The 286,691-nt window shown below is 46.1% G+C and overlaps 4 protein-coding genes, 1 long non-coding RNA gene, 1 other non-coding gene and 2 pseudogenes across 19 annotated transcripts; 3 read left to right on the plus strand and 5 right to left on the minus strand.

The window, feature by feature from the left end:
• Window positions 1–17,332: 17,332 nt before the first annotated feature.
• On the minus strand, window positions 17,333–19,419 carry LOC144339672 (uncharacterized). The gene is made up of 2 exons (XR_013414941.1): window positions 18,713–19,419; window positions 17,333–17,502 (listed from the first exon to the last, which is right to left on the minus strand). It is a non-coding gene; the product is annotated as an uncharacterized LOC144339672 (long non-coding RNA).
• Window positions 19,420–20,208: 789 nt separating this feature from the next.
• EVA1C (eva-1 homolog C) lies at window positions 20,209–125,770 on the minus strand. Of its 13 annotated transcripts, XM_015133029.3 has the most exons (10): window positions 124,462–125,044; window positions 108,515–108,635; window positions 107,168–107,286; window positions 82,135–82,331; window positions 77,938–78,061; window positions 67,597–67,749; window positions 40,452–40,595; window positions 33,547–33,627; window positions 30,937–31,026; window positions 20,209–20,782 (listed from the first exon to the last, which is right to left on the minus strand). In XM_015133029.3, exons 3-10 carry the CDS (start codon window positions 107,235–107,237, stop codon window positions 20,406–20,408), a joined length of 1,236 nt encoding a protein of 411 aa, XP_014988515.2. In that variant the 5' UTR covers window positions 107,238–107,286; window positions 108,515–108,635; window positions 124,462–125,044; the 3' UTR covers window positions 20,209–20,405. The 13 variants fall into 13 exon arrangements, with proteins under 13 accessions (XP_014988515.2, XP_077851968.1, XP_014988512.2 ...); XM_077995842.1 differs by lacking the exon at window positions 33,547–33,627; XM_015133026.3 differs by lacking the exons at window positions 107,168–107,286; window positions 108,515–108,635 and having other exon boundaries at window positions 40,488–40,595; window positions 124,462–125,770.
• On the minus strand, window positions 37,792–38,731 carry LOC106997262 (exosome complex component RRP40 pseudogene; annotated as a pseudogene).
• On the minus strand, window positions 79,299–79,999 carry LOC144339671 (protein GVQW1 pseudogene; annotated as a pseudogene).
• A 16,099-nt stretch (window positions 125,771–141,869) lies between the features above and the next one.
• Window positions 141,870–222,970, plus strand: URB1 (URB1 ribosome biogenesis homolog). Of its 2 annotated transcripts, XR_003727897.2 has the most exons (40): window positions 141,870–142,127; window positions 148,553–148,692; window positions 149,792–149,943; window positions 150,691–150,823; window positions 155,714–155,810; window positions 158,740–158,825; window positions 160,436–160,561; window positions 161,589–161,713; window positions 165,556–165,751; window positions 167,375–167,512; window positions 170,239–170,412; window positions 171,561–171,690; window positions 172,430–172,546; window positions 173,658–173,770; window positions 175,981–176,100; window positions 178,080–178,196; window positions 178,646–178,784; window positions 179,688–179,858; window positions 180,929–181,125; window positions 182,943–183,161; window positions 184,328–184,507; window positions 185,984–186,839; window positions 188,254–188,455; window positions 189,070–189,256; window positions 192,255–192,313; window positions 194,540–194,733; window positions 195,908–196,018; window positions 196,438–196,501; window positions 199,237–199,408; window positions 200,153–200,255; window positions 208,311–208,471; window positions 209,094–209,205; window positions 211,165–211,271; window positions 211,806–211,949; window positions 213,100–213,209; window positions 214,318–214,515; window positions 215,838–216,079; window positions 216,692–217,291; window positions 218,617–219,165; window positions 221,746–222,970. XR_003727897.2 is itself a non-coding variant. In XM_015133032.3 (39 exons), the coding sequence occupies exons 1-39, from the start codon at window positions 141,986–141,988 to the stop codon at window positions 218,796–218,798; spliced, it is 6,816 nt and encodes a 2,271-aa protein (XP_014988518.3). In that variant the 5' UTR covers window positions 141,870–141,985; the 3' UTR covers window positions 218,799–220,559. The 2 variants fall into 2 exon arrangements, 1 of the variants encoding a protein (XP_014988518.3); XM_015133032.3 differs by lacking the exon at window positions 221,746–222,970 and having other exon boundaries at window positions 218,617–220,559.
• Window positions 156,925–157,060, plus strand: LOC114677240 (small nucleolar RNA SNORA42/SNORA80 family). Its single transcript, XR_003728531.2, has one exon. It is a non-coding gene; the product is annotated as a small nucleolar RNA SNORA42/SNORA80 family (small nucleolar RNA).
• Window positions 221,699–240,544, minus strand: MRAP (melanocortin 2 receptor accessory protein). Its single transcript, XM_001096328.5, has 3 exons — window positions 240,319–240,544; window positions 227,275–227,374; window positions 221,699–222,303 (listed from the first exon to the last, which is right to left on the minus strand). The coding sequence occupies exons 1-3, from the start codon at window positions 240,422–240,424 to the stop codon at window positions 221,991–221,993; spliced, it is 519 nt and encodes a 172-aa protein (XP_001096328.4). The 5' UTR covers window positions 240,425–240,544; the 3' UTR covers window positions 221,699–221,990.
• A 20,767-nt stretch (window positions 240,545–261,311) lies between these two features.
• MIS18A (MIS18 kinetochore protein A) lies at window positions 261,312–271,746 on the plus strand. Its single transcript, XM_015133033.3, has 5 exons — window positions 261,312–261,677; window positions 265,146–265,212; window positions 269,414–269,536; window positions 270,161–270,257; window positions 270,845–271,746. Exons 1-5 carry the CDS (start codon window positions 261,347–261,349, stop codon window positions 270,923–270,925), a joined length of 699 nt encoding a protein of 232 aa, XP_014988519.1. The 5' UTR covers window positions 261,312–261,346; the 3' UTR covers window positions 270,926–271,746.
• Window positions 271,747–286,691: the final 14,945 nt, after the last annotated feature.

The following is a 286,691-nucleotide window of genomic DNA, read 5'->3' on the forward strand; positions in this document are numbered from 1 at the left end:
CGGTGTTAAAATACGGTTTTTTTTTATGGTGAGTACGTGTGTATCCCACACTCTGTGTTCTATTTTCTGCCTGGGTGGTGTAACATATCAAATGTTTAAGAAAAATAAAGACACCATTCTAAAGAGATCTTGAAGCTACTGCTAAATGTTATTTTATGGGGGGATTTCAAATAGATGTTAGCGAGATACCTACTGAATTATTGAGGATATGAACTGCACAACCATATAATAGGACATTATAAATATGTAGGCTGTGATACACCTGTTTTGAGTAAACAGTATATTTTTCTTATCAATCTTAGTTCTATGTTGGTGGTTTGCAGCCCATGACACAGAAGTATTTTATGGTTAAACCTAAGATCCTGGGCTTCAGTGGCCAGAGATGATGCCCGTTAGCATCATATAGTGGGACACTGGAATCCATGTTGGGACACTGGAATCCATGTTCAGCCTGGGGAAAGGACATCCCTTCTTGTCGGAGACCATCCATCGAGAAACTTCTCCTTTTGCTGAAGAGGAGGATTTGAATCCCTCCCATCACTACGGCAAGCCCAGAGAATGCAAAGGTGGCAGATACATGGAGACATGGCGCTATTACAGCACAGTGTGGTCATTTTTGGATAATTTTTTCTAATGCAGTATAGACCTTCAGGCAAGTCATAACAAAGGCCCTCGGCAGCCACTTTCTCCCACCCACAGTTTTCTCAGCAACTTACTTGACTTATTGCCTCACACATAAGAGATACCTCCATGTGCACCTCTCACCAAATTATTTGCAACTCTACCTCTTCTAAAAAACTTTTCAGTTTGAAATCATTTTAGAATAAAGAGTTACTAAGACAGTACAGAGTGTTCCCATACACCCTTCACCCAACTTCCCTGAATGTTAATGTCTTACATAGCATGTTTACCAAAACTAAGACATTGATGTGGTGCAATATTAGTAAGTGAACTACCAACTTTATTTGGACTTCTTAACTTTCTTTTTTTTTTTTTTTTTGAGACGGAGTCTCGCTCTGTCACCCAGGCTGGAGTGCCAGTGTGATCTTGGCCCGCTGCTCCACCTCCTGGGTTCATGCCATTCTCTTGCCTCAGCCTCCTGAGTAGCTGGGACTACAGGCGCCCACCACCACTCCCAGCTAATTTTTTTATATTTTTAGTAGAGACGAGGTTTCACCGTGTTCACCAGGATGGTTTCAATCTCCTGACCTCATGATCCACCCGCCTCGGCCTCCCAAAGTGTTTGGATTACAGGTGTGAGCCACTGTGCCCAGCCTGGACTTCTTAACTTTTTCTATTAATGTACTTTTCTGTTCCAGGACCCCATTTGGGATATCATGATACCTTTATTCCTCATTTCCCCCTAGTTTCCACCAATCCGTGATAGCTTCTCTATATTTTCTTGTCTTTCATGACTTTAGATGTTTTGCAGAGTAGTGGTCAGGTGTTTTGTGGAATGCCCTTAATTTGGGTTTCTCTGATGGTTTCTCATAAACATTCTGAGGCTGTGGATTTTGGAGAAGAACACCACAGAGGTGATAGGCCCTTGTCATTGTATCATGTCAGTGGGCGTGTAATGTCAGCATGACTGCAGGTAACATTGACTTTGATCACCTGGCTCATGTGGTATCTGTTAGGCTTCCCCACTGTCAAGGTACAGTTGTCCTCTTTCTGTCATCTATTCATAAAAGCAGGTCACTAAGTCCAGCCTATACTTGAGGAAAGGGCCATTAAACTCTACCTCCTGGAGGGAGGTAGAGCATCAAAATCATGTTTTAAAACCACAAGGGTGATTAGTAAATTTAGGAAGGGATACAAATATGATGCAAATATCTTGTTACTCCTTAAGGTTCAACCACTAATTTTAGCAACTATCAATTACTCTTGCGTGCAGCAATGATAACCGTGGGGTTCCAATGGCGATTCCCTATTTCTCCAATTCCCTCTACATTTATTAATTGGCTTTCTTATTTAAGAAAGATTGGTCCTTCTTGTTTTGATTATTGATTTATTTATATCCATATGTGCTCATGGATATTTATTTTATTCCTTAGGTGATAATTAAATACAATTGAAATTTATTATGGTGCTCAAATTATATTAGCTCTGGCCACTGGGAGCTTTACCAGATTGATTCTTGGGTCCTTTTGATGTGTCCTCATCTTAAAAACACATTCTTGGGGGATACCTTCTCACTTCTGATACTATGATATATTCCAGGATCACTGCGGTGAGCAAAGTAAGTTCCTATTACTTGGTTTATTGAAGATGTAACTTTAGCCTACTTGGAAAAAGAAACAGACAATTTATAAAAACAGATACAATACAAAACAAAGCTTTAAATATGAGCACAACACCCTAGTTTGCTTTGTCTGGGGGCTGAGAATGACAGTTGTTAAGCCAGACCTTTTTTGTTGCTACACATGTGAATGGGAGGGCTTCTCAGAGGTGATGCCGTCCTGACAACCAGGTGTGATTCCCTTACAATGTACAAGCACTTGGCATTTCAGAGGTGACTTTGTGCTGACAACCAGGTGTGCTGTCCTTACGATGTACAGGTAGGCACTGGGCATCTCAGGGGTGACTTTGTGTTTCCAACCAGGTGTGCTGCCCTCACTGTGCACAGGTAGGCAGTGAACATCTCAGGGTAGACCCTGTCCTGATCATCAGGTGTGCTGTCCTTACTGTGCACAGGCTGGGGCTGGACACAGCAGGGACCCAGGTGTGTGCAAGGTGCGGCGTTTGTTCCATGGGGAGGACCTGCAGGTCCGTCCAGCTCCCCATTCCTGTCCTCAGAAATTCACTGGGGCACAATGCCTGGTAGGGCAGAAAGCTGCTTTTGTGCTGTGATGCGAACCTCAGGGTGACTCCAAACCTGATCGTGCTTCATGTGCTGTTAGGCTGCTGTCAATAAATACAATAAATGTTTGAACAATTCCTCGTAGATGTCTTTGGATATTTTTATGTCTGTGCCTCCTCTTTCGGCAATGAGTTCCATAAGTTTACTCTTCATTATGTAAATTACTTTCTTTAATTTGTCCTCAGTATAAGTCAGACATATTTAAACATGACTCTGAGGTTTTCTCTTTTGTTTTCTCTCAAAATGAATGCATGTACTCTTTTATTTTTAATTGTGATAAGACACATGTAACATAAAACTTACCATTTTAACTATTGTAAGAGTACAGCCCTGCGGCATTAGGTAAATTCACAATTTTGTACAACCATCATCACCACCATCCAATTCCAGAACTTTTCATTCTGACCCGTTAAACACTAGCTCATCATTTCTCTCTTCCCCAAGACACATACACAGGCATGCACACAGTCATGCACAAGCACACACACACATAGGCATGTACGTGCACGCACAAACACACATAGATACACATAGACATGCACACACACATGCACGAGCACATACACAGACATGCACACAGTCACGCACAAGCACACACAGACACATAGGCATGCACACACATATGCACAAACACACATAGGCATGCACACACGCACAAACACACACAGATACACATAGACATGCACACACATGCACAAGCACATACACAGGCATGCACACAGTCATGCACAAGCACACACAGACACACATAGGCATGCATGCACACATGCACAAGCACACACACACAAGCACACACACACATAGGCATGCACACATGCATGCACAAGCACACACAGACACATAGTTGTGCACATACATGCACGAGCACACACAGACACATGAATGCATGCACACACATGCACACACACAGACACACGTAGACATGCACACACAGACACACATATGCTTGCACACACACATGCACAAGCACACACACACACGCAGGCACGTGTGTTTTGTTTGTCCTGCAAACAGCCATCGATTCTGATGGAAGGAACGAGTGAGCAAATGCAAAGGTGAAAGCCCTGTTCATGCCGCTCTGGTGCAGGATCGTCTTTGTGAGCACGAGAATGTGGCTCCCTGTCCTGGCTGCAGTGAGGGCTGGAATTTGAAGGTGCTGATGGATCCTTCCACCCCAGCCCCCGTGAATGCATCCTGTGTGAGATCTAGACACCTCGTGCTGGATTCAGGATGGGGAGACAAAGCTGGAACAAATGACAGCCCCTCGGAAATGAAGGTGTGGGAATCTGTGGTTCCTGTGAACTGCGAGCAGGAAGAATCACCTGGGATATGATGGGAGCCCATGGACTGGACCCTTCCAGAACCCAGCCAGGTTGGCTGACCAGCCCGGCCACCTCCACAAGTGCCACATTCCACTTTGTTTCTTCTGGAGTCACATTCCTGGAAGCACTGAATATGTCAACCCGGCATTTCATACTTCAGCCATCCAAGCACGGAAAAGGGCATGATCCCAAGCTGAAAAGGTGTATTTTGTATTCACACACTTGACTTTCAAGACCCTGAATGAATTTTGCTGAAATAAATATTCACCTTTGGGTTTCATCCAACTGTGATAAGTTTTAGTCCCAAGAAGTCTTTTCTTTTCCTTTCTCTCTTTTTAAAAGAATATTAAAAGTGATTGAAAAGAAGGATTTAGAGATGAATGGCTGTTTTCAACATGTCTTATACAATGAAAAGGAGTAAATGTATAATGTTTCTTAGAGAAATGGATTTAAGCAAAATGAGATTTAGAACCCGGTGGCTGTTTATTGCAATGTGAGACAGACATCCTTGCAGGTCTCAGTATAATGTCCTTGCAGACCTCAGTATTCAAACTTGAGCTGTCAGAAGGGAGGTGAGAATTAGGATGTCTGCCCATCCCGTATTGCCTGAGACTACTACCCTCTTTTTAGCACTAACCCCTTCATCCCTCACAAACCAGAATGATTGGTGTCCCTGGTTGAAATTACTATAGCTATAAGAAGTACTCACAGGAACCCATAAACCCAGTCCAGGTGACCAGTTCGTTCGTTCGTTCGTTCGTTCGTTCGTTCCTTCCTTCCTTCCTTCCTTCTTTCCTTCCTTCCTTCTATCCTTCCTTCCTTCCTTCCTTCTTCCCTCCTTCCGTTCCCTCCCTTCCTTCCCTCCCTTCCCTCCCTGTCTCACTCTGTCCCTCCCTCCCTGTCTCACTCTGTCACCCAGGCTGGAATGCAGTGGTTCAACCCTGGATCACTGCAACCTTCACCTCCCGGGCTCAAGCAATCCTCCCACCTCAGTCTTCCGAGTAGTTGGGACCACAAGTGCACGGTAGCGCTCAGCTAATTTTTTTGTATTTTGGGTAGAGATAGGGTTTCACCATGTTGCCCAGGCTGGTCTCAAACTCCTGAGCTCAACTGATATATTTCCTCGGCCTGCCAAAGTGCTGGAATTACAGGCATGAGCTGACATGCCCAGCCTACCAATTTTCACCTCACTTCATGTTGCATCTACATCATGGATTGTGCACAATGCCAAATGCAGTTATTTGTCAGGGCTCTAGAAATCACACCCTGTTTCCCATCCTAGCTCTAAAGTGACTAGGAACCACCTCTCACATTCAGGATGGAGAGAACTGACAATGGAGACTAAGGCTGAGATACGTGGCAATGAAAGGCTTCCTTAGATCAGCTGCAGAATGAGATGCAGGCAGCTGTGGCCAATCACAGGCCTCGCCAACTGATGGAAGGTCCTGGGCTTGGCCTTCGTCATGTGAATATTCCTAGTGCTTGGCCTGGTCCCTGACACAAAGCACTCCTTAAAAAGTAGCTGCTGTACTGAAGGAAACTGTTCTGGCAAAAATGCAAAAAGGAGTTGTATTAGTCCGTTTTCACACTGCTGATAAAGACACAGCTGAGACTGGGCAATTTACAAAAGAAGAAGGCTTATTGGACTTACATTTTCACATGACTGGGGAGGCCTCACAATCATGGTGGAAGACAAGGAGGATCAAGTCCCATCTTACGTGGATGGTGGCAGGCAAAGAGAGAGCTTGTGCAGAGAAACTCCCCCGTATAAAACCATCAGATCTTGTGAGACTTATTCACTATCACGAGAACAGCACAGGAAAGACCTGCCCCCATGACTCAATTACCTCCCACCGGGTCCCTCCGCATCATGTGGGAATTCAAGATGAGATTTGGGTGGGGACACAGCCAAACCGTAAGAGAAGCGTGTTTGTGCATGTGTGTGTATCTGCATGTTCTGTGCATGTGTGTATCTGCACGTTCTGTGCATGTGTGTGTCTGCATGTTCTGTGCGTGTGTGTGTGTGTGTCTATATGTGCACCAGTGCCCACCTGCTCCTGGCTTTTTTGGTGCCATCTCTGCATCAACAGGTCTCCTAAGAGCTCACAGTTGGAAGCTGATGTGGCTGGTCGTGGTCGGTGTTCTTCAGCTGATGCTGTGCCCTGGACCAGCTGAGAGCTGATGTGGAGGCTGCTCTGCAGGCCACCCTTCCTCTGGGGCAGTTTTGCGGGCCTCAGAGGTGGAGGTGCTCCAGGCACATCTACCCAAAAGCATCCTATTGGAGCCAGGTTGCTGCATTCCAGGCCCCACCAAGCTGAGGTTATATTTGCCATCTGCCTTCTTCACCGCTGTACTTCTTGTAGCCAGCGCTGGTTCATGGCAGCTGATGGTTAAACATTCAGGAATTTTTGCAAATTGGTTGTTAAACACAGCCACCATAAAAAATTAAATTACAGAAGCTTACAATTAAATAGATTATATTAGACACAAGGTCAGTCAATTCTCAGAACTCAATATTTCATAATTATTTCACTTATTTTACTATTATCGTGAGGTCATTGACATTGACTGTACCTGTAGGGTAGAAACGTTATATGAAGGACGTTGTGTTGCACTCGCATTGGCCAAGAAGGGAGTATTTATACCACAGAAATTGGCAGATGCTGCAAATCAGCATTTCCCCGCCCACGCCTGGGGTTGCTGGTTGTTACAGCTTTTCTGGCAGCCCCTGGCCTCTGCCCAGCGTGATGTCTGGCACAGAGCAGGGTGCTCATGCTTTGCACGTACAGTTCCTTGAGTCATCCCAGTGTGAATGTGTCCCCTGCTTCTGGCTGGGGATCTGTGACTAGTCCATGCCTCGCCTTGTGCCACTTCCCCTCCTGGGAGCAGCTCTGGAACCTTTCTGTATTTGTTTCCGTGGCTGCCAAAACTAATGACCACAAATGGTGTGGCTTAAAACAACAGAAATGTATTCTGTCCCAGTTCTGGGGGCCAGGGGTCTGAAATAAAGGTGTTGGCAGGGCTGTGCTCTCTCTGAAGACCAAGAAGGGGGTCCTGCCTCGCCTCTTCTGGCACCTGGTGGCCCCTGGCAATCCTTCGCACTTTTTGGTTTGTGGCTGCGTCACTCCAGTCTCTGCCTCTGTAGTCACATGGCATTCTTCTCTGTGTGTCTGTCTGTGGGTCTTCCCCCTTCTTAGAAGGCTGCCAGTCATTGGAGTTAGAGCCCATGAGTGCCACCTAATCTTAACTAATTACATCTGTGAAGACCCTGTCTCCAAATAAAGTCTCCTGAGGTTCCAGGAAGATGTGTATTTGGGGGAGCAGTGTTCAACCTACTATGGAATCTGTGCCATAGAAACTGCAGGAAATTCTGTCCCTCTGAGGTCATGAGGAAAGTCCCAAGGGTTGCCTGGCACCAGTCATGACCAATGAGCAAAAGGGCCCTCCTGGACAATGTTTGGCACTTTGCTTTCACAGTGACTTTGTGGACGGCAAGAGAACGGCTCCACAGTCATCCTCATGCCATGGGGTCAGCGACCCTGGCGTCTCCCCCTCTACTTTCTCCCACATGCACCCAAGTAAGTATGCTATATTTGCAGTGCCTGCATAATTTCTTTTTAAAAATTTGTAAGTTCTTTTTTTTTTTTTTTTGAGACACAGTTTCCGTCACCCAGGCTGGAGTGCAGCAGCACAATCTCAGCCTGCATCATTTTCTTTTTAAAATTTTTTAAGTTCTCTTTTTTTTTTTTGAGACACAGTCCCCATCACCCAGGCTGGAGTGCAGTGGCACAATCTCGGCTCACTGCAACCTCCACCTCCTGGGTTCAGCTTTTATTTATTGGTTTTTCTCTTTCTTCTTTTTAATTTCAACAGTTTTTGGGGTACAGGTGTTTTTTTTGTTACATGGATAAGTTCTTCAGTGTTGATTTCTGAGATTTTAGTGAATCTGTCACCCAAGCAGGGTACATCTACTCAATTTGTAGACTTTTATCCCTTACCCGCCTCCCAGCCTTTCCCACCAAGCCCCCAAAGTCCATTATATCACTCATGCTTTTGCATCCTCATAGCTTAGCTCCTACCTTTTTTTTATTTTTGAGACAGGGTCTTGGTCTGTCACCCAGGCTGGAGTGCAGTGGTGTGATCTCAGCTCACCGCAACCTCTGCCTCCTGGGCTCAAGCGATCCTCCCACTTCAGCCCCCAAAGTAGCTGGATTACAGGCTTGTGCCACTATGCCTGGCTAATTTTTGTATTTTTTAGTAGAGATGGGATTTTGCCATATTGGCCAGGCTGGTCTGGAACTCGTGACCTCAAGTGATCTGCCCGCCTCGGCCTCCCAAAGTGCTGGGATTACAGATGTGAGCCACCGCACCCAGCCTAATTTTTAATTTTTGTGGATACATGGGAGGTGCATATATTTATGGGGTACAAGAGATGTTTTAATACAGGCCTGCAATGTGAAATAAGCATATCATGGAGAATTTCCATCCCTTCAAGCATTTCTCCTTTGAGTTGCAAACAATCCAATCACACTCTTTAAATTATTTTAAAATGTACAGTTAAGTTATTAATGACTATAGTAACCCCGTCATGCTACCAAATAATAGATCTTATTCATTCTTCCTATTTTTTTTTGTACCCATTAACCATCATCACCTTCCCCATCCTACTGCACCACCCTTCCGAGCCTCTGGTAACCATCCTTCTACTCTTTATGTTCATGAATTCACTTGTTATGATTTTTAGATCCCACAGATAAATGAGAGTATGCTATGTTTGTCTTTCTGTGCCTGGCTTATTTCATGGAACATAATGATCTCCAGTTCCATCCATGTTGTTGCAAATGACTGGATCTCATTCTTTTTTTATGGCTGAGTGGTACTCTATTGTGTGTATGTATCACATTTTCTTTATCCATTCAACTGTTGATGGACCCTTAGGTTGCTTCCAAATCTTAGCTGTTGTAAACAGTGCTGCAACAAACAGAGGAGTACACATATCTCTTTGATTTACTGATTTCCTTTCTTTTGGATATATACCCAGCAATGAGATAAGTGGATCATATAGTAGCTTAACTTTTAGTTTTTGAGGAACTTCCAAACTGTTCTCCATAGCAGTTGTACTAATTTACATTCCCACCAACAGAGTACGAGGATTCTCTTTTCTTCACATCTTCTCCAGCATTTGTTATTGCCTGTCTTTTGAATAAAAGCCATTTTGACTGAGGTGAGATTCTATCTTACTGTGGTTTTGATTTGCATTTCTCTGATGATCACAGATGTTGAGTACCTTTTCATAGGCCTGTTTGCTCTTTGTGTGTCTTCTTTTGAGAAATGCCTATTCAAATCTTTTGCCCATTTTTTGATTGGACTATTAGATTTTTTTCCTATAGAGTTGTTTGATCGCCTTGTGTGTTCTGGTTATTAATCCTGCCTGCATCATTTTCTTTCTTTTCTTTTCTTTTTCTTTGAGATGGAGTCTCCCTCTGTCGCCCAGGTTGGAGAGTAGTAGCTCGATCACTGCAACCTCCACCTTCTGGGCTCAAGCGATTCCCTTGCCTCAGTTGCCTGAGTAGCTGGGATTACAGGCCTGCACCACCACGCCCAGCGAATTTTTGTATTTTTAGTAGAGACAGGGTTTCACCATGTTGGCCAGGCTGGTCTCGAACTCCTGACCTCAAGTGATCTGCCTGCCTCAGCCTCCCAAAATGCTGGGATTAGAGGTGCAAGGTACCAAACCTGGCCCCGCCTGTATCATTTTCTAGGAAGACTCACACCTCTGTGGATGGCCTCTGTGGTGTCACCTTCTTGAGGTTAGGGTTCAGCCTCTCATTCTAACAACCTGTAAAGCTGTTGTCTGCTGCCTGTGTGCATGCTGGCCCAATCTGGTGGCCAACTTCAACAGAAGCTTCGTGAACACTTGACACAGAGAGACGTGCATTAACCTCTTTTGATCTTGCTGTGATGATAGTAATACCTGATATTTTTGGGGCAGTTAGTGGTTGTCAAAGCTGACGTCATTTGTATTATCTCTTTGGATCCTCGTTGCAATCTCATGAAAAAGCCAGAAAGATACACATTCTCAAATATACAAACTTTTGCTTAAAACTTCAGAGAGCTCATGGAGCTCTAGAAAAGATCAGTGGTCCCCTTAAAAGTCCAGGAACCACGGCCGGGCACGGTAGGCTCACGCCTGTAATCCCAACACTTTGGGAGGCTGAGGTGGGTGGATCTGCATTTTCCCCCCAAACTCCCCCCAGGGGTCCTGATGGGCAGACAGCTGAGAGCTGGGCCTGCCTCTGCTTGGGTCCCTGGAACCCAGTACCCCGCCCTGCTGCTTGTCTCTTGCAGCCCAACTCCTGCAGCTGGGCCTTCTGCCTATCCTGTACAGAAACCCTCTGTTTGCAGATCTGCTCTCCGTGGCCCCCAGCCTGCTCCACTGTCCTGTGCCTCCAGATCCCCATCAGCATCCCTGCTGCCTTTCAGCTGGGTTCAGACAGTGGGGAGCCTGGCAGGAGACAGTCATGCCATCAGCTTTGAAGATACTTTCCTTTCCTGACTTCTTATCCTGGGGTTCCTGAACTCTTTTTTTTTTTTTTTTTTTGAGACAGAGTCTTGCTCTGTCGCCAGGCTGGAATGCAGCGGCACAATCTTGGCTCACTGCAACCTCTACCTCCCGGATTCAAGCAGGTCTCCTCCCTCAGCCTCCCGAGTAGCTGGGACTACAGGTGTGCACCACCACACCCAGCTAAGTTTTGTATTTTTAGTAGAGACAGGGTTTCACTATATTGGCCAGGCTGGTCTCAAACTCCAGATCCCATGATCCACCCACCTTGGCCTCCCAAAGTGCTGGGATTACAGGTGTGAGCCACCGTACCCAGCACCGTTTTGAGTCTTTTAAAAAACACAGTATCATAATCTATGTATTATTTAATAATGAATTTAAGGATTTTTCATGTCACTACATAGAGATCCAGCTCTTTTAAAAACATGACGCAGGGCATTTTTATTTTTTCAGAGCAGCTTGACTTCTTCCCAAGACATCTTCAGTAAGAAGTATTGATGTGTATGAACTGAGTGATAGAGGCTCATTTACCAGAAACCTGGGCGAAGCAGAGCTGGGCTTGGCTTGTCCATGTGATTCCCCCTTACTGACCAGCATAGGCCCCTCTCTCCCGGGGCCCAGGGTTTTACAATCAGAGGTCAAGTTCTAAGGAAGGAAGTTTGGGAGCTCAGAGCTGGGAGGTGACTCACTGGGTTTGCGAATTCTTCACAGATTAGCAACACTTTTTCTTGCTAGTTCATTGTTAGTGAGTTGGGAATGTTTTCCTTTTTCTGCTTTAGTGAGGTAATGTCATTATTTTACACATGCCTCTAATTGGAGCTCCCTCCCTTCCTCAAAAACTAATCGAGCCTTTTCCAGGTCAGGTTGGTGCTTAGTCATCTAGAACACGAGTCCTGTCCTCTTCCCTTAATCTTTCCCAGGCTGGATTTCGTCTTTGAAACAATAGGAAATGACAGGCTCTATTTTCTTTTCTTAAAAGGACTCAATCCATGGAGTCATGAGTTTGGAACAGGGAAAGTGTGGGGAATTAATACGTCCTCCCAATCAGAAGTGATCAGCTTTCCTCTCTTTGTTCGGCTGAGCCTCTGCAGCCTGAGCTCATGATATCACAGGCAGTTCGCTTAAAAGCAGGAAGGCGGCATTTTCACCCAAAGACAAATTTCCAATTGGATTTTCTGTTAGACCCATTGGAAAGAAATGCAATTAGGCAGTGAACAGTCTTGGGGCAAAGACTGGAAACTTTTCAACGTTTCTGCCAGAAATAATTTGTTAGGCCCTTGAGGTCTTTTTGCATTGGTGATATTAACTGCATCTTAAATTGTCCATGTGAGTCAGTCACCAGAATACTCAGGATAATCACTCTTAGGATAAGAGTAATGATTTTAATTTCTTCAACGGAATTCAACTGTAATTTGGTCATTTCCAAGATGTCAAGATTAACTGGATGGTGTTCAGTGGCCTTAAAATCAGGAGCAATTACTATTCTGAGTCAGAAGGTCAAGGTTTGAGGCCGGACCCAGCCTGCTCCTGGCTGTAGGTTCCTTATTTGTTCACAATCCGGAGACAAAAGACAATATTAGGAGCAGATAATGGAGCCACAGCCAGGAGCAGGCTAAATGATGCCGCCCAAAGTGGATAATGTTCTTAGAGCCAGGACACAGGCATGTGCCAAAGCCCAAAATATCAATATCCTCCAGGTGCCCTTCACCCTTTTAGCCTTATTTTCCCTCACTCTGGCTGTTCCCTGTTCTCAAATGTGCTGTTCCTGTTCCCACCTCCTGGCTGTTCCTTTCCCTACCTTCCTTCACCTTTGGAAATTCTGCCTATTCTTCAAGGACCACATTGAGCGCGATCTCTGATAAGCTTCCCGTAGTTCATTTGGTGGAATCATTTTCTCTGAGTTCCCAGGGCCACTTGGTTTGGCCATTTACTGTCATTCTTTGATGTCTGTTTGTTTATTTATTTATTTATTTATTTATTTATTTATGTATTTATGATTTTTTTGAGACAGAGTTTTGCACTTGTCATCCAGGCTGGAGTGCATTGGCGCAATCTTGACTCACTGCAACCTCCGCCTCCCGGGTTCAAGCAATTCTCCTCCCTCAACCTCCTGAGTAACTGGGATTACAGGCATGTGCCACATGCCTGGCTAATTTTTATATTTTTAGTAGAGACGGGGTTTCACCATGTTGGCCAGGCTGGTCTCGAACTCCTGACCTCAGGTGATCCACCCGTCTTGGCGTCCCAAAGTGCTGGAATTACAGGCATGAGCCACCGCACTGGCCCTTGATGTCGATTGTTTTTTTAGAGTCAGAGTCTCACTCTGTGGCCCAGGCTGGAGTGCAGTGGCACAATCTCGGCTCACTGCAACCTCAGCCTCCCAGGTTCAACAGACTCTCAAGCCTCAGCCTCCTGAGTAGCTGGGATTACAGGCGCCTGCCACCATGCCCGGCTTTTATATTTTTAGTAGAGATGGGATTTCACCATGTTGGCCAGGCTGGTCTCGAACTCCTGACCTCAAGTGATCCACCTGCCTCAGCCTCCCAAAGTGCTGGGATTATAGGTGTGAGCTACGGTGCCTGGCCTACTGTCATTCTTACATTCTGTCTTATGCAGCTAAGTCCCTGAAGGATAAAGAAAGGACCTCTGCTGAATCTGCTCATGGGCTCGGCAAAGAGACGAAGGGATCAAAGGGAGAGAGAAAGAGGAGGGCAGGAGGTGCAGTTCCTTCCTGGGTGGACCCAGGGGCTCCTCCTGGAGCCGCGGGCAGGTAGGGCCCGGGTGAGAGAAAAAGGTCTGACCTGAGGTTTCTCTCGAATGTTCCTGGGGTGCGGATGGCTGCAGGGTCAGGAAAAAGGAGCCCTTTAGGCTCTCCAAGGTGGTCACATCCTTTTCAGGGCACAAAGGAAGGGGAGTTAACAGCAGCAGCAGTGCCCAAAGAGGTGACAGTAACAGCAGCTGCCACAGGACCATGGCCAGGTTGTGTGTTAGGACCAAAAAGGAGCAGAGGGCTGAGTGTGGCCAGGGGAGGGAAGGGGCACAACTCCTGTGGTTGTGGCATTGTGGGGGTCAGAGCCCACGAAGGTGAGGCTGCAGTCCCAGGGGGACAGGGGCCTGTGCACTGAGTCTTCGGGGTTTGGAGACAAGAGACATGCAGGGGTATCCCCAGGAAGGTGGGCAGAGGTCGGGTAAGGTGGAGCTGGGTTCCCACATTTCTGTGCCTGGGATTTTGATATCTGATTTTGTTCTCAGTTGGTGAGGGCAGGGAAATATCTGTCCCATTTTATCAGTGAATTGAGCAGGCTTCTCCATGCCTGACTTCACACACTAGCTCAGCACTGTCCAATAGAACTGTCTGCACTGTCCAAGACAGTAGCCACTGGCCATGTGGCTATTGAGCACTTGAAATGTGACTAGTGCAACTGAGCAGGTGGCTTTTACATTTTATTAATTGATTTAAATTTAAATGTAAATAACCACATGCGGCTGGTGGCTCAATCCTGGACAGCACAGCCCGGAACTGACAGCATCTGCAATTAGCTACTCTCATTCATTCTCCTGGGAGCCTGGCGCTGTGCCACACCCAGAGGAGGCGACTGTTAATTTGAAATTCCTAAAAATGACGTAGTAGTCCCGGATCCTTAGTTGGCTTCCTGAATCCTCCCTTATGGGCTGATGGTTATCGTGGCTCTTTCCTGCCTTCTCTTTAGCTGTGGACCAGTGAGGCTTCCAGTTCACAGAGCATTTGTTGGAGTATTTAGGATTTAATCTCCAAGGCTACCATCCAGTCTTGGAGTGGAGTTTGGCCAACTCCACACTGGTGCTCAGGCTTACAATGGGTTTTTAAAACCAAATGACCATAGTTCCGGGTTACAACTACCCTGCCAAAACTGAGCACAGTGTAAGTCCATGTGCTGGAGACTTGACAATGAACTTGGCTGCAGAATCCAAGGAAGTTCAGGCCTTGACACTTTTCCTCTGAGCTCTGCAGATGCAATTATTTCTCCTCCGCGAACTCAACTCTATAGCAGGGCTGAAGGAAACTGGCTTGTTCTCTCCCTCAGTGACTTGTTCTTACAAGGCTTTTGAGTTTTGCGAAATGCCCTTAGTGTGGTCTAAATGGTGCAACCTCGGCCACACGGGATGCTGGATGCTGCCTCTCACGGGGAAGAAATCATTGATGATGAAAGTTGAAATGTATTGTTGTCACTATGTGTAAAGCACCATGACTCTCAACACCACCAGGAAGTAGATACCATTATTATGCCCATTTTACAGATGAGGAAACTGAGCCACAGCTAAGTCACCCCAAGACTGAGCTAGGACCAAGTCAGAGCAGAATCTGGGAGACAAGAGTGACACAGTGAATGAGGAAACCCCAAGTTCAGGGCTGAAGCAGAGTCATGTCTAGTCTGGTTGATGTTAGTGTTCCAGGGGTCCAGGGTGACAGGCAGGAAGTGGGGTGGAAGCTTCAGGGCAGTGGTGCTTCTCAGGAGGTCCCACTGGACTTGTGGGGGATGCGTGGAGCGGTGCCGAGACCCAGGGAGATGGAAGAGAGGCCGGCTTGGTTCCCCTGACTGCCTGGCACTGGGCTTTGGTTCCTGGAGCAGGAACTGGTTTCCAGGGACTCATGGAGAAGGCTGGGGGGAGACTGGAAGGGGGATCTTGTGGGCGCTTCTTTCCAAGACTCCCCAGATGCCAGGTGTGTAAGTGGCTGACTTTCCCGACAGCACGAGCTAGTGGGGAGGGTCTCTGATGTTCCTTTGGGCGTGGCTCCCACTCGCTGAGGTTGCACGTGACGCTGCCCAGCATTGTGGCTCAGCAGGGCCTGACACACGCCGCGGTCCACAGAACTCTCACATTGGATGCTGGAAGTCAGTTTCCTGAGATGGAGATTTGTGCACGAGAGATTTATTGGAGGAGTGTTCTCCGGGGAAACACCTGTAAGAAAGGGGGGAGGAGTAATTCTCTGCAGAAGAGGACAGGTGAGGGCCATTCACAACCACTCCTCTCGGCAGCTGCGGGCTGGGTGCCTGGGAACAGGGCACCAACATCACACACAGGTCCGTTTGTGGGGTCAACAGTGGGACTGCTTCCAGGCTCCCCAGAGCCCGCTTGGTCCCTGGGCTTCTCCCTGAAGCAGTAGCAAATGTCATGCTGCTACAGGTCCCAGCAGCCCCTCAGACAGGCCTGTGTGTATCCAGAAGAGTAGAATTTCACAGCAGGCAGCTCATGGATGGAAAGTCAGCATTAGCAGCAAGTAGCTGAGGTAGGCACGTGCAAACCTCCCAGAGGGAACTGTCTTCTTTTCACAGGACTCCTGGGACCCCACAGCTTGGAAACTGTGGGGGCTCTGCTGCGCAGAAAGCACAAAAGCAAGAAGTGGCAGCCCACATGAGCCCGTGGTCCCTGGGAGGACTTCCACCCGGGAGCTTCCTCCCAGTCGCCACGGTCCATCAGCAGTCCCTCATCCAAATCCGCTCTGGTCATTTTCCCCCTGGACTTTGTGCCAAGCCAAACACAATCTCAGCGGGACCCTTCAGCCTCCTTCCACAACAAGAACATGGCATTCTTCTTTGGGGCTCTGAAAATGCAAAGAAATATCTCACTGTATCTGCACAGGCCAAAGACTGACACTTGAGTTGGCAAGCCTGTTGACCAGTTGCCTCTGTAGGGATCCTGGGAGGGTGTGTGTGTGTGTGTGTGTGTGTGTGTGTGTGTGTGTGTGTGTAAGCACGCATGCTGGGGGTTGAGGGGGGAAATTCAGATAGGGGAAAACCCGTTGTGGAATTCAAGAAAAGCATGTGACTGAGGCCAATATGGGCACAGCTCTTTCTTCAATTGGTAAAGTGAACGTCTGCAGCCCCAAGAAGACAATCATCAGCCATCAGCTGGACAGCATTTGCGTTCACAGAGACAAGGAAGATGCTGCCTTCAAACTGGAAATAGAGAGAGACAGCTGCTCTGGGAGCTGGGACATTGTCAAAATGCTCCTTGCTGAACTCAGGGACATGAAAGGACAGAGAGTCTCTGTGATTAGAACAAAATCGTTATGAAACAGTTGGACAATGGAATTCACTTCCTTCTCTGATATGATCCGGAATAGATTTCTCTCCAGGCCAGGCACAGTGGCTCATGCCTGTAATCCCAGCACTTTGGGAGGCTGAGGTGGGAGGATCACCAGAGGTCAGGAGTTCGAGACCAGCGTGGCTAACATGGTGAAACCCCATCTCTACTAAAAATACAAAAATTAGCCAGGCGTGGTAGTGCACACCTCTAATCCCAGCTACTCGGGAGGCTGAGGCAGGGAGAATCGCTTGAACCTGGGAGATGGAGGTTGCAGTGAGCTGAGATCACGCCACTGCACTCCAGCCTGGGCAACAGAGCAAGACTCTCTCAAATAAATAAATAAATAAATAGATTTCTCTCCAATGACAGGTTTAACCCTTCTCCCATTTGCCCTGAGAATACTCACAAGTGGCACCTGAGGCTGTAGCATTTACTCAGAGATAATTTTCTAGGAGATCTCTATTTTATTATGATTTTTGCATTGCTCTTGTATATTGACTTTGGAAACAAAACACATTATTTTGTTTATAGCATTCTGCTTTTAGTAGTGATATCTCCATTTACAGAGTATAGTAATCCTCGATTGCTGAAAATGTCAAATCCTAGAAAATGTAGCATTACCATGCCTGATGTTAACTTCATTCTCCAACAGTTGTTGGCTGAAGATTCATTTGATGGATTCGGTTTTTCTGAAATAGATGATTCTGATGTCAGTTCTGTTTAGAAATAACTCCAAGAACATTTTTTATATTTTATGTTCACGTTGAAAATCAGTCAGATTTGCTTCAGCCTCAAAGTGTGTTTATGTAAAATTAAATGAGTGCTGACAGTGAGTCGCACTTTTTTTTCTAAACAGGAAAAGGAAAAGGGTTAAAACACATCATTCCCAACCCCTTCAACTTCTCCCCATGGGAGAAATTCTGGTGCCTGGAAGTCCGGAGGAATTTCAGTCTCCACCCAAACCACCCCCAGCCCATCTGTGTGACACCTCTCTTGGCCAATCCCTGCTCTCCCACCTGCAGGGGGTCTGTGTAAGGGAAGCTTGCTTTGAAATTGACAGGTGCAGAGGGTGGAAGAGGGAGTGTCATTCTGACCCATCTTGATTTTCCCCTTCCTTCCACTGAGTGGACACACAGGATTTCCCACCAGCTCTGTCTGTAGTTGCTGCTTTGTGCTGGTGAAAAGCACCGCACATGAAATGTTCACAGCAGCGCTATTCACAGTGGCCAAAGGAAACAGCCAAATGTCACCAGCTGATGGGGGGGATAAACAAACCGTGGGCTAGCCATACAATGGAATATCATTCAGCCATGAAAAGGAATGAACACATGCTACGCTTGCTACAACATGGATGGACCTTGAGGACGTTATGTTAAGTGAAATGAGGCAGTCACAAGAGACTACATATTGTGTGACCCCATCTACATGAACTATCCAGAACAGGCTAATCCATATAGTGACAGAAAGCAGCTTGGTGTTTTCCAGGGGCTGGAGGGAGGGAGGAATGGGGAGTGACTGCTTAACAGGTATAGAGTTTTCTTTTGGGGTGACGAAACATTTTGGAATTAGATAGAGGTGGAATTTGCACAACATTGCGAATGGACTAAATGCCATTGAGAGAGTTAGTTTTACATTATGTGGGTTTCAACTCACTAAAAACGAATGCCACAGACCCTCTCCCCATTCTGGGCAGCTGAGCCTCCTCACTCCACACCCACCCTCCTCTGCATCCTGCAGATAGGCCCTTCACCCTAACGGTCTGCAGGACTGAGAGAGACATGCCTTCTCTATACCTGTCACTGTAGGAGTTCCTGCGGGAACAGATATGTTTCCTGAGCACTCAGGATGAGTCAGTCTCAGCACTTCCCAGCTGTGTGACGTGGGCCGGACGATACTTACCCTGGCAGCCTTCAGCTTCCTCATCTACGTATGTTTACAGGGTTAGTGATGATGAAGTAAGATAACGCAGAGAGAGCTCTTTGGTAGTAGGCATATGAAAATTGCAATCATTTTTATATTCTAAGCCCCGGGGATTACTAGGACAAAAAAGAAAAAAAAAGTTTTCTTATTTGATGCCACAGCTATAAGCCTCCTGTCTACCAGGGGGAGCCGTCTGCAGGAACCAATCATTAGTTCTCCCACTGGGGTCTGTTTTCTGAACTCTTTCTTCTGCTCCTCCACACAGCCGTCCCCCAGTGGGGTTTTTGGAGAGATTTGGGAGCCCGCTCCACTTGATCCTGGCCCACAGCACTGTTAGGTACCCTGCTTGATGGCTTGATGCTGTTTTAAACTCTAAACCAGGAGTCAGCAACCTTTTTTCTATAGAAGGCAAGAAAGTAAATATTTTACGCTTTGCAAACCATACTTTACTTACAAAAACAGGTTACAGGCCAGATCCATCCTGCTGTCTGTTTTTGTACAGCCTTTGAGTTAAGAATGGCTTTTTACATTTTTATTTATTTACTTTTATTGAAAAATTTTTTAATTCAATAGAGATAGAATCTTACTATGTTGCCCAGGCTAGTCTTGAACTCCTGGCCTTAGGCTTTTATATTTTTTAATGGTTGGTTTGACAAAAAAAAAAAAAAAAAGAAGAAGAAGAATGTGGAACATGTGAAAATAAAATGAAATTTAAATTTCAGTGTCCAAAAAGAATGTTTTATTGGAATACAGCCAAGTTCATTCATTATGTATTATCTGTGGCTGCTTTTGAGCTGCAATGGAGAGTTGAGTAATTGTGGCAGAGAGGATTTCACCCACAATGCCTAAAATATTTATCATCTTGCTTTTTTTTTTTTTTTGACAGAGTCTCTCACTCTGTCATCCAGGCTGGTGTGCAGTGGCATGATCTCAGCTCACTGCAACCTCTGCCTCCTGGGTTCAGATGATTCTCCTGCCTCAGTCTCCCAAGTATCTTTGATTACAGGCATGTGACATCACACCCTGCTAATTTTTAATTTTTTTGGTAGAGACAGGGTTTCACAATGTTGGCCAGGCGGGTCTCGAACTCCTGACCTCAAGTGATCCACCTGCCTTGGCCTCCCAAAGTGCTGGGATTACAGGTGTACTGTGCCTGGCCTATCATCATGCCTTTTAAGAAAAAATTTGCTAACCCTTGGTCTAAACAAGTCAGTGGTTAACATCATTCATGAGCTTCATGTTTGCTGAGTATCTGTATAGCTATTTTATGTGTATATATAGGAATCTTTTGTTTGCTCATCTGTAAAATGGGGGTAATAGTACCATCTCATGACATTGTGAGGACTGAATGACTCAGAACATGAAAAGCAGCTAGAATAGTGCCTGGCATTATAAGCGCTCAAAAAATGTAAATTCTAATTATGAATAGACTTATTAATGTATAGACACAAATTCAAATAAATACAGAAAACAAAGACTCTTCCCTCCTCATTTATTTTGGAATGTGCTGGAAACAGCTTGAAACATCCCTTTAATAGCTTCCTGGCCTCACGAGTGTTGGATGACATGACAAATTCTCCTTCATAGAAGGTACGGGTGAACCAGAACCGGAGGGGCATTTGGGATCCTTCCTTCTTCAGAAAGTGCGACCGCATTAAGATGCATGTGGTTTTCAGTAGAACTGGCCCATGTTTCTCGGGAGTGAGGTGTCCAAACCACTGTTCATCCATATTTCCTGAATGATTTGCTCCCTGCGTTCAATCCTTTCTGCGAGCTCTGCAGCTTCTATGGAACTGTAGACAGGATATGAAGTCCTACAGAACCCCGACAGTTCCCCTGGGAAATCAGACTCGGAGGAGTCCTCCTCCTCTTCTTCATCCTCGCTGTCCTCCTCGGCCTTGTCACTTCCTGGCACCAGCTGCTCCCTCCCCAGCTGCAACTTGCGGAAGTCCTTGGCACAGGACTCTCTGATGACCAGGGCGCACAATGTGAGGGCCAGGCCGATGCCGACACTGGACACGAACAGCAGGGCAGCTCTCTCCGGGTGGGCTGCAGGAAGAAGAGAACATGTCAGGAGCTGGGAGGAGCTGGCAGACTCCACCAATGCTAAGTCCCACAGAAACAGATGTCTGCCCAAGCAGGGGGCTAATGAAGAATGCCAGTCCAGCATCTTTGAGACTGTCTACACAAAAATCATCATATATCCCCACTGACATTTTTTTAAAAAAAGCTTTTGAGTCTATGGAGTCAATATATGTATGTGTAGGAGAAAAACACACAGCAGGGGGGCTCAGGAGCCAGACTCCTCTGAGTTCAAACTCAGGTCTGCCACTCACTAGCTGTGTGAGTTTGGGCAAGTTTCATAACCTTTCTGTGCCTTAGTTTCCTCATCTGTAAAATGGGGCCTATAGTATCTTCGATCACAGAGTCGTTACAGTGAAATGAGTTAATTCCTATAAAGCTCTTAGAATATTTACTGACACATAGTAAATGCTGAATAAAGTGTTGCTATTAGTAGTAATAGTAGAAGTAGCTCATGAAGAATTAATTTATGTATGAAGTATATCTGTGAACCTAAGTAATAATATAATAGATGTTAGCAAAACTTAATTCTATTCTTTTTCAGATTAAAAAGTAAATATAAATATACAGTCATCCGTTGGTATCTGTGGGGGACTGGTCCCAGGACCCCACCCCCACACTCCCAGGCTACCAAAATTCACAGACGCTAGAGTCACTTATATGAAATGGCACAGAATTTGCATAAAACCTAAGCACATTCTCCCCTATTCTTTAAATCACTTCTGGATTACTTGTAATAGCTAATGCCATGGAAATGCTAGGTAAGCAGTTGTTATCATGTGTTGTTTTGGGAATAATGACAGGAAAAAAAGTCTGTACATTTTTGGTATAGATGCAACTATCTATTTTAAAAAGATATTTTCAATCTGAGGTTGGTTGAACCCACAGGTGTGGAACCCGTGGATACAGAAGGCCAACTGTAATATAAAATACAAAAACATGCTGGGTGTCGTGGCTCACATCGGTAATCCCAACACTTTGGGAGGCCAAGGTGGGTGGATCGCTTGAGCTCAAGTGTTCAAGACCAGCTTGGGCAACATGGTGAAACCCCATGTCTATTTAAAAAAATACCAAAATATAGCTCGGCATGGTGATGTGTGCTTGTAGTCCCAGTTACTAGGGAAGCTGAGGTGGGAGGATCGCTTGAGCCTGGGAGGTCAAGATTGCATCACTGTACTCCAGCCCAGGTCATAGTGTGAGACCCTGCCTCAAAAAAAAAAAAAAAAGAAAGAAAGAAAAAAATTAAAATAAAATAATATAAATATGTATATCATTTATAAATATTAATAATATAGTATCATAATACTATATTATTGTAAGGAATATACAGATAGAAGCCTGTATATTGTAAGTAACATGCAGATCGAAGCCTCATCTCTCCTGACTTCATTTTCATCTTCCTCCCCTTTGAATTCCCCTCCTTTCCTCCCCGTCCTGCAGCCCTCCTCTCCCCCGAAATCTTTGAGCCACTGTCCTCTCCAAACCCTCTCCTTCTGTGGTGCTGTTAGGGCTTTCAAGGTGGGCCACAACGCAACTTCTCTGTCTTGGAAAACATAAACTTTGAGCCCCACTGGCAGTGATGCTGTTGACCTCAAGGAGTGCTGAGTGTGAGGAAACGGAATCCCATCCATTTATAGTCTTTTCCAGCCACCCATGGTCGGGCCAGGGACAGATCTGGACAGAAACAATTCCATCCAGCTCAAGCCTCTGAGGTACAATGGTCATCCATGGCCCCCTCCCCTCCTCTCCCAGTGGTGGTGGTGTGGGAGGGGCCGGGTACCCAGGGCAGACAGAGTAGGATGCAAGAACTGGCTCTGCCACAGCAGAGCAATCAATTCCAGCAGTTGATTCCACCAGTGACTTGAGCAGCAAGTGAAGGAAGTCCAATGGGGACATATCAGGTTCCAAGAAGGGAGCAGGTTGCCACAGCGGGTAACTATGGACTTGCTACTGTACCTCTTTTTTCATATTTTGACGATGCCGTGTGGACTGAATTAAATTACCCATAATCCTTAGAACATGAGACATTCTCTTCATTGGTCAATACATAGCCCTACTTTATGTCTATATAATGAATTACTTTTTAATACTGTAATTAGCACCAGTGCTATGGATAAGCACCTGTATAGCAATAAGGCCTTGACCACACCTGTGTCTAACCTGTGCTTCCCCATCCCCCAGCCTCCCCCTTAAGGTGACTACCACCTGAATTCCATGCTCCTTACTCCCCTGTTTCCTTTTTTATATAGTTTTATTTTCCCTCTCTATGTATTCCTAAAATTTTATTTAAAGGGTATAATATTATAGGTAGTGTTGGAAACTTGGTGTGTTTTTAACTTAATATCATATCGCTGTATAATATTTCATTGTCTTGACTATAATGTAGTTTATTCATCCACTCTCCTGCTGGTGGGTTAGGAACTGTTTATTCACCTGCTCTCTTGCTGTTGCCAGGTTTCTGCTTTTGTGGATGATCATGAGCATTCTTGTAAATGTCCCTGGTCAACACCTGTAAGCGTTTCTCTTGGGTACTACCCTAGGAGGTAACTGATGGGCTTAGGGCATGTGAGTTTCAATTTTCAGAACTACTGCCAACATGGTGTTCAAAGTGGCTGCAGTGTGAAAGAAATCCTATCAGTCCTCATCTTCTCCAGCACTTGACTCACATAGACTTTTACATTTTTTTCCAATCACGTGGGTATAGAATTGTAACTTATGATGGTCCCCAGATCTGTACCTATCTTCACATGCTTATTTATTTCCTCTTCTCCAAATGCTGGCTCATGTCACATACCCATTTTTTTCTGAGTTGCCTGTGCTTTTCCTCTTACATATAGAAGATGTGTATATTTTCTTTTTTCTTTCTTTCTTTTATTTTTGAGATGGAGTTTTGCTCTGTCGCCCAGGCTAGAGTGTGAGTGGCATGATCTTGGATCACTGCAACCTCCGGCCCCCGCCCCAGGTTCAAGTGATTCTCCTGCCTCAGCTTCCCAAGTGGCTGGGATTGCAGGTGTGTGCCACCACACCAGCTAATTTTTGTATTTTTAGTAGAGACAGGGTTTGCTATGTTGGCCAGGCTGGTCTTGAACTCCTGACCTCAGGTGATCTGCTCAGCTTCCCAAAGTGCTGGGATTATAGGCGTGAGCCACCGTGCCCAGCCCAAGGATGTGTATATTTTCTATAGACTCTTGATGATAATCCTTTGACAGCAAATACATTGTGAATATATATATATATATATAGAGAGAGAGAGAGAGAGAGAGAGAGCAAGAAAGAAAGAGAGTCTCCCTTTGTCACCCAGGCTGGAGTGCAGCGGCACAATCATAGCCTGCTGCAGCCTTGAATTCCTAGACTCAAACAATCCTCTCACCTCAGCCTCCTTAGAAGCTTAGGCGAGGGAAGAGGCCATCTGTAAGTACAGATGTACTACCATGCCAAGCTAACTTTTTATTATATTTTTTTGTAAAGCTGAGATCTGACTTTGTTGCCCAGGCTGGTCTTAAACTCCTGGCTGAAAGTGATCCTCCTGCCTTGGCCTCCCCAAGTGCTGGGATTACAGGTGTGAGCCATGGCATCTGGTGTGACTATCTCCTGGTAAGTGCCTTGTACTTTCACTTTCATTAAGATGTCTTTCGACCTTGTGACATTATCTGAAAAACAGGGATGAAACACTGTTCTGCTCCATCTTCCCTGCAGGCACTTGGTCCCCATCCTCCTCTCTTGCCCCCCTCTTCTAGTGAATGGCCAGATAGGAACTATTGCAGGTTTTATGGGGCATATGGTCTCTGTTGCAAATATAACAACTCTGCTGTTGTAGTGCAGAAACAACCACCGACCATATATAAACCATCTTTCCTGCATGGACTCTGTAATCTTTAAGAAACACACGTTGGGTCACATCACTGCCTGACTTAAAACTTATAGATGGCCTCTTCCCTCTCCTAAGCTATTAGGTTGGTGCAAAAGTAATTGCTGTTTCCACCATTAAAGGTAATGGCGGAAATTGGCTGGGCGTGGTGGCTCATGCCTGTAATTCCAGCACTTTGGGAGGCCGAGGTGGGCGGATCACTTGAGGTCAGGAGTTTGAGACCAGCCTGGCCAACATGGTGAAACTCCATCTCTGCTAAAAATACAAAAATTAAAATTAGCCGGGGGAGGTGGTGGTGTGCGCCTGTAGTCCCGCCTACTTGGGAGGCTGAGGCAGGAGAATGGCTTGAACCTCGGAGGTGGAGGTTGCAGTAGGCCAAGATCACACCACTGAACTCCAGCCTGGGTGACCGAGAGAGACTCTGTTAAAAAACAAAAAAAAAGGAATGGCAGACATCACAATTACTTTTGCACCAACCTAATAAAAGTCAAGTCCTGACCACAGCCTAGGAAGCCGGCTATGACCTGGCCCTTGTCACTCTCCCCAAGTTCAACTCCCGAGACCTTCCGTTTCCTCTCTGCTCCCCACTCCGGCCTCCCATTCCTCACTCGTGTCACATCAGATGCCTGCGCACCCTGGTGTTTCTGCATGTGCTCTTCTGTTAGCCTGGAAAGTTCTTTCTTCCCTCTTCATCCAGCACTACAAGATACCTCCCCCTGCCTTATCCTAGCCAGGTGCCCTGTCTTTTAGTCTTGAGTATCTTGAATGTCTTCTTCACAGCCCAACTTACAATCGTCACTCACTCAATGAGTGGGCGCCATCCTTTCTCCCCACTTAGAATGCAAGCTCCCTGAGGGCAGGGGCTGGAACCGTCTCGTTCTTTGCCAAATCCCCAGTGCCATCTCTGGCACAGAGTGGGCATTATGAAAATATTTGCTGAGTGCATAAAAGGAGGGAATCCTGGATTTAAGCACTTGGCTTGGCGCTCTGGGGATGGGGCTCCATAAAATCACTTCCCTTTTTCCCCGTCTCCTCTTCTCCCGGGAGGTAGGCGTCTGGGTTCTCCTGCCAGGATAACTTCTCTCTCATAAGACTCCAGCTGCCTCTTGGCCCAGGCATGCCTCCTGCTAAGTGAGCACTCTTTAGGGCACGTCCACATCTACTCTGCTGAGATCCAGCCACCAAAGGTGGACAACATGGGCAATGCTTGGCAAGTCCATGGGAACGAGGCTTCCTAGTCATCTGAATCAACTAGTTTGAAGTCACAAACTCTCCAGACATTGGTCAGCTGGAATCTTACTGATGAGCTGGTCCAACCCATCTTGTTGTAGCCAAGTCACTTGTGCAAACTTGGCTGGGACCCCAGGTTCAGGCCAGGGCTCTCTCTATGGCCCCAGGCTTTACACTAAGGGCATGTCAACTGTTCTCTAGAATCGCTTGGACTACTTTATACTTTTGTGGCTCCTTTCCCTATTCTGTATTCTGGAAAAACAAAGTTCTCCTTGTGATTGAACAGAATCTTCACACTGTGTTATTGCTGGCATTGTTCTAAATTTAGCCTTGGTTCATCCCTGGCTGGAGTGAATGACTTTAATTTGATCAGCTGCTGTACGCCCTTGGGAGCCTCCGAAGGAGGACCTATGGCCTTTAAGGCTCCTTTCCACCGTTAGATCCTGACTTGGGGCCAACACACGCTCCAGCTTGTTCATGTCCAGATAAGACACCCAGAGGCCATGGCTAGGGTTCCCCCTGTCGGGGCCCTATTGCCGTTGAAGGATCAAGGCAGCAGTCAGGGCCTGAGGGCTGTCCAGAAGAAAGCACAAAGTGTACCAGGTGCTGGTCTGACAGCACTTAGGGGTGTGACAGAAACCTTCTGTCATAAAATCAGATGTTGGAGACCGTGGGAACACATCCGAATCCACATCTCCGTGACAAGGTGGTGCTGATTTCCAGTGGTCCTCCCTGGTTGGGGAATCACATAGCTCTGACTCTGGAATGTGGTGTTGTGTTTCTCTTTCAGTATGAGCTTGTCTGAGGCCCTAGAGTTCCTCCTTATGAAACAATGATGCCTCCCAACACAGGACATCCCAGGCTGCAAGCCTGTCCCTTCTGCCCACCTTCTGCACTCCTGTGCCCCAAAAGCCCACAGCAGGGCCTGCCAGAGGCTGACAACACATCTGTCACTGTCCCAAGGGGGTAGGGACAGCAATGGAAATATTAGGCCACAAAAGGCATGCCTGCAGGCACATAGGATGTAAACACCCAAAGCCAGATGTCAATGAAACAGTAATTGGGTGGAATGGGAGAGGCCATATTCTCATGCAAGACTGTCTAAATAAATAAGTCCCCTTGGGCACAATCTGCCAGGGGACAATGGCTCACGCTGAGCCAGTTAGTAAACTGCCTCGCTAAGAACTTCCAATGCACACTTACACACACAGATACACACAAATATGCATGCACACACCTGCATGCACACACACACCCACACACATGCAGGCACACATACAGATACACACATGTGCCCACACACATACAGATACACACACATACAGATACAGCAAACACACATGCATGCACACACACGCATGCACACACACATGCACATGCACACACACATGCATACACAGATACACATGCACACACATGCAAACACACGTGCACATGCAGATACACATATGCACACATATGCACACACACAAACACACACGTGCACATGCACACACATGCACACACACAGACACATATACAGATGCACACACACCCACACACAGACACATGCATACACACATGCACACAGATACAGACATACACATGCACACACACATGCACACACACGTGGACACCCATGCACACCCATGCGTGCACACACACACACGCACCTACGCACACACATGCACATGCACACATGCACACATACACATCATTCCTCTTTCCATTTCTCTAATTTCCCATCTTTTTCTATGAGCTTCCTCAGACTCATGATCTTGATTCTAGAATGAATTCAGGGAGTAAGTCTGCATTATTGAAATGACAGTAAATTCAAACATTCCTACAAAGCTTTTTCAATGTTGAGAAAACCATCTTACAGATCATTCAAACGGCCCCAGGAGACACTGTTCACAAGGGACTCTTAGACATCCTCCTGTCCCTTCCACCAACCTCTGTGCTTCAATATCAGGGGACAAACCTCTTGATTTTGGTTTCTCATCTCCTTGTCCCCATGAACACTGGACTACACTACTGTGTCAAAGCCACTTGCAGCCTGACCTGGGAAATGTACTTTTGGATTCACTCCATTTGCCACCTATTTGGGTGGTTTGGGCTGGAAACTGCCCTGCTTACACTCTTGGCTCCCCGCTGCTCCTGCTTTGGGGGTGCCTAGAGACCTCAGCTCAGCCCGTGGGTCACATCCCCCCAGTGGGGCCAGGGATGTGACTGAGAGTTGTCTGGGCACCTCTCTCCAGCAGCAGTGAGGATGGAGCTCTGTGCCGTGTGACACTGGCTGGTGGCCACTGCCTGTTTAGGTCGAAATGGCCCAGCCTGATGTCCACACGCACTTCAGTGGCACACTGGCCTGCAGACCCCCAAGCACGTGCTGCATGTTTCCCACCTCTAGAGTGGCCATCCAGACAGTGACACAGATACATCAAGAAAACCCACAGGCAAGTCCAGAGGTGCCCGTTCCACTAGGACCCTGTGAGCCTCCATGATCTGAGTCACGAGCTTCTTGTGGTGATTTCATTTAGCTAACATCCATCCCAGTGCATTTAGAGACTCTTTCTCTTGGACATTATATGGAGGCGTGGTCATGGCTTGCTGAGATCCATGTCCCAAAACATCCCTCAATAAAACCAAATAACAGCTCATCAAATCCTTACATTTTTAAAAATTTGACATCTTATAAATAGCATACATTGGATGACAATAAGGCACAGGAAAAGGCTCATAAGCCCAGATCAGCAGTCATCATTCGACTGTTCTGACTGTGCACCTGTTCTGTACCAGCACCACATCCTAGATGCAGGGACACGACACAAAGTAAGATGACAAAGCACCTGCCCCTGTGGAGCTGAGCCTCTAGCAGGAGAGATAGTCACTAAAAAAATAACTCTATCCTGTGGTTTCTGGGAATGACAATCACATAAACAGATAGAAAGGGATGGAGGCAAGCTAATTTAGACAACTCAGGATCAGAGTGGGAAGGTGACTGTATCCCTCAAAATTCAGAGTAGCTGGAGTGCAAGTCTTGTATTAGCTCAGCCTGAATCCTGGCCCTGCCGCTGTCCATAGCGTCCTCAGGCAAATGGCTCAATTCCTCTGACCACCGGCTTCAAGTGCAGAACAGAGGACCAGAGTCCCATCTTTCAGTGTGGTTGCTATGGACTGAATTGTGTTCCCCCCAATTCACTCATCAGGAGTTAATTAAGGTTAAAGGAGGTCATAAGGGTGGAGTCCTAATCTGATAGGATTGGTGGTTTTATACAAAGAAGAGATGTCTCTGTCTCCCTCTCTCCTACTCTCTGCCACGTGAGGACATAGCAAGAAGGCTGCTGTCCACAAGCCAGGAAGAGAGCCCTCACCAGAAAGTGATTGGTGGATATTTTCATCATGAACTGGCCTCCAGAATGGTGAGAAAATCAATATCTGTTATTTAGGCCATCCAGTCTTGGGTACTTTGTTATGGCAGCTGGGCTGGCTAAGGCAGTTGTTGAGAGGAACCGACAAGGTAGTTGGGGTAAAGCACACAGCACGGCCGCAGCTCACTGAGCACAACGTCAGTCTTGTTCCCCTTCAATCATTATTCTCTGACTGGAGGATTTTCATGATGGCTTTTCTCCAAGAAGCTCCCCGGGGACTTTGTAAATATGGGGATATTTCTGACAATAAAAATCCTTACAGTTCTTAACATTGACAATGATCAGGAACAGCAAGACATGAAAATGAGAAGGTGGCTAGAAAAGAGAGGACCTGCAGAAGAAACCAACAACCACTCAACACACGCACAGCAGGAATCCTGATGCAGGAGGACAATAGAACAGCAGGGGACCCCAAGACTGAACTCTGCATCTCATGTATTGAGATCATTCCCTGATATGGTTTGGCTGTGTCCCCACCCAAATCTCATCTTGAATTGCAGCTCCCATAATCCCCACGTGTCATGGGAGGGACATGGTGGGAGGTAATTGAATCCTGGGGGTAGCTCTTTCCCCTGCTGTTCTCGTGATAGTGAATAAGTCTCATGAGATCTGATGGTTTTATAAAGGGGAATTCCCCTGCACAAGCTCTCTTGCCTGCCGCCATGTAAGACGTGACTTTGCTCCTCATTCGCCTTCCACCAAGATTGTGGGGCCTCCCTAGCCATGTGGAATTGTGAGTCCATTACACCTTTTTCCTTTATAAATTACCCAACCTCAGGTATGTCTGTATTAGTAGCATGAGAACAGACAAATACATTCCCTAAGGCTCTATTTTCCTCTGAGACAGGCTTACCCCAAATAGCCCCATCTTTGCAGGCCTCGAATAGAATACTGTTATGTGTTACATTAACATGTATTTTACTGAAGGTCTCTGGTTTTTGTCTCTCTGAACGTAGGCAGGCATTGCTGAAACTTGCAGATGACATTCCAAAATACGTTCTATCTTAAGATAAGCAGAGAAGGTGGTGAGGAAAAACTGTACACACCTTCCCCTCAGTGAAGACGTCCCCACAGTGTGGTAGGCCTTGGTATAAGCCTTTTGGCTCTGTTAATTCATGAGGGCTGAGTCTGACTGATCCTCATGGAGAGGATTAACAAGGGAATCCTTGGCAACCATTAGGAGTAACACTCATGACCCAGAAAGTGGCTCTGTCTTCATGGGGCATGATCTGTCTTGTTTACTAAGTGACCTTCTGGCTCATTTTTTTTCCAGCCAGGGTTGGAATTCAATAATCCTAGTTCCTTCCCAAATTTTAGAGCTGGGAAATGCATTCCTTGGGTTTCTACTTTTCAAAGGCAAAAAACATCTGTGGAGCTCAACTCCTAAATAGTATGACTTTGCCTGTTTCTGTGGTTCTCTTGCTGGCTACCTGGTTGTGACTGTGCCTGAACTCAGGCCTCTCTGTTTCTGAATCTTAGAAGCGGTGGTTGGCATGTCAAACTTGAAGTCATCGTCCTTTAGTTATCTGAGTGTTATAATTGAACGGCACACTTATTAACAAGACTTTAGTAAATCCATCAGCATTCTAGGAAGCTTTGATTCATTGACCTACCTCTAATGTAAGCAAAGGCTGCCAGAGAGTTGCTAACAAGAATTCCATCTTTCCTCAGAACCTTTGATTCGCTTGGGTCGAAGTTTATACCTGTTTTGTGAAAAATGCAAAACCAATTAATCACAGCTGTTCATAGTTCACCTATTCTAAGAGACCCCTGCTACTCCTACCCCAGGGACTGCCGAAATAATTAAAAGTCATGGAAATCAAATAAATAGGCCTCTGGCTAAATTATGGAAGATTAACCCAGGAAGAGCATGTATTAAATAGTAAGCAGTCCCTGAAAATATTAAAGTACAAAAAGGATTAGAAATTGTTTTAAGTGTTGGTTGCAACTTCAGGTGCTGGTTTTCCACTCCACTGTGGAAGGGAACAAATGGACTTTCCCATCCTAAAGACAGTGACATTCATCACACCCCTCAGAGGCTTAATAACATCTCACTTTATTTTATTTATTTATTTATTTATTTATTTATTTATTTATTTCTGAGATGGAGTTTCACTCTTTTTGCCCAGGCTGGAGTGCAATGGCACTATCTCATCTCACTGCAACCTCTACCTCCTAGGTTCAAGTGATTCTCCTGCCTCAGCCGCCTGAGTAGCTGGGATTACAGGCACGTGCCACCACACCCAGCAAATTTTTGTATTTTTATTAGAGATGGGGCTTCACCATGTTGGCCAGGTTGCTCTCAAACTCCTGACCTCAGGTGATCTGCTCACCTCGGCCTCCCAAAGTGCTGGGATAACAGGCATGAGCCACCACACCTGGCCAATAATATCTCACTGTAAGCATGGAGTTGCTGTCCACTGTGTGGCCAAAGATAAAACAAGCCTCCATTACCGAGGGAGGTTGTAATGGGCTACTCTTTTTTGGAAACAACAGCAAAATGTGGGGCAAATCTGCTTTTAGATCCTGGTTACACTGCTGGATGGAGCTTAGCAAGCCTGTGATGGGGTAGCCTGGTGGCTTGGGGGACTCCTAGCCGTGTCAGACAGGACAGATGGCTTTGAGAAGAGATGGCACAGCACTGGCTTTCAGGCCCCCACTGCAGGAGGACCAGGCGGTTTATGGATCGGGTGGGAACCCTGTCAGAAAAATAAGTGGAGGCTGGGTGCGGTAGCTTACGCCTGTCATCCCAGCGCCTTGGGAGGATGAAGTGGGTGGATCGCTTGAGCCCAAGAGTTCGAGACCAGCCAGGGCAACATGGCAAAGCCCTGTCTTTACAAAAATAATAATAATAGTTAATTAATGAGTTAATCTTTTTAAAAAAGAAAGAGAAGTGGAGCTAAGGAACACAGAGCCTGCCAGAAAGTCAAGGTGACCAGCTAGGAGGACACAGAAGAGCATTACCAATAGTTCTCTCTGAGCTTTTGGACTGGGGTGCTTTGGTGTGTTTTTCATATCAAGCATACTTTACTTTTATACTTAGGGTGGAAAGACCTAATACATATAATAAAGGTAACACAAGACAAAACTCTCACCAAAGCCTAACATCTTAGATGCTCTGCTGGGTCTCTGCAGTTTCTATTAGGGACCCCATGGGTTTGGATTCCATTCTAGATTTGATAAGAAAATCCAAATGCTCAACCCCCTCAACCCCCCACCCCTCCACCCCGTTTACAAAAGCCAAGTGAAAGCTAAGGAGGGGCCGGGTGCAATGGTTCACACCTGTAATCCCAGCACTTTGGGAGGCCAAGGCGAGGGGAACACCTGAGGTCAGGAGTTTGAGACCAGCCTGACTAACATGGTAAAACCCTGTCTCTACTAAAAACACAAAAATTAGCCAGGTATGGTGGTGGACACCTGTAATCCCAGCTACTTGGGAGGCTGAGGCAGGAGGGGAAGGGAAGGGGGGGGAGGGGAAGGGAAGGGAAGCGGGGGAGGGGAAGGGGGGGAGGGGAAGGGAAGGGAAGGGAAGGGAAGAAGAAAGGGAGAGAGGGAAAGAGGGAGGGAGGGAGGGAGGAAGGAAGGAAGGAAGGGAGGAAGGAAACTAAGGAGGAAGGTGGCATGTACAGAGGTACAGAGGCCCTCAGGTCCTAGCTGGCCCTGGGCAACAAGAGTGAAACTCTGAAGAAAAAGAAGGGAAGGAAGGAAGGAAGGAAGGAGGGAGGGAGGGAGGGAGGAAGGAAGGAAGGAAGGAAGGAAGGAAGGAAGGAAGGAAACTAAGGAAACTAAGGAAACTAAGGAAACTAAGGAAACTAAGGAGAAAGGTGACGTGTACAGAGGCACAGAGGTCCTCAGATCCCAGATGGCCCTGGCTCCTACGCAGGTTCCAATGGACTCAGCTTTGCAAAAAGCTCATTGTGTAACCCAGGACGCCCAAATTTATTTCTGAGCAGATGTCTTTTCAAAGTGATTTTCCTTTTAGCAAGTGAGAGGAGAATGAAGGGGAGGTTTATCCTACTTCTGATTTTTAAAAAGTCAAAACGAAATAAAATGGTGTTCACCATTTGCGACTATTGGCCAAGGCACTATCATCACCAGGACCAGAACCTGAAACACACCTCCTGACACCTTCCATTCTAACCAAGGTGTGCCCAGCTGTGGTCACCCAGGGGCTGTTTACCTTTACTTAAAGAGAAATGCTGGTAGTAAGCCATAAAAATTACCATATTCACCATCTTTCTGCTTCAAAGAAGGTTTTAGATTAGCAATGGCTGGATCAATCGCTGTGAGTATGTTCTTGGGAACTAAAAGCCGAAAAGAAATATTTTAAATACGTGCTGTATTTTTAAAATGTGGACTCTTAATATATTTTTTAATGCAATGTAGATAAGATTTTAAAATCACTTTCCAAATCACAGCAAGAATCACTCACTCTTCCTGCTAGATACACAGACATACACACAGCCCAACGGTATCCACGTGATCATCAAACGCCCCAGAAAGGTGGTTTCAGGTCCATTTTGCAATATTAAAAAAAATGGAAAATAAAAACAAGATATGATATATCCATCCAGCAGAATACACCTCCATAATAAAAAGGAATGAAGACCCGGCATGGTGGCAAGCACTTTGGGAGGTTGAGGTGGACAGATTACTTGAGGTCAGGGGTTCGAAATACAAAATTAGCAGGGCGTGGTGGCACACGCCTGTAATCCCAGCTACTTGGGAGGCTGAGGCAGGGAGAATTGCTGGAACCCGGGAGGCAGAGGTTGCAGTGAGCGAAGATCACACCACTGCATTCCAGCCTGGGTGACAGAGTGAGACTTCATCTCCAAAAAAAAAAGTGAAGTACTGATACGATACATGCTACAACATGGATGAACCTCTGAAACATTACAGTCAGTTAAACAAGCCAGCCGTGCACACACACACACAACCATCCATTGCATAATTCCATTTGTATGAAATATTCAGAAAAGGCAAATCTAGAGACAGAAAGTAGATGTGTGGTTACCTGGGACGGGGGGATGGGGGGTGGGAATGGGGCAGTGATGGCAAATGGGCACAATGGAGCTTCGGGGGATTGTGAAAATGTTTTAAAACTGGAGGGTAGTGATGGTTGCACAACTCTCAATTTACTAAAAATCATTGAATTGTATTCACGTGTAATAGAATTTTAAGGAAGATAAACAACACCTCAATAGAGTGGTTAACTCTGGGCCGGGCACAGTGGCTTATGCCTGTAATCCTAGCACTTTGGGAGGCTGAGGCAGGTGGATCACTTGAGTCAGGAGTTCAAGACCAGCCTGGCCAACATGGTGAAATCCTGTCTCTACTAAAAAATACAGAAATTAGTCGGACATGCTCACTTGAACCCAGGAGGCGGAGGTTGCAGTGAGCTGAGATTGTGCCACTGCACTCCAGTTTGGGTGACAGAGCGAGACTCTGTCAAAAAAAAAGGGTGGTTAACTCTGAAGATGAGCTTTCCTGGACTTAGTAAAGCAAAATGACTGTGACCAACTCAAAATCCACCATCAAACTCTCCCAGCACCTACTCTTCTGCTTTCTACCCCCAGCTCTTTGCCTCTGTGTTTCCATCACAAATCTGGAAAGAATTCGAAGACTCTGTGCTAAAGTGATTTGCTAAATATTATCAGAAAGGACTACAGAAAGATGCAGAGAGGATGGCAGCATGACCGACTCCTTTGAAGGTGGTTTAAAACTCTGCTGAACCGACCCTAAGAATAAGCCCTGGGATATCAGAATCCCCATGCAAAGCATTCGGCAGATGACAGCACCCGCTGAAACAGACGGCAGAGCAAGAATTCTGCAGGCCAAGCACACTGCCGCAGGCTGGGAGAAGAGAGTGGAAACCGAATATTCTTGCTGCAGAAAATTGCTTATTTTTGTTTGTTCCTCAGCCCAGCTGAGATCTCGGAGAAGTAGCAACAGGAAATGGAAAGAAAGCCAAAACAAACTGCGAATTCAACTGTACTGCTTTTTTAAAAAGAATAAGTGAGACATCAGCAGCAAGAAAACCTCGTTTCCTTTCTCGGAGGGCTTAACTAAATTCTGCTGGGGATGTCCCAGGATCAACAACCACAGGACATTCCTAGATTGTGAGTTTTCCACGTACAGGAGGCCCTGGCGCCTTCGTGCCCATCAGCAGCAAGCGACACTTTCCAGGGAGGCCCGGTGGAGTTGCTGGAGGTGGCTCATGATTTCCATGGCCTCGAGAAATGTCCCTTGGCTGTCCTCGGGGCACACCACTGATCCTGGGACCATGGCAGCTCAGGAGAGCTGAGCTGAGCTGCAAAATGCTTTCTGCTTTAATGAACTCGCATTCATTTCTGGGCCCTGAGAAGGATGCAGCAATAGCCTAGGAAGTGTCACCTCTCCCTGCCAGGAGTGGCACTTCTTTCTTGTGTCTGCTTCTTGGTTTGTTCTCAAACTATGGCTTCAGGAGGACCTTGGCTCTTGGCAAATGCCGGAGGCTTTACAGTTTGAGAAAGCATCAGAGTTTCGTAGAGGAGCTCAGAGAGGAAGGGCATTCTAGGATGCACTTTGCAGAATAACCAGGCGGCGAAAAGATTAAATTGGCTGTGTATGACACAGGCCACTGCAGGGAATGTGCTCCTCTACTAGGTGAAAATGGCTCCGATATCTGGAGAATCTTTTAGGACCTTTAAAATCACCGTTGTCAACACACTTGTCAGATTTTTGCATCTCCTTGTTTCAAACTGGTTCAGAATGAGGTTGGGGACTGGGGTGTGATTGATCACCGTCCCGCTCCACTTCAGATACGTTGGTGAAAACACTAGGAACTACTCTTCATGGAGCTCCTACGGTGTGCAGGACACTGTTCTCAGCAGTTTAAACCAGGGCCATCTTCCTCCTCATCAATGCCTTTCCTCTCCCACTCAGCAACCTCAGTGTCTCGGCCCCTAGTGTGCAGCTAGCGCGCATCCCCTAGTGTTCACCCTACAGGATGGTTCTCTTTGGAAGACTTAACCCACCACCCCAAGCTAAATTAGGCCCCCTCCGCTGTTACAGTCTTCTGCCCTTTTCTAAAATAGCATTTGTCACAATAATCATGATGATGTGTCTGGCTATTCGGTTAATGCTTGCCTTTCTCCCTCAACCGTTCACCCCATGAAAACAGGACTGTGTCTCTCTTTTTTTTTGAGACGGAGTTTCACCGTTGTCACCCAAGTTGGAGTACAGTGGTGAGATCTCAGCTCACTGCCAACTCCGCCTCCCAGGTTCAAGTGATTCTCCTTGCCACAGCATCCCAAGTAGCTGGGATTACAGGCATGCGCCACCATGCCCAGATAATTTTGTATTTTTAGTAGAGATGGGGTTTCTCCATGTTTTCCAGACTGGTCTCGAACTCCTGACCTCAGATGATGCGCCTGCCTTGGCCTCCCAAAGTGCTGGGATTACAGGCGTAAGCCACCATGCCCGGCCGTGTCTGTTTATTACAAAATCCCTGGCACCCAGCACAGCTCCTGACACAAAGAACAATGTGCTGAATGAGTGACAGAAGGAAGAAAAGCTTGAACTGGGACATGTGACCCCCAGGCCCTGAAAACTCATCTTCATCTCAGCATTAGTGATAGGGTTTGGCTCCATGTCCCACGTGTTGTGGGAAGGACCTGGTGGGAGGACCCTGTGGGAGATGATTGAATCTTGGGGTGGGGGTCTTTCCTGGGCTGTTCTCTTGATAGTGAAAGGGTCTCAAGAGATCTGATGGTTTAAAACATGGGAGTTTCTCTGCACAAGCTCTCTCTCTGCCTGCCACCATCCATGTAAGATGGGACTTGTTCTTCCTTGCCTTCTGCCATGATTGTGAGGCCTCCTAGCCATGTGGAACTGTAAGTCCAATTAAACCCCTTTTTTGTAAATTGCCTAGTCTCGGGTATGTCTTTATCAGCAGTGTGAAAACGGACTAATACAATTAGCTAAGAAGAGCCTCAGCTGTAGGAACTGTTCTTGCCTCATCCTTGAAAGCACACTAGAAACTGCACCTTTAAAAAAAATGTGGGCTGGGCGCGGTGGCTCACGCCTGTAATCCCAGCACTTTGGGAGGCCGAGGCGGGCGGATAACAGGGTCAGGAGATTGAGACCACGGTGAAACCCCGTCTCTACTAAAAATACAAAAAATTAGCCGGGCGTGGTGGCGGGCGCCTGTAGTCCCAGCTACTCAGGAGGCTGAGGCAGGAGAATGGCGGGAACCCAGGAGGCGGAGCTTGCAGTGAGCAGAGATCGCGCCACTGCACTCCAGCCTGGGCGACAGAGCGAGACTCCGTCTCAAAAAAAAAAAAAAAAAAAGTTTTAGCGAATGTTATTGTACAGAATAAAAAAATACATCATGATTCTGTAATGATTTTCTCTCCCACAAGAGCATGGGTGAAAACCAGTAACTTACTTATAAAAATATTTTAATTAGACTCTAATAAGATAATATGTACCTTCATACCTTGTCTTCTGAGTATCTAAATGCGGAGCAGTTCACCCGAAAAAAGTTTTCCCCAGGAAACCCATGGTTTCTTGGCTCAACGGACCCATTAAAAAAGTCCACCTAGATCAACTTTCTGCCAATCTGGAGAAGATTTGTTTTCTTTGATCTCATGTCATGTATTCACAAGCTTCTAAAATATTTGCCAAAATTAAAGTCTGCTGGATGATTTTTCCCCTAACCCATATTCTTCCATCCATTCCAAATACTATTTTCAGTGGATAGAGTTTTCCCACTTCCTGTTTGACTTCAGGATCTGAAGCTAACAGCTTTCTAATGAATCCCAGCCACCTTAAAAAGCAGACCCTCCTGTCCAACAAGTCATTCCATTGCCTTATCCATAGCTGTCAATACAAACCATCTCTGGTTCCATGTCTTTATTAGCAGCCACAAATTGGCCATACATGAGATCTCCAACCTGCACATTTGGTCTGTTTCTTTTAGTTGCACCTTCAAATGCCAAGTAAGACAAAGAAACTGGCTCATTCCCTCCAACATCAACTCTGAATACATCTCCAGATTTAGCTGTCACTATGCCAATCACCTGGTCTCCTTTCACTAGAATATACTCCGTTCCCAGGGCTACAGCGGCCCCAGCCCAGCGGTGTCTCAGCTTTCCCGGTCCCCAGCCAAAACTACACCTTATTTGGAGGCTAAAGTTCTGCTTCTTATTCAACACTCAGATGAACAGGTCTGAAGTTACTGGAACCTCAGAGTGACCCATGTCCAGTCTACCATCTTCCACTCTACCAGACGAGCTATCCAAGGATGTACTTAGAGTGACCAATGTCCAGTTTACCATCCTCCACTCTACCAGATGAGCTATCCAAGGATGTACTCAGAGTGACCTTTTTGGCCTCTGGGGGAACCTCAGCCAAAATGGGCCCCATGCTACTTAGAGCTGCTTAGACATGACAGTAGGAATAAAGACAGAGCAGGTAAAGCCATCCCTCCTGTGATATAAGAGTAGGTGCCATTATTTTCATAATACATTTATGTAGTCACTTCATCATATCTATTGTAGCATTGATATTGCAGAGAACAACATTTTTAGTTCAGGATATAAAAGTCTGAAGATGCAATGGAACATTATTATGCCACAAAAAGGAATAAAGTACTGAGACATGCCACAACATGTACAAACCTTGAAAACAGATGCTAAGTAAAGAAGCCAGACAAAAAGCACCACATATTGTATGATTCCATTTCTAGGAAATGTCTAGAAGAGGCAAATCCATAAAGACAGAAAGTAGATAGGGGGTTGCCTGGGGCTGGGGCAGGTATGATGGGTGGATTTGGGGGCCTGACTGCTAAGGGATACAGGGTGTCTTTTGGAGGGAGGAGAATGTTCTTAAATTGATTGTGGTGACGGTAGCACAATTCTGTGCATATACTAAAAACCACTGATTTGTATGCTTTAACAGGTTAATTGTATGGTCTGTGGATTATATCTCAAAAAAGCTGTTCCAAACGTAAAATGGCTAGGAATGTTTGGCAGGGGAAAAAGAGATTTCCAAGAGAATAGGTATCGGATTCTTCAGTTATAATGCTCTTTGCTTTCCATTTGCTTTTATGCTCATTTCAGAAAAAAAAAAACAAAAACAAAAACAAAAAAACAGTCAACATATTAGGATTACAAACTGGAAATCCCAGTATCCTCAGAAAATAATAAACTGCTGATTTGCTTTTAACTGGCTTTATGAAATTAGAATCTAAACAAAGAAGGCATTTCATTTTATCATTTAAAGACATTAGGAAAACAGGCCGGGCGCGGTGGCTCAAGCCTGTAATCCCAGCACTTTGGGAGGCCGAGGCGGGCGGATCACGAGGTCAGGAGATCGAGACCATCCGGGCTAACACGGTGAAACCCCGTCTCTACTAAAAATACAAAAAGAAATTAGCTGGGCGTGGTGGCGGGCGCCTGTAGTCCCAGCTACTCCGGAGGCTGAGGCAGGAGAATGGCGTGAACCCGGGAGGCGGAGCTTGCAGTGAGCCGAGATTGTGCCACTGCACTCCAGTCTGGGCGACAGAGCGAGACTCCGTCTCAAAAAAAAAAAAAAAAAAAAAAGACATTAGGAAAACAAAGTAATGCTGTCGTGTAACAATTTTTATTGTTTTAGGGTAAGCATTTGATCTGTTGACTCAACAGTGTGGGCATGTAGATAAAATAGCTGTTGGCAGTACAGCGAGTTAGTCATTTAGGGCCTAAAAGCAGAACTGGAAGGTTAAATAGGAGACACACAATACGACTGTGAACTCACATGACATCCCAATAAATTTACCCAGATGAAAATCACTGTTCTCAGTGACATCAGTTTACCCCTATTTGGTTGTTCTTTCTCCACCCTCCCATTGGCTGCCAATCTGATTGCTAAAGGCGCTTTTACACAAATTTTGACCAAAGAAAATTCTATTGCTTATCTGACATGACTATCATAAACAAGAATAAGAAAGAAAAAAGGGCTCCTGGATATCTGGGATGAGCAAACAGCTTCAGGAGGAGCATGTTTGGCTTGTTCTGGGCACACTCCTGCCGTTCACATGATCACCACCCTCCCCCAAAAGAGGCAGGGTCTTCAGGCAGCTGGTCGGGGAGGGGGGTGTTCTTACCACATGCGTAGGTCACAGTGAGGTATTTTTTCACACCTGGCAAACAGGGGCTTCCAAAATGGTGATTGTTGACGATGATTTTGCATCTCTGCTTCCCATAGCACCTTCGGGACAGGACTTGCGAAGCTGAGTAAGACAAGCAATCTGAAAGGCAGGAGACACCCAGAACTTCACGTTGCATCCCAGACAGGGCCACCACATGGCCTACAGCATTCCGTGTAAATAGATATGCTGAGCTGGATTCAAATCAATTGGAGAGTTTCTCTGTTTATTTTCTGTCTCATGAAAGCACCCAAGATGGGCAGAGCCAGCATCATGATCCTGTCCTAGAAGTCCCAGAGCTGGGTTTAATGCTCTGCTGGCACCATCTTGAAATTCTTTTTCTTTCTTTCTTTTTTTTTTGAGACTGACTCTCATTCTGTCCTCCAGGCTGGAGTGCAGTGGCTTGATCTCAGTCACCGCAACCTCTGCCTCATGGGTTCAAGCAGTTCTCCTGCTTCAGCCTCCGGAGTAGCTGGGACTACAGGCACACACCACTACGCCCAGCTAATTTTTGTATTTTTAGTAGAGACGGAGTTTCACCATGTTGGCCAGGCTGGTCTTGAACTCCTGACCTCAAGCATTCCGCCTGCCTTGGCCTACCAAAGTGTTGGGATTACACGCGTAAGCCACCGTGCCTGGTCGAAATTCTGATATATTTTTGAACAAGGGGCTTTGCATTTTCATTTTGCACTGGTTAAAATATGAAGAGCATTGAATGAAGATTCTTCATTCTTTTATGACCTTTACCATGCTTTGAAATATTTTATTTGTTTGTTTATTTTGAGAATCAATCTTCTGTACATGAACATAAGCTCCAGGAGAGACTATTTCTGTTTTGTTCATCATCTAATTCCCACACCTCGCCCACTGTAGAGCCAAGTAAATATCTGATGAATGAATGAATGAAATAAACTAATTGACATGAAGATTTGTTTTTCGGCACCCTGGCACAACATCATTAAAATCAGCAAATATCAATTGAACATCTATGGCAGATGAGGCACTGTGCTAAGTATCATCAGAAAAATCAGTAAAAAGAGGACCAGGCACAGTGGCTCACGCCTGTAATCCCAGCACTTTGGGAGGCGGAGGCGGGCAGATGGCCTGAGGTCAGGAATTCGAGACCAGCCTGGCCAACATGGCGAAACTCCATCGCTACTAAAAATACAAAAATTAGCCGGGCATGGTGGCGTGTGCCTGTAGTTCCAGCTACACGGGAGGCTGAGGCATGAGAATTGCTTCAACCTGGGAGGCAGAAGTTGCAGTGAGCCAAGATCGTGCCACTGCACTCTAGCCTGGGCAACAGAGCAAGCCTCCGTCTCTAAAAAATAAATAAATAAAAGCCTACGTTGCTTTCACAGGATTTGCAATAGAGCTAGAGACTCAAAATGCACATGTGAGAGCTGGTGTCTGGTAGTGGAAACAGTGAATCAATGTCAGCAAGACATGGTGCAGACAAGAGGTGCTAGGTCAGAGGCGGAGAGATCGCTGTGGGTGATGAAAGAAAGAGCAGGAATTGGGTAGAGGCAGGCAAGAGAGAAAGCAAGAACACTAAGGCAGTGGGCTAGGAGCCCCTGCAGGGGCTGGCCACAGGCTGGAAGGGCGGGAGTAGGCGGGGGTGACCATGGCGAATGAGTGGGAAACGTAAACTGGAACAAGACGGAGATGCTTTCAAAGGCTTAGCTAAAGAATTTGGACTTTACTCTGCAAGCAACAGGGAGCTCAAAGAAATGGCCTGACACTATTGTCTTTAGGGGACAGTGTAGAGGATTCCCTGGGAGAGAAACGGGAACCAAGGGCAAGGAGAGCAGTTTGGAAGCAATTTTAAGAATGTACATTGGGGGGAGTTACAGCCTTAAAAAGCAAGGAATGGAAGAGGAGAAAATTTTAGAGACTTTGCAAAGTTCCATTCACTTACAATATAACGGGTAACATGATGTGAGCCACTGTTCTCAGCACTTGTATAGTGAGAGACTATTTTTGTTTTGTTCATCATTTAATTCCCACACCTGGCCCACTCACTGTAGGAGCCCAGTAACTACAGATATTTATTTATCGGGCTCCTACAGTGGGCCAGGTGTGGGAACTACCCTATGAGATAGGCTGTTTGTAACACACACACACTTGTGCACACACACACTTACACACACATCGATTTTGCGGCTGAGAAAGCAGACACAGCGGGGTTCAGTAACCTCACACAGCTAGAGAAAACCGGGGCCTGCAGGTTGATCTCTGAGCCCCACTACCCTGGTCTCCATGAAAGGGTGGGTGAGGGACTCAGGGTTTCAGATCTCAAGCTGCAGGGCTGGGGAAACAGTGGTGCTATTGAGAGATGAGGGAAGTTGTTAGGAGTAGGCAGTTTGAAGGACAAGATCATAAATTCATAAAAAAAAAAGAAGAAGAAAAAGAAAAACTGTCCTGCATTTGAAGTGGGCCGAGATTTTGAAGAAAAGGCTCAAATCTGGAGATGCCTGTGGGGGGTTCATGCCCAGAGAGGCCAAGGGCCGGTGCTGTGAAGAAGGGCGGGTCAAGGAGAGTATGAAGGCATAGGGGCAGGGACCCCAGCCACACAAAGTCCTGTGCATGTCTGCTCACATCTTACAGATGACAAACTCCTCTACCCTCTAACAACAAAAACTGCTCTCCCCAGTTCCCAGGACCTCTCTCCAGCCTTACGCTTCTCCTTCAGTCAGGCTTCTAGAAAGGATCTCTATGCCTTCCCTGCATCTCCCCTCCCGCCCTGTCCCCTCCCTCCTCAATGTGTCTCTGTCCCATGCACACCCTGAAACTGATCCCTTTGAGGAGATCACAGCGATCTGTCACCACCCCATCCCAGAGATGAGGGCTGATCCTAATCCTTCCCCGTCTCTGGAACTTCTGGTGCCTAAATGCCCCTGTTGGGGGATTTCTCACTGACTTTGGCTCCCGGGTGCTCATCACCCTGGTGGTCTCCGATTCCTCTACCGCGGCGCCCTCTGCAGGCCTGCCCACCCAGAGTAAGCTCATTCCTGTGCCTGGCGGAAATTTCCATACGTTTTTGAACAAGGGGCTTTGCATTTTCATTTTGTACAGGGCCCTGCAAAATGCACTGGGTCTGGGCTCTCTTCTCCTTTCTCCTTTCTACACACTCTATTCAGTCCCAAGTCCATCCCTGCCACTACCAAACCACAGAGAGCCGAGGCCAGGATCGCTGCCTTCAGCGCTGGCCACTCCGGTCACTCCGCCATGTGCAATGATCGCCTTTACTCTTTCCAGCCACCTCTGGCTCCACACATCCAGTCTGCACCCATTGTTTCCTCCTACTCTCCCGCCACAGCCTCAGTTCCAGCCCTGTCAGTTTTGCTGCAATTCTAGCAACTGGACTCCCTCCCTCCATTTTCTTCCCTTCATATGGTTCTCTCTTTGCCCTCCACTGTGCCCTTTTTTTTTTTTTTTTTTTTTGAGACAGAGTCTCGCTCTGTCACTCAGTCTGCAATGCAGTGGTGCAATCCTGGCTCACTGCAACCTCTGCCTCCCAGGTTCAAGCAATTCTCCTGCCCCAGTCGACCAAGTAGTTACAGGTGCCCGCCACCATGCCCAGCTAATATTTGTAGTTTTAGTAGAGACGGGGTTTCACCATGTTGGCCAGGCTGGTCTTGAACTCCTGACCCCTGGTGATCCACCTGCCTCAGCCTCCCAAAGTGCTGGGATTACAGGCATGAGCCACCACACCCAGGCCACTGGGCTCCTTCTAATCTCATCCCTCCCTGCCTGCTTAAGATCCCCCATCACCCATCTGACCAAGTCCGACTCCTCAGAACTGTGCACAAGGCCCCACATGACTTGCCTTTTCTACCTTCCTAGCCCCTTCACAGTCGCTATTCTCCCACCCCAGCCTGTGTCGCAGCCTGCAGGTCTCACAGAAGCACCAGAAAGCCAGGCTGCGACTCTTGACATCTCTTTATCTTTGCACATGCTACTCTGCCTGCTAGGAAATACTTCCTTCTCCCCTGTCTTCTCAGTTGTGCCATCTCCCCCGGGCGGCAGTCACTTGTTTCCTTCTCTCTGCCTCTCCTGTGCTGTGTATTGCTCTCACCGCATGGCTCTACTTACTTGCTCATTTGTCTCTCTCCAGACTAGACAGGGAGCTCTGGCCCCCAGCACTTACACTGGTCCTGATGCTCAGTAAATGCTCAAAAATTACAGGATGAATGAACAAAGGGAAGGTTATAACCTCCATCCCTTCTGAAGCTCCTCCTTGACTCTTGGAGCCTTCTCCTGGTGTCTTCACCACCAGGCATTGGAGCTAGCTGCTCAGGGGAAGAAAGTCTTGAAGTGGATTATCCAGGAGGAAAGGAGAAGGATTCATGAGCAGTGGGTGCATGAGTGCATGAGAGCCCACAGCTGTGAGATACAAGGAGACTAAAATGGAACCAGAAGCAAGAGAAAAAAATACCATGGTTTCACATCCATGTTCATAGCGGCATATTCACAATAGCCAAGAGGTGGAAGAGACTCAAGTGTCCTTTGATGGATGAATGGATAAATAAAATATGGTATATACATAGGATGGAGTATCATTCAGCCTTAAAAAGGACTCACTGGACTCCTTCCTTCCATTTTCTCCCCTTCAAATGGTTCTCTCCCCTTTGCCCTCCACTGTGGTCTTTCTTTTCTTTCTTTCTTTCTTTTTATTATTATTATACTTTAAGTTCTAGGGTACATGTGCATAACATGCAGGTTTGTTACATATGTATACATGTGCCATGTTGGTGTGCTGTACCCATTAACTCGTCATTTACATTAGGTATATCTCCTAATGCTGTCCCTCTCCCCTCCCCCCTCCCCACAATAGGCCCCAGTGTGTGATGTTCCCCTTCCTGTGTCGGAGTGATCTCATTGTTCAATTCCCACCTATGAGTGAGAACATGCAGTATTTGGTTTTCTGTTCTTGCCATAGTTTGCTGAGAATGATGGTTTCCAGCTGCATCCATGTCCCTACAAAGGACACGAATTCATCCTTTTTTATGGCTACATAGTATTCCACGGTGTATATGTGCCACATTTTCTTAATCCAGTCTGTCACTGATGGACATTTGGGTTGATTCCAAGTCTTTGCTATTGTGAATAGTGCCACAATAAACATACATGTGCATGTGTCTTTATAGCAGCATGATTTATAATCCTTTGGGTATATACCCAGTAATGGGATGGCTGGGTCAAATGGTATTTCTAGTTCTAGATCCTTGAGGAATCGCCACACAGTTTTCCACAATGGTTGAACTAGTTTACAGTCCCACCAATAATGAAAAAGTGTTCCTATTTCTCCACATCCTCTCCAGCACCTGTTGTTTCCTGATTTTTTAATGATTGCCATTTTAGCTGGTGTGAGATGGTATCTCATTGTGGTTTTGATTTGCATTTCTCTGATGGCGAGTGATGATGAGCATTTTTTCATGTGTCTGTTGGCTGTATGAATGTCTTCTTTTGAGAAGTATCTGTTCTATCCTTTGCCCACTTTTTGATGGCACTGTGGTCTTTCTAATCTCATCACTCCCTGCCTGCTTAAGATCCCCCACCACCCATCTGACCAAGTCCAACTCCTCATAACTGACACATGCTCCAATGTGGATGAACCTTGAAGACATTATGCTAAGTGAAATAAGCCAGTCACAAAAAGACAAATACTGTGTGATTCCACTTATACGAGGGACCTAGAGTAGTGAAATCCATAGAGACAGAAAGTGGAATGGTGGGTGCCAGGAGCTAAGGGAGGGAGCAATGGGGAGTTGTTTTATGGGTTTTGAGTTGCGATTTTCAAGATGAAAAAATTCTGGAGATTGATTGCACAACAATACAAATATACTTAACACAACCAAACTATACACTTAGAAATGGTCAAGATGGAAGGCCAGGCGTGGTGGCTCATGTCTGTAATCCCAGCACTTTGGAAAGCCAAGGCAGGTGAATCGCCTGAGATTAGGAGTTCAAGACCAGCCTGGCTAATGTGGTGAAACCCCATCTCTACTAAAAAAATACAAAAATTAGCCAGGCGTGGTGGCACATGCCTGTAATCCCACCTACTCAGGAGGCTGAGGTAGAAGAATCGCTTGAACCCAGGAGGCAGAGGTTGCAGTGAGCGGAGATCGAGCCACTGCACTCCAGGCTGGGCGACAAGAGAGAAACGCTGTCTCAAAAAATAGTAATAATAATAAATAAAATAAATGGTTAAGATGGTAAATTGTATGTTATGTGTTTTTTGCCATAATTTGTAAAATGCTAAGGCTTAATTGTAAACATAAAATTCATCAATTTTCTCTCAACAAATTAGGTATAGAAGGAATGTAGCTCAACATAATAAAGGCCATATATGATAATCATCCAGCTAATATCATACTCTACAGTGAAAAGCTGAAAGCTTTTTCTCTAAGATCAAGGGTGCCCATTCTCACCACTTCTCTTCAACATAGTATTGGAAGTCCTAGCCAGAGAGGATTTAGGCAAGAAAAAGAAATAAAAGGCATCGATATCAGAAAGAATGAAGTTAAACTGTCACTGTTTATAGATAACATGTTTTTATACATGGAAAATCTTAAAGACTCCACCAAAAGCTATTAGAACTAACAAGTTCAGCAAAGTTGCAGGATACAAAATCAATATACAAAAATCAGTAGTTTCTATATACTAACAACAAACTATTTGAAAAAGAAAGCAAGAAAACAATCCCATTTACAATAGCATAAAAAATTACAAGGCATAGGTTTAACCAAAGAGGTGAAAGATCTGCACACAGAAATCTGTACACACATTGATGAAATAAATTGAGCAAGACACAAATAAATGAAAAGATACCCCATGCTTATGGACTGGAAGAATTTATATTGTTATAGTGTTCATACTGCCCGAAGTGACCTACAGGCTCAATGCAATCCCTATAAAATTCCAATGACATTTTCCACAGAAATAGAAAACCAATCGTGAAATTCATATGGAACTGCAAAAGACCATGAATAGCCAAAGCAATCTTGAGCAAAAATAACAAAACTGGAAGCATCACACTACTTACTCACAAAATCTACTACAAAGCTGTAGTAATCAAAACAGTATGATACTGGCATAAAGACAGACACATAGACTAATGGAACAGAATAGAAAGCCTAGAAATAAACCCAACGATATACCATCAACTAACTTTTCAACAAGGGGGCCAAGAAGACACTAAGGGGAAAGGATAGTCTTTTCAATAAATGGTGTTGGGGTTTTGGAAAAATGAAATATCCACATGAAAAAGAATGAAATTGATCCCTATCTTCCACCATACACAAAAATCAACACGAAATGGATTAAAGACCAAATATAAGACCGGAAACCATAAAACTCCTAGAAGAAACCCCATGGGGAAAACTCCTTGACCTTGGTCTTGGCAATGATTTATTAGCTAGGACACCAAAAGCAAAAATAAACACGTGGGACCACATCAAGCTGAAAAGCTTCTGCACAATAAAGGAAACAACACAATGAAAAGGCAGCCTACATATTGTGAGAAAATATTCTCAAACCTTATATCTGATAAGGGGTTCATAGTCAAATATATAAGGAACTAATACAACTCAACTGCAAAAAGCAAATAACTCAGTTAAAAAGTGAGCAAAGGACCTGAATAGACATTTCTCCAAGAAAGACATAAAAATGGCCAACAGGCCTGGCGTGGTGGCTTACGCCTATAATCCCGGCACTTTGGGAGGCCGAGGCAGGTGGATCACCTGAGGTCAGGAATTCAAGACCAGCCTGGCCAACATGGTGAAACCCCGTCTCTAATAAAAACACAAATATTAGCCAGGTGTGGTGGCTTGTGCCTGTAATCCCAGCTACTAGGGAGGCTGAGGCAGGAGAATTGCTTGAACTAGGGAGGCAGAGGTTGCAGTGAGCTGAGATTGCACCACTGCACTCCAGCCTGGGCAACAGAGCGAGACTCTGTCTCAAGATAAAAAAAAAAAAAAAAAAGGCCAACAGGTATATGGAAATGTGCCCAACATCACTAATTGTCAGGGAAATACAAATCAAAGCCACAACAAGATATCATCTCACACCTGTTAGGGTGGATTCTAATACAAAGACAAGAAATAACAAGTGTTTGAAGAGGGTGTGGAGAAAAGGAAACCCAGCTACACTATTGGTGGGAATGTAGATTGGTGCAGGCATTACGGAAAAGAGCATGGAAGTCCCTAAAGAAATTAAAAATAGAGCTACTGTATGACCCAGCAATCCCTCTTCTGGGTATAGACCTAAAGGAAATAATTCTCCAGCTCCTGAAAATACCAACTGTGTGTCCTACGATTTATCTAAATTCTGATGCTAACTACCTGGAGTTAGTACAGATACCACAGGCTAAGGGCCCAGTCCCACAAGACTACCCCCCAGCCCATCATCAGATGCCAATTGCAAGCCTGGGCCTCTGACTGACCAGCTATAAATCAGTGGTTTCTGCAATGTTCTTCTTGGGTTCCAGAATTTGCAAGACTGGCTCACAGAACTCAGGAAAACAGTTTACTTACAAGATTGTTAGTTATTATCAAAGGACACAACTCGGGAGCAGCCGAATGTTAGAGATGCACACGGCAAGGTTTGGGGATGGAGCACGGAGCTCCCATGCCCTTGCTGGGGGTTCTACCCTCTTTTTTTTTTTTTTTTTTGAGATGGAGTCTCTGTCCCCCAGGCTAGAGTGCAATGGTGCGATTTTGGCTGATTGCAACCTCTGCCTCCTGGGTTTGAGCAATTCTCCTGCCTCAGCCTCCTGAGTAGCTGGGATTACAGGCGTCCACCACCATGCCCAGCTAATTTTTTATATTTTTAGTAGATATGGGGTTTCACCATGTTGGCTGGGCTGGTCTCAAACTCCTGACTTCAGGTGATCCACACCCCGTTGGCCTCCCAGAGTGCTGGGATGACAGGCATGAGTCACTCTGCCTGGCCTAAAGGTTCTACCCACTGAGCATCTCCATGGAGTTCTTGAGCTGAAAGGTCTCTGAGCCCCATTGTTGAGGGCTTTTATGGAGGTCTCATGATATAGGCATGGTTGATTAAGTCATTGGCCATTGGTGATGGACCCAACAACCTCCAGCCTCTCTCTCCTGCTTGGGGAGATAGGGGATGGGCGTGAGGTTTAAGTTCCAGCCCTCTAATCACATAATCCATTCCCTTAACAACCAGTACCCCATCATTAGGGGCTTTCCAAAAGTCATTCATCAACATAAACTCAGGTGTGGTTAAAAGGAGCTAATTTTAATGACTAACAAAAGATGTTCGTTTCATCTTCATCATTCTGGAGCTATTTCAGGAGCTCAGGACAAAATCTAAATATTGTAACAAAAGATGTTCTGATTGCACTTGTAACTGAGGAAATTACAAAGGTTTTAGGATCTCTGGCTAGGAGATGAATGAAGACCAAAATATATATTTCTTACTATATTACAATACCTCAACACCATTTTTATTAGCAAAAAAAAAAAAACTAAATAATACTAAACAGTTATTTAAAAGTATATGTGTAACATATTTGTATAAATACAAATCTCTACATAGTATTTACCACTGAAAGGGACAGGACTGGGACGGGGGAGAAAAACATAAGTAGATTCAAGTTATTTGTAGGATTCTAGTTCTGTGGAGTGTAATGCACTGTATTATTCTCCTTTTACAGCTTACGTAAGTGTTACACATATTATTTTGAGTATGTCAAATATATTAAATAATTTAAAGGTAAAAATGGGCTATTAAGGCCTTTTTCCCAAGAAAGTGTTTCTTCCAGAAATTTTAGGATTAAATGAGACCAGAGATGTTGGCAGCAAGGAGTCAGGTAAAAGTAATATTAGAGGAAATTTAAAAACATAGATTTGTGGGCGTTTAGAGTCAGAAATCTCTCACAGGAGTATAGAGGAAGCAGTAATACCTTGTAAAAACTTGAACACAGGGAGAGGGAGAAGTTAGTCAAGAACAACAGTAAGGGCCGGGTACAGTGGTTCACGCCTGTAATCCCAGCACTTTGGGAGGCTGAGGCGGGCGGATCACCTGAGGTCAGGAGTTCAAGAGCAGCCTGGCCAACATGCTGAAACCCTCGTCTGTACTAAAAATACAAAAATTAGCCGGGCGTGGTGGCACACACCTGTAGTCCCAGCTACTTGGGTGGCTGAGGCAGGAGAATCGCTTGAACCCAGGAAGCAGTCAGCCAAGATCATGCCACTGCACTCCAGCCTGGGCAAAAAGAGTGAAACTCCTTCTCAAAAAAAAAAAAAAAAAAAAAAAAAAAAAAAGAAGAAGAAGAAGAAAAACAACAACAGTAAGATCAACAGCTCTGCATCCACTCTTTCTTCCTTTGTCTGCTCATGACGATTGGTTCAAACAATGCTGCCAGAGCCAACTTCTAAAAGTACGTCTCTGATGATGTCCTTTGACTGTTTATGCTGAAACCTTACAAGGTGGAGAAGGCCTGGATCCCTGGGTCGTTGGAAGCGAGCTGCCTAGGAGAACCACCTAAGCCTCGCTGGACTGTGAACTGACCAAGAAATAAACCTTTACTGGGTTAAGCAACTGAGTGACTGTAACAGTTACATTAATTGCCCTGACAAATGCAGAAGGCTTGGCAAGGCTATGTAACTTCACTTAGGTCTCAATGTTTGGTGGTAGTGTGTGCCCTAGAACCTCAATCCGGTTGACATTAAAGACTGTACCCTTAAATATAACATCTCCACTTAGACAAGAATGGGAAAAGGTATTGCGAGAATCAGGGGCTCAAACAATTTGGCAAGAGAGAGAAGACAAGTCTGTACTATGGTGAACAAGAAATTAAGGAATCTGGATTCTGAATCTACTTGAGGAGCCGGCCCATGAGGAGCCAGGACAGGGGGATTAGAGAGAGAAAGTTCTTAAGGAGAGAAGAGACCTATGGGCTCCATGAAAGAAGAAAAACAAAATGCAAAAAATAAAAAGGGAGTGGCTAGGCACAGTGGCTCATGCCTGTAATCCAAGCACTTTGGAAGGCCAAGGCAGGTGGATCACCTGAGGTTAGGAGTTCGAGACCAGCCTGGCCAACATGGCGAAACCTCATCTACAGAACTACAAAAAAATTAGCCAGGCATGGTGGTGCACACCTGCAATCCCAGTCACTCTGGAGAGTCACTTGAACCCGGAAGGCGGAGGCTGCAGTGAGGGGAGATCGCGCCACTGTACTCCAGCCTGTGGGACAGAGTGAGATTGTCTCAAAAAAAAAGGGAGTGATCAACATCAGGTGAGTTTCAGGTATGCAAGACCAATTGCAGCATCTGAAAGACATGGCCCACTTGGAGGAAAACAAGAGGGTGGACAGTCAGGGGAGGAGAACGTCAACTACAGAGGAGGAAGCATGTGTCTAATGTGTTTGACGCTTCTAGAATAGGCCAAGGGAGAGTGTGGGTTGGGCTCTGGAAGGATTTGTAGGGGAGAACACATTACCGATGCTTGTGAAGTAAAAAAATAGCCAAACAAGGAAAGTTTCTATGGTCTGGCACAGGCCAGCCCCTCCCTGTGGGTGAGTGGGGATGTAATAGCTCTGGAAATGGCAGAGGCCGGAACTTCCTCCAGCAGCATGGCTGCTCGGCGGACAGATGGAAGCACACACAGTGGGTGGAGGTCAGTCGGGGGAGCTCACTGGGTCTTAGGGAGGCCAAAGGTGCCTGTCCAGAAGACAGATTAGGGTAGAAATCACAGACTAACACATGTGCTGAGAAAAAGGGGCCAGAGAAAGAAGCAAGAGTCTCTAAGTAGGGGAGGAATTCACAGCCCAGGAAACTTAAAAGGTTGACAGAGGCCAGGGTGACACATGTGAGTTGCATGAGTTAGCACAGTGTCTACCCCAATAATTTTTTTTTTTTTTGAGATGGAGTCTGTCTTTATCACCCAGGCTGGAGTGCAGTGGCGTGATCTCGACTCACTGCAACCTCCACCTCCTGGGTTCAAGCGATTCTCCTGCCTCAGCCTCCCAAGTAGCTGGGATTACAGGCATGTGCCACTGCACCGAGTTAATTTTTGTAATTTTAGTAGAGATGGGGTTTCACTATCTTGGCCAGGCTGGTCTCAAGCCCGTGACCCTAAGGTGATCCACCCACCTTGGCCTCCCAAAGTGCTGGGATTACAGGTGTCAGCCACTGCACCTGGTCCACCCCAATAAATATTAAATGGTAGTTCCTTCTGCAAGAGCATCAACATTGAACTATGTTCCAGGAAGCCCCGGGCTTTGGAGGAGGTACCCTGGGGACTGGGCAGGTAGAGGAATGTAAGAAGCTCACGTCTCAGGGAAACTCTTCTACTCACTGGAGAACTGTGAAGGGGTCCAGTTGAAAGGAATGACCTATGGCTAACCACTAAAAAATTGGAAAGTCAATGCCCTTGAGAGAAGGACAATTTAAATATATTTTTATACACACACACACACACACACACACACATAAACAAACAGTGAGGAACATTATCATAAAAGCACTTGATCTGAATATATTCATGAAGGACATCTACGGCCATACCACCCTGAATGCACCTGATCTCATCTTACATCCATGAAGGTTCGGACCTATTTTGCTAAGGTACCATTCCACAAGCCTGATAAAAAGGACTAGGTGCTGGGCACACAGTAGGCACTCAGCAATGAAGTGCTTAATGTATGAATTCATGGTCTGAAATGGACAGCCTGGCACATGACCTAATGCAAACATCCCATATCTCTGGCTTTAGAATGGTGTTATTTTGTAGGGGTGCCTGATCTGTGAGATAGAACCTATGCTGAGAAAGGCTGCTCCAGGGGTGTTAGGAAGCAGTGAAGCTGTCATCCTTCTGTCCGGTTCCTGGATCAGCTCTTCCCAGTCACTCACTAGGGACTTGGAATCAATCCATCTTCCCCCTGCCTGCCTGGGAGTGCAGTACTCCAGTCTAAAGGAGTGGCTTGCTGGAGCTACTCTGGCGGGTCCTCATGAATGAAGAGTAAACACAGCAAGTCAAGAAGTCTTTTGAGCTTTAAGAGAATGGTTTAAGTGCCTGTCTCTACCAAGTGCCAGAAACATCAAGTCTGTCTTTGTGAAGGGCAAGTTTAGCTTGACCAGTCTAGCAGGAATAGTCACGGCTGCACATCCAGGCGCCAGGCAGGCCACCCACGGCTCAAATCCAGGCTTAATAAATAGACCATTTGCAAAGGTGGGAATGGGATGAGGACGTGGCACACCCAAAGGATGGTACAGAACCCAGGGCTAGGAATGGCAAGGAGGGCCAGGCATGGTGGCTCATCCCTGTAATCCCAACACTTTGGGAGGCTGAGGCGAGAGGATTGCTTGAACTCAGGAGTTCGAGATCAGCCTGGGCAACAAAACTGGACCTCGCGTCTACTAAAAACAAAATAAAAAGTAGCTGGGCATGATGGTGTGCACCTGTAGTCCCAGCTACTTGGGTGACTGAGACAGAAGGATCGCTTGAGTTGGAAGATCAAGGCTGCAGTGAGGTATGATCATGCCACTGCACTCCAGCCTGGGCAACAACAAGACTCTGTCTCAAAAAAGAAAAAAAGGAGTAACATCAGGTTGTGACCACCTCCAAACCTGAAGGGGCCAGGGCAGTGGTTCCAGAACACAGAGGGGGAAGTTCCGTGGACAGGGCCACTGAATGGAGCAGGGCCCTTCAGAGGAGAGTGGCAACGCTTCTGCTGTGCTGTGTTCATTGTTTGCGCCTGCATCTCCCATTGGGCTGATAGCCGCTGGGGTTCGAGACCAGCCTGGCCAACATGGTGAAACCCTGTCTCACAGAGCCCAGGGTGACCCATGTGGGTCACATGGGTTAACACAGTGTCCGACTCAATAAATAGTAAATGGTAGTTCCTTCTGCAAGAGCACCAGCATCAAATTATGTTCCAGGGAGCCCTGCGTTTCAGAGAAGGTACCCCAGGGACTGGGCAGGTAGGGGAAGGCGGGAAGCTCATGTCTCAGGGAAGCTCTTCTACTCACTGGAGAACCGTGAAGGGGTTCAGTTCTTCTGTGAAGAGGGTGAGCTCACTACTGTTTGCCCAGCACGTGGTATCTGATAAACTCACTGAGACTCAGTGTCCCTCCTGTGTAGCATGACGAATATCTTTTTTCACCGTATTTCGATGAGGTTTGTACGAGGCAACGGCAGACGGTAAGCCCACAAAAACATTAGCTGTTCTCCTCAGCTGTCTCTAAGCTTGCACGAAAACATCTGTGTTTAAGGTCCCGGAAGATCATCTGTGGCAGCTGTGGGCAGCAGAACAGAGCAGCGGCAAAGAGTGTGACCTTGCTAAGCCTCAGTTTCCTCACTCGGACAAAGAAAGTCCCGGGAGCTGACTACTGGGGTGGTATGATTGTTAAAGGCAGCACCCTGGGCAGCGGGGACAATTCCAGCGTCCTCGCATGTGAATAAGCCTTATCATCATCGGGGCACCTAATGTCAGGTAGGAAATGGTACTTTAGGTAAAGGCCTTTGGGACTTAGTCAATTTAGAGTCTAAATTACATGCCGTCTTTGCTCCCTTCAAGTGAAAACAAGCATATATGGTACGGTGTGATATGAACTAAATATTCGGACCCCAAATCTGCATATAGGAAATAAAAAAAGATTGGAAGGAGAATCACCAAGATGATATTTTTGGCTGGTTGGAAAAAGGTGTTTTATTCTCCCTTATCGATTTTAAGGTACGTTTCAAGCTTCTGTGACTTAACAATGCTTTGAAATGAAAGTATCGAATGATCTTTCTTTAAAAGGAAAATGAAATTTATGTCTAAATGAAGACAGTTTTTGAACAGTGAGAGTCTTAGAGGCAATTTTTTCAGAATATTTTAATAAACTCTTCTTTTTATATAACTTAATTTGCCCCAGAAGTCATGAAAAGTTTAGGAGTAAAGACATATCCTTTAACTTTTCTTCTAGTTTTTTTTTTTTTTTTTTTTCTTGTGGCTGCACAGGGTTGACTGAGGATATTTTTGTTGTCTTTAAGAGCCTTGTTTTATTTGGGGTTTTGAGCTGAGCACATTTACCAGTCGGAAAAAAAAAAAGGTTCTGTTTCTTCTCAACTAAACCACAATCCTTATATGTAAGTGGCCTAAAACTAGCCCCTTCTCCACTGAATTCCTCTCCCTAAGTAGAAAAAACCTTAAGTCTGAAAAGAACATAGAATGGAATATATGATTTCTGTATAAGCGACCTGTGTCGGGAACAAATGGTCTGAATTGAGAAATTTATCTTAGAAGTCTGATGTTTCCAAAATAAGTAGTATTTTTTTTTCCTGTTACAAAGTAAATATATGTTCACATTTTAGAGTACAGAGAGGCCCAAACTGAGGAAAAAAGCCCTAGTACATCCCACCATCAAGAAATAAAGCTATTAACCTTTAAAGAATATCTTCCTAGTCACTTTCCTTGTGTAAATGTTCTTCCCTCTCAATGGAATCATATAGAATTTTATTTTATATTTATTTATTTAATTATTTAATATTTATTTATTTATTTATTTATTTATTTTGAGGCAGCACTTGCTCTGTTGCCCAGGCCAGAGTGCAGTGGCACGATCTCAGCTCACTGCAACCTCTGCCTCCTGGGTTCAAGTGATTCTCCTGCCTCAGCCTCCTGAGTAGCTGGGATTACAGGCGTCCGCCACCATGACCACCTAATTTTTGTATTTTTAGTAGAGATGGGGTTTCACCACGTTAGCCAGGCTGGTCTCGAACTCCTGACCTCGGGTGATCCACACATCTCGGCCTCCCAAAGTGCTGGGATTACAGGTGTGAGCCACCGTGTCCGGCAAAAAAAATATTTTTGAGACAAGGTCTTGCTCTATTGCCCAGGCTAGAGTGCAGTGGCACAGACATGGCTCATTGCAGCCTTGACTCCCTGGCCTTGAGCAATCCTCCCACTTTAGCCTCCCAAGTAACTGGGACTATGCTACCCACGGCTCTGTCACCCAGCCTGGGACATGCCACCACATGCTGCTAATTTTTGTATTTTTTGTAGAGGTGGGGTTTTGCCATGTTGCTCAGGCTGGAATCACATATATACTACTTTGTATGCTATACTTTCCCATTTACTAATATATTTGTGAACATTTTAAATAAGCGATATTTTAAAGAGCTGTATTGTCTTTCATTTTATGAATGTACCAACTCAGTATCTTTTTACTTTTTTCTTTTTCTTTTTCTTTTTTTTTTAAGAGACAGGGCCTTGTTCTGTCAACCAGGCTGAAATATAGTGGCACGGTTATTGCTCACCACAGCCTCCAACTCCTGGGCTCAACTCCTGTGTAGGAATCCAACCCTATTTACAATACGCTATTGTTGGACATTCAGATGATTTCTATTTTTTAATATTATAAGCAATGCTATGTAGAACAATCTTAGAGCTGAACATTTGCAAACGAGTATGATATTTCCATAGGAATTATTGGAAGTAGGTTGCTTTGTCAAAGGGTATTCCAAACATTAAGCTTTTAATACATACCGCCAAACTTATCCAGAAAAAGTGTACCAAGGCACACAGCTGCAAATATTCTGAGAGCACCCTGGGAAACTTTTCTTAGTTTTAAGGATATATGCCTGACCATATTCTTTAAGGCTAACAGAAGGAAAAAAAAAAAAAAAGAGAGAGTATCTGGGACTACGGTATGTGCCACCCTGCCTGGCTAAATTTTTATTTTTATTTTTGTAGAGATAAGGGTCTCACTATGTTGCCCAGACTGGTCTTGAACTCCTGGCCTCAAGTGATCCTCCCACCTTGGCCTCCCAAAGTGCTGGGATCACAGGAAGGAACCACTGCACTGGGTTGCTTTTGTACTTTTAAGTTACTCTGGGAGTGCAAGAATTTATCTTAGAGAGAGTGAAAGAACCCACAGGAAGAGGCCCAGGATAACTCAGCTCTGATTCAGGTCTGACTGTATCTTTGTTGACACTGAGCTCTGAACGGTTCGCAGGAATTTGTTGTTGTTAGCAGTTATTTCCCTCTGAGGCTGATTTTATTTGCACCTTCTGCTTCTTTTTTTTAGGGGCGGGGTGGGGCGGGGACAGAGTCTCGCTCTGTTGCCTAGGCTGGAGTACAGTGTTACAATCTCAGCTCACTGCAATCTCCGCCTCCCAGCTTCAAACGATTCTTCTGCCTCAGCCTCCTGAGTAGCTGGGACTACAGGCATGCGCCACCATGCACAGCTAATTTTTTTGTATTTTTAGTAGAGATGGGATTTCTCCATGTTGACCAAGCTGGTCTCGAACTCCTGACCTCAAGCAATTCACCCGCCTCAGCCTCCCAAAGTGCTGGGATTACAGGCGTGAGCCACAGCTCCCAGACTGCACCTCCTGTTTCTGGCAAACTGCCCTCCACCCCTAATACATGTGATAACAAGATATTCAACCATTTAAATTTTTACTTTTTGGCTATTACTTAGCAGTGAAACTGAAGTTAATTGCTCCTTCCAGCCTGTGTTTATTTATATAATAAGGCTGGCTGCTTAAGTGCCGCTGTCTTGGCAGTGGGAACCTCTGGCACCTCGATCTTTGGCTGAAAAGTCCAGGCCTGCCCACACTTGGCCTCGGGGTGGCCTTAGCCCAGCCTTTGAGGCCTGTTGTGTGGTTTTTCTCATCCTCTTTTTAAGGAAATAGTAGAATCCCTGGAGCTCACCCGGAAAATGTAAACCACAGTGGGAAATTACGCACCACAGTGGACGCCCAGACAGAGGCATGTTCTGAAGCCTGGCCCAGCCTTCGGGAAAGGCTCACTCCTGTCTCATGTAAAAATGCTGTTTTGTTGGTGTTCATTGGTCACCAGCGATGGCCACTTTAATGTCCTCCTTTCAGTTTTTCTTCTACCGGATGAGGCATAAATTCTGACGGAGACCACTTGCTGTAAGACCTTCCAGAAATGACTTTGGGTCAGTCTCCTTCAAGCTAAGACATCAGGCCAGGCGCGGTGGCTCATGCCTGTAATCCCAGCACTTTGGGAGGCCGAGGCAGGTGGATCACCCGAAGTCAGGAGTTCGAGACCAGCCTGGCCAACATGGTGAAACCCCGTGTCTACTAAAAATACAAAAATATTAGCTGTACTTGGTGGTGCGTGCCTGTAATCCCAACTACTTGGGAGGCTGAGGCAGGAGAATTGCTTGAACCTGGGAGGGGGAGGTTGCAGTGAGCTGAGATCGTGCCACTATACTCCAGTGTAGGCGACAGAGTGAGACTCGGTCTCAAAATAAATAACTTAATTATCTCTTTAAAGACCTTATCCCCAGATAAGGTCATGTTCTGAGGTACCGGAGGTTAGGACTTCAGTATACGAATTTGGGGAGGACATAAGTAGCTCATAACAGCCTTCAAGAGGGTCTCCTGTGAGGCTCACCTCTTGGAATTCATGTGCTTGTGCAGCCTCCTCCCACCGTGAACCAGAGCTTCTGTGGGGGACCGATAGCGTATGGCGGAGGTGAGAACATATGGGGGAGGTGGGAGCGTATGGGGGAGGTGAGAGCGTATGGCGGAGGTGAGAGCCTATGGCGGAGGTGAGAGCCTATGGCTCCACCAGTTCTTCTGCATCACTTTCTCTGGGGGAAGCCAGCTACCATGTTGTAAGGACACATAAGAAACCCATGTGGGGAGAAACTGATGTCTCATACCAACAATCAGCACCAACACCCACCCATGAGTCAGTCCCCTTACAAGTCCAGCCCTCAGGGAACTGCAGCCCCAGCCACCATCAGGGCTACAGCTTCCTGAAACCCCGTGAGACCCTGAGCAAGAACTGCCAGACTACACTATCCCTGAATTCCTGCCCCACAGTAATGAATATTTTGTTTTAAGCCATCAAACTTGGAGGTATTTTACTAGAAAACGAGTCACACTTTGATACTTGAAGGGGGTTGCCGGGGTAACGAAATCCTCAAACTATGGCGGTGGCTTTGGGATCAGGCAGTGGGCATGAGTTGGGGGGACCTTGAGGGGTATGTTAGAGAAAATGTAAGGGCCTTGAAGAGAAGCCTGGTATCTGTCATCTTGATGTGCTGAAGCCAAGTGCATCTTCAAGGCAGAGCTTCCCAGCTTACCTGTGAATGCACAGACTCCTGGGATGTGTCCCCTCAGGCCCCGCCTGTCCTCAGGCCACTGATGCCGGCGTTCAGTGGCATCTCTCTTTACCCCCTTTCCATATGGATGTAACTGTCTGTGTGCTTGCTGATGGGGCGGTTGGGAAGCTCTGTTCAATAGCAGGGTGGGGGTGTGGCCAACACTGACCTCCTCAGTGCCTGCCCTGATGCAGTTCAGTTGGGAGCGGCTTAGGGCTTCATATACAGAACACTGCAGCACTGCTCTCCCTCTTCTGCACCCAGAACTCGGAGGCTTTCTTGAGGCAGGTGGGGGGACCCTCAAGTCCTTGGGAATGCTCGGGAATGTGTGTCCCACTGCAGTGCAGGGTACGGGAGTACCGACAGTCAGGCCTTGGGCAGCCCTGGGGGTGCCTATGGGGCAGGAAGAAGTCACACCGGTAACTTGGGAGGATCACACACATGCTCCTATTTCTCAGCCCCCTTCTTCTTGAACTTCTTCTTCTTTTTCTTATTTTGAGATGGAGTTTCACTCTTGTTGTCCAGGCTGGAGGGCAATGGCGCGATCTCGGCTCACTGCAACCTCTGCCTCTCGGGTTCAAGCGATTCTCCTGCCTCAGCCTCCAGAGTGGCTGGGATTACAGGCATGCGCCATCACATCCGGTTAATTTTGTATTTTTAGTAGAGACATGGTTTCGCCATGTTAGCCAGGCTGGTCTCAAACTCCTGACCTCAGGTGATCCACCCGCCTTGGCCTCCCAAACTGCTGGAATTCCAGGCATGAGACACCACGCCTGGCCCCTCTTGAACTTATCCTACATATGACATACAAAGAATCAAAAAGGCAACCAGCCCTACGTAACAGACCCAAACTGCCAAAACAACAACAAAAAAAAAACAAAAAAAAACCAAACAAAACAAAAAAACAACAAACAAATAAACAAAACCAGAGGACGGGGACAGTTACAGCAGAAAAAGCATATCAAGGGTTACTATCCCTACTCTGCCAAGAACTCATAAAATAAATCAATAAAATAAATCAAAGATCTCAACAGGAAAAAAAAAAAAGACAAAAGCTAGAGAGACAAGGTGTGCAAGTGCAAATACAATAACCACAAAAATATGAGGAAATGGCCAAGGTCAGTCATAGTCAAAGAAAGGCAAAATAAAAACCACATCGAAGGACCATTTTATACCTCTTAAACTGGAAGCATGCAGAAAAATCATATACAAAGCTGCCAACATTGCAGGGAAACCACAGTTATACATTCCTGTTGAGATAGATAGATTAGATAGATAGATAGATAGATAGATAGATAGATAGATAGATAGATAGAGAAAGATAGATTTAGATAGATAGATAGATTTAGATAGATAGATAGATAGATACATAGATACATAGATAGATGGATAGATAGAATAAGTTTTTGGAAAGAACTCTGAGAACTGTAAACATACTGATGCTGTCTTTTGGTATAAAACTTCTGGGAATTTATCCCTAGGAAGTAAGCCAGAAGAAAGGGAAAACTACAAGCACACGCTCATTATACATTATTTACAATCCTTGAAAGTCAGAAAAAATGAAAAATATCCAGCCACCAGGGAATGGTTACATAAATTATTTGATGTGTCTCTTTAACAAGATATTAGGAAGTGCTCGGCATTATTGGGGTCTTTTTGGCCACACAGAAAAACACACATGATATAAGGTAAAGGAAAATAAGGCGGTCTGCAAATGAATCTGCTTAGAACTGCCATTACGTAAAACAGTTCTCAGCTCATACTCGACTTGGAGAGAAATCCAAAAATAAGAAGAAGAAGAACCTTTTTATCTGATTAGTAACATTTGTGACTGAATCTTTTTCTCATTTCTGTTAAATATTATTATGGTGTTTGTGCAGAACAATAAAAACGATGATGATGATGATGATATTATTTTAGAAAGAACTGGAAATGCTTTTTTACAGCATCTCAGCACTAAAAGCCACACTGAGCTGCTATAAAATCCAAAGTGGTCCCTGACCATGGAGAGACACTGTGGACACTGGGTTTCACCACCTGTGTTCCAAGGGGGTGTCCGGTCTAAAGCAAATGGGGTTTTGCCAGACTTCAACTTATAGGCAGGAGGAAAAATACACAAACCATCCTCTCAAATCAGATGTTCCAGGACTCACCACAAGCTCCCTTACAGAGGTCCGCAGTGAAACCAACCCCTCGCCCTCACATAATCATCCCACCAAACTCCTGCCAGCTTCTAGGGTTGAGGATAAAGACCTTTTCCCCTTGAAAGTAGCGAGGCTGAGCTGCAGTTGTAAATGGGAGCACAGAGCAGAGATCACACACATGCCGGCAGCCTGTGGCCCAGGTGCGCCCTAGAGGCATGTTTTGTTTGGCTCACACAGTGTTTTAAAAGTTGGAACATTTCACTTAGAAAAAAGAAAATCCAGATTTCCAGCATCCCATGAGATGGGAAGCTGTGACACCAGGCCTACGTTCCCAGTCTGTAACCAGACGATTATCCATCCTTGGGAGCCGAGTGTGAGGGGCTCTGATTCATTCCTACGCCTCAGGATTCACGCGAGCACCCACTCTATGCCTGGCACTGCTCGAGTTGCTGGCAATTCCACAGACCAGTTCCTGCAGAGCCGCTCAGCTCCTGGAGAGATGAACTACACACACATACCACGGTCTATCTCCATGCTATGGAGAAAGTCCAACGAAAGGGTCGCCGGAGAGGGACTGCAGGGACGAGGTGCCATGCTGGCCAGTGCCTGGAGAAACCTCTTTGAGATGACATCTGGGTTGATTCCTGAATCCTGAGGCAGAGCCAGCCACACAAGATATGGGGTGAGCACAGTCCAGGTCAAAGGGACAGCTTGTGCAAAGGCCCAGGGGTATGAATAAAGGTAGAGTGCTCCAGAGGTAGTGAGGGAAGAGGCGCGTGCAGCAGGACCACAGCTGAAGACTGATGTATTCCAATTACAATGGGCAGAGTGGAGGGCTTTAAGCGGAGGTGTGATGTCTTCTGGTTTAATTTAAATAAAATCCTGGCCGGGCTCAGTGGCTCACGCCTGTAATCCCAGCACTTTAGGAGGCTAAGGCGGGAGGATACTTGAGGCCACGAGTTGAAGACCAGCCTGGGCAAAATAGCAAGACTTCATCTCCACCATGCCAGGCATGGTGGCATGCTCCTGTAGTCCCAGCTACTCAGGAGGTTGAGGGGAGAGAATTGCTTGAGCCCGTGAGTTGGAGGCTGCAGTGAGCTATGAGGAAGGCTTCACTGCATTCACCGCCACAGCCAAAATGCCAGAGCCCTTCTCGCCCTGTGCTCTGCAGGACAAAAAGCCTCAAAGACAGAAATCAAAGGGTCCTGAGGATGCCCTGTTCATCGGCCCTCAGCCTCACATGGAAGGCTCGGCTCTGAGCTCACCGTTCAGGTCAGTGCTAAGGGCATTTTCTCCTGGACTCAGGTAGACCATACATGAAGGCTTTAAACTGCCCTTGGTGCATCACTGCATTCCAGCCTGGGTGACAGAGCAAGACCCTGTCTCCAACAATATTTTTTGAAATAAATAAATACAATCCCTCTGGCTGCTAAGTGAAGAGGGGAGGCAGCCTCGATGTCCAGGGGAGGGATGCCCAGAGGGCGCTGGGAGCAAAGTGGACAGATTAGAGACACGCCACCATGGGACTGCCCTGGGACTGTCTGCAGATTCTCTGCGGACAGCAAATGCTCTGCCCATGGGACTGGTGAAGGGAGCGGACAGGTAGCAGGTAGGAGACGGGCGGTCAAAAGAGTATGCTTTTTCAGGTGGATGATATTAAAGCATGTTTAGACACGAGGGGTAAACTGATGATTCTCTGGGGAGAACAGGCCGAGTGCGGTTTAAAGCCTTCATGTACGGCTACAGTGGCCCGGCAATGGTCCCTTTCCCTAAGGCAGTAGCAGGGAGAAGGGAGGAGAAGGTGAAGACATTTAAGAGAGAGAAGAGCACAGCATCCGACTGAATACACACGGGTGTTGTTAGAACACACGCAGGTGTTATTGGCTCCTGGGCCAAGAAGCAAATGATTTCATAGCATTCAATTAGATGGAGAAAATGCACCAGCTCAGAGAGTCAAAGGTTTGTATTTCCGCATGCATGCGTGGTTCTGCCCTTAGCACTGACCTGAACGGTGAAGTCAGAGCTGAGCCTGCCTTCCATGTGAGGCTGAGGACCTGATGAACTGGAAACCCTCAGGACCCTTTGATTTTTGTCTTTGAGCTTCTCTGTGCTACAGAGCACAGGGCAGGAGGGGCTCTGGCATTTTGGCTCTGGCCACAAATGTAGAGAAGAGTCTGGTCCTCACCCTTGCAAGCACACCGAGGCCAATGGACGGAAGTGCTTGATGGTGAGGGAGAAGGGCGAGCAGGCTTTTATTCTGTGAGCTGAAGCTTTTTACCTTGAACAGCCAAGCAAGGGGCACAGAGCAGAGTCACAGACTTTTCTTCACAGTCCTTTCTACATCAGGAAGGGTTTCTGAGGGCGTTAACACTGCTGGCTGACCTCAGAATTCCTCCACTCTCCATGGAAACCTGTCTTTTAGGCCATGGGATCTCCTAACACTTTCTTTAATTACTTTTCCTTTTTTTTTTTCTTTCTTTTAAGAGACAGGGTCTTTTTCTGTGGCCTAGGCTGGAGTGTGGAGGTGCGATCACAGCTCACTACAACCTCAAACTCTAGGCCTCAAGTGATCTTCCCATCTCAACCTCCAGAGTAGCTGGGATTACACAGGCATAAAACACTATGTCTGGTATACTCTTCCCTTTTAAATCCAACTCTCGGCCAGGCACAGTGGCTCACACCTGTAATCCCAGCACTTTGGGAGGCCAAGACAGGTGGATCACTTGAGGTCAAGAGTTCAAGACCAGCCTGGTCAACATGGTAAAACCCCATCTCTACTAAAAATACAAAAATTAGCTGAGTGTAGTGGCAAGCGCCTGTAGTCCCAGCTACTTGGGAGGTTGAGGCAGGAGAATCACTTGAACCTGGGAGGTGGAGGTTACAGTAAATGGAGATCGTGCCATTGCACTCCAGCGTGGGCGACAGAGCAAGACTCTGTCTCAAAAATAAACAAATAAATTTATTAATTAAATCCAACTCTCATCCACCATTCCTAGGAATGAAAGGCAGTGACCAACTGAACACAAACCATTCAGCATACAGATTTACCTGCTTGGTCAACTGAATTCTGCTCAAAAGAACAGCTGACACGGATGTTAACTTACTGCTGTTTCTTAAAACACATGCGGCTAAGTTAGACTAGTAAGCCTGGGAAATGAGACACTTCTCTGCAATATTAAGAAATGGAGGCCGGGCACGGTGGCTCCTGCCTGTAATCCCAGCACTTTGGGAGGCCGAGGCGGGCGGATCATGAGGTCAGGGGATTGAGACCATCCTGGCTAACACGGTGAAACCCATCTTTACTGAAAATACAAAAAAATGGCCATGCTTGGTGGTGGGCACCTGTAGTCCCAGCTACTCAGGAGGCTGAGGCAGGAGAATGGCGTGAACCCAGGAGGCGGAGCTTGCAGTGAACCAAGATTATGCCACTGCACTCCAGCCTGGGGGACAGAGCGAGACTCCATTTAAAAAAAAAAAGAAAAGAAAAAGAAATGGAGACCGGGTGCAGTGCCTCACTCCTGTAATCCCAGCACTTTGGAAGGCTGAGGTGGATGGATCACCTGAGGTCAGAAGTTCGAGACCAGCCTGACCAACATGGTGAAACCCTGTCTCTAATAAACTATAAAAATTAGCCGGGCATGGTGGCAGGCACCTGTAATCCCAGTTACTCAGGAGGCTGAGGCAGGAGAATTGCTTGAACCTGGAAGTGGAGGTTGCAGTGAGCCGAGATCACGCCACTGTGCTCCAGCCTGGGTGACAGAGGGAGACTCCATCTCAAAAAAAAAAAAAAAAAAAATGGAGTGGGCATAGGGGACACAGAGCCCGTAAAGAAGACGTAGATCCACAACGCCTTGCACAATCCCTGTTCTGGAAAGGCATTCTTGAATATTATAACGGTTAAGAATTAAAGGAAAAAAAAAAGTGACGACGCCTCTTTTTGCAGGAAGGAGTTAAAACACCAAGGGTCCCTCATCCAGCTAAGGAACTATATAATACAGGGAGCCCCTGCAGGGTGTTAGGAAGGGTAGTGACAGATTTGCCTTTAAGAAAGATACCTGGGCCCGGCGCAGTGGCTCATGCCTGTAATCCTAGCACTTTGAGAGGCCAAGGCAAGCGGATCACCTGAGGTCAGGAGTTTAAGACCAGCCTGGCCAACACGGTGCAACCCTGTCTCTACTAAAATACAAAAATTAGCCAGGTATGGTGGCAGGCGCCTGTAATCCCAGCTATTCCTGAGGCTGAGGCAGGAGAATCACTTGAACCCAAGAGACAGAGGTTGCAGTGAGCCGAGATTGCACCATTGCACTCCAGCCTGGGCAACAGAGGGAGACTCCATTTCAAAGAAAAAAGGAAGGGAGGGAGGAAGGGAGGAAGGAAAGAAGGAAGGAAGGAAGGAAGGAAGGAAGGAAGGAAGGAAGGAAGGAAGGACCGACCTGAGGCCACTGTGGGGAGAAAGGCAAGCCTGGGAGTAGGGAGATGGCTACAGTGGCTCGGCAATGGTCCCTTTCCCTAAGGCAGTGTAGCAGGGAGAAAGAAGGAGGCGGTGGAGACATTTAACAGAGAGAACCGAACACATGCAGGTGTTATCAGACAGGGAAGATGGGGTTCAAGAGCTCACAAGTCAACTTACTGGACCAGGACAGTGGGTAGTGTCATTAATGGACAATGGGGACCCACCCTCACACGTGCCTCTCTGCCCCGTTTGACTGCTGAGCCTGTCAGGACAGGAACACTCAAGCCCAGATTGAGTTAAGGGCACTGCCCACTGGCATGGCTTCCTTCCTTGGGGAGCCAGGGCCTTAATCCGCTCAGACTGCACCCTAAGTATAACCCTACTGTGATGGTTAATACTGAGTGTCAACTTGATTGGATTGGAGGATACAAAGTATTTCCTGGGTGTGTCTGTGAGGGTGTTGCCAAAAGAGATTAATGTTTGAGTCAGTGGGCTGGGAAAGGCAGACCCACCCTTAATCTGGTGGGCACCATCGAATCAGAGGCCAGCAAATAGAAAGCAGGCAGAAAAACGTGAAGAGGAGAGACTGCCTTAGCCTCCAGGTCTACATCTTTCTCTCGTGCTGGATGCTTCCTGCCCTCGAACATCGGACTCCAAGTTCTTCAGTTTTGAGGCTCAAACTGGCTCTCCCTGCTCCTCAGCCTGCAGTCAGCCTATTGTGGGACCTGTGACCGTGTAAATTAATAGTAATAAACTCCCCTTTATTTACATATATATAAAGGGGAGTGGGGTACTATTCTTTATATGTATGTAAAGGGGAGGTGGGTACTATTCTTAGTGTTTATGTCTTCAGTTCTTTTTTTTTTTTTTTTTTTTTTTGAGACAGAGTCTTGCTCTTGTTGCCCAGGTTAGAGTGTAATGGCACGATCTTGGCTCACTGCAACCTCCACCTCCCGGGTTCAAGCAATTATCCTGCCTCAGCCTCCTGAGTAGCTGGGATTACAGGTGTACCCCACCATGCCTGGCTAATTTTTGTAGTTTTAGTAGAGACGGGATTTCACCATATTGGCCAGGCTGGTCTCGAACTCCTGACCTTGTGATCTGCCCGCCTCAGCCTCCCAAAGTGCTGGGATTACAGGCGTGAGCCACCGCGCCCGGCCAGTTCTTGTTCTTTTACTTATTTATTTTTGGCAGATTACTGTTTACAAGCATATATATATGTATATATACACATACACACACACACACACACTTATATATGGGAGTTTATTAAGTATCAATTACACGATCACAAGATTGTGATCGTGTTAAGTATTAACTTCCACGATCATATAGGATATATATATATATATCCTATTAGTTCTGTCCCTCTAGAGATCCCTGACTAATACACATACAAAAGCACATACCGAAAGGGGGGAGCCGCTCTGCCTCGGAGGAGCAGATGTCCTTTTCCTGGGTCCTCCTGCCGTAGGTCGCAGAGTAGATGTTGAGGAACTTGGATTCATGGCAGTGCAGTTTCAGCTCCTGGTCTTCACACACGGTTTTGTTTTTTAATTCATCTGAAGCAGAAACAAAAATTGAAGGCACCATCAGCTTCCCCCAGAAGGAATCGGTGAGCTCTGTCCAAGTCCCCCTGCTCATTTCCCTGGGGCTGCACCCTGAGAAGGGGGCGGTAGGGATGGCCCTCTGGGCTCATGCTGTCTCTGACCCTAGAAAACAAAGCCCTCTGCAGGAAGCGGGTGGGAAGTAACCTGCTGACAAGCGCAAAGACCCTGGGAATTATACTAAGGGGCAAATGGAGGAGAGGTGCCAGAGTTAAGGAGGCAGACGCATGGAGTTAGGTCCCAGGCAGGGCCTGGCTAGAAAGGAAGTTTCTCTCGCTCACCACTTAAGGTCACACGTTCCTTCACCGAAGGGAGCCTTTTCTCAAATGTTGGCTTGGGATCCACATAGGTAAAGACAGACCAGAAGTTACTTGAAAGAAGCATTAAGCTTCTTTCTCTCTCTGGAGACAGCCTGGTTAAACCTCACCTCCAGCCCCTCCACTGGCATCCCCATGTGTGTACGAATTATTTATTAGTTTAGTTTAGTTTAGTTTTTTAGAGACAGGGTTTCACTCTGTTACCCAGGCTAGAGTGCAGTGGTGCAATCATAGCTCACTGCAGCCTTGAACTCTTGGGCTCAAACCTAGGCTCAAAGGATCCTCTCCCCTCAGCTTCTCAAGTACCTGGGAATATGAGTGCACACCATGCCCGGCTTACATTTATTTGTTTAAAAGACAAGAAAAGAGACCGGGCACAGTGGCTCACACCCGTAATCCCAGCATCTTGGGAGGGAGGCTGAGGCAGGAGGATCACTTAAGCCCGGAAGTCGGAGGCCAGCCTGGGAAACATAGCAAGGCCTCGTTTCTAATTAAAAAAAAGCAAGAAAGATGATATGATACCAAATCAAATCATTTCCTTTACTAGGAAAGGGGCAAAAACAAGGCACGGTGTCAGTTAAGAATCCCTCTTTAGAGAAGCATGGAAACTCTGCCCCAAATCTGGTAAATCCAGGAACGACTGACTATCAAGCTGATGGCGCATTCTAGGTTAGGATGATCTGGACCAGGTTGTACGTTGTTCTCAAAGAATTCAGGGAAAATTTGTTTGTTTAATCTGCTTATCATAGTAAAATCTTTCTTTGCAATGTCATACAAAGTTGGCATTATGAATGCACTGTTGAAGAAAACGTATTTTTTTTTTAAAGAATGTACTCCAAAACCATTTAATTAGTGAAAATGTTTAATAATGATTTGATTTTTTTAAAGCAGTAAAAGCTAACACTCCAGACACAAAAGACCGCATACGGTGTGATTCCTTTTATATGAAGAATTGAGAAGAGGCAAACCTTTAGGGGCAGAATGTAGGTAAGTGGGCACCTGAGGCTGAAAGTGAGGTCACAGAGTGACAGAAAATAGACACAGGGAAGCCTTCTGAGATGGTGGGAATGTCCCATGCTGGACTGTGCTCACGGTTGCACAACTCAGTAAATTCACTGAAAATCACTGGATTGTACACTTGAAAAATGTGAATTTTATGCTATGTAAATGATATCTCAGCACCTTGAGAGGCTGAGGTGGGTGGATCACCTGAGGTCAGGAGTTCGAGACCAGCCTGGCCAACATAGCGAAACCCCGTCTCTACTAAAACTACGAATATTAGCCAGGCGTGATGTTGGGTGCCTGTAATCCCAGCTACTCAGGAGGCTGAGGCAGGAGAATCACGAACCCAGGAGGGGAAGGTTGCAGTGAGCTGAGATTGTGCCACTGCACTGCAGCCTGAGGAACAGAGCAAGCCTTCATCTCAAAAATAATAATAAATAATAATAATAGCTAATACTTGCTGAAGACTTCCTCCCAACTAGGCCCTGTTCTAACAGCTTTAAATGTATTAATAAATTGATATTCAAAGCAGTCCTTCTGTGAACAACCTCTTCAAATCCTTTGCATAGTGTGTGATGGATTTTTAAAATTTGCAGGAGTGATTCATGTATTCCGGATGCTAACTTTTGTCTCTTAGGTGTTAGAAAATCTCTCCTAGATTGTCACTTATCTTAAACTTCGCAAAATCAAAGCAAAGCAAAATATAAAGGGGACCACGGTCATTTATTTGCATATGTGGTTCTTATCCTTGCCAACATTCTGTAAAGAAAATTCTTTAAAAAATGCTAGCTCTACTCTATCACCCTTGTTCTGGAGTCTTCTACTTTGAAATGGCAACCACACAGCAGACAGGCGCATTTTTTAGCCAAACAAGCATTGGCGTTAACTGCAAACAAGAGTTAAATGGCAAGAACTGCTAGGGCTGTAATGGGCTGGCCCGGAGTGGGCGGGAAGACTGTCCAGAGGGAACCTCTTCCACCCCAGCTTCTCACTCCTCGCACATGCTCATGTTCTCCTTCCACTTTTCTTTCCTGGATTGGAAGTGCAGGCGGATTCCAGCTCCCACAGGCACCTCAAGCCCAAGTTTTCCAAACTGTGATTTGAGGTTCATTCATGAGTCTTGAAATCATTAGTGCGTTGTAACCAGCAATTTTTTAAAATAAAGAATACAGTAGTTTAGGAAACAGCAAAGGGCATCACATGAAGAAAGTATAAACACTGTTTTGTAATGTAAACATTTGTTTTTCAGTTGTGTGTATATGAGTATGTGTTCCACTGGGCCAAAATGTGAAAATCTTTTCCTACCATGAGCTGCAATCACAATTTGAAAACGCCCACCTTAATCCCTACAGAAAGGCATGAGCTGTACACATTAGGGCCACAGCAGCTGGCTGGATCTTCGTATCCTGGCATCAATGATGCCAAGCTCCAAACTTAAAAAAGTGAAAGACAATAATTTTTAAATATAAATGCCACCTTTTTTCTTTCTTTCTTTCTTTCTTTCTTTCTTTCTTTCTTTCTTTCTTTCTTTCTTTCTTTCTTTCTTTCTCTTTATCTCTCTCCCTCCCTCCCTCCCTCCCTCTCTCTCTCCCTCCCTCCCTCCCTCCCTCCCTCTCTCTCTCCCTCTCCTCTCTCTCTCTCTCTCTCTCCTCTCTCTCTCTCTCTCTCTCCCCCCTCCTCCTTCTTTCTTTCTTTTTCTGACAGGGTCTCACTCTGTCACCCAGGCTGGAGTGCAGGGGACGCAATCTCATCTCACCGCAACTTCCACCTCCCAGGTTCAAGCCATTCTCCTGCCTCAGCCTCCCGAGGAGCTGGGATTACAGGCATGTGCCACCAGGCCTGGCTAATTTTTGTATTTTTAGTAGAGACAGAGTTTCACCATGTTGGCTAGGCTGGTCTTGAACTCCTGACCTCAAATGATCCACCCACCTAGACCTCCCCAAATGCTGGGATTACAGGCGTGAGCCACCGTGCCTGGACTAAACAGCATCTTTCTGTACCTTGTAAATTTCCATGACGTTCTACCAAAAGCAGAGAAGCAACAGCAAGGCCAAATTTTGGACCACAGGAAGGCAAACTTTACAAAATCTCAAGAGGACCACCAGCTCTGCTGCTGGCAAACTTTGTTGCTATCCTTTCATCCATGAGGATGCGAACATTCAAGATGAATGAAAGGCTCAGAGCAGAAGCCAGCCTACAGATGCTCACAAAATCCCCATCCTGCCCTGGTAGTTTAATAAGCAGGAAGAACCTCCACGAGGAAGAAAAATGAAAATGGTGACTAAGCAAATGTCTCGAAGGCCCTTTACCCACTCACTGGAATCTTAATTCAACAGCTTAAACTTAGAGCCAAGGCAAGTTTTGTTTTCATTCTCTAAAGAAAAGACTGCTAAGTCTGACCCCAACGTCAGAAGGTTTGATTCTTTTTGGTGAGTCATATCCGCACTGGCATTTGTATGCAGTTTATGAGTAGATGCTAAATCCCACCAACAACAACATTTTGCCTGACTTCAAAGACCCAGAGTGAACGATGGCCTTTGATGCAGAAAAGAGGGCTTGGATAGAAACACCAAAAGAGCCAAAGCCCCCTTCCAACCATAAGAACTCAGAAAAATGTTAAGAATGCCTTCCGGTGGCAGAGCTGGCACAGAAAGAGGATGGGAGAAGGCAGGACAAAAACAAGCCTTATCTCCACAAATTGGAAACTTTTTAAATGGAAATCTTTTTTCTTTTTCTTTTTCTTTTTTGTTAAATCAAAATTTTTAAAAGTTAGAAGAGTTTTTTTGTTTTGTTTTGTTTAAGGCATGTCATGAAACGCATTTATTAGCCACATCTCTTTGATTTATTAAAGCCCATTCATTAAAGGTAGCCTCGATGCCAACAAAACCCTCCCAGAGTAACGCAACACCCACATGCAAGGCCTCCAGCGATTTCGTCCCCAGATTATGGGCAAATCATCTCCTGGAACGGAGGGGCCTGTGCGTGTCATATTACATCCTTGGGGTGACTGCTGTGTTACATTGAGTCACTTGGTTCCTTGGGAATGTGCTAATTCACTGTCACATAAGAGTGACATTTCTGGATTATAAAAAATTAAGAAACTACTAATATCATTGCTACTTTTCTTAGAAGGCTAGAATTTGTTTTAGAGCTGGGTTAGAGTTCTCAACTGGTCTCAGATTAGAGAAGGTGTGTGCAGCCTTCCAGAAGTGGGTTGCCAACTCTCCTGGGAGTTTAGATGGGGAGGATGGCAGGGGCCTGGGAAGGTAGAACCACGACTCTGCTTAAATGACAACAGCGACGAAATTCCCCTTCCTCATTTTATTAAATTGGTGCAAAAGTGACTGTGATTTTTGCCCTTAAAAGCAATAGGCAAAAACCGTGATTATTTTTGCACCAACCTACTAATGAGCGGGCTATGTGGGTCATTCTGCTTCTCTTCGATACAACAGTCACAAAAGCACATCACTGCCGAGACCAGCTCAGTTGGAAAGACCCTAACCCAGTGGTGCTGGAGGAATTAGAGACACACACACAGAAATATAGAGGTGTGGAGTGGGAAATCAGGGGTCTCACAGCCTCCAGAGCTGAGAGCCTGGAACAGAGATTTACCCACATATTTACTGACAGCAAGCCAGTGACAAGCACTGTTTCTATAGATTATAGATTAACTAAAAGTATTCCTTATGAGAAATAAAGGGATGGGCCGAAATAGAGGGATGGGCTCTGGCTAGATATCTGCCGCAGGAGCAAGTCCTTAAGGCACAGATCGCTCATGCTATTGTTTGTGGTTAAGAACTCCTTTAAGCGGTTTTTCGCCCTGGGTGGGCCAGGTGTTCCTTGCCCTCATTCCGGTAAACCCACAACCTTCCATCATGGGCGTCATGGCCATCATGAACATGTCACATGTTTGTGATGCAGAGATTTTGTGCTGCAGAGATTTTGTTTATGGCCTGTTTGGGGGCCAGTTCATGGCCAGATTTTGGGGGACCTGTTCCCAACACATCACCAGCCACCTTTCAAAGGTGGGCAGAGGAAGGATCTGCCGTGGTGAGAGTATTTTATTACTGACATTGTATACAATTGCCAGTGCATAGTGATGTTGAAATGTAGACAGTCACTTTTATTTATTGTTATTCTTTCTTTAGTAAATAGATCTCACCCTGTCATCTAGATTGGAGTGCAGTGGTGAGATCATAGTTCATTGTAACCTCAGATTCCTGGGCTCAAGCAATCCTTTCGCTGCAGCCTCCCAAAGAGCTAGGACTGCAGGTGTCTGCCACTATGCCCTGCTAATTTTCTTTTCTTTTTTTTTTTTTTTTTTAAGAGAGATAGGGGTCTCACTATGTTACCCAGGCTAGTCTCTGACTACTGGCCTCAAACAATTCTCCTGCCTTGGCTTCCCAAAATGCCGGAATGACAGGCATGACTAAATCATTTAGTCATTCATGTCTTTAGCAGAGTGACTTGAATCAGCTTTATTGAAATAATAGCTACCAACTGCTGAGCTCAACTCCATGGTCCTGTGCTAAGCATGTTACATACAACACTGTGTTTTCACAGTCTTATAACAGCCCTCTGCAGAAGAGACATAATCCCATGTTACAACCGAGTCCTAGAAAGTGTCCCTACACTGCCCAACACACAGCAGATACACAGCAGAAAGGAATATGAACCCAGAACTACCTAAATCCAAGCCTCGCTGAAACCTACATTTCCTGAAAGGCTGCAATTTGGGAGGTGAGGTTTTGAGGAAGGAAGCATAATGCACATTAAGGAAAAGAAGTTTCCAGTGAGGCTTGCTGGTAAAATAGCTTTCCGTAAAGACAAACAAATAAACCCAATCAGTGGCATTTGCCAGTTTCCCTGGTGTAAATATTCCCACTGTGGCAGATTCCACAGAACACAGGCAGAGCTGGTAACACATGCATAACTGGCTTGCATGATAAGCACTGGCTCCACACACCACAGGGTACAGCCGTGCAGCCTTTGGACATTCACAGTGTCCTGCCCCGACTAGAACTGGGAAGTGAGAAGAGCCTCAGGAAGTGTGAGAGATGCAGAAAAAGAGGCAGGAAGGTGTGCAGACAATCTCACTTCCACCTCCTAAATGGCAGTGCTCAGGTTGCCGGTGTCCAGGTTACACAGGGGCTCTGCCTCTCATCTGCTCTCTATGGGGCAGCCAGTGGGGCCTTATGACTTCATCTTAGCACCCTCCCTGCTTAAATGCTGCCCTACAGATAGAGCCCCAACTCCTTCCTTGGCTCTGAGGGCTCAGGATCCCTACTCCAGCTCCCCAGCTGGTGCTCTCTCCTGCTATCTTGCTTCTGTGCTCCTACCCCGTGACTGGCTGCGCCAATGCACCTGCAACCCCCAGCCACAGGCTTCTGTATGGCGCACTCTTTCTGTGCCCTGCATCCCTGCAGTTCTCAGCTCCGTCACCACTTGGTCCAAAAAGACTCCACTGAACCCCCAGTTGAGGTCAATTCCTTCTATGAGGCTGGGCACGGTGGTTCACGCCTGTGATCCCAGCACTTTGGGAGGCCAAGGGGGACAGATCACTTGAGGTCAGGAGTTCAAGACCAGCCTGGCCAACATGGAGAAACCAGGTCTCTACTAAAAATACAAAAATTAGCCAGGTGTGGTGGTGCATGCCTGTAATCCCAGTTACTCAGGAGGCTGAGGCAGAAGAATTGCTTGAACCCGTGAGGCAGAGGTTGCAGTGAGCCAAGATCAAGCCACTATACTCCAGCCTGGGTGATGGAGTGAGACCCTATCTCAAGAAAAAAAAAAAAATTCTTCTGCAAGCTGCTTGCATAGTACCAAGTGCCTCTCCATGAAGCCCTGACCCTACCTGGAATCTTGCACATATTTGTGTGAAACTCACAGTGAATATCAGGCCTCACAGGACTGGACAATCTGGTTACCAAGGATGTGCTCACCTGTGTCTCCCCAGTGCTGAGCACAGGACCTGGCCCCTGCTGGGTGAACATTTGCTCTGTGAATACATATTAAGCACCTACTGCTCTGGGGTGACAATGCTGAACCACACAGAGTTCCTGCTTTCATGATGCTCACAATCTGATGCAGTGTGTGTGCAAATCATACACAGGCCACAAATAAGGTAAATCCAAATGATGATGTGCTGTGAAGAAAATAACATAGGATGCTGTGATAGTAGAGGGGTTTTTTTTTTGGTTGTTGTTGCTGTTTTTTGGACAAAGAGGGTCTCTCTTGAAAGGTGCTGTTTGGGGTGGAGATTACATAAGGAGAAGGAACCAGCTGTGTGAAGATCTTAGGAATGGTTGCTGGGTGAAGGAAGGTTGAGAAATACCCTGGAGGGGGTGTGGACACCACCCACGATAGAACCGCCATTCAGGGAATGTCTGCAGGATGTGGGTTCTCTTCATCCTCCACTCCTGTGCACGGTGGGGGCTTCATAAGTGTTTGCTGAAATGATATGAGTAAACCAGAGGAAGCCTCACACCACAGTTGCGGGGCTGGGGCTCTGCACTGACTTATCTGAGGCTCGGGCAATTTTACAAAGGTCATTTGACGTCTCTTAGAGGCTGGCTTTTCTCAACTTATGAAACATTTCAAACATATAGAAAATGTGAAAGAATATCACAACCAACAGCCATATTCCTACCACCTCAGTTCTCCAACTGTTAACATCTTGAACAAGAGCTTTTTTTTTTTTTTTTCCCCGAGACAGAGTCTCGCTCTGTCGCCCAGGCGGGAGTACAATGGTGCCATCTCAGCTCACTGCAACCTCTGCCTCCCGGGTTCAAGCGATTCTCCTGCCTCAGCCTCTCGAGTAGCTGGGATTACAGGCATCCGCCACTATGCCCAGCTAATTTCATATTTTTAGTAGAGACGGGGTTTCTCCATGTTGGTCAGGCTGGTCTCAAGCACCCGACCTCAGGTGATCTGCCTGCCTTGGCCTCCCAAAGTGCTGGGATTACAGGCGTAAGCCACCGCCCCCAGCCAAGAGCCACTTTTTAAAGGGCAATCTTTTACACCATGGAAGGAGGGAAGTGGAGAACAGAAAAAAAAAGAAGGCGACGCTAATGGCAGTCAAGGGTGTCTTCAAGGCCATGACACAGTCATCTGTGAGGTTCAGCGGTGGGAGGGAAGTGAGGAAGAACACTGAGATCTTGGTGTGATTTCCTGAGTCTGTTGACTGAGGCAGGAGGTGATCCCAATGTCTGGTGCTGGAGGGAGGGTAGAGAGGGGTCACGAAGGGAGTTCCGGCGGTTCTGAATGGCTGGGCCTGCTTGTAGGTATTTGCGATTGTCTGTACATGTGAGCGTGTGTGAGCATGTATGATAGTGTGAGTGAGTGTGACAGCTTGTGTGCGTTTGAGTGTGTATAATGGGGTATAAGGTTGTGCTAGTGTGTGCCTGTGGGTGATGATGTCTATTATGAGAGGCGTGTGTGACGAGTACCTATTATATGCTGTGAGAGCATGAGTGCCTTTGCATGTGCTGTATTAGAAAAGCACAGGGCAGTTTCGACGTATGTGGGCCCTGGCAGGGAAGGAGTTTGACAGAAGCCTGCATATCTGCTGAAGGGTTCGGGGGGTTTGTTCCCAGTTGTGTACCTGAGACTACAGTACGAGTGTGGCCTGACCTCTCCCCACATAAGTCTGGCACCTAGGCCACCAGGATATCGGGGAACTCTGGGCTCCAGGATGGGAGCTAACAGACAACAAAATGCAAAAAGTGAAAACAGTTGTGTTGGGTGGCAGGGAGGAGGCTTAAAAATGCTTAACTTGACCAGACGCGGTGGCTCATGCCTGTAATCCCAGCACTTTGGGAGGCCAAGACGGGTGGATCACCTGAGGTCAGGAGTTCAAGACCAGCCTGACCAGCATGGCGAAACCCTCTCTCTACTAAAAATACAAAATTAGCCAGGCACGGTGGCACATGCCTGTAGTCCCGGCTACTCGGGAAGCTGAGGCAGGAGAATTGCTTGAACCTGGGAGGCGAAGGTTGTGGTGAGCCGAGATTGCCCACTGCACTCCAGCCTGGGCAATAAGAGTGAAACTCTGTCTCAAAAAAAAAAAAAAAAAAAGCTTAACTTCTCATTGTTTGGTTAAACATACTGCTATCGTTTCTTTGCAACAAGGTGTGCAGGAACCTCTAATGCCACAGTGACCTATGATTTATCTCAGGCAGGTTCTTGGCGCCTAGAAGTGTGACCCACCCATGGAAGAGGGATTATTTTTGGCCATCACAAAGCTGATGCATGTTAGAAATGGCAAAAGTCAATGGAGAAAAGAACAAGAACCAGAATAAAAGAGAGTGCTCCAGCCATGCCCCTTGTCACTCTCCTGGGGAACAAGGAGCCCCTGCCGTGGGTGAGGGCGGGAGGAGCCAGATCAAAGCTCTGAAGCAGTGGGTGCAGGTGGCAAGTGGGCCACTGAGCCTCAAGGAAAAACAGGGAGCCCCTCAATCTCAGCACAAGACACCTCTGAAAAGCAGAACCAGCTCCTCACTTTGAGGAACAGCAACAGCAGTCTCTCACCACCCCTGGGAGCTGTAGCATCAGTACAACTGAGTTTTACAGATTGGATTCTTAAAATTCAGGCATTTGTAAGAAAATGAAGGCATGTGCAGACTCACGCACACAAAATCCCTCTCTTTCGCTCTCTCTCTCTGTCTTTCTCTCTCTCTAAAAAACTGGGTAGGATGGAGCCCAATGTTTCTATTAATGAGTTTCAAAGTTGGACAAATGCCAACGGGCAGAGAATTTTGACCAGGAGTGTGAAGGAAGCGAGAACCACACCCCAAACACACTGTCCCCCTCCGAAGTTACTTACTAGGTTGGCATTTAAAGGAGACCAGGAGGTATTTACTGCTTCCTGGACAAAGGTCAGGTCCAAAAACACGGCTATTGACCAGGAGGTGGCAGGCCCGCTGGTTCTGGCATTCGTCCAGCACCTTCTAGAAGGAGAGGGTAGAAAAGGGACAGGCTTGAAAACTGCTCACAGTGACTGCCAGACCCGAACCTGGGCTGCTCTGGGCTCTGCAAAGGGAAGGACGCCTCCCCACCTGGCCAAGCTGTGTCTAAGGCCGAAGAGCATACACGTGGGTGAGTGGATTGGCTCCCTGTCTCCCTGCTCTTTCTCCTGAAAAGAAACCTGATCCAATAGTGCCAGGCTCCTGGGAAAACTAACCTCTGATTCACCACCACGGGTGCGGCTGCTGATACTTTCAGCAAAGGCACTGACTACTGAGGCTCTAGGAGGTGCAAGCGAGGTCAGAGTACTTTCCAGTATTGGGGTGCAGGGGACTTCAAGGTCCCCTTCGAGTGGGGTCCCCTAGCTTTAAGCTGAAAGAGCTGTGACCATCAGCAATCACAGTCCTGGCCCTTCATCCTTAAACGGCCCTACACAGGCCACAGGAGAGCTGTGCACTGGGGAGCCCTTGAGGACCCAAACCCTTTCCAGCTTACGAACTGTCCCCAGGCCAAAAAATAAAAATTACAAAGCTGATTCCCACCCTCATCAAACTCAAGAGGATGGGACCCACGTCTCCCTCGGGGAGCAGTTTTCTTAGTGGAGTACTCAGACTTTCTGTTGAGCATTGGGAGTAAAGGCTTTCCTTCAAATCTCAGTCTCTCTCTGTCTCCTGATTTTTTCCAGGCAGCGCCTTCGTGTTTAAGACATCTGTTCTGTGGAAGCTCACAGGACGCCCTCCTCCAGGTCCTGATAAGGCTCAGCATTTTGCTGCTGTTCTCTAGGTCCTCATTCCCAAATGGAACAAGTCCTGCCTGTGATAAACACAGAGGTCCTGAACTTGGGTCTGGTTAAAACAAAAACAAAAAGGACACCAAGCACAGTTAAAAAAAAAAAAATTCCCAAGAATCTGCTTATTACTTTAGGTCTGAATTTAGTGCAAACACATGAGCCTCTCTGAGTCACCATGTTCTCATGGTAGCTCATGGAGTATCTCTGCGAAGCATGCTGGCCCTGCCAGCTATACCCCGTTCTCTCAGGGGCCCAGCAGATGTGTCTCAATCAGAAAAAAACACCCCAGAAACCCCTCAGACCCCAGAGGGTGCAGCTTTCAGATGACTGCATGTGGCATGGCCAAACGTCATTGTGAAATGACTCAGCCCACAGACGTCACTGGAGGGCTCCGCGGTTACAACCGCAGAGCAGACCCCAGGGCAGGGCTGTTTCCAAACTATGTCATGAGCTGGAAAATGCAGAAAGGGGGACTTCCCGTTGACAGTCAAGGGATGGATCAGCTGTGGTCTCCCGTGTGGACGTCTCCCCACATTAAGCAACCTCCCTCTGAGGAAGCACCTTGCCTGGGCTCCGAGTGCAGCTTAAAAGACACAAAAGAAGGCTGGGTGCAGTGGCTCATGCCTGTAATCCCAGCATTTTGGGAGGCCGAGGCAGGCAGATCACCTGAGGTCAGGAGTTCAAGACCAGCCTGACTAACATAGTGAAACCCTTTCTCTACAAAAAAATTAAAAAATTAGCTGGGCGTGGTGGTGGGCGCCTGTGATCGTAGCTACTCAGGAGGCTGAGGCAGGAGAATTGCTTGAACCTGGGAGGTGGAGGTTGCGGTGAGCCAAGATTGCCCCATTGCATTCCAGCCTGGGCAATAAGAGCGAAACTCTGTCTCAAATAAACACAAAAGACACAAAAGTAAAGGACTTCTTGACCTCTGGTTGAAAGAGTAGTGCATGGGGATGTTTCTGGCAAACAAACCCTCCCAACAACATCAGAACTGTGTTCACAGATGCTAACCTGTCGGCCTGGTTATAGAACATCCTCTTCCCTCAGGGGTATCTGGCAGAGGCAGGTACCCGTGGAATGGTGGGGGTGGTGCCCATGCTCTAGTGTGTGCCAGGAGTTCATACTTTTACAGAGTAGCCGCTTTAGAAAAAATGTTGGTACTGGCCAATTTCATGCACCCAGGAGGGCAGCAGGTAGCCTGGGATCCAAGGATGGATGGCCAGGGCAGGTGACTGAGAAATGGGGGTGAGTCAAGAGAGGTGTAGCTCCTGGGGTGGCACCCAACGGAGAGAATTAGGGGTAGGGTGGGTGCTATGGCTGGAACGTTTATCCCCCCCAAAACTCACATCGAAATGTAATTGCCACTGTAACAGTATTAACAGGTGGAGTCTTTAAGGGGCGATTAGACCATCAGGCCTCCATCCTCATGAATGGATTAATACTGTTTTTTGTTGTTGTTGTTGTTTTTTCAGGAGTAGGTTGTTAGAGTGGCACTAGGCACTAGGCTTATTATAAATGGCAAGTTTGGCCCCCCTCCTCTTGCCCCTTCCATTCTTCTGCCACGTGAGTACCAGCGTTCCCCAACCCCCTAGAGGATGTAGTGTTCAAGGAGCCATCCTGGAATTAGAGACACCAAACCTGTGGCTCCTTGCTCTTCGACTTCCTGACCTTCAGAACAGTGAGAAATCAATGTCAGTTCCTTACAAATTACCCAGGCTCAGGTACGCCGTTATAGCAGCACAAAAAGGACTAAGACAGTGGAGCACACAGGGAAAGCAACTTTTTGTCTCCTGAAGAAACATTGTTTCTCCTCAAGGTATAGAAACCATGTCACGGGCAGTCATTCAAACACATTCATTTTGGCTACTCAACTGGTGTGTTTCACCAATCACCTGAATACCCAGATACTACTATGCTTGGAGTGGAAGCAAGGGATGGTGTGAGAAATAGAAAACTTCTTACATCATCACATTAGTTTTGCGTCTCCTATTTGGGCCTTAAGGAGAACTACACAGCATTAAAACTACTCCTATTTCTCCTTAGTTCTCCTAGCAAATTTATCTTTATCCATATTTCCTATGGTTGACAAAATCAAACAGACTTCCAACTTGCCAGCTGCTTTAAACTCCCTGCTTTAAATGTATTCATATGGAACTTGGAGGCATTAAAAAAAAATCCAAGGCCGAGTAATCCTGGTCAACTAGTTGTATATGTTAGGGGCCAGAGATGGTAAAGTAGAAGCTGCTTAGATGATTGAAAGCCATGCACAGTCTAAAACCATCACTGAAATATTAGTTTGACCTTCTCCTATACCAAATATTTCCCTAAATATGCCAACCACAAAAAGAATGACTTAAGCCACATCTCTCCCAATTCCTGGTACTATCTGGTAGAAGGAAGGAGTCAGTAAAGGCTGCCTAAAATAGCTCCAAGCAAGAATGACATGATTATCTATAACTGGAGAAGCAAACCATTAAAAAACACAAGGCGGTTACTGATGTTTCCTTCCTTGAGTACATTTTCTTTTTTCTTTTCTTTTTTCTTTTTTTTTGAGATGGAGTCCCACTCTGTTGCCCAGGCTAGAGTGCAGTGGCACGATCTCAGCTCACTGTAACCTCCGCCTCCTGGGTTCAAGCGATTCTTCTGCCTCAGCCTCCCAAGTAGCTGGGACTACAGGTGCGTGCCATCATGCTCAGCTGATTTTTGTATTATTAGTAGAGATGGGGTTTCGCCATATTGGCCAGGCTGGTCTTGAACTCCTGGTGATCCGCCCACCTCACCTCCCAAGGTGCTGGGATTACAGGCATGAGCCACCGCGCCCAGCCCTTTGAGTACATTTTCTAAGAAGTTGGTCATGACTTCAGATGTCTGCCTCAAAGAGATACTTGTGGTTTCTATTAAAGAACCCACCTTCCCTTTCTACAGGAGTATTTATGGGAGATGTAGGCCTGGAGGTTGGAATCCATCCTGGTTGTACTTTGCTATACTGAAGTAAGGAGTAAACCTACAAATAAATTCATACTGAAGTGCACAAAGGGGGCTCTACAATAGGTAGGAATTCTATTTAGTTTTGTTGGGTAACAAATCCTTTGAGAAGCAAATAATGGCTCACCTACAAAACTGGTGATCTGTATAAATTGGGATTTTTCATGGATCAGTTTTGCTTGGATTGAACTATATAATCACAAATATATTTACACCCAGAGAGAGAGAGAAAGAGTGTGTGTTGAAACTGTATCATCTTAACATGTCTACAAAAGGCAATACCTGGAAGGTGGTGGGTGCCACACAGGTTAAGCTGTCTTCCCTCTGGGAGGCGGGCTTCTGGGAACTACACATTTGGTAATCTTGCCCATAAAATGCCGATTGGACACTTATCGTAGAATGCCGAGGGCACTGTAGATTCAAATAGTCCCCATCACAGGCATAGGTGGTGTGGTTTTGCAGGAGTTTGGTTAGGTAACCTGGAAAATATTCAGTCGGGTTACAAGAGGCCCAGGAACCCACCACTCCTCCATGGGTTTGGGGACAGGAGGAGGTTGGTTCCCCTGGGGAAGGGCTGTTCAGTCAACAACATGTGGGGTGGGGCCTCCCTAGCAGCTCTGGTGCAAAAGTCACCAAACCAGGCCCAGAGGTGGGGCATAGAAGCAAATGTCAGCTTTCATGTTGATACAGAAGTGGGGCAGGGGAGTGCTGGGTAGAGAAGGATGGGGTCCCTGGTGAGGGCTCCACCCTTGGGTTTGTGCCCATGGACCTTAGTGAGAACAGGCATTCCTGTTTCCATGTCCAAATGTTGCATTTTCCAAGACTACTCTGGCCTGCCATGACCCCCATCCTGTGCCCATAAAAAGCCCAAGACCCTAGTGGGCACAGACACAAGTGGCTGGACGTCAAGAGGAGCAGAAGATCACACCGACAGATACCAGCAGATGCCGGCAGGCTTTTGACAGTGGGGCAACATGGAATTCAGTCAGGGGCAGTTGGAGGGAGAGTCTAGCTGCTGGAGCGGCCCAACTCTAGGCGAAGACCACCTTCCCACTCCATCCCCCTTCTGGCTCCCCATCCATCTGAGAGCCACCTCCTCCACTCAATAAAACCTGGCACTCATTCTCTAAGTCCACGTGTGATCTGATTTTTCAAGTACACTAAGGCAAGAATCCAGGATACAGAAAGCCCTCTGTCTTTGTAATAAGGCAGAGGGTCTAATTGAGCTGATTAACACAAGCTGCCTGCAGATCGCATAACTGAAGGAGACCGCTGTAACACATGCCTACTGGGGCTTCGGGAGCTGTAAACACTCAATGCTACATGCTGCTGTGGGGTCGGAGCCCAAAAATGCTCCCCACGACCTATCCGTCTGCATGTTCCATCTAGGGGTTTGAGCAGCAGGGTACTGAAGAAGCAAGCCATGTCCCTGTCACATGCCCTGCAAGGGGGATAAGGGAACTCCTCCTGTTTCAATGTCTGGGTCAGAAACCTTGGTCTGGGATGGCCTACTGAATGGTTTGGAGGGCTCTTTCCCCTTCAGGAAGCACTAAGGTATTGACCAGGAGCCAAAGAGTCCTGAAGCACCTTTATAAACCAGGAAAAAAATCGGGGTGAGTGTACCCTGGACGTGTGGATACCCGTCCTGAGGAAGGCTTACATTTGCTTATCTCCCACTAGTGAGGCCATGCCTTATTGGGATGAGAGGATGCAGTTTCATTTCAAGAAATCACTCTTAGCTCTGTCTTGGTGCTAGAGAGGAATGACAGGCAGGGTACCCTGTGCAACAAAGGGGCCTGCTCCAAGGGCACGGTGTGGGGAAGTGATGGTGGGGCTCTGCTGTGGGTTGAATAGTGTCCCCTCAAATTCACATTCGTCAGGAACCTCAGAATGTGACATTTGGAAATGGGGTTGCAGATGTAATGAATTAAGTTGGCAATATACTGGAGTAAGGTGGGCCCTTAACACCATATGACTGGTGTCCTTATAAGAAGAAAAGAAGAGACACAGAGGAAAGACAGCCACATGCAGCTGGAATGATGCATCTGAAGTCAAGGAATGCCGAGCGCTGCCGGCCACCACCCAAAGCTGGAAAAGGCCAGGAAGGAGCCTTCCCTAGAACCTTCAAAGGCAGCACAGCCCTGCCAACACCTGGATTCAGACTCTGGCCTCCAGAACTGTGAGAGGACGAATTTCTGTTGTTTTCAGCCACTCAAGCTTAGGAAATGGGTTGCAGCAGACGCTGGAAATAAGACAGGCAGCCAGGCAGCCTCCTTGGAATTCCCAGGCAGCCTGCAGGAACCACACTGGGCCCTGGGCTCTGAGAAGCTCTAAGGCCCAGCAGGCGCAGGGGCCTAAACTATTTCTCGGCAAGGAGGAAGGAAGGTTCATCCAGAATGTAGATCCCCTTCCTCCTTCTTACACCTCACGAGGTCACGGCGAGGCGGCTGGGAGGAGAGCCAGGGACTTTTCACTGAGGTGTGTGGGAGAGAGCTTGGCAGCCCTTGGCCTCTGAAGGGAGGAGGTGGCGTGGAGGAGGGCAGCTTCGGAACTTCCCAATTCCTGCTCGATGACCTGTGTGTAAAGTATTCCTGTTTAGGTTTCAAAATCCTCTCAGAAATATAATTCTCGGAAAATCCAGGCGCCCAATCCAGCTCCCTGGGCTTCCCTGAAATCTGAAGTCAAAGGGGCTGAGCCAGCCTGCCCTGGGGTCCTCACACCCACCAGTCCAGAGTGCTCTCTAGAGGAAGGCTACAGACACTTCCTGGCACGCTCATCCAGACGTTAGCTGTCTTGTTGAAACTCCTTTTTTCACCCTTGAAAACCACTGGAAGAGTGGCCAAGAAACCAGCCATCCTGAGTAAGTTCACTTACAGAAGCAAAATCTAACATGAGTGGCAAAACGGACACTGGCACCAGGAGTGTGGGTCAGAGTCATGCCCCTTGGAACCACATCATCACTTGCACAGTGTACCCCCCAGGCACCAAGAGACCAGGCCGAGACCCCTCAGTGGCCCTGGGCCTCTGGTCAGTGTCTTCTTGCCTGGCACACAGGCGGGCTCTCATAAAACAATGAGTACTGAAAGTTCCAGCCTTCTTGGTGGGTTCTCAACACCCTGTCATGAGCCACACCCTGCCCCAGGGAACTTAGGGTCACCCTGATGCTACCCCTAGGCCAGTGCCCCTTCTGAAGTGCCCCAGGCTGGCACCCCCATACTTAGATCTCTTCAGCCTCCTCATGAAAACCTTCTTGTCCATCACCCCAGCATCCCTCAGACTATGCTAAATAAGCAGCTGACCACATGTCAAATCAATTTTCAGAGTGTGCCTTTGGTTTAATATTCACGGCTTATCCAAAAGACCGTGTCACTATCGCTAGATGAAAAAAAATGACAAAGCTCCGGAGAAGCAGAGCCACAAGATGGACGATACCTGGGTCCCAGGTTCATGAAAAGAGGAGCTGCCTACTCCACAGACTATCACATGAGTGGGAATGAAACTTTTGCTGCGTTTAGACCATTACCTTTCTTCACTCTGTCACATCGTCTATCCCCGCTAAATAGAACTTGACCTCTGCCAGACCATTTACATCAAGACCTGTATGTGCAGTGCAGTGGCCTGAGCCTTCAATCCATGCCCCACCTATCCAACCGGCCTTATCATATTCTTATTCTGAGAGTGGTATTCTGGGGGCAGAAGCTCAGTGCATAGAACTGACTAATGCAAGATCCTTCAGGCGCTTTGCACTTTGAAGTCTATCAGTCCTAGCACAATCCAAGTACAAAGAAGACACTTCAGCAGTGCAGCCTGCCCTACACTCAGTTCAATTCCTTCTTCAAAAACCTAGACCTGGCCAGGCGTGGTGGCTCACACCTGTAATCCCAACACTTTGGGAGGCCGAGGCAGGCAGATCACCTGAGGTCAGGAGTTCGATACCAGCCAGGTCAACATGGTGAAATTCCGTCTCTACAAAAAAGGCAAAAAATTAGCCGGGTGTGGTGGCACACCCCTGTAATCCCAACTACTCTGGAGGCTGAGGTAGAGGAATTGCTTGAACCCTGGAGGTGGAGGCTGCAGTGAGCCGAGATCGTGCCACTGCACTCCAGCCACGGAGACAGAGCAAAACCCCATCTCAAAAAATAAATAAATAAATAAAAATTAAAAAAAGAAACCTAGGCCCACATTCAGACAATGGAATGTTACTTAGCACTAAAATGAAATGAGCTATCAAACCACAAAAAGACATGGAGAAACCTTAAATGCATATTCCTAAGTGAAAGAAACCAATCCGAAAAGGCTGTGTACTGTATGATTCCAACTATATGACATTCTGGGAAAAGCAAAACTATGGAGACAGCGAAAATATCCATGGTTGCCAGAGGTCAGGAGAAAGGAGGAATGAATTGGTGGAACACAGAGGATTTTTAGGGCAGTGAAACTACTCTGTGCGATACTACAATGGTGGACCCATGTCATTGTCCATAAGTCCAGACCCATGCAACGTACACCAAGAGTGAGCGCTAATGTAAACTATGGACTCTGGGTGATAGTGTGTGTCAGTGTAGGTTTATTGATTATGACAAATGTCCCACTCAGGTTTGATACTGCTAGTGGGGGAAGCTGTGCATGTGTGTGTGTGGTGAGGGGGAGTAGAGGTTGATGAAAACTCTGCACTTTCTGCTCCATTTTTTTTTCTTTTCTTTTCTTTTTTTTTTTTCTGTTGTTGTTGTCTTACTCTGTCACCCAAGCAATCCCAGCCTCCCAAAGTGCTGGGATTACAGGTGTGAGCCACCGCGCCCAGCCTCTGCTCCATTTTTCTATGAACCTAGAACTTCTCTAAAAAATTAAGTTTATTTAGGGCGGGGCACAGTGGCTCATGCCTGTAATCCCAGCACTTTGGGAGGCCCAGGCGGCGGATCACAAGGTCAGGAGATCGAGACCATCCTGGCTAACACAGTGAAACCCTGTCTCTACTAAAAATACAAAAAAAATTGGCCAGGCATGGTGGCGGGCACCTGTAGTCCCAGCTACTCGGGAGGCTGAGGCAGGAGAATGGCGTGAACCCAGGAAGCGGAGCTTGCAGTGAGCTGAGATCGCGCCACTGCACTCCAGCCTGGGCAACAACAACAAAACTCCGTCACAAAAAAATAAATAAATAAATAAAAGAAAAAAGAAAAGTGAGTGGAAGTTAAGAAAGTCAAAGATGGCTCATGTGGTAGGCAGAATAACGGTCCCCAAAGATGTCCACAGGCCTTAATCCCCAGGGCCGGTGATTACATTACCAGACATTCATGATAAAAGGGACTTGGCAGATGTGATTAAGTTCAGGATTTTGAGTTGGGGAGATTATCCTAGATTATCTGGAAGGGGTTTATATAATCACAAGAGTTCTTAAAAGGAGGAAGGTGGCTGGGTGCAGTGGCTCACACCTGTAATCCCAGCACTTTGGGAGGCCGAGGTGGGTGGATCATCTGAGGTCAGGAGTTCGAGACCAGCCTGGCCAACATGGTGAAACCTCGTCTCTACTAAAAATATGAAAATAAACTGGGTGTGGTGGTGCATGCCTGTGATCCCTCCCTACTTGGGAGGCTGAGGCAGGAGAATCTCTTGAACTCGGGAGGTGGAGGTTGCAGTGAGCTGAGATAGCGCCATTGCACTCCAGCCTAGGCAACAAGAGAGAAACTCCATCTCAAAGAAAAAAAGGAGGAAGGCAAGAGAGTTAGAGTCAGAGAAAGGAGTTGTGACAATGGAAGCAGTAGTTGGAATGATGCAGCCATGAGCCCAAGAATGTAGGCAGTCTTTAGAACCGGGAAAAGGCAAGGAAATAGATTTTGCCCTGAAACCTCCAAAAGGAATGCAGCCATGCAGAAATCTTCATTGCAAACATCTGACTGCCAGAACGGTAAGAGAATAAATGTGTGCTGTTTTAAGTCACTGAGTTTGTGGCAACTTGTTACAGAAGCAATAGGAATACTAATGCAGTTTGTATAGATGACTGTTGCAACAGTGTGGTGAAGATGAGAGAAATAGAGCTGTAACTGTAAGAACTGATGTTCAGGGAGAGATTTTTAAATAATTGTGATTGAGTTACAGTTGAAAGAGGCTTGTGCATATATGTATGTGTATAGATAAATACATATGCAGATGACCCTTAGACCATATGTATTAGATTTCTTTCTCTACCCCCGCTGCCCCGAGACGGAGTCTCCCTTTGTCGCCCAGGCTGGAGTGCAGTGGCGCGATCTCGGTTCACTGCAACCTCCACCTCCTGGATTCAAGCAATTTTCCTGCCTCAGCCTCCAGAGTAGCTGGGATTACAGGTTCCCGCCACCATGCCCAGCTAATTTTTGTTTTTGGCCAGGCTGGTCTGGAACTCCTGACCTCAAGTGATCCACCCACCTCAGCCTCCCAAAGTGCTGGGATTACAGGCATGAGCCACTGCGCCCAGCTCATATGTATTAGATTTCTTACTGTGGGTTATGGTCTGACAAGTTTGAAGGGGGTTATTGTCAAAGACTGCTCAAAATGATGAACCGTGGGCTCCAAGCTAAATATAAGAAAGGAAATGAGCACAGAAGAGGGGAGGGGCCCAAGGGACCAGAGATCCTGCTGAGGACCAGCAAGATCAGAGTGAGGGAATCACACAGCAGGCTGGAAAGGCAGGAGGCTGTGCCCACGAGTTGTTTGAGGAGTGATTTCAAGGTGGATTTGCAGGTTATGGAAATGTCCAGGGGTGGCCACAGAAGGAGGTAGAAGAGGTTGATGGAGAGGGTTGCTGGAAACAAGGATGCCAGGACTGAGAGTGAAGATGCCCTGTGGACCAGGCGTCTCCCAGGATGAAGGTAGGAAGTGGGGTGGAGCAGGAGCCAGCTGCCGAGGTCGTCCTTAAACAAAAGGCAGATGACAGATGAGCTGCTCCTAATCTAACGCCCTTTCCGGCATGCTCCTTTCCCAGTCGGCAAGCTCATCATTTCAGTGTGCTGGGCAGAGTCATGCCACTGAGCTTTCCACACCTTGGTTTCTTGGCTGGTTCAAGAGAGATCCTTTTCAAAGAACAACTACTAATGCAGCTGTTTATTAACGATTCCCTCCGGGTAAAATTAGCCATCGTGTTGGATCAGTCAAAACTGCTTTATTTCTTAATAGTTTCAGCCAGAGCTTTTATAATCTAACTCTATTTGTGGGCAAGTATTAACTATCCTGAAAGATGGCAGATGGGCACACTCTGTTAAGAAATCAGTCCTGGAATCCAGTAGAGCCTGGAGATGCTCTGTTGATCCTTGTTAAACTGGTGAGGAGAGGAAATGGGAGGATGTAGACTCTTTTTCTTTTTTTTTTTTTTTTCGAGACGGAGTCTCACTGTGTCACCCAGGTTGGAGTGCAGTGGCACAATCTCGGCTCACTGCAATCTCCACCTCCCAGGTTCAAGCGATTCTCCTGCCTCAGCCTCCCAAGTAGCTGGGACTACAGGCACGTGCCACTATGCCTGGCTAATTTTTTTTTTTTTTTTTTTTGGTAGAGATGGGGGTTTCACCATGTTGGCCAGGCTGGTCTCGAACTCCTGACCTCAAGTGATCTGCCCGCCTTGGCCTCCTAAAGTGCTAGGATTACAGGCGTGAGCCACCGCACCCAGCCGGATGTAGACTTTTTTTTTGTCAGCTTCACATCGTTCAGGGATCTTGGTACAGCTCATGTGCAACTCCAAGATACTCTTCCCTGATGAATCCTCCCACTGTGTATCAGCAGAAACTCTTACGGCTACTGCCATGGCTAAAACCTTCCTCAAAGGAGTATCTGGAAAGGCCTGGGTTGAGCAAATCTTAGAACAGCTTAAACCAAAGTTCTAAGGTTTTCAGATCAAGAGTTCATGACATGAACCCCTGAGAGTGGTGGGAGCTCTCTTCTGTCTTCTGAAAGACACAGGGAAGTCCTTCTTTGGAGCGTCATCTTTATCACATTTACAATGAAAATCCATTAATATTCAAATAATCCACTGACTATAGAAAGACCGGTGTGATAGGAAAATAAATCTTGGGGCCCCATACTTACTAAGCCAAAGGGAAAAGTCAAGCTGGGAACTGGGTCACACAAACCTGCCTCCTACTTCATTCCTAACTAAGACGGCTACAAAGATAAAAAGCTACATACATCCCTTACCTTTTACCCGCAAGGAGATTCCTTACAGGCCCCAAGATCTTTGCTTGAAAACAGTTCTGTTGAATTTCACCCTGGCAATGTAAATTGATAGCTTATCCACAGATGCGGGACCGGACAGAACTCAAAGTCATCCTTCTACTCACCTGAGACAAATGCATATCTGGTTGCTTCCCCTGCCCTATTGTTTACGTTATCTCGTGTAAAATTGCAGATTCACTTACCCAGATGAAGTGACAGCATGAATGACTATTCCTCTACTCACCCTCATATGAAAATTGGATATTCCCCCAATATCCATCCTTTCCCCTTTAAATATTGAAGCCCTTAAAATTATCTTTGGAGAAAGGCATAGACCTGTCTCCCGGGTGGGTGTCCTTAACTTTGGCAGATAAACCCCCTAAAATGATTACAACTTGCCTCAGTCATTTTCATTGATTTATACTGGAATGATGTAAGTGATTTTCAAAGAATCATGGTACGTGTCCCAAAGTGTTCTACAGGAGTGTGATATTGTGAAATATATATTTGATCTTTCATGTGTTTCCTTCCATACAACTCCTAAAACCCTTAGAATCTCCAAAGTGATGTGTTTTTGTATGCTAATAAGTTGACTGATGGCTGGCAGCCCCTAGCTAGCTTCAGGATGGAGGCTGGTCCCTGGAAAGACCAAGGCAAGATTAGAGAGTTGGGACTTTGAGCCCACCCCCCAATTTCCAGGGAGAGGACAGGAACTGAAGGTTATGTTGGTCACTCATGGCCAGTGATTTAATCAATTGTGCCTATGTGATGATGCTTCTATAAAAATCCAAAAGAACTGGGTTTGGAGAGTTTCTGGATGGCAGAACACGTACAGGTTTCTGGGGAGCAGGGCACCCAGGCTGGGCATAGAAGCTCCTCACTCCTTCCCTCATCCCTTTCCCTATGTGTCTCGTCATCTGTATCCTTTGTAACAGCCTTTACAGTAAACTGATAAACATAAGTAAACTTCCCTAAAGTTTTTCTGTGAACCACTCCATATTGATGGAACCCAAGGAGGGGGTCACGGGAACCTCAGCTTGAAGCTGGTTGTTCAGAAGTTCTGGAGGCTCAGACTGTGACTACTGGGAAGAGGGGCAATAGTCTTGGGGACTGAGCCCTCAATCTGTGGGATATGATGCTATCTCCAGGTACATGGTGTCAGAATTGAATTGGAGTATACCCAGCTGGTATTTGCTGCAGAATTGATTGTTTGTTTGTTGGTGGGGAGGAATCGCCAAACATTTGGTCACAAAAATATTCTGTGTTGATTGTTGTTGAGTGAAAGAATAGAGAAAGTACTTTGAGTTTTAGTGTGTGTGTGTCTGTGTGTGTGTGTTTTTTCACACAATTGATATCAGAAGTGGGATCTGCTGGCCATGGCCCTGGCTCATAGAAACATGTGCTTTGGGAAGAGAAAAAATAAGAGGAAGGAGGATAAGGGATCTTTGATTCCTGGATGGTCGCATGGTCACCCATGGTACAAAGTCACAGCTGTACTGCACTCAGTTACTAAAGGTGAAAGTTACCACTGGAATTTGGAGATAGATCCAACTCTTGGGAAGTTGGTTCGCTGGATGTGCAAGGAAATGCAAACTAATAATAAAGAAGTGAAATATGCAATCTGTTGGTTATTGTTATGTGTAATAGCTAAAATAAAAATAAAAGAGAGTGCTAGGTCCAGCCTCAATGCTACACCAAGCTTAGATGTCAGTGAGTCTGAGCTTTGGCCACTAGTTTTGGAGCCATTCCTAACAACAGAAAATGCCTCTGAGACGTGTGGTTACCAAGAAGGTGGTCAATGTGGGGGAAGGGCAAAATCAAGAAACTACTGAAACCACGGGGTAGAGTGTGAAGGAACTGTTTTATTTTGTGGTTCAGTATCATCAACTCCCTGAGGGACCTTTACTAAAATGGACTGTGAGAGTAACTAATTTAGGGGCAGCATCTTTGGTTTTACATGCTACAGAGGGGAAGCGCATGTTTAGGTTGATGCAGGATCCACAGCTCACTATGGAACAACCTCAGATGGCTATATACGATCTGGACATACAGCAGGTTATTCCTGAGGCAACAGCCAGCCTAGTAGACTGGATAAAAGTCACCATAAAGTTTGTTTACCCTGAGAAGGGGGACTGTCCAACTCCACCTATAAATGCCAAGTGGAGTGCCCAGGATGAAGCAGCTAATATGCTTTGTATGCAAGCCACGTGGGACTGGCTTTATGACAACTGGGATATCCACCCACTAAATATGCCTGTTACCCAGGTCATGGGAAATGCTGTGATTAAGGGGGCCCCATTTGCATGGACACCTCATGCAATCTCACTGCTGCAAAATCAAGCTATGGTCGGAGAAGCCTTATTGAATTTGCTATCTCAGCTTCCCCTCGTGGGCCTTATAGATGCTAATAAAAACATTAGGGCAATTAATAAAAGAATGCAGAAAAGCAGAGGACAGAGTCAAAGGACTCATCCCAGGAAGGTGGATGTATTTAAGCAGTTATTAAGAAGTAAAGAGATTAAAGAAAACATTAATAAAGCTAAAACGAAGAGGAAAAAGGGAAGCGCCATGGGACTCATCCCATCAGGCTGAAAATCTTCAGTGGTGCTTAGGAAATGAGAAGAATAGAATGGAAATTGATGAGGTGAAAACAAAGGTCTTAATATAACACTATTGAAGGTTGAGTGGACCAAAAAGAGCCCTTGCTGGCTACTAGCATTAAGGAGTTCCAAATGGGTTTGCTGTATTCACCCTAGTTTGGAGAAACTTTAAAAGTCATTAAGCAGAGATTACAATGAGAAAGCTGACCAGCAATTGCCTGGGCCAATGTTGAGGCAGGTTCATCAAGATAAAGATGGACAAAAGGGCCAAGGTTCCTTGGCTCAACCCTCTGCTGGCGACTGAAAGACTTTTGCACTGGCTGGTGGAAAAGAAAAGCTCCTGGGTCTAGAACTTAAAAATGTAAGGGTTGGTAGAATTATGCAAGTTGGTGTATTTGAACATGCTTCATATGAAATGGTTACATCTCTTTTACCTGATTATATTAGGGAATGGACTTTGTATCTGACTTGCCCTTCAAGCCATATTAATGGGACGTGAGATGGGAGCCAGTAAGATTGCCCCAGCCCACACAGTACAGAGTGGAAGCTGCTGAGCTGGGAGGGACATGTTCTCCATTCGATAACCCCTCTACAAAGCCTCTAATGCGGCATATGGCAAAAGCCTTTCACCGTCTCCCAGCGACGACTCCCAGCCCATAAAATGACCTTGACACCTGAAATACCCAATGCTGTCTCAGGTAATGTCATAGAAACACTCTCATGAGGCCAGGTGCGGTGGCTCACACCTGTAATCCCAGCATTTTAGGAGGCCGAGGCGGGCAGATCACTGAGATCAGGAGTTGGAGACCAGCCTGGCCAACGTGGTGAAACTCCATCTCTACTAAAAATACAGAAAATTAGCAGGGCATGATGGTGGATGCCTGTAATCCCAGCTACTCGGGAGGCTGAGGCAGGAGAATCGCTTGAACCCAGGAGGCAGAGGTTGCACTGAGCCGAGATGACACCACTGCACTCCAGCCTGGGTGACAGAGTAAGACTCTGTCTCAGAAAAACAAAAACAAAAACAAAAAAAACAAGACCCAAGATTGCCAGGTGTGGTGGCTGGCACACACAGACCTCTTGAGCCCAGGAACTTGAAGTTGCAGTGAGCTAAGATCACACCACTGCACTCCAGCCTGGATGACAGAGCAAGACTCCATCTCTAAAATGAGTAAATTAATAAAAATCCCAAGACTATGGCTCAGCCTGGGATTAGGGTGTGTGGCTGTGACAGCCACCTCTTGGAATTGGTGGCTTCATGTTTTGCTGTGAGGATTAAATGATATAATGGGCATAAGCATCTTTTTTTTTTCTTTACCATAAACCACTACACATCTCTAAGATATTACAATTATAGTGTAAGGGTTGTGTTTGTTTGTTTGGTTTTTGAGACGGAGTTTCACTCTTCTTGCCCATGCTGGAGTGCAATTGTGCAATCTTGGCTCACTACAACTTCCACCTCCTGGGTTCAAGAGATTCTTCTGCCTCAGCTTCACAAGTAGCTGGGAGTTACAGTGCTTGCCACAATGCCTGGCTAATATTTTTTGTATTTTTAGTAGAGACTGGGTTTCACCGTGTTGGTCAGGCTGATCTCCAACTCCTGACCTCAGGTGATCCACCTGCCTAGGCCTCCCAAAGTGCTGGGATTGCAGGCATGAGCCACTGTACCCTGCCATGTACTGTAAATCTTGAAGAACACTAATTAACATAGAGCTTCCATTGGTACAATGCTGAACAACCCAGCTCTAATCAAATTACATTCGCAGCCAGCCCTCTCAGCTCTGAGCACCTTGATGTAAGGTAGACAGCTCAGAGACCAGTACATAGCCCCGTGACTGCCCTCAGTCCAGACACGTCCCTGCTGAGCCTGGAGGAAAAGGGAACCCTCCCTCCCCACCCTTCCTCCCTCCCATCCCTCCCTTCTTCCCTCCCTCCCTCCCTTCCTTCCCTCCTTCCTTCCTAATAATTAAGATCTAAAAAGTTACTAGTATTTAGAAGAGGCCAAACAAGCTGTACATTCTTCTTCTCTTTCTTTTCTGAAGCCAGAGGCTTCCAATGAAGTCTGAGTTTCCTGAGGGCTGACGTTGCCTGAGTCACTCTGAGCGCAGGATATAAGAACCTCAGTCACTGGCCCCACATTGGTGTGCTAAAGACCCCTAATCTCCAGGGGCCAATTTCACAATCTTACTTCTGGGAAGAGAAAGGAATTCAATTGCTACGTCCTTGCCTTCCCTTTTTTTTTTTTTTTCAATAGCGTGCCACCCTCCACGTGATAATGCTTTAGATGAAAGACCACACCCTTGTATTCCCAAATACTGAAAGGTGTTTTTACCTGTTTGAAAGTCCTTTTCTAGAAAAAGATGTTCTTTTCTTTTGTGTTTGTGAATGCATTTAGAGAACTGGCAACGGCATGGGGTTGGGGGGTGGGGAGCCATGAGTCAGGGGTCCTGAGGGTACAGGAAAGAGCCCATGAACAAGGGCTCAGGACTGGGCACTACACACCCAGGGGCATCAAGATCAAAAGGTGAAGTTAGGTCTGAGTTTAAGTCCTTCCTCTAGTCCCAGGTGTGAGAATAGGAAGGTGAACCTGGAGGTTCATTGTGAAGAGAACTAGAGCCACCAGCCTGTTTTTTAGATATTTGGAGGGTTCCCAAGTTAGGGATGACCAAGGATAGCTGTGACCACTCTTAAGTGATGAGCTCAGATCCTAGTCCTGAAACAAACCACAGAGGAGAGAAGGTGAACTGAGAGTCCAGACAAGGCAGAGACAATATGTTTTCTTCCTGAGCACACGGGAGTAGTATATTTCCCAGCCCGCCCTGCCCCAATCTCTCCTTGCAGTACAGTGGGCCAGTGGAAAATTCTGGGCAATGGAAAGAGGGCAGAAATGATGCTTGCCACTTGAAGATCTGGCCTTTGAGACCCCTTGTGACCTCTACTCCCTCTCTCTCCCGTTTGCTGTCACAAGTGGACGACAGAGGGGACAAGGACAGACTCTGAGGCCCCAGAAGACAGGGAGGCACAGGATGGAAGAAACCTCATTCTGGGCTACACCTGGACTTTGAATTCTTGTAGTTAACATTGGTTTCTGATAGTCACCCAATTATCTCCCATCTTGTCACTTTTTCTCACTTCTTTTCCCTTTCTGTACACCAACCCTCTGATTCATCAAGCCCCATAGTTTTCCCCCATATATTCACACTATTTTAAGTGGATTTTCCTATGTAGTTGCCCATATGTATATTTATATGTATGGATTTCAGATTTTTGTGGCTGTCTCGGCATTTGTCTACACATGTCAATCCATTGCATGGATTTCCGACTCCAAACAAAAATCTAAAGTCCCATGCCACTGGGGCCCCTTCTGCTTCATCCAACCTCGTCCAACCTTATCTCTTGCCATTCTCCTGCTTGACTTCAGCCACAGTGCCTTCTTGTTTCTCAAAAACGCTAAGCGTACTCTGACCTCAGGACCTTTGCTTTGACTGTCTCTCAGCCCGAAGCAGTCTTCCTCCAAACATCTGCTTTCTCCCTTCCTCCCTTCATTCAGCCTCTTGTACCAATGTGGCCTCATCAGTCAGACCTTTCTGGGTTGCTCTGCAAGACAGCACACCTCCTGCCCCACACCCCTGGCTCTGCTGTATTTTGCTGCCTAGAGACCTGTTGCCTGTTTCTCCCCTCTGCGATGTAAGCAAGGACTTTGCTTTATTTATTGCTATATCCTGAATAGCTAGAAAGAGTTTGTCATATAGTAGAATGGCAGAATGTCATCATATAGGAAAATGAAGAGTTCTTTTTCTTTTTTCTTTTTCTTTTTTTTGTTTTTTGAGAGGGAGTTTCACTCTTGTTGCCCAGGCTGGAGTGCAATGGCATGATCTTGGCTCGCTGCAACCTCTACCTCCTGGGCTCAAGCGATTCTCCTGCCTCAGCCTCCTGAGTAGCTGAGATTACAGGCATGTGCCACCACACCTGGCTAATTTTTTGTATTTTTAACAGAGACAGGGTTTCTCCGTGTTGGTCAGGCTGATCTCAAACTTCCGACCTCAGGTGACCTGCCCACCTCAGCCTCCGAAAGTGCTGGGATTACAGGTGTGAACCACTGCGCCTGGCCCAATGAACAGCTCTTGAATGAATAACACAGTGAAGAAGACTACCAGAGCAAGAGCAGATCAAAAGTGAATAATTGAGTAGTAGGTTCTAATTAATCCTCATCAGCAACCAACATAACCCAGGGCTTATAGATTTCTCTATGTAATATGCTACACGCACATCTACAGAAAGAGAGAGGGAGAAGCACATCAGTCAACCAATTTTAAAAAGTTACTCTAAATGTGCTGTGTTGGTCTTGAATTACAATCTTTAGATTACACTACTATTTTATTTCAAACAGGACTGGTAGAAACTTCTTCATGCCTTTTCAACCAAAAGCCTTCAATCCTATAAAAATGAACACCTTGTTCTTTGACCAAGTACCAACCTTAGAAAGTTATGCAGTGAACACCATCTGAATTAGATTAATTTAAAAGTAACTGGATCAATCCCCCTTTACCCCAAGCATCTAAACGGAACAATTTTCTTTTCTTTTCTTTGGGACGCAGCGTAATCCCCAAACTGCAGAGCCACTTGGCGATGAAGCCAGGATCGCAGTGCATTTGATAACTTAATGCAACTTTTTACTAGCACTTAAAACTCAGATATGAAATCTACACTTGATCTTTTCTGCTTGGAATTGGCCAGATTAGTGGTTCTGCCCCCACGTACAACAAAAGGCTTTCAGAAACACTCAGGGTCGCTAAACAATCGGAAGGACCAACAGAGCTCGACAAACAGACAGGAGGGTGGAAGGACACTGCTTCACACCCCACCCACTTAGCCTTTCAACTCTGCCCACTTTGAGGATGTGTAGGATGATCAAGGTAGGCATGATATACCTGCCTTAACTTCAAGGTAGAAATTAAGACTTGAGGGCACTTATTTGGTGCCTTATTCAGTTAATTGGAAGATTATATGGTAATTTCACTGCTCATAATAATTAAACCTTTTTTTTTTCCACTTTAGGGATGATAATGACATTTGGAGAGTAGTACTATAAACCTCAAAAATCTATTTTGAAGATGATCGGATTTAGGAGAAGGACAGGTTTGCTGTATACTTGACCGAACTGCTTTGTTCCCTCAAAGCAGCAAAAAAGCCAGAACCTGGAAGTTTCTAAAACTTGAAGCAGATGTAAATGGCAGATCCAAAAAGCCGTGCCTAGAGAACAGGTCGGGCGACGGGCTGTATCTATTCCAGCCCCCCATTGGCTCGGTGGAGGATTTCGGACAAGTCTCTCAGTTTCCCCTTCTTTGGTTTCACCTTAGAATGAGGGGAAGTCACAGCATTTCCTCCTTTGCATTTCACAGAAACACAGGAGGCTGGATTGACAGTCAGCAAATGTAAAGAAATACGGGCGCCCACACGGTAATTATGCTGGCCTGGCCTCAAGCTTCATATTCATCCTTAATTGATTCCCTGGCACACTCGCCAGTGACCTGGCTCAGCTTCACCGAATGGCCCCAAGGGCCCATACTTTCTTAATTCTCCTGTGAACCCTTTATTCACTCCCCCTCATCCTTCCTTTGCTGACTGTGGTCGCTTCTGACTGCCCCAATCTTTTTTTTTTTTTTTTTTGAGATGGAGTCTCACTCTGTTGCCCAGGCTGGAGTGCTGTGGCGAGATCTCGTCTCACTGTAACCTCCGCCTCCCCAGTTCAAGTGATTCTCCTGCCTTGGCCTCCCGAGTGGCTGGGATTACAGGTGTGTGCCACCACACCTGGCTAATTTTTTTTGTATTTTTAGTAGAGACGGAGTTTTACCATGTTGGCCAGGCTGGTCTCTAACTCCCAACCTCAAGTGATCCGCCTGCCTTGGCCTCCCAAAGTGCTGGGATTACAGGCGTGAGCCACCAAGCCTGGCCTCAATCTTATGCTTACTATTCTTAATCTGTTGCCTCATTTTATAGCCACAGCTCAAGTAACAGCTGAGGGATGACATTCGTCTGTCTTTGAGCTTGTAAGACTTCTATTTTCTTCCCCACCCTCCAGGAATCCTTTTTTCTAGCTCTTGGTTGCTGGCCATCTCCTGGATGGTTAAGTTGAAAATCTGACCTCCAGTTCATTGGTGCATCTACAAGCAATCTTCATTACCTGCAGATTCTGTAGCTGCAAATTCACCTACTTGATAATGTTTATTTATAACCCCTGAATCAATACCAGCGGGGCCTTCCTGGATGTGCGCTAGGTGGTGAAGAGGTTCAATGGCTGATAAGCACAGTCCCAGCAGAGCTCCATCGAGGAACCTCTGCCTTTTGGTTTCACCTCTTATACCACAAATGAACGCCCTTTTCATGGTCTTTTTTTTTTTTTTTTTTTTTTTTTTTTTTTGAGACAGAGTCTCACTCTGTCACCCAAGCTGGAGTGCAGTGGTGTGATTGCAACCTCCACCTCTCAGGTTCAAGTGATTCTCCTGCCTCAGCCTCCCGAGTAGCTGGGACTACAGGCATGTGCCACCACAGCCAGCTAATTTTGGTTTTTTAGTAGAAATGGAGTTTCGCCATATTGGCCAGGCTGGTCTCAAACTCCTGACCTCAGGTGATCCACCTGCCTTGGCCACCCAAAGTGCTAGGATTACAGGTGTGAGCCACCTCGCCCAGCCAGGGTTCTCTTAAAGGTAATGGAAAGAGGAGAATTGGAATGGCAGAGAGAGAGAGAGAGAGAGAACTAGGACCCTGCATGAATGAATCAAGTTGAGTTGGAGAGAAACTGTATTTATAGGGAAGTTAAGGCTCTGAGTTTGGAGGCCAAGCAGGGTGAGGGTGAGCAGAGCCATGGGAAGGAAAGCAGGGCTTCAAAAAACAGCTGCTCCTTCTTGATAGACGCAGAGAGGAAACAGGAAAGACCGGAGACCATGCGGTGTTATTTGTAGCACTTGAATAGCTTGGCTCTTAGAGTTGCAAGGCCTCCAGCTAGTGATCCACAGATGCCATTAGAGGGCAAAAGCGCTCGCTGCTCCCTCATTCGTCACCAAGAAGACCTGGTGTGGCCCTGGCCTTAAGGACAAGTTAGTCAATTGCTTATTGTACATCACGAAACGAATGCTGGGAGAGAGGAAATGCAGGGTGTGTAGGGAGAGGGCAAAAATGGTTACATTCGATCCCAGAGATGAGGAAGGCTTTCGGGTGGGAGGTGACGCCAGGAGGTAACCAGGTAGAAATGACCCTCGAGTAGCAGGGACAGGTGTGCAAAGGCCCAGAGGGAGCTTCTCCAGGATCAGCAGGGCGGGCTCGATTGTAGGGTGTTAGGCTGTCACAGAGGCTGGGGAAATAAGCAGTGCCTTGCTAAGAATTCTGAATTTTAACCTGAAGAGACATGGGAGCTACTGCAGGCTGGTAAGCAGCGGGGTGATGCTGGTTGGATTACAATGCAGAGAAACCTTTGGTTGGCCTGCATCCGATGGGCTGGAGAGACCCTTGAAGAAATCAGGGTACAGGCAGTCCTCCGGGGGAGAAATGAGGAAGGTGCCAACTGAGACCACAGCAGTGGGGAAGGGTGTGAGAGGGAGGGAAATTGAGATGAATTTAAGGGTGTTTGGCCTGTGCAGTCACACAGGGCCCATGCTGAGAGGGCCCCCGAGCTTGGCTTAATACTCTGATGTTACTGTCTTAAAATTCCTCCTCATTTTATGTTTGAATCTATGTTTTGTTTTAAGAAAGAGTCTCGCTCTGTCACCCAGGCTGGAGTGCAGTGGCGCCATCTTGGCTCACTGCGACCTCCACCTCCCAGGCTCAAGTGATCCTCCTGCCTCAGCCTCCCAAGTAGCTGGGACTACAGCCACCCGCCACCACACCTGGCTAATTTTTGTATTTTTGGTAGAGAGTGAGTTTCCCCATATTGGCCAGGCTGGTCTTGAACTCTTGACCTCAAGTGATCTGCCCGCCTCGGCCTACCAAAGTGCTGGGATTACAGGCGTGAGCCACTGCACCCTGTCTGAATCTATGTTTTATCAGTGAAATCCAACGGGGAAATAGAACATGTGCGTGGGCAGACGAGACACCAACAATATGAGTTACCACTGTCCCTTGCCACCGCACTCCCCATGGCGTGTCTGCCGTGCAGTAAGCATGGAATCTTGGTGGGTCTGCAGTGCATGGGAGCCTAGCAAGGCTCCAAGTGAGCATAAGGAAAGCCTACTATGTCCACAACAGAGTCTGCAAGAGATGCTGACAGCACCAAGAGGTCACACTTTCTCTTATAGAATCAGAATTGAAAACCAAGTCAAAGGCATTCTAAGAAACATGAACAAACAAGGAACCCTCTCCCAGCCTTTTCCACTCATCTGATTCCTTGTAGTAGCCAACCACTTCCACTGGAAATGATGACATAGGAGACGCAAAGATAGCAGAGTCATAGTTATTCTTCCTTTCAATTCTTCCTTACACATCAGTAAGCCAAAGGTAGAGAGTGGCAGTAGATAGCATAGGTGTGAAAAAGTGAAATAAAAACAGCTGAGTGGCGGGTGCGGTGGCTCATGTCTGTAATCCCAGCATTTTGGGAGGCTGAGGCAGGTGGATCACAAGGTCAGGAGTTCGAGAACAGCCTGGCCAACATGGCGAAACCCTGTCTCTATTAAAAATACAAAAATTAGGCAGGCGTGGTGGTGGGCTCCTGTAATCCCAGCTGCTCAGGAGGCTAAAGCAGGAGAATGGCTTGAACCCGGGAGGCAGAGGTGCAGTCAGCTGAGATCTCACCACTGCACTTCAGCCTGGGCAAGAGAGCAAGACTCCGTCTCGGGGAAAAACCAAAAACAAACAAACAAACAAACAAACAAAAAAACAGCTGAATTAGTTTCCTGCAACGTCTCACTGTTTCTGTGAGGCAAAAAAACCCCACGTGCAAAATACAAATTATGTCATTTCTGTGATTCCACATTTGAGCCAAATGTTCCTATTTCAATCTGGCATTACATAATGTAAAGAGGAACAGTATAATCCACCCTAGTAATTTAAAATGTTAATTTTCCTTTACTTAGAAGGACATTAACTAACAAATGAAAGCATCATGATAAACTGAGACACAGAGACTACAGAAGAAAGAAAATGCTTTATATGTTAGTCCTGCAGCAGTGCTTTTCTTCTGATTTTTGAATAAGGGAGCCCATGTTTTCATCTTGCACTGGGCCTTGCAAATTCTGCAGCTGATCCTGACTATAAAGACAGGGATTTAGCCATAAAATCAGCAGGGGTTGGTCAGTCGTGGGGACTTGGGGTATGGGAAGAGAGAGGATTTAGGCATGGCTGCACGGTTTTAAGCTGGTGGTACCGTTGACTGGGATATCTATGAAATCCAGCATCGAAGGACAGGCTTTGTGAATCTGTTGTGGATGGGCTAAGCCTGCAGTGGCCATGGTGCATCCTGCCTGGGAGGAGGGCAAGCAGCAATTCGTCAGCACAGGTGGTGGCTGAGGCTCATGAGGGGCTACTGAGGCAGGAACTGTGGGCAGGGATGCTGGGGAAGGCAGACATTTAGGAGACGGGACAACAGCTGGGTATGGTGGCTCACACCTGTAATCCCAGCTATTCAGGAGGCTGAGACAGGAGGACAGCTCGAGGCCAGGAGTTCAAGATCAGCCTGCACAACACAGCAAGACCCCATTTCCCCCCGCCAAAAAAAATTAATAAAAAGTAAAAATGCAAAAAAAGAGATGGGACAACAAAGAAGGCCTCATAAAGGAGATGGAGAGGAAGGGGACAGGAGGAAAGAGGAGAGCTTTGTTGACAGCCAAAGCAGGCATAAGAGGTTTCCTAGGGTGGGGGTTTATTATCTCAAGTGACCATAAGCAAATTACTGAACCTCTCTGTGCTGCACATGTCATGGATAAAATGAAGATAAAATGAAGACAATAACAACAGCACTTATGGGCGGGGCGGTTGTGGTGAAGATTAAATGAAGAGTTTATATGGGAAGGGCTCCGAATGCTGCTGTATTAAATGCCTCGGGCTGCTATAACAAAGTACCCCAAGCTGGGTAGCTTAGAACTACAGAAATGCATCGCCTCACACCTGCAGGCCAGAAGGCTGACAGGAAGGCATTCTCAGGGCCATGCTCCCTCTGAAGATGCTAGGGAAGGATCTCCCTCCCAGCTTCCGCCAGCTCCTTAGCTCGTGGCAGCCCAAGTCCAATCTTCACGTGGCCTTCTCCCTGTGTGCATCTGTGTCCAAAATTTCCCATATATATATATATAATTATATTTATTTATTTACTTATTTAAGATGGAGTCTCGCTCTGTCGCCCAGGCTGGAGTGCAGTGGTGTGATCTCAGCTCACTGCAAGCTCCACCTCCCAGGTTCACACCATTCTCCTGCCTCAGCCTCCCGAGTAGCTGGGATTACAGGTGCCCGCCACCATGCCCAGCTAATTTTTTTGTATTTTTAGTAGAGACAGTTTTTACCATGTTGGCCAGGCTGGTCTTGAACTCCTGACCTCAAGTGATCCACCCGCCTTGGCCTCCCAAACTGCTAAGATTACAGGCATGAGCCACCACACCCAGCTATTTTATTATTTTTTAATAGAGATGGGGGTCTTGCTATGTTGGCCAGGTTGGTCTTGAACCTTTGCCTCAAGTGATCCTGCCGCCTCAGCCTCCCAAAGTGCTGGGATTACAGACATGAACCACTGCATCTGGCCAATGTTCCCTTGCCATAAAGACACCCATTATACTGGATAAAGCCTGCTCTATCAACCTCATTTTAACTTGAGTACCTCTGTAATGAGTATCTCCAAATATAATCACATTTTGAGGTACTGGGGGGTCAGGACTCCAAGAAGTCTTTTGTGGGAAGGGGGATGCAACTCAACCCACAGCAGTGCCCTGCTCTGTGAAATGTTCACCTTTATGAGTATGACGACCTCCACGAGTTGTTTTCTTCAAAGGCATGAGGAAGAGACCAGCCAGGGACAACCTGAGGGTGGGGAACCTAATTTTGTTGTGGCCACAATCTCCACAACAACCCGATGTTTCTCCCGCAGCACTTAGCAGCCCAGGTGAAGGTAAATATAAGAAGGAGGGGAACAAAGACAAGGGAGTGACACATCTTGATAAAGCGCCAAAGACAACCACAGGCAGAAACACTGACTGCAGCGAGGCAGACGGGGAACATGCTCATTGTTCTGCGTGCCTCACTTTTGTTCAGGGGCCACCAGGCGGCCTGAGGTCCCAGGTGGACAGAAATCACCACCACCCCCTCTTGGTCCCAACCAACATACCCACAGGAGGCAAACCAAGTTTTGATCATTTATTAAAACAAATAAGAGGTTTAATCTGTGGGTAAAAAGGCCTCGTTTGCCAGCAGCTCAGGGGATGCCTTCAAGCTGACAGGCGCTAGTGTGCTTTGAAGTGGGAAGCATCACATGGGTTCTGGAGATAAGCAATAGGTAAACAACCGGAGTTACCAGAAGTGTCAAGCCAGGTATCACCTTAACAGAAATTATTCCTGGAGCTAATGCGGAAGTCATCGATCCCAAGAGAAAAGACAGGGCTGGGCATGGTGGCTCATGCCTGTAATCTCAACACTTTGGGAGGCTGAGGCGGGAGGATCACTTGAAGCCAAGAGTTCAAGATCAGCCTGGGAAACAAAGTGAGACCTTGTCTCTACAAAAAACTAAAACAAATAAAATAAATTAGCTGGGTGCAGTGGTGCACACCTGTAGTCCCGGCTACTCAGGAGGCTAAGGCAGGAGGATCGCTTGAGCCCAGGAGGTCAAGGCTGCAGTGGCCGATGATCATATCACTGCGCTCCAGCCTGGGCAACAGAGCAAGACCCTGTCTCCAAAAATAAGAGAAGAGAAGACAGATGAAGCACCTGCAAAGTGGGCCAAAACTTAGAAAAAGGGAATTGCTCTGTTTCAGATGAAGGGTTGCGAAACAAAATTTTCAAGAGCAGCAATGAAAGACCTGCCTGCCACGGTGTAGCCCTCAGCAAAACCATAAGTGGGCAGCTCTGACTCTCCTGTGCCCCTCTCTCTAACCCCAAACCCCTTCTAGACAGAATGCTCTCCTTCCTCTTCATCCTAACACCAGGAGCAACTTTGGTGGTGCCTTCCCCTGACCTGTACCCTGGTCAAAGCTCCAGGTTCCAGAGCCTTCCTTTCTTTCTTCTCTTCTGCTTTAAAGCTTGCTCATCCTGAGTTCAAGACCCTTACAGCTTTGTTAGATAAATGGCCACGTAAGATGATCGGTTAATCAGAGCAAGTATGGCTGACGATGGCTTCTGCAATATAATGCAATGAACCTGCGCCCACCTTCACTGAACGATCAACATTCACTTTGGTGTAATGGGGTAAACCATCAACATGTCCCTCCTGATGCGATGCACAGAGAAGAACACGACACCATTGCTGTGACAGTCCCACCCCAAATGCATAAGAATACGCCACCAAGAAACATCAGCCAAATCCAAACTAAGGGACATTCTATCAAATAACCGTCTTGTGTTCTTCAAGAATGCCAATACCATGAAAGAGAAAAAAAAACTGAGGAGCTGTTCCAGGCTAAAAGGGACCTACAGAGACACAACTAAAATAATGCATGATCTGGGATTATCTTTTGCTCCAATGTACATTATTGGGTCAACTGGCGAAATCTGAATGAGGTCCATACATTAGAAAACCGTATTGTAGCAGGGTTAGTTTCCTGATTTGGATCATTGCCTTGGTTATATAAGAGAAAGTCCTTGTTATTAAGGAGTACACAGGAATATTTAGGGGTAAAGGACAACTTATCTGCCACTTAGAAAATAATAAAGCAAATGGGGTAAAATGGTAGCACTGGGGAATCCCAGTGAAGGGTATAAAGGATGTCTTTGTACTATTCTTGCAACACTTCTGTGTCTGGAAAACTAATAATAAATATTACATATTTAATAACTAAAGAAATGGAAAAGTGTGCGATGTTTCCGCAGGTGTCAACCTTGGCGATGTATTAGGATCACCTCAGAAGCTCTGTGTAAATATCAGTGCCCAGGCCCCAACCCAGAGATTCATATTCAGTTAGCTGGGAGTGAGACTCCAGATATCAGCACGTGTGAAATACACCCCAAGGTCATTCTAGTGCGAATCCAGAATAATAAGCAGCCAGCTTAGCCCTTAGTGTTGCTGGGTGACAGGAGATTTCTAGGCTGGGGAGTTTCTGAGGCCCCCACGTCTGCTTGTTTTGAGATCTGATCTTGGGGGCAGCATGGTGACTCAAAACAGGAGCACAATTGTGGGTTCAGTCTTGGTCCTTCCACTAATAAGATGGGAGACATTGGGTCAGATCCCTTGCCTGTGCCAAGCCTGGGTTTTCTCAGCTGTGGAAGGAGGTTAACCGGGAAGCGCCTCAGAGGTTAATGTGCATTCAAGGAAGAAGACGCCCAGCTCAGTAACTGATATGGTCTGGCTGTGTCCCCACCCAAATCTCCAAGTGTAGTTCCCATAATCACCACATGCTGTGGGAGGGACCCGGTGGGAGGTAACTGAATCATGGGGGTGGGTCTTTCCCCTGCTGTTCTCATGACATTGAATAAACCTCACAAGATCTAATTTTTTTTTTTTGAGACCGAGTCTCACTGTTGCCCAGGCTGGAGTGCAGTGGCGTGATCTCAGCTCACTGCAACCTCCGCCTCCTGGGTTTAAGCAATTTTCATGCCTCAGCCTCCCGAACATCTGGGACTACAGGCATGAGCCACCACGCCTGGCTAATTTTTGTATTTTTAGTAGAGATGGGGTATCACCATGTTGGCCAGGCTGGTCTCAAACTCCCGATCTCAGGTGATCCACCCACCTTGGCTTCCCAAAGTGCTGCAATTAGAGGAATGAGCCACTGTGCCCTGCCTGATCTGGTTTTATAAAGGGGAGCTCCCCTGCACAAGCTTTCTTGCCTGCTGCCATGTAAGATGTGACTTTGCTCCTCCTCCACTGCCATAATCATGAGGCCTCCCCAGTCATGTGGATCTATGAGTCCATTAAACTTCTTTTTCTTTATAAGTTACCTAGTCTCAGGTATGACTTTATTAGCAGAGTGAGAATGGACTAATATAGTAACCCTTACATCCCTGCAACCCAAAATGGAGTTGCCATAGGACGGCAGTCTGAAAGCTTTGTGACATCCAGCTGGCAGAAAGGAATTTGGATGAGTAGGGTTGGCCAACTTCTGGTATTGCTGGTGGGTCCTGTCATTGTGTGGGTGACTCCTTGCACCCCTGGCCCTTCACAGGACTAAATTCTGGGAGGGTCCTTGGGAAAGGGGCTAGAGAAGGCGAGAGGACAGCAACCTTCTTCCAGGCAGCAGGAAGGCAAGCTGGAGAGGCCAAGCTCCCAAGTAAACTGAGGCACTTCCCCTGGCCCCTTTGTGAGGCACGCTTGACCTGGGTTTTATGGAAAGAAAGTGCCCTCACCAAAGGGTGCTAAAGAAGGCCTGAGGCTCCACACCTGATCCCAGGTGCCCCCCTCTGCCCTGCCCTAGACTTACCCAAAGCTGTACTGCCCAGAGTCGTGGCCTCAGGCCATACATGGCTACTTGGCACTTGAGATGTGGCCATCTCAATTGCGATATGCTGTTAGTGTAAAATATACACTAGATTTCCAAGCCTTCATAAGCAAAAAAAAAAAAACCATAAAATATCTCATTAAGAATTTTTAAGTATTCATTAATGTTGAAATAATACTATTTTGAATATGTTGGTTAAATAAAGTTTACTAGGAGAATTCATTTCACCCCTTTTACTTTTTCTAATATGGCGACTAAATTATTTAATATTACATATGTGGATTACCTTATATTTCTATTGGACAGCTCTGTTCTAACATCTGCACATTGTCCTTTTGTGGCTTATTTCCCTGATACTTTTATTAAAATTAAATTGAGGGGCCAGGTGCAGTGGCTCACGCCTGTAATCTCAGCATTTTGGAAGGCCGAGGCGGGTGGATCACCTGAGGTCAGGAGTTCGAGACCAGCCTGGCCAACATGGTGAAACCCTGTCTCTACTAAAAATACAAAAATTAGCTGGGTGTAGGGGTGCGTGCCTATAATCCCAGCTACTCAGGAGGCTGAGGCAGGAGAATCGCTTGAACCTGGGTGGCAGAAGTTGCAGCGAGCCGAGATCACGCCACTGCACTCCAGCCTGTGGGACAAGAGCGAACATCCATCTCAAAATTAATTAATTAATTAATTAATTAAAAAATAAATTGAGGGCCAGGCACAGTGGCTCATGCCTATAATCCCAGCACTTTGGGAGGCCGAGGCAGGAGGATTACCTGAGATCAGGAGTTTGAGACCAGCCTAGCCAACATGGTGAAACCCTGTCCCTACTGAAAATACAAAAATTAGCCAGGCTTGATGGTGGGTGCCTGAAATCCCAGCTACTCGGGAGGCTGAGGCAGGGGAATCACTTGAACCCGGGAGGTGACGTTGCAGTGAGCCGAGATTGTACCACGGCGCTCCAGCCCGGGCGACAGAGCGAGACCCCGTCTCAAAAAATAAATAAATAAACAAAAATAAATTGAGTAAGGACTGAGCATGCAAAATAGAATCAGCCTTGGACCCTGAATGCCCTGCAGTGAGAATTCCTCTGTGGTTCTCAGGCTTCTGTAATTCCAGCAAATACACTCTTCCCTCAGGTCCACTAAAAGGCATATATTGTGAGATAATGCTCATTTCTCACAGCTTGCTTGAATAATAATAAGGATCATTATAGTAATTTATGACTTAATAGTCAACACTGCCATTTTAACCCAGTCTGTGAGACTGAATCATAAAAGTGACATTCTTTAAAGCTCTCGATTAATATACCAGACTGCATAAACTCTAATAACTTACCTTTCCACGGAAAGAGAATATGTGGGTAATGAAGACAAATGGTGGAGAGTAGACACTCATCAAAGACCCTCTGGCAGTAATGAGTTGCATTCCAGAAGATTCCAGAAGGTTCTGTGGAAGCCTGCAGTTTGGGATTGGTTCTCAGGTGTCTGCTTTCTACGGATGAAGGCTCCTAGTTCATGTCTTAGCTACACCCACAGGAGCAACAGACTAAGACATTCCTCCCACACAATAACAGACCCAGGCAGTGCAGAGCCATGTGGGTCTTATCTCTTCTGTTGTCCACAGTCTAGTTTTATCTTAGACCCAGCCTGGTGCAATCCATGTTGTGTATTGGCACTCCACTTAAGTTTCCTGTTGGTAAAAAGCCCCTTTCATTCGGTGATTCCTCGAGGCTTTAGGGGAACTTTCTGGAAACCAGGAAGAAGGAAATAAAGGTTGTTTTGCTGAGGATGGGTGACACTGGGCACGGGACCCAAATGAGTGGTTTGAGCAGAAAGTTGCCTCCACGCTGGACTAATGCTTGGCAACATTATGAGAAAATTTCTGAGCCCAGAAGTTTATCATCTATTCACAGTTCAGAGGGATCCAGGGGTCAGATATGATCCTTCAGTTCTTTTTTTTAAAAAATGTAGTACATAATCTTTATCAACAAGAGAAGACAGGGACATGGAGGACAAATTGTACACTCTACATAAAGTATACATGTGATGAGAAAAGTCACTGTCCACTGTTTAAGGTCCAGGGAAGAAAACAATTAGGAAAAGAGCAACTTCAAAAACAAGTGTTTCCTGCTTTTTTTTTTTTTTTTTTTTTTTTTTAAATAGAGATGGAGTCCTGCTATGTTGCCCAGGCTTGTCTCAATCTCCTGCCTTCAAGCCATCCTCCCACCTTGGCCTCCCACAGTGCTGAGATTATAGGTATGAGCCACTGTGCCTGGCCTCAGCCTGTTTTTTTTTTTTTTTTTTTTTTTTTTCCTGAGATGGAGCCTCGCTCTGTCTCCAGGCTAGAGTGCAGTGGTGTGATATCAGCTCACTGTAACCTCTGCCTCCCAGGCTCAAGCGATTCTTCTGCCTCAGCCTCCCGAGTAGCTGGGACTACAGGCATGTGCCACCACGCCCAGCTAATTTTTGTATCTTTAGTAGAGATGAGGTTTTACCATGTTGGCCAGGATGGTCTCAATCTCTTGACCTTGTGATCTGCCCTCCTTAGCCTCCCAAAGTGCTGGGATTACAAACATGAGCCACCACGCCCAGCCTCTGCCTATTTTTTACACCGTCTATACCCAGCAGTAAATACTCCATTCAAGAGGCATTTAAGAAGATCAATAATGTCTTTAGGCCTGAATTTCCAAACTGTATAGAAACAAAGAATAGTAAAGTCTTGCAAGAAGATGCTCTGAAAAAAAAATTTATTATATACATTGTCAAATGTTTTTACTTTTATTGCAGGAAGCCATATTCATTTAAGAGCCACAGTAATCTCTGCTTAAGAACATGGTGCCTTTTTATTAAAAGGGTGTCAAGGGAAAAGATGCTTCAGTTTTTTTAATCTGAGCTGATTCTGAAAACTGAAGTTCTATGGCACCAAAGTGAGCAGGAATGAGAAAATGCCCTCCCGTTGGACAGCATTCGTACATCACCCACTTGAAAATTAAATCTGAAACAGAGTTCTGACAGGCCTGCTATTTTCTTCAGTGCCAAGAGCCACACAATAGACCTTTTTTTGGGACAAAGCTCTTAAAATGCTTGGAAATTCAGATGGACTGAGTCACAAAACTGTACAAATACTGCACACCCATTCCTGCTGGTGCCCCTGCTCGCTCTCTTGGAAACAATACTATATTTTCTCTGTGTTTGGCAGAAGGAAAAAAATATTTTAAGTAGAGTTGTGACTTGTCTGAAGGGGTGATGGAGGGAGGCACGCTCAGAAAGTGGAAGCTGCTCCGCAGTCTTGAGGCCTCTGGGCAGGGATGGTAGTTACCACTTCAGAGGAGTCCAATGACTCCTCCTCCTCGATGTGGGCCATAAAACGGGGCTCAGCCCCATGACCACATAAACTCCAGAGTATCCTGATAACTGTATAACAGCAGCACAGACGGCTGAATGCACTGTTCACAAAGTAACGCCGAAGCTGTCCGTCTGTGAGTGCATGGAGACTGGTGGGGTGGCCGGGGATGGAGAGAGAGAGGTAGGGGGAATAAGAGCAGGAACACAGGGAAGGAGGAAAGTCAGGGAGGCAGTGGGAGATGCCAAAAAAAAAAAAAAAAATCTCTGCATTATCTTCATGACTTTCTCTCTTCCTTTTTCATGTTCAAATCAAATTATCCACCCCCATCATGCAACTGTTTCACTGAGATTTTGAAATAATTGAGATGTGTTGCAAACACATCCTTGCACGTCAAGTGAGCGAGTGATTTCAAGTTTGAACACCTCTCGAGAGCGATATTTCACTTTGACGTTAATGATGGCCAAGAGTCTAGCTGGAGATGAAGGCAAAAGGGCCAAACACATAGACAAGGTCCTTGGAGGAAAGGAAGGGGGAAAACTTCTGACTAAAACCCCACTGGGCTAGAGAGTGTGGAGAAGCATAGCAGCCTGTGGATTTTCATTTCTTTGGCTTTATGGAACTGAAGACCTCCTTCAGGCTACAGAAGACAAGCTAGATGTGGAGAAGAGAGTGTTTTAGAGCTGTCTAGGGACTCCAGACTCAACTCTGATTAAAAAAAACAAAAGTTTTCACTTTTTTCATGTTCTAAAAGTGTCGATAATAAAACAAGGACAAGTCTGCTGGTCTAGCCCAGGGTTCCTCAACCTTGGCACGAGGACTGCATGGTTCTTTGCTGTGGGGGCGCAGTCCTGGGCATTGTAAGATGTTTAGCGGTGTCCCTGGCTTCCACCCACTAAAAGGCTGTGACAAAGAAAATTGCCTCCAGATATTGCCAGATATTCCTGAGGGACAAAATCACTCTTGGATTGAGAATCACTGATCTCAACTAAACATTCGGAAAAGCAAAATTTTCACCGGATAAAGAGAGCCATCCCCTGGAAAGACCATATAGCACTTTTGGCAAATGTTGACAAACCCAAAGAACCTGCCTTGACTTGAATAGCCAGGGAGAAACACAGAAGTCTGAGACAAGAAAAGACCTTTTGCCTCAAAGCCTTAGTTTATGGTTTTTGAGAGCTAGAACACTAATAAAAAATAATCCTGGGCCAGGCACACTGGCTCCTATCTGCAATCTCAGCACTTTGAGAGGCTGAGACAGGAGAATCGCTTGAGGCTAGGAGTTTGAGACCAGCCTGGGCAACATAGCAAGACCCTGTCTCTACAAAATGCTGTTTTTGAGATGGAGTCTCACTCTGTCTCCCAGGCTGGAGTGCAGTGGCGTGATCTCGGCTCACTATAACCTTCGCCTCCCGGGTTCAAGTGATTCTCCTACCTCAGCCTCCCAAGTAGCTGGGATTTACAGGCACATGCCACCACACCCAGTTAATTTTTGTATTTTTTTTTTTTTTCAGTCGAGACGGGATTTTGCCATGTTGGCCAGGTCGGTCTCGAACTCCTGACTTCAGATGTCCCACAGTGCTGCGATTACAGTTGTGAGCCACTGCACCCACCCTACAAAATACTTTTAAAAATTAGCGGGGTGTGTAGTCCCAGCTACCTGGGAGGCTGAGGCAGGAGGATCTGTTGAGCCCAGGAGGTTGAGGCTGCAGTGAGTCACAATCATGCCAGTGCACTCCAGCCTGGGTAACAGAATGAGTCTCTGTCAGAAATCATTATCGATCATCATCATCATCATCCTGGGGCATTCTAACTTAAAAGAAGAAAAAATAGGGAAAGCAGGTGAGAGGCACTTGTGCACTTGAAAGCAGAACAAACAAGACCACAAGATCTGCTCTGTGTGGTTCTCCACAGCCTGCTGTGACCAGCACCACAGAGTGGGACCGCAGCACTGGAGTTCTCAAGACCTCTTTTCATTCTGAATCTTTGTGTCCAGGGTGGCCTGTCCACAAAGCATTTTGCATCATTAGCTTTGGAACGAGTGTCCTGGCATTCAGGTCTCAGCGAATAGAACGAAGTGTTTAAAATGACTATCCCTTAATTTTACAAGGAAATTGACAAAGGGAAGCATGTAAGCCTGAACTTGGGTTCAGTGTACATTCTTTTTTAATGAAAAAGAGACTATAAAATTGTATGCATTTCTTCAAGTATATCCCTCCAAAGCTGTACAAATTGGCCTTCTAGATAAGATCATACATTCCCATTTCCACCTGTCGTCTCCTGTTGAGCAGGCAGGGAGGGAAAAGGACCTGGTGACCTGGGTCTCTCTTGTTCCTCGGTACAGTACGATGATTTATGATTTCTAAGCCTGAGAATTTCGGAAGCCACTGAACATGAAAAGAGTGAAAAATCTTCTAAGTCAAGAGAAAGAAAGGAGATGACGTGGTAGCACAGTATGCTCTTCTCAGCCTCTGAAACACTACTCTGAAAGCTGTCACGAGTATGCATCGCATGGGCCTTTGCAGACAAAAAGGGTTATTTTATCCAGATTATTCCCCCACATTGCAGGGGAAAAGGGACTCATTTGTAATCATCAAAGGAATGCTGACAGACTTGAAATGGGATTACACTCTATTATACTCATCCGAATTAAAGATTTGTGTTGGAGATCATTCTTGGGTTTCCTCCTCTCTGCTCCTCCAGCCCCAAATGAGGCGATTTGTATTCACAGGGCATCAGAGGCAGACATGAAATCAGACTGTTCGCAAACATACGTTTCAGACTCCGTGGCCCGAGTTTTGAATTTTAATGTTGCCTGGTTTTCTGCGTGTGGAAAACTTGGTGCTCAGATGGAAATGAACCCAAAGCATCACTTCATCCCAGTATCGTTTCATTCTCTAACTTATTAGTGCAGGAGAAATTCATTTCCAGAGGCTTGAGTGAGCAAACGATACAGGTGTCGGAGAGAACATAAGGGGAGAAATTCATGTAAGGAAATGTAAAATCTACGCATAGACAGAGTCATCTAGTAGGTCTGTGAACATACTTCCAAACACTCAGTTCCAAACTCTGTGGTTTGCTTACTATTTTTTGGAGAATGTGACCTGCCAAATCTATGGCTCATCCCTCAAGCTCCTCTGTAATGTGTGTGTCCACGAACCCACTAAAAAGCAAGCTTCCCCAGGAAAGGAATGATTTTTTGGAGTAGGCTGTATCATATCTAGCACAGCATCCGGGACCTGAGAGGCTTTAGACTGTTTCCCATTCTTCCCTACAGAACTTCCAGTGTGTGGTCACCACGAAACTGAGGCTCACCTGTGGAGGAGCCTTAAGTATCTCAGGGTGGAAGTTATAGTCCTTGGAAGAGCTCAAGTGGGTCAAGAAAGTCTCTCATGACTTTTGCCATCAAAAGAGTGAAATATATTAGAGAACATCCCTCTCAACACAAAAAGATGATACTCCCTCAGCAGAAGACAGAGCAAGGAATGTGGATAAAGGACATTTGAAGTTGTACCATTTCTTTGCCCACCATTTGTTTTTGTTTTTGTTTTTTTTTTTTTTTGAGATAGAATCTCACTCTGTTGCCCAGGCTGGAGTGCAGTGGCACTATCTTGGCTCACTGCAACCTCCGCCTCCCATGTTCAAGCGATTCTCCTGCCTCAGACTCATGAGTAGCTGGGATTACAGGCACACACCACCACGCCCAGCTAATTTTTGTATTTTTAGTACAGACATGGGTTTCACCAAATTGGCCAGGCTGGTCTCGAACTCCTGACCTCAAGTGATCTGCCTCGGCCTCCCAAAGTGCTGGGATGACAGGTGTGAGCCACTGTGCCTGACCCCTTTAGTAGCTGTTTTAGTAAAGATTCAATAGTGGTAAATTTGTCTTTATTTCACACACTCTTGAAAAGTAGTTTAGCTGGGTATATAATTCAGGGCTGATGGTTGTTTTTTGTTTGTTTGTTTCTCAGAACCTGAAAAATATTATTTCACTATCTTATGGCTCCCACTGTTTTTGTTGCAAAGTCTTTATAGATAACATTTTCTTTACTATCTGATTGCTTTTAAGACTGTCACTTTGTCTTTAGTATTTTACAGTTTCAGTATGACACATTCAGGTATAAATTTATTTTATTTATTTTCCGTGGAATGCTTAAATCTGAATCTTTCATTAATTCTTAAAAATTAATCCTAGGACAGGGCCAGGTGCGGTGGCTCACGTCTGTAATCCCAGCACTTTGGGAGGCCGAGGTGGGTGGATCATGAGGTCAGCAGTTCAAGACTGGTCTGACCAACATGGTGAAACCCCATCTCTACTAAAAATACAAAAAAAATAGCTGGGCATGGTGGCGGGTGCCTGTAATCCCAGCGACTTGGGAGGCTGAGGCAGGAGAATTGTTTGAAAACTGGAAGGTGGAGGTTGCAGTGAGCTGAGATTGCACCACTGCACTCTAGCCTGGGCAATAAGAGCAAAACTCCATCTCAAAAAAAAAAAAAAAATTAATCCTAGCACATCATCACTTTGAGTGTCGCCTCTCTCTCCTTTTCCCTACTTTCTTTTTCTGGAATACTGATCAAATGTATATTCAACCATCATTCCGTCCTCCATGTCTTATGACTTTTCTTCCATGTTTTCCATATGTTTACCTGTTTTGTTTCATTCTGGATAATTTCTCCAGCTTTTTTTTTTTTTTTTCACCTCACTGTTTCTCTCTTCAGCTATATCTAATCTGCTCTTCAACCTACCCATCAGGCTTTTCATGTCAATGAATATATTTTTCATGTGAGTAAATACATTTGATTCTTTTATAAATACACCTGTTTTTTTCTTGATAGCCTTTTGTTCCTTTCTCATGTTTTAGATTCCTTCTTAAATTTCTTTTTAGATTCCCTCTTTTTTTTTTTTTTTTTTTTTGAGGTAGGGTCTTGCTCTGTTGCCCAGGCTGGAGTGCAGGGGCACAATCTCAGCTCACTGCAACCTCTGCCTCCTGGGTTCAAGCGATTCTCATGTCTCAGCCTCCCAAGTAGCTGGGATTACAGGCACCCACCACCACGCCCAGCTAATTTTTGTATTTTTAGTAGAGACAGGGCTTCGCCATGTTGGCCAGGCTGGTCTTGAACTCCTGACCTCAGGTGACCCACCTACCTTGGCCTCCCAAAGTGCTGGGATTACAGGCATGAGCCACCATGGCCAGCCCTAGATTCTCTCTTTTATTACTTAAGAACTATGTCATCGCTGCTGACTACTTCTCATATAATGTAATTTTGAATTGTGTGATCATAATCAGCAACATTTCATCTATAGGAATCTATAGATGGGCCTATATTGATGATGTTCCCATGCAGGCAGTATCTATGTGTTTGCTTTTACCAGGTATCATGGGCCAACTTTATTAGTGTCTCAGTTTGGGTTTCTCAGTAAAGGTAATATGAATTCAAAACCTAGACTCCCCAAAAGGCAGAATTTTGGTTACACTGTCTCAAGAGACATTATTTTTTTCTCCAATCCTGAACCAAGGCTATGACAAGTTTCTTTGTCATCTTTCTTTACAAGAAGGCTGATTTGTTTCACATCCACCTTTTAATGAAGGTTTAGGCTTTCAAGGTCCTGGCTTTATATAGAGGTCTTTATTCTAATCCCTCACTTTACAGTGGTCTCATGCCTTATCACCTGCGCTCAGGCACCTGTTAAATCTGCATTGTCAAGACCATCAGCAACTCCAACGTAGTCATAGGGTTTGCACCAGCTATCATCCCTAGTTCTCTATTCTCTCTTCATTTTTGTTTCCTGGATATTTCTTATATTTAACCACTCACTTATGCATGAAAAGATGTTTCTTATATTTTATTCAGCGTTTCTAGGTGTTCTGTTGGGGAAATAGTTTCAGAACACCAATTTCCAGAAACAAATTACAGACTCAATTCTATAATCAGTTCTTTGGGGCTAGATGGTATTATCTTTAAACAGGACAAGGAATGGATATTACTTATATAAGTCCTGGGAAAGATTTGGCTCTGGTAAATGAAGAGATAAACATGACAGAAGTGCCTCTGCTTTAAACTACATGTAATTTATTTTGTTTTCTTCCCTTAGTATTAGAAAGGCTACCTGGATTCAAATCCCCAAAAGTGACGCTCTTTGCCTCAGTTTCTTGAACTTTTTATACAAGCATCTCCTTTATAGCTACAATTGGGAGGACTGAATGACTTAACATGAAGTTCTTTGAACAGTGTCTGGCATAGAGTGTTTTATGTGCTTAATACATTATTTTTAGGGCCAGGCGCAGTGGCTCACTCCTGTAATCCCAGCACTTTGGGAGGCCGGGGCGGGTGGCTCTCTTGAGTCCAGGAGGTCGAGACCAGCCTGGGCAACATAGTGAGACCCTGTCTCTACCCAAAAAATGCCAAAAAAATTAGCTAGGCCTGGTGGCATGTGACTATAGTCCCAACTACTAGGGGGTGCTGAGGTGGGAGGATGGCTTGAGCCCCAGAGGTTGAGGCTGCAGTGAGCCGTGATTGCACTACTGTATACCAGCCTGGGTGACAGAGCGAGACCCTATCTCAAAAGTAAAAAATAAGTTTTTTCTTTTTTCTTGAGACAGGGTCTCACTCTGTCGCCCAGACTGGAGTGCAGTGGCGTGATCTTGGCTCACTGCAACCTCCACCTCCCAGGCTCACACAATTCTCCTACCTCAGCCTCCCGAGTAGCTGGGATTACAGGTGCCCACCACCATGCCCGGCTAAATTTTGTATTTTAAGTAGAGACAGGGTTTCACCGTATAGGCCAGGCTGTAAAAATTTTTTAAAACCCTAAAAGTATTTTTAACTCACCAACTTTTTTACTCGTGCTGAGGGTAACCAAGAAGTTATTGGCTCTGCTGAACCGGTGGTGCACACATGGGAGTCAACTAAAGGGGTGGCAGAACGAGGTACCCCAAGGGGCAAGGGGAAACTCGGAAGACACCAGAATCACTTGGTCAGCTGCCTTTCCAATCCGAGATTCTCTTTCCAGTACTAAAATCTTCGTGACTCTAGGATTTAGGATTTATGTTATTATGAGAAACCATTTCCTTACAGAAGGATGCAAATATACCAGCCTCATTAAAATAGTGACAAAGTATCATAAGACTTCAGATTCCCCCTCCCCAGCCCCCACCCTTGCTCCCACCTTCTTGGTCCATTGCTCAGCTTCAGTGACAGTATGGAATTTTTTTTTTTTTTTTACAGGATCTCGCTCTGTTGCCCAGGCTGAAGTGCAGTGGCATAATCTCGGCTCACTGCAAACTTCACCTCCTGGGTTCAAGCGATTCTCCTGCCTCAGTCTCCTGGGTAGCTGGGACTACAGGAGCACGCCACTACGCCCAGCTAATTTTTGTATTTTTAGTAGAGATGGGGTTTCACCATTTTGGCCAGGCTGGTCTCGAACTCCTGAACTCAAATGATCCACCCGCCTCGGCCTCCCAAAGTGTTGGGATTACAGGCATGAGCCACAGTGCCCAGCCATCAGTATGGATATTTAAAACCTGATAGGTACTGGGTTCAAATCCTGTGTCTAAATTTTATTAGCAGTTGTGGAGCTGGGGATAGCAGTAGGCAAGTCAGGCAATAGGGGTGGGTAACAAGGGAGCAATTGTTCTCTCACTGTATACTACCCTCAGAGTGGTGCCTCACTGAGAATTTTAAAGATATTAAGCCAACAGGTGGGCTGTGAAGATCAGTGACCTCCAAATTTTTTAACTCATGAACTCATCTATGTACCCAACCTTCCCATGTACCCCCACACCTAAAATAAAAGTTTTTAAAAATAATTATTATTACTGGCAGAAAAACATTATAAAAAACATCATGAACAGAAACATTTTGATAACACATCTCCAATATATGCACACTTATTTATAAATCACATGTTCTGTCAATTTATATGTTAATTATAAGCAAAACTTAACTCTTTTTTTTTGTTAAGATGGAAAAGCCAATAGGCAAGAACAGAAGTTGTGACATTTTTCTCCTACCCCACTGGACCACTTTGTGAGTGCACCCACTTGGGAAGGACGGTGATGAAATGACGCTGATGGAAGGGTAGGAAAAGGTCAGTCTATTCAGAAGCACCTCAACTGGCAGCGATCACCGCATGAACGATCAAGAAAGGTTAGGCAAATTGTGGCACCTTTTTTTCTGGTCTTGCTCCTCCCTACCCCAACACCCTTGCAGGCCAAGACCCCAGCCTGGCCCCATCCCCGTGCTCTGGCCAGCCCTGGTGCTGGAGCCTGCCTCAGCGCTGCTCCCTAGCTGGGCGGTCTTGGGCACGTTTGTTACCCTCTCTGAGGCTGAGTTCCCATCTGCAAATGAGACCGGGCCTGACCTCATAGAGTTGCTATGAGGATGAATCAGATAAAAACTGAGCTCAACTAACTTTTACCCTCTTCCTTTCTGTTTCTTCTCTGAAACTGCTGCTAGGCTCCCCTTTCCCATAAAGCACCTGGGAGACCAAAGCCATCAATAACAGGGACCACTTGTGGGCCAAGACTCTTCTCTGCCATAAAAAGAGCCGGCAGAAAACTTTTCAGATGTAGTCACTTTCCATGGAAACAGATGAGCAGATTCAGACACTGGCTATTCATCTCTCTTCTTCTGTGGCCTCTAGACAACTCCTTTGGATACTTGGTTTGTTTTGCTTTAGTTACGAGCTGGCTTTCCACTCCATACATTTTTTAAAGTAAAGATAAATCTTGAATAAAAAGGATGATGTGACTGAGGCATAATACAAGGCAGAGGGAAGGGTGTGTGCATGCGTGTGTTTGCATGGCTGTGCATGCACAGGTGTCTGTATTGGGAGGTGCTGATATGCTGGGGAAATACAGTCTTGGTCTCCCTGGTGATGAGCCCTAGGGTAGGGGGTGAAGGGGACACCCAGCCACACTGTGTACCCTTGGATGAACTGATGCATGGGCAGGAGGTCACCCTCCCCTCTGAACTCCAAAAGTGTGGTCCTCAACTCTAGCCACATATTAGAATTGCCCGGGGAGCTTTCAAAAAGAGATCAGTGACTGGCTCTCCCAGGGCCAATTACATCAGATGTCTTGGGGTGCAGCCTGTCTATATATTTTTTTTAGTCTCCCCAGGAGATGTTATTGTGCTGCCAGGGCTGAGACCCAATGTTTATCTGAAAGCAAATAACAAGGTTCAACCTCTCCAACATGAACAACTGTGTCCATCAATACCGAGTTCCCACCTTGAGGCCCCAGGTTCAATTGAATTACCATATTTCTATACCCTGGAATTCCTGGCCAATGAAATAAAGAGCTACCAGTCAGATTTATTTATTGGGCTGCAAATGACCTAAGTTTTGGCTGAACTGCATCCCACTAAAATTCATACGTTGGAGTCCTAATCCCTAACACTTCAGACTATGATAGTATTTAGAGATAGGGCCTTTAAATGGGTGACTAGCTTAAAATGAGATCATTTGAAGGAGTCTAGTCCAATATGACTGATGTCCTTCTAAGAAGAGATGGTTAGGACACAGACACATATGGAGGGAAGACCGTGTGAAGATACAGCAGGGAGATGCCATTTACAAGCCAAGGAGATAGGCCTCAGAAGAAACCAACTCTGCCAAGACCTTGATCTTGAACTTCTAGCCTCCAGAACTGTGATAAAATAAATGTTCCTTGTGTAAGCCACCCAGTCTGTAGTATATTGTTATGCCAGCCCTAGCAAACTAATACAATCTGGTACCAAGTACCACTTAATGCTCACTTGGGCTACCAATGGCAGGGACTGGAACACTGGCCCAGGCCAGGTGGGTGGTGCACACCTGTAATCCCAGCTACTCAGGAGGCTAAGGCAGGAGGAGATCGGTTAAGGCCAGCAGTTTGAGGCTACAGTGCACTACAACTGCACCTGTGAATAGCCACTGCACTCTGGCCTGGGCAGCAGAGCATGACTCTATTTTTAAAAAAACAACACTTCTATTATAGAGTGACCTTTCTTTGAGGTCTGGGGACATTTGGGTACAAGGAAGGCCTTAAAGGCTGCCCCACTCTCCTTGTTTCCCATCCCCTGTCCCTCCTACTTCTCACATTCACCACTATGTGCCCTAGGGCAAAATCAAATGTGGAAACACATGGTTATGTCTACTTTGTCCAAGGCCAGGAGTTCTTGAGGAATTCAAGTGAGACCTAGAACAACTTTCTACCCTTTCCTTCCCTTCCTTCCTCCCCACCTCTACCTATAAGCCCGTCAATCACTTTGAACTTCTTGGAGAAAAAAAAGAAACGAAAGAAAAGAAGAGGCTGGGTGCGGTGGCTCACGCCTATAATCCCAGCACATTGGGAGGCCAAGGTGGGTGCATCACCTGAGGTCAGGAGTTCGAGACCAGCCTGGCCAAAATGGTGAAACCCTGTCTCTACTAAAAATACAAAAATGAGCTGGGTGTGGTGGTGGGTGCCCGTAATCCCAACTACTTGGGAGGCTGAGGCAAGAGAATTGCTTGAACCTGGGAGACAAGAGGTTGCAGTGAGTGAGCCAAGATTGCACCACTGCACTCCAGCCTGGGCAACAGAGTGAGACTGCGTCTCAGAAAGAAAAAAAAAGAAAAAGAAAAGGAGACAAAGGAAAGAAGTAGGGAAGAAAGAGAAGACCCAGCTTGCCTTCAGCAGAGAAACAACACAAATTAAAAGCAGACACACACACACAAAACAGTAAGTACTGAAGGACCATCACAAACTAAATACAAGAGACACACTGAAACACCACTCTTTACGGCAAAAATGTAGAGGATCCCTTGCTCTTTATGGCTGCTACTCAAGAGGGTACCCCTCCCTCCTCTCAGCACTCATCCTCAAGCTCCAGCTCCCTGTCTTGTTCTCTGAACAAAGACGATGGGCATAGCATTATACTTCTGGGGTTTGTTTTGTTTTTCAAGTCAATGATGAATTTAGACGTCTCAAGCCAAATCCTCAATTTGAGAATGCAGTCAAATGAACAGAACTCTATCCCAAAGAGGAAAGTGGACGAAAGCCAAGCACATTTGAGTATGAGATTAAGGATCAGAGGCACTAATTTTGCATGAACTTCTCTTGCCTTCGCTGGGATTCATTTTTAATGCAATGATGATAGCCTTCCAGTGGCCGCTGGCGACATCTCAAAATCTTTGGGGATGAGAGAGGAGGCGGTGTTTGGGGAGCCTGTTTACCAGCAGGCTTGGAGGTGATTAGAACGTCACGAGCATGGATGGGGAGAAGGAGGGGGCCACGATGCTGCCTCTGGCTTATTAAGAGTGAGATCGATGCTGGAATCCCCGAGGGCAAAAAAAATCAATGACCCAGGAAAACTACACCAGCTGACAGCCCCAGGAAAAGGCTCAAGGAAGAGCCGCAAAGAAGAGAAAGGCTTAAGGAACTTTCCAAAACTCTGCACTGTTAATCTCCTTGGGGGAGAGGGGGGCCTATATTGTACAGACAATGGCTGGGACCCCTGACATTCTGGCACTTTCTTTCACATGGATACACCATCCTCCCTCCTTCACAGGGCAGAGGGGTCCCAAGTTTCCTCTATCCTCTGCTAGTTTTTGATGTTCCCCTTATTTAGAAAAACAGGCAAGTATCTGCATTGTCAAACACTGCTCTCTAGCCCTGTTTATTGTGATCAGGCTCTGCGGGGGAGAGTCCACTGTCTCTTTCCAGGCCTCAGCTTTGGTTTCTATGCACTCCTTCAAGTTCATAAAAAGGAACAGGACCGACTGTCCCAAGAACACAAGCGGCAAGCCTTGAGGCCACAGGGGGTTCGCGTCAGCTGAAACACTGAACCGGACAATAAGATGGTCATCTTTGGAGCTTAGGAATTTGCAGAGGGAGGGCGGCTAAAACCCAAGTCAAATGAGCCAACTTGGAAGATGATCTTTCTTTCTCCGTGAGATTTTTCTAATATTTCTCCGACCTCACATGATACGGAATTAAGGTTTAAACTTAAGGGCCTCAGTGGTTTGGGAGGACATTATATTTCTTTTCTTCTCCCCAAAAGGCTTCTGACATGTTCTCCCTAATCTTCAGATCTCTAGAGAGCATCACTGATGAGAGGAAAAATGGGGACTGGCTGTGGGTAGCAATATCACCACCTACTGCTGGCTCAGGGAGTTTGAAACCCTGGAATTCACGTTCGCATGGAAAGCAGAAGGAAATGCCTTTTATCGTTTATACTATTTAGAATAACATGTATCAAATCATTCATTTTACTAAGGATATAGCCTCCCTGTTTGATAGGTCAACTCCACTGTATATAACAGTTGCTAGAGACAGACAATTCCAAACTTGGGTGGTAATCTATAGACTGTTACAAGTTTTGTAACTGCTTGGGTGGTAATCTATAGACTGTTACAAGTATTGTAACTGCTTCCCTAAAGCAACAGAACTCTTAGTGTCTATAATCTGTGAAAACAATCTAATGATTGCACTGCAATTTGCCTAAAGCAATATTTGTTCAGTTGCAATGATGTCACACACACAAAAAGGCTTGTCAGTTTTCAATTATTTCCCTAGAATTCAGAGCTAGATGGTGGCTGAACTCAGAACTGCTTTCCATAGCTCAAATAAGCTAATACAGAGCTTTTCTAGCAGCCAAGAAAGTTCTAGTACAAAAAAAAAAAATAGTTAATAGCACTTGAAAAGCCTGATGCATTTCCCCAGAATGCTTACCACAGAGTTCTGATCCTGGGATACTTGATTGTAAGGGCCATGGGTGGCTTGCCAAATAGGCATATCTTGGCTTCCTTTGCTAGGTAGGAATACTGCCTTGATATTACATATTCAAAGCAAAGATCCTCTGACCTAAGAGCTCTCCACTAACAATGCCATTCTCTGTAAGTAAACTAGAATCCCAATTCAGGTTCTGGTTTGCTCTTGTTCAATTTGCTATGTACTAGCCTACTGCACAAACAGGACTGAGGAAGGACTCCCTTTACCACCATTATGTTGCAAAAGACTCTGCACTGCAGGACCCGATAGGGACTGACTGTGCAAAGTCTGAACTTGGGAGAGGTTCCCTGGAGAAGGAGGAGTGTGGCGCTCAGAGTTGCTCCCTAAGCTGGCTGAAGGCCTCCAGCCTTGCCAGAGGGAGATCCAGGTCTGTTTCGTCTGCAAGGACTTGTGTTACGGTAAGCAACTGCAGTGCTAACATAAGCATGTGCTCCTAAGTCTATCGTCAACCTAGAAATCCCTTTCACTTTTCACTTTTCACTTTTCACTTTGGGGAGTCACACCTGTAAGCTCAGAACTAGCTGAGATCCGCTGCGAGAACCTGGATCACGATTCCCAAAAAGAAAAGCCTCCTAGTTGATTTGAGAGTAGGAAGTCATTATTTTCTGTGAAGGAAACTGGAATTGGAGAGGGAGGACCCTGGTATACTTTGGCAGAGGCTCCTCTCTGTTATTTAAGTATCTCCTCATCTCTCACTGCTTTCCACCAGACCTCCAGTCCCCGCGGGCTTCCCTTCCTACCTGCCAATGTGGACTCGAGGTCAGGTGTCCCCTGGGCTAGTCTCCTTACATGGGCAAATGGGCTACGCGGGTGGCAAACCCGGTGCAACGCCTCCGACCACAACACGTGTATTTTACAGCGCTGGGCGCAGCACAGGGCTCCAGAGAACCAGCGTGGGTCAGGACCGGGTCCCTAATGCTAGGAAATTGACGAGGTCAACAGCAGGGCGAGAAACTCTAAATACATTACACACCCTTCCTTCTTGGGAGTGGCAGTCCCCTGTCGCCACTTCACTCACAGCCACCTATATGCCAAGGGCTCACACCAGACAAGACAAGTGTCTGTGAGCACGCCTCAACTTTAATCCTGCCTGGCCGTGTCCGCTGGTGCGGCTGCCCCCATTCGAGGGCTCACCTGGGTGCTCCGCGGTGCCGGGGGACGCACAGCCAGGGAGGGCACTCTTACCAGAGAAGTCGCTGAGCGCTGAGATCTCTTTGGAGCAGACGAGGACAGTGCAGTAGAAGAGGCGCAGGAGCTGCCCCGGCGGCTCTACCTGCCGGCGGAGGCCGGGATGCTGCGCGGGCTGGGGCGCCGGCGGCTGGCGTGCAGGTCCCGGCAGGAGCATGGTGCTCGGCGCGGCGGGGCGGGGGCGCAGGCCCGGGACGCGCGGGGGGTCGCAGGGCTAAGGACGGCGTCACATGGCGGGGCGAATCGATGGCCAGCGACTCCGCGGCCCCCCGCCACCTCCCCGCCCAGGCTGCCAGAGCCTCCTCCCCTGAGCGGGCCAGTCCAGGAGCCCCAGCAAAGGGGAGGGGGCGGAGAACTGGGGCGGGGCGAGGATCCCCGAAAAGGATCCGCGTAGTTTCCAAGAGAGGAAATCTCCGCTGCCGCGGTGCGGGAGGAAGCGAGGAGGGCGGTAGGGAAAGCGCAGCCTTGGCGCCCCGGGCGGCTGCCCAGGCCGGTCCCTGGCGCGCTGCCCGCCGCGGAGGGCGCCCCCAGTAGCGCGTCCCCGGCCGCGCACCTTGAGCGCCTTCCACACCCGGGAGACAGCCGAGCACCCGTGGCCCTGCCCGCGCTGGCCGGGTGCCAGCCTCGCCCTGGCGGCAGAAGGAGCGCGGACGGTGCCCGTGACGCACTTTGGAGCCAGCGCCGCGCGTGCAGCTGGGGCGCCCCCGGGGCGGGGCCGATCGGGGGCCGCGGGAAGGTGGGGTTCTGGAGGCGTGGGATCGCACCGCTGCCATCCCCGCCACCCGCCGCGCGCCACGTGCTGTCACCCGGCACATACAGTTATCGCCATTTCACAGTAGAGGAGACTGAGCCCCGGCACCGTGCCCAAGCTCTCGCAGCCAGGACGGCGACGAGCTGGAGGTCTCAAAACCGGTCAGATGGCTCCGGAGCCGGGATCTTTAGCTCCAGCTCGGCTTCCTTTGGGTACTGGTTGTCCGCAGCGCTGGGGGATCTGACACCGGACCGGCGCAAACAGCCGCCTAGCGCTAATAATTGGGCTTTGTTTTAAAGTGGGCCACAGCATCTTTCTGAACCTCTAGACTGTGCGCGGGGTGACCCACGTTTGGACGCCCAGCCAGTGGCCGAGGAGTGGCCTGCGTGGCCCAAACTCAAGGGTATCGAGGACAAGTGCGCGAGGGGCTCCGTGGCTGCTTGCCGGGTGCGGGTACCTGGGGCCCAGCGACCCAAACCTAAGGACCGCGCGGGGCCGGCGGGAGGGAGGAGGGCAGGGCGGGCGCTAAGCACACAGTGTTCCCGAACCCCGCGGGAGGGCCTGCCAAGTTCTCAGCGGGCGTGACGCGGAAACGTAGAGAATGAGGCCCAGGGCGGGGCCGGACGCACTGTCCGGCGGGCTTCAGAGCTGCGAACGCCCCAGAGTGTGCCGGGAGGCATGGTGAAAGAAAATGCGGCTGAGGGTCCCCGTGGGACCCACTCAGAGATGGGCCGTAAAGATTCCAGAAGGGTGGATGGCGTTAGATACCACCCAGTACTCCAGCAGGGGCTGGGTCACCGAATTGGGATCTCGGCCCCTTCTTCCAGTCTGGGGAAAGGTGTGTTAAATGCTAAACATCAGTGTTTACCAAGTGAGGCCCAGTCTGTCTGGCATAATGACTTTAAAAATCTACATTAAAATATTAAATAAAAACTCAACCTCCCCAATAACCTCTGAACATATAAATATTAGTGTGCGCTCTCTAGGTTAGGGAAACTGAGGCTGGGAGTGTGGGTAAGGATGCCCAGCACTTTGGAGCCACAATGTAAGTAATGTTTGTCCAAAACTCGAGTCCCTCCTGTACTTTCCATTCTGTCTGCTCATTCAGCCAGTTTAGATATGAATTGGTACCAGCGTATGCCGGGTTCTGAGCTAGTGACTGACAGTGTTGGCACAGGGAGGCAGCCATGCTCCGGAGTCTTGGGAGTGGGCAGCACTGCCCTGTGGGTCTGCACTGGCCTCCAAATGTCTAAGTGGGCACTGTTACTAACTGTGACAGCATCCCCAGGCTTTCTTGTCTGGTAAAGCAGAGACTCAAACATACTTGCACACCAGTATTCACTGCAGCATTATTTATGATGGCCAAAAGATGGAAACGACTCCAGTGGATGAATGCATACAGTTATTATTACAGCGGGGAAGACAGACATTGGACAATAATGCCCCTCGAACAGACAGTCACGAAAGACAGGAACCATGGGAGCAGAAGCGAGTAAGGAAGGAGCTGAGCCGGAGGGAGGAAGGGAGATGTTCAGGAGCATTTTAAAGCAAGATGAATGAGAAAGATAGAGGATGAACTGGCCAGGCAAAAACTAGCAAACTCTGGGTGCTGCGGGAGGATGAATATTTTAGAAAAAGGGACCAGCATGTTGAAATCCAAAAGGAGCATGGCTCTCTTGAAAGATGGAGAAAAATCTAGACAGCTGGAGCAGAGCAAAGGGAAGAGCCAGGGGATTTGGAGGTCGGCAGGCCAGAGTTCAGGGCCCTGGAGACTTTGGTGAGCATTTACATCTTTTATCTTAAGCCAGCAAAGAATTGTAAGTACAAAAGTGATGTGATTGGATGTGTGTTGGTAAAAAGTCGTTCTCAGCTGCTGAGTGCAGATGGACTGGAGGAGTCAAAAGCAGGCCCTGGAAGTACATATGCCAAATAACTGAAAGCAGAGACTCAAACAGATACTTATGCACCAATATTCCTTGCGGCATCATTTAGAAGAGCCAACAGATGGAACAACCTCAGTGGATGAATGGATAAACAAAATATGGAATGTGGCCGCACGCAGTGGCTCACGCCTGTAATCCCAGCACTTTGGGAGGCCGAGGCGGGTGGATCACTTGAGGTGAGGAGTTTGAGACCAGCCTGGCCAACATGGTGAAACCCCATCTCTAAAATAATACAAAAATTAGCCAGGCGCTGTCGTCTGCGTCCGCAGTGTTAGCTACCTGTGAGGCTGAGGCAGGAGAATCGCTTGAACCCAGGAGGCAGAGGTTGCAGTGAGCTGAGATGTCGCCACTGCATTCCGGCCTGGGTGACAGAGCGAGACCTTGTCTCAAAAAATAATTAAAATTTAAATGTAAAAAAAATGGAATGTTAGTCAGCCATAAAGGGGAATGAAGTTCTGATACATGCTAAAACATGATGAACCTTGAAGACGTCATGCTAAGTGACATAAACGCGACACAAAAGGACAAATATCCTATGATTTCACTTAAATGAAATATCTAGAATAGACAAATTCATAGAGGAAGAAAGTAGAATTGAGGTTACCAGGAGCTGGTGGGGGAGAGGAATGGAGAGTTTTTGCTTAATGGGTACTGAGTTTTTGTTTGGAATGGTGAAAAAATTCTGGAAATAATGATGATGGCTCTACAACATTTTGAATGCAATTAATGCCACCGAATTATACCCTTAAAATGGTTAAAATGGCAATTTTATTTTATATATATTTAGCATGACTTTAAAAAATTAATAATGTCATTTATCAGAAATCTTTGAGTGGCACACTTTAAATGGGTGAATAGAATGGTATGTGAATTATATCTCAATAAAGCTGTTTTAAAAACTCAAACAACAACAACAACAAAAGTGGGTCTGTGCTGACTGGGCATGGTGGCTCACATCTGTAATCCCAGCACTTTGGGAGGCCGAGGTGGGTGGATCACCTGAGGTCAAGAGTTCAAGACCAGCCTGGCCCACATGGTGAAATCCCATCTCTACTAAAAATACAAAATTAGCTGGGCGTGGCGACTCGTGCTTGTAGTCCCAGTTACCCCGGAGGCTGAGGCAGGAGTTTTGCTTGAACCCGGGAGGCGGAGGCTGCAGTGAGCCGAGGTTGCACTACTGCACTCCAGCCTGGGCCAGACAGAGCGAGACTCCGTCTCAAAAAAGAAAAGTGGGTCTGGGGAGATGGCCGTGGCGAGGGAGGGAGTGCAGTCAGGGGTACATGGCTGTGCTTGGGCTGATGTGCTTGCTGTACACCCAGAGAGAAGAGGAGAAGTGGCCGCAATGGAAAGATGTTTAGGAGGCAGATGAATAGCACAATGTGGCTGGGCGGTCATGGGCTATGAGAACAGTCTGAAGGACATCTCCCTGGCTTCCCTCTGCTTTGTCCCTTAGCCCCTCTCTGTTAAATCAGAAGATTTTGGTCCTAATCTAATCTCTTTAAGAATTTCGGAATCTTGCAAGAAAATGGAATTGCTCAGTTATCTTTCTCTCTGGATCACACTTTTCTAAGAGCCTTGTAGGTCAAATACCTAAACTCTGAGGCCCTATAACAACTCATAGGACGGAAAAATGGGAAAAGGAATATATGTTTCAAAGAGGGATGAACCTTGTAAAATCAATCTGGGGTCTGGAGAGAAATAATCTTTTTCACTAGAGGCATGCTTTCTACTATGATAGAATTTGAATAATAAAAACAGTCATAGCCACTTGGTAATTCAACACAGTTATGGGAGCTGGAATTAAAGTGAATGATGAATGGCGTGCCAAATAATAAAGTGTTTCCAAAATATTAATACTGACAACAACCCTTTGAGATAGGTACTAACCAGGCTAACTACGTCATCTACTGGCCCAATGCAAAATGAAAATGTGGGGCCCCTTGTTCAAAAAATATTAAAAATTCCAGGATGATAATAGCGTAGCATTAAACCAAGCATGGTTTAATGCTTTGAACACAGGGCCCTGAGTGATTGCTCAGGTCATATGAAGCTGGCCCAGGTACAACGGGAATCTTCATTTCTCAGATAGGGAGACTGAGGGCACAAAGTCACACTGACCATCCCAACCAAGACTTGAAGCCCTCTTACACTGCAGAGGCACAGCAATTAGGTGGAGGTAAAATAAAGGGTTTTTTCTAAGCAATAGCACCATTGGGCAAGCTTGTTCCTTCTTGTACTAGTTTGAAAAGTGCCTCTGTAGTCCCAGCATTCAGTCCATGTGTGCAAGAGTCAACCTTTATAGGACATTGTAAATTACAGGTCTTACTTCCTGCCTCTTTGTCTTCTTTTAAAGCAATTCCTGCACCTTCTTTTCAGCTCCACGTTACATCTCTGCTTTCCTTCTTCCTTGAGATCCTAGCTACTTGTCTCCCACCCTCTGCCATATCCAAGCCTATTTATTTTTTCTTTAGGTGGAGTCTTGCTCCGTTGCCCCGGCTGGAGTGCAGTGGCATGATCTTGGCTCACTGCAATCTCTGCCTCCCGAGTTCAAGTGATTCTCCTGCCTTAACCATCCAAGTAGCTGGGATCACAGGTGTGCACCACCATGCCCAGCTAATTGTGTGTGTGTGTGTGTGTGGTGTGTATTTTTAGTAGAGACAGGGCTTCACTATGTTGATCAGGCTGGTCTTGAACTCCTGACCTCAGGTGATCCACCCGCCTCGGCCTCCCAGAGTGCTGGGATTACAGGCCTGAGCCGCCAGGCTCAGCCTCCAAGCCTATTATGAGAGATGTTTATGTGCTTTGCACTCAGACTGCAACCCTGAGCCGTGTCCTCTCACCTGGGCCATCGAGGTAAGGTTTTTGGCTGCCAACAAATGGGCTGTGGTCGTTTTGAGAAGACATAAGCTACCATTTGGAAACCTCAAAGAAACCAACCTTTCAGCTCAGGAGAGAGAGGCCGAATGTCGTCTGGAGCTTAAAAGGCTTTTTTTTAGAAAGCAACAAATGGTGGTTTGTTTCTAGAGCTGGCATCACAGAGCTGCATCAATAGCAAGGAGCCTGCTTGGTGAGGACTGCAAAAGCCACAATGCACTAGAAAAGTTGTGTAGGAAGGTGTGGCCCCAAAGCTAGCAGAAGGAGGTTTTGTTTTGTTTTGTTTTTTGAGATGGAGTCTCTCTGTGTCACCCAGGCTGGAGAATAGTGGTACGATCTCGGCTCACTGCAACCTCCGCCTCCTGGGTTCAAGTGATTCTTCTGCCTCAGCCTCCTGAGTAGCTGGGATTACAGGCACGCACCACCAAGCCCGGCTAATTTTTATATTTTTAGTAGAGATAGGGTTTCACCATGTTGGTCAGGCGGGTCTCGAACTCCTGACCTCGTGATCTGCCTGCCTCAGCCTCCCAAAGTGCTGGGATTACAGGTGTGAGCCACTGTGCCCAGCCAGACGGAGGTCTTTAAGGGTATGTGCACAGCAGTCAACTGATGTATGTACTGACGGCCCATCCAAGGTCAAAGGCATCTCATCCAATAGTGTCAATTTATATTCAAATAGCCACTCAGGAGACCTCAGGTCAAGTCCCAGCTCTGCCACTGAGACAGAGGAACCCACAGAGGCACTTGACCCGCCTGCCTCTCACTTTTTCACATCTGCAAAATGAAAAGATTGAATGCTAAAATCCATTTTAGCTCTAAAAACCCATAACCTATTTAAAATAGATGTAGGATTTCAAAAAATCAGGCTAAGTCTAAACTGATTTTATTTCATTCCTGAATGTTTTCTTAAATATATATTTTCACTTACCTTTTGCATATGCTAACAGTTTATTCGTGCATCATTGTCTTTGTAAGAGAAGAATGCAGCACATGTAAACTCTTGGAGGTTTTCGAAGCATTGTGAATGACTGAATTCAAATTCATGGGAAATTTTCAAGGCCGAGTGCAGTGGCTCAGGCCTGTAATCCCAGCACTTTTAGGCCAAGGCAGGAGGATCACTTGAGGTCAGGAGTTCGAGACCAGCCTGGCTGACATTGGGAAACCCCATCTCTACAAAAAAAAAAAAAAAAAAATTAGCCAGGCGTAGTTACATGTGCCTGTCGTCCCAGCTACTTGGGAAGTTGAGGAAGGAGAATTGCTTGAACCTGGGAGGTGGAGATTGCAGTGAGCCGAGATTGTGCCATCACACTCCAGCCTGCGTGACAGAGCAAGACTCTGTCTCCAAAAGAAAAAAAAAAGGAACTTTTAGTGTGGGCATTACCAGGTGTTCTAAATGGTACACTCAGTTTCTGGAGGACACCATGGCTTCCATCCTGGAGGAAGCAGGTGCCTTTTCCCCCATTGAGGGAGGCAGGAAGGTGCTGATTTCAACAGAAGCCCTGAGGTGCCAGTGACCTGCTGCCTTCAGCAAATGCTACAGGGAGCCAGGCCAGCCTGGGCTCTACCTGGGAACAAAGGGCAGAAACCCGTACTCCCTCTCTCCACCCTCCTTACTGCTCTTCCCTTCCATTTGAAGACAGGCACTCTTCCAACCCAGTGCTCTGCCATCATTAAGGAAAGTGTGCTAAAGGAAGGAAACTCCCTAGAATGTTGGAAAGCAGTAGCTCTGGTTCTGCTAAACCAAGCTTGCCTGGTCATGCTTTAGGGCAGTTGTTATTGGTGTGGGCTCTGTGGTCAGAGCTCAAAGATGCAAATCCAGCTCTGCCCTGACTGGTACTTGTGTTGTGGGTTGTGGTGGAGTTTAGAGCTTAAAGAGCCAGTCAGGGCCAGGTGCGGTGGCTCACACCTGTAATCCCAGCACTTTGGGAGGTCGAGGCGGGTGGAGTTTGAGACCAGCCTGGCTAACATGGTGAAACCCCGTCTCTAATAAGAACACAAAAATCAGCTGGGCATGGTGGTGTGCGCCTGTAGTCCCAGCTACCCGGGAGGAGGAGGCAGGAGAATTGCTTGAACCCACGAGGCGGAAGTTGCAGTGAGCTGAGACGAGACAGTCAGAGCAGAAGCTTCATACACGGGTAGCCATGACAATAAATGTAATCATTTTATGGACTTTGCATATTATTTTTTATTGGGTAAAAGATAGTGTTTGGTTTTAATTTATTTTTAAAATTTTGTTTTTTTGTTTTTTTGTTTTTGAGACAGTCTCACTCACTCTGTCGCCCAGACTCGAGTACAGTGGCACAGTCACAGCTCACTGCTGTCTCAACCTTCCGGGCTCAAGCGATCCTCCTGCCTCAGCCTCCTGAGTGGCTGGGACCACAGGCGTACACCACTACGCCTGGCTAAAGTTTTTAAAAAAATTTTAGTAGAGATGAGTTCTCGCTATGTCAAACTCCTGAGGCCTCCCAAAGTGCTGGGATTATAGGTGTGAGCCACCATGTTTGGTTTTAATTTGAACTCTTAGGTGCAAACAGCTTCCAGCTTGTTCCTCTGAGTGACAGCAGCCCTGGTCTTCTAGTGCAGGGGTCTCCAACCCTGGGTCGCAGACCACACTGGTGAGAGAAGTAAGAGAAGCTTCATCTGTATTTACAGCCGCTCCCCATGGCTCACATTACTGCCTGGTCTCTGCCTCCCGTCAGATCCGTGGCAGCATTAGATTCTCACAGGAGTGTGAACCCTATTGTGAACTGCACATGCGAGGGATCTAGGTTGCACGCTCCTTACAAGAATCTGACGACTGATGATCTGTCATTGTCTCCCATCACTCCCAGATGGAACTGTCTAGTTGCAGGAAAACAAGCTCAGGGCTCTCACTGATTCTACATTATAGTGAGTTGTGTAATTATTTCATTACATGTTACAATGTAATAATAACAGAAATAAAGTGCACAATAAATGTAATGCTCTCGAATCATCCCCAAACTATCCCCCCAACCCCCATCCTTGGAAAAATTGTCTTACACAAAACTGGTCCCCATGTCGGGCATAGTGGCTCATGCCTGTAATCCCAGCACTTTGGGAGGCTGAGGCACATGAATCACCAGAGACCAGGACATTGTGAAAACTAAAAATACAAATTAGCTGTGTGAGGTGCAGGCACCTGTAGTCCTGGATATGTGGGCTAATGAAGGAGAATAGCTTGGACCCAGGAGGCAGAGGTTACAGTGAGCCAAGATCACGCCACTGCACTCCAGCCTAGATGACAGAACAAAACTCCATCTCCGAAATAAGAAAGAAAGAAGGAAAGAAAGAAGGTAGGAAAGAAGGAAGGAAGGAAGGAAGGAAGGAAGGAAGGAAGGGAGGACGGAAGGAAGGAAGAAGAAAAAGAAAGAAGGAAAGGAAAGGAAGGGAAGCAAGGGAAGGGAAGGGAAGGGAAGGGAAGGGACGGGAAGGGACGGGACGGGACGGGAAGGGACGGGAAGGGAAGGAAAGGGAGAAAAAAGAAGGTGGTCCCTGGTGCCAAAAAGGGTGGGGACCACTGCTCTAGTGGGACACTGGAATGGACTTTTCCACCAGAAATTTGTTTTCTTCTTCCTGTGGACTGGCTGGGACACTCTTCTCAACCCTGGTTTCTGAATACCCCCTTCCCTCCCCACCTCTGGCCCACTCTGTTGGCCTCCTTAGGCCAGGCTCACTCCCTCATCCTCTTCCTCTGCTCAGCAGCATCCCTGTCCTTGAGTTCTCTGTGACAAACCTGAGTTTTGGGGGCCCGGCTTTCCTCTGAAAATGCCAGCCAAATCTGATTTGAGCTCTTTAAGTCCTCAAGGACCTGATATTACACACACACACCCCCATGTGTGGAGTATATATGTTCTAAAAAATCATTTTTCTTTTAAAAAATATTTTATTGTTGTAAAATATACATATATGTATATATACATATATAGTATATACATACATGTACACATACACATACACACATATGTACATATATACATGTATGTATATTTTGCATATATACATATGTGTGTGTTTTACATACATATATACATGTGTGTATATGTGTATATGCATACACATACATATGCATACACATATATACATATATGCATACACACATATGTATATGTGTATATACATAAAATAAATATGTATATACATAAAACACATATGTAAAATAAATATGTATATATAATATATAAAAATATGTGTATATATAAATATACATATATGTATAAATATTTTTATTGTAAAATATACATAACATAAAATTTACCATTTTAACTTTTTTTTTTTTGAGACGGAGTTTCACTCTGTCGCCTAGGCTGGAGTGCAGTGGCATGATCTGGGTTCACTGCAGGCTCCACCTCCCGGGTTCAAGTGATTCTCCTGCCTCAGCCTCCTGAGTAGCTGGGATTACAGGTGCTGCCACCACCCCTCTGTTTTTAGTAGAGACCGGGTTTCACCATGTTGGCCAGGCTGATCATGAACTTCTGACCTCAAGAAATCCGCCTGCCTCGGCCTCCCAAAATGCTGGGATTACAGGTGTGAGCCACTGCGCCTGGCCCATTTTAACCATTTCTAAGTGTACAGTTCAGTGGTATTAAGTACATTCACATTCTTGTGCAGCCATCACCACCCCATATCCACAGAACTCTTTTTATTTTGCTAAACTGAAACTCTGTACCCGTTAAACACCAACTCCCCATCCCCACCTCTCCCCAGCCCCGGCAGCCACCATTCTACTTCTGTCTTTATGGATTTGACTTCTCTGGGTACCTCCCATCAGTGGAATCATACAGGATTAATTGGCTTATTTCACTTAGCATAATGACCTCGGGGTGCATCCCGATTGTAGCACGTGTCAGAATATCCTTCCTTCCTGAGGTTGAGTGGTATCTTGTTGTATGTAGGTACCACATTAGCTCTTCTAGTGACTTTGTCTCTCTTGGAAGGAAGAAGAGAGGGGTAGTCACGGATATGCACAGTCTGTTTCCCTTTGATCGGCAGCAGTTTAAAAAAACAAGGAAAACAAAAACCTCAGCAAAAGTCTCAGAAGGGTGAGGGGGGGGGGAGGCTGAAGACTGTTGCACACACAGGTGGCTGGGGAAGGAGAAGGCTGGAGCTTCAGGCGGTTGTGGGTCCTGCACACCCAACCCCAGAATGCGACTAGGAGCTGTCAATGGCGCCCTCTGTAGGTGGGAATCTTAATTTATGTTTTAGCAGTGATGATCGTGGTCGGTGAATTTGAAAAACACATTTTTATTATGGCAAAATATACGTAACATGAAATTTACTATAGTAGCCATCTTACCTGTAAAGTTCAGTAACATTAAGTACGTTCACATTGTTGTGCAGCCATCATCAACTTCCATCTCCAGACCGCTTCATCTTCCAAAATTGAATCTCTGCACCCATTTAAACACCAACTCTTCATTCCCTTTTCTCCTAGCCCCTGGCAACCACTATTTCACTTTTTTAAATTTTTAAATTTTTCTTGAGACGGAGTTTCACTCTTGTTGCCCAGGCTGGAGTGTAGTGGCGAGATCTCGGCTCACCGCAAGCTCCACCTCCCAGGTTTAAGCGATTTTCCTGCCTCAGCCTCCCGAGTGGCTGGAATTACAGTCATGCGCCACTGTGCCCGATTAATTTTGCATTTTTAGTAGAGACGGGGTTTTTCCATGTTGGTCAGGCCGGTCTCAAACTCCCGACCTCAGGTGATCCGCCTGCCTCAGCCTCCCAAAGTGCTGGGATTACAGACGTGAGCCACTGTGCCCGGCCTTCGCTTCTCTGTGAATTTAACTACCGTAGGTACCTCATATAAGTGGAATTATACAGTATTTGTCCTTTTGTGCCTAGCTGATTTCACTTAGTGTAATGTTTTCAAGACTGTGAGAATTTTATCCCTTTTTAAGACTGAAAAATACTCCGTGGTACGTATACCACAGTTTGTGTATCCATTCATCCATTGATGGACACAGATGGCTTCCACCTTTGGCTACTGTGAATAATGCTGCTATGAACATGGGTGTACAGAAAATTTACAAGTTTGAAGTACGCATTCTCAAGGGAAAGCTTAGGGCTACCAAAAAGAAAACGAATCAAAACCCACAAAGGGAATTTAGAATTAATAAAAGTGAGCTCTGATCAAAGGTATAGTCCAGAGGTTCTCAATCTTTCTCAGTTAATGGCACCTTTAGTGGCTCAATAATTTTTCAAGTGCCCCAGGACAAAACCCAAACCTAAACCCAAACCTAAACTGTTAGGTTTATTAAATAGCTATGTCCAAACAACATAAGTATTTGTGTTCTAATAATAAAGAAGCAGTTTACATATGTACATAAATACATACAGATGGAAATAAAAATGTTTTCCTTTATTCTTTCTTTTTTCTTTTTGAAACAGAGTCTCCTTCTGTCTCCCAGGCTAGAGTGCAATGGTGTGATCCCTGTAACCTCTGCCTCCCGGATTCAAGTGATTCTCCTGCCTCAGCCTCCCAAGTAGCTGAGGATCACACCATTGCACTGTAGCCTGGGAGTGCAGGGATCACACCATTGCACTGTAGCCTGGGAGTGCAGGGATCACACCATTGCACTCTAGCCTGGGAGACAGAGGGAGACTACAGGTACTTGCCACCACTCCCAGCTAACTTTTGTATTTTTAATAGAGATGGGGTTTCACCATGTTGGCCAGGCTGACTCTCCTGATCATAGATGATCTGCCCACCTTGGCCTCCCAAAGTGCTGGGTGGGATTAGAGGTGTGAGCCACCATGCCCAGCCCTCCTTTATTCTTAAATAAGCACCAATACTTTTGAATGGGGTGTGTGCCGGTTGGACATGTCACTATTTCTTCAACCTTGAAATCAGATTGGATACCACACTCTCATTTTTACCTTAATAAAGCTGTTTCAAAATTAAAAATAAAAAGTTCCTATCTATAGGTCTTTGTTTTAACTACACTTTTCTTTCCTTCCTTCCTTCTTTCTCTTTCTTTCTTTCTCTTTCTTTCTTTCTTTTCTTTTCTTTCTTTCTCTTTCTTTCTTTCTTTCTTTTTCTTTCTTTCTTTCTTTCTTTCCTTCCTTCCTTCCTTCCTTCCTTCCTTTCTCTCTCTCTCTCTCTCTCTCTTTCTCTCTCTCTCTCTTTCTCTCTCTCTCTCTTTCTTTCTTTCTCTTTCTTTCTTTCTTTCTTTCTTTCTTTCTTTCTTTCTTTCTTTCTTTCTTTCTTTCTTTCTTTCTTTCTTTCTTTCTTTCACAGGGTCTTGTTCGGTTGCCCAGGCTGGAGTGCAGTGACATGATCTTGGCTCACTACAACCTCCACCTCCTGGGTTAAAGCGATTCCCCTGTCTCAGCCTCCCCAGTAGTTGGGGTTACAGGCATACGCCACCACGCCCAGCTACTTTTTGTACTTTTAGTTGAGACAGGGTTTTGTCATGTTGGCCAGGCTGGTCTCGAACTCCTGACCTCAAGTGATCTATCCACCTCGGCCTCCCAAAGTGCTGGGATTACAGGTGTGAGCCACCATGCCCAGCCTTGACTACAATTTTTATTTTGAAATGATTCTAGATTTGCAGAACATTTGAAAAAATTCCATATACTCTCAGCCAGTTTCATCTAATGTTTTGCATTTCTGACAGTTGTAGGGTGCATTTGCCAACTAAGCAAGCAGCATTGGGACGTTACTATTAACTAAATGCCTGACTTTATTTTATTTGCGCTGTACTAATTTTTCCCCTTGTGGCCTTTTTCTGCTTCAGGGTCCAGTCCAGGGTACCAAAGTGCATTTTATCGTTGCGTCTCCCATCACATCTGGTCTGTGGTCGTGTTTCAGTTCTTCATTGCTTTTCATGACCTCGACAGTTTTAAAGGGTACTGCTCATGTACTTTTTAGACTGTCCCTCAATTTGGGTTTGTCTGATGTTTTCCACACAACTGGACTGGGATTATGGGTTTCAGGAAGGATATACAGAGGCAAAGCATCTTCATCACACATCACATCAGGGGTACATAAGAGTAACTTGATTTATGTACATCTAACAGCATATACATGACATTAACTTTGATCCCTTGGATAAGGTAGTGTTTGCCTTGCTTCTCTATTATAGAGTTATCATTTTTCCCTTTTCGTATTCCAGTCTTTAGAAGTAAGTCACTAAACCTACACTGGGGAAGTGGGGAGGAGTATTTGAATTAAGGTCCACCTCTTGAAGTGGGACGTATCTACATATATTATTTGTATTACTTTTGTAAGGAAGATTTATCTCTTCTCCCCCATTTATTTACTTAGCAACCAATTTATTTTTATTTTATTATTATTATTTCTTTTAGAGATGGGGTCTTGCTAAACTGTTGCCCAGGCTGGACCCATACTCCTGGGTTCCAGTGATCCTCTTGCCTCAGCCTCCCAAGGTGCTAGGATTACAGGCATGAGCCACCATGCCTGGTGATCATCATTTTTTATATCAGTATGGACTTACATATGTTTACTTTTTACCCTAGGTTATGATCCAATGCTATATTATTCGTTTTGTCACCAAAACTGTTCCAGTGGGAGTTCTTTCAAGTTGGTTCCTATGACTCTTTGACATCGCTCCATTCTTTCTAAATGGTGCTTTGTTTTCTATCACATATTTATTTATTTTTGTTTTATATTTATTTTATTTTTTGAGACAGGGTCTCCCTCTGTTGCCTTGGCTGGAGTGCAGTGGGGCAATCCAGCTCACGGCAGCCTCAGTGTTCTGTGCTCAAGCAATCCTCACACCTTGGCATCCTGATTAGCTGGGACTGCAGAATGCACCACCATACCCAGCTACTTAAATTTTTTTTTTCTTTTTTTTTGGAGAGACAAGGTCCCACTATGTTGCTCCTGAGTTCAAGTGATCCTCCCACCTCAGTCTCCCAAAGCGCTGGGATTACAGGCATGAGCCACCATACCCAGCTTCTCCTACATATATAAATTAGCTATTGCTAATGTAGAGGTAATGCTACCAATTTTGGTAACTGATTTTATGTCTGACAACCTTGCTAAACTCTTACTTAGTTTGCATTTCTGTTGACTTTTCCAATTAGATGACAGTTTCACTTCTTCTTTGTCTTGCCTTATTTCACTAGCCATGACCTCTCGTAATAGATAGTAGCATGGTGGACATCCCTGTTTTTCCTATTGTTCCCAGTTATAATTCAAGGGCATGTAAAGTTTTCCCATTGTTCATGATGGTTGCTGCAGGGTTTTGGTGTATAATCTTTACCAAGTTAAGGAAAGTCCTTCTATTCCTAGTTTTATGTGAATTTTTAAAATCATAAATAGGTATTTTTTCAAATGTCTTTTTCCATCTATTGAAATCATAATGGATTTTTCTCCTTTAATCCATTATTGTGGTGAGTTATATAAGCAAGGTATTATTTCCTTGTATTTCTTGTGTTTTTTTTTCAAGTGCAGCTTTGTATTCAGTTAGCTAATATTCTATTTACACACATTTATATCCATACTTGAAATAAGTTCATCATTTTCATACTTTGTATTATCCTTAGCTTGTTCTGTATTTAAGGTTATATGAGGCTCGTAAAAGATGTTGGGATACTTTATTTTTTATTTTGTGGAACAAACTGCACAAGGTGAGAATTATCTGTTTCTGAAAAGATTGTTAGAACTTAACTGAAAAATCATCTTCACGTTGGGAAAGTGCTATGGTTTGAATGTTTGTGTCCCCCTCAAATTCACTATGTTGAAACCCCATCCCCAATGCGATATTATTTGGTGGTGGGGGGCTTTTTGTGAGGTAATTAGCTCATGAGGGGGGAGCCCTCAGATGGAATTAGTGTCTTTATGAAATAGGCCCAATCAAGAAAGGTCAGGAGACAGAGAGTGAGGTATGAACAGGAAAAGTCCACATGAAGTGACTATCTGAGCCACTTGAGCTCTGGGCAAAGAGTTTCAAAGACAGAGAACAAGTACAAAAGCCCTCAGCTTTTTTCCTCGGCTTACAATGTCCTAGGAGCAGTACCACATAGTCTGCAACAAACCAGAATGCTCCTGGAGGCAAATAATGCAAAGCTTTGATATGGAAAGCCAAGTCACTATCCAGAGGTTGGTGAGCCTCATAACCGAACAAAGGGTTAACCCAGCATCAACGATTCATGACATTAACTTAGTCTAAAGCATCAAAATGCACTTCTGAGCCACACTTGCCATCACGCACATCTCTGGCTAAGGCTGTAAATGGGCACTGCCAACTTCTGTTTCTTTGCTTTCAATTTGGGACTAAGATACACTGGGTGAGTCCTGGCTCCACCAGTTACTAGCTGGATAATCCTGGGAAGTTCCTCATGCTCTTTAATTGTTTGTAAAGCAAACCAGCGCAGAGAGATGGTAATTTGACCAAGGTCACACAGGCAGAAACCGAACTCAGGGCTTTTGACTGTTTCTGCTCTCTGATAACTCTTTGGTTGGGACCACCATGGCAGAAAACAAAGTTGGTGGTTAGCGATTAACCAAAGAGGACCAGTGTGGATAATCAGTCAGAATTAAGTCTGTATTCACTAATGAGTGCTGCCTTTTACAGATGACTTTTTGAGCATATCCCCCTCTCAATACTGCTGCATTAGCTCATATCTGCTGGGGGTGACACCCTATCTCTGACCTGCCTACAACAGACATCTCCACAAGCACAATAACCTTGTCAGGACAGAGGCTCAGTGTCAACACACGTGCTTTTTCTACTAGAAACTCTACAACCCCAACAGGCCACAAAACGCCACATCCTCAGATGTTCAAAACATATCTGCTTACAGAATATGAAACACTATTTTCTTAGACTAGAGGACAACCTGATGGAGAATTTCAGTAATCACCAAGTTACTTATCTAATCCGCTGGTTCATGATTTATTTGGACACATACCCAAGTATTGATGAAGTCGTATTAAAATATGTACCAGCCTGTTTTTACTTATTCATTTTTACTTTCATTTTATTTCAGAGCATTTAATGCGGTTCACAAGTCAATAACATCTTCCAAAAACACACTGTATTGTTTTCCTCGTTAAAGCAGTTTTTCATACATTGCATCATTTTCTGTTCATAACAGTCCCAAGGACTGGATAGGGTTGGCTTTGCTGTCTCCATTTTAATGGCAGGAACTTAGATGTGGAGGCCTTATGCTGTCCAGGAAGAGGTTTTACAGACGTTACTTCGTTTGGTCTTCTCCTCCCACCCTGTACGGCACAAACAGCCCATCAGTTTGGGGAAGTCTGGGGTGGAGGACAGTCTGGAGTGACATCCTACCAGACCAGTCGATCTGGTTCGGGCTGTGACATAAGCTAGGGGTCGAAGTCAGGGGCACCCGCAGAGGGGGACCTGCCCGGCACCTAGCCAAGGCGAATCCGCCTTCCCTGCCAGCCACCCGGGTCTCAAATTGGCAAAGTATCGAATCCTGTTGTGTGTGAAGCAAGCTCTTCATGCGACACCGTCAGGGCGACCTCGGGTCAAGAACTACTCATTGTGCTGCTTGTATGCGCCGGGGCCCGCGTCTTCGCGGACCGGCCGGGCCAGGAGTGAAAGGTCTGGGAGTTCTTCCTGCCAAGAGCACCCGAGAGAGCCACCGGGATCAGGAGCGCGCCCCAGTGCACCCCAAACCCCGCAGCCGGGGGAGGGGAGTGTCGTGGAGTGTCCGCTCGCCCCATGCCGTGACCGAGCCAACCGGGACAGCAAACTCACAGGGAGACCCATGACTGGATTCCCGCCGGCCTACCCCTTCCACAGGCCACGCCCCTTCCGCCGGTCCCGGCCTCCAGCGGGCCCGCGCCTTCCGCCTGCGTTTCCCCGAGCCCCGCCTCTTCCGGTATCCCCGCCCTTTCCTGCCCCATGTGGTCCTGAAGCGCGTGTCCGCTCTCTGTGCTAGTGCTCCTGCCGGGACCCCTCAGGTGTGTCGTTTCTGTCGCGCTTCCGCCCTGTCGGCCATGGGGGTCTCCAAGAGGAAGGCCTCGAGTGGCCAGGACGGCGCGGCTTCCTCCGCGGGCGCAGCCAAGCGGGCCCGCAAAGAAGAGCTCACGGGCGTGCGGTTCAAGGCTCAGCTGAAGGACCCGCAGGGCCCCGGGCCAGGTGAGTCCGGGGCGGCAGGCGCAGGATCAGGAGCACAGGCTGGCGAGGCGGCCTCCGTGTGCCAGGCACAACCTCTCTTTTCTTCAGCTTTCGGGTCACCTAGGCTCAGTAGCAAGCCTCTGGTTTGCAGAAGACTGAGGTTCAGGACTGCTCTGTACTTCCTTGCTCTGGACTATCGGCGATAGCGAGGGGACCCCGACTTGCTTGATTGGGACCATTTCACGTTACAACACATTTATTTCCCTTGCCCAGGCAGCATCCCTCCGCTAGTTCTAAATTTTATTGCAGTTGTCAGGGAAGTAAATGAAGTGTCCTTCTCTGTTGAGTCCTTACTGAGTCAGCTCAGGACGGTTCATGATACACTTTGCTACTCCTTGGGGCGTCAGCACCGTTTTTTCAAGAGCTTCTATCCCCCAGCACTCATACTGACTTGATGACTTGTAACAAGCTGCTGGAAGCCACCACAGCTACTTGTCAGTTTACCAGGAATGGGCCAGTGACTGAGATGGAGTCGACTCTATAATTACACTTTTTGTGAAGTGTGACCATCCTTCACGACTACTTGTAATCGTTCGGAAAGTAACATGGTTTGGGAAAAACGCAATTGAACGTGTTGCCATGTGGAAGCATTGCTCTAACATAAAACAGTGGCAGTTTTTCTCTCAGGATAAATAAATTATTAAATTAATGGCCAAAATAGCTTCAACTTCAATTTTTGTCCTGATTTTTTTTTTTTAACAGACAGGATCTTGCTGTGTTGCCAAGGTTGAATGAAGTGCAGTGGCACAATTATGGCTCACTGCAGCCTTGAACTTCTGGGCTTACGCTGCCCTCCCACCTCAGTCCCCCAAGTAGCTGAGACTGTAGGTGCACACCACCATTCCCAGCTATGTTTTTTTTTTTCACTTTTTGTAGAGATGGAATCTCACTATGTTGTCCAGGCTGCCCTCGAACTCCCAGTCTCAAGCAATGCTCCCACCTTGTCTTCTCAAAGGGCTGGGAGTATAGGCATGAGCCACCACACCTGGCCTGTTTTTAAAGTTTTGATACCTGTACTTGCTAGTCACAGCTAGGAAGATGATACTTACATTAGCATAGAATTATATATTTCCGAATTCATTATTTTTTATTTATTTATTTTTGAGACAGAGATTCGCTCTTGTTGCCCAGGCTGGAGTGCAATGATGCGATCTTGGCGCACCGCAACGTCCGCCTCCAGGTTCAAGCAATTCTCCTGCCTTAGCCTCCCAAGTAGCTGGGATTACAGGCATGCACCACCACGCCCGGCTAATTTTGCATTTTTAGTAGAGATGGGGTTTCTCCATGTTGAGGCTGGTCTCAAACTCCTGACCTCAGGTGATCTGCCTGCCTCGGCCTCCCAAACTACTGGGATTACAGGCATGAGCCACCACGCCCAGCCTCATTAAGTATTACTAGAGGCTATTATTTGCTAGGTAGAGAGAAAGTGATGAGTAAAAATCTCAAAAAGCCTCTGCCTTTGTGGGGCTTTACAAACAGTCCAGTCGAGTGAGGAAGGCAGATATCGGTCAGCAAAATCATACACATAGAGTTTCAAGCATGAGTTTTCCAAAGGAGAGGTACATGGTGCCTGAGGGTGTTTAGCAGGCCTTGGATCTAATCTGGGAGCTCAAAGAAGGCTCCCCTGAGGAAGTGGCTTTTCAAAAGGATTCTAGGATGGGACAGGGACAGGAACCTTTCTGGCAGAAGAAAGAGCACGTTTAATTGTTAAAAAGATGTAGTATCTGTATTTCATGGTCTTGCACAGAGAGTCTCATGACATTCAGGTGCTACATCATGTGAACACGTGTCAGAAGGAAACCTGGGTTGACAGCCCATGGGTGTAAGTGAGTAGTTGAAAGATGGGGCAAAGCTGAGTCAGTGGGTGAAAGTGTGGATCTCTTGTTTGAGGCTATGTTGAACTAGTGTTTGAGTCTGGTCTGTATCTTGAATTCTCTCCTCTCTTCCTCTTGATATGCTCTCGTAACCTCCTATGATAGGATTGCTGGAGGATCAGGGAAGTGAAGTTGATGTTTGTTAGGAGACTTTGTTTTCACCAGGCATGTGAGGGAAGGGTTCTGATGATGCTCCCTTCGTGTAGTGGAGGAACAAGAGCTGCAGGGTTAGATTGGTAAGGACTGAGGATATTCCAGAGTGGATCAATGTCAGCCTGTGGGAGGATCCCCCATCAAGAAGGGTTTGGCTCCAAGCCAATTCCTTTGAAAATGTTTGCCCATGATTCCACTGGTGATAGAGAAAAGACCATACTGTAAGAGAGTACACTAATGGTTAAACTCTTGATCCCCTTCTCCCCGCATTGCTTCTGGTTTCCCCGCTGCATTAAGTGGTAATTCTGATTACCTGGATGTTCCTGCCAGAGCCCTCTGTCTGCATCGGTCTGTCCCCTGGCCTTGGTTGATTCTCCTCCTGAGAATTTCTGGAGTCCGTCTGCTCCCTCTCTTTCCTTCATCATCATTCTAGTCCAGGCATCATCAGCCCCAGCTGGGACCCTGGCTGGGACCCCGGCTAGAGTTGCCCAGAATTGGTCTCTCTTGGACTTGCTTCCCTACAGCCCGTGCTGTGTGCAGCAGTCAGATGATCCTTTAAAACTCCAGATCTGATTATGTCACTCCTCTCGTGACACCCTTCAGTGGTGTCCCACTGCCGTTGGGATAAAATCCAAAGTCATTTCCGTTGCTTCATCTAGCCCTGCCTGCTTCTTTGACTTCATCTCAGGCTACCCTCCTCACTCACTCAATCACCCCTCCCCACTTGTCTGGCTCCAGTCACACTCTGTACCCTCCAGCCTTGGGGCCTGGAATGTGGTCTCACTCTCTGCCCCCTCAATACTTATGTTTACTATTATTAATAATAGGTTCAGCATTACTTCTTCAGAGGAAACCTTCCCAACCCTCTAATCTAGATCATGTTCCCTAGTTACAGCCCTCATTACACTCTTGATGTTTGCTTGATAGTACTTCCTACAGGTGCCGTATGTGTCTGTGTAAGTGATTGCGGTAGGTGCTTAATACATATTCACGTTGGTCTCTACCATTAGATTGTAAGCACCTTGTGGGTAGAGGCCATTTCTGATTTGCTCACCAGCACATCTTGGGCACTCCCTGTGATGCCTGGAGCACGTGGTAGGTGCCCAGTAAATGGTGTATGGAAAGATGAACCTGCAAAGAGACGGCAAATGTAACAGGCCAGCGGTTTCCACCCTGTACTACTCTGGAATGCTGGGAGTTACATGCTAGAGTTTGGCGAATAATTCCTTTAAAAAGAGTAAGTAGTTGCACTGCTCTTTCTGCATTAACAGCCCTTGCTATCACCTGCATTCTGTGTTTTCTTGAGGGACAGAGCAGGTATTATGCATGACTCCAGGGTGCCTGTGCCGGTTGAATCCTGTGACCCACAGTCACCTCGGCCAGAACACCCATGGCTCTTGCTTGTAATCTCCACCAGACCATGCTGCAGACAGCAGTGATGGAGTCTGGCCCCGACGCTCAGAGCAGCGCCTGGCATGGCAGATGCACTCCCTTGGTGACTGTTAAAGGAATGACGGTGGTTGCTGCGGAAAATGTTGCAGCATAAAATGGGATCTGAAAACACCTGTGAGGCTGGCAGAGACCGAATGTGACCGGATTTTCACTGCTGCTGCTGAGGACGCCTGGGGGGCTTCTTATGTTTTGAGGGTTTACCTTGCCGTAAGTGTGATGCTAGAGGCTTTATGTGTAAACTAGCCTTTTTACCCTTCCTACAAACCCTGTCAGGTAGGTTCTGTTCTTGTGCCATTATACAGGTCAGGTACCCAAAGCTCAGAGTTCACTGTTACTCAGTACCATGCAACTAGTAAGTGGCCGAGCAGGGATGCGTGCTCAGGAGTCTGGCTCCAGTTTGTGTTCTTACCTGCTGTGTTTTTGGTGTAAGGTCCTGCTCATGCGTCCCTGGGCAGATGTTGCTTAGCAGCATCTGGACTTGAATCTGCGACATGCAGAATTGCTGTCCAAGAGGAACGATGTGTTGGTCCTCTCTGCTCAGCTAGTGGAGCTCACCTGCAGTACCGAGCCCTGTTCTGGGCCTCATGCTTCAAGGGAACATAGAAAGTGACCTGAACATAGAAGGATCTCGAAACTGTCATTTCTGGAGAGAGGTTAAAGGAAGTGTTTGGTCTTCAGAGGTGCCGACTAGGGTGATGGCAGCTGGTGTGGGAAAGAAGGATTAGATCCTTTGCCTCTGGCCCCAAGGCAGAGGGGGAAGGACCCCCTGGGGATGCCTGGGCACTCCCTAAAGCAGACCACCCTGTTCTGATGTGTCTAGGAAGACTGTAGTGTGTTTCTCAAAGGTCGTGGCATTTTGCATTTTACTGTATTGATAATTACTAAGTGTGTTTTAATAGAAATATTTAGTCCCTTTGTCTGTTTTTTTTTTTTTTTTTCAAATAAGGTGAAGTCTCTACTTCCCCAGAGGAGATGAAGGCCCCAGTAAGATGTGTTACCTGTAGCTCATGCTCTCATGCGGCTTCCAAACACTGCCGTGCCCTGCCTTCCTAGTGTCGAGAAGTGCGGCCCAGAGAGTAGAACCAGAGACAGGCAGGGTTTTTTCGTTTTGTTCTGTTTTTGAGACAGAGCCTCCCTCTGTTGCCAGACTGGAGTGGAGTGGTGCGATCTCAACTCACTGCAACCTCCACCTCCCAGGTTCAAGCAATTCTCCAAGAGGCAAGTTCAAGTGATTCTCTGAGAGGCAGTTTTATAGAACAGGTTCTGGCAGGAGAATTTCGTGGGCAGCAGCACACAGGTGGCTCCCCGTTGGTTGGGTGGGGTTGTGGCGGGGGTTCAGATTCAGGTGTCAGTGGTGTGGGAGGGGAGGTTGTATTAATTGTGGGAAGGGTAGTAGAATCCTCAGGCCGTTGAGATGGGAGATTTTTGAGTGGGGGACTTCTGGGGTCTGACCTTATGGGGAAATACTTGAGTGGAGTTCCCCCCTTTGGGTTTTGAAGAGCACTGATGTTAGCTGATGCTTGGCGTGCTGACCGTGGGCCAGGCGCAGCACGGACACTCCATGTGCCACTGCACTCAGAGCAGCAGGCGTCAGCTCCATTGCATGGCCAGGAATCATCTGGTTCGTGGAGGAAGAATATGGGCTCTGGAGCCAGACTGCCTGGATTGGAGTCCTGGCTCTGCCTCTCCTAAGCTATGTACCTTTGGACAAGGGCCTTAGTTTTCTCATCTGTGAAATACTAGTACCTAGGGAAAAAAATACTCGTACCTAGGGTGGAGGGTTGCAGTGAGAATTAACTGATGTCATGTAAGTAAAGCTGTTGGTGATGTTTCATTACCATGCTGTATATGGTTTTTCTTGTTATACCCATTCTATAGTTGAGGGAACAAAAGCTGTGTGGGGATCCAGACGAATCATTGCCAGAGTCAGTACTCAAACCTGGGAGTCACATTGGCACTCAGTTTGTCTTGTTCCTGTATTGCCTTCGTGGTTTCTAAGTGTGTTCATGATGTCCACGTGGATTAATCTACTAGGGCAGCCATAACAAAATACTGTAGACTGAGTGGCTTAAACAAGAATAATTTATTTTCTCATGGTTCTGAAGGCCATGTCCACGGTCAAGGCATTAGCGGAGTCACATCCTGGTAAGGGCACATCCTGGCTTGCAGACAACTGCCCTCTTGCTGTGTCCTCACATGGCCTTTCCTCTGTCCACATGCAGAGAGGGAGCTCTCTGATGTCTCCTCCTTCTCTTATAAGGACACCAATCCTATTAGATTAGGACCTCACCCTCATGACCTCATTTAACCTGAATTATCTCCTAAAAGGCTGTATCTCCAAATACTGTCTTTTTAGGGATTCGGGTTTCTTTTCTCCTCTCCGCTCCCCTCCCCTCTCCTCTCCTCCCCTCCCCACCTCGCCTCTCGTTTTCTTTTCTTTTTCTGAGACAGAGTCTCACTCTGTCACCCAAGACAGTGCAATGGCATTGTCTTGGCTCACTGCAACCTCTGCCACCTGGGTTCAAACAATTCTCCTGCCTCAGCCTCCAGAGTAGCTGGGATTACAGGTATGTGCCACCACGCCCGGCTAATTTGTGTATTTTTAGTAGAGACGGGGTTTCACCATGTTGGCCAGACTGGTCTCGAACTCCTGACCTCAGGTGATCCACCCGCCTCAGCCTCCTAAAGTGCTGGAATTACAGGCGTGAGCCACCACGCCCGGCAGGGCTTAGGGTTTCAACATGAATTTTGGAGAGAAACAGTTCGGTTGATAGCATTCATAGTAGCTTCTGTGCAGTGTAGGTGGATCAGGGAAGGTCACAGAATAGGGAAAGCAGGTTGCGGTGGTGGATGTGATTGTTTCTAAGACTGACCTTGTTAACGTTTGAACATAACTTTTTTTTCCAGGCCTGGAAGCGTTTGTGTCTGCTGCCAAGAAGCTACCACGAGAAGATGTGTATGATGTTGTGGAAGGGTATATAAAGATTTCTGTTGAGTGTGCAGAAATTTTCCAGCTCCTAAGTGGAGAGAAACGACCTGAAAGTGAAGTATGTTGTTCCTTACATGGCTTGATGAAGAGAAGAAAAGTTAATGCTGCTGTTAAGTTTGATGAGGAAAAATGTGATAGAAATTTCCATTACCAACTTTCTATAGAAAATGATGCTTTGTCCCTGTGCTGTAGGAATGTATTCATTTTTTGCCTCCATGACCTTTGAAAGCATTTTAGTGGAAAATTCTCACTTATTATTAACATCTGATGAATGCTATCGGAAGGAAGGATAATAGATTCCTAATCAAAATGCACTTGGTTTCAGTATGGTTTAAACAAAAGGGAAACAGATAAACACGTGGTGTCACAGACTCACAACACATAATGAATTGATGATTGTTTTCTGATTCCAAAGAAATTGAACACTGGGATATTTATGTGCCTGTTGAAATCTCAGGGTTATTGCTATAAGGATGTAGACCTGATTATCTCTAAAGCAATGAGGCCCAGTCATTAAGAGAATTTTCTTCTCATTCTGGCCTTATCGCCAGCCTGAAGTGAGTCCTGTCACTTCATTTGATTTTTCTCGTTTGATTTTCTGTAATTTTAAACAAGCTGTTCTTTATTTTTATTTATTTTTGAGACAGAGTCTGGCTCCGTCACCCAGGCTGGAGTGCAGTGGCACAATCTCAGCTCACCACAAGCTCCGCCTCCCGGATTCACGCCATTCTCCTGCCTCAGCCTCCCGAGTAGCTGGGACTATAGGCGCCCGCCACCATGCCTAGCTAATTTTTTGTATTTTTAGTAGAGACGGGGTTTCACCGTGTTGGCCAGGATGGTCTCAATCTCCTGACATCGTGATCCGCCCGCCTCGGCTTCTCAAAGTGTTGGGATTACAGGCGTGAGCCACCGTGCACGGCCCCGACAAGCTGTTCTTTATTTTGCTGGGCTGTGGGAGCGGGGCTACATGCAGAGCCTGGGTCCCGCGGGTCAGCCTGCCAAGCTGTCACCTTTGACTCAGGATCTGGGTGGGCCTCATCCTGCATGTTAAAAGGCTTTAAGCCTGCAAGTAACTATGGCTAAGACAAAAGGAGCATGTATGTACAGTAGGAATAGAAATGATACAATTTCTATGCGTTTCAATTCTGTCTTTGTAGACGGTGTTAATATTTCAAGTTTTTGAGTCCATATTATTGCGGACAGCAAGTGATCTTTCACATTTCCATGTTGTGGGAACCAACATTGTGAAAAAGCTGATGAACAACCACATGAAGCTCATCTGTGAGTCCCTGTATGCCTCGGGTTACAGGTAGGCTGTCTGCCCTTGCGTGACAAAGGACGGGCCTTTGGGTTTGGTGTGCATTCAGCTCTCCGCAGGTGCATGTGGTTATTACCTTTATGGCTAGAGGAGAGCTGAGCTGTTTCTGAGGCCACAGTGACCGAGTCTCTGCCCCCTTCCTTTGTAGACCAGCCCTGGCTGTCCCTGACTCCTCTCTCACTTATCCCTTGTCCCTCTTGTCCTGCCTGCAACTGTCCTTGCTGCGATATCTGTTGACTGACTCCCCCTACTGGAATCCGAGGTGCATGTGGCAGGGCCTTGCCTGTGTTGTAAATGCCACCTTCCCCTAGATAACAAGGCCTTGCATGTAGCAGGTTCTCAGAAAACCATGGAATCTGGGTAACTGCAGAACGGAAAGACAGCCGCGATCGCGTTCGGAGATGCCTTTGTGAAGAAGTTGTGGTCTGTATCCTGTGGTCACGGGGACTGAGGTGTGGTCTGTTGATCACATGATGGCTCGCTCCAGAGAGAAATGTCCATCTTCTTCACATCTCCTGTTTATAATCTTAATCCTACTTAGTTTTAATTTTGAGCCTTATTTTGAATCTTTATGCTTTTTTTTTTTTTTCCTGCTTAAAACATGGCGTGGCTTTTTCCTTCTTTTTTTCTGGTTTGGAAATAGCAAATAACACAAGCAGCTTGCAGCTGGCTTTGTGGTGAGGCGGCTCTGCTTCTGCTGTTGCTGACGTGTCTGATTTCCTCTGGCCCCCTGTACAGGTTGGCTCGCGCCTGCCTGAGCCTGATGGCCGCCATGGTGACCCAGGGTCCGGAAGCTGCCAGGGATGTCTGCAGCCATTTTGATTTGAATAAAAAGACCTTGTACACCTTGGTGATGAAGAGGGATTCAAAGGTGAGGGGACCACAGTATCTCGTGCCTTCCATGGATCTCCTTCCCTTGGAGGATTGCAGTGGTTTTTCCTCCATTCTCTGGCCCTGATCCCCACACAGATGGAATGAGAGGTGTCTATGCAGAAGGGCGTGTGTCAGCAGCCACAGGATCTGTCTGTGAGGATAGGACTCACTTCAGGCTGGCGACAGGGCCAGAACCTGGCAGAGCCTGAACTTCTGAGGAAGCTTCTGAGGAAGCTCTTGGGGGCTGAGTGAGATGTGAGGATGACTTAGCTGTGGGCAGCTCCTCTCCTAAGTAAATGAAATACCCTCCATGTGCCCATGGCCCTGAAGCTCGTAGCGTGTCCCAGTCCTCTGTTCCTGCTCTGCCCACCTCGGAGAAAGCCCTTGAAGCTCTAAGCCAGTGACGTCCTCAAAGAGGACTTCTATGGCTTTTTAATAAGTGACTTTTGCCTCCCAGTTGTAATCTCATGATGGGTAAGGGTTGGATTGTGCCCAATAAAATGGGAGTGTGGATGGTTGGTTTTCAGGAAACCTGTGAAACAAAAATTCCCTGGTGACTTTAGAAATTTCACTTAGGTTTGGAAAGGTTCTTGGGGAGCAGGCACACTTTGAGGACTCCTGAGCTTGAGCGAGGGCATCCTCCCGTCACGTGTGCCGGCTGCAGGTTGTCTGTCGAAGGGCATTTTCTGGTTGCCATATCAGCTCCCCTGCTGGAATTCAGTGCTGTGAACAGCCCTGGCCAGAGTGTCACCCTCTTCCTGAACGTAAAGAATAAGGAGACAGATATCAGCCCATCCCATCTGCCGCGGTGGAGAACCACATTAGAGTAATTCACTTCTATAACCCCGTGCCACCTTGTTCTGTCAGTATCCCTGGGAACTAGAAGTTTCTACATTGCCAGGAATTGGACTAAAAGGTTGATAATACCAAGTAGCTTTTATGGCTCTGCGAGATTGGCCTGGTGTTGAGGGTTTTACTGGAATTACAAATAAGGTATTCTCTAAGGAAAAAAATTCCAGGTCTTAATGTCTCTTAGATACTACGCTTTATCCATGTGTCAACAAATTCCATTCAATGAATAATGGCTCCTGACATTTAAATACATTTCTAATAAAAAGAATGTGTGTGCTATTTGCAGACTAGGGCAAATATCACGGTTCTTTGGTCTTACCTGGCAGTAAGCCTGGCAGTAATTATCCATCAGATGCCCTCCCCACCCATCTCTTTTGATGTCAGCCCTCCCAGCTGTCTGAGTGAAATAGACTCCAGGCGCCCAGAGAGCGTGGGAAAGGCCGACTAGGGCTTCCCGTCCTGAACCCTGACTGCAGGGCCACGCACGAGCTGTTTCCTCTCAGGGTCTCGGCACATTATTTTACCTCTCCAGGATCTGTAAAATGGGAGTTACAGTCAAGTCGAAAGTGTTTTTACTCTCATTGTGTAATCTGTAATAAGTATCTTAGATACCTTATATGTTACAGGAAATGGAGTTGAGACATTACATTTAATAAGGAACTGTTAGGAACATTTAAAAATAGAGCAGCGTAAGGAACCCCTATACCAGCTGTCCAGCTTCAGCCACTGTCCCCACCCTCCACCTTCTTAGTTTCCTCTGGGGCAGTCGATTATAGCAAATCCCAGACGCGAATCATACTTCACTATAAATATTTCAGCATGTACTCTAACAGAAAAAGACCCTTTAAAGAACAGAAACCACAGTGCCATTATCACGCCTAACCCATTAATAATTTCTCACTATCATCTATTACTCAGTTTGGTCTCAGGTTTTTTCCGTTTCAAGAATGTTTTTACACCTTGTGGTTCAGATCAGGATCCGAACAAAGTCTACATTGCATTTGGCTGATACGTTTCTTAAATATCTTTGATCCCTTTTGAGTCTGAGTTTTTCTCCCTCACTCCATCCCCTGCTTTTTTTTTTTTGTTTGTTTGTTTTATGCCATTTAGTTGTTGAAGTGCTGGCAGGGATTTTTTTTTTTTTTTTAAATGAATATATGTTAACATTTCGGAGGAAATTATTAAAGCCTCATGAAGAAGGAGGATTGTAGATATTATTCATCCAGCCAAAGAAAGCATTGTTAAAATCCTGTGCCAAAGAGCAGTTTTACCAAATGTATTTTGGTCTATTTTAGACGGTGTTTTGCAGAATAAGCCCTGAAGAGTTCAGGACGTTTTCTTCCTGGAATAATAACCCTGTGAGGTCACAGGGTGGGAATGAAGAGCAGGCATGTGGCCCACTTGCAGTAGGAATGGGACGCCTTTGATGGAGTAGACTGGAGACAGAGGATGGAGTGGGCTGGAGATGGCAGTGGCAGAGCCTAGAGCGGGCAGCTGCTGTGTCCTGGGGATCTTACCCAGTTCCTCCATCACGTCAGGACAGAAAATTTGGAGTTGTCTGGGATATAAAAGATGGAAGCCAGGAGGTGATAACTAAAACCTTTTCATTTATAAATTCATTGCTGGAGGGATCCGCAGGAGGTCTAGTTCTGCTGTGTACCAGCAGGATAGAAAGATCTAGAATGGCAGAAAACCTGGACCAGCATTCCAGAGTCCTGACTCCCAGTACTGTTACGTCAGTGGACAAAAAATAAAAGCACAGGAACTTTCCACTAGGAGGGAAAAGACAGAACTTAATTTAATTTTGCCAGGCAAGTTTTAGCATTTTACCAGCATTTATCTGGAACACAAGGCATGTGTAGATCAGGAAAATTAACTGCTTGAATTAGATGGCATGTTTATTTGAACCGTGAGGCATAGAGATGGCTTGGGAGCAGCTTAAATTTCCTGAGGACAGGGACAACATCTTGGTTAACTTTGCACCCTCCCTTGGCCTGAGATGATGGCATCTTGAATGCAGTGAGTGTTTTATAAAAAGTGAATTGGTGGGTTAAGGCACTGGAGTGTTGCTGACACTATGGAAGTGCTGCACATTCTCAGCACCAGTGATCATTGGACGCAAACTCCTTATTGTGATGAGTCACACAGGTAGGTCCTCAGAATAGAGAGGATAGTTTGAAGCTCTCAGTTTTGGGAGAAACCCGCATTGGTGTAATAAGGTCTTGCTGAGATGCTGTGTGGCATGTATGGGGATAGACTCAATAAATGTAATGAGTGTGCAAGGCCTTGATCTACGTATCAGGGAGCATGGGTTGGATAGCCTTCCTTTTCTCCGGAAGGAACATAGACCCAACAAAATAAGATGGAATTAACTAAAGACTTGCACAGAGACCTAACTGGTGCCAGGTATGGTCGTTGCACCCTGAGAAAAAGTGAAATGAAAATGGAAAATGCCACAGAATCTCGTGAAGAAGGAAGAACTCTGTAGTTGAACATAAGTAGTATGTTTGTACAATTACTTCTTATCTCAGTTGTGGTACTTAATTAGCTGTGTGACCTCGGGTGAATTTTTTTTTTTTTTTTTTTGAGATGGAGTCTTCCTCTGTCGCCCAGGTTGGAGTGCAGTGGCGCGATCTCTGCTCACTGCAAGCTCTGCCTCCCGGGCTCAAGTGATTCTCCTGTCTCAGCCTCCCGAGTAGCTGGAATTATAGGCGCCTACCACCATACCCAGCTAATCTTTGTATTTTTAGTAGAGACAGGGTTTCACCACGTTGGCTGGGTTGGTTTCGAACTCCTAACCTCAAATGATCTGCCCTGCTTGGCCTCCCAATGTGCTGGGATTATAGGCGTGAGCCACTGTATCCGGCTGAATTTTTGACCCCTCCGTTTTCTCGTCTGTAAAATGGGTGTGGTGTGGGCATCTCTCCCTCAGGCTGTTATGAGGAGTAAATGAGATCACAGATGTGCAGCATTTGGTATAGTGCCTGGCACATAGTAAGTGCTCTGTAAACATTGTTCTCCTCCTCCTCCTCCTCCTCGTCACTGCTACTGCCACCACCTCTCCTGCTACTACTAAGTGGATCAGAACTATCTGGAAGGCAGAGATTACTCCTTAATTTTCCCAGGCATTTTGGGGCAATGATTTGTTGCGATACTAACTTATTTCTCGGCAGTGAATGAAGGTGTCTTTGGAGTAACTGTGAAGTAGAGAATACTGCTGGGCGTAAGCAATGGAGGATCTAGGCACTCCTGCTAGTTCTGGAACAGCTGATAGGAGACTGACATGACCATATGCCTTGAGTTCCTTAGATACAAAACGAGGAGTGATGTGACACAGATTTGTCTTAGTGATACTGGGAGGGGAAGTTGACCAGCGACTTCCCTAGAGGCATCAGCTGCTGTCACCGTGTTGGGGCCCTCCCCAAACGTGCCCACTGCCCTAGGTGGTGGCTGATGCCTGTGTGACAGTGCTGGCTGCAACCCTGGGAAGGCCTAACAGGGTTGGTAACGTGACAGCATCTGTGCTTTGGTTTGTGGTATGAGCTAATAAGTTATTTATAGTATCTAATAAAAACCAGACATCGCCACATTGATGTCTCACCAAAAGCAGTACCAGTCATTTCATCATCTCTGACTTTTCAAAAACATAGATGATTTTCATTAGCAAGCAAGAGGAGATGGATCTAGGCAGGCTGAGAGTCTTGTTCTGCACCAAAGTGGCCAAGAAACTAAAATATGTGTGTTATAGTCAGGGAAGGGAACGCTGCTATTTTTTACCCATACTTTTGTATTGAGAATAGGGCTTGAAAGAGAAGGAAAAGTAGAGAAGATTACCAGGGAAAGAGAATAGAAAAAATTGTTTGCTTTCCGTGAAGAATGAACGTTGGTTTCAGACTTGCAGCCCCTGGTGACTGGGGACGAGGCCGGGGGGCTGGTGATGTTGAGACGGGAGGGGTGTGCTTGGCCACCGTGTTACTGATTCCTTTGGCTCTGTGTGGAGTATGCATGTGACATGTAGGTCTCCTTTGTCCTCCAGGGAGTGTACGACGTTCGGCAGGCCTACATTCAGTTTGCTCTCTCCTTTCTAATTGCGGGTGATGACAGCACTATAGTGCAGGTGTTGGAAGTGAAAGGTAGGTGCACCCCCTTGTCCCTTAGGAAAGCCCATTTGTTTTGAAAACCCTGCTGCAAACCGTTTCTTCCAAGTTAGAAAAAGGTCTGCAGCCTTTGCAGTTGCTCTGTACCCCAGATCGAAGGGTATGGGGCAGGGAGATGGGTGAGCGGGTGCAAAGCCTTGGTCAGTACCGTTTTGATATCACGGGTCAGAGTGAACAGAGGTGTCCTGTTATGCCATCTGGAGTGCTGAGCAAGGCCGTAACAGAGGATAAATGCAGACCTCAGAGAGGCAGAGTCGGGCAAACAAAGGAGGCTTTATGGCTCTGGAACATACTCAGACTCATAGCCCTGGCTACCTGGATTTCCTTGGGAGCTGTAGTTTTAAAAAATGAAGTTAGTTCTTTGGTGGCTTAGCCCCGTGTTATGAGAATATCAGTAACAGGGCTTCAGAGAATTCCAGCTTGACCACCTTCTGGTGGCTGTGTCCCTAGAGTGAGGCTTGGCATCATTTAATCTGCTAGGGCCCCTTACGTTTTATCAAGAGATTCAGTAAGATGATCAATGGCAGCACTTAGCTCAGCACATGGCAGTTGCTCAGTAAGATTCCCTGGAATCCTGGCCTGTCTGGAGGTGAAGAGCAGTCCCGTGGACTGGCCGGAGCTCTGGGAGCTGTTGAGGAGGAGTAGCAGGGTACTGTACTCAGGGCGTTTGGGTCTCCAGTCCTTCTTCCCCCTCCCAGGTGGGAGATCTGAACTGCCCCTGGAACGTGACTGCCGGGGCCATTTAGGAGAAGAGTGCGGGTGGTGGTCACCCTGTCTGTAGTCAGCCTGGTCTGTGCGGGGCCCTCCATTGCTGCTGTGGTGGGCAGCGTGAGAGTGGAGATGTGGTTTCTGCATAATGCAGCAGACAGATTTTTTTTTCCTACTTGTTACTAGGAACTAGGTTCAGGGTGTCTTGCTGCTGCCAGGGCCAGTAGTTTCTTAAGACTCCCCTGGGTCATTTCAGCCATCTGGCCTTTTATTCCAGGACAGTTGGTACCATTTTCACTGTTGAAGGGGACTGGAACGTGCTACAGTTTAATGTTTCTGCTGGGAGTTTGGCTGTACGCATTAAAACTTTTAAGATGCTTATGCATGGGTTTGGATTTATGATGGGCCCGTCCCCCTGGGCCTCTCATAGTACCCCATGCCAGAGCAAACTGTAGCCCCGAACTATTGCCTGGCCTCTGTGCCCGTAGGCTGCTGGCACTGAAGTGGGTTGCACAATGGATAAAGAAAAAAAGATAAAACAACTTTTTAGATACTTGATCCTGCAATTCCATGTCTAGTCATTTATCCCAGTGAAATAATTACAGATGTGAGTAGAAGTTTTGTTAGGGAATAATATTTATATTAGCTGGAAATGGGACTTCTAACTATCCACCAGTAAGAGATTGGCTGAGCAAATAGGGGACTGGTCATAAGACGGAATGCAGCGATTAAAAATACTCTAGAGGCTGGCCATGGTGGCTCACGCCTGTAATCCTAGCATTTTGGGAGGTGGAGGCGGGAGGATTGCTTGAACCCAGGAATTCTTGAGACCGTCCTGGGCAACATAGTGAGATTCTGTCTCTACCAGAAGAAAAAAATACAAAAGTTAACTGGGCGTGTTGGCGTGTACCTATTGTCTCAGCTACTTGGGAGGCTGAGGTGGGAGAATTGCTTGAGCCTGGAATGTCAAGGCTGCAGTAAGTCGAGATTGCACCACTGCACTCTAGCTTGGAGGACAGAGGGAGGCCCTGTCTCAAAAAGAAAAAAAAATGCTGTACTTAATGGTTTCAAAGTTTTTTAGTGATACATGATCAGGTGTAAACTGAGTTATAAAACTGTAAAGTACGATCTCATTTTACTCAAATAGAACAGCATGAATACATCAGAAAGTTAATAGTTAACTCAGACAATGTTAACAGTGTTAACTTCTCGGTACTGAGGCCTTGACTTAGTCTTTTGGTTTGTCTGGTATTTTCTGATTTTTCCTTTTTCACAAATAACGAATTTGCTTTTGTAGAAATTCTGTGTGCCCAGTAAGCCTGTGTGGAGCAAGGAAAATTGTAATTGCTTTGCTGCTTCTGCCCACTGTCACCACTGCATTAATAATGATAGTGTCAAGCGCTGGTGGCTATTTCCCTGGGGATTGAAAAGTAGGAAGAGAAAGCAAAAAGTCAACAAACTAAATCAACCAAAATTCTACTGCCAACTTAAAAAATGATGACCTTCTCTTTAAACATATCTCAGCAAGTCTAAGCGAGAAATTTTATTAGTTTGTTATGCCATACATTCTCTTTCAAATAGTATTTAGTTAATTTTAATATAAGAAAAGAAAAGCAAAATGGAACTAAAGACCTACTGAACTTCTTAAAAAGTTCTGTCATTGGTTCACCTCTAGGTGCTCTTGATTTCTTTTCTTTCCTCCTTTTTGTTTTTTTTGTTTTGTTTTGTTTTTTTGGAGACACTGTCTTGCTCTGTTGCCTAGGTTGGAGTGTGGTGGTGCAATCATAGCTTACTGCAACCTCAAACTCCTGGGTACTACTAATCCTGCCACCTCAGCCTCCTAGGTAGCTAAGACTACAGTAAGAGTACATGTGCGCACCACCATACCCAGATCATTTTAAAATTTTTTTTAGAGACAGGGTCTTGCTATATTGCCCAGGCTGTTCTTGAACTCTTGGCCTCCCATAGTGCGGGGTTTGCAGGCATGAGCCACTGTGCCTGGCTTCTTGATTTCTTATGTCATGGAAGTGGTTATGTCTACTGGAAACTTGTGTAGTTAAAAAAAAAAAAGAAAAACTTAAAAAAAAGAAAAGGTAAAAGGCATTCTTTGCTGTACTACTTAAACAGTAATATTCTCTCGTCTATTCTCATTTTCAAAATATTTTTGAATTTAATGCTTTGAAACTTTTACTTTCAGAATTTATTCCCTGCATTTTTAGCTCAGGGATAAAGGAAGATAGGATCTCTACCATCAATATTTTATTATCTACACTGAAAACAAAGGTACGTGCTTGGTGATCAGTGTTTCTGTTGTCTGATTTCCCTCGAGCGTGGAGATATTCTCCGGTGTTTACAGTACTGTAGAGCTACAACATCTTACGTTACGTAGACTGTTGTATTGGTTGAGTGGGAACTTCTTCCTTAAGCAGAAACTTGTTCTTGTTGATGAGCATACCCCGAGACTAGAAGGTTAAGGAATAGCTGAAGCAGCCAGTGACGTCCAGACGTGGCTGCTGTTTTATTACAGCAGCAGAAAAGCTGATGGTCAACATTTCACAGCAACCCAAAGTGATCATCGTGGGCTGTCAATTATAAATAATACTTCATTCACATAGCTAGCAAAAGGTTGTTTTGTGTCATGTTCCATATTCTGCCTTTTGCAAGCATCTCATCCATATTTGAAAACTTGCTAAAAGGATCACTGCCTTTAACACAGAAACACCTTAAATCAGCAGTAAGAAAAACTCTGTGACCCTCCCGACATGACATGTTGTCCAGAGTCCACATGAAAGTGGCTAATAAGCATGAAAGGACTTTATGTTCAAAGTATTTTAAAGAGCGATTCTCAACTGGGGGCAATTTTGCCTTCTACGGGACATTTGGCAAACTCTGAAGACATTTTGGGTTGTCACAACTGGGGAGGTACAACGGGTGCCTAGTGAGGAGACAGCAGGGATGCTGCCAGACATCCTGCAATGCTCAGGACGGCCCCCAAAACAATTACCTGGCCCCAAGTGTCAGTGGAGCTGAGGTTGAGAAACCCTAATTTAAAGTAATGCAAATAGTGACATACAGATTTTTTTGCCTACTAAAATAGCATTGCCTTTTAAAAACAATAGTGTTCAGTGCTAGCCAGGATGCTTTGAATCAGATACTTTCTTGAGAAGGAAGTGTTGTATCCCCTATGGAAGATAACAGTTCTGACAGGATGTGTCAGAGGTCTTAAATATGTTCATGGACCCTGATGTATGGTGGTTCTGAACTGGGGGAGTTGCATCAGAACCACTAGGGGAATGTATTTGAAATATATATACCTGGGCCACACCCCTAGGGATACTGGGGGTAGGTTTGGGTGGAGCTGAGAATTTGTTCCACAATTCCACTTGCAGGAACCAGAGTCAAGTCCAAAGTCAGATGCAGTGAAAGCTTTGTTCAAGGATGCTAATCACGGCTTTGTGGAGAATAGCCAGAATTTAGAAACAACTAATTGTAAACACCAGGGGAATGGTTAGATAAGTGGTGGTCCACTCATAGGATAGAATGGTATTTAGCCCCCCAAAATGTTCTACAGGGATTTTTAATGATGTGGAAAAGGATTATGTTTCATAAGTAATCACATATAAATAAAATCTCAGGCAAAAAATAACTACTACATACACATATATATTGTGTGGGTGTGGGTGGTGACTGAAATGAAATGTATCAAAATAGTAACTAGGTGTCCTAGGATGGTTGGGAATATTGGTGAACTTCCCTTTTATGTTTTTACTTTTTTTAAACCAAATTTTCTGCCACTAGCATGCGTTATTTTTATAATGATCAGAAAACAGTGAGCACCATTTTAAAAGTAATTGAATTCCATGAACTTCATTTGTTTTTATTATTGTTTTCAGGTAGTTCACAATAAAAATATCACAAAAACCCAGAAGGTGCGTTTTTTTACGGGGCAGTTATTGAACCACATAGCATCGCTGTACAGCTGGAATGGGATTACCGACGTGAACCCGGAAGATGTCAAGGTGCAGACCCTTTTTAGTTTTCATTGACCTCGTTGTTGGAATTTGATCCTCAGGGTCGGGAGAGGGAGAATTCTCAACGCTGCACCAGACTTGAAGTCCCCTCATTTGATCGGTTTCTTTTGACTGTGGTTATATGGTTGTATTAACCCTCTGCTAATTGCAATAGGATTTTTTCCCCTAATTTCTTAATCATGCTAATACATATATATATATTTTTCTTTTAGAAAACCATGATTTCCTTGAGCTGAGCCATATCTTAGTTTTCCCTGCAGCATTTGCCTGTTAGACCTGCAGGGTCATCCCGGCCCTCTTTTCCTCCTCTTGCTTTACCTCTGCCTTCCTGTCCTTCCATTCTTTCATGTCCAGTTGTTGGAGTTTCAAGCCTTGTTGCGTGTTGTTTGTTTGTTTGTTTGTTTGTTTTTAACTTCAGGATCCTGAATGTCTAGGAGCCTCATCTACTGACATATGTAATTTATTTTGTGCTAGTTAACGCATGTGCTAAATTGAAACAGCTGCTCTCACACTGACCCAATGCCAGTATATATTTTAATTTCCCTCAGGGTGTTACTTAACATGGACTTGGCCAGAGTAGTAAAGGCGCGGACTTCCTGTTAACGTTATAATAACTCACCTCTCAAGAGTCTACTACTTCACCTCCTTTTATCTTGGAGACTTGCCCAGGTCATCTTGTTTTGAACATGTTTTTGTATGCTCTAGAGCAGCAAGCCTCGGAGGCTGCCTAAAAACACTCCCAAATGTGGAATTTTATTCAAATGAACAAGAGAAATTAGATCACTTTAAAGCTTTTAAAAATACAGGTTCAAGCTTGTCCCTCTTCAGAGTATTCTTTTATCTTGATCGGTGTATCTTTGGTTGTTGTTTTCATTTACTGTTTGGAATGATACCAGATGTTTAAAATGTTTTCTAAATTGTCATCAGGCAGTTGATATTGTCCTTGTTTTTACTGTAGCTCTTACTTAGATGTATGAGCTTGGGATTTGCATTGAATTTTTAAAAATCTTCATAGGTTTCTGCTGAAGAAGCAGGGAAAACCATGGTACGGGAGCTCGTTCATAACTTCCTGATGGATCTTTGCTGTTCACTCAAGCATGGAATTAATTTTTATGATGCATCTTTGGGTACCTTTGGCAGGTAAATTATAACACTCTTGTGGACCCCAGGGTGTGTGTGTTCCTTAGAAGTCACCACATACATGAGTGTCCAGTGGAACTGTAGTAGGTTAGAACTAGAACTGTGGACATTATCTAACTCATTTCAGGGTTGAACAGTTGTAGTCCCAGAGAACTTCTACTCGTTGCACGTCCTCGGGGGCAGTTCTGAGGGTAGCTGTCTATTAGCACTTAGTTAGGTCATGGGATATTTCACCCAGGGAGGTGCTGCAGATGTTTACCTAAAGACAGTGTTCGTCAGCTGGAGTTCAGGAAAGGCGTCTGCCTTCACAGAGAGGGTTGGCCCTGACATGGGCCTCACAGCAGTCCTGATGCAAGTGCCATTGTTATGCCAACTTTGCAGAGGAAGAAAGTAGTTCTAGAGAGGTCCAGACCCTTATCCTGGTTAAATGGCAGAGCTTGCATTGGAATCCAGGAAGTCTAGCTCCAAACTGGTACTAAACAGTCCTCCCTGTCCTCGACAGGCTGCCCATGAGTCACGATTTCAAAATTGTTTTTATTTTTTATATTTTGTTTCATATTTCACAATTGTGATAACATTTCATCAGTAAGGAAACATAAAGTTCAAATCTACTGGTTTTGATTATATTCTTTGAGACTTTCTTTTTGTAGTAGTATAATACAGGTCCATGTAGTTTTTTTTTAATAACAAAAACAGCTTACTACTGTTCATCCTATCTGCTTTTTCCCCATTTGACAATAAAAATATTGGCCACGTTTTCTGGTCATTGTAAATTATTTATTTTTTACTCCTTGTTATTCTATCATAGCATTATATCACAAGGATTTAGGCAGTTTGATTTACTTCTAGTTTCAGCCAGTCAGGAAATCAGGTGATTCCTTCAGAATGGAATAACGTGGTGGGAATTTTTCTGTCTGCTTATGACTTTGTACATGTTTTGATTCTGAGGTTACTGTGATTTAACTTGTCACATCATTTCTTTCTTCTTTCATCAGTAAGAATGAGCTCATTTTCCTGCCAAAACACAACAGCAGACTTTTATAGTTGAATAGAATAGTACACCATGCTTAAAACGCATGCATTGTTCTCTCTTTTTAAAGCATTTTTCCTCCATAACTAGGCCCCTGAAATAGATGATCATTTGATGGGCGTATTGAATCAACTTGTGAGTATGCGTCTGTTTGCAGCAAGCTGTGATGTATGTGAATTTTGAAGCCATGGGCAAAAGACAAGTGTTTGTGCATAAGGGAAAGGAAGGAGATGTGTTTGTGAATGGTAACAGAAAGCTTTGGGAACACTGAATTGCATCGTTCCCTGTTCCCCAGTAGACATGTGGCCCACTCCCTCATTTCATTCAGGTTCCTTTGCAGACCTCACCGCTTCAGGGAGGCCTTCCCTAGCAGCCCTTTCTGAAATTGTCCCTCCACTGTCACGGTGTTTTTGCCTGGCTTAGGCTTCTGACTGTTCGTTTATTTGTTTGCCGATTTATTTATTTGCTTGTTCGTTACCAGATTGGTGAGAAGTGGTGAGAACAGGTGCCGGTCTGTTACGGGCCTCCAGTCCCTAGGACAGTGCCTGGCACATAGTAGGTGTTCACTGAAAACTGGTGTTACAGCATAGAGCAAGGATTGGCACACTTTTTCTACAAAGGGCCAGATTGTATTTTAGGCTTGGCAGCCTACAGTCTGTTGTGACCACTCAATTGTGCCACCAAAGCATCCATAGATGTAAATAAGTAGGTTTACCTGTGTCCCAATAAAATTACAGTGATAGGTGCTGAGCCCTACTTTGCCAGTCCCTGGTGTAAGTTAACAGCAGGCAGCTGGGCTTCAATTGTAACTTAGCTCTGAGACCGTCACTGGGTTAGGCATCCTCTCTGCCTCCATTATCTCGTCTATAAAGTGGGAATAAAAGTAGTGCCTGTCGTAGAGAGGTGGTGGTAATGCCTAGAGCAGTGTCTGGCATGTATCATGCACTACATAAATATTAGTGCTCTCCATTTTATTACGTTGTTGATTAAAGTATGTGTAGTATTTTTAGCACTCTTTGTAGGTTTAATATCCTTTTCATTTGACAGCACAAACTATATTTGTTCATGACATTTTCATATTAAGAAAGGATATTTTCATATCCTTTTTTTAAAGGATAGTTTTTCTGATCAAAATTATACTTTCTAATTTGATTTTTAAAAAACTTTTTAAAACTATATGTAAAGCTGTCCTATAGCATTGTAGTTTTACCGAATTTATAAGGGGCATATGAGACACTGGGGACCCTAGAAACCATCGCTGTGTCATGCACGAGGCCGAGTCTGAGGGTTTTCTGGGTGTTTTGACTTCCCAGGGTCAAGCAGATAGGAAAGGGCGTACTTTCTAAAAAGACTTTGAGGCAGGTGAAGCCTTGTTACCTGGGGCTTTCGCTGTGTGGATCCTGGGGTTTTACTCCCTTTATGCAAGTTTGAGTCTCTGTGGTCTTTCCTGCGTCTTACTTTTTTTTTTTGAGATGGAGTCTCGCTCTGTTGCTCAGGATGGAAGGCAGTGGCGCAGTCATAGGTCACTGCAGCCTCGAACTCCTGGGCTCATCTGCTGCTTTTATTATCTTCTCATACCTTTGAAGATTGTCCACTTTGAGACAACTTTTCAATATTTTTCCCCATCCTAGCTTTTTTCAGCTGCTAAATGAAGATGAGGGAATTTGAAATAAGCTAGAAACAGGGAAGGCAGAAGGCCCGTGCAAGGACCTTGTGCTGTCATGTCAGATTTCTTGTCAAGAAATAATTTGATGGCACTCTGGACCATGCAGCAACTCATGAGCAGTTCATATAAAAAAACTTTATTGCCAGGTGTGGTGGTGCGCACCTCTAGTCCCAGCTACTCAGGAGGCTGAGGCAGGAGGATCACTTGAATCCAGGAGTTCGAGGCTGCAGTGAGCCCTGGTCACACCACTGCATTCTGGATGACAGAGCAAGACCCTATCTCTAAATAAAGAAATAATAAAACATTTTAAAAAGTAAAAGAAGTCCCCCTTTCAAGAGAAAAATGTCTTACCTGCATTTTTTTACATTTACACTCACATATGTATTTACATAGTGCTTTTTTTTTCAGATGGAGTCTCACTCTGTTGCCCAGGCTGGAGTGCAGTGGTGCAATCTCAGCTCATTGCAGCCTCCACCTCTCAGGTTCAAGCGATTATCCTGCCTCAGCCTCTTGAGTAGCTAGGACTACAGATGGGCACCACCACACCTGGCTAATTTTTTGTGTGTTTTTAGTAGAGACAGGGTTTCACTGTGTTGGCCAAGCTGGTCTTGAACTCCTGACCTCAGGTAATCCTCCCGCCTTGGCCTCCCAAAGTGCTGGGATTACAGTCGTGAGTCACCGCAGCCAGCCCTACGTAGTACTTTTTCATGTGTGGCTGGAGGAGGGATGTCAGTAAAATCTCAAAATGAAGTTTGGGGCTTGGATTCCTCCATGCTGGTTTTGCCCTTTCTTTTCAGTAGCCTTGACTTCTAGGTAGACTGGTAGGTGGCTGAGGTAGAGTGAGAGAGAACGGTGTTCTTCCCTTTCTTTAGAAAGCAAATTGAACTCAAGGGAGGGAAGTAGGAAAGAAGAAATGGAGCAGGACAATCAGAGACTTAGACTTTTTCAGCCACTCAGAAGTAGAGGATGGGAGGGAAGTCCTCTGTGGAGAGCGGGAAGCCCCAGGCCCCAGAACTCCCACTTTATGTCTTGGGGGAAGTGCCCCAGGCTGTGATTGCTGTGTCCACTGAGGGCAGTTCTGCAGAGCTGTATCACCGTGAGCTCTCAGGGTGCTTTGACCTCTCCCCATGTCTCTTTCTCTAACAGAGGTGGAAACCTGACACTTTTGCACTTCTTGTTGGGTTTGAAAACTGCAGCTGATGATGAGCTGGTGGCTGACCTTGTGGTGAACATCCTCAGAGTGTGCCCGGACCTACTGAACAAATACTTCAAGGAAGTGACGTTTTCCTTTATCCCACGAGCGAAGTCTACTTGGTTAAATAATATCAAACTACTAAACAAGGTAAAAAAACATATTTAAAAGTCTGTTAGCTAGGCTGGGCATGGTGGCTCATGCCTATAATCCCAGCACTTTGGGAGGCTGAGGCAGGCGAATTACCTGAGGTCAGGAGTTTAAGACCAGCCTGACCAACATGACGAAACCTGCCTCTTACTAAAAATGCAAAAGTCAACCGAGTGTGGTGGTGTGCGCCTGTAATCCCAGGTACTTGGGAGCCTGAGGCAGGAGAATTGCTTGAACCTGGGAGGCGGAGGTTGCAGTGAGCCAAGATTGCGCCACTCTACTCCAGCCTGGGTGACAGAGCGAGACTCCATCTCAGAAAAAAAAAGTCACTTAGCTAGATAGGGGGGCATAGGGAGTTGGGGGACTGGCAGACATTCTGATCTGGTAAACTGTACAATATGAAGACCTTTCAGGGATAAAAAGGGATATTTTAGATCATGTAAATTTGGTGTCCTTATCTTCTATAGCATTTTGCCTTTCACTGAGCTGAATTTGAAGTTTATTCCTTTAGAATCTTTTGAGCCAATTTATCTTGTTCATCAAGATTCTGCCTAGAGTGAAATCCCAGCACAGTTAGACTGGGATTGATGAGATGCCTAATTATCTTTTCTCCATCTCAGCTCATAAAAAGCAAAATAAAATGAAATGTCTGATTTGTCAGATAGTTTTTAAAGGTTGCTGCTTCAGTTAGAAAAACTTGAAATAAGCTGTGGAACGTTGGTCTGATGGTTTAAGTGGATGTGCGTTACCTTCCTCTTGATTATGGTGTCAGCATCTGCCCATTTACAAATGGAGGTACCTACTGTTAGTTCTTTGGCAGTAATGCCTGCCTTGTTTGAACTCTCTGTCACTGATTCATGGTTTGCCTAGTGGTAAAATACCTGGGATTGTTTCTTGTGCCTCTGCCTGGGCCTGGCATTATCTGTAAAACCAGCTTTTATTCTGCTTGAGTGCCTATGTGCACCGTCTCCACATTTACCTTGGGATAAGGAGGATGTACTCCACCCCTCATTTTGGTACAGATAGTCCCGGGGCCAGCACCCTACTGGGAGCTGCATCTGATACAGGGGAGGGGTGAGTGTGTGGTCTTTGCAGGCCCAGTATTGAGTCCTTACTTGGCTGCTAACTAGCTATGTAGCCTTAGGGAAATTACCTAACCTCGCTGAGCTCCAATTTTGTCACCTGTGAATATATTTTTGTTTAAATGTAAAGTGTCCCTATCCCAAAGGGTTGTCAGGAAGCTTTGAGAAAATGGCTTCCTGATATGCCTTCCTGACATCATTTGTCAGGTGCCTGTCAGGGGCAGCCGGAACTGATAAGTAGCACCATTCGTAGTTCTAGCGGGGATTGATTTGCCATCAGAGGTTTTAAGAGACTCTGCAGACCACAGGTCAAGTTCTGCTCTGAAGGTCCTTTGTCTGTTAACAGCCAGTGTCCTGACCTCATTTGTCTTTGACAAGTAGATTTGGGGGAGTTAATCTTCCACTCTGCCTTGTGGGGAGTCTCGAACCTTTACTGCTATAATTATTTGATTGAATGGCTTCACCTTCGGGTGCCTACAACTAGTCTCAGGTTTGAAACTTACTTCCAGCACCAACTATATCTCTTTTTTGCTTTTCCTAGATCTATGAGGCTCAGCCGGAGATTTCCCGGGCATTTCAGACCAGAGAGTTTATACCCTTGCCTCGGCTCCTGGCAATGGTGATGGTGACCACTGTGCCCCTGGTGTGCAATAAGAGCATGTTCACCCAAGCATTAAACGTAAGGCCATGCGGTTGCCCCACTTCTGGAACTGCCTCCAGCTAAACTCGCTGGCTACATGATGTGATTATTCTGAGAACCTGCCTGGATGTGGTTTGATTGTGTTTTGTTAGGGAGCCTCTGAGGCTTCCAGGACAGAGGCTGTAGTTTGAGATAACCCATGAGTGACAGGTCCACGCACGTGGGTAAGGACCTTGGAGCAAAGAGACTTTGCTTCTAGGGACACTGGACTTCATGTCCTTGGCCCTGCTCCATCACACAGCGGGGACCCCTGCATCCCTCCAAGCCTTTCTAGTCCTGCCGGAGGGTGAAAGAATGTCTAAATCAGAAGAAGGAAAATTCATCATTAAAATCTCATTAGTTTAGAATTTCCAGACATGGTAGGAATGAAATTTGCCCAGCACATTCTTTCTTTTATGGTTTAGGTGAATGGTGTTAAGATGCCTGGTGAACATATACTTTGAAGGCCAGCTGTTTTCAGGCATTTTTGGAGGACATGTTCATGGAAGAAATTGATACTTAAATTTTACATGATTATTTGTTATAAAGGTCCCCATGCCCCTTCAGAAACCACATTCTGAGGGGTTCACATGTCTTTCACCCCAGCATCACGGGCGTGGGTGGATGGCTGTGGGTTGTTGGCACACCTGGGTCCTGGGCCCTGCCAGCCCCTCCTAACCCCAAGTTGCGTGAGGTACCTGGGGGAGGCCAGGTATTCGGAGGGGTGTCTTTGTCCTTCTAGGCAGGCTGAATTGTGTGGCTTCAGGAGGAGCAGGTTGGCTGTGGTGGGTTGCACAGGCGCGGGTTGGCCCTGTAGGAATGAGCACAGTCACTGTAAAGTGGGGTGGACTCCTGAGACCATGTGAGATTCACTGTTTTTTGATACCCCTCCAGGGTTTGTGCTGAGCATGGGTGATGGGGTGAGGAGTAGAGAGGAGGACTGTGTGGGAGTAGGCAGAAGGGTCTCGTGTTGTGTTTGTCAAATCATCGTATGCAAAATTGGCACCCAGCTAGCTTGCCCAACTGTTTTAATTAACGTGGGAGACATTTGCATTTCTCAAAGGGCTTGCGGGAAAACCAGATTGAAAGGATTAGTTTGATGAACCTCCTTTATTTATTTATTTATTTTTTTTCTTTTTTGAGACAGGGTCTCATTTTGTTGCCTAGGCTGGAGTACAGTGGTGTGATCATAGCTCATTGCAGCCTCAAACTCTTGGACTCAAGTGTTCCTCCCACCTCAGCCCTCTGAGTAGCCGGGACTACGGGTACACACCGCCACACCCAGCTGATTTTCTTATCTTTATTTTGTGTATAGACAGGGTTTCACTATGTTGCGCAGGCTGGTTTCAAACTCCTGGCCTCACGCAGTTTTCCCACCTCGACCTCCCAAAGCGTTGGGATTAGAGGTCTGAGCCACCACACCCAGCCAGATGTGCCTTCCCTGTGGGCTGCGTTTGCTCTCCCCTCCAAGCTTGCTCCTGGTAGGCTGGGAGAGAAAAGCCTGTCTCCTCCTCCTCTCAGTGTTGTTTCAGGATAAAGGCTTGTGCCCCTAGAGGGGTGTTCTAGCTCCTGCACGGAGTGGCTCCAAGGAAGGAGTCTCAGAGGACACAGCCTCCTCTCCCCCTGTTGGCTGTTGCCATGCCCTGCAGGGCCAGGACCAGGGCCACTGAGCCCAGCCTTGCCTTCCCTCCACAGGTGCCCTTTCCGAGAGCCAAGACTGCTTTTATGTGAGACCCGGTGATGCGAGTGCCTCCAGGGGCTGGAGTTAGATCATGTTTGTTTGGGTTTTTTTTTATTTCTTATGGTTTTGTCTAAAAAACTTCTAAAGCATACATTTTAGAATCAGGAAGAGAAGCTTTAGCCTATTTTAGAAACAGGAAGTAAGAAAGCGTTTGGAAGCAGGGCCCGGGTTGTTGGTTGAGCTTTGTGCTCCCAGCGCCTTGGGTGTGGTGTGCATGCTTGTGTGGGGCCTGCCTTTGAAGCGATTGTGAGGCCGGCCATTCTTGGCTTAGGATAGTTCCTGTAGTCCTGATTTAGTGTGCAGTGTACGCAGAGTGAAGCCGCAGCTGACTGGAATGCTGGGGCTCTGGGGTGTCGCGGTTACTGAGCTAAAAGTAAACCAGAAAAGCTCTTTGTTTCTACCTCACCGCCAGTCTGCAGTGTCCCAGCCAGGGCTTCTCAGATCTCAGTGTTGGAGGGCTCTCCTGGGGATCATGTGAAATGCAGATTCTGCTTGAGTTGTCTGGGCCGGGGCCTGGGAGGATGAGGCGGGAGGATTGCCTGAGTCCAGGAGCTTGAGGCTGCAGTGAGCTATGATCGCACCATTGCACTCCAGCCTGGGTGACAGAGTGAGACCCTGACTCAAAAAAAAAGAAAACAGTGGCAGAGTGGCTTCTGATGAGATCTGTTGTTAATGGAGAACATTCACAGTAGCTGAGTAGTTGTCTCAAGGCTTACCAAAGAGCAGATGATAAAAATGAAACTACTGCTGGATGCTGCCATTAGTGGTCGTTTCCTGGCGATTGCTGAGGTCAGACCCAGAGGATATCAGGAGGGTAAGGTACCCAGGTCGCCTCTTCTCACAGTGTAGAGACCAGCTGTTTCATGCAGCTTCCCCTGTGAGTGACCTGAGGAGGGGCAAATGCCAGCCAAGCCCACACTTAGCAAATCTGTGTCCACCAGTGTATCCTAGAGACATTTGTGCATTTAACTCTTTTTCTTCCCAGTTGGACAGCACCTCAGTGAGGCACACGGCCTTATCCCTTATTTCTGTCGTTTTGAAGAGGGCATTAAAAACTGTTGAACACTGCCTGAATAAAGAGGTGTGGCAGGAATCAGGCGTGTACACAGCTGTGATGATGGAAGAATTCGTGCAGCTCTTCAGAGAAGCCCTGAGCAAGGTAGGCTCCAATCCGGGTTTGGGCTTTCCTTCCAGACCTCACCAGGTGGAAAAGGCCGTTCTGGGAGCTCAAGGGCGGAAGCCAAGTGATGTGTCCTTGGAACCGCAGGGTTGGATGGGCCAGCGGGCAGTGTGGTAGCATGGGTGCTGAGGGTCAGCTGAGAAGACCTGCCACTTGTGATTATAGGCAGTGATGTCACAGAGCATGATCCAGAAGTCTTGTGCAGAGTAAGAATTTAGACGATACACGTGTTCTCTCGCAGGAGTTCTGGCTCTGGTGGGGACCTCATGTTCAATCAGGAGCCGTGTGATGTTGTTGAGGGGTAGGTTGTGTCCTTACCCCTCACCCGTGGCTGCAGGCACACACACACCACACTGTGGCCCAGCGAGAAGGGATGCAGTGGCTCAGGAAGCCCCGCTTGCTTCCTGTGGCTGAAGGCCAAGCTTCTGTAAATTGGCTGGCTGCTCTGAGAGCCCCGGTCGCACAGGGCAGCTTTCCCTGAGCTGCTCCTGAGAAAGTCTTTCTTTGTTCCCCGTGTCTTTTGCTCAGGTGAATGAGGCTTAAGGGGTTTGTTTTAATGATCAGCACTTGCCTGTTCACGAAATCTTTGCTGTGTATAGTTCTAGAAATTATACTGCAGAACATGGTCGGGCGCAGTGGCTCACACCTGTAATCGCAGCATTTTGGGAGGCCAAGATGGGTGGATCACCTGAGGTCAGGAGTTCGAGGACCAGCCTGGCCATCTGGTGAAACCCTGCTTCTACTAAAAATACAAAAAATTAGCTGGACGTGATGACGGGTGCCTGTAGTTCCAGCTACTCAGGTGGCTGAGGCACGAGAATGACTTGAACCTGGGAGGTGGAGGTTGCAGTGAGCTGAGGTCACCCCACTGAACTCCAGCCAGGGTGACAGAGTGAGACTCCATCTCAAAAAAAAAAAGAAAGAAAGAAAGAAAAAATTACACTGCAGAGCAGAGCTTATGGTGGATATGGGCCTGTTTTCTCACCACTCGTCCGTCTCCTTCTTACACACAGTCCTGTAGGCTCGCACCCCACTCCCTGATTTTTGCATCTTGTGGGTATGTTCAGTTCATTTGTCTCCCTTCGTGGTTGAATACAACTAATATTTTACCTCTTTTTCCCTTTTAGATTTTGCCAGACCTGAACACTATCGTGTGGGTCTGGCAGTCACTTAAAAAGCAAGAGACCAAACCAGATGACAAGAAAGGGAAGAAAGGGAGTGATGGGCCCCCAGCTGCCTGCGAGGCTCGCCAGTGCGGTAAGGGCTCAGGGGTGAGGGGGCACTCTGCCTTTTGCATGGGACGGAGCTGACACTGGCAGCCTAGGATAGCTCCTATCCAGAGAGTCCTGGAGCAGTGCTTGTTTCAAGGCACCTCTGGCTGTGAATGTGTCTCTATCTTTTTTTGCTTAGGGAGAAGAATTGGAAAGGAATCATAGATTGAATTTTAGTATCTGTTAGACATGTGCCCATCTTTATACAAGTACTGTGTGTCTCTGAAGACTTGAGTGTTGGGTGCCGTGTGCTCTGGCCTCTCCAGGGACGGCAATACCGGGGTGCTGTCTCTCGCTCTGCAGATAGAACTCAGAGCCTTGTCGTTAGTCAGGCATTGAGCTTTGTCTTATGTCTGTGTCGTATTTCATCCTGACGGCAGCCCTGCAGGGGTAGGCTCTGCTGTGTGTCCCTGTTGCTCAGATGAAGACATGAAAGCACAGGGAGACAGAGTGACCAGAACCTGTCCAAGGTCACAGCAGTGAAATGAGGTTTTAACCCAGATCCCCTGAACGGTTTTAACGTTTTTACCACGTTGACTCCTTAGACCCAGGTACTGAGCAGTCTGTCCGCAGCCTCAGTGTGCAGCATGCAGTTGGCTGCAATGTGGTGCCACACCTGGTTCAGCTGCTCAAGGACAAAGAACCAATATGTTTCCTAATTCAAACTGTTTCTTTCTTTCTTTTTCTTTTTCTTTGTGTGTGTATGTGTGTGTCTGTGTGTGCAGATGATGCGGAAACCATTCTTTTGAAAGCTGTTCTGCTCCAGGTCATATGCCTCTATCAGAAGGTGGTCCCCCACGTGGTCACGCAGTACAACTTTGACTTCAGCAAACTCCTGAAAGGTGGGTTTCAAGGGCTTGCAGACAAGCCGCCACTGTTCCTGCCAGTGCAGGTGGAGGAAGTGCCAGTAAACCAGAGCAGAGCCCTGGAGCCAAGAATCGGGAAGGCTGGTGGACAGTTGACTGCATGCTCCTCCGTCAGCCTGAGAAATTGTACTTGCATCAGTATTTTTTAAATAGCTGGTCTTCCATAAGTAAATATCAGATGAACACTTGGTAGCAGTGAGAACAATGGAAGAAGCCAGCCAGCTTCCGAGTGCTGAGCAACCGGCATGAATGGCCCACAAATCCGAGCACGTGACATTAACTCTAACGTCACTTTTCAAGGGAGTGGGGGTGCAGAGGGTATAGCAGAAACCAGGATCCTGCAGAAGGGACGTCCTGTTCATGCAGAGACACTTTTGACATAGTTACCTCATCTTTTCCCCCACTGAGTCAGCTTCATACTTTTAAAAGTAACATAATGCTTGTCTGGTCATGTTTCCTGGATGGTAAAGTTTGTCTGATACACTTTATAATTGGGCCTGTGGGAGAAGACTTGCAAAAATACCGTTCTTGGAATTTATATAAGCTATGAAATACTCCTTTTCAAAAGCTGCAATTCACTTTTTAATCATTTGAAGGTGACTGGTTCTCTTTGCTGTGGAAATATGAAATTTACTAGAATGTGGCCATTTAGTATTTAGTAGCAAAGGAGAAACCCAGAGAGCCGGCTAGAGGATGAGGACCCAGTCTCAGGCGCAGGTGGCTGCAGTCTTTGTCCACAAAATGCTTGCTGTCTGGGGAGCCAGGGAGAACGTTAGCGAGAGCCCACCCCTGGAGGGTACGTGGTGGGTGCAGTGATTTCAGCTGTTCAGGGTCAGTGCGGACTGTGTGGCTTCTTCAGGCAAGTGGGATTTGGACTTTCTGTTGAAAGATTTGTACAGACCAGGGCGTGGGGAGACATCAAGCGAGATGTGCCGCGTGAGAGTGAGCACAGGACAGAGAAACAGAACCTTGCATCCACCCTTTTTCTTTCTCCATGTTGAGTTCCTTGACCTTCTGGCCAGGGCAGCAATTGCTGGGGACTCTCGTCCACGTGACTTTTTTCAGCCTGCCTCTTTTTCACCCATAGGCATCATCTCCGAGCAGGGCCTTCGAGAGGAGGTGCCTCCCATTCTGCAGCACCACATGCTGAAGGTGGCCCTGGAGCTGCCGGCCAGCAAGTTTCTGTGGTTAAAGGCACAGGTAGGAAGCAGAGCTCCCAGTCTTCTGCCCTAAGCTAACCTGCTGGGCCAGGTGGCTGCTTGGCCTGATGAATTGCTAACTGGCTCAGAACCTGACGGGGCAAGACGAAAGAGGTTAAGCGTTCTCATTTTAGAGAGACCCACAGCAGAGGTCCTGATTCATGAACCAGAAGGCCTGGGAACCTGCTTGCTTTTGTAAAATAGGGTGCTTAACATGTCCTTGCTGCAAATACATTGTTGCTGGGTCCAGGGAGTTTCTTGTTTATCTCAACTGTTTTACATTTTTCCCATTTTAAAATAATAAACAAAATAAAATACATTCCTTTTGCTTTACCCTCATCCTGGGAGAATTAAAGACGAGATGAGAATAGATACCAAGTCAGAAGAGGATTGAGGCTGGTGGAAGAATCAGTAGACATTGCCAGCATTTTTTTCTAGGTCGTTAATAGAATATCTTCCAGAACTTTTTGGAGAACATAATGTTAAATCATAAAGGGAAACTCAGGATGCCACAGAATTTTACCCTGGGCTTAAGCCCAGGATGCTGCATCATTTCTATGCAAAGAGGAGGAGGGAACATGATCGAGCAAAATTAAGCATTGTCTAAGTGTTTCTCATAATCTGAGCTGATTTATTTTTTAGTGACTTAGATTTTACATGGAACCAATAGTATGGAAATGTATGTTGGCATTTTTACATGTGACATATCCAGGAAGACTTAAGAATGCTGTGCCTCTGGGACCATGTATCTCTCTCTCGAGTCCCCGTACTGAGGCTTCCCGGCGTCGTAGCTGAGGATCATTCTTCCTGAGAACTTACTTGCGTGCTGGGCAGGATACGGGTGCTTCATGTGGCTGCTCAGTTCACGCTACTTAAAGACAAGGCAACTGGGCACAGAGTGTCAGAACCTTCTTCAGGGTCCCGTCCATGAGTGGTGGGTCCAGGATGGGACCCAGGCGGTGCTGCCCAGAGCCCTGCTTGCCACCATTCCACTGAGATGTGAGGTCATTGCCACCAATCCTAGGGCGGTGACAGGCTCGGGCATCGCTGATTGCCACCATTCCACTGAGATGTGAGGTCATTGTCACCAATCCTAGGGAGGTGACAGGCTCGGGCATTGCTGGTTGGTTTTTACTCCAGCTCAACTGGGCTCATGGGATCTTGATAATTTAGTTGGAAAGTGAACAGAGGCCTCATAATTTGAAAGAACCGGTATGAATTTATATCCTGTGCCCCACCTTATGCTTATAAGATACATCTGCTGGCTTTGCCTAAGCTAACCAGCACTTCACCACGTTCAGGGTTGTCCTCATTGCCAAGGGCTGCAGTGAGACACACGGGCTCAACAGAGTTTGGATTGGGGATTTGGAGCTCCATGTACTTGTTGAAGACATGTGTTCAAAGCCCAAAAGCCTTTTGAGGAGGTTAAATTATGCATAAGCAATCCATTCTGCCAGCACCGGCATCCTGATGAAAGTAACAAGGACATGTTTTGACGGACTCAGCGCTGGGGTCCCTCCTGCTCACTATCCACCAGACAGCACAGCATCTGCCTTGGTTTCCAGTGAACAGCCAGGTGCCTTCTCAGTGCCTCAGTTTCCACATGTAAAATAGGGTAGCAGCTGTACCCACCTCACAGGGGTATTGGGAGAATTCAGTGAGTCAGTGTAAGCTGGGTCCCTAGGATGACTCCAGCACAGGAACACGGCTACCTGTGCTTACTTTTGCTACTCTTCCTGCCAAATTGTGGTTAAAATGAGATGAGGTAAGGACCTGGCAGCATACTGTGCGTTCAGCAAGTGATGGCTCCTGTTATGTTTTGTTTTGTTTTTTGTTTTTGGAGATGAAGTCTCACTCTGTTGCCCAGGCTGGAGTGCAGTGGCGTCATCTGGACTCATTGCAACGTCTGCCTCCTGGGTTCAGGTGATTCTTCTGCCTCAGCCTCCCAAGTAGCTGGAACTACAGGCGTGTGCCACCATGCCTGGCTAATTTTTGTATTTTTAGTAGAGACAGGGTTTCGCCATGTTGGCCAGGCTGGTCTCAAACTCCTGACCTCAGGTGATCTGCCTGCTTTGGCCTCCCAGAGTGCTGAGATTACAAGTGTGAGCCACCACGCCTGGCCCTGTGGTATGTGTCTAATATATAACTATATATTAAAATTATATATGTAATTATGTATATTAAAAATACATAATATTGTTTAAACTCTAGGAAGGCCCAGATGCAGAAATTATTGGAGGTGAACGATCGGTATTTTACTTACTAATGAAAATGTTTGTGACCAGTAGTCATTTACAACTGAAGTCATCGACTAAACTTCTGATCATGAAGGTGAGCATTTTCTACCAGTTTCTGACTCTGAAAAGCATTTTGTATAGATCTTCCTTATGGTAAGTGTTTAACAGTTGTTGAATTCAGGACGTATTGGGATTGTTTTTAGTTTTAAAATAGAAGGTTTTATGGCAGTTAAATTTATTGTGTCTTACACTTAGCTACATTTCTCAGAGGCAGCCTGGTACATTGGAGAGACTTTTTTTTTTTTTTTTTTTTTTTAGGTAGGTCATTTCTAGCTTGTTGTAGGCTCACTAAATACTACATTTTGGCTTCTTGGTGTTGATTAGGCAGTGCCTCTTTCCTCCTTCTCAGGCTCCGGCCTTCTCCAGGGCTTTCAGCCTTTTTGCCCAAATCCATCACCCACAGCACATGGGTCATCAAAGGCAGTGGAAAATAACAGGAATTTATTTCCTTCTCTTTTATTGTCCTTGATACTCATGTTTCCAGAGCTGTGTCAGGTCTTATGATGGCAGTAGGACATCTAGTCCTCGTTTCTGCTCTGCAGCAAACAGCTTGGGGGATGCACTATGTTTAGGGTACAGAGGTTTGACCTTCCACTTGTATTTGAAGTGCTGATAACCTTGCTGCACTTACAGCCTTCTCTCTTGAGCCGCTGAAAGAATGTGGCAGGCTAAGTTTTGACCTCCATAGGCTGCCATTTCCTTCCAGGTAGTGCAGCTGTGAACCTGACCCCCGCTAGATTTCATGATCACTGACTGCAAATAGATGAAATTGGCACAGTCAGGCTTTCCTTCGGTGCATGCTGTTGCAGGGCTCTGTGCCGTAAGTCCTCTTAGACCCTGAGTTTCCGCTGTCAGATCATTTGGGGAAATCATTTCATCACTTCTGCACATTCAAGTCCTGCCTCATATCAGCTTCTCTTCTGTTGGAAATAGTGAGTCTTGAGGTCTGAGTCTTGAGGTCCACGTTGAAGTGATATGATGTGACTGGCTCGTGATGTTGGAGAATTTCATACAGGCTGAGGGTTGAGTAGCTGTGAGGGGTCAAGTTTTACACATTTACCTGGGTCTTTGTGAAAATCCAGAGGCCTTTGGCTCCTAAGTAGCAGCCAAATTTTTTCACTTCTTTTTATTTAGGAAATGAGGATAAAGGATAAGCAGCCATGAGAGAAGGGATCATATTGTCTTTTTTGTTTGTTTGAGACAGGCTGTTGCTCTGTCTCCCAGGCTGCAGTGCACTGGTACAATCACAGTTCACTGCCATCTTGACCTTCCGGGCTCAAGTGATCCTCCCACCTCAGCCTCCTGAGTAGCTAGGGCCACATGTGTGCATCACCACTAACCCGGCTCGTTTTTTAATTACTATTTTCTGTAGAGACGGTCTCAACTATGTTGCCTGTGCTTATCTCAAGCTCCTGGGCTCAAGCAATTCTCACACCTCAACCTCCTGAAGTGCTGAGATTACATGCATGAGCCACTAGGCCTGGCCAGATTATATTGTCTTTGAGAAAGCGTAGAATGATTTCTTTGTTTCCCTCAACAATGGGGATATTATTTTGAAAGACTAACTTTCAGAGAAAAATGGGATGAAACTTTCACCGCCTGCATGCTCCGTGGGCGTGTGGTGCCGGAGCACAATGAAACTGCTTGACCTCCAGCAGAAAGTGGGTCCTGTAGGCTGGGTGCGGTGGCTCATGCCTATAATCCCAACACTTTGGGAGGCCAAGGTAGGCAGATCTCTTGAAGCTAGGAGTTTGATACCAACCTGGCCAACTTGGTGAAAATTTGTCTCTGCTAAAAAGTTACAAAAATTAGCTGGATGTGTTGGCACATGCCTGAAATCCCAGCTACTCGGGAGGCTGAGCAGGAGAGTCTCTTGAACCTGGGAAGCGGAGGTTGCAGTGAGCTGAGATCGTGCCGCTGTACTCCAGCCTGGGCGACAGAGCGAGACTCTGTCTCAAAAAAAAAAAAGTGGGTTCTGTTCTGACTTTTTCACTGGTACCTGCTTCCTGGCAGATTCTGCAGGACACGGGGGTGTTTGAGCACACCTGGAAGGAGCTGGAGCTTTGGCTGGAGCATTTAGAGAACACCGTGGAAGAGAACAGAGAGACTGTGATTCAGTTTCTGGAACGCGTAAGCACATATTTCCCACATAAAGGAGCATGCTCAGAGATAATTATATTAACTTCTTAGCGTAATCGAGGCATTTTTGATGCACCAGCACCAAAAGGCTTCTTGGCCTGACTTCCTTATTATTGCTGAGACTTCAGAATCTTCGTTTTAGAATATGTAAAATAGGTATATATTACAGCATGCTGTTTCATTTCCTTTTGGAAATTTGTTTTTGCACAGGGGAATAGGGGCATACCAAAAGTGATATTAAAAGCAGTGCTATACTAAAAGGAGATTTTTTTTTTTAATTCCACAACAAAAAGTTTAGACCCAACTTCATAGTAAAATTATTCTAATTAAGGATTGAACATACTATGTCACTTCCCTTGATTTTGACCAGTGACATTTTTTGGCTTTTTCATTTACCTGTGACCATCTGAATGCTTTCTACTTGGCTCTTTAATGCCCAGATTTTATTGACATTGGTGGCGAATCCCTATTCATACACAGACAAAGCATCTGACTTTGTCCAAGAAGCAAGCACGCTGCAGGCCACTATGACGAAGCAAGAAGCCGACGACATGAGCATTCCCATCTCCCACATTGACGGTATGTTCCACTCTATCCCTGACATAGACGGTATGTTCCACTCTATCCCCCACGTTGACTGTTTGTTCCACTCTATCCCCCACGTTGACGGTATGTTCCACTCTATTCCTCACGTTGACGGTACGTTCCACTCTATCCCCCACGTTGACGGTATGTTCCATTCTGTTCTGTGTTGCTCAAAGGTCTGAAGACCAAGCCACAGTGACATGTTAAGAGATTGAGAACAAGAACTGCACTGATGCCCTAGGCCAAGTGCACACAGTCCCTTTGCAGCAAAGACCAGCCTGTTCTGGAAATGAAGTCTCCTTATGTGTTCATGTAATAGGAAACACTTGCTGTTTTATTTATGTAGTACTTACTGTGTGCCAGGTAGAGTTTTAAGCTCTTTGTAAGTCCTAACTCATGAAAATCTCATAAGCAACCCCAAAAGAAAAGGATATTATTATTCTCCTCATTTTATATGGAGATAAGAGCTGGGGCACAGAGAGGTTTAGTATAATAACTTGCTCAAGCTCATATAGCTACTACATAGCAAAGTCAGGATTTGAACCCAGGCGCTCTGGCTCTGGCGTGTGCTTTAACCCTCACACTATTTTGCCTCTCAGATTTTGGCTCGTTTGCCTGAATATCTGGGTTAAAGTTCCTGGGCTTCTTGTGTCACTTGAGGAAACTTTAACCTTTTATCACCTCAGCTGAATATCCTGCATTTTATCAGACAAAGATATGAAAGATTTCATAGGCAATGTCTTGTCTGTTCAGGGTCAAACTATATTAAATGCTACCCCAAGAGGAATGTGGCTTTTTTCTTTTTGCGTGGATTCTGCTCCTGCCTCCCTGTGGGTATTTGCAGTGAAACCCTTCAGTGGCTATCACATCATCTGGATTCTCCTCTTTCTGTCTCAGATGTTCTCGACATGGTGGATGTCCTGGTGGAGGGCAGTGAAGGCTTGGACGAGGAAATAGGGTTCACGTTAAATGAAGACATGATCCTGCTCACGTTCCCATTCAGTGCTGTGGTCCCTGCGGCCCTGGAAGCGAGGAATAAGTTGCTTCTTGGGACAGACAGTGAAGCAGGTACCTGTGTGTAGTCAGGATGTTCTGGCCGTATCTGGCCGGCTGGTCTGTGCGGGGTGGGAGGTGGGATTCCAGGGGCTGTGGGATCAGTTGCTGAGAATCCAGGGCAACAAGAGGTCAGAATCCCCAGGGTGAGAGCTACCCAGCCAGCAGAGCTAGGAGCACAGGGGTGGGGATCTTGGGGCTGGCTAGGCTTTTGGGAAATTGGTCATTTGAGCATGAGTCTGAAATAATGTGTTTGCCTGGCTGCCCAGAGAGCCTCTGTAACAGTGGTGTTTTTTTGTCAACATTTATTCTTGATACGTTGATGCGAAGGATGACTCCTTCATACTTGTTGGATTTTGCAGGCAACTTAGACCCAAGGAAGTGCTCACAGATTATAGTAGTGTGATTGGTCGGGAGAACTCAGGCTTTGCTGCAGTAACAAATAAGCCCTGACTTGTCAGTAGTTTTAGTAAATAAGAGTCTGTTTCTAGACCTTGCTGTGGTCTAGTACAGGCCGGGTGGCTCTTCTGGTTGGCTGTCCTCCAGGAAGTTGGACAGGGATTCAGGCTGCTCCCATTTTGTAGCTATGCCATCTCAATTTGTGGCTTCCAAGATCACCATGGAAAGGGAAGTGAGGGTGGATAGTCAAGCAAGGGGTGTTATGGCCTGGAAGTGACTCACCAGGCATGTGGTCCCAGCCTACACACAAGAGAGGCTTGTGTGCCGAGGCAGAGTAAACGGATTGCTGAGCACCTAGCAAGTCCTGGTCCCAGGTGGGTTTTGCCTGGCCTCTTACATGGCTGGGTCTTCACTCCTGGGCCTCTTTCCCAGTGAGTGAAGACCCAGGCATGTAAGAGGCCAGGCAAAAGGGAGTGAATGTCTGACTTTGCTCTATATGTTTAAAAAAAACAGAGCCTACTACAGTCTCTAGTAGTAGCACCTCCTTCCCTGTGGTTATGTGTCCCCTGGTGGAGTTGCATGAATGTCTCAGGGTCTTGCGTGTATGTGGAAGAAGGTGGTGTTGGTAGGTCATGGAAGGGTGGACCCAGCCAGCCTCTTCCCACATGCATCTCGTTCCTTTGCAGCGGAAAACGTTGTGACGTATCTGACGGCGGTGCTGACTGACCTCCTCCACACCCAGAGGGACCCCCTGGCTCTGTGTCTCCTGCTCCAGGCGTATGACAAGCTTGAGCCTCCATGCCCAGTGCCTTGCTGCCACCAGCTCTCACGGTTTAACAGATACTACAGCCTCTGGATCCCAGAGCAAGCCAGAGAGGCCTGGGTGAGCTGCAGCCACAGCTGTGGTCACTGCTCCCGTGCAGGGCTCTTCCCGGGGTCACAGCTGGTTGGGCCACAGCTGTGCAGTTGGATAGCCAGACAGCCTGCAGGGTGAAATTTCTTACCCTAAAGTGCCCTGCATAAGAGGGGAAGCTAAGTGGTATCCCTGGTGCTCAGCTAACATAACTGAACACACAAGACTCAGTGATGCAGCCAAAGTAAATTTCCCACTGGCTCCCTGATAATGATAATAGGTTAGTTCCTCGTTCAGCCTGGGGCAGGAGTGTTGCCTTTTCCTTTTTTTCCTTACCTTGTTATCTGTGCGTGCTTGTCTCCTGGCTGTCCTCTGTGGACCTTAGCATGGCCCTAGACAGATTGTGCTCAGCTGTCACACGTGGCCCCTCAAGGCCTCCAGCAGGGTCTCTTCTGCTGAAGCTGGGGAAGAAAAGGAAAAAGTGTATTTTCTTTTGCTGGGGACTACATTCTCTTGGTGGGATTCTGGCTCCAATGCAGAGTATTTACAGTGCTGTGCGGGGCACGACGTTTGTGGTAGGCATTTTTGTGCCTTCATTTCATTTTAGCTGTGTTCGAAAAAGCAGACAGCTTAGACCCTCCTTGTCTTGTGATATTGGTAGCAATAGCCAACAACGATCGCATGTTTTCTGGGTGTTTTTTGGAGGCATACCCAGCCCTGTACTAAGTGTACTACATGTATTTTTGGCCGTTTAATCCTCACCTCAACTCTGAGAAGTAGGCCGGGACTCTCGCCGTCCTTTATGCACATAGGGAAACTGAGGCACAGAGCGGTTCCAACACCAGTCAGTGGCGGAGTCAGGATTCGGCCCAAGCATTCCGGCTCCAGAGGCCTTGCCCACAACATTGTTGCCACCTTCCTCCACACGTAGGCCATAGTGATAGCCAGACAGCAGCTTATGTGGAGGTATTAGAGGTTCCGTCCTGCCCCTCATGGATGCTCGGAGAGGTTCTGTCCTGCCCCTCGTGGATGCTCGGAGTGGGTGTCCACCTTCTGTGGAATAAGACTCAGCAGTGGTTCTCACCCTCCAGGGTGTGTCAGAATTCCCCAGAGGGCCTATTCAAACTTGACTGCTGGACTCCAGCCGCACAGTGACCCGGCAGGTCTGGGTGGGGCCTGAGAATCTGCATTTCTCATGTATTCTGGTGCTGCTGCAGGCCTGGGGAACACTGGCAACCACCAAGTTTCAGGGCATGTTACAGCCTTGGGTTTTATTAGCCTAAGGAAGTCAAATGGAGTTATACAATAGAAGCCACATTGAGTGAATAAAGGAGGCAGCTTGGTAGTTACATTAGAAGAAGTGAATAACTTCAGTTTGAGGCAGAAGGGCTCCAGAAATTTCTGTGTTCTGCCCATCTTCTGTCCTTCGAACAACATATTCAACCCGCAGCTCCTGGGGAAGGTCTTCCAAAGGCCACTTGCAGAGCGGGCTCCTCTGTAGGCTGATTTCCCCCTTTCTAGTGATTCTTGTGATTCACATCCGGCCTCTGTCACATGTGGCTCCTGCCTGTGGGACAGGCTCCTGCCTTATTCTCCAAGGGGTGTAGATCCAGCATGATTTGGGCCTTTACATGTGGTCAGCGGAAATGCTCTAGGAAAGTATGCATGACATGACCAGAACTTACTCTACTGAAGTAAAATGCCACGCGATCCCGTATTTGTTAGTCCTATCCCAGCACGTGCTTCTTTGTGAAATGTCCGTTTGTTGTATGTTACCCATGCCTATGACTGTTTTCATCGGTGGTGATGTGTCTTTCTCTTCTCCGGCCTTTTGCTGTCTCCCTCAGCTGCTGCAGGCACAGGGTAGCCCCTCGCCCCCTGCCCTTCCCTCGGCCTCCTCCTTCACAGCCCTGCTGCAGGCAGCCTATGAGAGCCAGGCACTTCGGGACAAGCACATCCAGGCGCAGCTGCAGGCCAGCATGCCACGCCTCCCCATGCAGCAGGTCCTGCGCGCGGCCAAGCAGGTGCTGCTCTACCTGCGGAGCACCATGGAGAACTTCGGCCAGGTTAGCGTTGCCCCATCCTCCGCACGCCCCAGAGCTCTGCCACCAGAGAGCTCAGCCTTCTCTGAGTCGGGCCCACAGCTCAGCACACTCTTGCTCCCTGGAACTCACTGCAGAGGCAGTTTAAGTGCTGTTCTGTCCAGACCTCAGCTGCAAACTCTTCATGTCCCTCAGCAGCTGCAGACGGGAGTCAGGTCAGCCTGACTTTGTTTTCAGGGCAGCTCTGGTCAAGACAGAGCCCTTCCTACGGTAGACTGCGTTGGCGGCCCTGCCGCGCCTTTGTTTTTTTGTCACCAAGCCTGGAGTGCAGTGGCATGTCATAGCTCACTACATCCTCGACCTCTCAGCCTTTCAATCAGCTGGGACTATAGGCATGCACCACCATTCCCAGCTAATTTTTGTGTTTTTTGAAGAGATGCGTTCTTGCCGTGTTGGTCAGGCTGGTCTCAAACTCCTGGGTTCAAAGTGATCTGCCTGCCTCAACCTCCCCCAGGGCTGGGATTGCAGGCATGAGCCACTGCACCCAGCCCTCCCTCTTTCTTTCTTTTTTTTTTTTTTCCTGAGACGGAGTTTAGCTCTTGTTGCCCAGGATGGCATGCAATGGCAGGATCTTGGCTCACTGCAACCTCTGTCTCCCAGGTTCAAGCTATTCTCCTCCCTAAGCCTCCCTAGTAGCTGGGATAACAGGCACGCATCACCATGCCCGGCTAATTTTTGTATTTTTAGTAGAGACGGGGTTTTGCCATGTTGGCGGGGCTGGTCCTGAACTCCTGACCTCAGGTGACCTGCCTGCCTCAGCCTCCCGAAGTGCTGGGATTACAGGTGTGAGCCACCGTGCCTGACCCAGCCCTCCCTCTTAAGTTTACTTGTGTAGTAGCTGGCTGATGAATTTCTGTTCCTGATGTGGTTCAAGGGATTTTTAAGTTTTGAGGTGGGCCTGTCCCTTTCAGCTTAGGGACACCTTTGTGTTTCACCAGGGCTTAGGAAGACACATCTCTTATTTGAGAAATGGCATTGCATTGACGGGTGTCACACACACTCTGGGAGGAGTTGCCATCTCAGCCTGCCTCCCGAGTCTCCTGTTGTGAAAACACGGGCCCTGGAAGTCACTGCCTAGTGGCTGTGAGCCCTTCTTTTCCCTGCTGAGGCTCGTGCTCTTGTTCTCACAGCTGGGCAGAAGCGTGGGTCCGCCCCTCCTGCAGCTCTTCCTGGATCTCCTCAGGCGCCTGGTTGTCCACTGTGAGCAGCTGGATGCCCAGAACCAGCAGAGATGTGAGGCCGCCCGGGCCGAAGCCGACCTCTTCCTGGACATGGAGTCTGTGGCCTCACTGGAGTTGGCCAATGATCAGGTACTCCCACAGGTCGCCTGTTAGCCTGTTCTCAGAGTCATGGGTAATGGCTTTCTCTTCACTTCTGGTTAAAAACAAACATGGGTCCATTGTGGGAAAGTCGGGAAATGCAGAAACTACAGCAGGGATCATAGAAACTTCCTAGCACCCGCCCAGTGTGCGATTTAATTTGGGCATTTCTGTTTCCAGTTGCTTTTCTGTGCACCGTCACCCTCCCTGCAGACGGCTGTCTCTCACGCTGTGTGAGGAGCCTGCTGAGAAACAGTGTGAATAGCTGCAGCTTGTGTTGAGTGAAAGGTGGGCAGCGGGTACTGCTCTTCACAGGAAATAGACCGCTCTGAGAAGCAGCAGCCTTCCTGTCCTGTTGGGAGTCTTGGGGAGCAGACTGTTTAATTGGGGCCAGGATGACTGTTTCTCTCACAGTTTGCCATGTAACCTGTGTTCCCAGGTTCAGGAGGCAGATACGTTCCTTGTTTCACAATCTAATTGAAATATACACTTTTTTCCTTTGAGTTCCGAGTTGTCTTTCTGGGAGGTATTTGCTTGGGAGGGACCACCTGTTAGCCAGTCAGCGTGAGGCAAAGCATTCTCAGTATGTGATCGTGCTTTGCTGTTTTTAACTGGTAAAGCATGAGTGGAGACTGTGATAGGCTCCTCTTTCCTTCCCTGAGAATAAATAAGGGAAGAAAATTTCTTTCTGTCTCTGGGAACTGGTGGAGTGTCGCTGGTGAGGAATCAGTTCAGGAGGGCTATGCGGAACAATTGAATGAAATTGTTCTCTAATCCAGCAAGGGTGCTCACCTGCGTTCTGCTCAGTGTTTACTCAATTGGCTAGGTCAGAACTAGTTTGGGGGTTTGTGGGGTCACTCGAGGCCCAGTCTCCTCCTGACAGTGGAGACAGGATTACTTTCAATTCAGGATCGTAGACACACGGTGGTTTAATCCCAACCCACTTTTCCCAGACACATGGTCTCATCTAAACTGACATCACCCCAGCTGTAAGTAGACACCCCTGTCCCTCAACCAGATTTATTTAGGAGGGCAAGGCCACTGAGGAGAAGCCAGCAGCTGATTACTCTTACTCACATGGTGGGGTTTCTGCACGGCCCGCCCCCCACACTGAGTGACCGTCGAGAGCCCTTTTCCCATGCTGGAAATTCACCCAGGCTGGGTTCTTCAGACACGTGCTCGAAAATGTGGGTGGGGCACCAGCCAGGTCACAGTCCAGTGCTGCCAGGGCAGATGGAGTGCCTCAGGCGATTGTGGTACAACTGGATGACTGCGCTGGCTGGGCTTGGCTAGGATGCCGTGGGCACCCTGAGGGGGCATGGAAATGCGGGCTTGAGGATGGAATGGGCTAGAGAAGGGGCCTCTGCTCTCTGTCCTGCTAACAACAGTGAATACTTGTGTGGCAGCGGCTGTCCCCTCTTAGCCCTGGGCCTCGTGTGACGTCTGTGCCTCGTCACTGCCTTTCAGACGCTGGAGGAGGTGCTCGTGGCCGTCCTCAGGCACCCCACCCTGGAGGGCTGGTTCCTGGCCCTGGAGCAGCAGGCCCTCCCGCCGCACTCGCTCAGCCCTGTCCTTGTGAAGCTCCTGGCCGCCCACTTCAGTGCAGGGCTCCTCCAGCTGCTGGCGGCGAGTGCCCCGATCCTCCGGAACATTGGGCAGCTGGGCCTTCTGGCCAGGTACTTAGAGGCCATCACCCAGAGCGTGCTGAAGGAACTTCAGAGCAGGAGGGAGGGCCCGGCCACATCGCCACCAAAGACACCGCTGCAGCTGGAGGCCCTGCAGGAGCTGCATCCATACATGGAGGGTGCCCAGCTCCGTGAGGTCACGCTGGCCCTGCTGAGCCTGCCTGAGACCCACCTGGTGACCCAGCAACCCACGAAATGCCCCGGGAAAGAAAGACACCTGAATGCTCTTGGGAAGACCCTGGTGCAGCTGCTGACCTGCAGCCCCCAGGATCAGCTGCAGAGTGGTGGGCTCCTGTGGTCCTCCGAGTCTGTGAGAGGCCTGGGGGCTCTGCTGCCCGCGCTGGCAGTGGACGAGCTGGACACAGTGCTCCTCCACACTCTGCAGAGAGAGCCTGTGCTGGTCCCCGCGGTCGGGGCTGATCTGCTTGACTACTGCCTAGCCCGGCGCACGCAGGCGGCCCTCAGCATCGCTGCCCTGCTCCTGCAGGAGAGCTGCACCCACCTGCTGTGGTTCGAGCAGTGGTGCCTGCAGGCTGGCCCAGGGCTCGGCCTCCAGGGGGACCTGGATGACTTCCTCCCCCTCATCCATGTGTACCTCCAGTGCAGGATGCGGAGCCACTTCACACGCCCAGCAGGAGGTAAGGGAAAGGCTAGCTTTGGGCAGCTGGGAGTCTTAAGTTGCTCGGGCTAAGAAGGTGAACTGCATGGCCATTTTTAAACCCTAGAAATTCAGTTTCTGGGATGTGGGTTAGTTTCCAGTGTCCAGCACAACTCTGAAGATGGAGAAAGATGGAGTAATTCTCCCCAGTACCCTGTCTCCCTTCAGTCTCCGTACTTCGTGGCCTGAGGCACAGCCCCTTGTGCCCCATCAGGTCTGAGTTCCCCTACATGAATCTGGCGGAGTTGGGTGCAGTAGCTGGGGCTATTTAGGACTGTCCTGTTACATTGAAGGAGTCCTTGGGCACCAATCCATCCCATGTCCCAGGGTTACCCGCCCTCTGGGGAGATGTTGGTGAGTTGATGTTGAGTCGAGGCAGCCTGGGTTCAACTCTCTCTTCTGTCTCCACTCACTGGGTTTCAGAGCTGAGGCACTTTTTGATTACCCCAAATTTAATATAATTCCCTTTTGTCGAATGTATGGATGATTTTTACTCACCACTTTGCCTCTGTTTCGTGTAACTCCATATCACTGATGGCAGAGGTTTTAAAAAGTAAGACAGCGCCCTGCAACTAGGGTTCTAGTCAGTGGTGCTTGACATACCTGTCCTTGGGCACTTAGTCCATTTAACAGTGATATAACGGAATACCTGAGGCTGAGTAATTCATAAAGAAAAGAGGGTTATTTGGCCCATGCTTCTGCAGGCTGTCCAGGAAGCATGGAGCTAGCATCTGCGTCTTGTGAGGGCCTCAGGCTGCTTCCACTCATGGTAGAAGAAAAAGCGGAGCCAGCTCTGCAGAGATCACATGGCCAGAGGGGAGGCAAGAGGCACAGGAGGTGGCAGGCTCTTTTTAACACATGGCACTCTGGGAACTAATAGCGTGAGCCAGAGCTCATTCACTCTACCACAAGGACTGCACCAAGCCATTCATGAGGGACCTGCCTCCATGACCCAAACACCTCCCATTAGACCCCACCTCCAACACTGGGGATCACGTTTCATCATGAGATTTGGAGGCGACAGACATCCAAACCGTAACAGCTACTCTCCCTGTTACCTGGCTTTGAAGAATGAATCCCATGTGAACTGAGAACCTTGGCACTCATGGTCTTATCATGAGCTTAGAAATAGCGACTATGGCCAGGGCCCCCTGGGTTGAAGAGTGTCCAGCAAGAGTGTTGACTGATGAGATAGGAGAGGACCCTTGAAGGAGACAGGTGTGCCAGTTTCCATGGTGTCAGTACTCCTGCCATGGCCAATTTCAAGCCATCAGGGTGGCATCGCCAGGGTCACAGGATACCTAAAATACAGCAGCCAGCTCCTATGAGCTGGTCCAAGCTGGCTCCAGCCCACCATTGAGTGTGATGACTTCTCCTTGGTATCTCTGCCCTAGTGTCCTCTGCTGTCATTCCTGTCTTGAGGAAAACCCTGTGGAGGCAGCTACAGAACAGGCTTCTTAGCACTGACAGTCCCCCAGCGCCTGGGCCATACCAGGAGATCCTGGCACAGCTGGTCCCGTTTGCACGAGCCAAGGATCTCAGTGTCCTCATGGACCGCCTGCCCAGCTTGCTTCACACCCCAAGCAGTCACAAGAGGTATGAAGGCTCAGATTGGTCGCAGGATGTTCTCCTCTCGGCTTCACTTTTCTCTTTTTTAAATTCATGGAGTAAGTCATTGAAAAACTGCTGCATTACTGTTGTGCTGATCAGGCAGTTCCTACGAGAACTTGACTTCCAGGCATCCTGCCTGGAGCTTGTACATCTCCATAAGTGGATGGTTGAGTTGGATTCCCTGAGAGCCGTGGATCTCAGCTGGGGGTGATTTTTTCCCAGGGGACAATTGACAATGTCTGACATCTTTTATTGTCACAACTAGGATGAGGGGGTGTTGCTTCTGGCTTCTAAAGGGTAGAGTTATCTGTCCCATAATGCCAGTAGCGCTGAGGTTGAGAAACCCTAATTTAGACAAAGTCTGGATATACGTATCCTTTTCCTAGTGTACTAATAGTATTTCCCTTGCTTGTAAAAATTCTGGTATATCTTTGGCATTTGAGTAAGAGTCTAGGGAAGCCTGTGATTCCTGTGAGTGGGTAGTGTGGGGAGCAGGACTCAGCATCTATCCCATATGGCTCTTTGTGATGCTGGATTATATGTAAAGTCAGAAGGATTTAGGCCTCCTCTCTGTCTCTGACTCTCATCCCCTGCTGCAGGTGGATCGTGGCTGACTCCATTTCAGCAGCTCTGGAAGGGTCAGCAGAAGAGCTATGTGCCTGGAGAAGGACCCTTTTGGAGTCCTGTGTGAAGTGGCTGATCGTGTCTTTCAATGGTGGCCAGAAAGATGATGACAATACTCAGGATCAGGAGAAGCAAATGCTGCTTAGATTAAACACGTTGTTGGTAAGTGTCTTTTCTTAGAGATCCAGATTAAATTTCTGTGGGAAAGAGTATGCTGGATAAACCAAGCTATAGATGCATTTCAAGCCAGGTGGCATGAATATGGCCCTGTAGGAAATGAGAGGGGCTGTGTCTGTGGCAGAGTGGCAGATACCAGATAACCCCAGAATTGGTGAACCATCTTTTATCAGGAATGGATGTTGAATTTTGTCAAATCCTTTTTTCCATCTAGAGATGTTGTATAATGTCTTGTTTTTTGATTAGTCTACTAATAAGATGAATTACATTAACAAATTTTTGAATGTTAAACCAACCTTGCATTCCTGGGATAAGCCTGCTTGATTTTGATGTTTTATTTTTATATATTGTATGATTTGCTAATATTTTGTTAAGAATTTTTGCATCTGTGTGCATGAGGGATGTTTGTAATTTTATTTTCCTGCAGTGTCTTTGGTTTTAAGGATTAGGTAACGCTGGCCTCATAAAACAAGCTGGGAAGTTTCACTGGGTTAATAGTTTCACTCTAGGTTAATAGTTTTTTCCTCATTTAAGTATTTCAAACTTGTTGCTTTTCTGTCTTCTGGCCTGCTTTGCTTCCAGTAAGAAATCTGCCTTTCTTGCCTTTGTTTCTCTGTGTTGTGTCTTTTTTCTCTGACTGATTTTAGGATTTTTTTTTTTTTGGCATGGTTTAAAGCAGTTTGATAATGATATACCTCTGGATAGTTTTATTCAAGTTTCTTGTACTTTGGGTTCAGTGAGCTTTATGTTCTGTAGGTTTATAGTTTTCACAAAATTTCGAAATATTTGGCCATTATTCCTCTCCACCCTGTGGGTGGCTTGTTGATGGAATGACAGACTGGGCTCTTTTAGGGGATTGCCTCCCTCCTTGCCTGCCTTTTCTTTTAATTGAGGTAAGTTTACATATTTTGAAGTATCCAGAAATATGTGTACTTCATATATCTGTGTACCCTACATTCCTATCCAAGATTTTCATCTCCCAGAAAGTGTCTTGTGCATCTTCTCAAAATCCGCTTCCCTCCAAAGCAACCACTCTTTTGATTTCTGTCACCCTGAGGTTGTTTTGCCTGTTTGAGACCTTTGTAGACTTGGAACTGTGCAGTGTAATCATACAGTGTGTCAGCTGTGGTGCATTTCACTTCTTTCAGTTCAGTGATGCTTTCCAGATTCATCCATGTAGTGGGAATGAGTAGTTTCTTACTTTTTGTTGCTGAGTAGAATTCCACTGTATGATATCCACCCTCCTCTACCACGCATGCAGTTTGGCATTACTGGTTTTTGTGATCATAAGGCTAAAAGACATACTCATTGCAAGTATTAACACTGCAAAAAATACAGAAGAAGGAAAAAAAAAACTCCCATTACCCAGAGGCCATCTCATTATAAGTTTGGTAAATTTCCCTCTAGAGACCTTGTTATATATCTGCGTGTATGTGATAAAATTATGTATAATTTTATATATTATTGGGATATTATGCATGCTGTGTGTAGCCTGGTCTTTTGTTTGTTTTTAACATAGTACCATATTTAGAGATTTTTTTTTCCCACCTGGTGACTGTGGACCTGCTGTGACTTTGTTGGTGAGTGGTAGATGGGTAGATATACCATCATGTATCATGCAGCTGTATAATACTGGACCTGTAGGTGGTTTTCCGGTTTTTTTATTATGATAGAAAATGCTGTGATAAACACCTTTGCGTGGTCCATTTTTGCATACTTGGCCAATTATGTCCAGCTGTAGGAAATGCTGGGGGAAAGAGAACATGTATTTAAAAATGTGATGAGACAGGCATGGTGGCGCGCGCCTGTAGTTCCAGCTGCTCTGGAGGCTGAGGCAGGATGATCGCTTGAGCCCATAGCTTCTGGGCTATACCCATTGGGTTTCCACACTAAGTTTGGCATCAGTTTGGTGACCTTCTGGAGCAGGAGACCACCAGGTTGCCTAAGGAGAAGTGAACTGGCTTAGGTTGGAAACAACAGGTCAAAACTCCTGTGCTGATCAGTAGTGGGATTGCACTCCAGCCTTGGCAACCTAGCAAGACCCAATCTATTTTTTAAAAAATAAATAAATAAAAGTAACGAGTATGAGATAGGCCTCAGCTGATGGGTCCAGGATCTCCTTGTATCTCCTTGTGATTTCTGGAACTGTGGCCTCCACTGCACAGCCAGCCTGGTGGGAGGCAGCAGCCTGCACACACACGGCCTTTAGCTGGTCTCTCTGGAGCCACATTGATCCTCCAGTTCCACAGACCTCTTCATGTCATCCAACCCTGTGTCCTGGAGGCTGGGTAGAGATGTCACACTGGTGGCTTTCATTGGCTATTTAATAAAAGGCTAATTACAAATCTATTAGTGCTATTTGAAATGATAGACAAAGGAAAAAAATAGGACTACTCAGGAAATTTCCTTTGACTATTTGATAAACACAATTATGCTGATAAAATGTCAGAGCTACTAGCAGAAATAACCAAACAATTTTTTTAAGTTAAAAAAAACCCCAAAACCTGCATGCTCTTGTGGATTGTTTGGATGACTGTGTTTTGTGTTTACTGAATGGCTCTAAGTGTAATTTCATATTCTGCATTTTAGTTTTTATTTTAAGATTAATCTCGGTTCTGCTCTCTGCCCCTGCAAGTTTGAGCTGTCACATGCTTATCAAGAATTGTGCAAACAAGAGTAACTGCTCAGTGATTTTTCCCCACGCACATTAATCAATTTGTATGCCTATTCTATTTAAAAAAAAAAAAAAAAAAAAGTGTTGTACAAAGAGTCCGGAACAGAGGAGGTGCTGGGTCAAATCACAAGGGTCGGAGCAGGAGGGGACACCGGCGTTCCTCTTTTCAACCCTTTGATCATGGGTTTTACAGAGGAGGAATCAGGCCATGGAGGCAGATGCCCTTTCTGAAGGCTCTGCAGCCAGGATCTTTTAGTATTTTGTAGATTGAGATGTTTCATGTGTATTTCTTACTTATTTTATTCATAGCATGCACTTAATGAAGTTGATCCTGGTGATTGGCAGAAATTCGTGAAGACAGGACTCAAGTAAGTTGATTTTATTTTCTTAGAGCCCTTAGTAAAGGTGTGAATGTCGTTCATCATGCGAAGCCTCTTTTATAGCTTGTCATTAGCATAATCCAGGTGGTGGAGCAGATGTCACCTCATTTTTAGAGATAGAAGCTGAAGAAGTTAAATGATTTGCCTCTTGACACAGGGTGCTTCTGATGATGAGAGAAGCGGTCTTTTAAAAAGAACTATTTAAAGAAATGCAGAAATGTGCAGAGAATAATAGTAGTGCCCACATTTAATAAATACTGCCAGTCTTCTGTGTTTGTCCTGTTTCTTTCTCATCCCTCTCTAACCAAAGGTCAATAGTCTTCCGAGGTTCTGCTTTGTCTTGTCAATATCTTCTTTTGTATTTTCATGCACTGAGTGTTAGTATGTTGTTAAACAATATTATTTAGCGTGTTTAACATTTTACACTAATGTATCATTCTTTATACATCCTTTTGTTCACCGACATGTTTCTAATTTACCCATGTTGATACTTGTAGATCTAAGTCGTTCATTTTTATTGCAGTAGAATATTCGGTCATCTATATTCCAATTTACTTAGCCAGTCCTCTACTGACAAACGTCTAGGCTGTTCTCCCTCTTCTCCCCTTTAAATCACATCTCTCGCTCCCTCCCTCTCTTTTTCTCTTCCTCTGTCTCATTCTCTCCCATTATAGTCTTGTAGTCTCTATCATGTCTCTTGGTGCAGAGGCAACAGTTTCTTGGAGTGGACTGGGGACTTACTGGCTTTTAGTGTGGGTGCATCTTCAGTTCTAGATGTTCAAACTGCTCACCAAAGTTGTTGAGCAAATTTTTTGGTTTTGTTTTTGAGACAGAGCTTCACTCTTGTTGCCCAGGCTGGAGTACAATGGTGCGATCTCGGCTTACGACAATCTCCATCTCCCAGGTTCGAGCGATTCTCCTGCCTCGGTCTCCCAAATAGCTGGATCCACAGGCACGCACCACCACGCCCTGCTAATTTTTGTATTTTTAGTAGAGACGGGGTTTCACCATGTTGGGCCGGCTGGCCTCGAACTCCTGACCTCAGATAATCCGCCTGCCTTGGCCTCCCAAAGTGCTGGGATTACAGGCATGAACCACCACGCCCGGCCAGTGAATTTGCACTCCCAACAGAGTGTGTGTTAGGGTTCATTTTTCCCTCACATCCTCCCTGACCCTTAATACATTCCAGCTCTTCAGTTTGGGGCAATCAGATAGTCATGCATTATTTTCATTTCCCTGACCATCCTATGAACTTGAAACAGAGAAAAGTATTTCACACAAGAGGAGAAAGAGAAGTGAGGGTGGGTGCCAGGTTAATGACGACCATAGGTTACCATCACAGAATTATGATATTTCTTTCTGTCTTAGGTTAAAGTTATTTGTGTAGGACTGAAAAACACTTTTTTTAGAGCATGTTGCTTTCCTTTCCTTAGTGGGTTTTGAAGGGATTTAGGACATAGAAGGCTTCTGAACCATTTGATGGAAGTTCTGAATAGGGGACAGTGAGGAAGGAGGGAGGCTGGGCAAGGTGACCTGGGAGGCACTAAGTTGCCTCTTTCTCAGGCGCAGCTGTTATCATGCCTCCTGGTGTTTCCACTGAGCAGGAAGTTCGTTTGGTGTTTGAGTCATAAAAATAAATGCACTGCATCCCTCCCTTGTTTTCAGAAGTGCTCCCTGTGTCAGTGGACAGACAGGACGTGATAGAGCCATGCAGTGCCATGTCAGTGGTAGAGCCTAGATGGTGGGTAGAGGATATCCACTGCAAAATTCTCAACTTGGTGTTGTTTGAAAATTTTCTTAATAAAACGCTGAGAAAATGGCCGGGCGCGGTGGCTCACGCCTGTAATCCCTGCACTTTGAGAGGCCAAGGTGGGCGGATCACCTGAGGTCAGGAATTCAAGCCCAACCTGGCCAACCTGGTGAAATCCCATCTCTACTAAAAATACAAAAATTCACCAGGCATGGTGGTGCATGCCTTTAATCCCAGCTACTGTGGAGGCTGAGGCAGGAGAATCACTTGCACCTGGGAGGCAAAGGCTGCAGTGAGCTGAGATTGCACCACTATATTCCAGCCTGGGCAACAGAATGAATTAAAGACTCTATCTCAAAAATAAATAAACAAATAAAATACTGAGAAAAAGAATTTTTATTGTTTTCTATAAAATAAATTTTCCCTTTAGCAAAGCTCTTTTCCCTTTGACTCTCGCCACCTAGATTTCGGTACCAGGACCGCACATTTTTAAAAACACTCCTCACCGCCATACAGCTCCTGTATGGCCCAGAAAGCTCCGTGCGCACGAAGCTCATCCAGCTCCCGGTGGTCCACATGATGCTCATGCAGCACTCGCTGTTTCTGCCGACTCTACTGAAGTCTGACGGAGAGGAGAGCCCAGACAGCCAAGTAAAAGGTGACCCCTCACCCCAACCCTTCCATTCCAGATCCAGATTTTATCCTGATTTCCTTATACCAGCTGCACTGAAGCTCATCTCCCTCAGGCTCTCGGAGCTAAGGAAGCATTGCCAAGACAGTCTTGGAATGTTTTATTTCTGTCAAATCTAGGGTCAAGAAATGTCTCCTGACTTGTCGTCAAACAGCAAACACAGACCTGTTTTCAAGGCCGTAACTGGCGTACAGAAGTCGTGTTTGAGATCTTAGTGCCATATCATGGGCTCATGTTAAAATCTGGGATCCAGGGGAAGTCAAGTGTGGAAAAAAGTGTGGGTGTCTAACCTGAGAGAAATGGATTAGTTGCATGAAATTTCTGCTCAGGAAGATTGAAACTTTTATCAAGGAAAAATGGTTAGAACTTGCCCATTGACAGTTCAGTGGTAAAGAACTTCAAAAGTCTAAGTTTAGGCTCCATCCCTAATTCAGTCAGTATTCATTCATTTTAGTGCTCACAGGTCGGGTGTCAGAGAAGATAATCCGAGGGTTCCCGCCCTCTTGAAACCACGCCTTTTAGACATAAAATTCACACCCAGAAGTATTAGCAATCACCACAGGGCCGGACTGTAATAAACTGCTATTAATAAGTCGAAGACAGCCATTAGCCACATCACTGGTATGAGTAGTAGAAAAACTAAAAAGGGCTGCCCCCTTCAATTCAGGCAAGAGTAGACAGACTAGAGGCTTCGGTAGCACAGTCATGGGGAGAACATGGCTGGATTGAAAATCCGTATTGGCTTAACATTTGGGAGGGGGAGTGTGCAGGGGCTGAATTCAGCCTTGTCAAAGGCCTAGGAAGAAAGGTGATTGTGGAGGTGTCTTAATTGAAAAATAAGTGGGGGGCTGGGCGCAGTGGCTCATGCCTCTAATCCCAGCACTTTGGGACGCCAAGGAGGATCACTTGAGCTAAGGAGTTCAAGACCAGCCTGGGCAACGTGGCACGACCCCATCTCAAAAAAAGAAAATAATGATAAGAGAAATAAGTGGGGAAGGGATTAGATGGCAGTCCACACACCAGTGTTATTCAGAGGGGGAGATTTCCAGCATTTCGGTGTTCCCTGGAAGGCTCTCTTCGCTGCTGGTGTTCAGGGTGTCTACTCCACCATGCCGTGTGTTTCAGGGTTGTTTTCTTGCAGAAGCGCTGGTGGACCTGATGTTGACAGTGGTGGAGATGTGCCCCTCTGTCTGTGAGAGCAGCCATTTTGCCGTGCTTCTCGGGGCCTATGGCGCCACTCTCAGTGTCCTAGGTGAGGGTGTGAGGGCTGGGTGGTGTGAGCAGGGGGAGGGTGTGAGGGCCGGGGTGGGGCTGTAAACGGGGAGGGAGTGAGGGCCAGGGTGGGGGTGGTATGAGCAGGGTAGGGAGTGAGGACCGGGGGTGTGAGCAGACATAGGAGTGAGGGCCGGGGGATGTGAGCAGAGATAGGGAATGAGGACCGGGGGTGTGAGCAGACATAGGGAATGAGGGCCAGGGGGATGTGAACAGAGATAGGGAATGAGGGCCAGGGGGATGTGAGCAGGAGGAGGGAGTGAGAGCAGGCGGTGGGAGCAGGGTGAAGATGTGAGGACCAGGCCATTTGAGCAGGGGAGGGTATGAGGGCAGGTGGTGTGAGCAGCAGGAGGGTGTCAGGGGTTCATCTTTCTAAACCGATCCTGCTTTGACTTGTAGATCAGAAGATTTTACTTCTGCTTCGAGCATATGAGCGGAACAAGCTCAGCCTCATCAACTTCAGGTGAGTATTGAGCTAGAGGTGGACTAGGCCTTGAGGTCTCAGCCCCCTCTCCACACAGCGAGCTCCAGACTCGAGATTTTCTCTCATTCCAGTTTGGTTCTCAGGGAAAGAGTGAGGCAGGCAGCACTCCCCTGACTCACACCGGCTTCTGCATAGGCTGCTCTGGGGAAGCTTGGCCTCATGCCATAAGGCATCTGGGCAGGGACACTCCAGCTGACTGATGGGTGCCTGTCCATCTGGAAATGCCCCAGGCTCACTGGCGGCTAGGCTGAGGTGTCTCATTTGGCTGATTTTTCTGAAAACTTTTCTCCTCATGCCTTTAGGTAGATTGACTTATGCCGTAGGGATTTCAGGGGAAGTGTCAGGGGGCCTAACCGTGCATAAAATCTACTCTATTTTTGTTTGTGTGTGCATGCGTGCTTGCGTCTGTGTGTGCGTGCATGTGTGTGGGTAGGTGTGTGTGTGCATGTCGGCCTCTCCTGGGCTCCCAGCTTCTTGGTCAGTTGGGCTTTGGTCTTGCAGGGCTGAGTGTAACACCTTTCCCTGTGGGCCCTGCCTCACCTTTACAAGTGCTGCACCTCAGCGGGAGCTTGATCGAAGGTGCCATTGATAGAATGCACTTTTGGATCCCCTTTGCTGCCCTAGAGTCTTCTTTTCTCCTTGCCATTTGGGACTAGCACCGGAACATCTGCTCCATATGTACGTGTGTGTGTGTGTTCAGCCAGGAGGTGGGCTGACTGAGCCAAGGAAGATCCTTCAGGAGAGCTCGGAGGGAGGAGAAAATGATTTCCACTTCAAAGTACTTTGTTTAAAGATAAGAACTGTATCAGCTCAGAAGCGATCTCTGAACCCTCCCCACCACAAAAAAAAGAAAGAAAAAGGAAATGAAAACATTTTTTTCTGTCTCTTAAGAACGCCCAGGGCTTGCATAGAAACTGTCTTCCTTTCTCCTGCGCCAGCCTCGCTCTTCTGACGTCAGACCTGGTGCTATGTCAGTTATGTCCTTTCTGGAGTAGAACAGTCCTCCTTATGTGAGGAAGAGGGGAGAGCAAATCGGAGGCGGGTTTTATCACAGTGCAGCATTGGTCCAGCTCCCCATTTCTGCAGGAGAGCACCCTCTAACCCAGAGAGCAGAGAGAGCCAAGCAAGGCTGCCCCGGGAGTCGCAGATGGGGCTGGTTGTGAAGGGAGTCTAGTTTCAGCTCCCGGGGGAAGAGTGAATCAAGGATTTGTCACTCACTGGCTCTGTGGCTCTAAAGGGCACAGAGCATTTCCGCAAACAAAATAAACATCCCGTCCTTAGATGAGGGAGCAGGCCTGAGCTTGGGGTGCTGCGCTGGGGACCTTGGACGCTCCGTGGTGGCTCTCCCGACGGTCAGTAGCGGGCAGTCTGCCGGTGTGCCTGGCGCATGGGCTGCCTGCCTGCCAGAAACTGAGGTGAACAGCGAGCATCCCTGAAAGGATGATTCTTTCCTTTTCTAACGTTAGTGACTGTTGTTTACTCGCACAGAAGCAAACCTGTATTTAGAAGAATTTTGTTTAGAAGTATTTAGCTCTATAGATGTTACTTGAGTGCCTGGAGGCGCTGGGCTTGGTGCTCTCAGGAAAACCTACAGGAATGAGATACAGTCTTCCTGTCTGCTGAGGGTATCAGACTGTGAGAAATTTAACATTTTTAAAGTGGCAGCTGACTCACGCCCCAAGATGTAAACCAGCTCTTACAGAAGCACCAAGAGCCAGGCTCTGTGTGCTCAGGACCAATTCGTGCCAGGGTTGGCATTTGGCAAGTCAGAGGGATTTAATTGAGGTGAGGTGGGCAGAGGGGCCTGGGACAGCAGGAGGAGGAAACAGCATGCAGGAGGTGGAAAATCAGGACATTTGGGAAAAGGGTGAGTAGCCCGGCTTATCGGGGTCATCGGATGTGTGCAGGGAAGCAGGCAATGGGAAGGCCAAATGAATTGGCAGTAGAGGGTGGAAGTACCAGACAGAAGCGTTTCCATTCCATCCAGGAGACAGCGGAGAAGCAGTCCTCGTCACAGCTGGGCTCTGGGGAGCGGCCTGGCAGCAGCGGGGCAGTGGATGGGGGAGGGAGGAGAAGAGTTGGCGGAAGCGCTAGGCTAGAGTCATTTTCTAGGAAGAAGGCAAGGTGGCCTCTCACAGCTGTGGTGGAGGTTGTGGTGTGAAGGTTGTCCACAGCATACACATGGTGGGCGTAGCCAAAAGGCTAGTGTAGGCAGACCTGGTTCAGTCGTGGCCACATGTGAGCAGTGAGAGATCAGGATTCTGCTGCTGTGGTCTAGCATGGACTCAGGAGCCAGACTTCCTGAGTTTGAATCCCAGCCCTGCAATATACCATCTGGGCAGGTGAGCAGCTGAGCAACTTGCTTAATCCTCTCCGCACCTCTTTGCCCCATTGGAACATGGGAGATAATAATAGTGCCCACCTGATGGAGCCATTGGGCAGATTGAGTGAATTGATCTACGTGAAGGACTTAGAATAGGCCTGCACATCATAAGCTCTGAGTAGACACCAGCTTCTGTCATCACCGACACTCACCCACCCTCAGCATCACCCTCACATAAGCTGTGATGGGATTGAGTGATGTAACATGTCACATGCTCAGAACAGCACCTGGTGTGAACTGGCGGCCTGACAACTGCCTGTTGTTGTTATCGGGATGAATTCCGTTCCCGGGGGGCCCTGTGACCAGTCTCTTTTCCCTTTTCTGGCTCTAGGGTGCTGCTGTGGGGCCCAGCGGCTGTGGAGCATCATAAGACATGCCGGAGCCTGGGCAGGTCATTGTGGCAGCAGCCGAGCGTCGGGGACATCCTTTGCCTGCTGGACCGGGATCGGATGATGCAGACCATCCTGCACTTCCCCCAGAACCGGAGGCTGCTGCCCTCTGAGGTGCGGCTGCTGCTGTTCTTTCCCTACCCACCCCGTTGCCCCAGCCGCAGGGGCTCCATCTGCACCCTCAGCTTCGTTTTTCTTGTTATTTACCATTTTATTAAGTAAGAATCTTATCATATTTAAAGGTACAGAAACCAGACCCTCATAAGCCCACCACCCAGCTGCGACAATGATCTGCACTGGCCACGTTTGTTCTGTTTATACCACTCTGCTCCCCTGCCCCCAAGGAGATGATTTTGCAGCACATCCCAAGGATCCTATCATTTCATGTACAGGCACTGCTTTTAAAGAAGTACTTTGTTTTATGCCCTTAAATATTCAAAATAATTTGAGCTCTGGCAATAGTGGGTAAACAGTTACGCCATACAGGTTGAGAATCTCTAATCTGAAAATGCCACATCTGAAACGCTCCAAAATTTGAGGCTTTTTGAGCACTAACATGAGATAGAGACGCCTTTGCTTTCCTGAGGCTCAGTGTACAGAGACTTTGTTTCATGCACAAAATTATCTTAAATTCTTGTATAAAGTTACCTGCAGACTATGTATGTTATGTGCATATGAAACCCAAATGATTTGTGTGTTGGTAGACTTGGCTCCCATCTCCAAGCTATATCATTATGTATGCAAATATTCCAAAATCTGAAACACTTCTGATCCCAAGTGTTTCAGATAAAGGATACTCAACCTATATTACCTTCGTGAGGTTGAATCACACATTTTTGTTGGTTTTGGCTCTTTCAGGACACACAGGAGCTGATATTCAAAGACAAGAGCAGGGTGGATCTTGATGGCCTCTACGACCCCTGCTTTCTCCTTCAGCTCTTCAGTGAGCTGACCAGGCCAGGTAACTACAGCCTTCTCTGGGGTCAGGGCTTGCTATGCGTTTGCTATGCGTGACTTCTCAGAGGTCAGGTTGATTATGGTAATTATTGCCACAATTACCAGATGAGGACCTGAATCTTGGAAATAATTCTTAAGGGATCTTCAGCCACCCTCTCATCTGTTCATTCCAGTGATTTTCAGCAAAGTCAGTTAGTATTTTGAACATACAGTGATGTAAAAAAAAATTGTAATTTTAAAATCTGGGAATGTCCGATTATCTTTGATGTTTCCCTAATTCCTAATGATGAGCATTTTCATTAGTTACTGGTCAAATACCAACAGAAATGAGAGATTTTATTCCTGAAAATGAGTCAGCCTGCTGAGGTTGCCTTTTTCTTGGCTTAAATACATTTTGGAAATTATGTTTTGTGTCTAGTAGCCTCAGAGTGGGAGTTCTTGTGGGTGGAATGGGTTGTGGAGAGAGAAAGAAACACGTACATGTAACACACATTGAGAAACACTGAGATTGATCTTCCCAGGCTGGTCAGGTCTGTTGGTTGGGGGCATTCTGACAGTGTGCAGGATAGCTCATTGTGGCTTGAATTTGCATTTTTCTAATGGCTAATGATGTTGAACATCCTGTGGCTTATTTGCTGTCTACATATCCTCTTTGGTGAAATGTCTGTTCATGCCTTTTGCCCATTTTCTAATGGGATGTTTTGTTTTTTGTTTTTTTAACTATTGCATTTGGGGATTTTTTTTTTTTTTTGTCTTTCTTTTTTTGACTATTGAGTTTTGAGTGTTGTTTATATATTCTAGATACTAGTCCTTGAAAGGATTTGTGGTTTGCAAATATCTAACAATCCGTAGCTTATCTTTTAATCCTCTTAACAGGCTCTTTCACAGAGCAAAAGCTTTTAATTTTGATGAAGTCCAGTTGGTCAGTTTTTCCTTTTATGGATCATGTTCTTGGCATCTAAGAACTCTGTCTACCCCTAGATCCTGATAAATTTTTCTTATATTTCTATCTAAACGTTTCTAGTTTTACTCTTTACGTTTAAGCCCGTGATCTGTTTTGAGCTCGTTTTTCTGTGAGGTGTGAGGTCTGGGTCCCGATTCGTACTGCTTCACCTGTTGTTGTCAGTTGTTACAGCCTCCGTGTGTTGAAAAGTCCATCTGTCCCGCTTGTGACAGATGGGGGTCTCAGCTGCTCACTGGGCCTCCGCAGGTCTTTCCTGGTGGGGACGAGTAGAAGTCGGGGCCACCGAGTCACTACTGGGCATGCTGAATGTCCTTGCTCTCTGCTCGGCTTCTTCTGACACCCCAGTGGGGTCAGGAGGAGTGTACTGTCACTGCCCAAGAGAGGAACATCCTGCCTCTCTCCTTGGCCTTCTCTGATGCCACCCCAGCAGGGGATCTGGGGCTCCTCCTTCCAGCCTGGCAGGGCTGGGGGTCTAGGCTCCACCTTTGCCGATGTGCCTGGGAGTGGGGCACAGTAAAGTGTTTGGCTGAAGTATCGCCATTATTGTCTCAAAGTTTTCTGCTTTGTTAGGCAGCCTTTTTTCTTTTTCTTTTTTTTTTGTTAGAACAGACTTTTGTTGTGGCCTTTGTGTGTAAGAGAGCCTGTCGACGTTTCCAGGTTGCTGACTTGAGCTCTAAGTCTAGGAGAGATGAGGCAAGAAGACAACCCCGGAATGCACTACCTTGTTCTTTGGGTCTCAAGGTCTCTGTCTGGTCTGCTTTCTTTCTACCTTCCAGAATCATCTTATATTTGTTCTACAAATGACGCTCAGTATTTTTCGTTCTGCTTGATAGGAAGAATAGGAAAAAGCGTGTCTATCTTGCCAGAATTGGGAAGTCTAAGTTCATTAATTTTTAACATTAGGTAATAGATTCACAGTTTGAAATTCAGCAGGTGCTGAAGGGTGTACAGGGAAAATCCGCTTCCTGCCCTACCTCTGGCCATAGTTTCCTCATTCTAGAGGGAGAACTGTTGCAGTTCCTCATGTTTTCCTAGGTCCAGCTTGAGCTCCCAGTGGGGTGTGCTGGGGGCTTCGAGGCACGCATTTTGCTTCTGTGCTGGTTCGCACGATCCCTGAATGGACTCCCAGACTTCACAACTGGGGAGATTTAGGTGCACTGGGGAGACCGTGTTCTACTATTCATCCTGTTTTCCTCCTTTTTAAACTTGAAAATTTCTTTTCTCTACAAATGCTCCTACTTCTGAATAGATTTACCAGTCCTCTATCGGTGCCCTTTGTATCCCTTTTAAAAAGATCAAAGAGGCTGGGATTTCATAGAGATCTTCCCATCAATAGGCCTTTGTGTTGGCTCTAGCTCCCCTTGGTGAGCACTGTGGTTTGTTGCTGAAGCTAGATTTTGTTTGCAAGAGAGCAGAAGGCATTTCATACAAATGTCAGATTACGGTAATAGCAAACGGATATCTTAATTGCCCTGATGGCGATTTTAAGCAGCAGGCTAACTGCAGCAGATCTCCTATTCTGTGGCCAGGAAGCTCTTCTGATTTCCCCTGTGCCTCAGTGGCGCTGGCTAAGTCTGTTACTCATCAAACATGGAAATAAAGTTTCCGTACTCTAAAAAAATGCAAGACTACTAGACATTTTAACTTTAGTGAATTATGACAAATCATTTAGTCTGTCCTCTGTCTCACAATAGAGCTTTCAGGAGAAAAAGGCTTGGAAAATGTTTAATAGCAAAATCAGAATGTTAATTTTCATGAAATCTTGAGTAGTGTACTTCCTCCCCACCCCCCCTTGGTCTGGGAGGACTTTTTTGAAGAGCTGTCACTAGTAAATGGTCTTTCAAATTAGGAAAATGTACCAGGTACCAGTTGCCTTATGTTAAATTTCCAAATACATCTATTTTAAGTTTTATTGGTTTAATATAGGTAAAAAAATTGCAGAACTTGTCTGTCCCAATCTTGGAAAGGAATTGCAATAGCCAAAAATTTACACAAAAAATTCATATCAAAGTAGAACGTTTCAAAAGGTATAGAGGTGGAGAGGGAAATGGATATACCAAAAACAGAAACAAAAAACCACTGCCCGAAAAGTACGTTTATTAGATGTTGCTCTGGGCATCTTGTCATCCTGAACAAAAAATGGAGGCCTGGTTTTTAAACAGATTTCATTGATTGCTGAAGGGAAGCATACCCATTCGTTGGAAGAGGCAGATTCCTGGCACTGAAATAGTTGAAGTGTGACATGTAGAAAAGTCAGTGGTAGTGACACCACCAGCCAGATCAGGGCATAGAACAGTAAGCAGCTCCTCAAGCCCCTCCCTCCCTAGAAGGGGCCAGCATCCTGTATTTGATCTTAATGTAAATGGCGATACACATGATGCAATCTTTTCTGCCAAGCTGCATTTATCCCATGTTATATTTGTGCGATTCAGCTACCCAGAGTGTAGCAGAAGTTCTGAACAGTATGTTTTTACTTCCTGCGGTGGCACCTGGTCCAGGTATTGCTAAACTAACTATAATCCTAAATTGATCATACAATTAATTTTTATATGTGGCTGCCAGTCTTGAGAGTAATTACAGTCTCACTGCTCCGTTTTCAGCCTTTTGCTGGAAGTGGGAACCTGTTTTCTTAACCTTATTGCTTTCCTTCTCTGAGTCCTTGGCCAAGAAACAGGGCCAACCAAGGCTGTTAGCAATGGCAGTGACAAATGCTTTTTCCACAGTGAACTCTTGTCCTCAACAGAACTGGGCTGAAATCTACAGCTCATAATTCACACATGCCACAAGGCAGCCAGAGCAGGAAGCCCCGTTTGCAATTCTCTGAGCCTCATCACCAGACGACCAGAGCGCACGGGTTCCTCTGACTCTTCTCACTGTGATGAGTCTAGCCCAGTGGGGTGCCTCTGGGGGATATTATGGAAAAAAGAGGTGTAAGGAAGATTTCTGATGCTCCAACAGCACAGTTACACTGCTACTGAAGCCCACTAAAACTGGGGCACATTGTTTTAAGAGTCGGGGTGTCACTCTGTCACCTAGGTTGGAGTGCAGTGGCACAATCATGGCTCACTGTATACCCAAACTCCTTTCTAGCTGTCCTCCTGCCTCAGCCTCCTGAGTAGCTAGGACTGCAAATGTGCACCATCATGCCTAGCTAATTTTTTTTTTTTTTGGTAGAGACTGTATCTCTCTGTGTTGCCAGGGGAACTCCTGGCCCCAAGTAATCCTCCCACCTCAGCCTCCCAAGTTGCTGGGTGAGCCATTACACCAAGTTTTGGGGCAGTTTTAGTTTTAATCCTTGATAACTTGTCCTGGTTAAGCCATTTTGATCTGAAGGTCTGTTAAGGCCAAGTTGCTATTCATGAGGTTCTTGAAACAAAGAGAATGGCATTTATAAATATTTTTAAATAGCCTATTATGTTTTCAACATTCTGAGGGCAGCTCTTTTCCATAAGTGTTACAAAGCCAAGATTTTCATAGACTAGCAGAGATGAGCACAAAACAAGAAACTGACTTTTCCTCATGGACACGTGGAAAATCCATTTGTCTTAGAATGTCAGTGATTACTAAAAATATCCCAGCCAGCTGAGTATTAGCTGCTTTTAGTGAGTATAAACTAAATGTTTAGACTGTTCTCTTTCCCAAATGTAGTCCATTTACCTATATTTGTTATGTACTTATGTAGGTGTCTCTTAAATACATTTCTCCCATCTTTTGTAAAACAATATAATTTTATCTAGTTTGGTGCTTTTAAAGCTTTTGGATTTCTTTTCCCCTCTTATCAGAAACAGTCACTTGTGAGAAATAAGAAAATTAGGATGGGCATGGTGACTCATGCCTGTAATCCCAGCACTTTGGGAGGCCAAGGCAGGCTGATAACTTGAGGCCAGGCGTTTGAGACCAGCCTGGCCAACATGGTGAAACCCCATCTCTACTAAAAATATGAAAATTAGCTGGGCGTGGTGGCACATGCCTGTAGTCCTAGCTATGCAGGAGGCTGAGACACAAGAATCGCTTGCACCCATAAGGCAGAGGTTGCAGTGAGCAAGATTGTGCCACTGCACTCCAGCCTGGGCGACAAAGGAGACTCTTCTCTTTAAAAAAGTAGAAATAAGAGAATTAGAAAATTTTGTTCCTAAACTGCTATGCCCAAGAGTCATCTGACTATGCTCTTTTCATCCTTTCACTTTTAGTCTATGTCTTGATATTGCAAATGGGTTTCTTGAAGGCAGCATGTACCTAGGTTCTGCTTTTTATCTAATCTGACCATCTCTGCCTTTTAATTGGAGTGTATACATCATTTATATTTAATGTGATTGTTGATCTGACTCTAAATGTCTTTTGTTGACTTTTAGCTGCAACTTTTGTATGTGTATGAGTGCATGCATGCATATTTTTACTGGTTGCTTTAGGGTTTATAGTACACATCTTCAATCTATTACAGTTTATCTTCAAGTGAGATGATACCACTGCATGTACAGTATAAGAACCTTGTAACAGTATAGATCCATTTCCTCCCTTCTGGCTTTTCTGCTATTCTTATCATGCATTACACTTCAGTATGCTATAAACCATACAATATATTGTTTTTGCTTCAAATTGTCATTATTTTTAGAAGAAATGTAAATATTTGATATTTGCCATATTGCTACCATTCCTTTGTGTAGATCTAGATTTCTATCTGGTATTGTTTTTCTTCTTCTTAAAATACTGCCTTTAAGAATTCTTATAGTTCAAGTCTACTGGTGACCAATTATTTTAGCTTTTTTGTGTCTGAAAAAAGTCTTAACTTTTGAAAGATTTTGATGGGGTATAAAATTCAAGATTGACAGTTTTTTCGTATAGTACTTTAAAGAAGTTGCTCCTCTGGTTTCTGAATTGGTTTTTTTTTTTTTTTTTTTTTTTTTGAGACGGAGTCTTGCTCTGTCACCCAGGCTGGAGTAAAGTGGCGCGATCTGGGCTCACTGCAAGCTCCGCCTCCCGGGTTCACACCATTCTCCTGCCTCAGCCTCCCGAGTAGCTGGGACTACAGGCGCCCGCCACCATGCCCGGCTAATTTTTTGTCTTTTTTAGTAGAGACAGGGTTTCACCATGTTAGCCAGCATGGTCTCAATCTCCTGACCTCGTGATCCACCCGCCTCGGCCTCCCAAAGTGCTGGGATCACAGACGTGAGCCACTGTGCCCGGCCCCTGAATTGGGTTATTTCTGACAAGAAATCTGCCATTCTTATCTTCATTCTTCTGTATGTCATGTGGCTGTTCTTAAGATTTTTTTAAAATCACTGGTGTCAAACAATTTGATCATGATGTGCTTTGGTGTGATTTTCTTTTTGTAATAATGCTTGCATGATATTCTTAATGTTTTATGTTATTGAGTTTCTTGGCTTTCTAGGTTTATAGTTTTTGTTTTTGTTTTTGTTTTTTTTTTTGTCAGATTTAGAAAAGTTTTGGCCATTATTTCTTCAGATTTTTTTCAGGGACCCCAATTACACATACCTACAGGACAGTGATGTTCTGTTCATTTTTTTTCTCTCTGTGTTTCAACTTGGATAGTTTCTGTTGCTGTCTTAAGTTCACTAATCCTTTTTGGTCTAGTGTCTAATCACTGATAATCCCATCTGTATTGGTCCGTTCTTGCACAGGTATAAAGAACCTGAGACTGGACAATTGATTAAAAAAAAGAGGTTTAATTGGCTCATGGTTTCATAGTCTATACAGGAAGCATGGCTGGGGAGGCCTCAGGAAACTCAATTATTGTGGAAGGCAAAGGGAAAGCAGGCACATCTTACATGCCAGAGCAGGAGGAAGTGGGGCAGTGCCACACACTTCTAAACAACCGGCTCTTGTGAGAACTCACTCGCTATGATGAGAACAGCAAGGGAAAATCTGCCCGGAGATCCAATCACCTCCCACCAGGGTCCCTGCCTCCGACACGGGGGTTTATAATTCGACATGAGATTTGGGTAGGGGCACAGATCCAAACCATATCACCATCCAATGTGTTTTTCAGCTCGGATATTTTCATTTTCACCTCTAGAAGCTTGGTTTTAGGTTTTTGTATCTTCTGTGTCCCTGCTTAATATGCTTAATCTTTCTGTAACTTTTAAAAATGTCATCAGTGAACTATCTCTTATTGATAGTATATTCCATGATTACTCATTTGGAGTAGTCATTTCAGTTGGCTTGTGTTTGATTCCCAATTAGGCCACTGGTCACTCTATCTCGAGAACATCATTGTGGGTAATTATCAAGATCAGTTTAATCATTAATCATGAATCCCTATTCTAAGGTTCTTCTTGATAGTATTTATCTTGCAAAATAGCCTGGGCTTTTATTAAGGAGTGGTGAGGTGTCCTCAGTTTGATTCGTGGAGAGCCCTCTAGGTTGTGGTAAGGCACATCCCCTCATGTGTCTGACCTTCTCCCTCTCTCTTTGAGTCTTCTCCACTCCTGTAGCGATTGTCAGCTTCTCTAGGCCTCACAAATGGCAAATGGATACCAGCCAACAGGCTCTCTGGACCGTAGCTTTTGATTAAGCTTGGTGAGCCACTTTTCTGTGAGATTTGTGTTGTTCGTTTGAAGGAAGAGCTAGGGTTGCAGAGTGAGTATGAGTGAGTCCTTCGTCAGGCTGGTTGGCATCAGCTGCCTTTTCCTGCTTTCACTGCCATACGTGCTTTCCTCGGTGATGCTTGTAGACAGACGCCCGCAGTGGAAGGCTGAGCAAGGTGGAAGCTGGGGACTGATTTTCTCTGCTGATTCCCAGTTGTGTTCCCCAGGCCGCTGGCATGCTGGGGTCTCCGCAGTGGGTCTCAGTGTCACCTCCAGTATCCTGACTCATTGGGTGTTTATGAGAAGTAATGAAATTATCCTGGTTGGGATGTATGAGCGTTTTAAAAACTGAAGGTATGGTCATTATTGCCACATGAAGGAAGAGTTTGTGTTTGTCTAACTTCAGCAGAAGTTAGGAGGAGTTGGAGAGAGACTTGCATTCCTTGTGCTTGGCGCAGGTAGCTATTGGTAAGACGCAAGAGGAAATTTCATTCTCCAGGTTAACAATAATAATGTGTGTGTGTTTCATGCTGTATCTTATTTCCTGTAGAGTTTGTGGTGGATTGTCGAAAATTTTTGGATTCAAATGCTCTGGGTCTAACTGTCACAGCCCTCAGCAGCTATGACCCGCAGATGCGAGCCGTAGCCTACCATGTCCTGGCGGCCTACTACTCACACTTGGAGGGGGCACGGTTCCATGAGCAGTCCCAGGTAAGTAGGAAGAGTGTACATCCCACTGTGGGGGTGGGCTGCGGGCTTCAGAGGGCGGGCTGTCCGCCCAGTTTGGTGGAAGGATTTACTAAGGATCACGGAGGTGGCGTGTTGCCGGGAGGTCTCTGCTAAAGAGCAGAAGTCTGTTCCCTTAGGAGGTGATGCCGGAGGTTGCCTTTGATCCACAACCCCCTGTGGAGGCTGAGAAAAGTGTCTCCATACAGGCTTTCTTGTGTTGTGTGTAGACAAAATGATTTGAATTCTACGGAGTATTTCTTTGGTCTAAACTCAGTGGTTAAGGTAGCTATTATCCACGACACACTGAACCTCAGAAACCTGTACCCCGTGGTGCTGGAGGAACAAGAGCAGATTAGCTTTTCGGGGCATGGTGCCAGACTTCTCTCTGCTGTTGTGCACATGACTGACTCCTAAAATAAAAACGAACAGCGTTCCGGAGATGCTGGCGAGTTGTGTCTGCTCCTGTGAGCTTCGTCTTTGGTGGCCCCTGGGATATGAGGAGCAGGCACACCCTGCCGAGCCCCGGTTCGGCTGCACCAGAGAAGACTGACCATAGTTCTGAACACGCTCATCTTACGTTTTCCTTTTCTGTTCTGTTTTCAAGCTACTTTACCTGTTGGATGTAGTCCGGAATGGGATTCGAACTCAGGACATGAGACTCACTTTTACCTTGGCTCTCTTCATTGCCAAAGCAGCCCTGCAGATTTTGAAACCAGGTACCACTGACATAATTAGGTTGAGGGGAAACTGGAAAGCTGAGGCTGAGCAAGTCCACTTCTAGGGGTTAGTCCCACAGGTGTAGTGGGTCACACATCTGTGTTCAAGGCCACTCCGTGCTCATGGTCGTGGAAGATGAGGAGTCCCCGAAGTCCCCATCAGCTCTGGACAGTAAATAGATGAGGGCTGTGAGGAAGTTCGTCATGGACCCCTGTGGGGTGAAATCCAGAAAAAATGAGATGACAAAGTGAAGTGCAGAACAGCATTTATAATGGAGGGAAAGATTGCATATTCCTATTTGCTTGTAGCTATAGAAAACTGTAGCGAGAGCAAGTCAAACTGAAGTTCAAATGTGGGCCGATCACATCATAGGGATTGGAACCCGGGGCTAAAAGCGTGGACATAGCCAGACTGTCCCGGACTTCCCCATGCCCGTTTCTTCCTCTAAGATGGGGTGATGATAGGACCCACTGCCTCTAGCATTGCTGTGAGGGTGATGAGGATCACGCACTTCTTTTGTTTTTTGGTGCTTTTTTTGGAGACACCGTCTGGCTCTGTCACCCAGGCTGGAGTACAGTGACATGATCTCGGCTCACTGCAGCCTCGGCCTCCCAGGCTCAGGGAATCTCTCACCTCGGCCTCCCGAGTAGCTGGGACTATAGCAAATGCCACCACGCCTGGTTGATTTTTTTGTAGAAACAGTTTCATTATGTTGCCCAGGCTGGTCTCAACTCCTGGGCTCAAGCGATCCTCCTGCTTCAGCCTCCCAAAGTGCTGGGATTACAGGTGTGAGCCACCACACCTGGCCTAGATCACACACACTCACACACATGTAAGTGCCTGGCACAGTCAAAACCCATCGGTGATAGCTGCCGTCACCATCACCGTCATTATTAATCATTGATTCATGCTTAGGCTTACGGGTCCTTGGCTACAAAGCTTTTGGTGTATGAGTACTGTGCAGGTATAACCCACGTTGTTAGAACAAGGCTCCTTTTTGTTACAGGAATGGGGCTACCACTGCTGAGATACTGTGACTAGAAGTGAGCTCATTCTAAGACTGGTTTTGGTTATGGAGAGAAGAATCATAGAAAGTTGGTACCATCAGGGACCACAGGGTGCTTTTAGTATAACATGGTTCTATTTCAGATGAGGGAACAGCCCACTCACTGTTTCCACCCCATCCCCCACACTCATAACTGAGGCTCCCGAGGGTAGATAGCTTGTCAAGGCCCCACAGTTCGTTCACAGTCAAGTTGCTATTAGAATTCAGATCTGATTTTCATCTGCTCCCATTTCATTTTATTCCATGGGTTTACTTGCCTTGGAGATTTGGAAGGGGAAGAAAATAATTGGCAGAGACCATGACGGTTTTGGTCCTGGGTGTGGCTCTGTCCCACACTGGTGCTCATGTCGGGGTGGGGCGTGTGCATGGCAGCTTGGTCATGGGGTAGACTCATTGGCGATCCAAGGATAGGAGATGGCAGGAGCTAGGGTGTCTGTTGCCTCTGCCTTGTTGCATTCCAGAGGCACTCAGCAGTGTCTGAGCCTCCCCTGCTGTGACGGTTCCCTTCAGTGAGAAGCTAGAGGCAGGTGCAGCAGGTTGTTGTGGTGTCAGCCCTGATCTGTGGGATGTGTGACCAAGTCCCAGCCTTCCCACCTGCTGGTTTGAGCCTGTGCTGTAGGACGGGAGCTGGGGAGGGGGAGGTGGCGAGGTCCCTGAAGGACTCAACGTCCAGCAGTGGTTTCTGAGCCAGGAGAGCAAGCCTGTGTGCAGTATAGAGCTGAGGTGTCGAATTGTGTTCTCATTCTCGAGAGCCAGTCCTCTAGGTCAGGATACAAAAGTTCCTGGGAGGGGATTTATGTCTGATACCCAGAACGCCGGCCTCTGAGTGCTGCCAGACCAGGGGGCGTCCTGCTGGGGCCTGCCATGACTGACCGTCTGCCTGTGTTCTCAGAGGAGCACATGTATCTGAAGGTCAGCAACTTCCTGCTGTCGCACGAGTACTTGAACATGGACAAAGTGCCAGGTTTCTACCAGTTCTTCTACAGCTCCGACTTGGAGGTATGCTTCCACAGTCCTCATGGCCTTCCACAGGCCCCTGAATTGATTATGCAGCCGCCATTGTCTACTGCCGTTTTCCCCATGGATACTGTGTGCTGCACAGCCCACACGATTGTGCAGGCAGTGACCACGCAGGCCTGCACTTCGGAATGCCTCTGTGCTGTGGCCTCACTTCTACATGGTGCCCCACACCTTCAAAACTCTGCTTCAGAGTCCTGAGCTTTACGACATTCTCGTATTTTCTGGTGAATCACTGGGTTAAATATTAAATTCTTTTTTTAGATATTCATATTAAATATTCTTTCATAGAATACCTATCTGACTTCAGTATTTAAACTTGACTCGATCGTCCATTTTTGACCTGAAGAAATAGAATCAAAGATGAGATCAGGGATTTTTCATTATCAGACATGGAGGTCAGGGCTGCTGTGTTACAACCTTTGCCGCCACTTAAAAATAGTAGTGTTTGAACAGTTGTCAGATGAAAGGACTTTCACTTACTTAACAACGGTTTTTTGTGTGCCTGGGTTATAGCAAAAATCGGAGCAGGAGTGGGTGTTTGGCCTTCTGCGGCAGGGGATCCGTGACAAGCAGTGCTATGAGCTGTGTGCCCGCCGTGGCATCTTCCACATCATCCTGTCCTTCTTCTACAGCCCACTGTGTGACGAGGCGGCACAGGTACATGGGTTCCGCAAGCCTATTTGAAAGCGAGAGGTCTGTGCGGCTTCTTAAGGTTTTGTTTGGAAGTCAAGTCCGTATGAATTCAGTTCCCAGCCTGGACATGACCGACCTAAACCTGGCTCTCAGTTAGGGGAAGTGAGACACTGACAGCGCCTGTCCCGCTCCCTGCATGCAGAGCAGGTGGATTCACTCGAGGCTGCACTGTTGTGACCCCCCAGTGTCGTGTGTCCTCTGCATATTCTTTACTGTGGCCCTCCTACTGTGTATATGGCCCTTGGCATATACGAAGGCCATCAGTGGGGCGTACTGATCACTAATCATGAGCCTTCGGAGTGGCCAGAAAGTCTAGAAACCCCCTGTCAGTGACTGAGGTGCTTTGGAATCACCAGGATTTCACCTACTACAGAAGTTGGGGGCCATTAGAACTCATTTAGAAAGCAAGAGTCAGGTTGAAACAGACAGCCTCACCTAACCAGTCAGGAACCAAGAGCTGGTGTGTGTGCCTTCTAGATATTACAGGTAGGTGGTAGAAGGAAATAGGAAAAGCCTTTAGTATTTTGATTAATTTCTAGCATAGTCAGCTTTTGTTTCTCATATGTAAAATGTGGGTAAATAGAGTAAGTCAAGATGAAGAAGCCCATTTGATTAAACTGAATTTGAGTATGGTAACTTTTTGTTTTTTGTGGCATGTGAGAATTCTGAAGCACCCCACGAACACGTCAGGGGACAGTCCCATTTTTATGTCCTCCCTTCCAGGTGGTAAACACAGGGTTGCGTGGCTCATGGCTGGTGGCCAGTGGCTGGCCTGGAGGCGGGCCTCACAGAGTCCCTGTGCCGGCGGCTGCGCGTCTGGGCCATTGGCTTCTGTGGTGCAGCTTTGCTTGTGGGTGGGCTCCAGATGATGGATTAACGGAAGTGGGATCCCCCGGGCCCAGAGATTGCTGTGGAAGTCTGTGTCTTCTGGCTGTCACTTGTGGGGAAGGGCACGTTCGTACACGGCCACCACTCTGACAGACTTAGCACAGCAGGCTTCATTTGCAGCCGCCACCTGTAATAGCACCATACCATTACATTTTTAAAACGGTTTCTTTAATCAAGTAAATTGGGTTTTCTCACTGAAGAGTAACTTCTTGTTTGGGGTTTTCAGAATTGGATTCTGGAAATTCTACAGAATGCTGCCCAGGTTGCCAGATCTGCCTATGAAATCATACGAGACTATAGCCTTTTAACATGGATTTTACACATCCTTGAAAGCAAGTAAGTACCTTTTGCATGCGAGGTGCGCGTCAGGTGGGAAGGAAAGGAACAGAAACAATGGTATCTGCTGCCAGCTCTATTGGTTGGAAATGTCCAGTAAAATCCATGCTCTCTGAAATGCAGCGTTCTCCAATGCTACCATATGCCTGGCAGTCCTGCTCCTGGCAGTGCCAAAGTGCCTTTCCTCCATTCACAGCCTTTCCTTGAGTGTCTCTTGTCTGCCATGGGACAGCAGACACCAGCTGCTGTTCACATCTGGCAGAGTCTCTGCCAGCCTGTCTGGCTCTGTTCTGCTCAGGTCAGGCTCCTCCCCTGGTGTCCCAGCAGCCTTCTGTGCTCTGAAGTAGTGTCCTGTTCGCTAAGGCTTTAGCAGCTGCAGCCGTCTGTTGCAGGAGGGCCGGTCTAACAGCTTACAGGGCTCTGCTGTCAGTGCAGGGTCTGTCATCAGTGACGAGCCCGCATTGGAGGAACAGCACCAAGGGTCTGAACTTGATGATTTATTATGATTCCTGATTCTCCTGCTGTTTGAGACTGAAAAGATGAAGACCCTGTCACAGCAGACAGCACTTGGCGGGAGGGCTCTGTCTTACAAAGAACTAACTACTATAATAAGCCTGGGAGAATGCAGGCCCTTCTGTGCATTTTTTTAAGTATTTCCTGAAATTTCTCTAAAAGAAAGTAATATATCCAAGTATACCTGCAAACAACAAAAAAAAGGGGGTGTGGGGAAGAAATTAATATCCAAAATTAGAATGTGTATTTGGACATCAACTTCAGTACTGTTTCAGGTTTATAAAAGGCATAATTAGCTAATGTTCCTGGCTAATAATGGCTTGTTTTAGAAATTGAGTTGTTATCATGAACCGGACAGTTTTTATTAGTGTGCCCCAGTGGCTGCTGAATTTTTGGAGGGACTTAGGGCAGTCTTCTGTTAGGAAGGGGCACCTTGTCCTGTGTGGAAGCTGCGTTCGTATAGCAAGCACCCTGTTTTTACTTGGAGACTATGCTTGTCTAGGGGGATGAGCAGATAGGATTATGGAGGGGGATCGTCTGATCCTGCTGAAAGGACAAGATGTGGCAGATTGAAGGCTGCTGTGCTTGGTTTTAGGTTTCTGGAGACTCCGCTGCTGTCTAATGTGATCTCCTTGCTCCACACACTGTGGGTGACCAACCTGGGGGATAAGGCAGTGGAGTGGGAGAGCCAGCACCCTTGCCAGCCTGGTTCCCGGGAGCCCACCAAGCGGCTTGCCTTGCACCTGGTCAACGAGTTCCTTTATGTTCTTGTCGTGCTCATGAAGCACCTGAGGTGAGTTCTGCCCCCGCCAGGGGGTCCTTCCTGGCCTCTTGGATGCTGTGTTGGTCTGCCACCTGTGGACACCATGTCTCGGTCACGACTCTGGCTGTACCAGGGGAACGCTGGGCTGTGTGACCTGCTGTGGATTGGGGCAGAGTACCAGTGTCAGGTGTAGGTAGTATCAGAACATCTATTTCATTAGCTCTTTCTTTCCCCTTCAACTTTATAAGGCTTCTTGTCAAGGCCTTGAGAACTTAACATACTTTTCAAACCCGAATATGCATTGTTTGAGGTCATTTTTTAGCTGGCGAGCCATCTACCTTGATACTGTGATTCAAACACTAGAATCAAGTGATGTTTCATAGAAAGAAAGTATTTTCTATGACTCTAACATAAGACAGGGTATTCCCAAGGTTGCCTCTGCCTTCATTATATTAGCCTGTGAAGACTCATTGTCCATGAATTCTCTTGAATGTTTCAGTATTTTCACCTGATCCCTTGGAGTCATGCTTTTGGTTTCCTCGGAAGAGCTAAATTTCCCTCCGAATCTACCATGTTACAGAAAATACACAGTGTGCACTCATTATTTCTGATTTGGGAGCCAAGTGATGCTAACCGGAACCAGAAGGTTGATAGCAAGAGGATTGTAGTCTCAGAAGGAAAAATGTCTTGATAAAGAACAAGGCCTTTTGTTTTGTATTGTTTAAAACTAAATTGTTAAGTCCATGCTGGATAGTCAAAGTTTCCTATGTAGGGATTGTCGGAAGACATGCTGGTGTCTAAGAACCAATTGCTATTTAAAATACTGGTTTTACGTTTACAATTGCGTGGAAGCGATGTTACAGGATTTAACTCTCTTGGAGTTCAGGGAGATCTGTTTCCTCCTGGTGGCCATCAGTCAGGTTTTGGCCGTGGGTGATGACGCTGTCCCAGGGCCTCCCTGAGTTTTTCTCACTTCAGACTGGTGGTCAGCGAGCAAGGGAAATGGGCAGGCCCAGAGTGGAGCCCTCGCAGGCCCTTGGCACCCTGGCTGTTTGAGGTGGCCAAACTCAAGCTGTGTGTTTGGCCACCCTGTTTAGCCAGGGTTTCTGGAAGCTTCTGTGCCTCTGGGGTGCAGATCATACTCCAGGTCCCCTTTGTGCCTTGCTGGAGTGGCTCACTTTTCTTTTCTGCATCCTGGGGGCCCATGCTAGATGTCTGCTGTGCAGGAAAAGCTGGTTCCTGCAGGAACTGTGTGTACCTCTGGGTGTGCAATGTCGTCAGGCTGCCGCAGTGCTGCCTGCCAGGCTGGGGAGGCAGCCTTTGCTCAGTCTGTAACATTGGCTCCCAAACAGGCCCACCTTGGCCCCCATCCAGCTGACCAACTTCTTCGGGACACTTGAGTCTGTGCTGAGGTACCGGGCCACCGTCATACAGGCCTTCAAGGACCTGAACAGATTCACTGTAAATGAGACAGTGCTTTCCACCAAGGACGTCCTTGTCCTCTTGCACAAGTGGAGCCTCATTGAAAGAGACCTCAAGCTCCAGGAAGACCTGAGAGCAGCCATTGAGAAGGGCCAAGCCCGGGAGCTCATGAGTAAGTGTCAGGACCCAGGACTGGCCCAGATTAGCCAACACCTCTCTCTCTCCCTCTCTCTCTCTCTCCCTCTCTCTCTGCCTCTCAGCCACATTTCCAAAGCTAATGAGGCTCAGAGATGGGACACATCCATCTTGGAGCCCTGGAGGGGGAGCTGGGCAGCCTTTGAGTTTCAGCCCAGCTACTGACTAGCTGTCTGTCTTTGGAGAAGTCACTTCACCTACGTTAGTGTCAGGGTGCCCACTTGTAAAGAGGCTGGGGGTGGCTGTGAGCTACTTGCTGCCACCTCATCCTGTAGTGCAGGGTTAAGGAAAAGACTGGAACCAGACCTCCTGGACTGAAGCTCTGATGCTGCCCTGATTCCCTGTGTTTAAAGAGGACAGTAATGGCGCCTGCCTCACGGTGTGAGGATTAATGAGTTGGTTATAACAACAGTGATGACAGGCATAGTGAAACATCGAGCACTCACCAGGCTCCTGACGTGGGAGCAGGGCCAGGTGCTCAGGACATGCAAGCCGCCCTGCGTGTCCCCCATTGACACCTCCCCACATCTGGATCTGTGTGGGCAGGAGGGACCCCCGTCTCACTACCTTCTCTTTGTGCATTTCACAGAAATGCTCAAGGATAAAAACAAGCCTGTCGTGCCAGCCCGAGCCAAAGGCCCACGGGGCCGAAAGAGGAGGCTTGGGGAGGCAGAGGAGATGGCCGACCCTGAGCTGATGGCATCTACCTTGGAGACATGCAAGGGCCTCCTGAGGTCCATCTTGACCTACTGGGGACCAGTGATCCCTGTTCCTGACCCCACTCAGGAGCCTGTGGACTCAGCCAGCCCCGAGAGCAATGCACCAGGCCCCGTGTATGCCGCCGCTTCCGTGGCAGTCAGTTGGGTGCTGCGGTCGGTGGCCGAGCACCCGCTCAGCAGGGCAGAGGCTGCAGGACTGGTTGGCTGGCTTAAGAGCCACATTTTGCCACACCCTGTGGTCGTGGCTGACCTCCTTAAGGATGGTGCCGTGAGGAGCAGCATATTCAAGCTGTATAGCCGGCTCTGTGGGGCCGAGGGGCTGGCGGGGCCTGCGCAGGAGGTGGCCTGCCTGTTCAATCTGGTCATGCTGCAGCTGGTGGCCGCCCAGGGCCAGGCAGGGAGCCCCTTCCACCCGGCCATGGAAGCTCTCTGCCTGTCTTCTCTGAGTGAGAAGGACGAAGCCACACGAGGTAAGGCTGGTTTTTTCGTTGGAGGCTGAAGAAATGGATGCAGAAGTGGGTCTGGGGCGGGAGTGACTTCTATGCTTGGAACGCTTAGGTTTCTGCCGACTTCCTCAGCTGGCTATTGTGCCTGTTTAGGTGGCTTCTTACGGTTCTGGGGTTGTAGAGAACTTGCCACTGGGCAGTGAATGTGAAGGGAAGGAAGTCTTTGTCTTCGCTTACAGGGGAAACCTTTGGTGCTGGTTATGTTGACGGCGCAGAGAGGGCACTGCAGAACCTTTGCATCCCTCCACCCCGCGGGGCAGTCGGTTTCCGACCATTAACCACATGACGAGCTCTGTTTCACGTGTGGCCAGCTGCGTGTGTGCGTGTGTGTGCGCATGTAGCTTCACATGCGTACAAATGTGCCCATGTGCAGTCTGTGTACTTGGCAGTCACTAGGTAGGAGCCTAGCAGTGTGAATGAGTGAGTAGCACAGGCTCCAGGGGGCCGTTAGAGCTCCAGGGAGGTGCGTGTGGTAACCCGGAGGGCTATCCTTTCACGGAGGAATGTGGGGGTGCAGGGGAGGGAGGAGCCAGCAGCCTAGCGGGTGGACTCACCTGGTAGCAGGGGCGACCTCACCCTCTGGTCTGGCCGCAGTTGGGGAGTTGGGCCTTTTTGCCTGCAAAGCTTTCTCTTCCTCCTTACCCGTGCCACTGAGGAAATGGTAGGAAATGATTCTGGGAGGTTCTTCTCAAACTTCAGTCTCATTCTTGGCATGGACGGTCAGAACCAGACTGAGACTTGTCTTGTAACAGCTTTTTGAGGGGATCCACACATGTTCATCAGAAGAAAGATAAATTTTGCCAGGCACAGTGGCTCACACCTATAATCCTAGCACTTTGGGAAGCTGAGGTGGGGAGACCGCTTGAGACCAGCCTGGCCAACATAGTGAAACCCTGTCTCTACAAAAGTTAGCTGGGCGTGGTGGCACATGCCTGTAGTCCCAGCCACTCTGGAGGCTGAGGTGGGAGGATCACCTGAGCCCAGGCCGTCGAGGTTGCAGTGAGCTGAGATCACGCTACTGCACTCCAGTCTGGGTGACAGAGTGAGACCTGTCTTTTTCTTAAAAAAAAAAAAAAAGAAAGAAAAAAATTTTTTAGTAAAAAAGATTAACACAAAAGTTAAGCAAAGGCAGAATGAGTTGTTGTATCGGTCTGCTCACCTTGGGTTGCACAGGCCTGTCGCACGGTTTATTTGGGCACTTGGCAAAGCCATTGCATTGTGGGCAGGATGACCTGTTTTCGAGCTGAGCAGGTGTGCATCCTGACGGCCTATCCCCTGCTCTTGTTCAGCCTCCGCAGCATTCCTGGTGTCTCTCTACATAAAGGACATCTGGCTGGGGGCCCAGCGGCCTGACACCCTCTTAGCCCACATCCGGATGGTGTGTGAGGCCGCAGATGATGCGCCAAGCAGTGAAGAGGAGGCCATCGTGGTGCTCTGCAAGGATGTCGCCAGTGCAGCCTCAGATGCTTGACTCCTGCCGGCCAGCGCCTTGCGCCCTGATGACCAGAGCCTCAAGAAGTTTGGTTGAGTCAAGGGTTTCCGGAGAAGGTGTGGGAAACAACAAGTTCAGTACATTGACTCAGTTCTCTGACAAGAAAAGTCGAGAGGACTTGATTGAACAGGCCAGTAAATGATAAACTCGGGCCTGTGTGTGCCCCGCATCAGAGTTGCAGGGAATGTGGGGACTTCCAGGCCATGAGGCCCATCCATTGCCTCGTCAGGCCAGGCCAGCCCCTTCCTCTGTAGGGGCTTGGAGCTCGTCACAGGAAATAGCTCAAGTTTGAGGCACTTCTGAATGCAGAAGAGATTCATGTGTGTTAAAGCTGAAATGTCAAAAGGTATCAGGTTTTTTTTTTATAAAAACGAAGAGATATGTTTAAATTTTATTTTTCAGCTGGGTGAGGTGGCTCATGCCTCTAATCCCAGCACTTTGGGAGGCCAAGGCAGGTGGATAACCTGAGGTCAGGAGTTCAAGACCAGCCTTCCCAACATGGTGAAACCCCATCCCTACTAAAAATACAAAAATTAGCTGGACGTGGTGGTGCACGCCTGAAATTCCAGCTACTCGGGAGGCTAAGGCAGGGGAATCGCTTGAAACTGGGAGGTGGAGGCTGCAGTGAGCCGAGATTGTGCCACTGCACTCCAACCTAGGCGACAGAGCAAGACTCCATCTCAAAAAAATAAATAAAGTTTATTTTTCTATAAAAAGTCATAACAAAGTTTAGTATGACTTTTTGAGTAAGTTAATTTCTGCCAATGTTTGTTAATTATTTTATTAAATAAAAGATGTTGCACTGAATCCTTAAAGTGTAAAAGTGATTTGACCTCTGCTTTGAGAAGACAGCCTGTAATTTTTAAAGTTATACTTCAAAGAGGGGATTTTGAATTTTATAAATGCTTATTAATAAATGTCTATTTTTGTAAGGTTTTTGTGTTTTCCTTTCATTGTTAAAGAGGCTAGTTTTGTTCCACATAGGCCTGCATTTATTTTAAAGGTCAGAACTTTACTATTAATGGTCATATATTCGTTGCTGTTGTAGCTGACAGTCATGAAATTTCGTGGTTTTCGCAGTTAAAATTTCTGTCTGTTCCTTTAAAACCCTCTTGCATTCTTGGGGTCTGCTCTGTGGCCTAGGACGTGTTTGTTTTATTTGCCATATAACGTACATCACGCTGCCTTGGTTTTGTCTGAAACATTTACACTTTTATTTTCTTTTTCTTTTTTATTTTTTTTGAGACAGAGTCTCGCTCTGTCACCCAGGCTGGAGTGCAGTGGCCGGATCTCAGCTCACTGCAAGCCCTGCCTCCCGGGTTCACACCATTCTCCTGCCTCAGCCTCCCGAGTAGCTGGGACTACAGGCGCCCGCCACTGCACCCGGCTAGTTTTTTGGGTTTTTGTTGTTTTTGGTTTTTTTGTATTTTTTAGTAGAGACGGAGTTTCACCGTGTTAGCCAGGATGGTCTTGATCTCCTGACCTCATGATCCACCCGTCTTGGCCTCCCAAAGTGCTAGGATTACAGGCTTGAGCCACCGTGCCCGGCCCCTATTTTCTACCAGTGTTCTTTAGAATTGTTTGTTTTAGGTGACTTAAAGTTTTAACTAAAGCATGAGTAACACTTGTTGGCATACAGTCCCTTCACCACAAATAATTGTCTTGCATTGTCTACAAAGCAAGGATCAGTTACCTCACTTGTCCCCCTTTCCTACCCAAATAAACCTTACAACGCTGTTATTTGAGACTGTCCTGAAGTTGAAATCCGATGTTTAGATCCAAGTTGGACTCAGGCAAGCACTGCTCCAGCAGAACATTCTCTTCCTGGTTCCCTTTAATCTTTATCCCCCTCTCCGAGGCCTGTCGATGGAGATTCCTTTGGTTATAGGCACCTCTGCTCGTTCATGCAGAGGGCATTGGCTGGAAGGACACTGGTCTGGGGAATATCCCTGAACCCCATGCCTCTGGGGGCGCGGGGAGGGGCATCGAGCAGGTGGGATGGATTTCCACAGCTTCATCCCCGGCTCCAGGCCTAGCTGCCTCCCAGGTTCTTAGGGCCCAGCAAGTCAAATACATGCTACGTCAGGTGGCAACAAGTGCTCCAAAGCCGAGTTCAGCTCAGTCAAGTGAGGACACATTTTCAGCACCTCACCTTCTTTTCTGCATCTCTGGAGCTCATCAGTCCTGCTTGTCTTTGTTCTCCCTTCTCAATCCACTGCCCTGACCTTGTCCATGTATTTTCCAGTCACTTAGCGTGGAGGAAGGGAATCTCATCCCATGGAGAATAGATGGTACATGGTCTTCACCTGACTTAAAATATAAAGTGCTAAATTAGAAATAAGTGGGGCGGGGGCAGTTATTTTAAAAATAAAACCTACCAACTTGCTGCCGGAAAGCTGTAGGGGACACATGGCTCTTCTGGGATTTGCAGTGTGATGCTGTCTCCTCTCCAGGAACAAGGCTGCTGGGCACTAGAGGACTGGATCCTTCAAGGGTCCCAGATCCACTGTCACATAAAGTCACATCCAGAAGGAGACCTTTCCAGGGCTCTTTGTGTTTGTGACAGCGTTTGAGCATAGGCCCTGCTTACCGGGCCTGGCTGCTGACAGGCGCTGGCTGCCTGCCCTCCAGGGGAGAGACTTCCTTGGGCTCTGTCTTTGAAAGGCTGTGGGGAGGCTGAAGGTGAGACTCAGGTCCCCTGACTGCAGCGAGCTGACCTGGCAGGGCAGATGCATCACATCTGGGGGAGCCGGAGGGTGTCAGTGGAGCTTGGATGGGAACTTACCCAGCATCCTAACAAAGGTACAGAAGGACCAGGTGAACTCAGGGCTGATAACACATTACACAGTAATGGTAAAGTGGCATAGTAAGCAAACAGGTTTTCCTCTGGATTTACATATATTTTATTTTCCTACTCTTCCCTAAGCAAACAAGCCATAAGCAAGCGGGCCAAGTGTGCTCAATAAAATCAGCAACACCTGGGATGACCTCTGCCCTCGAGGGATCACTGCAATCTTTGTCAAAGGCATAGGATGCTCCTGCTCTAGTCGCACTTGACCTAGGTGCCCTTTCCGCTACACGCAGACAGCCTCTAAGAAGAACAAAGAACGGAGGTGTCCAGGTTGGCTTGATTTCATCAGTTCACTCAGCTATGGCCACGATCTGCTGACATCAGCTCTGCAATTGAGAGGTCCTGTCTCCAGGGGGAGGCTCGCTGGGCTTGCTCCTGACGAGGGGACCCCCATTGAGGGTCAGTTCCCAGAGGAGAGTGGGGTGGGTCTGGAAAACCCCAAGGGGCAAGGTGGAGGAGCTCTCCTGTCGTAGCAGCTGGTCAGGGTCAGTTCTGCTCCCTGGCTCCACTGAACGCGCCTGAGCCCGTGAGGTCCCCAGGGGTTCCCTGTGGCACGGCAGGCACTTCTGGATGCAGAGCTGGAGGCTGAGGCTGTGACTCCAGGGGCATGTTTGGTGGTGCTTGGGGCTGTTCCTGTGAACAGAGCGGAGTGGGAGGCAAGCGTCAAAGTTGCAGAACAGTCCGTACTGTGGGGCTTGGGGGTTTCCTGCCACACCTGCCATCTGCCCAGACCCCATAGGGAAGGCCACACAGGCAAATTCCTGAGAAGGGTCAGCCAGCTCACCAAGGTGGCCATTGTAGAGAGATCTCAAAAGAGAGGAGGTGCTTTGTCAGGAACTAGGCCTCAGGTCTTTTCCTGGAGGCCACTTCTTCCTACATTGATTTAGGATGGAGGGGATGGGGGCGTTGGAGGAGCAGGTTGACCTCCCATCCAGCCCTGTATCTGAATGTACCTCATTTTATATCCGTAGCCCAAGCCAGCTTGTATCTTGGTGATATGGTTTGGCCGTGTCACCACACAACTCTCACTTTGCATTGTAATAATCCCTACGGGTCGTGGGAAGGACCCAGTGGGAGGTAATTGAATCACGGGGGCGGGTCTTCCCATGCTGTTCTCGTGATAGTGAATAAGTCTCACGAGATCTGATGGTTTTGTAAAGGGGAGTTTCCCTGCACATGCCCTTTTGCCTGTGCCATGTAAGATGTGGCTTTGCTCTTCCTTTGCCTTCTGCCATGATTGTGAGGCCTTCCCAGCCATGTGGAACTGTGAGTCCATTAAACCTCTTTCCTTTATAAATTACCCAGCCTCGGATATGTCTTTATTAGCAGCTGAGAACAAACTAATACACTTGGCTAGAAATGCGTCCTCCCTGTGCCAGGCATGGTGGCTCACACCTGTCATCCTAGCACTTGGGGAGGCAGAGGCAGGCAGATCACGAGGTCAGGAGATTGAGACCATCCTGGCCAACACAGGGAAACCCCGTCTCTACTAAAAATACAAAAATTAGCTGGGCGTGGTGGCGCGTGCCTGTAATCCCAGTACTCGGAAGGCTGAGGCAGGAGAATCACTTGAACCAAGGTGTCAGAGGTTGCAGTGAGCCGAGATTGCGCCACTGCACCCCAGCCTGGCAAGAGAGCAAGACTCTGTCTCAAAAAAAAGAAAAGAAGAGGAAAAGAAAAGAAAAAAGAAAAGAAAGAAAAGCATCCTCCCTGGGTGGATTCTCCTGCCCAGAAAGTGCTGGGGCAGTGGACATGGCCATCTGGAGTGAGCTCTGGCCACCACTTCCCAGATGCCTTTGACGTCATCTGTAAAATGGGACAGTATTGGCTCACAGATATCTTCAGGATGAAATGAGGTGACGTATAAAACGACTCTAAACGTGGTTACAACGCTGGCACGAATGAAGAGTACCAAGTGATGAGCCCACTGGGCAGAGGCCGTTCTTTCAGATGGCACTCACCCAAGAATGCCCTCCCTCCTCCCCTTCCTCATGGGAAGGTCAGCTCCTCATGGAGTGACTCCTAAATCTTGCTAAGGATCCACTTTGCTGCCCTGAGCATTCCAGGAATGTTACCAAGTGCCTTGAGAGCATTTTCTTTAGTAAGCCCTGTAGCTGGTCAGGATGTACAGCGTCATCAGTTTGCCCCTGTGAAACAGCCCAGAAGGCCTGTGCCCCCCAGGGAGCTGGGCACGGTGGAGGCAGCCTCTGGGCTTGCCGGACCAGGCCAGGGAACTTTGTACCAGGAGGATTACTGACGATCCTTGCACACTCCCTGGCCCAGGGCGGCTGCAGGTCATCTCAGAAGAGTAGAAAAGAAGGGTGACATCACTCGTTTGTCCCTCAGATGTGTCTCGGGTGTAAAAATGTGCTTAAATTGAATGTGAGTTCTAAAAACTGAAAGAGAAGAACAGATTTCAGGTCAGGTGGCTCCTGACCTCAGTGGCGCCATCTCGGCTCACTGCAACCTCTGCCTCCCAGGTTCAAGCGATTCTCTTGTCTCAGCCTCCCCGTGTAGCTGGGATGATAGGCACCAGCCACGATGCCCAGCTAATTTTTGTATTTTTAATAGAAACCGGGTTTCGCCAAGTTGGCCAGGCCATTCTCGAACTCCTGACCTCAGGTGATCCACGCACCTTGGCCTCCCAAAGTGCTAGGATTACAGGTCTGGAGTTTGAGACTGGCCTGGCCAACTTGGCGAAACCCCATCTCTGCTAAAAATACAAAAATCGACTGGGCGTCATGGTGGGTGCCTGTAATCCCAGCTACTCAGGAGGCTAAGGCAAGAGAATAGCTTGAACGTGGGAGGCGGAGGTTGCAGTGAGCCGAGATCACGCCACTGCACTCCAGCCTGGGTGACAGAGCGAGACTTTCATCTCAAAAAAAAAAAAAAAAAAGAATGAATTTCTTCATTGCTATAAAGCTACCTTCCATATGTGACCAAGGTGAGCAGAAATGGCCTGGCGAGGGTAGCCCTGGTGGGTGAGACACCGCGGGCAGGGCAGGCGGGGCGGGGAGGAGAATCAGAGGCCCCTTCGAGGTAACGCTGGGCTGTGGTGTGATGTGTCACCACCAAAACTCATGTGAAGGCCTGGTCCCCAGTGTGGCAACACTGGGAGGTGGAGCCTTTAAGGGGTAATGAGTTTTTTTCTCTAGACTGAATTAGATCTTTTTGCAAAACGAGGCCCTCACCAGAAGCTGAGCAGATGTCGATGAGCTTCCTAGACTTCTAAGCCTTCAGAACCATGAGCTAAATAAGCCTCTTTTCTTCATAAATTACTCAATCTCAGGTATTCTGTTACAGCAACAGAAAACACTAAGATGCTGTGCGAATGCGCGAGTCCATGGCTCCTCGTGGGACCTGGTGTGGGATACTTTGGCTCAGGGGGTCCAAGGCCACTCAGCTCTTCCTCAGCACAGTTCAGCTCATCTCTCTGCTGACCAGCTTCCTACACTGAGGGTTTCCAGTCCCCAAGACTTCCGTCTGTAATGGACGTAACAGTCCATAATGGCACCAGCCCTAGCCCTCCTCCTGGACCAATCAGTGCAGCCCCATAGACACCAGGTCCATCCCTCAGAGTCTAGATTCCAAATTCCAAAGACAAGAATCTGACCGGTCCCAGCTCTTTTGCCAGGCCACACGTATCCAAGGGCATGGGCCAGCCACTGGACAGGCCCTCTTTGCATAAGCGATGGCAAAATACAGGGTGCCTCCTAAGAACAGTCATTAGGAGACCAGCAGCTGTGAGGGCTGATTAGCCTAGAAGGGAACATGGGATGTGGCAGCCAATCCTCTAGCACAACAGAATTAACATAAAACATAAAACAAGCTGGGTTCCAATTACTCCTTAAAACTGGATTTCACCTCCAATTTAGTGGCACACAGCAGGCATCCAATAACAGATGCTGGCCATAGGTACCTAAGGTAAGGATCTTTCTTTTTCTTTTTCCTTTTTTTTTTTTTTTTTTTTTGGAGACAGAGTTTCACTCTTCTTGCCCAGGCTGGAGTGCAGTGGCGCGATCTCGGTTCACTGCAACCTCCGCCTCCTGGGTTCAAGAGATTGTCCTACCTCAGCCTCGTGAGTAGCTGGGATTACAGGCATGCACCACCACACCCAGCTATTTTTTATTTTATTTTTTAAATATTTTCAGTAGAGATGGGGTTTCACCATGTTGGCCAGGCTGGTCTCAAACACCTGACCTCAGGCCATCCGCCCACCTTGGCCTCCCAAAGTGCGGGGATTACAGGTGTGAACCCCCACGCCTGGCCAAAGGTAAGATTCTTATGCTCCTGGTGAGCTGGCCAGCAAGACTTAATGCCCATGGTGTCAAGTTGGCTTCATTTTCTTTAACAGCTTTACTGAGATATATTTTCATTCCATGAGGTTGACTCATTTAAAGAGTACAATTCAGTGGTCTTTAGTACATCCACAGAGTTGTGCAACCATCACCACAATCTAATTTTAGAACTTTTTGTTTGTTTGTTTTGTTGAGACAGGGTCTTGCTCTATCACCCAGGCTAGAGTGCAGTGGCATGATCACAGCTCACTGCAGCCTTGACCTTCTGGGCTCTAGTGATCCTCCTGCCTCAGCCTCCCGAGTAGCCAGGACTACAGGTGCACACTGCCATGCCCAGCTAATTTTTTAATATTTTTTGTGAAGACAAGGTCTCCAACTCCTGGGCTCAAACGATCCTCCTGCCTTGGCTTCCCAAGGTGCTGGGACTACAGGTGTGAGCCACTGTGCCTGGCTTAATTTTAGAACTTTTTTTTTTTTGAGATGGAGTCTCACTCTGTTGCCCAGACTGGAGTATAGTGGCGCAATCTCGGCTCACTGCAACCTTTCTGCCTCCTGGGTTCCAGCGATCCTCCTGCCTCAGCCTCCTGAGTAGCTGGGATTACAAGTGCGCACCACCACGCCCAGCTAATTTTTTATTTTTAGTAGAGACAGGATTTCACCAAGTGGGCTAGGCTGGTCTTGAACTCCTGACCTCAAGTGATCCACCAACCTTGGCCTCCCAAAGTGCTGGGATTACAAGGCATGAGCCACCATGCCCAGCTTAATTTTAGAACATTTTTATCATCCCCAAAAGAAACCCATCAGCAGTCGTTCCCCCTTCCCTGCTCTCCCCACAGCCCTAGGCAGCTGCTAATCTGCTTTCTGTCTCTCGATTTGCCTACTCTGGATGTTTTGTGTGAAAGGAGTCATACGACATGCAGCTCTGTGTCTGTCTTTTTTCACTTAGCATGATGTTTTTGAGGTTCGTCCATGTTGCAGTATGGATCAGAACTCCGTCCCTTTTTATTGCTGAATACTATTCCATTGTAGGGACGTAAGTTGAGCATCCCAAATCCGAAACTCTGAAACGCTGCAAAATCTGAAACGTATTGAGCACTGACATGAGGCTCAAAGGAAATGCTCGCTGGAATATTTCAGATTTCTGGATTTGAGATGCTCGGCTGGTAGGTACAATGCAAATATTTTAAAATCCCAAATCTGAAACACCTCTGGTCTCCAGGATTTTGGATGAGGGATACTCGACCTGCACCATTACTCACTGGAGAGCGTCTGAGTGACCCAGAGACCCACACCCCTTGTTACTCACTTCATCTGCGGGGAGCCCGACCAGGACATGTAAAGCAGGATGAGGAAGAGGAGCAGCACGAAGGCAGCCAGGCTCACCCAGAAGGCGATCACGATGGAATCTGCGGGAGGAGGAGATGTATCTCAGCGCTGGGTTGGTGTTGACATAAAGCAACACTGGGGGGCAGTAAGGAGTCCCGGGGTATTGTGGAATGAGGGCCCTGAGTTTCAGTTGTCCTCCAGCCTCTCAGCTGTTACCATGGGGAAGATCTCCCATTAACAATCACTTTGGGAAAGAACAGAGAAGCCAAGAAGCGTTTTTTTGTTTGTTTGTTTTTTGTTTTTTTTTTCCCCTCAGGGCAGCTGGCCACGGAGTCTGTTTAGGGTGATTGTCTGTTAAGAGGAAACATTGAACGGAATTGTGTGCTTCCTCCCCCCACTCCTCCCCCCGCCCAACCCCACGCATCTGCTTGCCCAGCTCCTAGTGGTGCTCAGAGGAACAGGTCTGAAGGATGGGAGGGAGAGGAGAGGGCTGTGGGCAGCTCCGAGTATTAGGAAGGACTCCTGGGCCCCCGGGAGGGATCTAGCGCCTACCAGGGGCTGTTGGTGGAACAGCTTCAGAGACCCCAAGAGTTGATACTCTAAGAAGGATGAGCGCTGGGCTGCAGCGCGCTGGCGGAGAGGCCCTTTCCGCTCTACAGGAGTTAGCCTAGGTCTGCTCATGCCTGCATTGGCGAGGTGGAAATAGCGAGTCCCTCTCTCAGGCAGAAAGTCTCATCTCAGGGGCTGTGGCAGGAAGGAGAAAGCACTTTTGCCACCAGCGCGATGGCTGGATTTGTGGCCTGAGGCTGAAGGGGGAAAAGGAAACCAGGAAACACAGTTAGCCTGCCTGGGGCCCTGGGTAGAAGAACCTGGCAGACCAGGAGGGGCCTTTCCCCTTCTCCAGACTCCGGTTTGGGAACGTTAGGCCAGTTGCTATGGAACTACTTTCCAGCACCACAGTTTTTCTTGGTGGTTGTCTGTGGCTGTGGGCAGTCCGGCCCGTAATTCGGGTCTGCGAGTGTCTCATCCCAGACCAACTGCATAATGCCAAATGCCACAAGATGGGATATTCTAGACACCTACGTGTGTCACCAAAAAGGGCTACTTGCGGATGATAACCTAAAGAGAATTCACTGAGCACCTTTTGTGAGGGACTGTTCAGGATTCAGAGGGGGCTAAACCAGCACATGAGAAACTGCTAACTCCCCCCACCCTCCTCCTCTGAACTTCTGCAGTGCTTCCAGCACTAACGCTGTCAGTAAATGAGTAAGAGAATGCACAAACCACTGAAAGAATGAATAGAGTGAGAGTAATGTACACAGAGGCGGAGGTGGAGGCTCTGGGGGGAAGATTGGTACTTGAGCAAAGGGTGTCATCTCTGCCATCCACAACCCCTGAGAGATAGAAGGAAAAACTGAGGATTCATAAGAGGTGACCTCGGACCCTAAAATTTAACATTAAAAACAGGGTATAATGGGCTGGGCACAGTGGCCCATGCCTATAATCCCAGCACTTTGGGACGCCAAGGTGGGAGGTGGATCACTTGAGTCCAGGAGTTTGAGACCAGCCTGGGCAACATAGCAAGACCCCATGTCTAGAAAAAAAAATTTTTTTAATTACCTGGGCATGGTGGTGTATGCCTATAGTCCTACCCCTTCATGAGGCTGGGACTGGAGGATCACTTGAGGCCAGGAGTTCAAGGCTGAAGTGAGCTATGATCACGCCACTGTGCTCCAGCCTGGGCCACAGAGCGAGACACTGTCTCGGGGGGAAAAAAAAAATCCCCCTCAAAACAGGGTATAATGAAAAGGCACGGGTACTTGCAAAAGAATCATGAGCATCTACTGCCTTGTAATCTTCAGCAACTTGGCATTTACACTCCGTGGGGGCAGGGACAGCAAAGACCGCCAGGCTGGCTCTCACGTCGCTCCTCTCTGTCTCTGAGCTGAGGAGCTGATGCCGTCCCCTAGAACAGTGAACTTTTTAAGGGCACCTCTGGATTCCTGGGGAAAGGGAAATGAGATTGGACTGTGTGTCCTAAATTTAAAAGGAATTTTTATTTTATTTTATTGAGACAGAGTCTTGCTCTGTCACCAGGCTGGAGTGCAGTGGCACCATCTCGGCTCACTGCAACCTCCGCCTCCTGGGTTCAAGTGATTCTCCTACCTCAGCCTCCCGAGTAGGATTACAGACACGCACCACCACGCCCAGCTAACTTTTGTATTTTTAGTAGAGATGGGGTTTTACCATGTTGGCCAGGGTGGTCTCGATCTCCTGACCTCGTGATCCACCCGCCTCAGCCTCCCAAAGTGCTGGGATTACAGGTGTGAGCCACTGCGCCCGGCCAGCTTAAGGACTTTTGAAAGAAGCTTTTGACTCTCTTAGCCTTCCTTGCCCACTCCCTGTACATTGTCCTACACTCCCCAAGAGTCACAATCTATTTTACAACCCTTACAGTGTAAGAGTACATATGCTGTCAGAAAATGTGGTTGGAAGTTTTATTCTGTAGGGATATTTTAGGTTTCTGCAGACACTAATGTTCTTTTTCCTTCCTAAAAATAGTGCAGGGTTTGAGGTCTTATAGCACCTAGGTAAGTTCTACCAGGGATCTAAAGGAATAGCTTCAAACTCAGCACCTGAGAGCCCCCTTCTCCCAGACTGACACTTGTCTGAGTCCTTGTCGTCATCCCCAGATATTGAGCAAGAAATAAGATGACAGGTTTCACAGAACACAGTGTCTTCAGATAAGTGGAGTTTAAGTTTTGTCAGACCAAAAGGCAATCCTCAGCCACTAGTCATTTTCGGTACTAAAATCTCTTTCATCATGTTCTGTTGAAAAAAACAGGCAAGAGAATACGATTCTTTTTCCTCTTCCTACTGAAGGTTCACCCGAGTGCTTGGAGAGAACATTTCATTCCAAAAGCAAGAGCTGTGTGACTCTCTAGTGTCAGGAATATTTAGACATCCCTAAGCTGGTTTTCCCAACAGGGAGCCCCAGGCTGGGTTGACAATGAAACTGGTCCAGCCATAGAAACTTACCTCCTCTCCTCTCTCCTATCCTCCCTTCTCCTCCCTGCCTGTTCTTTCTCCTTTCCTTCCCTCTCTCCTCTCTTCCCTCCTTCCTTTCTTCCCTTCCCCTCTGGGTCCACACTGCTGGAATGAGGGGAGTTAGTCATCGGCAGTGGAGTGACAGGAAAGGTTCTGGATGGCATGGCCAGGCTGCACTTCATCTTGGGAGGATTTTCATCGAGTTAACAAATTAATCCAATCGAAGGGCTCCTTCTTATAGTAGGCACTTCTGTTTTGGTAAATAAACAGTTCTAGCATTCCTCCGTTCTTCATTCTACTAACATTTGGGTTCCAGAGTTCCAGTAGAAAATCAAGATGTGGCTGGGCATGGTGCCTCAGTCTGTAATCCCAACACTTTGGGAGGTCAGGACAAGAGGATCACTTGCGGTCAGGAGTTCGAGACCAGCCTGGTCTACGTGGTGAAACCCCAACTCTACTAAAAAAAAAAAAAATACAAAAATTAGCCGGGCTTGGTGGTGCGTGCCTGTGGTCCCAGCTACTCGGGAGGCTGAGGGAGGAGAATTGCTTGAACCCAGGAGGTGGAGGCTGCGATGAGCCAAGATTGTGCCACTGCACTCCAGCATGGGTGACAGAGTAAGACTTGGTCTTAAAAAAACAAAAAAAAGATGTTTTCCTTATTAGGGAATAATAATGTGGTTAAGAACCCAGGCTCTGGAGGTGGGTGTTCCCTGGCTAGCCTCTAAATCTGCTCATTTGTAAACTGAGGATAGTAGTACCTATTAAATAGGTACTACTTATATAGAATTACATAAGCATAAATTAAATGTTAGGAGAATTAAATAAAATATCTACATAAATGCTAATGGCGCCATTTCTTGTTCTGTGTTTATGAAACAATTTATAAATAGAACTAAAATTATTATCTGTTAAGAGGATTTTGTGGCAAGTAATATCATTGTATCCTTCAAGTTCACCCAAATGTCGGATATGAGTACAGGGAATTGTGGGGCGCGATGGTTCACGCCTGTAATCCCAGCACTTTGGGAGACCAAGGTTGGTGGATCACCTAAGATCAGGAGTTCAAGACCAGCCTGGCCAACATGGTGAAACCCTGTCTCTACTAAAAATACAAAATAAAATTAGTCAGGCATGGTGGTGCATACCTGTAATCCCAGCTAGTCAGGAGGCTGAGGTAGGTGAATTGCTTGAACCTGGGAGGCGGAGGTTGCAGTGAGCCGAGATCGAGCCACTGCACTCCAACCTGGGTGACAGAGTGACAGAGTGAGACTCCATCTCAAAAAAATAAAAAGAGGGAATTGTGGCATAGGTTACTAGCTGTCAACCCTAAGGTCAGTCCCTTGTATGCTTCCATTGTAATAGGATCCTTGCTTTTAGCAGAACACATGGCCGCCTGAGTCAAAAACTACATTTCCTTGCCTCCTTTTCAGAGAACCATGTGATAAGGTTCTGGCCAATGTGATATGAGTGGAGCCATCACAGGACAGCTTCTAGAAGCCTCCCTCCAGGGATTGCTAGACTTCTAGCACCGTGTGTCCATTTTTATTCCCTTACTCCATGTTGCTCCCTGAACATGGATGTGATGGTCAGAACGTGTCTTGCAACATGAGGATGAGGGCGGCCATGTCCCAGGGATGGTAGTGCAATGAGCTGGAAGGATGTGAGTTCCTAAGGACTCCGTGGAGCCACCTCACCAGCCCAGTCCTGTAGACTGAGAGAAAATAACTTCTGTTTCATATGGTACTCTGTTAGTTGTAATCCATTTTCTTTACCAAGTCAGCAAAGAAACGGACATTCTCAATGAGTGTACCAGAACTTAAAAATCCAAATGAAAAGTGACCTTCAAAATAATCATCCTCTCTGTACCATGGAGTCATTGAATTCTTACTAAAACACACGTATTGATCAAACACTTATAGATCTCTTCTTTTGGAATTACCTTCAAGGAGTCACACATAGACACAATTTTGCTACGTTGTGAGATAATTCATTTATGACATCCAGATGGTATCAACCAGCTTAATCACCCATTTCATTAACCTGATTTGTTCCTGGGTGAATCTTAACTATTTCCAAAAAGAAACTTCATCCTCTTAAAAGAGATACACAATTTATTACCACAAATGTTTCCTAGAATGTTGCCACCCAGCAACATCAGTTCAAGAAGTTGTTGAGCAATAGTAGAGTGATTCAAGCGTTGCACCTGCCCCTAGTGCTACCTTGATGGAAATTCATTTGCAGATACACATTCTGGTATCTTTTGTTTAAAAATTACTTTCACTACTTATGTCATGCCCGTGGGAATGATCATTTGCTGAAGAATTTGAAGCTGCAATTAAAGTTGAGGCCTGAAATTGATTGCTCTGAATGAGAGAAAAAGAGTTATATGTAGTTGTTTTGTTTAATCTGTACTTTGAATTTTCTACATTGTGTACAGAGAAATTGGTTGGCAGTGTCATTTTGTTCTCTTGCTTCCAATGCTCAGAGAAGCAGATGAACAGATTGTCTCATTGAACCAGCGTGACAGTGGAGGTCAATATGGACTGTGACCGGTTCTTCTTAACCCATAACTAAAGGGAAGGAGGTATATTGACCTGAGAGGTAAATAATAGAGCATTAAGCCAGGTACTACTCAAGGGAAATCAGCCCATCCTACTCTCTGAAAGGGAGCATTAGGCTGGTGTCTGGAGACTCACTATGTTAGAATAATCTGTATTGCTGCTGTAAGATTGGTTTTCTTCCTCGGAAAAGGGCACAGATGAAGATCAAACATGTAATTAGTCAATTAAGGCAGGGCTGCAGGAAACAGATTTGCATTTTCCACCTTGATGACAGTTTCAAGGAAAGGTTGTGATTCTTAACCTTTCCTTGGAACAGTCAGAAGCCCTGTCTGAAAATCACAAGGGCAAAATCCCCGTCAAGTGCCTGCAACAAAATCACACCAGACTTTGAGCAGTCCCTGGGAAAGGGCAGCCCAGAGCCTTCAATTCGGCGCTGATTGCTCCATATAAATATATATATGTAAATCTCTAAATGTTTCCAAATATCTGCCCAAACATGATGGGATATATTCCAGCATATGTATGTATTAGTCTGTTTCCACATTGCTATAAAGAAATACCTGAGACTGGGTAATTTATTTAAAAAATAAATAAATAAAAAAAGAGGTTTCATTCGCTCGTGTTCCACAGGCTGTACAGGAAGTATGGCAGCTTCTGCTTCTGGGGAGACCTCAGGAAACTTACAGTTACGGCAGAAGGCAAAAGGGGAGCCAGCACTTTACATGGCCAGAGCAAGAGGAAGAAAGAGGAGATGCCACACACTTTTAAACAACCAGATTTCATAATAACTCACTCACTATCATGAGAAAGCACCAAGGAGATGGTGCTAACCCATTCATGAGAACTCTGTCCCCATGACCCAGTCACCCACTACCATGCCCCACCTCCAACACTGGGGATTACGATTCAACATGAGATTTGCTGGGGACACAGATCCAAATCATATCAGAGCATAAACACAAAAATTTTAAAATCCATCCTCCTTGGGCCGAGCGCGGTGGCTCATGCCTGTAATCCCAGCACTTTGGGAGGCTGAGGTGGGTGGATCACAAGGTCAGGAGATCGAGGCCATCCTGGCGAACACAGTGAAACCCCATCTCTACTAAAAATACAAAAAATTAGCCGGGTGTGGTGGTGGCGCCTGTAGTCCCAGCTACTCAGGAGGCTGAGGAAGGAGAATGGTATGAACCCAGGAAGCAGAGATTGCAGTGAGCCGAGATCATGCCACGGCACTCCAGACTGGACAACAGAATGAGACTCTGTGTCAAAAAAAAAAGAAAAGAAAAGAAAAGAAAAAATTCCATCGTCCCTGTTAGGTTAATGCATGAACCCTGCATATTCTTTGTATTTTGATTCCTCCTCTACTCTGAACAAGATTTGAACCCAGCCTGGCCTCACACATTTTAGCCAGCTGCCCAAATGGCATTCCAGTGAAAACATCTTTTTTTTTTTTTTTTTTTTTTTTTAGATGGAGTCTCATTCTGTTGCCCAGGCTCTCGAGTGCAGTAGAATGACCTTGGCTCACTGTAACCTCTGCCTCACAGGTTCAAGTGATTCTCCTGCCTCAGCCTCCTGAGTAGCTGGGATTACAGGCACCTGCCACCACACCCAGCTAATTTTTTGTATTTTTAGTAGAGATGGGGTTTTGCCATGTTGGCCAGGCTGGTCTCGAATACCTGACCTCAAGTGATCCACCCACCTGGGCCTCCCAAAGTGCTAGGATTAGAGGCATGAGTCACCACACATGGCCTAGCGAAAACATCTAAGCCAGAGCTTTGCCTTTTTATTTCCATCTTGAAGCATCCCTGGGCCCTGGGATCCACTCAGCTTCTTCCTGTCTTTGATGTGTGTTGCTGCAGAGAAGGTTTGCAGAACTAGGGTGTGATGTTATTCTGATTTGATTGGGGAGGAGACCCAGGCTCCAAAGAACTGGCCAGCTGAGAGAAAGTTGAATTCATCAGCAAGGAAGTCAACAAAGGCAGTCACCTGCTTTCTGTGGTATGACCTCTGTCCACCCTCACCTGACTCACGCTCACCTCACCCCACCCCACCCATGAAGCCATGGAAGAGCATCCCTCAGACTGCCTAACACAGAATTTTGCTTCTGTCTGTTTTAGATTTTTTTTTTAAGTAAACTTATCTGAATATTAATACTGAAAACAAAAGTACACAGAACAGCTTCACTTAACACACAACAGTGGAAGAAGTTTCACTCCCACCAAGGCCATTATTTACCATAGCAAAATCCTGGAAACGCCCTGTATGTTCAAAGATACAAATTTCTATAACATCATGCAAAGTCTTTGTGAAAGAGTATTTAAGGACATGGGAAAACAAAATATTATGAGGTCAATATGAACAGAGTAAAAAACAATACAGTGAGATCCTGTATCTCTATCTATCTATCTATCTAATATTAATAGTAGACTCACTCTGGCTGCTTTAGCTGAAACCCAAGACTGAAATCCAATCCAAAGATGGTGTTATTGTCAGAATGTTGTGTCCTCCCAAAATTCATATGTTGAATCCCTAATCCCCATTGTGACAGTATTTGGAAGTGGGTCCTCATCTAATGAAATTTAGATGACATTATAAGAGTGGTGCTCCCATAGTGGGATTAGTGTCCTTCTAAGAAGAGGACAAGACACAGAATGTATTTGCACCACCCCCACTGTGCCCACTGAGGAAAGGCCATGAGAGGACACAGCAAGAAGGTGGCCATCTATTTTCAAGCCAGGAAGGGAGCTCTCACCAGACACTGAATCTGCTGTCATCTTGATCTTGGACTTCCAGCCTCTATAACTGTATGAAAATAAATTTCTTTTTTTTTAAACCACCCATTCTATGGTATTTTGTTATATTGGCTTGAGCAGACTAAGGCAGGTGCCAACTACTTAAAGTTGGATTTCATGATGCTTGGGTCTAAATAATTTTTTTTTAGAGATGATAGAACAGTGTGTGGAGTCTCCCACAACTCTTACTCTGTTGGAGAGGGCGGGAAGCTGCATTAGTCCATTCTTGCACTGCTATAAAGAAATACCTGAGACTGGGTAATTTATGAAGAAAAGAGGCTTAACTGGCTCACAGTTCTGCAGGCTGTACAGGAAGCATGGCTGAGGAGTCTCAGGAAAGTTGCAGTCATGGTAGAAGGCAAAGGGGAAGCAGGCACATCTTCACATGGCCAGAGCAGGAGGAAGCGGTGGTGGGGCGTCATACACGTTTAAACAACCAAATCTCATAAGCAACAACTCACTATCACAAGAGCAGCATCAAGGAGGAGATCTGTCCTCATGATCCAATCGCCTCCCACCAGACCCCACCCCCAACATTGGGGGTTGCAATTTGACATGAGATTTGAGTGGGAATACAGACCTAAACCATATCAGAGGCACTTCCCTGACCTTGAGTCAGGCTAGAGTCTGGCATGTGCTCCAGAAAATCTCCAGAGGAAGAGGCTCAGCAGTTGGTGGCAGCAGAGTAGACAGGGGGCTGCCATCCTGGTGTCAGAGGGAAAGCTGTGTGCAGTGCAAGACACATTAGAGGGCCTCAGGGGAGGGTAGGCTCAGAGTCTGGAGCAGGCTAAAGGGATGGTGGAGCAACTCCAGGTGGGGTTGGTCTGAAAACAGAGAAAGGAGCTGGCAGATCTAATAAAGGAAAAGCATCCATTTCACCATGCTGGGGAAATAGGAAGCGCTAACTTTGAGTGGAATTCAAGGATGGTTTGTGTTTAAACATTTTAAAAATGTATTTCATGGGACTGGACATTTGCTTTGGTAACTAAAGTGACTCAGATATTTCTTCAAATTTAAGAGTGAGTGGTGAAGCTATGAGGCGGGGAAAGAACCAGTGCCACTAGCTAGGTTTGCAAGGCAGCCTTGACTTCCTGGTCTCAAGCAATCCTCCTGCCTCAGCCTCCTGTATAGCTGGGACCACAGGCACATGCCACCACACCCAGCTAATTGTTCATTCATTCACTCATTCATTCATTCATTCATTCATTTGTGGAGACGGGGTCTTCCTATGTTGCCCAGGCTGAATATCCATCCTGCAATTTTTACTAATCCCGTGGTTGTGGAGTGCTCTCTCATGGCTCTCTCCCCATGCATTTCCCAGGCCACTTGTGAAGCTGCACATTTTTTCTCTCTGTGGGCCATTTGAGTTTTCTCTGTGGCTACTGTCTTTTCATACCCTTGCCTATACTCTTTTGTTCTTTTCCTTATTTACTGATAAATTGCATTAAATGATGAAATAATAAACTCGTTTCCATTTTAAAAGAAAAAAGATATTTCCAGAACAGTTTCCAAAAATATAAGAAAAGAGTTGGCCGGGCACGGTGGCTCATGCTTGTAATCCCAGCACTTTGGGAGGCTGAGGCAGGCGGATCACAATGTCGGAGTTCAAGACCAGCCTGGCCAACACTGTGAAACCCTGTCTCTACTAAAAATGCAAAAATTAGCTGGGTGTGGTGGCAGGCACCTGTAATCCCAGCTACTCAGGAGGCTGAGGCAGGAGAATCGCTTGAACCCAGGAAGCGGAGGTTGCGGCGAGCCGAGATCGCGCCACTGCAGTCCAGGCTAGGTGACAGAGATAGACTCCATCTTAACAAAACAAACAAAAAGAAGGAAGAAGGGAAGGGAGGGGAGGGGAGAAGAGGGGAGGGGAGGGGAGGGGAGGGGAGGGAAGGGAAGGGAAGGGAAGGGAAGGGAAGGGAAGGGAAGGGAAGGGAAGGGAAGGGAAGGGAAGGGAGAGGAAGGGAGAGTCACTGCAACTTCTTGTTCTTTGTTCTTCCTTGAAAATGCCAGGTGCTCACCTGCCCTGGAGCCCTTGCCCTGCCGTTCCTGCTGCATGGGAGACTTCTTCTGAGACCTCCTCCAGGCGCCATCGTGATGGCTCACCTCCTCCCAGGGACCCTGGGGAGGCCTTCACTGGTGCCCTGTTCACAGTGGCAATCTTTCCTTGGGTCCCTGTTCTCCCTAGCTGCCCCCTCTAGTTTTATTTTTTATTTTTTTGAGACAGAGTTTTGCTCTTGTTGCCTGGGCTGGAGTGCAATGGTGCAATCTCAGCTCACTGCAGCCTCTGCCTCCCAGGTTCAAGCAATTCTCCTGCCTCAGCTTCCCAAGCAGATGGAATTACAGGCACCCGCCACCATGCCCAGCTAAGTTTTTGTATTTTTAGTAGAGATGGGGTTTCGCCATGTTGGCCAGGCTGGTCTTGAACTCCTGACCTCAGGCGTGATCCACCCACCTCGGTCTCCCAAAGTGCTGGGATTACAGGCATGAGCCACCGTGCCCAGCCCAGTTTTATTTTTCTGTATGGAGCACATATTACCATCTGCCACATTTTTCTTGTTTATAGTGAATTAAAGACCACCTCATATTTTCATATTACCATCTGCCACATTTTTCTTGTTTATGGTGAATTAAAGACCACCTCATATTTTCAACAGTTCTCCCATTGAGACGGGGGCTCTCATTCTCTCTACTTGAATCTGGCTAGCCTGGGTAACGGACCTGCCCAGGGGAACACGGCCAGGACGTGGCAGAGCCAAGATGTGAATCCAGCTGACTGGCTCAGCAGTCCGCGTGCCTGGCCTTTGCCTAGCCCCTGCCTCCTGGTGGGTTCCCTAGAAAAAAACTCAACAACCACCTATTTGGAGTTTAAAGATTCTTATGTCTGTTGTGGGGGGTAGGGGGGGATTTTTGTCTAGCCCCAAACTTCTCTTCTAGGGAAAATAGAAATTACATTCAAATAAAACATAAAGACTGGGATACTGTGACACAAATAGGAATAAAAAAGACCCCAAGAAGCATCTCTCTCTGTGGGTGTCAAGGACCCCTGACACCCTAAGCGGCTTGGAGGTGAAATGGTGTCTGTTATCTTCTGTCATAAATTTGGAATTCACCTCCTAAGAAATGAAGATACTTTGGAAGCAAAAACATTATTATTATTATTATCATCATCATCATTATTTGAGATGGAGTCTTGCTCTGTTGCCCAGGTTGGAATGCAGTGGTGTGACCTCATCTCACTGCAACCTCCGCCTCCTGGGTTCAAGCGATTCTTGTGCCTCAGTCTCCCGAGTAGCTGGAATTATAGGCATGTGTCAACACACCCAGCTAATTTTTGTGTTTTTAGTAGAGATAGGGTTTCACCATGTTGGCCAGGCTGGTCTCAAACTCCTGACCTCAAGTGATCTACCCGCCTCGGCCTCCCAAAGTGCTGAGATTACCGGCATGAGCCACCGTGCCTGGACTGCGTTTACTTTTTCTGTGTGTGTGTGGAGATGAGGGTCTCACTATGTTGCCCGGGCTGGCCTCGAACTCCTGGCGTCAAGTCATCCTCTCTAGTTGGTGGGATTACAGGTGTGAGCAACGGCACCTAGCCCTGCATTTACTGTTTGACGGACAGTATCTGATTATAGTGAGTGAAAACCCAAGGAAGCCAAGACTTCCTATGGAATAGGTAATGCATGGGTTTCCAGGGCTGAGACCCAATCTTTCCAGGCTTTGTTTTTGTTTTGTTTCTCATGCTCACTTCCTCATCTAATTTGTCATTGTGATCAAGTAACTGGACTCCTCAGAGAAGATTATCCACACATGCCATGTTAGCCAAGAGATAAGGAACCCGAGGGCAGATGAGCAAAAAGAAGCAAAGTCATGCTAGTTTGTCCTTGCTGAGACCATGATGATTAAATGTATGTTGGCATTTTAGCAAAAATTATTAAATCCTGCATCTTAGGGATGGAGAGAATAACTGTCCCAAATCTAAACACAGACAATGGAAAAGGCAAATCTCTAATTTGAGGAAACTCGCTCAGCTTATTGGAGCCCCAAACAAATTAAACAAGAAATCTGTCTTTAAAAGAATACTCTGGCCAGGTGCAGTGGCTCACACCTGTAATCCCAGCACTTTGGGAAGCCGAGATGGGGGGATCACTTGAGGCCAGGAGTTCCAGACCAGCCTGGGTAACATAACATGTCTCTACAAAAACTACACAAAATTAACCAGGCGTGGTGGCATGTGCCTGTAGTCTCAGTTACTTGGGAGGCTAAGGTAGGAGGATTAGTTGACCCAGGGTGGTCAAGGCTGCAGTGAGCTATGGTCATGCCACTGCACTCCAGCCTAAGCAACAGAGCTAGACCCTATCTCCAAAATAAAATAAAATAAAATAAAAATTCTGCTTCCAAAGTGTCTTCGTGACTTAGCAGGTTAATTCCAAGCTTATTACAGAACTTAACAGATACAATTTCTTTCCCGGCCCCATTCATTTATATCTACGAGTGAACTAGCCACACTGCTGCTTTCCCGTGATGTCTACTGGAGTTAATAAGTGAATGCAGAAAAAGCTGGGAGTGGCCAGTCATTTGGGCCGGCCCCCAGCCTCTGTCGGGCCGGCTTCCCTAGTTTAGACTTACGTTTGTGGGCTTTCAGCTTCTTCTCATCTACGGGAATGAGGTCCAGATAGTCCAGGTAGTATTCATAGCTGTAGTATGGGGCAGAGGCGTTGGTCCCGTTGGCCATGTCTGTGGCACTGGGCAGTCAGCGTCCGGGCCAGCTGCCTCGCCTCTGGAGCCAGGCGCCGAGCCCCTGGGAGGAGACTGCCTCACTGATTTCTGCAGGAATCGTCCAAGTGTGTCTGTGGGTCTCTAGGCTCAAGGTCTGCCCACTTATCAGAGCTATTTGGCTGGAAGAAAGGTCAGGGGGGTGTGCCTCACATCGCCAGCATCCAGCAGAGCCTCCCATCCTGCTGCCCCTTGATAAAACTCCAAAGCAAACAGAGCAGAGAGACGGGAGAATGGCTTTCCAGGGCAGCCCTAGGATGCCCCTCTGTGTCAGGACAGGGAGCTGGGCAGGAAATAGATGCCCAGGGCCCCTTAGAAAATGCCCAGTAGGAACGGAAAGACAATCGCTTTTTGCCTTAAATACTTGAAAAGTTAAAAGAATCAAAATGTAAGCCTGACAGTGCCCTTGACTTACATTTAAGCAGTTCTTGATGCTATTGAGCAACCACCGAACTGCTGGCTTAGATTCAAAATCTGAGGGCAGAAATTGAGTGATGTCAGCCGTGAACTTGTAAAAACCTCTGTCATGTACTCAAAGCCAGTTAATTAAAACCAATGAGAGCCCCCTGTCCCAACAGAGTGCACCTCTCCGCTTAAATCTAAGCCCCCAAGAACCAACCAGCTGGCCGCATTTGTTCAAACTCAAAAGGCTGTTTATCTGGGCCACGACCCCATGTGGTTCGAGCTCTTGGGAAATAGAGTCCACTCAGCTCTTGGCTGATACCACACGTGACGTAGATTCTGCTGGGTTTCTGTAGGGCTTGACTCCAAATTCTACACCCTCTTCTAAGATCCTCAGACACTAACAAGAGGAACATTCTGAACATCTGGAATGAGCAGGACCACAGGTGACAGGAACCCTAGAATTTAGCCTTTGAGAATTAGGACGCCAAAATACACAGCTTATAAGGCCTTTCCCTCCAATACGCCCCGCTTTCTTGTGTTCTTGATTCAGGTCTACACTGTCAGAAAAAAGCTGGGTATTGACAGTGTAGACAGTCCACCCAGATAACTTGAGCCCCTCTGCTGGTTTTGCTGAGGCTTGCCATGCCTGAGGCATTCCTTGGGGAGCACTTTGAGGGTAGTTCAGTTGACTGGAAGGGGAGGAATGAGGCTCTTGTGTTTCCAAAGGGAGGGGCAAAAGATCCACTTGAACAGTAAAACAAAACCCCTGGTCCCGCTACACCCTACACTTCTGACACCAGACGTGTGGGCTTTTCCTTTTTTTTTTTTTTTTTTTTTTTTTTTCCTTTTTGTGGAGAACGGGGTCTCGCTATATTACCCAGGCAGGTCTCGAACTCCTGGGCTCAAGCTATCCTCCCGCCTCTGCCTCCCTGAGAGCTGGGATTACAGGCGTGAGCCACCGCGCCCGGCCACGTGTGGGCTTTTCCATACCAAGCAACTTCCTATTCTTGGCAGACACTGGCTGGGTGTCCTACAATGTAACTCAATCCTGACACTATGTCATTTGCTAGAATGGCTCATACACAGAACTTGGGACAAACAGTTCACTTACTAAATGACTGGTTTGTCATAAAAGAATACAACTCAGGAACAGCCACGTGGAAGAGACACGTGGGGCAGGGTATGGGAAGGGGCACGGATATTTCCACGCTTGATCCAGGTGCACACCCTCCCAGCACCTCAACGTGTTCAGCAACTTGGAAGTTCTCTGAACCCCCTTGAGGAGGGTTTTTGTAGGGTTTTATCATGTGCTATGCCATCTAGATTATTATTATATTCCATTATGTGGGCAGCATTGATGAAATCACTGGCTATCAGTGAATGAACTCAATCCCCAGCCTCTCTCCCTTTTCCAGGGTGGGAGGGAACGTTGCAACCCTCTAATATATGGTGGGTTCCTCTGACAACCAGCCCCCACCTCATTAGCATAAACTCAGGTAGAGTTGAAAGTGGTTTATGCTGAATAACAGAAGACGCTCCTCTTACTCCATTACTCAGGTATTGCAAGTTTTATGGGCTGTGCTACCAGGGACAAAGATCAAATACAGTCAAATGCTGATTAATAACGCTTCCATCAATGACCAACTCCATATAGAACCATGGTCACATAAGATTATCATAGAGCTGGAAAATTCCTATCACTTAGTGACGTTGTAGCCAACATAACATCATTGCACATTTACTTTATTTTATAAATAAATTTAGTATACGCTAAGTGTGGTGTTTATAAAGTCTACAGTAGTGTCCAGTAATGTCCTAAGCCTTTGCATCCACTCACCACTCCCTGCCTCATGCAGGGCAACTTCCAGGCCTGCAGGAGTCATTCAGGTAAGGACCCTATACAGATGTACTATTTTTTTTACTGTTGTTTGTTTTTTTTTTTTTTTTACTGTATCTTTTGTATGTTTAGATATGTTTATATCTAACACTAATAATATCATAATACTATCATAAATCCTTACCATTGTGTTATAATTGCCTAAAGTATTCAGCATAGTAACAATAGGTTTGTAGCCTGGGGACAATAGGCTAGGCCGTACAGCCGAGGTGTGTGGTAGGCTGTACCCTCTAGATTCATGTAAGTTACACTCTCTGGTGTTCACACAATAACGAAATCACCTCGCGATGTAGTTCTCACAATGTATCCCCGTCGTGAAGTGACACATGACTCTACATGTTTCTTGTATCAAAATATCACAGACATCCCCCACACCATACACCCACCTGTGTACTTCCAGATGTTTCTGTGTACACTGCTGTGCACGTGCCTCCCAGGTGTGTACAACACTGTGCAGATATCACGTCTGTTCTGGGCTGAACTGTGCTCCCCCAAATTCCTAAGTTGAAGCCTTTACCCCCAGTATCTCAGAATGTGACTGTATTTGGAGATAGGATCTTCAGAAAGATAATTAGGTTAAAAAGCCGTGACAATGGGTTTTAATTCAAGATGACTGGTGTCTTCATAAGAAGAGGAGGTTGGGAGAGCACCGAGGCACAGAAAGAAGATGATGTGAAAACACAGGGAGGAGATGGCCACTGACTATTGCAAGGGGCCTCAGAATGAAACCAGGCCACTTACACCTTGATCTTGGACTTCTAGCCTCCAGAATTGTGAGGAAATACATTTCTGGTTTTCTTTCTTTTCTTTTCTTTTTTTTTTTTTTTTGAGACAGAGTCTTGCTCTGTTGTCCAGGCTGGAGTGCAGTGACTTGATCTTGGCTTACTCCCACCTCTGCCTCCTGGGTTCAAGTAATTCTCCTGCCTCAGCCTCCCAAGTAGTTGAGATTACAGGCATGCACCACCATGCCTGGCTAATTTTTGTATTTTTAGTAGAGACGGGGGTTTCGTCATGTTGGCCAGGCTGGTCTCGAACTCCTGACCTCAGGAGATATGCCTGCCTTGGCCTCCCAAAGTGCTGGGATTACAGGCGTGAACCACCATGCCTGGCCATATTTCTGTTAAGACACCTATTCTGTGGGACTTTGGGCTAGTTGGGCAGAGCGAGCAGACTAATACTGTTACAATGGGTAGCTAGTCAGGTATGAGCAAGGCAGGAGGGGGCCCCCCCACACACACGGGGAGTGTCGGGCAACCATCAAGTGATGGTTAGGCTGTTGTTAACTGTCTCTCTAAAGTCACAATTGGTCACAGGTGGCACCAGGGAAAGGCAGGCTCCCAATAGATAGAAAACACCTAAAACCAGTCAGCAGCTTTCTGATAGGATCTCAGGAGTTGGGTGCGTGGGCTCAAGCATGGCATGTGGACAGCCCACCCGCAGGGAGGAATCAGGGGAGAAGGAATGCAAGACCCCGGAAGCAGGCCCACGTATGAAGCCCCGAGTCAAACGGTCCAGCTGTGCACTTCATCTCCCCAGGTGCCCGCTTGGCCCCCTTCCATGTGTACTTTATTTTCTTTCGTTCCTGCTCTAAAGCTTTCCAAGAAGCTCTCACTCCTGCTCTAAAACTTGCTTCCGTCTCTTTTCCTGCCTTACACCCCTTAGTTGAATTCTTCCTTCTGGGGAGGCAAGGATTGAGGTTGCTGCAGACCCATATGAATTTGCTGCCAGTAGCGATACGACTATCTGTCATCTAGATCTAGTTGCCTTGGACGGAATTACTATATTCAACAGTTGCAGAATGCACATTATTTTTAAGTGTAATTTATGCTTTTTTGATACTCTGATAAATGTTTTCTGTTAGTGTCAACAATTATAAAATATATAGGAATAAAATTAACAAAATATGTGCCAGAGTAAAACCTGCAAAATGTTACTGAGATGAAATAAGACTTAAAATATGGAGAGAGATACTAGCTTATGGTTTGAAAAATTCAGTATTATTAAGATGTTAAATGGCCCCAAATTGATCACGTTCACTGCAATCCCAATCATCATCCCAGCAGCTTTACAAATTGTAGAAATGGATATATTGATAAATTACATTCAGCTGAAATTTAAAACTTTTGTTTATCAAAGAGATTACTAAGAAAATGAATAGGCAAGCCACAAACTGGAAAGAAATAAAGTTAAAAATTATATATCTACTAAGGAATTTATACCAAGAATATATACATCAATAATAAAAAGACAAATAACCCAATTAAAAAATTGGCCATAGACTTGAACAGATACTTTATAAAGAAAGATAGGTGAATAGCCAATACGCACATGAAAAAGCGCTCCAAGTCATTAGTCATCAGGGAGATGCAAATAAAACCAAGAGATACCTGGCCGGGCGTGGTGGCTCACGCCTGTAATCCCAGCACTTTGGGAGGCCAAGGCGGGTGGACCATGAGGTCAGGAAATCGAGACCATCCTGGCTAACATGGTGAAACCCCGTCTCTACTAAAAATACAAAAATATGAGCCGGGCGTGGTGACGGGCACCTGTAGTCCCAGCTACTCAGGAGGCTGAGGGAGGAGAATGGTGTGAACCCGGAAGGCGGAGGGTGCAGTGAGCCGAGATCGCGCCACTGCACTCCAGCCTTGGGCGACAGAGCAAGACTCTGTCTCAAACAAACAAACAAACAAACAAAAAACAAACAGGAGATACCTCTACAGAATGGATAAAATTAAAAAGACCTTCCTACGTTTTCCAGTTGAGCGTAATTTTATTAGTTTGGAATTTTCACTTCTGACAGAATACTGATTGTTAAGTTGAATTTATTTGTCTGATAATAATCTAGGTTTTAAAATATCCATGATGGACAAGCAGAGACTGACTAGAAAAGAAAGATCCATGCAAGCACCCTGGTAGAAAAACAGTTTTTAAAAAATGTTGCCCCTTTGACATTAGTAAGAAGTGATACTGTCATCAAGGTTAACTCTAAGATAATAATGACATACTTACATTAACAAATACCTCAAAGACCTTGACTGTTAGCATTGTTTTTCTTCTCTCTTTAATTTGTAACCCAAAGCTTGAAGGCAAAGTTGTCTTTTCTAGGATGTTTTCTATTACATCGCAACTACAGATTGAGTGTGGAGAGAAAGGTAGAAGGGAGAAATCTAGGGAGCAAGACGGCACAAACGTTTATTGAACGATGACCTGGACAAGGTGCTTCAGGCAATTCTCACAATACTATGGTCTCAGGTGGTGGGAACCTCATTTTCCCGGCAAAGAGCTGGATACAGCCAGATACAGTAGTCTCCAGTACCCCTGAGATCTGCAAACTGGGTGCATTAATGTGCGATGGCTGCTACAACACATTACTATTAACTTGGTGGCTTAAAACAACACAGATTTGATGTCTTACCTTATGTCAATTTCTATTTCTTTTTTTGTCTTACAGTTCTGGAGGCCAGTAGCCTGAAATGAGTCTTATGGGGCTCAAACAAGGTGTTGCCAGGACTGGTTCCTTCTGGAGGCCCCAGGAGATAATCTGTTTCCTTGCCCTTTCCAGCTTTGGGAGGCTGTCCTCATGCCTTGGTTCGTGGCCCCCACCACACTGTCGTTCTCCCCTGCTTCCATTATCACATCACCTTTTCCCTCTTCCATAGTCAACTCTCTCTTCTTCCAAAGCTCCTCTTCTTATAAGGACAGTTGTGATTATACTGGGCCTGCGCAGGTAATCAAGGATAATCTTTCCATCTCAAAATCCTTAATGACATCTGCAAAGTCCCTTTTGCCACACAAAGTAAAATTCACAGGCTTAGGGGATTCGAATGTAGATATTTTTGGGGGCCATGAATCAGCCTCTGCACTGGGCAAATCAATGTCACTTCCTGGGAATATAAATCCTCAAAATAAACACACTTCTTTCTGGAGTGCCCATGTTTTTATTAAAGATTTTTGCTATAAAAGTTACATTTTAATGGCTGGGCATGGTGGCTCACACCTGTAATTCCAGCACTTTGGGAGGCCAAGGCAGGTGAATTACCTGAGGTCAGGAGTTCGAGACCAGCCCGGCCAACATGGTGAAAACCCATCTCTACTAAAAATACAAAGATCAGTCAGGCGTGGCGGTGCACACCTGTAATCCCAGCTACTCAGGAGGCTGAGGCAAGAGAATGGCTTGAGCCCAAGAGGCAAAGTTTGCAGTGAGCCAAGATCACGCCACTGCACTCCAGCCTGGAGGACAGAGCGAGACTCCAACTCAAAGAAAAAAAAGTTACATTTTAATATTGAAACAAACATAGGTATATATCAGAGTACTTGCAAAATTTGCATAACTTTGTTAAAAAGTCAATTTTTGTCATAGATAATTTCAACATTTGCAAAAGCAGTGAGAAAGCATAATTAATTCCCATGTAACCATCACTCAACTTGAACAGTTTTTATCAAGTCATGGCCAAGGCCAATTTAGTTTCATCTGTAACTCTACGCACGTCTCCAACCCTGGGTTACTGTGAAGCAAATTCAAAAAATATCATTTCATCTGCAAATATTTCTGTATGTATCTCTGCAGGAGGGTTTTTTTTTTTTAAAGAAAACCATATTATCCCACCTGAATATTATTTAATTGAATCAAATATCTAGTCAATGTTCACATTTTCTTTGTCTCATAATTTTTTTTATAGTTAATTTGCTCAAATTGGGAGCAAGTAAGGGCCATGTTTTGCAATTGCTTGATGGGAGATGTGTCTCTGAAGTCTTGTTAAATTTACAGATGTCTTCTCCTTCTTATTCTTACTCTCTCTCTGTCTAATAAACCTTTTTTTTTTTTTAAAAAAGCGGTTTTATGTTCATAGCAAAATTGAGAAAAAGGGACAGATTTTCTATATACCTCCAGCCCACACACCTGCATAGCCTCCCCATTATCCACATGCTGCCTCAGAGTGGTACATTTGTTACAACTGATGAACCAACAATGACACATCACTATCACCCAGAGTCCATAGTTTACATTAGGGTTCACTGTTGTTGTATATTCTATGGGTTTGGGAAAATGTATAATAACATGTATCCACCATTACTGTATCATACAAAGTAGTTTCACTGCCCTGAAAGTCTTTCATGCTACACCTATTTATCCCTGTCTAGAGTCTTCCAACAGTAAATAATAAGAAGCTTAAAAAAATTATTATACATTTCGGGGGCTGGGCATGGTGACTCATGCCTCTAATGCCAGCACTTTGGGAGGCCAAGGCGGAAGGATCACTTGAGGCCAGAAGTTTGAGACCAGCCTGGCCAACAGGGTGAAACCCTGTTTCTACTAAAATAATACAAAAATTAGTCGAGCACGGTTGCACACACCTGTAGTCAGTCCCAGCTACTCAGGAGGCTGAGGCAGGAGAATTGCTTGAACCTAAGAGGTGAAGGTTGCTGTGAGCCAAGATCGTGCCACTGCACTCCACATTGGGTAATGGAGTGAGACTCTGTCTCAAAAAAAAATGTGTGTGTGTATGTATATATATACACACACACACACACATATATATATATAGAGAGAGAGATGCATTTTTGAACTTAAATCTATGTACATTTTGTACGTTTCTTCTCCTAGAACAAGCTTGTCATGGGCCACATGTGGCCCAGGATGGCTTTGAGTGTGGCTCAATACAAATTCATAAAGTTTCTTAAAACATTATGACATTCCTTTGCATTTTTTTTAAAGCTCATCAGCTATTGTTACTATTTGTGTATTTTATGTGTAGCCCAAGACAATTACTCTTCTTCCAGTGTGGCCCAGGAAAGCCAAAAGATTGGATACCCCTGCGAACCTTGAATTCAGTCATTTCTCGAAGGAATCCCAGTTCTTAGCAGAAAATAGTATTTAGCTATCACTGTCTAGATGATAGGTGCGCTTGTTGCTACTGGGGTTGGTTATAATGTTTAGACCTATTCAATATAGAGAGCTAGGAAATATTTATTTTTTGAGATACAAAATAGCATGAGTTCATACTGATGCTTCCACTGCAAAATCACAAGCATGGAGTTTTTACTTAACCTTATCTTTCTTAGCTATATCTCTTTCTCCAAAATGTAAAATTACATTCCCAACAAGACTAACATAATTACTCAATATACAATGTACACACAAACAACCTCAGAATACCAATATCGATTCTATTTTGTCTTTGGAATAATTTATCATTTCTGTTCTTTTTTTCAAAACCTTTTTATTTCCATAGGTTTCTGGGGAACAGGTGGTATTTGCTTACATGAGTAAGTTCTTTAGTGGTGATTTGTGAGATTTTGGTGCACCTATCACTTGAGCAGTATACAGTGAACCCAATTTGTGGTCTTTCATTCCTCACCCCCTTCCCGCCCTTTCCCTCTGAGTCCCCAAAATCCACTGTATCATTTTTATGCCTTTGTATCCTCATAGCTTAGCTCCCACTTATGAGTGAGAACATATGATGTTTGGTTTTCCATTCCTGAGTTACTTCACTTAGAATAATAGTCTCCAATCCAATCCAGGTTGCTGCAAATGCCTTTTTGTGGCTGAGTAGTATTCCATGGTGTGTGTGTGTATATATATATATACACCATAGTTTCTTTATCCACTCATTGATTGATGGGCATTTGGGCTGGTTTCACATTTTTGCAATTGCTATTGTGCTGCTATACACCTGCGTGTGCAACTATCTTTTTCATATAACGACTTATTTTCCTCTTGATAGATACCCAGTAGGGGGATTGCTGGATCAAATGGTTTTAGTTCTTTAAGGAATCTCCACACTGTTTTCCATAGTGATTGTACTAGTTTACATTCCCACCAGCAGTGTAGAAGTGTTCCCTGTTCACTGCATCCACACCAACATCTGCTATTTTTTGATTTTTTGATTATGGCCATTCTTGTAGGGGTAAGGTGGTATTGCATTGTGGTTTTGATTTACATTTCCCTAATCATTAGTGATGTTGAGCATTTTTCATATGTTTGTTGGCTATTTGTATATCTTCTTTCAATAATTGTCTATTTATGTCCTTGCCCACTTTTTGATGGGATTGTTTTTTGCTTGCTGATTTGAGTTCTTTGTAGATTCTGGATATTAGTCCCATGTCAGATGTATAGGTTGTGAAGATTTTCTCCCACTCTGTGGATTGTCTGTTTATTCTGCTGACTGTTCCTTTAGTCGTGCAAAAGCTCTTTGGTTTAATTAAGTTCCACCTATTTATCGTTGTATTTGTTACATTTGCTTTTGGGTTCTTGGATATGAAATCTTTGCCTAGGCCAATGTCTAGAAGGGTTTTTCCGATGTTATCTTCTAGAATTTTTAAAGTTTCAGGTCTTAGATGTAAGTCCTTAATCCATCTTGAGTTGATTTTTGTATAAGGTGAGAGATGAGGATCCAGTTTAATTCTTCTACATGTGGTTTGCCAGTTATCCCAGCATCATTTGTTGAATAGGGTGTCCTTTCCCCACTTTATGTTTTTGTTTGCTTTGTCAAAGATCAGTTGACTGTAAGTATTTGGGTTTATTTCTGGGTTCCCTATTCTGTTCCATTAGTATATGTGCCTATTTTTATACCAGTACCATGCTGTTTTGGCAATTATGGCCCTATAATATAGTTTGAAATCAGGCAATTTGATGCCGCCAGATTTGTTCTTTTTGCTTAGTCTTGCTTTGGCTATGTGGGCTCTTTTTTGGTTCGATATGAATTTTAGGATTGTTTTTTCTAGTTCTGTGAAGAATGATGGTGGTATTTTGATGGGAATTGCATTGAATTTGTAGATTGCTTTTGGCAGTATGGTCATTTTGACAATATTGATTCTACCCATCCATGAGCGTGGGATGTGTTTTCATTTGTTTGTGTCAGCTGTGATTTCTTTCAGCAGTGTTCTGTAGTTTTCCTTGTAGAGGTCTTTCACCTTTTTGGTTAGGTATATTTGTCAGTATTTTATTTTATTTTTTGCATCTAACAATATCAATTCTAACAACAACAACATGCTTACTAAAAATGGTTTAAATCTTTTTGGGAGAGAGATGGCAGAAATTTATTTATTTATTTTGGTACTTAGGGCATATCTCATGAGATATATATACTCAAGTTCGTGTTTTAAAATTACTCAAAATAGTTCTTCTCCATGCAGCTATGCCATCCACTTAGATATATTCGATATCTACATATTTAGAGATCACTTTTTAAAAAAAGATTTTGTTTTATAATTATGTCAAATAGTTACATGATTCCAAAGTCAAATATACAAGACAAGGTACACTTGTGGATCCACAGTTCCTATTCCTCCTCTGTGTTTCTGTTACTCTCAGCTAAGTAAGCACTTTTTTAAAAAAAATTTTTGGTATATCCTTCAATTTTTAAAAATATAAGTAAATATGTATGTATATTAATGTCTTCCCTCTACCTTTTTTTAGATGTCCATTAGCAAATTACATTTTAAAAAAAAGATTGTTTTATTTTTTTGAGACAGGGTCTTGCTCTGTTGTGCAGGCTGCAGTGCAGTGGCGCCATCTTGGCTCCCTGTAACCTCTGCCTCCTAAGTTCAAGTAATCCTCCCACCTCAGCCTCCTGAGTAGCTGAGACTACAGGCATGTGCCACCATGCCCAGCTAACTTTTACTGTATTTTTAGTAGAGACAGGGTCTTGCCATGTCACCCAGGCTGGTGTCGAACTACTGGACCCAAGTAATCCCCCCGCCTTGGCCTCCCAAAGTGCTAAGATTACCGGCGTAAGCCACTGCACCTAGCCTGCCTTTTTTCACTTAACTGTTTATTCTGGTGTCCCCTCCATGGCATGTAGAGATAAGCCTCTCTCTTTTTCACAGGTATGTAATGCTCCCATTGTGTGGCTGTACTACCACTACTACACTATTTCAAGTAGTGCTGCAATGTCTTGTGTTCATGTTTTACAATATTTTTGCGAATGTACTTTTGGAATCAATTCCTAGATCTGAGGTAGGGGTGTGTGTGTGTGTGTGTGTGTGTGTGAAAGAGAGAGAGAGAGAGAGAGAGGATACATATGTATGCAATGGTGTTAGATATTGCCGAATTCCTTTCCATAGAGGTTATACTACCTTGCATTTCTATCAACAATGTATGAAAGTGCCTGTTTTCTTGGGCAATAGTATGGACAACAGATTATGTTGTCAAACTTCTGCATTTTATCAAAGTGACAGGTGAGCTATTGGTTTTTAGTGTAGTTTAAAAATGAGCATGGCAGAGAATCTTTTCATATATTAAATATTTGCTTTTCTTTTATAGTGACCTATCTTTCTACATTTCCTGTTGTAGCATATGTTCAAATAAGAAAAGCTATGTGGCCAGGTGTGGTGGCTCACACCTGTAATCCCAACACTTTGGGAGGCCGAGGCGGGTGGATCGCCTGAGGTCAGGAGTTCGAAACCAGCCTGGCCAACCTGGTGAAACCCTGTCTCTACTAAAAATACAAAAATAAGCTGGGCATAGTGGCAGACACCTGTAATCCCAGCTACTTGGGAGGCTGAGGCAGGAGAATCACTTGAACCCAGGAGGTAGAGGTGGCAGGGAGCTGAGATCACGCCATTGCACTCCAGCCTGGGTGACAGAGCAAGACTCTTTTCAAAAAAAAAAAAACAAAAAACAGCGATGTAAAAGATAAAATTTTCAAGCTCCGTTACATCTGAAAATGTCAATTATACCTGGCTCATGATTGGAATGGGCATATAACTCTAGTCTGAAAATCATCTGCCCACTGAACTTTGAGCTCTCTGGCTTCTGAGGTCAGGTTGCTGATGAGAAGTCTAATGTGATCTGATTCTTTTACCTTTTCCCTCTTCTCTGAAACTTGTAGAAATTTCTCTTAAGGTTGGGGTTCTGATAATTTACAATGTTAAGCCTCGGTGTGAGATTATTTCATTTCTTGTGCCATGAAATTAGTATGCTCTTCCAATGTGAAGATTCATCTTTTAGCTCTGGGCAATTGCATTCCCTCCTTTCCTTCCTTTCCCTCCCTCCCTCCCTCCCTCCCTCTCTTCCTTCCTTCCTCTCTCTCCCTTTCTTTTGTTTTCTTTTCTTTTCTTTCTTTTTTGACAGGGCCTCACTCTCTCACCCAGGCTGGAGTGCAGTGACAATTGCTGGTTTTTTTTTTTTTTTTTTTTTTTCACAGGACCTCACTCTGTTGCCCAGGCTGGAGTGCAGTGGCATGATCCCAGCTCACTGCCTGCAGCCTCTGCCTCCCAGGCTCAAGCGATTCTCCTGCCTCAGTCTCCGGAGTAGCTGAGATTACAGGCATGCGTCACCACTGCCCAGCTAATTTTTGTATTTTTAGTAGAGACTGGGTTTCACCATGTTGGCCAGGCTGGTCTTGAACTTTTGACCTCAAACGATCCACCCACCTCAGCCTCCCAAAGTGCTGGGATTACAGGCATGAGCCACTGTGCCCAGTCAATTGTATTATTTCTTTAAAGATTTATTCTCTTTATTTTGTGTTCCCGGTATTTGAACCACCTATTAGTCAGATGTTGGGCCTCCTGGACCTATGCCTCTTGTCTTTTCTTTGGTCATTTACATTTCTTACTTACTTTATTTTCTGTGAATTCCTTTATCTTCCAATCCTTCAGCTATGGATATGACATTTCTTGAATCTCTCCAAGAATACTTGATTTGTAATCTTAAGCATCTCTGGTATTATTCCAGATTCAGAAGTCACAAAATTCATGTTCTGATTAGTCTGTGCTGGGTTTAGAAAATACCCTTTTAGTTAAAAGGGAGATTTATGCGTTTGGCATAGATGCTAAAACCTATTATTCCTTAACGGCTATAGCATAGCCCTGGTGATCAGTCTTAGCCATCTTCCTCCAGTTGTATTTAAAAAAAAAATGAACAGAACTACAGGGAAACAAAGGAGTGCTTAGAAAGAGAGTGAGGGGCTGATAGAAGAATTTTACATTGAGAGGCCGGGCGCAGTGGCTCACACCTGTAATCCCAGCACTTTGGGAGATGGAGGCAGGTGGATTGCCTGAGGTCAGGAGTTTGAGACTAGTCTGGCCAACATGGTGAAACACTGTATCTACTAAAAACACAAAAAAATTAGCCGGGCGTGGTTGCATGCACCTGTAATCCCACTTACTTGGGTGGCTGAGGCAGGGGAATAGCTAGAACCAGGGAGGTGGAGGTTACGGTGAGCCAAGATCACGCCACTGCACTCCAGCCTGACAGAGCGACAGAGTGAGACTCTGTCTCAAAAAAAAAAAAAAACAAAAAAAAAAAAAAGGAATTTTACATTGGAAACATATTCTTCTCCCACATGATATTGGAATTCCTCAGAGTTAGCCCCCTTGAAAGACGTATTTTGAAAACTACATGGGCCTATAGATATATGGTGTTACATTTCAACAGTTTGGTGTGACCACCGTACTTGGGGTTCAGAGTCCTAGGCTCTGGACTGGAATCTGCATTCAGTCAGGATTCTTTTGGTAGTGACAGAAACCCAATTTTAAGTGGCTTAAACACCAGTGGGGTTTAATGGGACCATGCTGTGAGGTGGGGGCCGTGGAGCTGGATGGGGAGCAGTGGGGTGTGGGTGCTGCTAGGACTCCCGGGCTCTGCCTTGCATCTTGTCTCTTTCTGAGGGTCACGGTCACGCCAGGCTGTTCCACATGACTAGGGACATGGCTCATGACAGCTCTGGAGTCGTGATTCAAGAGGAAAGGATGAGCAGAGGACTCTCCTTTCAAGCTTTGGCATGAAAAGTCCCAGGACGGACTCTAGTTTGGGCACCCGCTCACCTTGAACCAGTTGCTGTGGCCAGGAAGGTGGCTGGTGGCTAAGACTGATCACCAGGGCTAGAGTGTAGCCACCTCTGGGATAGGGTAGGAGTGAGTTAAGACCTTCAGGGTGGGAGCCCACCACAGTCATACTGCAGGAGTGGGGAGAGGAGGCGCAGTATTCCTGAGAGGGGAAGGGTACCTGACATCTATCAGCCCAGATGTCCATAAGTCTCTGCCACTAACTAGATCCGTGACTCCTGAACTACTCCAGACCTGAGCTTTTCCACTTGTCGACTGAGACATGTGGATTATGATGTGTGGATTCTTTCCCAGCTGAAATATATTATGACTTTGCTGAAAATCACGTTCTTTTCCTTATTCTTTTTTAACTTGCATGAGAACCAAACCTCTCTGTTAAAGACTAGCAAATCGTGATTCCACACACTAAATAGGAGAGGGAAACAGAACTATTTAAAGAACATCTTGCCTCTGAGGATTTTTAAGAAGGTGAAGTGTATTCCTGTAGATATTGTTTCACTCCCAGAACAGAGCTAGAAATATCTATCCACACTTTTCCCACAATGCATTTTATCGCCCTAAGGAGGGCTCGGATGGTGGCAGAAGGTCCCTTGGGGCTGAATGTTCAGCATGGCATTCTCTTGGGAAGGCAGCTTTGGGTGCCATTTGGCCCCTAGACATATTTCTACCAATAATTGGATCAGGCCAGGTGTGGTGGCTCATGCCTGTAATCCCGGCACTATGGAAGGCTGAGGTGGGGGGAATCACTTGAGTTGCAGACCAGCCTGGGCAACATAGCCAGACCCTGTCTCTACAAACAATACAAAAAATTAGCCAAGTGAGGTGACATGCACCTGTAATCCCAGCTATTCAGGAAGCTGAGGTACGAGAATCATTGGAACCTGGGAGGCAGAAGTTGCACTGAGCTGAGATCACACCACTGCACTCCAGCCTGAGATCACACCACTGCACTCCAGCCTGGGTGACAGACTAAGACTGTCTCAAAAAAAAAGAAGTGGATCACACTAAAGGAGCCAGCTGACTGATTCCAGCGACCTGTCATCCCATCATATTAGTGTAAGGAAGGGAATGAAATTAAAATATAGACTGATTGTGTTCTGTAGCCATTTCTTTCTTTCTTTCTTTCTTTTGACAGAGTTTCACTCTTTCACCCAGGCTGGAGTGCAGTGGTACAATCTTGGCTCACTGCAACCTCTGCCCTCCAGGTTCAAATGATTCTCCTGCCTCAGCCTCCTGAGTAGCTGGGACTACAGGTGGCTGCCACCACAGCTGGCTAATTTTTGTATTTTTAGTAGAGACGGAGTTTCACCATGTTGGCCAGGCTGGTCTCTAACTCCTGACCTCAAGTAATCACCCTTGGCCTCCTAAAGTGCTGGGATTATAGGCATGAGCCACCATGCCTGGCCTGTAGCCATTAATTTCTGATTTTCCTCAATTGCCAGAGCACTCTTAAAAGGCCATAATTCACCCAAATTATCAAGATCTCATTTGTTTCTTCTCTTTTTCCTTCTCTCCCCCAGTTATATTTTCTTGCTCTCTCTCTCTCTCCCCTCTAGTGCTAGCCATTGATATAAATTGGATGAGCATTTGTTTGTTATTTACACCAAAGCTTTTGAATCAAGCCAAAAATTAGGGTTGAATCAGGTAGTTCAAGTAACCCATACGTTGTGCAAGAAAAGACTGCAGGTTACAATAAAAATGGAATTCTCTTTCACATTTTGCCTTCCACTATGCCCTTAGACCTTCTTTGGTGATGACCACCTTCCCTGTGGCCCTGGATGAGCACAAGGGCAGTCTGTGTGTGGGATCCCTTCCCATTCACGCTCCACCCTGCTCTCAACCATGGTGAACTTGTATGGATTACATCAATATCCTCTGTGCCCTGTGGATTCTGGCTGGATGTGGGCAGTGGCGAGTTCCAGCAGGAAACAGAGGGACAGAAGAGAGTGAGGTCAGAGAATTTAATCTCCTTAATGACCCTATGAGGTCACCCCAGCTGGTGGCTGTGACCCTGGATGGAAGGTGATCGTCTCAAGGTGGTCTGCTCTTTGCAACTCTCCTTCCTTCTGATAACCTCGCCCAGCGAGGTTGTAGGAGAAGTGGTGTTGGCTTCAGGGCTGCTAACCTGGATTCCTGTACCATCCCTCATGGTTCTCTCCTACACACCTTTGCAAAGAAACCCATACTAGCAGAATTTTAGTGCATGCCCTCTGTGTTCTTCCAAGGCCCTCTTAGGGAATAGACAATTCTGCAGGCACTTTCGTTGCAAACAGAATCTCAGTGAAGAAATGGTAGCATCAGTCCAAGATATTAGTCAACACAGCAATCTTCACTACAGGATGAGAACTGTTTTCCTTTTGCCCCAGGTAGGACATAGGCTGCCTCAGCCTTCCCTGCCTCAGGTGGGGAAGGGGCTGTGGCTGGCCCTGCTCTTTCCCACCTCACCTGTTCCCTGCGGTTTTCATTTCTGCCTAGCTTGAGATGGAGAAGGTGGGGGATAGGACAGTTTTCACTTTGATATGGTTTGGCTCTGTGTCCCCACCCAAATCTCATCTTGAATTGCAATCTCCATGTGTTGAGGAAGGGGCCTGGTGGGAGGAATTGGATCATGGGGGCAGTTCCCCCAGGCTGTTCTCATGACAGTGAGTTCTCATGAGATCTGATAGTTTTAAAGTGTGGCACTTCCTCTTGACTTGCTCTCTCTCTCTTGCTGCCATGTAAGATGTGCTTTGCTTCCCCTTCGCCTTCCGCCATGAGTGTAAGTTTCCTGAGGCCTCCCCAGCCATGCAGAACTGTGAGTCAATCAAACCTCTTTCCTTTATAAATTACCCTATCTTAAGTAGTTCTTTATAGCAGCATGAGAACAGACTAATACACACTTGAACTTGTTCTAACTTTGTTTTGCACTCTTAGGTCAGGTCTAGTTAGAACTGACCCTCTCTCCTAGCCCCCTCGGGGACTCCCTGTACCTCCCAAATCCCAAGTGCATGCCCATAACCCACTGGGCAAGGCCTCATCTCAGGCCGGCTCTCCCTCTGCCCTGGTTCTCCAGGAGTGCTGTTCACACTTGACTCACCACGGGGGGTCTTCGTGCTTTCAGGTTAGCTCCTTAGGCAGAAATTAAGACTCCAGGTGACATCCTGCCAGCAAAGTTCAGATCTAGCTGACAACCTACCTTGTTTGCCTTTGTTGTGCTATCAAAACACATGCAGCTTGCCGCTCCTGCAGGTCACCCTGTCCCCAAGTGCCTGGTAACCAACAGGTATGTAAGTGTCTCCTCAAAGTCTCTTGTCAGCCAAATTGATGCAAGAAGGCAGATGCCCTCATCTTCTCTATCAGGGAGGGGCCCATCTCCAAAGAGATCCTTCCAGTGACATCATCTTGGTCACCATTTTCTCCCTTCCTTTATATTCCCAAAGTGTGTGAGAGAGGTGTAAGAGAAGGAGGAAATCAGCTAGGCATGGTGGCCCATGCCTGTAATCCCAGCACTCTGGGAGGCCGAGGTGGGTTGATTACCTGAGGTCAGGAGTTCAAGACCAGCCTGTTCAACATGGTAAAACCCCGTCTCTACTAAAAATACAAAAATTAGCTGGGTGTGGTGGTGGGCGCCTGTAATCCCAGCTACACGGGAGGCTGAGGTGGGAGAATCGCTTGAACCCGTGAGGTGGAGGTTGCAGTGAGCTGAGATCATGTCACTGCACTCTAGCGTGGGTGACAGAGCGAGACTGCAAAAACAAAACAAACAAACAAAAAACAAGAGGAAATCATCTCTCCTAAATCTATGCTGAAGATTCCTCCAGGAAGGAGGGCAATCTGTCTCACGCACACTTTGGTATCTCATTTTTACCTCATCTTGGAGTCTTAGTGGAAACCTCAATTGTTACATACATTTTTGGTTGCTAGTAAAAACAAAACAATTGAAACTGGCTTCCACAATAACTGGAACTGGTTGGCTCATACAACTGGAAGGATCTAGAGATTGGGTGCTGTTTCTCTGTGATTCCCTTACTCAGATTAGGAAAAACTGAACTTGACAAGGTCAAGTTTTTATTCTGAGCCAATCCCTATTGCCAGGGGAGCAGCATGGGTAGCCAGGGGTAGGTGCCATCCCTGCCCCAATCACTATGGAAGAGTCATGGTCATCCCTATTGATCGGGTTAAACCTATAGGGACTCATTCCTGGAACTGGTGGTGAGAGTGGTGGAGATGGACTCAACCTTATCCAAATCTCCTAGTTATATAACTAGGAGGTATGGTGAGAATGTAGTTTAGGAAGCAACTACAACCTGCTTGAATATGAGGTCATCTTATTCAAGCATCTCATTTTGTCCTCCCTCCATAAATAGGATGATTTTGTGGTTAGCTGAGGTTTTTGTGTTTTTTATTTTTTTGAGACAGGATCTCGTTCTGTCACCCAGGCTGGAGTGCAATGGCATGATCACAGCTTACTGCAGCCTCGACCTCCCAACCCCAACCCATCCTTCTGCCTTCGCCTCACAAGCAGCTGGGACTACAGGGGCGCACCACCATGCCTGGCTAATTTTTAAATCTTTGTAGAGACAGAGTGTCTCTGTGTTGCCCAGGTTGGTCTCAAACCCCCGGGCTCAAGTGACTCTCTCGCCTCAGACTCCCAAAGTGCCGGGGTTACAGGCATGAGCCACCAAGGCTAGTCTTGTTTTTATATTCCTAATATTAATACACACACACTTGTGCCTATAGAGGAATTCATTTTGCACCAGCCAACTTCTCCATGAGGTGCAGGAGTCACCATGCTTACAAACCATATTTTGAAGGATCATGAAAATGTCTCCATTTTTTTAATCAGGAGAAATAAATGAACTTATAGGTCTAAAAATGTTTTATGATATCATTTTAATATAATTATCTTCATAGCAATGTGACTATATAATGAAATTTTTGTTAACTGTTTTATGGAGGGAAAGGCCTACCGAGGCAAAAATAGGGTCCCTGAAAGTCACCATGCAGCTCGGCCTTGTATTCCTTCTTTCCTGGGGCACCCTATCATAGAATTAAAGTATTGACAATAGGAACCCAAAGCCTGAGACAAGATGATCCTTTGAATCCCAAAGTAACTAGCCACTTAATTAAAGAACTCATGTGGATTGTATCAATGTTGCACCAGATACATTATGCTTGAAAACAACAGTCCAGGAAGGTCAGGCTTGGCTCCACAACAGCAGAAGGGGCAAAGTATGGTGATGCATGCCTGTAGTTCCAGCTACTTGGGAGGCTGAGGCAGGAGGATCGCTTGAGGCCAGGAGTTCGAGACCAGCCTGGGCAACATACTGAAACATCATCTCTGAAAAAATAAAGGAAAAAAAGCAGAAGGAAGGAAGGGAATTCTATGGGTGGAAAAAAAAAAGCCTAAATTATCTAAAGCATTTTCTTCCAGTAAGAAGCTCATTAACATGAGCATGGTGTGCTAGGGTTTACAAAGTATCTTCATGAATATTAGAAAACTTGATCCTTATGAACAACTTGGTGTAGTACTGAAGAAACAGACTCCATTTACTCCAGGAAGAATCAGACTCAGGAAAAGCAAACAGCCTTTTCCACAGTTCCCTACACTGTTACTACCTTGTGGAGGGAGGGGTAAGTTAACCAGGACCACTGACTCCAAAGCTTTTGCTTTTTGCTAGTGGCTGTAAGTACGTAAATAGTTTATGCAACCAAGCAAAGTAGGCAGTGACTTGGGGGACACCCAGCGCGTAGTGGGAACAGAGGTAGGTCCTTGCAGGTAGCTTTCTTCCCAGGTATGCCACCAGGCTGTCTCCGGTGCATAAAGCTGGCTGGTTCCCCGTCAGCTTTCCCTCCTGACCTATGGTGTTTTAGGCAGAGGCTGGCTTTCTGGGGCAGCTGGGGAAATCTGTCCTTATCATCAAGAAGGGATGCTTCTTCCTTGCAAGGACGAATTATTCCTTGATCCAAGCAGCAGGCACACTTCCAAGCTTTCCAGGGGCATGGCTGCTTCCTCAACTTTTTCCTTGCAGTGACAGCCTGAGTGATCCGGGGCCCTTCCCAGGGTCTCATTCTAGGAATAGCAATGCGCAAAAAGACCCTGTGACGAGGGGCTCCCCTATCCCCTTCCTTCTCCACTTCATGGAAAGGAGGCCCCCAGGAGCAAGTGGAGTCGCTTATATGCAACTATAATTAGTCCATTTACAAAAAAGAAGAAAAAGGGTGGTGGTCTGGCACAGTGGCTCACGCTTGTGATCCTGGCATTTTGGGAGGTCGAGGCGGGAAGATCGCTTAAGGCTAGGAGTTCGAGACTGGCAACATAGAAAGACTCCTCCCCATCCCCCAAAAAAGGTTGGGCTGCCAATACTGACAGCGTGGGCAAGCCTAGGAGCTTGTTAGAAATGCAGATTCTCGGGCTAACCTGCTACCTGCTGAACCAGAGTCTGTGAAGATGGAGCCTGGCGATCTGTTTAAGAAGCTCGCCAGGTGGTTCTTAGACACTCAGGCTTGCAGCCCGTAACTTTCTCAGTGACGCTGCCCCTCCCACGGAAAGGGGTGAATAATCCTTAGGAAGACAAGCAAACAGGTCAGCAGCGTTAATTTCTTCAGGCTAGAAAACCTGACGCAGGCGCAGTGACTAACACGCCAGGCCAAGGGCGCACGGCGCGCATGCGCACTAGAAGCCGCCCGCCGTCCGGCCCCTTCAAGCGTTTGCCCCTTCTCGGCCTCCGCCAACGCGCCCCGCCCCGCGCATGTGCAGCGGCGGGTTTTTTTCCCTTCGCGCTCTGGGGCGCGGGCGATTTGTAGGTAATGGCGGGCGTTCGGGCCCTGAGGTGCAGCAGAGGATGCGCTGGCGGCTGTGAGTGCGGCGACAAGGGCAAGGGCAGCGACTCCTCGCTGTTGGGCAAGAGACTCTCCGAAGACTCGAGCCGCCACCAGCTGCTGCAGAAGTGGGCGAGCATGTGGAGCTCCGTGAGCGAAGACGCGTCGGTGGCCGACACGGAGAAGGCGCGGCTCGAGGAGGCGGGGGCTGCGGAGGAGAGGCCGCTGGTGTTCCTGTGCTGCGGCTGCCGGCGGCCGCTGGGCGACTCGCTGAGCTGGGTGGCCAGCCAGGAGGACACCAACTGCATCCTGCTGCGCTGTCAGTTGGGTCGAGCCGGGCATGGGGGCGTGGGGTCGCCTTCTTCCAGGTGTGCCGCACCGGGGCGGCCCCGGAGGGGGCGGGGGCTCCTTGGCGCTGTCCAGGGACTTTGAGAGCAAAAAGTCTGAGAGTGTGAGCTGTCGCAGGAAAAGGGGAGGAGGGTCACCCCTCCACTTTGGTTCTCGGGCGACTGGTTCTGTTCTGGGCTCCCCGATCCCAGAAGAGCAGCGGTTGAGTCAGCATCATCGTGAGCATTACTCAGAAGCAAAGGGCAACAAAGAATAACACTTTTAAAGACCCTAAAAAAAGAGAAACAAATGGTCAACTAGACTGTAAGCACTTGAGGTGCAGCCAGTACTATTACTCCCCACAGAAATTAGCGGGCTGTGTGTATCAGCGGATACCTCTACAGTCTCCAGTGATAGGGCCGCGGAGCTGACGGAACACAGTGCTATGGGGAAGAAAGGGAAGGAAATTTGCCGTAAAAGCACCACCAACCTCATCAAAATTGGCGAGGAAGGAGGACGTAGTAGCAAAAGAGTTCAGAAGGCGGCGGGAATTCGTTTCTAATCCTCGTCCTAGCAGTTACCTGTTTTTCCACTGTTCCCTCATTTTGCTATTTTTACAGTATTTAGGGATAAAGTGGTTCACATATTTTTTCTGAATTGGTGTAAAAATGGCTGTTGTTTTGGATTGTGGTTTTTCAAGATGAGGTTTTTCCTCTCTTTGAATACTGTAAATGTTTCGATGGCAGAAATTCATCACCGGCTTATCGACGTTTCTGGAACGTTTTCCTTGGTGTAATACTGGGAATAAAGGAGCACACCAGTGTCCCCCTAGTTAACTGAAAGTTGAGATAAACTCTTTGCACCTCTTAAAATCAAACTAGGCCAAGCGCGGTGACTCAGACCTGTAATCTCAGCACTTTGGGAGGCTGAAATGGGCGGATCACGAGGTCAGGAGCTCGAGACCATCCTGGCCAACATGTGAAACCCCATCTCTACTGAAAATACAACAATTCCAGACCACCCTCGCCAAAGCCAAAAATTAACCGGGCATGGTGGTGTGCGCTCATAATCCCAGCTATTCCGGAGGCTGAGGCAGGAGAATCGCTTGAATCAGGGAGGAGGAGGTTGCAGGGGCCGAGATTGCGCCACTGCACTACAGCCTGGCAACAGCGCTAGACTCCATCTCAAAAAAAAAAAAAAAAAAAAAACCAGGCAGATTTTTGATCCAGTAGGAAAAGCTCTTTGAATGAGTTTACCTTGTTTACATCTTTTTAAGAAATAACATGTTTGGTGTTACATCTTTCATTTTATTTGTACTTTGTTTCGATAGTATCTTTTACCATGTGGCCTCTTTTCTTTGTTTTGCTTTACTTATAGAAAGGCAATTATTTTTGTTAATTTTTATATTAATAGTTTTTAAATTTAAAACGTAGTTTTAAAATAGTAAACATAGTTTAAAGAACTATACACTTTTTGATTAATCAGATTTAGATAATAGGATTTAACATCTCCCCGCCCTCCCCCCCACCCCCGTAAAGACAAACATGAATTCCGATTCATTTCCATTCCTTCCTTACCCAATTTGAATTAGTTTAATTATTTTCATTTTGTTAAGGTTTATACATTTACATTCTGTACATTTACATTCTGTTGTAGACATAACAGCCTTACTATGATTTTTTAAAATAGGGTTAATTATTTAATAGATTATTTTTTTAATAGGGTTATAGTGGGTTAACAGCCCTCTGTTGCCCAGGCTGGAGTACAGTGGCACAATCATAGCTCACTGTAACCTTGAATGCCTGCTCAAACTGTCCTCCCAGCTCAGCTTCCCAAGTAGCTTGGGACAACAGACACAAACTAACACCTGGCTAATTTTTAAATGTTTTGTAGAGACAGAGTCTTGCTATGTTGCTCAGGCTGATCTCAAACTCCTGGCCCCAAGCAATCCCCTGCTTCAGCCTCCTAGAGTGCTGGGATTACCAATGTGAGTTAGAGCACCCGATCCTATAATGTTTATATAATTTTTTTTCCCCAACTCCAGTACTCATTAACATAAGAAAGCTTCTTAATAGCTTTTTTCATTCCTGAGTTGTTTGCTTAATCTTTAGTGCTCCCCACGTCCACATCTCCAAGAAAATTTCAAGTTTATGTGCTTGAAAATATTTTCCTGTTTTTATACGTGAATGCTAGCTGGGCTGCGGGTACAGTTCTTGGTCATGCTCTCTGCTTTTGATAGGTGCTGAGCAGCTGGTGCAAAATCCTTGAGACTAGAGTATGGTCAAAGAGAATAAAGATAAGATTTAGGGAGGAAGGAAGAGACCAGAAACTGCAAGACGTTTTAGTCTGTTCTAAAGAGTAGTAATCTGTTCTAGTAAGTACATTATTATGCTAGCTTAGGCAGGGGAGTAATATGACCCTGCATTTTCTTTGGAGAAAGCATTGAAGGAGGAACAAGTATGGAAGGGGGGAGGTCAGTGAAGAGCCAGGGTAGTAGTCCAGGCAAGAGTTAGTGCTGGTCGTTTGGGGGCTGGAGTGAGGTTTGTGACGTAGAATTGATGGGATGGATCAGTGGAGTAGATATGGGGGAGCAAGATGAGGAGATGAAGAATCAAGGATGACACCCTGGTTTCTGATTTCAGCAAGCAGGTGGATGGAGTTTACAGAGTTAAGGTAGACTGTAGGAGGCCATGAAATCAAGAGTCTGTTTTGGCCATTTTAGGTCTGATGTCCTTTCTTCATTTCACCCTCTACCCTGTCCTTTAGTGTGTCCTAGACCTGGATTCTTTGGGAATGTTTGCTGCTGCCTCGAGTCCAGCAGTGACCTCTGTCCAAGTCATTGTTCAAGTAAAAGATGTGTGGCTGGGATCCTGAGGACCTTCTCAGTTACTTTTAGAGAAATGGGCCCTGTGTTGGAAATCTGGAGATATATGTGTTGGCTGTTTGCATCTTCCTAGTTTGGGAACCCAGTTTCACTAACTGGCAGATAGTTCTTTTCAGTCTGTGATTTGAGATTCTAATGGTTCCAAGTTTACTGTGGAATGAATTTTTCCCTCTAATTTTAGCCATACTATTAATGTTAGTGGTTTTCAGGGAAAGGGAGGAAATAACCTTTTAAAATTTTTCTTAAATTTTTATTTAAACATTTTTTTGAAGATAGAGTCTCGTTATGTTGTCCAGGCTGACCTTGAACTCCTGGCCCCAATCCATCCTCTCACCTTGGCCTCCCAAATTGTTGGGATGACAGGTGTGAGCCACTGCATCTGGTTGGAAATAACTCTTATTCTGCCATCTTTTCCCAGAAGGCCCCAGTACATTTCATTTCAAACCACTGTTGTGTGTGTGTGACTTTGGGCTTATTTTTTGTCCTTTAAGTTCTAAAAAGTTGGACTAGAAATTGTCTGCATATATGTTATAATGAACCATATTAATAAATTATTGTTACTTTCTCTGTTTCTAGGTGTTTCCTGTAATGTTTCTGTGGATAAGGAACAGAAGTTATCCAAACGTGAAAAGGAAAATGGTTGGTGAGTAAAACTGTATATGAATATGTTAGAGAATTTTTTTTTTAATAAAAATCTTTAAAAGGTCATTACTAGTAGTAAGATTACTTGGGATAAAACTTTCCATGATAGTAAAAAATCAGTCATTTGCATATATCAGTTCTCTTTTTGCTTTTTCTATATCCTGTTTTAGAAAATATATCAGTTCTTGAGTGGTTGTGGTCACCTTTAAATATTGAAAAGTTAAGAGTTTCCAGATTTCTAAAAGCATATTCTGACACTCCCTTTTTGGATCTTTGGGCTTGGTGCTGAAGAAAATCGAAAATAAAAGTAGAAAAAGAAGGTTGGGTGCGGTGGCTTACACCTGTAATCCCAGCACTTTGGGAGGCCAAGGTGGGAGATCACTGGGAGTTAAGAGTTTGAGACCAGCCTGGCCAACATGGCAAAACCCCATCTCTACTAAAAATACAAAAATTAGCTGGGTATGGTGGCACATGCCTGTAATCCCAGCTACTCAGGATGCTGAGACAGGAGAATCACTTGAACCAGGGAGGCAGAGCTTGCAGTGAGCCAAGATCACCACTGCACTCTAGCCTGGGCAACAGATCAAGACTCAGTCTTGAAAAAAAAAAAAAGAAAATAGCTGTATTATAAAATCTGAATGTTAAAGAGTGCCTTAGGCTAATGTTGCCCACCTTTCTCATGTTATGGCACACATGAAATGCTGCTGTCACATACACAGCCTATTGGGGTAAACAGATAAGGCTGTTTGTGGCAAGAGCAAACAACACAGGAGCCCCAGCAATCTGAGGCCCTGTGTGGCCACTTTAAGGGTTGAGGAGACAAATGTCTTGCCATACCTGCCACCCATGTGCCATAGTGACACCTGAGCAAACTGAGTGGGAAGCGCTGCCCTATGTAATTGTTGCTCCAAATGTAAACTGTATCTTATACTTGCATATGAAATAACTTTAGGCGGTACACAGTTAAACACAAATTAATTTTATATATATTTTATGTATATTAAAAATCCTGGCTTTTCATTTTTAGTGATGCTAGAGTATCCTGTCAAATAAAGTATATTTCAATTTAAAAAAAGTTAACTGTGCACTTACGACCAATACCTCCTGATGACCCCACCTCCTAATACCATCACATTAGGAGCTACCGTTTCAACTGATACGTTTGGTGGGGGACAGAAACATTCAATACTTAGTTACTCCTAAAACCCTTTTAATTTCTTGAGCGATGGGGTGATAAGGGTATCTTTTGTTACCATGTTTGGTCTTAGTCACCAGTTCTGACAGAAGAGCTTCTAAGATGCTTGGAATCTCTGGAGTGATGATGATGTCGTTTTGAATCCTAATGAGATTACTGTGGCTGGGGGGCTTCTAGGTAGCTTAAGGATTGGGGTCCAGAAGGACCAAGGCATGATTAGAGGGTTGGAAGTTTCAGCCCTACCCCAACCTCTTCTCCCACCTCCGTGGAGGGGAGAGGGGCTAGAGATTATCAGCAATGATTTACTTGATCATGCCTGTGTTATAAGACCTCCAAAACCCCCACAGGTTTTAGAGAACTTCCAGGTTGGTGAATGTGAGATGCCGGGTGTACCTAGAAAGGTCTTGGAAGCTCTGTGTCCTCCTTCTGTAATCTTTGCCCTATGTATCTCTTCCATAAAAAGTTAAAAAAAAAGTTTCTCCATTTAAGATACATTAGTAACAGTACAGATAGTTTGTGAATGTGACAAAAATTGTGGTGCTGGCATGCAGGCCATAAAAATTTGGAAAACCCAGGCTCAGATCATTTCTCATTTTGTAGTTGAAAAAAGTTAGGCCCAGGGAGGCTAGAACTTTGCTAAGGTCACAGGACGAATTAGCAGTAAGAGCTAGGACTATGCTTGTTATCCTTCCTTACTGCCTTCGAAGTGCTTTTTCTTCCCCACTTCCTAGCTCTAGCCATTTTGATGTCACCATCATTTTTGTTCTATTTGTGTACTACCTACCAACTGTGCTATTACATACTAAATTTTTTAAATTAAATCAACTCAAAATTTTTATTTAAATTCATCTTAAAAGGATTCTTTTTACTATCATAAATATATACTTGCCATAACTAGAAAGTAACTCTGGAGAGAATTACAGTGAAAACAATTGTTGTTAGTTCTAGCTGAGATATTGTTGCCTGGCTCGTTCTCTGCCTGAGGTCTGTTCTCTTACTATTAAAAGATTTGCAACTATGAGACAAGTGTCAAAGACAGTCTAGCACCAAACAGAGACTTTCTTCTTTTTTCTAATCAGGATTGATAGAGAATTCGCTCTCTTTGATCCAGAGTTATTAATACTGTTTGTTCGTATCACCTAAACCCATCGATTAGACTGCCTTCAGTTGTCTTGGACTTCACTAGGGAATTTTTTGATAGGCCCATCCTGTGAAATACCTGCCTGAGCCATTCTGCTGATGGTCAGCAAGAGCACTGAGGGCTTTAGAAGTATGTTGTGAAGGTAGCAGTGCTGTTTTCTCTCTTAAGTCTGACTTTGTCCTTTGTTGAGGATCTTACAATCGGATTATTCCTTGTCTAACATTACCTTACGATTGTTGGCACTGCCTTCTCAATGTTAGTGTTCGATGACAAGGGTGAATTCTGGCCAAATTCTTGCCAACTGTGAAAGCAGAAAGATGCTGCCTTAATAGTAGCTACCATCTCTTCATTGTTCCACAAGATGATTCTAGAAGTGTGAATGGGTTTTTTCCTATTTTTGGTGGTGTTTAGGTTGATTTTGATAACTCAGGATAAAACAGTCTTATTCATGGCTCAGTGTGTTTGGGGAGTTCAAGCCTCTGGTTTCTCTGAGTGTCCTTTCTTGGCTGATGACATTAGATACAGTTTACAATCTTGGTAATGGTGTGAGGCGGTCTCATAATGGTAATGAGGTTTGATATATAGCATGGAGGTTTGCCTGTTCACTGTGAGTAATTTAAGTGGGATTTACTAACATACTTTTATATTTCTTATATAAAAACTTGTACAAGCTGGCTGGGTATGGTGGTTCCTGCCAGTAATCTCAGCACTTTGGGAGGCCAAGGTGGAAGACTGCTTGAGGCTAGGAGTTCAAGACCAGCCTGGGCAACATAGTGAGATTGTTTCTACTATAAAACTAAAAAAAGTGTAGAAACTTATAAAAGCCCGTAGACACTTAATATGTAATCAGTGGCATATTATCCAGCTAATCACATCATCAGTGAGAATTCCATTTTGTTCTTTGATCCATATGTTGCTGTAATAATTAACAGTGTCTCAGTATCTGTAAGTAAACAATGATGTAGTCTGTAATCTGTGAGTCTTGGGTAGCTCCCTTTTGCTTGATAGCAGGAATAGATATTTTGTGATTACAAGTATTTCATGTACTGAGTAGGAGATAATACTTTTGCAATAATAATCGATTGTGGTGTATGTTTTACTACTGTGATCACTACTGGATTGAAATCTCCAGTCATCACTTTGCTGTGTGTTGGAGTGGCAATTTTAGTGTATTTATAGAATGGTAAATTTGGATGGGTCAGTTCAACAAGGCGTTTGAGAGACACTGGATTCTAAGCCGGGTTTTAAGGAGACATGAGTAGGCTTTAGGGGAGGGTATATTCAAGTGTGTGGAACCTGAGTTGAGAGGTAACTAGAATGAAGGAACAATTGCATGGGTTGTCATCTAACTTTTTTTTTTAAATTAAGACAAACAGTATTACTTTCCACTAGAGCAGAGTTTGGTAAACTATGGCCCATGGGGAGGGCACTCATTTGTGAATACGAGTTTATGGGAACACAGATTATTCAGTTAGTATTGTCTATAGGTGCTTTGTTTTACAATGACAGAGGTGAGTAGTGACAGACACCATATGGCTGGCAAGCCTAAAATATTTATTCTCCACTTTGTTACATTAGTACCAGATTGAGGAATTTATATTCTAGAAAAACACCACCTCGATATCCTCTCTTGTCACTTTTTTATATGTCCCTTGTTATTTGATACTTAAGGCATTGTGACTTGGAGATGACTGTCTTTACATTTTTATTGTAAATATATTACTATCATTTTTTCCTATCCTTTATGTATGACCTAGTGTGGTCAGAATAGCATACTTTAGAAGCTGAAGTGTTTATGGATTTTAACAATGAGATTAGAATGAGTTGCTACTTCGTTTCCTAAAGCAAGGCGTTTCTTTATTGCAGCATCCTGGAGACCTTGTATTGTGCAGGGTGCTCGCTCAATCTTGGCTACGTGTACAGATGCACGCCCAAGAATCTTGATTATAAGAGAGACTTGTTTTGCCTCAGTGTTGAAGCCATTGAAAGGTAAGTTTGATATATAAATGTTTACCTCACAACTGGTGTTTCAGAAAGTTAAGTTTGCAGAGAAATTGGCACGGAAGTGTCCGAACTAAATCAATACTGTTTCGTTAAATATATTTTCAAGTAATGATTTCTAACAAGCCAGTAATTTTTTTTTTTTTTTTTTTGCTTTGACCTGCTTCTTTATTTGGTATTGGAAAAGTCAGACACTCTAAATTGTAGGAGAAAACACTGTGAGAAATTTTTTTGGAATAAAAGTATATTCAGTTGTTTTTAAAAATTGAATGTAGTTTAGTAGGATTTTGCCCACCGCCCCTAGCTTTTTATTTTTATTTCTTTTAAAACTTATTTTTTTAAGATCTGGGGTCTCACTCTGTCACCCAGGCTGGAGTGCAATGCTGTGGTCATAACTTTCTGCGTCCTTGAACTCCTGGGCTCCAGCAATCCTCTTGCGTCAGCCTCCCAGGCAGCTAAGACAACAGGCGTATTGCCTGGGGTCTTGTGTTGCCCAGGCTGGTTTCAAACTCCTAGCCTCAGATGATCCTTCTGTCTCAGCCTCCTGAATAGCTGGGAACAAGTGCATGCCACCACACCAGGCTTGTATTTTAACCTTGTATCGTACGTCAGTTATGTTTTAGGGTCCTCTGAAAAGCAAATTGTGTCAGAAGATAAAGAGCTTTTTAATCTTGAAAGCAGAGTTGAAATAGAAAAGTCTCTAACACAGGTAATTTTATTCTGTACGTTTTGTATCTCTGTATGAACAATTTGTCAGTGAAGAAGTGCTTCCCCACAAACGATAATCCTCATAACGTCATCTGTCTTGATCGCAGGAAGAGTGTGCCTGTTTCATTTCAGGTGTTAGTAAAGTTGATTTTTGGGGAACTCAAATGAAGCTAAAGCTTAATCAACAAAATAATAAGGAAGACATTTCATGACAAAATCAAAACTATGTATTCTAATTTTGCTAAGCTAGAAATACATCTTTGATTCAAATCAGTATTTTGTTTGCTTCGATTCTTGTGGTATAATTAGCCTTGTTGTTGGATGTTAACATTTTGTCATGGCCAGATAGGTGAGATGGTGATGATTGTATAAAAGAGATGCAGATTGTAGGTTGAGAACTAATGTTGATAGAATTATGCTTTATTTTTAAAAATTTATGCCTGCAAATAGTTTTGGTAAACACTGAATATCTACCATGTAATGTATGATATATCCAAAATTGCATTAAGTGTATATCTTAATTATTTTTAACCATGTATAATTTTAAATGATATGTGTGTTTAATTTTTTATTTTTTCAATTCAATAGATGGAAGATGTCTTGAAAGCATTACAAATGAAGCTGTGGGAGGCCGAATCAAAATTGTCCTTTGCCACTTGTAAAAGCTGAACTCTAGTCTGTGTCCTCCATTCTGCCCCCGCCCTTCCTCCCCTTATTTGTTAAATGAAGCAACATACTGAGACGTCGTCTCTACAAAAAAAAAAAAAAAAAAAAAAAAATTAGCCAGGCATGCGAAACGCTGAGGTGGGAGGATCACTTGAGCTTGGGAGGTCGAGGCTGCAGTGAGCCTTGATCATGCCATTACTGCATTCCAGCCTGGGTGACAGACTGAGACCTTGTCCCCCCGCCCCGCAAAAGAAAAGACCCCAAAATTGTGGAATTACTTTTAGCTATATTTTATGGTAAAAAGTGATTGTTTCTCAAAATCCCATTTTAAAGCCGTTTTATGGTACTTGTTGGAATTAGGACTTAGGAGTTTTGATTTTGATAAGAAACTGGGATAATTTTCTGAACTTTTTTTCCTCTGTATCACATTTATTTACTATTTTTAAAAACTTTATTTGACCTTTAACACTTGGGATAATATTTATTATAAATGACAAGAAAAATCTTAGAGGTTTTTCTACCCTCAGTGTCATGGAATTTTCTCTGAAAACTAATGCTTAAAGTTTCCTAGAGAAATTGGTCAGAATGATCTGTCAGAACTGTTTGAAAACTTCTTCAAGAGCAGTCGCATATATAGTAGGATTTTACATTTTCCTGCTGTGTACTACTATATGCTTAAAAAACCTGGAGGAATACTTACCAAAGAGGAGTAGCCATCTCTGAGGGTGGGATTCTGGGGGAGTTTTTGGTTTTTCTGTTTTCTGTCATGTAAAACTTCTGTAGTATGTATTTTTATAATTGAAGAGAATAAAGGTTAAAACAAAGTTCTTTAAGATTGATTTTTACCAACTGAATTATATTTAATTGAGATCAGAAATCCTCGTGCTGTGAAAGCCACACATTAGCATGGCAGTGTGGAAGGCCTGCTCAGGAATATAAAGGTAACCCCACATTTCCCCAGACCCCTTTGTTTCTGGGTGCGAGTGAGGTCACAAAACAGTACCCAGTGGTATGAGTAACTCACTCAGCTTGTGCTCAGAAGTTCCCTGATTATTTGTGAGAATACTAAAGTTCTCAGAGCAAAAGGTCCTAAGTCACACTGACTGGATCCTGCAGGATTCTTGTGTTCTTTTTGAGAGATTGTTGACAACCTCAGTTAGAGTTGAGTGAGTCCTCTAGGTGTTCTCTCTCGCAGACTCCTCTCCCACTAACAGACTATGGTGCTGTGGAAGCAAATGTCAACACCCGCTGGCAACAAGGAAACGTCTGGCCGCAGTAAGCTTGATGTAGTCCCAGGTGTCTGTCCTCTTAGGTGCTTTGATGGCATCTTGTGTGAAAATTCATTCCAAACAGATGAGAGAGTATTTTAGCCACAAGACTCAGCTAACTCTGGTTGTGCAGGTTACAGAGTACTCCAGCAAGCATTTTCAGATTCCATTCCAAAGCCATAGGCAGTTTGGCTCCCTGATTCCTTATACCCTGTTCATACTAGGGAAGGAAGGGGCTGTACAATATTTGTAGCCAATTCACTCATCTTGAAAGCTCATTTCACCAATGAAAAGTAATTTCTAATGTCCTGGTGCTCATTAAGATTCTGTTACGGATCAGGAGATAAATGTAGCTCATGCCTTAGTGCCTGCCTCTAGAGTGGGCCTTTGATTACCTTTCCATCCCTGCACGTGTATTCTTGTTAGGGTTCTTCACGTGAAGTTAACGAAGCTCCCCTGGGCTGCAGATGGAAGCCAGAACACTTTTGTATCACATGGCCTCCACCGAAGCATCTAAAAGCCAATCCAGGAAACACTGTTTCATAAGACAGTCTTCATCTTTGGCCTCAACCTGTGGCATCCCTGAAGGAGTGGCCTTGCCATCGCAGTGAGAGAGGGACTTCCAAGGCTGGGGTCCAGGTGGGAGTGCTGCCTCCTGTCTGTGCTGCACGGTGACACTTGCAGGAGAGGGGCCTTCCCCTGTTCTGGGCCACCCCCTCCTGGGCCACCTGTTTCTCTGAATCTGGTGGCGTGGCTTTTCTGGCTTTCTATGAGGCCTCATCAGAACGTGTATGTGTGGTCCCATATATCCACCTGCTAAAACCTACTACTTGAGGCAACAAATTTTTGTTTCTTACAATTGGAAAACCCAGCATGTGGTCGTTTCTGGTAAATGAGCCCTGGGAAAGCACTGCCTGTGCGCAAGAGTAAGAGTCCAGAAGCAGGAGACCGATGTCCCAGCCCAAACCACACGGGACCCAGTGGAGGCTTCAGACAGATCTCCCCAGAAGTTACTCCTTCAGCCATTCCCATAAAGGGCACTCCCTAGTTCTTTAAGGAGAAGATACGGAAACTGATACCAGAACCTGGTGTGCAGCTTTTAAAGATTGTTGTAACTGGGTGTGTGTAGAACGTTGTGCATAGTTTTCATCCCAGAGTGTGGGTGCTGTCCTCAGCAAGTTCTCCAGTCATGCTCATACATTTCCAAGCTAAAGAGTCCACTGGAGGCATCGTTCTGTGTGGCATCGATGCCTGAATGGCATGTGTCCTACCCAGATGATTCTAGTCAAGCACAGGACATTTAAAATGCTCAAGACCAGGAGAGTGGCCCCTTGAAGAATCAGGTCTAGGTTTTCAGTAGGAACTTCTTGAACCAAGGCGCCATGAGCAAAGCTTCCCCTAGCTTGTTTTTGAAGGAGGGTCTTGGGGATAGCAACCAGAAATCCAGGGTCAAAGTCCCAGTTTAACTGCTTTATTAGCTATGTGATCAGGGGCAAATCATGTAATCATCTGTTTTTGCATCTGTATAGTGAAAGTACAATAACCTGTCTTCCCTGCGTCAAGGATGATCAAATTAGATAATGCATACGACAGTACTTTGAAAGCAGTAAAACATCATAAAAATAAAGGATAAAGATTTAGCCTTATTTAAATAGAGTCAATCTGATTCAGTCTTCTAGCCAGTCTATTTGTAAGATTCTAATGACATAATCTGAAATGCTATATATTTTTTTCTAAACTATGTAACATTTATTGGCTTTATTTTTTTTTCCAGTTGTAAACATTACACAAAATTTGAAAAATAGAAAAAAGCATGGCCGGGCGTGGTGGCTCACGCCTGTAATCCCAGCATTTTGGGAGGCCAAGGTGGGTGAATCACGAGGTCAGGAGATTGAGACCATCCTGGCTAACACGGTGAAACCCTATCTCTACTAAAAATACAAAAAATTAGCCGGGCGTGGTGGCGGGTGCCTGTACTCCCAGCTACTCGGGAGGCTGAGAGAGGAGAATGGCGTGAACCCAGGAGGTGGAGCTTGCAGTGAGCTGAGATCATGCCACTGCTCTCCAGCCTGGGCGACAGAGCGAGACTCCATCTCAAAAAAAAAAAAAAAAAAGCACAAAGAAGGAAATAAAGCACATAATCTTAAAATTAATAATTATTCACATTTTGGGGTATATCCTTCTAGTCATTTTTATATGCAAATTTGGGGTCATACTGGTCACACTATTTTCACTTAAAATATTTCCTAAAAATATTTCTATATAATTGAATATTATTTTATAACCTGAGTTTTAATGATCACCTAGGATGAGAACCATATTTAAAAGCTTGTTTAAATGTGATTATATGGTATGAAATTCACACTTTTTAGTGGTTTATTTAACAACTGAGTTTACTAACCAAATAAGACAGGGCGTGAAAGAAATCTTAGACCAGTCGCCTCTTTGTCTAGCTCCAGTGGTGTGCAGGGGAGAACCAATTATCAATTTTTCAGGAATTTTTCAGCTGGTCATTAAACTGTTGGTAGCTTGAAACTGGCCATGGTGGGGATATTTACACCTGAGAAATCAGCAAGTGCTAAAAAATGAAGGCTTCCCCCACCCCAGCTGGGTTTCCAGCATATTGCTGTGTATTCCTTCTATACTGTTTGACTTAAAGTTGAAAAGAGAAAATGACTTCTCAACACCCAAAAGAACAAGTTCTAACATCTTTCCATTTAGTATGTCTAAAATGAAACATTTTTTTAAAGTTAGCCATGTCTGGAAATATGATTTTATTTATTTTGAGATAAAGTCCCACTCCGTTACCTAGGCTGGAGTGCAGCGGCGCAATCTGGGCTCACTGCAACCTCCGCCTCCTGGGTTCAAGCGATTCTTGTGCCTCAGCCTCCCAAGTAGCTGGGACTACGGGCATGTGCCACCACACCTGGCTGATTCTTGTATTTTTATAGTAGAGACAGGGTTTCACCATGTTGGCCAGGCTGGTCTCAAACTCCTGGCCTCAAGTGATCTGCCTGCCTCAGCCTTCCAAAGTGCTGGGATTACAGGCGTGAGCCACTGTGCCGAGTCTCGTTCTAAGACTTTAGGGATTACAGCCACATTCTCCACCTCTCCTGGAGAAAACCCAAAATACCTGAAACAAATGACTTAAAATTTTATACAAGTAGTTGATATTATGTACATCTATTTTGTTCTCCCCAGATAGGATAAATAACTGGGCAGTTGCTTGAGTGAACATGCAGAGACAGTTTGTTGGCAATCACTTTTGAACTGAGGAAGAATAACTTATTTTTTGATCTAATCTGACATATTTTGGGTATTGATCATTAATTTTTTTAGTGAGAGCTGAGTTCTGTCTGTGGGCTAATTCATTATTTAGGCAGCTGATCACGAGGGCATGAGTGCAGTCAAGGCCAGTTTATAGAGTTATAGTTTCTTGGGGATAGTCACACCCATTTAAATCCCAGTGATAATAAGCTCGAAGGTAGAGAAGGGTGGGATGAGGAATGGATGTGCTGGGGCCCAGAGTTTTATTGGCCTAAATGTGATTTCAAATAGAACTGGCCTCATTTCATTCAAGTTGGCTCTGTCGACCTCTGCTAATTAGCTTAACAAAATTAAATGAACTCTATAACTCTTTTTTTTCTCCCTGAACAATTACCACCATGGTTTTTAGTTATTCCTTATCTAATTTTAAGGCAGAGATGGACAAGGTGACCCTTCAAGGGCTCTTCAACCTTCTAATTCATGTAACCCTGAAAGGAAATGAGAAAAGTTCAAAGCGGGGAAGTGAGACTCCATGAACCTACTGTGTGGATTCGAGGAAATGCGATAATTTAGGTTTCTCCAGGATGTCACTTTCACGTTTCTCTCCGTTAACCGTTGTCCACCCTTACCAGGAGCATGCAATTTTGGGGGCTTGTTGAGAACAATAGAAATTTTGAGAAAGTAAAGCGTGTGTTTGATTGCATAACATTTTCCAGACCAAAAAGAAGAGCACGTAGCCATTTTGAGGAGAAATCTTAGGAAGCCTTCTAAAGGTTCTTTCCAAAACGGAACAGCTGCTTTTTGACCGTCACAACTGCTTCCCTTTTTTTTTTTTTTTCTAAGATAGCACTTAACGATCATTTAGGAGGTGCCGAGCACTGTGCTTGGGCTCCATGTATGATACCACCTCATTCTCACAGAAACCCCTTCCACAGGAAGCATCATATCCATTTTACACATGCAGAAACTGAGACTCGGAGACTTTACATTGCCTGAAGTCCCACTTGGCTAATAAACAGACCCAGTGCCTTCCTTCCGTGCATGGCTGCCTTCTTGCCTCGCTCTGAGCTTGTTTTTTCGCAGTAAAACACATAAAGGGACATTGTGTCAGTTAATAGAGTATTAGCAATCTTCGCGTCTAGAAGGGTTTAGAAGTCCTGAGCTTCTCTCTTCTTTTTCTTCTATGAAACACAGTGAACTCAGCGTGAGTTCCCTCCCCTGCTGTTGTCCCTCCCTTGAGATTCTCTGGCTACTAGATCCCCCAGCCCCTCTTCTGCCCAGAGGTCCTGTCTGGCCTCTCTTTCAAGCTCTCACCTCTTCATGTGTCTTCTTGGCTCTGTCGTGTGCCACCTCCTTTGAGTCATTTATTCTACTTTATTGCGGTTATCATTGCTGGGCATTGTATTTTACATTTGTTTGTTTAATGTCTGTCCCGCCACTGGAGTGTTAGCTCCACGAGGGCAGGGATTTTATCCGTCTCGTGGCCTGGGCCAAAAAGAATGCAGCCCGGTAATACGTGCTCATTTCATCTTCAATGGAACGAACGAATGTTGCTGCATCGAGTATCTGTTTACTCATATCTTCATTCTCTAACTACTCTATTGATTCTTTATCTTGACCCGCAAGCATACTTACGTCTCATCTTGGTGACAGAGAGCCCTCCTGTGGCCCAGGCACCTCGCTGAACTGCGCTCTTATTTTTAACCGCGCTGACTTTGCCCACTAGGGACTTCCACTCTGGGTCTTTGGTCGTCGCTCCAGGCATCTTGCTGAAACTACTCTCTTGAAGGCCGCCGGTGAGTTCCTACACAGTGTTACTCTCTGTCTGAAATCCCTAAAATTTCCAATGATTTTAAATTGTCCTCGCCTTTAACATTTTCTTCTTGATTGCCCACATTTCTGAGCGAGGCATAATGACGTATGCAGGGGCTGGATGCTGTGGGGCCTGGGGTTTGTGGTAACATGTCGGTAAAGCAACCACACAGCAAAAGGGATAGTATGGCCCTCATCTTACTCTCTGCTGATTATTTATGAATGGGCATGGGTAAGGGTTCATTATATCTGCACTTTTGAGTACCTGTGGTTTATTTTAGATCGTTTCACTCTGTCACCCAGCCTGGAGTGCAGTGGTGCCATCTTGGCTCACTGCAACCTTTGCCTCTGGGTTCAAGTGATTCTCCTGCCTCAGCCTCCCAAGTAGCTGGGATTACAAGCATGTGCCACCACACCTGGCTAATTTTTGTATTTTTGGTAGGGATGGGGTTTCCCCATGTCGGCCAGGCTGGTCTCGAACTTACGACCTCAGGTGATCCTCCCCACTTGGCCTCCCAAAGTGCTGGCATGAGCCACAGCACCTGGCCTGTGTATTGTTTGAAAATTTTTACCAAACAAAAAACAAACAAGTGTGCTGTCATCCTCGGGCATTGATGGTGTCTGTCTTTCCTGGTGGCCTCCTGCCTCCTTGCTGCTGCTTTGCTGGAGTTCATCTTCCTCCTGCTTCTCTCCGGCTCTGCCTTTGCCCTCATTTCTTTCTCTGCAGTCTCTCTTGGATACTTCTGCCCTGCCAGGATTTCAGTGATTATTCCTGTGTCTCTAATTCCCACAGCCCTCAATTGTCTCCCCGGGTCCTTGGTCCTGACTTTCTAATGATCTGCAGATATCCCCTGAATATGCCCTGTGTACTCTCTGTGTCTCACACCTGATCCTTTTCTATACATACAGTTCTTATTTGTCCTTCAAGATCTTGCTTGAGTGCCACTTCCTCTAGGAAGCCCTTGCTGATTTCTCAGCCCGATGTCATTTCTCCCACTTCATTATTCTTAAATGACTCCAGCATGGCCTGACCTTATTACTTAGATTTTGTATTCTAGTTTTGTGGCCACTGTTCCTGGAATACTAGGGTTGTGTTTTCCTGAGATCCAACACGTTGTAGGACTCTGTACACTGGAGGCAATTCATACTTTGTAGACCATTTATGATGGTAAATGGAAAAATCTGAAAAAAAAAATAAGCTGAGAAAAATGGTTCCACCAAACTATTCAAAATTGCTTTTCATATTTTGGAATTGACGTTTAAGAGTAAAAAGAAAGTACCCCAAAATTCAGTGGTGCTGTGGGGCTAGCATAAAATGTTAACCAGGTAAATAGGAACTCAAGGGAAATTAACCAAATTGAGCTCATTTACATGTGTAATTACCCATCTGTGATGATTCTACTGTTGTATTTATTCTGTCTTTCTCCTCCCACACCGGGTTAAAAATACTTTGTATTAAAGATTTTCTTCCTAACCAAATACAATGAATTCTGGGGACTGGGAGTGGGGTGGGGTGTGAGTGCCACTCTGACACTGGAAACAAGATGCCGGAGTGGGCCTCAGTGCACGCTGTCTGGGTGCGAGGGAGAAGCCTGGCAGATACACATTAATGCCACCTTCAGAGATGCACATCCCAAGAGGAGACTTGGAGGCAATGGCATTGAAAACCACCTGCTGCTTTCAGTGATCAAGAAAGAAACCTGTGGCTTTCATGACTGCGGAATCCATAAGACACAGTCAGTTGCCAGCCTGGAATGGTTGCTTCCTGCAGCAGGAAGGTCCAGAGTAGGCTAGGAAGGTGTCGGGGAGTGGGCTGTCTCCCCACAGGACACTCTTTCTTACGGGGAAATGATGACCTCGAGCTGGGGCAAGGAGACCCTGGAGCTGGAAGATGCGAAAGAAAAGTAGCTCCCCAGGCTTCTCAGTGCTTGGGTGTGGGAAAGAATTGTAACCCCGGGGAGGCCAAAGCAAGGCAGAGAATGCCCTCCAGAGGCCTGTGGTCCTGGAGTGAGGAGGCCCTGATAGAGGAGACCTGGCCAACCCTTCCCTTGAGCCACTGGCCAACCCTTCCCTTGAGCCACTGGCCACTCTCAGGGTGGGAATTGCTGAGGCTTATCAGAAATGCAGACCCTGGCTGGGCACAGTGGCTCCCACCTGAAATCCTGGCACTTTGGGAGGCCGAGGCAGGAGGATCACTTGAGTCTAGGAGACTGGCCTGGGCGACATAGCAAGACCCTGTCTCTATGAAAAAATAAAAAATTAGCAGGTATGGTAGCGTGCACTTGCAGTCCCAGCTACCCTGGAGGCTGAAGTGAGAGGACTGCTTGAGCCTGGGAGGTCGAGGCTGCAGTGAGCCGTCATCTCGCCACTGCACTCCGTCCTGGGCGACAGGCCTATCTCAAAACAAGTAAGCAAGTAAGTAAATAAATAAAATGCAGACCCTCACGCCTCGTCCAGGCCTGCTGAACCAAACCTGTGCTGCTGCAACAACATGCCAGGGGGTCCCCAGGCACGTTCAAATGTGACACGAGTTGGCTTAGGGGACAGTTCTTCCCGGCTTTCTTGAATAAAATGGTTCTTTTATATGTTGGTGCGTTTTGGTGTGATTACTAACTTTGCTGAGTACCGTAGTCATTTTTTCAGTGTCACTGACACGCTGTAAAGTAGGTTAGTATTACTCTGAGGCTGTGAGTCGGACTTTTTTGTTATGTTTTCCGAACCAGGCCACAAGGGGCCGCATTTCACCACGTAAACATTCATCGTGTCCAGCCTGTGCACACACACAGTGGGAAACTCAGTAGCTGCAGGAGGCCCTGTCCAACAGGAAGGTCGCCTCATTGCAGCCTGACTTTATCCCTTCACTCTTGCAACCAAGAATCTTAATTAAAATAAAATAATAGTCAAGGCCACCCCCCGTCCCCGATGCAGCCCCTCTCAGACTGCTAACAGCTTTTTCAGTATTGTCCCTGAGGCACTAGCATTCTACGCTGGAAGTTAATTATGTTTTCTCTTTCCCTCGTTTCCTGTTTTCATGACTCAGATTTGTTACTAAATCCCCTCCCCCAATGCTTTCTGAGTCCTTAATGCTGTGTTTGCCAGATCACTTCGGAGTGATGTCTTCCAGAATAAGTACAAATGTCTTCCAGAATAAGTACATTTCTGATCACCTTGCTAATGTGTCTGACTCACACGAGACTTTGCAGGAACGCTCTATCTGTGTTAACGCTATAGATTCCTTTGGAAAGATTAAGGAACAGTGCTATCTTGTTATGGGTCAAGATCTCCAAAGCACATTATTCAGAATGACAACATTGTTCAAAGCTTTAAAGTGAATTCAGGCAACTACATTTTATGCCAGACTTCCATTTGCTGAAACAGATAAAAAAAAATACTCATGCATTAAGCGATTAGACTCCACAGAATGTAGCAGAGGCAAAGTGGTAGTTCTGTGAGGTTCCAGCACACTGGGAGTCCTAGAGCCTTGGGGTCTGTGTCCTACTGAGCCTCTAACAACTGGAGCAATTCACATCCCTGGCGTCCATCTCCCAAGCTAGGTTTCCTCATCTATAGAAAGAGGGGGTTGCGTTAGGATGCTCTGTAGGTTTCCTTTTAAAAGTAATCTAAAAAAGCAATCAGAAATGTTTTGTTATTTTAATTATTGATTTGAAATGGAAACCTCGATTGATAGCTGATAGAGACTCATCTAAAGCATCTGTAATCTGATGGATATTGACAATATTCTGCCCATTGGAGAACCAAGACCACAAAAGAAGCTTAGAATAGAAGAACCACCCACATTTGCTGCTGCTGTGTAAGAACAGTTGTAGGTGGCACCAGGTGCACGTCTTGAAGATATTCTTGAATCAGCTCATGGAATTCTGAACTGGATTAAAACACGGGCATCTCTGGCTGCCAACATTTCATCAAGACTCTTAATTATTAACGTGCACTGGTTATTTCTTTTGCCATCATTTGAGTTACTCTGTGAAAAAGACAGATGTCTTGCTATAGTCATTTCACTTGCTCAAGTTCCCCTGTCCTCTCTCCTCAATCGCTATGTCCCTCTTAGCGAAGCCATAACCAATCAAAACTTAAGTGAGTCAGCTTTGGATGTCAGCCACAGAGCAGGCGAGCCAAGTCCCGTGATGCCAGCCCCTGGACAGAGTTTCCAAGGCAACGACTGCTGTGTTTCTCTCCACTCTGAAGGAAAACCTGGGAGAATCCAGTCCTGATGTGGCTCTTAAGAGAGCCAGGGTGGGGGAAAGCAATCTGTGAATGAGCAGACTTTGGTTCCAGCCTGTTTTGTTTTTTTTTTCTCTGCAAGAATGAGTCTTACTCACATGCATTTTTGGGTAGCTCTGAAATGAGGATTTGAATTGAACTGTTTGAGACGGGTGGTTAAAAGAAAACATACACAGATCATCAGTCTGAGAAGCACTAGACAACCATCCACATTAAGAAGTAATAACGTCAGAATTCTCACAGGAACAAGAGATCATTTTTGTCACCGAGTACAAGAAAGATTAGCATGAGCCAAGACACAGAGGCCGAAAAGGGGCAAGGGACCGTCCCCACTGAGAACAGCTTCCATCTTCAATGTTTTTCTCGTCATTAGTAGGACTATAAAAATTATTGTCCAAATCAGGGCACATTCACGAGTGGAAGAGGGAACGTCTCATAATTAAGTCAGGATGACAGATGTCAACTGTCCCGGGAAAACAAGCACACATGTCACCTTACTTTGTGTGCCTCCTGGTAGAGAGCCCTTTGAACAAAGGCGGCCTCAGCTACCAGAGTGTGAAAGCCACGAGGCTCAAGTGAGGGAGAAAGATGCCAAGTCCTCCGATGAAACAGAGTCGGGTGGGAATGGAGTAGAGAAATGAAAGAAATGTGGACACGTTTGAACAGCAACTCAGGGAAATCTGATGATAGATCAAGCAGAAATAGATAAAAAAGACTTGGAGGCAGTGGTCGTCTCTGAGGGAACACAATTCGGGGTGGGCCAGTCAGTGGTTTTGTGATTTTGTCCAGTAAAGAGTACAGTAATTCTCTTTAGGTTCGAGCAGCAATACACAGTTTCTGGGGAGAACAATCCCAACATAATAGACATGAAAAAAATGTTTAGTAATGAATCTTCTGTTTCCTAAAGAAATTCACTAAAAGTAGACATCAATAAGCTTGTGAAACATGTTTATGTTTATCCTCAAAGAAGTCAACTGAGTTTAACATCCATAGCCAGTTAGGGATGAGATAAAATAGATGGAAATGACTGAACTTTTACACTATTAAATGTATTTACCCCAGGCATAAACACACGTTTTTGTTTGTTTATTTATTTATTTATTTTTGAGACAAAGTCTCGCTCTGTCGCCAAGGCTGGAGTGCAGTGACACGATCTTGGCTTACCTCAAGCTCTACCTCCCGGGTTCATGCCATTCTCCTGCCTTAGCCTCCCGAGTAGCTGGGATTACAAGTGGACACCACCACACCCGGCTAATTTTTTTTGTATTTTTAGTAGAGACGGGGTTTCACCATGTTAGCCAGGATGGTCTCGATCTCCTGACCTCGTGATCCGCCCTCCTCAGCCTCCCAAAGTGCCGGGATTACAGGTGTGAGCCACCGTGCCTGGCCAAACACACATTTGTTTTTTAACCAGATGGGTCTTCCTGCTGAAACAACCTTGAAACTTTAAAAAGTACCCAAGAATGCTGGTCATGGTGGCTCATGCCTGTAATCCTAGCACTTTGGGAGGCCAAGGTAGGCAAATCACTTGAGGTCAGGAGTTCAAGACCAGCCTGGCCAACATGGTGAAACCCTGTCTCTACTAAAAAAATACAAAAAGTAGCCAGGCATTGTGGCATGCACTTGTAATCCCTGCTACCCAGGAGGCTAAGGCAGGAGAATCGCTTAAACCCAGGAGGCGGAGGTTGCAGTGAGCCAAGATTGCACCACTGTACTCCAGCCTGAGCGACAGAGCAAGACTCCGTCTCAGAAAAAACAAACAAAAAAAGTACCCAAGAAATGTACTTTTACTGTAGAAAAATTAGAAGATTCTACAGAAAACTGAATTGAAGACAATAAAATCACCTATAATCCAAGTATCCATAAGTAACCACTATTAATATCTTAGGGTATATCCTTTCACATGATTTCCTATACATTTTATTTATACATATAATTATAAAAAGGTCAGCTTGCTGTGCATATTCTATATTATTATATTATGGTTTGCTATATCGCCAAATATACTTTTGCAACTTTGTTTTGATGACTGCATAATATTTCACAATATTGAATAGTTCACTTACCCAAACTCTCAGCATTATGTACGAAGCTATTTGTAGACTTTTTGTACTGCAATGTAGTTCTGAACATCTAGTGAAATCTTTGTGCCATATAATGAATGAATCTGGATTGTGTGAATTCGGTGGGAGAACTGAGGCTGTTAAATCTGGGCCCGGATTAAGATGTGATTGTGGAATGAACACGCAATAAGAATAAAAGAGGAGATGGGTTCTAGGTCCGGCCCAGCATAGAACCCTGAGCATGTTACTTAACCTCCCTCTGGTTAGTTTTCTTATTTATAATAACATGACAAAAATTAGACATAATTAATGAAACCTTGAACTGGTTTACTGAAAGGATTAGACATGGTAAAGGTGTGAAAAACTATTTAAAGTTATAAAGCAGTTTACTTTTTCGTCCTTTTTTTTTTTTTTTTTGAGATGGAGTTTCACTCTTGTTGTCCAGGCTGCAGTGCAATGACATGATCTCGGCTCACTGCAACCTCCACCTCCTGGGTTTAAGTGATTCTCCTGTGTCAGCCTCCTGAGTAGCTGGGATTACAGGCATCTGCCACCACACCTGGCTAATTTCTTTTTGTATTTTTAGAGACAGAGTTGGCCAGGCTAGTCTCGAACTCCTGACCTCAGGTGATCCACCTGCCTCTACCTCCCAAAGTGCTGGGATTACAGGCGTGAGTCACTGCCTGGCCAGCAGTTTACTTCTATAGGGATTTATGATTTTTTTTTTTTTCAAAATGTGGTTTAAAAAAATTCTATTATATCAACTAAAACTATTTCCAATTTTTTTACTTTCTCCAGGAATATGAATTTTTATGAACTAATTGAATGTTGAGTAATTTGGAAGCTGTAGTGCCTGAGTGGGTGCTTCTTGGGAGAAGCTTCTAGGAGCATTTTGGGCTAATCAGACAGCAGCCTGCCTTCTGAATTAGGACAACCCAAAGGCAGAGGGAGCAAATGCTTTGCAAAGGGTCCCACTTGGTGGAGGGGAAAGTAACCTTCGCCGTGTGATTGCAGTGGGGGCAGGTCGCTCACTCCCCCGCTCCCCTCCCTGGGGCTCCCATCAGCCAGGAGTCTGCTAAAGCCTGCTCTGAAAATGGAGTGATCTGGGCATGATGCTGTCCAGCTCCAGAGACAGAGGCCAGCTTGCTGTCAGAGATAAAAATGGCTGTTGGAAGTGGAGTCAGAAGAAAAATATGTTAATAAAGAATTCTGGGAATTTCAGCCTCCCTTGGGAGCAGGCCTAATGGGGGTGGGGGGGAGGGCAAGTAGGTAACATGAATGGAAACCTTGCCGCCCAAATGAGCTCCAAAGTGACAATCCTCAGCTGGAAACTGCACATGCCTGCTGTGTACCTGTCACTCACCAATAGGATGCAGAAGCATTGGGAGAAATGCCTCTGACCACACGCAAAGCGGCATAGAGCCTTCGTTTCTCCCACGCTCATCCGCAGGCCATCAGTGCACACCTCTGATGCTGGAGGTCATGGTGGGGGCACCATCTGCATGGTGTTCGATGGAGTGACCCCTCCTAAAGCGCATCCCACCCTTCCATCCTCGTCCAGCAGGAGAGGTCCTGAGGACAGCTCCCCTAAAGCACATCCCATCCCTCCATCCTTTCCTAGCTGGAGAGGTCCCAATGACAGCTCCCCTTCCTTAGTTCTCTAAGCCTAGGAGGGATCTGGGCATAGAGTAGATGCTCATTGTGCGCTCACGAAATGGACGAGTGAGTAGCACCAGATCCAGAGGTGGGAGATCTCTGCACCACCTGTCTGCCAGCGGGGCAGGAATTTCACAGTCATTCTTTGGGATCCCTAAGCAAAATAATTTGTATTCTCACCCATGAAGGAAGACATCTTGGGTTAGAAAAAAAGAGATACATCTAAATTTATAAAGACAACACTTCAGTTTTCTGAAAGGCACATTGTAAAGCTGACATATTTTTCTTTCCTGGTTAGGCCCCCAAACTTGAACTCAGTGAGGTAGGAGGTCAACTTAGTTAAGGGAGGGAGAAAGGAGGGGGTACTCCTGACAGCGGGTATGCTGGACCCCAGGGGATGAGAGTACACTCATTCTTCAGGAGCAGAGATGAATAAATGCTACATTAAAAACATATTTTTTGCTTTGCTGTAGATAGCTCCCTTGCAGTTATCTAATGCTGACCAAGTAAATATATTAATACATACATTTCTTCTTCTTTTTCCTCCTTCTCCTCTTCTTCCTCCTCCTCCTCCTTCTTTCTTCTTCTTCTTTCCTTCTCCTTATTCTGTCTTCCTCTTTCTCTCCCTCCCTTCCTTCCTTCCTCTTCCTTTTTCCTCCTCCTCTTCCTTCTCCCTTCTTTCTTCCTCTTCCTCCGCTTCTCCTTCTCCTCCTCCTCCTCCTCCTCCTTCTGTTCCTCCTCCTTCTCCTCCTCCTCCTCCTTCTCCTCCTCCTTCTCCTCCTCCTCCTCCTCCTCCTTTTCCTTCTCCTTCTTTTGAGACAAGATCTCACTTTGTTGCCCAGGCTGGAGTGCAGTGGTGCAATCTTAGTTCACTGCAGTGTCAAACTCCTGGGCTTAAGCGATCCTTTTGCCTCACCCTTCTGAGTAGCTGGGACTACAGGCACATGCCACTATGCCCAGCTAATTTTTAATTTTCTTTTGGTAGAGACAGGGTCTTGCTATGTTGCCTAGGCTGGTAATTTTCTAAAACTATATTGACAAAAATCTGGAAGAAGAGGAGTGCTTCTTGTAAGATGGACTTTTAGTTGCTATTAAAGTCCAAAGAAAGGACTGTAGCATCTGATAAATATGAGAGACAGGAGTATATTATGGACCATAAACACAGACGCATAAATGTTTCTGAGAGACATTACCCTGTGCCCATAGACAGTCTCCCACCTGTCTCCCACCTTCGGTAATTAAATTAATTCTCTCTCCATGCTACTGAGTTTTTGGCTCTATTAGTTCACGGAAGAGCTGGTTGTTTAAAAGAGCTCCCTCTCCCCCTTCCTCCCCTTCCCCCATGTGTGGAAGCTTCCTGAGGTTCTGACCCGAAGCAGATGCCGGTGCCCTGTCTCTTTTCTTTATGTGTTACTCAGCCTCGAGTAGTCCTTTATAGCAACACAAAATGGACTAACACAG

Source organism: Macaca mulatta, chromosome 3, assembly GCF_049350105.2.
Source record: "Macaca mulatta isolate MMU2019108-1 chromosome 3, T2T-MMU8v2.0, whole genome shotgun sequence".
Classification (NCBI taxonomy): domain Eukaryota; kingdom Metazoa; phylum Chordata; class Mammalia; order Primates; family Cercopithecidae; genus Macaca; species Macaca mulatta.

Excerpts from the sequence above, each read along its gene's own strand:
- EVA1C (XM_015133023.3), bottom strand. The coding sequence starts at position 124,621 with ATGCTCCTGCCGGGACCTGCACGCCAGCCGCCGGCGCCCCAGCCCGCG. Across the intron at positions 78,062-82,134 it reads TGGCACCCACCACCTTCCAG|AAGGTGCTGGACGAATGCCA; the intron begins GTATTGCCTTTT and ends CTCTCCTTCTAG. Across the intron at positions 67,750-77,937 it reads CTCCTTTAAATGCCAACCTA|ATGAATTAAAAAACAAAACC; the intron begins GTAAGTAACTTC and ends TTTCTGCTTCAG.
- URB1 (XM_015133032.3), top strand. The coding sequence starts at position 141,986 with ATGGGGGTCTCCAAGAGGAAGGCCTCGAGTGGCCAGGACGGCGCGGCT. Across the intron at positions 170,413-171,560 it reads TCAGAGAAGCCCTGAGCAAG|ATTTTGCCAGACCTGAACAC; the intron begins GTAGGCTCCAAT and ends TTTCCCTTTTAG. Across the intron at positions 173,771-175,980 it reads TTCTGTGGTTAAAGGCACAG|GAAGGCCCAGATGCAGAAAT; the intron begins GTAGGAAGCAGA and ends TTTAAACTCTAG.
- MRAP (XM_001096328.5), bottom strand. The coding sequence starts at position 240,424 with ATGGCCAACGGGACCAACGCCTCTGCCCCATACTACAGCTATGAATAC. Across the intron at positions 227,375-240,318 it reads GAAGCTGAAAGCCCACAAAC|ATTCCATCGTGATCGCCTTC; the intron begins GTAAGTCTAAAC and ends CTCCTCCCGCAG. Across the intron at positions 222,304-227,274 it reads TCGGGCTCCCCGCAGATGAA|GAACAGCCCCAAGCACCACC; the intron begins GTGAGTAACAAG and ends CTCTGTTCACAG.
- MIS18A (XM_015133033.3), top strand. The coding sequence starts at position 261,347 with ATGGCGGGCGTTCGGGCCCTGAGGTGCAGCAGAGGATGCGCTGGCGGC. Across the intron at positions 261,678-265,145 it reads CAACTGCATCCTGCTGCGCT|GTGTTTCCTGTAATGTTTCT; the intron begins GTCAGTTGGGTC and ends CTCTGTTTCTAG. Across the intron at positions 270,258-270,844 it reads TAGAAAAGTCTCTAACACAG|ATGGAAGATGTCTTGAAAGC; the intron begins GTAATTTTATTC and ends TCAATTCAATAG.